The sequence below is a fragment of the Acipenser ruthenus genome, chromosome 7 (assembly GCF_902713425.1).
Source record: "Acipenser ruthenus chromosome 7, fAciRut3.2 maternal haplotype, whole genome shotgun sequence".
In the NCBI taxonomy this organism is placed as follows: domain Eukaryota; kingdom Metazoa; phylum Chordata; class Actinopteri; order Acipenseriformes; family Acipenseridae; genus Acipenser; species Acipenser ruthenus.
In genome coordinates this window covers 55,945,878-56,209,836 of record NC_081195.1, presented here as the reverse complement: position 1 = coordinate 56,209,836, position 263,959 = coordinate 55,945,878, and the positions used below count along the sequence as shown (strand labels likewise).

Sequence of the window (263,959 nt, the reverse complement as noted above, 5' to 3'; positions counted from 1 at the left end):
TAATTAAGATCAAATAACAATACACCAGTATATCAAAAAGAAATAGACCATCACTCAGTGTAAGGTTCATCCTTTTTTTTTAACAACAATTAAAATGAATCATAGTCTAAATTGTATGACCAATATTATGAGATTGCAACAACTTATAAACATATTAGTTTATAAGTTGATATCCTAATACAGAATAAAAGTAATGTTTACCATGGCTTGAAATCCCTCCTGTCAAATTAGAATGATGCTTTTGGTTGTAAGGAAACACAATTAACTAATCTCTACTTCTGAGTTATATGGGCTCTGTCTCAGCTTGCTGTGATGCTACTGGGTATGGATGCTGTTTTGGTGTAGTTGCCTTCAGAGACTGACATGCCTGCTCTTTTCTTCAGCCTTTCTGGTTTTCTGCAAGTTACACATACCTAGGACTCTTTGTTTTTGGTTTTTATTTTTGATGCGATGTCCCTTTTTTTGATCTGACTCAGTTTAAACTCTTGAAAAAGCTTTGATTCTGAAACAAGTCCACTTTAATTTTTCATTAAGATTTTAATTCCAGGAAAAGCAAATTAACTGAACTTGTTTGTGTTCGGTTTGAATTAAAAATAAGGAGCTGCATTTTTTTTTTTTTTACATTATCAATAAAACAGAATCATAGCCTCATTTAAGTTATTGGAGAAAAAACAAAAGGGATCTTGTTTCACAATCAACGCTTTTCCAAGAGTTTACTTAAGAAACGGAGTCGGCTCAATATAACTTTAAAGGGACATCATGTGACCAAAATTAAAAAACAAAAATGAAGAGCCCTACACATAACTTACTTCCTTCCCCAAAACGTAACCACATTCTCAGGACACAGGACCCCACCCAAACTAGCTATACAGAGCATAGGTTTTACAAATGAATCATTTTAACAACATACACACATGTTATACAAAGTAAATGTCATATAGAAAATAAAGCTTGTTGCAACACACGATTTACCCATTTTGAATACTATTTGCATGTATTTTTAGAATTCAGTTTGTGTTGTTTTTGTACCAATTACCAATACAAAATGAATTACAGCACCTCACATTGTGAAAGTCAATCCTAGCTAGAACCATCCAGCTCCTATGTTGTGTATCTCATTTTCTCCTATTCTATATATGCCTTGTGTGAGTTTGATTAATAACATAGTGTTCGAGCAGAACTGGATCTGCATTGCCATCGATGTTACTGTGTTTGTGGTGCTGTTTTGCTTTTGCCCATAGCTCCTGGCCAGGTGCTTTCAAACCCCCAGCTTAGTTACGATGATGATGCACTCTGGGAGAATCTGGTGCGGAGAAGGTTGTTACGTTGCTAAGGGCCCTCTTGACAACTTCATCTGCAGGTGACTGACTGCTTGTGACAGTTGCTGAGAGATTTAATTAGAAAAGCCTCTTACCGGTGGCCCTGCCTCTTTCAGGAAAACAAGGTTAAGCAGGGGTTACGTGGAAGTGAACACCGGAGAGCTAAAGTGCAAAATAAATTTATTCAAATGACCTACATTTTTCATTCTCTTTCTTAGTGACAGAGACATCTGTTTTTATTGGTGTTTTATTGGTCTACAGACCTGGCTATTATTAGAAATTCAGCCCAATGAATTGTTCTTGTCATTAATATTAAAAAAGGCTTAAAAATTTCAAACAAAAAAAAATGGAAACATTTTAAAATGAAAAACCAAACACCCCTCGATTCTGTCATAAGAGATATTGAATGAATGGCAGATTTGTGAAAGGACAGTTAATATGACCTGAGTAAACAAGATATGTCAGGTTCAGTGACCAAGAGTTGCATCACACAGTGCAGAACTTTTCTGAAGCAGCAGAAAGGAGCAGCAACTGGCTGTGGTTGAGACAGGCTGGGGATCTCAGGCACAATAGAAAGAAAGCAACGCTGATGAGTAAGCTGGGTTGAGGTGAGTGGGGGACGGAGGGGGGTGATGCTGGGATGCCAGAATCACTGTTGAGCCCTCTTGAGGTGTTGTGGACTAGTCAACGAAACACAGAGGATAGAAGGTGCCCACTTGAAGACACCAGAGATGTACCCTACTTAGCTCAATCTAGACGGCTGTCATGCTGATGCGCTAAGGAGACTGCACTGTAGTTGATCCCCTGAGCCAGCATCACAGCAGTTGTGTGTGCTGATGCGCTGGGGAGGCAAAATAAACTGATCCCTGGAGCCAGCATAACACTTCAGCCATCAACACCTGACAGAAGGATATCTACATCATCAGATGGAAAGAAACGCAAATGGATGGCGATGCAGATGGATCACATTAGTTTACTGTAAAGGCCACGATGCACTATGCGATTTCGATGCAATCCGATCGCTTGCAATCCGATTGTGTGATGATCGCTGATCACTCCAGGTGCAATAGAGTGCGATGGGATGCGATGCACTGTATATAGAGGGTGTTTGGAAGCGGGAATGAGAGTATTTGTATACGCCTATTTCGTATTTTGTAAACATGTCTGAATGTATTTATTTTACAGAAGGATTTATTTTTTGTTTTTAATAAATACATTTAAAAAAATCATTAATTGTTATTTTTGCATAAATTTTATCATCCAGAGCACTTATACTTTCAGTTTAGGACTGTTTTGGTATATCCCTTACAAAAAAGTAATATAGGCTACTGCAAGTAGTTATGGTCCTATTGGTGCTATCTAATTTTGGCACACTTGCAGTAGTACTTTTGGATATTTTTTTGTAACGGTGTATGTATGTGTATATGTGTGTATAATAGGTAGATTGCTGTATGTGCAATTATTATGACAGCCCCACAATAATAGAGCAGTATAACTATATATATATTTTATTTTATCTTATTGTGGGGGACTTCACGTACGTTACCATTACTGCCGTTAATGAGAAATTATGGTAACTGAATTATTTTTCTATACTAGGTATATTTATCAAAATGTTAAAAAAAAGCGGATAATGTTTAATAAAAAATATATATATAGTTGAAACTTGATGTATACTTTGTTTTTATTTATATACATCTATTTGAGTTATTTTATGAATGTATATCTGTAATAAAACGAAATAAAACAACATTTTTAGCGGATAAAATGAAATTTGTGAAAAATAAAATGAAAATTAAACAAAAAATAATAATTCACAGGGCTCCAATTATAATGTTGTAGTCCTACTACGACGACTACTACTACTACTACTACTACTACTAATTATTATTATTATTATTATTATTATTATTATAATACACATTTAAAACGAATTGTTTGATATTTTAACAATTCAAATGTGTGCTTGTGGCAAAGTGGTAAGTGCTACATACAGGTGTAGTGTGGTAATCCAATAATGAAGAGACAGACAAGAAAGTATGGGTGAAAATTAGTTTATTTTAATCCAGGGGTCTGATGACCAAACAGAAAACAAATAGAAGGACAGGCAATACGCAGCTGGCAATACGCAGCTGGCAATACGCAGCTGGCAATACACAGCGATGTGTATTGCACAGGGAATTATGAAGGTTTGCAGTCCCGTAAACAATAACAAAGTCTAAACATTAAACACATCACGGTCACCTCTCCCAGTGAGTGCTGCAGTGCGGGTGGTGAAAATACATTTCTTTTTGCTCTGTTGTCCGAGTTTTTGTGCTGGCCGTGGGCGACAGCTCCAGATCGTGTTAGCCATCTAATCTAACAAACAATTCAAACAGTAGACTTTAGACAGATAGACAGATCGCATCACAACGTCCCCTTTTTATACTGTCAACCGTGACCCCTTGGTTAACTAGCACATCCACTCCTCCAATCCGTGGATGCCATGCCGTTAACCTTCTGTGTTAATGGTTTAGCTCCGTCCCCTTTCTAGATGGCCGACTTCTGCCGAACCCTGGGAATGAATTGTCGGGCCAACTAGTCCAAGTTACTCTGTTCCCTGTACACAGCGCCCTCACAGGTCAGGGGGAGATCTAACACCAAGAATCATGTGATCTCTGTCACAGTGCTTGTAAGTCATTTTTCTATTATTAAAGTAACAGTAATGGTTTCTAAAATACTGACATAAAACCAACAAGTGTTGCGTGATGCACTCTTGTTTAGGATTCTGTCCCCTGAGGAAGAGGAACTTTAAAAAATGTTTTTTTTTTTTTTAGAAAATAAGCATTTGTAATGGCAACTTCGTAGGCCAAATTCAACGACACCCTTCACTTTGACCTGTGACCTAAGATGGCAGCCATACTGGGGTCAAGTTGCACTGCAAAACAGCATGGTGGATAGATTTACCAGCATAGCCACATTTACCACGCATGATCAAGAAGGGCCGATTTGCCAGCTGTACCACAAACTGTTCATTTGGCCCTAAAAAGGTACAAAAGATAAACGGTTTAGTTAGGTGATGGCATACTAATTTAGGTTTCATTGCTCAGTCCAAATTCTACAGTTAAACGTACAGTACATAAAAAGTACAATGCCAGTATGAAAATCTTACCGACTTCAGGAGAACTGGCTGTGATAAGTCCAATTGGTTTAACTGTAAGGTACATTCCATTGGATGCTTGGAAACACACTTTACCGTATCGCCACTCCACTTCAAACAAGGAATTGCTCTCATCACTGTCTGACATCTGACACCTGTTGATCAGTTTGGGATTCCAACAACCCTGAAAGCAATTTACCACCTACAACTGGTCCCTAACTCATGTTTGTCAATTGTATGCTGTGATCCACTTAAAGAGGTTTTACTTCTAGTAAATAACCTACACATTACCAGGGGTTTGAAACTATGTAAAAGGATCATGAAACCAATCCATTAAGAATTACTGGGTGGTGCTTGCTATATTTAACACCGATCAACTAAAGCGTCTTTAGAAGTAAGAGCCAGAAGCACCATCTAGTGATTAGCTCCAAGTTTCGTTTTGTTTTGCTGTCAATACACTGCTGTTCACTAGATGATGCTGGAGCTTACAAACATATAGACACAGTGGCTGTTCTCGCCAACATTACATAAATCAATGACAGTAAACTAGAACTGAAGTGCAGCTGCTGTGCTCATAGCCATAGTACCTTAACATAGCATAGGTGACAGTACAAAATGTTATTTGACACTACTTCCTCTTTAAATACCAGCAGTGTAGAGTAGTGGTTAGGGCTTTGGACTCTTGACCGGAGGGTTGTGGGTTCAATCCCCAGTGGGAGACACTGCTGTTGTACCCTTGAGCAAGGTACTTTATCTAGATTGTTCCAGTAAAAACCCAACTGTATAAATGGGTAATTGTATGTAAAATAATGCAATAGCTGTATAATGTAAAATGTGATATCTTGTAACAATTGTAAGTCGCCCTGGATAAGGGCGTCTGCTAAGAAATAAATAATAATAATAATAATTTTCAGATCTTAGTCATTAGGGCTATTCAAAAGTACCTAATATGGAGCTTCATTGGGTTTTCTTTTTTTTAATTTAGTCGTTGCCAATTATTTTTTATTATTTTCTCCCAATTTAGAATGTCCAATTATTTTTTAGGCTCAGCTCACCGCTACCACCCCTGCGCTGACTCGGGAGGGGTGAAGACGAACACATGCTGTTTCTACAAGCATGGTCATTATTCTGATTGAGCACTTCTTGAATGGGTGAGGTGGCTTATTGTACCACATAATCCGTTAAAACGTAAATTACATACATATTGGGACTGTCGAGGGGGGGGTGCACTTATATGTCAGACTGTATAGTGCTCCTCCCTGTAGTGTATTTGAACCTTCACGGTCAAAACACAAGAAAGTATTATCAATGTAGTTTTTCCACATTAAAAAAAATTAAATAAATAAATAAATAAATGTTATAGAGAGAGAGAGAGCGAGAGCGAGAGCGAGAGCGAGAGCGAGAGAGAGAGCGAGAGAGAGAGAGAGACTCACACAGACACACAGTGATTTGCATAAGTAATCACCCCCTAGCCATTCTCCCCTCTGTCCTGACAAGCTTCCTAGTCTGTGCTGAAAAGAAGCATCCTCATAACATGATGCTGCCACCACCATGTTTGACAGTTGGGATGGTGTTGACTGGGTGATGTGCAGTGTTGGGCTTGCGCCAGACGTAACGCTTGGAATTTAGAACGAAAAGTTCCATTTTTGTTTCGCCTGAACCAAAATCTTTTTCCACATGTCTGCAGCATCATCTACATGCTTTTTCGCAAACTTCATACGTGCTTTAAGATTAGGCTTTTTGAGTAATGGCTTCTTTCTTGCCACCCGTCCATACAGGCCAGCTTTGTGTAGGGACCGGCTTATTGTTGATGTGTGAACACTGACTCCTATCTCAGACACAGAACTTTGCACATCTCTCAAGGTCATTTTTGGCTTCAGAGTTACATCCTGAACCAGTTTCCTGCTTGTCCAGCTGTTCAGTTTGGGAGGACGACCTGATCTGGGTAGTGTCTGGGTGGTATGATGCATCTTCCACTTCTTAATGATGTACTTCACTGTGCTGAGAGGGATAATCAACGCCTTTGAAATTTTCTTGTACCCTTCTCCTGCTCTGTGCCCATCTACCACTTTATCCCTGACTTGTTTCGAAAGCTCCTTGGTCTTCATGGTTGCTTTGTTGGATCACTATGTGATTTGCAGCTTGAAAGTCTTTATATACCGGAGGGAAATTATCTACAAGTTGAATCACTTTGAGTACACACAGGCTGAAACCATTTCACTAATTTTGTGACCTTTCAAACAAATAATTTGTACCTGAGCTGACTTAGGGCTGTAGTAGCAAAGGGGTTGAATACTTATGCAACTGAGATTAATCTGTTTTTCTCTGTAAATCGTACTTAGTTATATTCTATATGATTTTTTTTTTCTTTATCAATGTGGAGTAGTATATATATATATACTCTTATATTCATATACTAGTACCTATGTGAATGAAACCCAGTGTCTCGCTATCGTACACCAAGCCTTTATTGATTGGACAACAAATAGCCCAATTTTGTGTCGGGGAGGGGTGGAATAGTCCAGCATTAATTTAGGGAGGGGGTTCCCTAAATTAAAAAGTTCTGGTTTATTTGCAACCTTAGTCACTGCTTTAATATACATTTTCAGTAACATGTTTTAAATGTTGAACACTTATGATTACTATTTAACTTACGCCCTCTAGTCCTGCGGGCGGAACACGGAACTGCACGTAAATATTATATTCCATAACTCATTTTTAATATTATTACAAAAGCAAAAGAGAAAAAAAGCTGACTCGATATCAAAATCGTTGTTTTCCTACCGTCAAACAGCGAAGGAATTTTTCGAATCCGTCATTTCACCGCTGAGATATCCCATTCACAATGTGTCTAGTACCCCCATGCATTCAAAACAAAAGCAATCGACTAGCTTGCGTTTTGCTGCTCTGGTCTTACAACCTTGATGACTTTGATGGTTGTTGAGTTGAGAATTGGAACACACAATTATTGTTACTCGGATGGCATTTAAAACCCTGGATAAATGCTTACAAGAAGTACATACACATAGAAAATGATATCAGTTTACAACAAAGGAATTTCAATAGCTATTGAACCAGCTATTTCCAGCTCATGGCCAGCATTACAGCCTCTTCCATCGGCATGACCACTTGTTCTGATCAGTGTATATTGCTGACATTTTCAACAAGGTATAGATAAGAATGTGGGTTTAATTGTAATACCTTTTGGATATGTAAAAAATATATAGTTAAGTTTTTATTCCAAAGTAGTTCCATTGATAAAATGTCCTTGGTGACTCACAGAACACTGTGATTCATCGTGGCCTGTAATTACATTATGTTCTGTGCTGGGGATCTCTCTGCAGAACAAAGTGTGACAGGCTGACCGGGGTAAGAAGACTCAGAGTCAGGATGTGCAGGGAAAAGCGCTATGGCACATATTTATTAAATAAAACAAACAAAATAAACAGTTTAAACAAACCCAGATCTCGCGCACGCGCACACGCACACACAGGATCAGAGAATCCTAACACCAACTAAACCTGTGCTCTCAGTGCTCCCTTATATACACACACCTGTGCAGCAATTTACACCCACTTAATCAATTAAACCCTCCACCACATTCTCACATGTTTTTAAAGTGCTGGTGAATTAACCCTTTAATTACCCACCACCACTACAAAACACACATATACACAGACCAGTACCCTCATTCTGCCACACAAATATAAAATGAAGGACAAAAGTTTGAGATGATCACATATATGATAACAGTTAGGATACACTGTTAAGCACAAATGTCTACTGGTAACATACTGCTGGTAACTTTTATTTTAGTGTAGATAATTGTATAACTGGAAATGCAATTTTGTATTTATTTTTAATAAAGACATGCAAGTCCCAGTAAATAAACCTTTAGTACAGAAATATGGCTTTTACACTTTCTTTTGTCTGATTTAAGCAGAATTTACCACATGCTTTTGTGATATTGTGTCCAAGATGTTGCCTGGCATTTACATTGACAGTTTTGCCAAAGAAGAGAAAAGTCAACAGTTGGAAGTGTGTTTTCAATTAGTCTGGCTATTCAGTTACAGCTGTTTGTAACACAAAAGCGCCGGGCCAATGTAACAACAGAGGGAGTTCAGTGGGTTCCAGCAGTAATATAAGATCAAATATAGCCACATCTATTCTAAATGTTCAGCTGCATTAATGTTTTAAATGACAGGCGCTTTAAAACCTTGGTCAGTTTTTTTGATTCTATGATGAACTTTAAGAACTAATCAAGGCTTACTGTACATTTAAGAATTTCAGTTTTTTATTTTGTGAATAAAGCTTGATTTTGTCCTTCTACTGTTTTAGTAACACATATAGTAAATAAGGGAGAATCTGATTAGTATATAAAAAATATATATATCAGATGGTCTGTAGTTATGCTTAAAAATATGTGCCATTGAGCTTATACAACTTTGATAATCTTATAGAATCATTGTGACAGGAATGGACGAGTGGTGACGTCACGGCAGAAGAAGGGACAACAAAAACAAAAGGTACGGTGCAGTGGCGCGTGCGCCGTTTTATTTAAAGAATCCAAAAATAAAATATTTAAACAAAAATAAACACTCGCTCACAGAGCAAAATAAAAGGTTAAACAAAAACAAATCACGAACACAAAATAAACAATAAATAATACGATCCCGGTCAGGCTGGGCAGTTGCTGTCACTGTTCCTGGAATCTTTACATTTCGTTTTGCTCCTCTCCTCTCCTCTCCTCTCCTCTCCTCTCCTCTCCTCTCCTCTCCTCTCCTCTCCTCTCCTCTCCTCTCCTCTCCTCTCCTCTCCTCTTCCAACACCCCACCTCGAGCTAGAGAGCTGCAGGCTTTTTATAACAGGTGACCATCTCCCGATTAGCAACAAATTAAATCACCTAATTAATTCGGGAGATGGCCACCTTCTGCACGAGTTTTAATTATGTTGTGGATGGGGCTTCCCAGAGTAAAACATACGGCGCTCGCCGTCATAAATATAATACAATAAAAATAAATAAACAATACAAAACAATCTGCACAGGGGCGGAGGGGGAGACCCCGATCTAAAAATAAATAAACAATATACAGGGCTGCTCGCCCTGTTACAATCATATTTTAGGAAAATGTTTATTTAGACATATTAGTTGAATGTATGTACACTGTATGCTAGCAACATCCACTCCTGATCCTATGTAAGGACCATAAGAACTAAATTGAGAAATTAAAAAGAAATGACAGTTGATTTCATTTTAAACCAATGATTCATTGGTTGTACTTGAATGCAGAATTGTGTATGTTCTGTACACTGTAGAAACTAGGTAGGAGGTCAGACAGTACTCAAGGCAATTGAGTTCAGTGGGTGTGATGTGGTAAAGAGATTGCAACACCTGCTCAGACAGAGCACCAACAACTAATGATTCCAGGAACCATCAAGCTTTGAATGGAACATATGCAAATTAGCACAGTCATCAAACTGTAGTTTGCACAGAGTTATCATTCCTATAATATATTACTAGAGTGGTCCACTGTTTTAAGTGGAGTTATCTTTCCTATAATATATTACTAGAGTGGTCTACTGTTTTAAGTGGAGTTCTGTTTCCTAGACCTGTATCTAGGTCTGCAATGTTTAAATACAGCTAATCAAAAAACTTGTCTAAATAATTATTGCATTTCTCTTTACATAAAACAGTTTTTTTTGCAACAACAAAAGAAGCTATGGTAATCAATGTAAACCCCCCCCCCCCCCCCAAATATATTGTCACATGGCTGTGGCTAATAACAAACTATTATTATTTATTTATTAGCAGACGCCCTTATCCAGGGCAACTTACAATTGTTACAAGATATCACTTTATTTTTTACACATTATTTTTACATACAATTACCAATTTATACAGTTGTTTGTTTTTTTTTACTGGAGCAATCTAGGTAAAGTATCTTGCTCAAGGGTACAGCAGCTTCCCCCACCTGGGATTGAACCCACGACCCTCCAGTCAAGAGTCTAGAGCCCTAACCACTACTCCACACTGCTGCGATGTGTCCATCCTTTCTGTCTACCCTAAAAACCGGGAATGGGTGAAACTGCTATGCAACAGGAGTCTTGCCATCACTGTGAGTTAAGAGCTGGGGGTATTTAGAGGTTAATTAAAAACAGACCCCAGTCGTGCAGCTCACCAAGGGCAATAAAATCTATCCCACAAACTGGAGGTCTGGTTTGAACTGCTGTGTGAATGTTTTTTGTAATGATTACACAGTACTATTCAAGCAGGCACCTGTGCAGTATCTGTTCTTTGTTCAAAACGTGTAAGAACATGTTTGCTTTACTCCCTGCTATTATTGCCCTGAAGGGAGTTATGAAGAGGAGCGAATCTCACAACACACTGGAAACCCTTGTATTCAATCTGCTTGTTTTAAGCACTACATGTTTGGAGTTAAGCTTGTCCCCTTGAAATTATAGAAGTGAACAGTAAATTCATTCTACTGGGGGGGGGGGGGGGGGGGGGGGAATAGGATTATTGCAAGAATAACCACCAAATCTATCTAAATAAATGCTTTGTTAATTTCCCCGTCCAGGCTTGGGTTTCCCTAGAGGCACATTTAATTCTGGGAAGAACCAGTTACTCCAAGCTAGTTGTTACCAAAGACTTCTGATCAGTCAGTCAGGACTGAAGGTCAAGTTTAAAATTAGAACATGAAGTGCATTACTACTGAAAGTACAGGCTCAGGACATGTGTGGTTGTCTACACTAGAGTATGCTGCCCTTTGACCCAAGTTACTCATTTGAAATATTTTAATTTTCAGAACAGCAGAAAGATGTGCAAGGCTAATTAGTAAGCAGCTTTGGAGCAGTGAAAGGCTGTACTGGGAATTTACAGGTTTGTAAATTGTGGTGTCAAAAGTTGTTCAATAGAAGAATAGGTTACTTTGTTTTAACATCAATAGGATATAAATGGCTTCTGCCAGTATTAAAATACAACTCTTGTCCATGATTGAGTGTGATTATTTCCCATAAACTTGTTATCTTTACTCTGCAAAATGTTGGAAGCAGGCTAAAAGTGTGAACTAAATACTGGAAGCATGTGTTGCTGGTGAAGAGATTATTTCCCAAAAGAACAATTATCATCTCTTTTTGTGCATCTGAGACCACTGCCTGTAAAAGCTCAGTGCAAACTGCAAAGCCCACCAAGCCCCCACAGGCTTTCTACATTTGTGTGCCACCAACTCCAATTGGGAGCAGGATTCTTGAGCACTGAATAAGTCATTTGTTGGTGTTGGTGCTGAAGGCCCAGTAGTTATTACATGTGTCTTTATGCTGGAAACTATTGCTTAGGTATGACTTAAATCCCATTTATCAACTTCTACGATAAATGTGCAAACCATACTCTTTAATGTGCAATGCAAAACTAGTACTTTCTGCTTTATGAATTAAGGTCACTGGACACTTGGAGTATTGACCCTAATGTCATAGTCAGATCTTTACTTTCCCACTTTATCTTGGCGAGAGCCGAGTTCAAATCAGCATGAAGTTTTAACATCTACTCTCGTGTAATGGAAATCGTCAGATCTTTACTTTCTCACTTTAATGAAATAGAACAGAGATTAGGTTCTGACAATGAATTATTAGTAGATATGCAGACATTGAATCAATATTACTAAGACAAACAATTTTAATTATAGTAAACAATTTATTACTAGCAATATCAAATCAACACAGCTAATCTGTAGTATTCCCTTGTAAAGGGCAATGGCAAGATGTGTGGATTTCAATTCCTAGTATGTCCACTGAAGAAAAATATGCCATTTTAACATTGTGTAGAGACATATGTATGTGTAGAGACATTTTTCATTTGTGAGGATACTTAGTACTGTTAATGATAAATAGGAGCCATGGGTATTACCTGGCATAGGTGTCTTTTCCTAACATCTCAGCCTTGCTAAAAGCTGCCATCAGAGAGTAGGAGGCTGAACTGATCTCCTCAAACCTCCAAACCACCAGTCTAAAAAGTAATTAAATTCCATTGAGCAAAATTCCAGTTGTACAGCTAATGTGTCCCGTGTGAGTTCTAGGTGAAAGTTAAAAAACACAAATGAGTTCATCCCTTAGCATGTGGCATCTGCACTTGTTTATGTTGGCAAAACACCAACGGGACTGACAGGAAATAGATAACTTTCTTTTCAAAGACAGTTCTCTTGAAAAAAAAACAACTTTACTTCGAACAGACCTTTTTCTTTAAATAATTCTGCATGGTAAATCCTAAAAGAAGATCTGCATGTTGATTTAAAGTCTGTCCTACTAAGAGTGTTTTGGACCACTAACATGTTTTGTTATGTATGAGGAATATTTGATTGTTCAAACTGAATTACAATTCCAAGAGGATCAGAAGTTAAAATTCTGAAGATAATGAATCCCTATCATCCCATTATTGGAGCGTACTGCACACCCGTTGATTAAATAAGTATATGTCGTTGGGATAAAATTTCTATTCATCCATGCAAAATAAAAGGGATAGTATATAATAATGAAGACAAAACAGTATAAAAGACGCATGTTTTTAAATCTGTAACTTTATAGGCACCGGTTAAAACACAATTACGAATTTCTTGAACTTTATGGCATATTGGGCAAGGTTAATGTTCCAGTAAAATGAATGACTGGGAACTTCCCAAAATGTTATGGTGGGCGTAATGAACCAAGGACAGGAGGAGGAGCTAAGAAACTACGTCACAGAGGATGGATATAAGCTTCTTTGAAGCGTAAAGTAAGTACTCTAGCAGGAAGAACGAAATTCAGCAGAGTTAATATATTACACTATTTACATTTTAAACCGTCAAAGCAAAGCGATTCTTCAGTTCAGCAAAGGAACAAGTTGTGCTTATCTACTTCTTACCGGGTAAGTTTCTGTTATTTAAACACAAACCGTAAACACAAATCGTAACGACGTAACGAGTATATTTTTTAAATCCCAGGTATATTCTAAATTTATTCATCATTTGTAATAACAGAGATTCCGTTTTATTATATTAATGAAAAATGTTTTTCTACTTGTATATTTTAGTTTAGTAGTGTAAACTGTTTTAGTTTGTTTCTTATATATGTTGTACACATTTTGTACCTTAGTTTTGTTTGTTATGGAGCAGTATTTTATTAAGATTCTATATATTCTTAAATTACCAGCAACTGCATTTTTCTTTCTCTTGTTTTTACAGGTTACATTTGTCCCGGATTGAATAATTATTACAAAAACACTACGTGATAGAAACACTCTCCCTTGGACTAACAGTTAAACATTGTCTCCAAAAATGAACGGAGTCCTGAAAATCTATGTGTTTGGAACCATAGTGTCACTGGCAGCTGTATTCATCGGACTGGTGGATTCCTTAGGCAGTTTGATGCATCTTCAGAAACTTGAACTCCAGGAGCCTGAATATGCATGGACTGGATACCAGCATTACCCCTGCACAGCAAATCTGCTGCAACAGGGGTCCCTCCGAACCAATAAAGCTGTGGGGTCATAAACAAGTACATTGACATTTGTAACCTTAACCGCGTGCTGTTTACATTTTTTTATTATTATTTCTTTGTTGAAGTACATTTTAATAGAAAAGAAAACAAATCATTATTGGTACACATATCTGCACTATTTTATATGAACAACAAAGAAACAACACCCGTGTATAAGCTGAAAAAAATGTTACTTGAATAACTCTTGTTATAAAAGGTGTTTTAGATGTAAAATGTACCGTTATTGTTACAGTGAACCCTAAAGAGAAAAATGCACTAGTACTAATGAAAATAATATGATGCTGTGTTCATAATCCCCCACCAACCAGAGGGATGCATATCTCCTGGCAACCTAGGGATAGTACCGTGGAGGTGCCTGTACATCTTAATTAAATATTTAGTTGATTAAACCTTGTACTAGACATTCCTTAGTTCTTAGTGTCAACTGTATGAAACTAACATCTGCTTGTCTGAGCTGATTGAAAGGGTATATCTTGGGATCCGATTGGTGCTAGCTCAAATACTTCAAAATGAAACTTTGCATGTACATTTATTATGACTGTATTGAGTACCTTGCTTGCCTGTTTCATGTTTATAGATTTAGGGCACGGTGACCACTTTTTCAATGTTTTTTACATTGTATCCTTACATACCTTTCCTCGTACATGTATCACAATACCAAGACAATATTATGCTTTCTGTCAGTAGTTGGAATGTATGGAGGCTGTATGTGGAAATAGGATTGTGTTGGTTGTAATATGCACTATATTAAAAAGACAAGTTATTTAAGCCACTGTTAATATGTATTTATTTAATGTGCTGTTACTTTTCAAAAATATTACATTTTTGTTTTTTTCCCTTTTATTGTGTGGCATCGAAGAAACCTCTTATAAATTTTATTATTGCAACATTAAAATCGATTTTTAACTTTCTACCCACGTAACCAATAATGGAGTAAAAAAATTAAAAGAAACAAACATCCCATATGTCAAAAGCATATCAGTAGTAACAGATTCTAATAATAAAACAAAAGTTATTGTAGCTACAATCTTAAGTTTAAAGACATCCTTCTACGGACATCTTGTGGTAAGATGTTGCAATGCATTATAAAGTGGGAAATTAAATACCCTGCACATTAGTATATTACCTTGAAGAAAAGCTGTTTCCTAAGTTTAAAAAACTTAGTCAATAGTGCTACTAGGTCACAATGCATTTAGCATGGTGTATCTATTACAGTGTATTTAATGTTGCCGAACTGTTAACTGTAAAATAAATGTGTTTAACATTTTCAAGCATATGCTTAGGTAAACCTTGTAGGGAAATGATGTAATCTGTTTTTATGACACAGCTCCTTTGTAGTTTTAAATTACATTTTGACCTCATTGAAGGTCCATTACCAGGAATATATTAATTGCTTTGTTTTAGCTGAACTGTGGGCTAAATACATCTTGCAACAGGATGGCATGAAGCTGTATTCTGTTTTCTATGGCAGGACAAACGTTAAATCTAGAAAACGATGCAGATGTCTCCACTTGGGAACTGGACGAGACAGTCCTGTCAACTGAAAATGGACCGTTGGCTAAACTTCTGAGATCTCCAGAGTACAACCTCTTTCCACTGTCAGCAGTGTTTGAAAGTGATTTCATACAAGTATAGTACATCCAAAGGTTTTTATTTTAGTTAATAGTCACTTTTTTTTCAGAAGCAAGAGATGAATGAACTATGGGAAACTGCAGGAGTGTATTTTATAATGTCCTAAATGGTATATTTTCCATACTTTTATATTTAATTGATTAGAATAAGATTCAGAATATGATTGTATATTCTGTTGGTCCACCTGAATAAATTGTGGGGGGTCAAATTCAGAGTGGGTTTCACATTTCAATTGAAAAGCAATTGTATTCTCAAGTTTACAGGTGACAAAGGAAACAATGTGGATCTGCACAACATTCCCATATCCCTGACACTTGGTGTACCATCTACCATGCCATCACTGCCTCTCCCAAACATACTGTTGATTGCAAGGATGGAGGTCCCAGAACCTGATAATGCAACACCCTACACGGAACTCTCCAGGTATATGAATGAAATATTGAGACAGGATCGTCAGTGAATATCTCAGAAATGTTGATTTGAATTATACTTTGAAAAGACCAGGGTGGTCCATCATGTGAAGTGAGTGACCAGGGTGGTCCTTCACGTGAAGTGAGTGAGATTTAAAATTATATATATATATATATATATATATATATATATATATATATATATATATATATATATATACAGTGGTAGTCAAAAGTTTACATTTGAATTAGCATGTTTGGAGTTTTGCAAAAAAATTGCTGAAATAAATAATTGTAGACATCTATTTCTTGTAACTTTTTTTCCTGATCCACAAAAGCAAACCTTTTGCTACAAAAGAGGAGAATTGGTTCTAAATGTGATATTCAGGATTATTCTCCATTCACAAAGCAGCATGAGAAACATTCTATATTCAATATACAGTAGAGGTGTGGTACAGAACTTGAGTACATGAAATAAAGTTTCATTTATTCTCTTTGGGAAATTAGGAGATTCTGTAGAGGAATAACTTTCCTACTTGAGAATCACAAATAAATTTAAAAAACACACCTGTTCTCCTCTTGAATGTTTGGGTGAAGAGCCCATAATATTTTGCTGTTTTCACTGTGGATGTGGCTATATTCAAAATTCCTTGAAATTGTTTGATTCAATTTGTTTCAGAAAGGGGCGATGCTCTCAATTATGTTACAAAAGCAGAAATACACACCAAACCATAAACATAATACATTTGATTTAGGGGCTTATAGGTACCCTCCAATGGTCCAGGTACTTGAGGACCAATTCTGAAAACCTTTAGTTTGGGATCTGTTTAATATCCATTTAAGTGATTTTTTGGATCATTTCTATTTCTGCATCTGTTTAAATCATTATTCACCAAGCTTGTTAAGTAACTTTTATTCTAGTTCTATATTCTATACACAATCAATACGTTACAGGAGACAGAAATCACAGCTGGTGGTCATATTTCAAACCACCTCACTCTTTTCAGAAGCAGACCCAGTGGTTGAAAAAATACATTTTTGCTTGAATAGTTGTAGGAATAGTTAATAATGAAAGTAGAAACAAAAGATAATGAGAGGGAACACACATTTTGTTTTCATTCTGAATGTCCAGGAAATATATATATATATAAACACATTATATTTTTGTCCACCCTAGAAAATTACATTTTAGTTTAAACAGTACTTGGAAAAAATAGAACAAACTAATTACCCCTCATATATATATATATATATAAAACAATTCTTTAAAACAATCCTTAAAGTTGTGTGAATAGGGCTGTACATTAACATAAAACAGAAATTTCACAGAATAAGCTGATTACTGCTAATGAATACCCCACAAATCACTTTGCAAATAACCTGCCAATTTAAATGTAGATTTAAATGTTACTGATAAAAGGATGGAGTCCTTAATTCAAAAGTTTCTGGACCATGTTTCTCAAACCACAAATGTGACTCCATCCTGTGTTCATGTGGAGTTGTGTGCATGTCAGTGATTTAAAAAACAACACATAGTGCTTCATTTTTGTAATTTTAGTTTGTTTTTATTTTTATTACATTTTGTTTACATGCTGTGTTTTTGTGTTTGTTTATGGTAATTGTTGAAAATGTGAAAATAAATATTTTGAATGAAAAACACTTAGTTTTCAGTGTTTAAATCTTCATTCACTGCTAGAAAGCAGCTCAACTGCATACATTCAAGCTGGAAAATGACTGCTACATACAATAGCGAATGTGGCCTGTGTTTACATTAGAGTTTGTGAAACCTAGTCTGGAAAGTCTCTATTATTTCATTTTGTTAAGGAAACTACTTAACTGTGTGTTTTGACTGTGTTCCAGAAAAAGAGCAAACATTGAGCTTTACTGCAACAAGTGTGATTACTGTCTTCAGAAGCATGTGACAAATAGATGGAGTGACTTTGAAGACACAAAAGAACAATCAGAAGATATTCCGTGTGAGGAGATGGATTATGGACTCTGGGAACGAGATGCACCAGCGCTAATGCCACTTTCCCTGTGCTCAATGTAATAAATATATGTAGCCCCCAAAGTGAAACACATTGTGTGCAATTTATGATATTATTATGACACTAATAACATTAGGTCATCTATCAGCTTTACCTTCTCAGAGGCTTGTGTGTTGAGAACCGATGAAATGGTGTAAAAAAAAATGTAAACAATGTAGGTTTCTTAAAAGCAATTATGTTATATTCATTGTATCTCTACACTGTACAAGTACTTACCATAATACACTAACTGCCTGCTTCTTAAATGGACCGTTTCTATTTGCACTGCTTATATAAAATATTTTGTTTCTATTTAGAAAAACAAACAAACAATGTTATGAATAGCATTATATTCATAGTGTTGGTTTGGAGTTTCCATTGCTTTGTAGTTTGATCTACTTCAGATACTTCTGCAGTTATGAAGCCAGTTGTCAGTTTATTGGAAGCAATAAAATTGCAAGCACACTGGAATAACTCACCACTCCCTGTCCATCGTGGAGACGTGGCGCTTCTCAGCCAATCTGATTATTCATGTAGTTGTGCTGTGGACCAATCGGGAGCCGCCGAAGTGGCTATATGTAAGAGGCGTGGTCAGCGAGATCTTAGACGTGATTGGCTCGCCGAAGTTTTTTCTTTTTTTTTTTTTTTTTGTACAGGAAATGCGACTGCCGGAGGGCGTATATCCGGCAGTGTGAGCGGATTGGGTGGTAGTTGGAGAGATTATCAAGAAACTGAGGGGTGAGTGGCATATTAAGATTAAATAAATGTGTATGTGTTTAAATAAGAAATACATTTTACTTTGTTTATTTTGTGGGTTTAGAAAATTGTATTTTATGAGGAAAACAGTGCGTTGTAAAGAAAATGTGTTATTGTAATATACAATTTTAGATGAATTTTATTGCTTTTTATATGCTGATTATTCATTCTTTTTAAATTATATTTGGGTGTAGCAGAAAGCACTATATTGTTCCTGCAGACGTTATTTACCACATCTCGTCCGCATCATCAGTCGTAGTAAAGTGTATACATAACGGACTATCGCCACCATCCTATTTGCTATTTGTAACGTCACGTGTATTAAAACAAATCTTTCTTTAATGATCACTTTCTAATATACCGGTACTACTCGTCGTGTACCACTTCAAGCTAATTTCCATTGTCTGGCTATTTGAATAACTTGTAGTTTAAGTGAATGTTATTTAGAGAATTGCCCCAAGGCATTTTATTTTGGTTTAATGTGTTATTCAGTATTCATTTTCATAACAAAAAGGGCAAACAACTAACACATAATAGTGCGTTGCAAGACACCCGCGTCTGACTAGAACAGACCATCTCGAGTCTTGCACAGCAGGCCTATAACTAAAGTTTAATGTCTCATGGTATCAACCCGCTAGTATTTTGGTACACATTATGCACAAGAACCTTCAAATGGGGTTTTCTTGGTTGTGAAAAGTGGTACTTCTCAAGTATTTGGACTGATGCTTAAGGATTCAGTATTGAAAGTTTGTACAGTGGTTCACAATGGCTAGTTCAACCATGATTTTAAACAACCTATCCTAAAGTCTGAGGTAAACTATTGGAATACGTCATTCAGACAAATTTTTTTTTCAGCCAATATTGGCAGTTTACCTTCTGTGTATCAAACGTAAACCTAATTTACCATTTCAACAAATGTTTATTATTTATTTCTTAAAAGACTTACAATTGTTACAATATATCACATTATTTCACGTTATACATTATTTCACATTATACAGATATCACTTTTTTTTTTACATACAATTACCCATTTATACAGTTGTGTTTTTACTGGAGCAATCTTCACTGTAGATCCAAATAATGGCTAATACATTACTGTTTTTTATATTTTTTTATTTAGGGAATAGTGTCCTAATCTTGCTGATGTATTGCATGTCCCAGTAGCTAAAGCAGGTAAGCCTCCTTGGATAAAGGCGGCTGCTAAATAAACAAATAATAAGCAAGGAGAATGTACATGGTTGGCTTTGATTACATTTCATTACATCAAGATTACAATCTAGGCCTACATTCTTTCAACTAGTATTACAAGACATTTAAGAAGGCGAAAAAAAAAGGGAATACCCAGTAGTCAAAAGTAAGAGTTTGGTGTGCTTATATGCAAAGTCAAAGTACATTTATGTATCTCCTAATGCCAAATGTTTGTCTAAGTTTGCTGTAAATTAAGATTTATTTTATGGACTACTTGTTATGGTATTAATAAAAATCCTATGTGCTTTGTTTCTAATAAGCACAATGGGGAGAAAGAAAATCAAGAACCTACACTAAGCCATTAGCGCATTTATTGAGCAGATTTATTGAGCTAGAACATTAAAACCAACATTGTATACTAGCAACACCTTCTTCCTTTTGTATAGGGGAGAAAAAAGGGCTTTGTTAACACTGTTTTACAATAGAACTGCATATTTAGTATTGGCCTATTACTTGCAGGATATAGAGCACACTTATTTTCTCACATCAGTGAGATGCAAAAACAGTGTTTGATCATTTGTGGGCATAGTTGAGCTCAGGGTACACTGTGCCATTTTGGCAAATGTTGTGTTAGCTTACATAATTACAGGGCTATTTGCCCTAGGTCAAACCCCAACAAGATCATGTGTAACTGACAAGCTACAGGAAACTGTTCTGGGTATTTCTGATGGTTTTGTCTGCTGATGTGGACAGAGAACTGCATACACTTGGTGTTTTTCTTGTAAGAAACTGTTGTTGATGGTGGAGAATGGAAAGATGAAACTTGTAATTGTATTGTGCTTAAGTTGTTAATTGTTAGGACTTTTCTCCACGGTACCCAGTAACTAACGTTCTGATTCTTCAGAAAAGTGCTTTGCCCAGACCAGTGCACGATCCTCATAATACAGTACACTATACATGACTACCCAATGCTCTTATTTTCTTTGTTTAAAGTTTTGTCTTTTTTAGGGAGGGGGGACCAAACAAACCAAAAACAATTTATACACTGAATCTATATTATTTGTGGTATTCATATTGGTGCAAAAAAGGAAATTTGTCGAATAGGAAATTGCACTTAGCATCAGGTGTAGCTCAGTAGAGTACCAATTTTCTGTTGTCCAAAAAAGCACACTTCTACTTTTTAAACAATTTGTTGAATTAAGTCACTCTTTCCTCCATCAGAAGACTGGGATATCAAAATGGAGTGTCGACAGATTCTACTTTGCTTGGCACTCTATGTGGTGTGTACTCTGAGCAAACCCACTGAGAAGAAGGACCGCGTTCACCACGACCCCCAGCTCAGTGACAAAGTGCACAATGATGGCGAGAACTTTGACTATGATCACGATGCCTTCCTGGGAGCAGAGGATGCCAAAACCTTTGACCAGCTCACCCCAGAGGAGAGCAAGGAAAGGCTTGGGTAAGAAACTGTCTGGCTTCTCTTTACTCTACGGGGTAAGATTACACGTGGTAGAAATTTCATTTATAGAAATAGGGGAGGGGGTAGCTGATGTAACAGACTTAATAATTGGGACATGCAGCCTGTTCCATTTGCTACTGTATTCAAGTCAAGGGCAGATTTATTCGTTTTGGGTAAGTGTGCAGTAAACATGGTTTTGAAAACCATGAAATGGTTTTGGTACAATGGGGAAATACAACCTGGTTCTGTCAATCACAAAGGAAAGCCCATCTGTTCCATCCGTCTGAAGTTTGAATACACAATTCAGGGTTTATTACTGTAGCACTTGGTTCTGAGTGTATTTTTATTTGTTTTTAGATGGGATGTCAGCATATGTAATCCATGTTACAAATCCTATTGCTTTTTCAATTCTCACTTTATGCATGAATTAACTGTTTGCGGGTGCTGATCGAGCTACAACATTACTGTGATATTTAGTAATAAAGTCACCCTAGATAAGGGCGTCTTCTAAGAAATAAATAAATAAAAATAATTACAACTGCTCTGAAACTGATCGCTAGAGACCTCATTCATTGCTACATGCTTTTCTTTTCTTCGCATTACTGTCAAACAAAACAAAAGACTGGTTTACTCTTAATTGCAACTTTATAACCTTTGGTTTTGTATACATTACTAATTGCCAATTTAACACAGAAATGAGACATGCAGAACTGTGTCTTCACAATTTACTGGTTGTTTTTAAACAATTTAAAGACTGTTGCTAAATGTTAGGATCTTGTATATGTTGCCAAGTGCAACGTCTTCTAATACATATCATTGGTTACTTTCACTGAGACTTCCCTCTTGATGGTATCTATTTTAAAGAACATCTTTGTTCTATTTTCTAATTGTACATTGCCAATGTTTCCTTTAATCTCTTGATCAGAAATTGAGCCGTTGCCATTGCTCTCTGAATGTGTCAACTTCAGTGTATTTACTCAAATTATGACCCTGATCAATTATCACCTTGTGTTTTTAAAAAACAAAAACAAAACTGTTTGATTGGCTGTACAAATTTAGATTTAAAGGAGTACAAACGTTGCAAACATTGCCCACCTGTGGCCATTTTGATTGATGTGTGGTTCATTGTTTAAGTACTGGGTATCTTGGTAATCCTGTCCTGTGTGTTAGGATTCTAACTTTACAGGATTGGTAGTCTTTTGGTAGTTTTGGCGATAGTGCTCTCTGGTCCCTAACATTTTGTATACAGCTGTAAGTCGCCCTGGGTAAGGGCGCTTGCTAAGAAATAAAAAATAGTAATAACTAGAAGAGTTCTGTGCATGTAAATCTGGAAAATTTAAGGCTGGATAATCTTTAGTCCACTAGTATTTGAAGTACAGTGCCACAAAACTAACACTGCACTTAAATACAGGTTACTTAATTTTCTTTAGTTAGGCCTAGTTCAAGATGAAATATCCATTGACTGTAGAGCAATACAAGCTTCTTACAGCTAGAACAAGGTAATTTGTCTCTCCATTAAATATTTTTTAGAATTAATTGATCTTAAACAAAAGTAAAATATCCAGCCCTAGTTTTTTTTTTTTCAGATTTGTTTTGTTTATGCCTGGATTTCTTCTCTGCCTTGCAGCAAGATAGTAAATAAAATAGATGAAGACAAAGACGGGTTTGTAACCGCAGAGGAGCTGAAAAATTGGATAAAACTTTCGCAAAAGCGCTGGATTTACGAAGACGTAGACCGCCAGTGGAAGGGGCACGACCTTAACGAGGACGGCCTCATATCCTGGGAGGAATACAAAAATGCCACTTACGGCTACATTCTAGGTAGGCTTCTCTTTTTAGGAAATGTCAAGCAACAACTTTCCGGCTCTCTTTCTTTTGTAGAATGATTGTAGATAAGATTGACGAGGATAAGGATGGGTATGTGACTGAGGATGAGCTGAAGGCCTGGATTAAAAAGGCCCAGAAGATGTACATCTATGATAATGTGGATCGGCAGTGGAATGATTTCGATGTGAACAATGATGGGTCCATCTCCTGGGACGAATACAGAAATGTCACGTATGGCACATATCTGGGTAAGAAGGTTGTGGTGAGAAACCCCAGAGTGAGCCACTGGTCAACGGCTTGAAGTCTGATGATACTCAAGTAGTTTGTACCCATTCTTCAACAAATGTTAAGCATAAACATAAGAAGGCTCAGAAGTTGGGTTTGAAACTTTTTTTCCTCTGTCCTCTTTCTGAATTCTTGGAGACAAGGCACTGTTCGAGAGCATCCTTAAAGTTGCCCTTATTTTTAAAATGGCCTTTTTGTGGAACAGAGAAACCTTGGCTTGCTTGCATGTTGGGCTTTGGTGCTCTTAATTTAGACTTAACAGTAACTTGACTTTGTGTTGTTATTAAAATCTGAAACAATAACAGCAATTACCACGTGTTGAACATGCCATTTTAAAAATAGGGTTGCATACAAGGAAATGTCATTTTTGTAAAAGTATCTAGATTACATAGTTCATTTCCCTCTCAGATGACCCAGACCCTGAAGATGGTTTCAACTACAAACAGATGATGACGAGGGATGAGAGGCGTTTCAAATTGGCAGACAAGGATGGCAACCTGATTGCCACCAAAGAAGAATTCACAGCTTTCCTGCACCCAGAAGAGTATGACTACATGAAGGATATTGTAGTTCTGGTAATTTTGGTCAAATTCTTATAGTAACTACAATAGTCAAGTAGCAAACCAAGCAATAATGTACTGTACGGATACAGACCAGTTGAAACAAATCAGGAAGTCTGGGCTTAAGTGTGTCTTAAACACTTGACTCTCTTAATTCCTCTGCTAAGTGTGTTTTAGAGCCTACCATTAAAGGAAAACCCTGTCCACAGTTCCTATGTCCTCCCAGCATTGTATCCCATGAAATCCCTTGCCTAATATATAGATTCAAGATGAAGTTGAACATTTTCAGTAAGTGCTTTTAGGTTGAAGAACTTAACACTGGTTATAGCTAGTTTCTCTGCAGTTTCATATTTTGATGTTGGTAGTTGAGAATAAAAATTCACTGGGGGCACTTGTGACTGACTTCCTCTCATGGTAGGAGCTGCAAGGATGAGATTTGTGTAATACCAGAGTAACAAGTTTTATCCCCCTATTCAATTTTCAGGAAACCATGGAAGATATCGATAAGAATGGAGATGGTTTTATTGATCTAGAAGAGTATATTGGTAAGATGTGTGTTGTGTTTTTTTTTTTTTGCATGCCTAAATGTAATGGCTACAAAGTAGGGGTGGGTGTATATGTTGACCTGCATCTGTGCTACAAAAGCGCAATTTTATTATTATTATTATTATTATTATTATTTTTATTTATTATATTTTTTATTTTTGGTGCCTTTCAAACTTTTTAGGGGACATGTATAGTCATGAAGGAGACCCTCAGGAGCCTGAGTGGGTAAAAAGTGAGAGGGAACAGTTTGTGGAGTTCAGAGACAAAAATAAAGATGGTAAGATGGACAAAGAGGAGACCAAGGACTGGATTCTGCCTTCAGACTACGACCATGCAGAAGCTGAGGCAAAGCACCTTGTTTACGAATCTGACCAGGACAAGGTGAGAGGCAGTTCTCTTGTACTTTGTGGATGCCTGTTTTCTTGCACTCACTAGCTTTGTATAACTAGTATGGCACTGAACAATTTAAATGTTAAACTTAAGTTTTCTAACCATCTTAAAAACTACATGTTCATATTACTTAATATTTAAGTGTCTTCTTGAACTATAAATGTTTAACTGTTTTGTTTTTCTTTTAGGATGGCAAACTCACCAAAGAAGAAGTAGTAAATAAATATGACTTGTTTGTTGGAAGTCAAGCAACTGATTTTGGAGAGGCCTTAGTACGGCATGATGAGTTTTAAAGCTTTTGTTAGTTATTACTTGAACCAGTTTCTTAGATAATTTATTTTATATGGCTTCCATTTAACACATTCTCTTTCCCAAGACTGTTGGTTTATTTTTGTAGAGATTAGGGACAGATGGGGTCCTGCCCCACAAACATCACTGCAGGGCATAATTATGACACTGTTACCTTTTTCACTCTCCTCCATATTTTAGCCCTTTTTTATTTTTGTATTTTGATTTGCGATTTGAAGAATGCTTATTTCTTTACACTGAGTATTTAGTTAAGTGTAATTCAAGGAATATTTAATGGTCAGTGTTTTGGCATACAACAACTGTTTGGAGGAGAGAATAATTTACCATTTGTCTTTGCACACACACTGGTAATGTACTCTTCAACAGAGCATACGCTTTCAGCCATTGCAATTATTTCCTTAGATAGTCTGAACCTGTAATGAAATTCATAACCAAGCCTATGTGAGATAACCAGCACAGATTTATTGAATTTTTGAAAACAAAAGGCCAAATTAACATTTGGCAGGTCCTGTGTTTTTAGCTTGTTAAACAGCTGTTAATTTTCACTACACTACATTTGTCCAGAAACGTTTATATATTTTGTTATGGATATAGGAATATTGGAAAGAAAATTGAATAAAAAGTATGCCTCGGTTATCTTTAACTGTAATGCTGCTGCTTCAGGTTGTACATGTGCAAGGGTGTATCTGGTGAATGGCAGTTTGCTTTGTACTTCTAAGCAACTTTGGATTTACCTTTTTTGAGTGTTGCCTTAAAAGCAGTTTAAAATGTGTATAAACCCTATAATATGTGCATTGTAAAGTAATTGCTAATGTTTCTCAAGAACATTCTATTGGGAGATCTACTACGGATCAGGTGAAGGCAATACTAGTCCAATTTAGAATTTAAGGCCCTGGTTGGAAGAATGGCAGAAATGGAACCCATTACCCAGTTCCATTATTTTAAGGGTCATGTAAAAATTATAATAATAAATAACTACCACTGTATTCTTGGAACATTTTGTAGGTCATAATTTGTATTCCACTCTACCATATAAAAATTATAATTAATCAAAATTATGAGTTTTATGAAAGGTGGGTACAGTACAGATCCATATTGAATTGTAACCGGAACTGTTGCTGTTGATCAAAGTTTGAAACCATATGTAAGTATTTGATGCAGATTTTTTAAATGACTTGCTACTGCTATTTCTTAGTAACTTGTGGTACAAAGGACATCTAAGAAATTGTACCACACACTTTGAAAAATATTGCATGAACACTTTTTTTATTCTTTAAGCTGTTTGAATTGTATGTAATGCTAAATGGACAGTTCTGTTTCTCAATAATAAACATTTTTAATAAAACCATGGTCCATTTTATTTGATAACTATTTTATTAACTCCATGGGAGTTTGTTTAACGCATGAACTGAAATTGTTCATTGTAAAGTCCTTACTACTGGAGAGACACACAGCTGCGACTTTCTTCCTTATGTATGTTCACATTCTACCTGGATAGAGACCTTTTTTGTGTTTAAGCTGAAAATACCTACTTGGTACTGCCTCCTTAGCTTTTAAATCTACATGTATTCCAAAAAATAATTAAAAAAAAACAAACAAAAAAAAAAAAAAAACTGATTTCTGATGAATGTCAAAATAAACCAAAGTAATATCAACCTACCGACACCTTTTGTTTAGAATGTTTCTGGTCCCTGCTTATTCAGATCAGTTATTCAGGAGACAGTGTATAGCATTCAAAATACCAGTTGAATGATTGTATCATATAATTCAGGTAAATATTTATTCATGCATAGTACAAGCTACAGTAAGTATAGCATTGAAAGCAATTGGGAGTAAAGATTATTACAATAATGGGCAGAAAATATACAGGCTTATCACACCAGGTAATTAAAATGCTCTTTTAAATAGGGAAAATCTTTAAACTAATTTGCAATTCATCATCATGGCAGAGGAACAATATCTAGTTATCCCTTCCTAGAAATTGTACTGTATCTCACTACTGCAAGTGTGTTAGATTATTACAGGAATCACTGATTTGCTGAGTTATTACAATGGCAAAACCAATTCAAATAAGTCATGAATTAACATTTAAAATAAAACTTTTTTGTAAGGGATGTAGTTCGTTTTATTAACAACTCTATCGGTAACATAAACTTACCAGGTTTTTATATATATATATATATATATATATATATATATATATATATATATATATATACAGCTCTGGAAAAAATTAAGAGACCACTGCAAAATTCTCAGTTTTCCAGATTCTCGCCTTTCCAAATTCATATGTCTGCTTTTCAGCAAGTAGCTTTTTGCAGTGTGATGACAATGTGTTCACAAGAACCGAATATGAGCCATTACCATAGTCTTGTAACAGAATGACAAGTCTGTCCTTAAGGTGCCAAGTGGGCCACAAATACTTAATTGTCTTCAGTATGAGTTTTGCTTTTCCCAACTATTTGTGCTGAAGCTGCATCACACTGTATTTCAAGACAAACACCTTTCTTACAATACTTGTCTTTGTGTGGCTTGAAAGGTGGGTGTGAGGGATGCAGTATGATATTGTATGATATAATCAATTTAAATTTTAATCTCTGATTAAAGTAATAGCTCACAATGTTTAGGCAATGAACCAAAACAACTAGTTACTGCTGACTAATTGTTGGAAAATTCTATTGACTGAAGTCTGTTGAAACCTGTTCACTAACCCACCTTAATAAGCTATCAGCAACACAGCTAACCTGCTGAATTTAACATACCAAGCACTGATAATAAGCAAAAAATGTAAAGAGTGAGTGCATATCATATTGAGTGATATAAACAGTACATCATACAAACTAGTATTGTCTATGTTTTTGTGAACAAAAACAAAGCATCCCCATCTTTGTAGGACAGACACTTGCATGTGACGTTGTCCTTAGTTAAAATCACCTGCAATGTGTGTACAGTAAGGCAATCTAATGGTTGTTTTGCAATTACAATCAAGTAACAATCTGCCCTTACTAAAGTATGTGCTTTTGGCTACATACAAAAATTCAAGAAAATAGGCAGAAATGCCAATATCCACATAAATTCATTAATAAAAAAATCCCACTGGAGAAACGTTGTTTTGCCAAAAGTCATCTTGTTATGTTAAAATACTAAAATTCATTTTGGGGAAATAAAATCTTAGGAGAGATGGCTTGTCTTTGACAAGCATAGTGTTTAATTTGATTCACAGCTCATGTAGCTCAAAGGGAACAGTAAAGGCTGCTACACACCCGACGATTTTTCATCGGTTGACCAGATATTTTCGAAGCGACATGACCATACACACCTGAAGCAACACGACAGATTTGAAAACTGACAGTTGGCAAAACTATTAGCAAGATGTTGACAAATGTCAAAATGGACTCCCATATATTATAATACATAAAAAATAAAACATGGATGCAAAAGTACAATATACACAATACAATATAATTTTCTTAAAACAGTAACAGGTTATCAGAAATTTAACAGTCATTTGTGAAATCCCTTATGCAGAAAAAAAAAACTCAGGAAAATGTCACATAATAAAATGTCACCAAAATGTCACATAATAAAACAGGTTTATAATATAACACCGTGTAACAAATTTTTTTATTTATTTTTTTTTGGTTCCTGGGTAGTAAGTGTTATTTCCTAATTGCTTATGCCTCAAAAGTATAGAAAATGGCTATTATTCCCCACAAACTTTGCTTTTGTGACCAGGACAGTGATATTTTGAAATTGACCTATTTTCCAGAACATTCCAGATAGATTCAGTGCTGAGTAAACTTGGAGTAACTTCTAGAACTTTCTAGAACTTTCCAGTAATATAAATAGTAGTATAAATACAGGGGCCTTAAGCCCACCAGTTCAGTTTAGTTCCAGCTGCCTAAGTGGATACATATCTGGATGCCTTGAAGTATGATGAGTACGGCTGGGAGGTCATAGGAGACTTCAAAATGGTGGCATTCCTGATGGGTCTCCAAGGCGGTTTTACCAAGTTTCCCTGCTATCTTTGCCTTTGGGACAGCAGGGACACCAAGGCACACTACCACAGGCGGGACTGGCCACAGCGGACCGAGTTCTCTGTGGGAAGGAACAACGTCAAGTGGGAGCCACTGGTGGACCCCCGGAAGGTGCTGATGCCACCACTGCACATCAAATTGGGCCTTATGAAACAATTTGTCAGAGCTCTAGATAAGGAGTCGGCAGCTTTCAAGTACCTTCAAGACTTCTTCCCTAAGCTGTCTGAGGCAAAGGTCAAAGCCGATGTCTTCGTCGGACCACAGATAAAGAAGATCCTAGAGTGCAATGAATTCCCCAAGAAGCTCACTAGTAAGGAGAAAGCGGCTTGGAACAGCTTTGTTGCAGTGGTTCGGGGCTTCCTGGGCAATCACAAGGCCGAAAACTATGTGGAGCTGGTTGAGACTCTGGTGAAGAACTATGGCACAATGGGCTGTAGGATGTCCCTCAAAGTCCATACCCTTGATGCTCATCTTGATAAATTCAAGGAGAACATGGGAGCGTACTCGGAGGAGCAAGGTGAGCGCTTCCACCAGGATATACTGGACTTTGAACGCCGCTACCAAGGACAGTATAACGAGAACATGATAGGAGACTACATTTGGGGGCTGATTCGTGAAAGTGATTTACAGTATAATCGTAAATCTCGAAAAACTACTCACTTCTAAATCTTTTGTAGTCATTTTTGTATTACTTTAATATAAATACATGTTAATTTGGATTCATATGTTGTTTTTTTCTGACTTTATGTGAACAAAAAAACACAAATTTGCCCGTTTTCTCATTGGAAATAGGTAAATTTCAAAATATCACTGTCCTGGTAACAAAAGCAAAGTTTGTGGGGAATAATAGCCATTTTCTATACTTTTGAGGCATAAGCAATTAGGAAATAACACTTACTATCCAGGAACAAAAATTGTGTTACATAGTGTAATGCAAAGAAAATAAGTTCATATTCATTTTTAAACAACACAATACTAATGTTTTAGTTAGGAAGAGTTCAGAAATCAATATTTGGTGGAATAACCCTGATTTTCAAGCACAGCTTTCATGCGTCTTGGCATGCTCTCCACCAGTCTTTCACATTGATGTTGGGTGACTTTATGTCACTCCTGGCGCAAAAATTCAAGTAACTCGGCTTTGTTTGATGGCTTGTGACCATCCATCTTCCTCTTGATCACATTCCAGAGGTTTTCAATGGGGTTCAGGTCTGGAGATTGGGCTGGCCATGACAGGGTCTTGATCTGGTGGTCCTCCATCCACACCTTGATTGACCTGGCTGTGTGGCATGGAGCATTGTCCTGCTGGAAAAACCAATCCTCTGAGTTGGGGAACATTGTCAGAGCAGAAGGAAGCAAGTTTTCTTCCAGGACAACCTTGTACTTGGCTTGATTCATGCGTCCTTCACAAAGACAAATCTGCCCGATTCCAGCCTTCCAGAAGGCCAGGTGTTGGGCAAAGCTGAAAATTGGACTCATCTGGGGGTGCTTCAACAAGTGAGAATACTATGTGTCCTACCTGCTTGTTCATAAACGCATAGATGAGAGGGTTGTAGACGCAGGCGCTCTTTGATAATAGAGCCGGTATGGTGACCAAACGCAGATCCAGATCATTCCCTCTGTTATTTACCATATACATGGCAAGGGCTGCGTAGGGGGTCTAACAGAAAACAAATGAGCCCACCATGAAAATGACCATCCTGGAGACTTCATGCTCAGCCTTCTGCGTCGTTGTTGACTCAGTCTGTTGGGCAGCTACCTAGAATCATGGTGAAAAAAAAACTCAATTACAACAACTAAAATCTGTGGGAGAAGACTGCAGTCCTTTGATATCAGCCACACTTAAGTCTCATTCATAAAGGGGTCAAGCTTTTTACTATATATAGTTGAATAACTACAGATAAAGGAATGCATAATACAAATTGTACTTCCCATCTACTATATATTCCTCAGCACCCATCATCATCTTTTACTCTAAAAGGAATCAGTCATTATTTTTTTAATTTGCCAACAAATATTGTAATTATCAGGGAGTGCTGAAAAAAATGAACAAGCAGTTGTCTCAGCTGCCTTAAAGGATGATTGTTGGAAGTGCTTGAAGCAGTGATTTGCTCCCCAGTTAAAGAAAATAAACTGAAATTAACACTTACTGCTCTGAGAGCTCCAAGAAGGTGTGAGTATGAGAATCAGGTGAGACTGAGTGTGCAGATGAAGCAGAAAATGAAAAGGAACCAGGGTGGAGATCGCAGGTTCGAATCCAGGCTATGTCACAGCCGACCGTGACCGGGAGTTCCTAGGGGGCGGCGCACAATTGGCTGAGCGCTGCCCGGGTATGGAGGGCTTAGGTCGGCAGGGGAATCCCCGGCTCACCGCGCATCAGCGTCCCCTGTGGCCGATAGGGCGCCTGTGGTTCTGCAGTGGAGCCGCCAGATCTGTGTTGTCCTCCGGCACTATAGGTCTGGTGGCATTGCTGTGGATCTGCAGTGCGAAAAATGACGGCTTGGCAGGAGCACGTTTAGGAGGACGCGTGTTCCACCCGCCGTTTCCCGAGTCGGCGGGGGGGTTGCGAGCGGTGAGCCGATGATACAGATAATAATTGGGCATGCTAAATTGGGGAGAAAACCGGGGTAAAAAAAAAATTGGCGATGACTAAATTTAAAAAAAAAAAAGAAAAAAAAGAAAGAAAAAAAAAGAAAAGGAACCAGGTGAGTATTCACTCTTGTACTTGGTGCCCGTTGTGTACCATTCAGGCCCACATGAACATTGAAGGCCTTCAGGGATGTATCTGAAACACAATTTGAAAGACTTGCATTTGCAAGAGTCAAAAATGTATTAAACTGGATTATTAAATACAAAACCTCACAGATAATCTCAGATCACCGATTATCATTATCCTAGGTTAGAAGTCATTTATATAAGCAAACACGGTAAAGTCCTTTTTTGTTGTACAGCCTTTTTTTTTAGCGATTTTTAAGAAACTCAAAAATATATTTAATACATGTTAGTGATAAATACGACAAAATGTAAAAACTATTGTATTGAAGACGACAGTATGCAATTAACAGCAATTTATTTTTGAATAACATGCCTAAAAAACAGTGTTTAACCACACCCCCATAACCATTTAAATATGTGTCTATACATTGTGAGTATTACACTGATCTGTTGCCTGCTTAGTAGGACTGCCCCTGTATCAGATACTAAATTTGTATTTTCTTTAAATGAGCAATTTATTGTATTAGGTTCATAATTTGGCAAATGTGTGTTATTGTAGATTTTGAGCCTTTTTTAAATTAAATGACGAGTTATGATTCTAAAATTGATAAGGAACATAAAACGTACCTGCTCCAGCCAATAAATGGTGGCAGTGGAACACTTAACCCAATTACCCAGGTAGTTGCTACAATCATCAGGGCATGCTGGGAGCCAAAACGAAAATTTCCGAAGGGTTTGCAGATGACAATGTATCATTCAAAGGCTAGGAAGGCAAGAGACCACCCTGTCACCAACCCTGTAAAACACAAAATATTGACTCTGATAACCTTGGGGACTGATGAGTTCTACAATGCAAGTGTGAAATGGCTTCAATATTCCTTCAGCACTATGCTTGGCAAAGCTTCATTTTAGGCTTCGTTTAGGTATGAGTCTAGGAGTCGGTCTTAATTTAAGGCTTGATGTTTGGGCAGCAGTGTGGAGTAGTGGTTAGGGCTCTGGATTCTTGACCAGAGGGTTGTGGGTTCAATCCCCAGTGGGGGACACTGCTGTTGTACCCTTGAGCAAGGTACTTTACCTAGATTGCTCCAGTAAAAACCCAACTGTATAAATGGGTAATTGTATGTAAAAATAATGTGATATCTGTATAATGTGAAATAATGTATAATGTGATATCTTGTAACAATTGTAAGTTGCCCTGGATAAGGGCGTCTGCTAAGAAATAAATAATAATAATAATAATAATAACAGAAACCACAACCACCACTTATCTGGAAAAGAAAAAGTAAGGAAGAAAAGGTAAAAGGAGAAATGTAGAATGTAAAGAAGAATGAACTTGTGTATTTTACCTGCCACTGATCCCAGGAATGCCTCTATCGCACACATTGTCTTCCCAAAAACTAAGTAGCCTTGAGAACTTGAGATGAATACTGTGAATACTGAAAAGGTAACCAATATAAAACCTATAAGGGATATATTGACCAGTATATAATTGAGTGGCTGTCATAGCTTTTTGTACTTCACTGTCACTATGAGCACAATGGCATTTAAAGGGGTCCCTGCCAAAAACACAAAACCCATAAATAATGTCTGTAAGCAGAATGCCGATTTTGAGGCGATGTGGTACTGGGGTCCATCCTACTGTGGATATGTTTTCGAAGAGGTAAAATTCTTCAGTGCCTGCCATCCTCAGCCCACCCTTTCTTGTCTTGTGCATGAGCGAGAATTTCGGAGAGACCCTGTTATAAAGTCCTAAACCACTTTGAAGTTATTTGAAGATCAGCTTCAAATTCTGATCTTATGAACAGAGTTTGGGATTAAGGGTTGATAAGAACCTTGCCTTCTGTCATTTAAACTCTTTTAGGATGCTCGTCTTGTTTAGGAATCCAGTTTGAGCCGTTTGTGTAAAGGGTTGAGATGAGGTTTTTGGTGAAGGGCTTATTTGATGTCATTGACAGAGCAAATTACTTTCAGAGCTTGTGCTCTTCTTAACTTCTGTTTCCAGAACTTGCATCACACTGACCTGGTTACCTACATTCACACATCAGTAAATCACCACCATGCTTTAAAATTGAATGGAGATGGATAATCATTTTCTGAATTGCAGTAAAGACATTGCAAATTTGGTGTGTGTGCTGTGTTATTATTTAATAAATAGAAAAGCAGCTGTTATATGAATAAGCATGTCAGTAACATATATGTAAATCCGTTGCATGCTCATATCAAATCTGTGTTCACATTGGGCTTGTTACAAACAATCTCAGTTCAGTTCCTTAAGACAATGAACCTGTTCACACTTACCTGGAAGCAAAAGTACTGAGTTAGTTAGGGTGTGAAATGTTGCAATTTACAAATAAACTTGGCTCGTTTTTATAAGATTAGAGGACTGGATGTTTGCACTGCAATGCGGTGTACATTGTCGACTTTTGTTACCTTTGGGAAATGCATTGTTGACAAGAAACCCTTTAATTACTTCTCGGTCTTAAGTACACACAGCTGCACGGAAAGTGAAAATAATTGAAAATAAATGATGAACGTGTGTTTATAACTACTGTAGGCTGCATAAATACACATAAAAAAATGTAACATCAGATGAGAAACGGGACATTTATTTATTTGCTCTGCTTACTGTTGGGGTGCGAACATTTTAAGAACACATTTTTTTCTACTAATAGGCAACGTTTTAGCAGAATCGATTGTTGTTCAACTTCTGTTTAAATTCTTGCAGATGCGCCACATCCCTATTTTCTCCCGTGCATGATCCAGCATTTAGGTTAGCTTTTTGATATACTGTACGCTTTGGCATATTTGAGTTGTCACCGCAATCGTACAGTACAGTCTAACAAGGACTTTATCTCAGTATGCGCTTTTGCTATTCACGAGCTTCAGCGTGTGACACCTGCTGGTGAAACCCTGTATTTCAGTATTTCATGTTTTACCTTGTACACAATTCCAAACCAAACTTACAGGAAACATTGCTGGATGTTTTCCTAGAGCAGACCTGGTTTATACTTTGAGAAACATTTTTCCTTTAGCTTGACTCATTTTGCCTTTGGAAACATATTTCCCCGTGTATGCTGGGTTAAAGACACAGTGCCAGTAGATACCTAAGCCGATACTATTAAAGCAAAACAGCCCTGAATGACCCTACAGTTCATATTACAGTTGTGTAGAATGTATTTAAGGTGAGAATGTAAATACACAACATGTCACCTATTATGAAGCAGGAAAGGAAATTAATATGGATGTGTACTCCAGAACTTCTGTTCACAGCCCTGTGACTGGCACGTCCTCAGAATTCAAATCTGCAAGCTAATGTTCACAAGTTGTGGCTTCCTGTGTCTGTTTAGCAGCTGTAGAGGAAAGAAATCACCTCAATCACTTCTCTTACACTTGGTCGTTAACTGTAGATGGGATCTGTAGATGACTTGATTGATTCAAGTCTTGCATACACAGTATAGACAATGTCGATCCAGGGGACTTTTTGACCTGAAAAAAGAAACAAGGACCAGGGGTCACAAATGGAGATTAGATAAAGGGGCATTCAGAACAGAAAATAGGAGGCACTTTTTTACACAGAGAATTGTGAGGGTCTGGAACCAACTCCCCTGTAATGTCATTGAAGCTGACACCCTGGGATCCTTCAAGAAGCTGCTTGATGAGATTCTGGGATCAATAACCTACTAACAACCAAACAAGCAATATGGGCTGAATGGCCTCCTCTCGTTTGTAAACTTTCTTATGTTCTTATGTTCTTATTAATAGTGACTATAATGTGAGTATAAGATAAACCACACAGACCCATTCAGCAGGCTCATAGGAATTTCTGTTTTTTCAGTCATTCTGAGGAGAATTAATAAATCCTCACCATACAGAAGACATCTATTCTTAGACCTGCCACACCAGTAAATTCTAAATTATAGCAGCAATAATTCATAGATTCTGATATTCTCTCAGACCAAGTTGCATCACAAGTGAATAAGCAGTTTTTTCTAAAAACTTAGTGTGACATATGGATGAAGAGAGACAGACAGGGTGCCTCCGTATACTCTAAGATTCTAAATCTCTTAATAGCTTGTGCTAAGGAATGTCATTTTCATCAGAACTGGATAGGCACTTCACTATGTAAAAATGTAAATGTGACAGACAGACAGACAGACAGCCTCTACATACCTCATGAATACGCCACACTCAAATTAAGAAATGCAGTATGGCAGTCAGACAGACATACAACCTCCATATTGCTAGAGATTAAGATGCATTCAATAACTTGTACTAAAGGTCCTTGGCAAGTTTTGTCACAATTTAACAAGAAGTTCAGTAGGTCTATGTTGATAGATGAAATGATAGCCGTATCAGTTCGAATCCGGATAGATATATGTGAAACTCATCTATGACTTACTGAAAGACAGTCAGAAAGACAGACAGACAGACTCCATATAACCTCAGATTAAAATAACAATAATTACTTGTGCTAATGATCTTATTTACCAAGTTTCCTCACAATTGGAGAGGCACTCCTCTAGATATATGCAATAAAGTATGCCATAGAAACATGCGCCTGACTCCACAGTACCGGGCCAGCAGGGAAGTGCATCCCCAGTAGGGGATGATAATACAGAATTGCAGTTAATCTGGTTTGTTAATAAATAAGGTGTGTGATTGGATTAACTCCCAAGTGCCCTCCTATCGAGAGCATTAGCAGAGCTGAGAAATTTCTTGCGGTGGCCAAACTGGGGCTGTGGAGATAGGATCACTGTAATCCTAAAATGAGATTACCAAGCAGAGTGCTTTAACTCCCCAAACCTGGGGATATAACTAAGGGATTAAGGACAAACTGCCTGCTCTATCTAATTAGTTCATTTCTGGATGGCGAGTTAGTCCAGCTAATCTCAGGCCAGATAAACAAGGGTTAGACACTAACTCCAACTCCCCCCCCCCGCCCCCCCCCATTTCTTTAGCCTTTTATTTCACTGCCTCTGCTTCTTCTGCCTGCTTTCTCCCTCAGTCATCTCCTCTCTTTCTTTTTCTCCCCCTCTCTTTCTCAGTTCAGATGTAGTATTCCCCCCTGTTTCATTCTGGTCTATCACTTTGTCAATTTGGATTCATTTCTTTTTCTGTTGTACTCTGGTTTGAGATTTCATTTTTTCACTCTCTCTTAACTTTCTTTTGTCTCTTTTTTGTACTGCAATTGTACACCACACATAATTTTGTGATGAATGCAGGTAATTTTCTGACTACTAACTAAATAGCTAAGTGGGAATTTGTGTTGCTTTGTAGATTTTGTGGCCTGTATTTAGAAGAGTTATCATGATAGTTTATTTAATACCAAATATTGGCTATTTGACTGTGATTTTAGTCCTTTGAAAGGCATTCATATGAATGCATATTGACTCTCTTTTTGTTTTGCAAAACGTTACTCAGCTTCACCTCTTTAATGTGACTGGATTGTCTTCCTCAATAACTGGTTCGGAGAAGGTAAGATGTTGTATTATTACAGCTCTGACCTGTCAGCTTTGCCTTGTAAGATATGCCTGTAACCCTAAAGTTTCAAGGGGCTCAAAACGCCTGGATGTGTTTTAATTGCAGTCATTTCACCTTTATTACCAGGAATCTAATATGTACAGTGCATGAAATTGATCTTGTTTGCAACTATATTTTACCTGGATTTGTGTAATATTGTTTTTAAAACTGTTAATCTTTTTTCCTACTGTACTGTAGAAATTGTGAGTTCAGGTTTAAATGCTGGTAAATTCTTAATTGAAAACTACAGTGAATAACACATTCTAAATGTTTTAGTCTTTTCTAAACTTAAGATTTTATGTGAGCTGCAAGATATTCTTTGAGGATGTGTTTTACAAGTAAAATATGTTTGATTGGAATAGAAATTTCAGGTAAAATATATTAATCATTTTGTAAATATGAGTATAGTTTGCCATGCTGCATTCTATTATCAGGCTATGAATATTACAGTTCACGTAAACTTATAATGTGCAATTTAGGAGGTGTCAACATTTGTGAACATTTTTCAATCCAATAAATAATACATAATACAAATTATTATATTTTAATTTTGCTAATAAATATCCAGACCGTCTGATTGGTTTAGTGTGACTGAAAATACAAGAAATGTTGCAGTAGATATGCAAATAAAAATAATTTTAAACACATCTTTTAAATTATTTTCAGATCTGTTTTTTTTCATGCAGGATCTCCAGGAGTAATGTCTTTTACTGACTCAGGATTGTAATATAACCAAGCTGTGATTTTCCAGTGCATGGGTATAATACAACCTGGGTCAGAGAAAGACAATCAGGTCTAAATAAAGCCGCTGAGGTGCAAAAATGAAAAACTCAAACACATTATTTGTTTATTTATTATTAGGCAGATGCCTTTATCCAAGGCGACTTACAGAGACTCGGGTGTGTGAACTATGCATCAGCTGCAGAGTCACTTACAATTATGTCTCACCTGAAAGACAGAGCACAAGGACTTGCTCAGGGTCACTCACAGAGTCAGTGGCTGAGCTGGGATTTGAACCATGGACCTTCTGGTTAAAAGCCCTTTTCTTAAACCACTGGACCACACAGCCTCCTATGGGAGGATTTCTGCTTTCTATTTACAGCATGTATTTTTTTCCCCTTGTAAATACTATATGAAATCTTGTTTTCTTAATTACTTTGCAACTAGGTGTTTTTTGATAACACTAGCTTAATTTATTAGGCAGCAAAATAGTATAATGTACTGTATGCACATCATATCCTATACAAAGCTAAATATATGATTTCATGAACTAAAGACCTTAACTGTCTTTATTGGCAATGAAACTAAAGTACATTACTAGCTTAAGGAAACAGTATTAGTATATATGAGTATAAAAATATCAGTCTGAAAACTATATTGTTTTAAAACAATATGATTCATAAAGATTTACCTAGCTTTCTTAAAAATACTTTGTACACTTTCTGTAAATGTAAGTATTAACTCCTAACCCTCTCTAAAAACAGGCTGTGACAGGGCAGAGGCCTGAGAGGCATATGTTTTGTAGCTGGTGGCCATCTTGGCTCAGATGCAGAGGAACAGCCTGGGGCCAAGATGGCCTCCTTTGCACAGCCACCAGTTAATTTGTTTAATTGTTTAAGAATGTGTGGAATGCTTGAATTGATTAATTAGAAAAGTGGCCAGGTGGTAATTGAATTATTGATCATCAATTAAACCCTGGCCACATCCTATATAAAAGAATAAAGAAATGTTTGTATAGGAGAGAGTCAGTGAAGACGCATGCCTAGCCTGAACAGTGGGAGAAGGAAAAGAGAAAGAAAGACTACACTGGGATATCTTATAAAGATAGACTGGGATAGCATCGCTTGGGTGTGTTTTGAAGAGTTTTTTTTTTAAATAAAGTATTTGTTCCTGTGTTTGTTTTGGGTAATTAATAAAATTGCGCAAGAGCGCTAAACTGCAGTAGTTAAGTCTGAGATTACTAAGGGCGCAGACCAGCCTTAATCGGGGACGCCTTACCACACAGGCATAAACAAAAAAGTTTGCAAAAATGTCAATAAAGTTCTATATATTTCTTTCATTAAAGATTAGTTTTAATCCTGCTTCAACACTTGGACACCAAACCTCATTCTGCATTAAGAAGACATTCTGATGAGTCCATATGAATTCTTCATGAACCATTTTTAAATAATATACGCTGAGTATTACAGTTTAATTGCATCATCTATTTTTATTATGAGTCTAGTCTTATCATGAGTCTACAGCACTAGCCTGTAGCCCCCATTTAGGATTCAGATTGACCTAAGCATGCCTACTTTAAGACATATATAAAATGTTGAAATTGTAGAACATGTATTGTACATGCTGTTTACACTGAGAAAAAATTAAGTGATGTAGGCTACAGTGTTTTTTTTTTTTTTTTTAACTGTTCTAAGGCTTTTCATTTTTTTGTATTCACTCTACATAGCATGAAGCTTAAAAATAAAACAATTACCTGTAAAGATTGAATAATTTTACTGGCAAATGTTAAGGTGAAAGCACTAGATATCACTGTAAAAATTATTGTTTGTATGAAAATGTGCACAAATCCAGTAATAAAGGTCAACATTTTAACAATGGCAGGAATTGCATCTTGTGCACGCTCTATGTCAAACCACTGACTAGAACTGCTGCATTTGCTTTTAAACACAGCAATTGCAATGAAATCACATGTATCAAACCATACTTCTCCAGTGTTTAACCGTACTTTGGTACCTGAGGCACACAATGTGTATATTGTTTATTTTTCCCAGCATCGAACCCTAACACAATTAAGACTTTTTTTTTTTACTTTTTTTTTTCAAAGGTGTCAAATGTACTTGCCTTGACTCTCAGTGTTTGGCAGCAACAAGCACCCTTGTTTTTGGCCTATATTACATATCAATAATTAATATCCTTGCTGAGCATAGTATAATTGTTGTTGTTTTACAATCAGTACAAATCCAAAACTGTATTCAAAACATACACCTTTGCTGTGGTACTGAGAAGTGCGTCATTCATTGCCTGTTTCACCCATCTCGAATAGCTTGGTCACTAAATATCTTGCTATCCCTAATATAAAATGGTATGAGCACCTCTTTACATACAGTAAATAAGCAAATGATTAATATGCAAAATGCCACATTATTTTTCATTTTGAGGTAGAATACCTAAACACAGTAGCGATTTTCAAAACACAAAGCTACACCACTCATTTTTAATTTCATTCACCAGACAAATACTTGGGTGGATTTTATAATAGTGCTGGTTTTGCTTATTTTGGTATTGTAGGAAGAACTGAGGTTACAATGTATGAATTAAGAATGCAATTGATTAATATGTGTAATGGTTTTAATTTAATTAGCACTCTGTAAATACACATTTCATCTTTATGAGTTCAAGAATGTCAAGATTAACAACTGAGCAGCAAATCACATAACACCATTATATCTTTCATGAATTTTCCTAAGAAAGTTAGAAATTAGATACAGTACAAAAGTAGAAAAGAAGATTAATATCCAAATAGAATAAATCAGTACATTAAGCTCAGCAATCAATAATATTGAGAATGCATTCATCAGTTGTCTATAATGGTCTTTTCTATAGAAAATAATACTCTTAAATCAGTAAACAACTAACATGAATATGCAAGCTAACCGTTTTGAGTAAAATATGAGTTAATATTCGAATACACACATTTGTGAATTCTAATGAAAAAGATGTTATGAAATCATAATGAATTATTTATCTATCTGATGTTAAATTATATTTATTTTAATTAGAATTCATGACACACAAACTTAAGCCCATTTCATGGATTCTTATTTATTCCAGCACTTTTACTCAATTTCTTAGATCGCTATGTAATTCTCACACTATGTACTCTAATAAATAATGACTTATCCTTTGGTTAATGAAACCCCATATAGTACACCCTTTTACATTGCACATATGTCTTTCTACAAATGTACATTTAATATATTCCCTGAGTATATTTTCTGTAACTCTTTTTTAATTTAATGGAGAATACTCAGTTCATTTCAGAGTGCATGTCCAGTAGGGCATTGTTCTTCTTTCAGGCCTTTGGTCAATGGGCAATCCTGTTTCATATTGAGATGTCAAAACATGCCGATGCTCAGTCCATAATTAGTTAATCAGTTGTTAACTTTTATTTTCTTCAGTGGAGACCCAGGTTAACATAGCTCCTTTGTAATTCCTTTAAAGAATTGTCTTCCAAGTTGGTTGAATTATTTGGGGTGTTTTAGCTGGCTTTTATTCAAGTTGGTGTTTCCAAGTTCTTCTGTGCTCCTCTTTCTCGTTCTCTGAATCAATCTCACTCAAACAAGACTGCTCCTTTTTGTGACCTTGGCGTTGTTTTTCAAACATACACACATATCTTGTTGCTTCAGTAACAAAATGGGGGCACCCAAACAGCTGGGAATTTGAGGGAGTCGTCCAGTTCAGCAGAGGGGCCCATGTCTAATCTATATCACCATGGAGACCAGGGCAGCCTGTTCTCTAAATCAAGTTATTAGAATTTAAAGGTGCTTGTGCAATTTAAAAGATGTTTGACCCGTTAACTACTGTTATGGTCCTAGAGTATACACTATAGGGTTACAATAACGCTGTGTTTTATTTGACTTGAACACCCTCAACTGCATGTATAATAACATAATCTATCTTGTACCTACATGATAATTTATCGAACCTATGTGATACTTTCTCGTACATACTATCACGTGCATACCAGATAGATTCTGTAAAGGGCATTGTTTCAAATGTAAACTAGTCCCTATTCACTCAACTGTTTGTCACCATGATGCTTGTGAGTAAAGGCTCCACCCTTGTGAATACCACGAAGGCAAAGTATGATATTGGTACATAATTCACAGATGGAAACAATTAACAGCTTTACAATCAAACTTGAAAAGATGCAGGAACAGCGCCTTTAGAAATATTAAATTGGACCAACAACCCCGGACCAGGTGTAATAAGACCAGTGCACACTGGATCCGGCCATGCATCCGATTGATTTTAACGTGAAGAAAAAAACGATCATGTGCATTTCCTAGTACACCTTGCACGTATGACGGTGATGCGTGAATTTTGGAATCGAAACAAGTTCAATTTGATCTGATTTTACGTGCGTTAAAAATGACATTGACCAATGAAAAACGACTGGGAAGACACGTGTATAAAACATGAAATTATGAACTGATAACATACATAAACACGTGGATATTGTGCAGTATAGGCTATTACAAGCTTATACTTTTTATTTCAATTGTAGTCGACAAAGTAAAGAAACAATGGCCTGTATGTATGTGTGTGTGTGTATATATATATATATATACACACACACAACCCAGCAATATTCACTCAGTGTTACAATGAGAAAAGGCATTAAATTAATCTAAGACATTTTACTATTCAAAATATTGAACGAGGCACGCTTCAAACTTCATTTTAATGCGTGTGTCACCTCAAAGAAAGCTCCCCTTGTTCACTGTGTAATGTAGTTCCTATAGTTGATTCCAGGCGGGCCGTATTCCAGGTACACGCTGGGTTCCTGTATGTTTGAGATGGCGGTCGAAGCAGTGAATAAACGATCACAATAAATATCATAACAACAATCCTTCAGCATTCCTGCACAGAACACGTATATTGTTAATAACTAGTCTTAATTTCTTATAACGTGGGGGCGGCATGGAGGGTGGCAAACCGTCCCTTGAGCTGGTTTATCAGGCCGTGCAGGCTCTTTACCACGACCCGGACCCCGCCGGCAAAGAGCGAGCCTCTGTGTGGCTTGGAGAACTGCAGAGATCGGTAAGGAGGGGCTGGGAAACTCCGGGGATTTAATACGGCCTTTACCAAATATATGTATGGCTGCAAGGAAGCAGTGAAATAAATTGACTTTTATTTTTAATTGTTTGATATATTTTAAAACACTTGACTACATCTGTAAGGACTAAAAGGGGCAGATCATCACTGATGTATTAACCTTTGTGAACACAAAAAGGTTATTTCTATTTTTTGTAAATATGTACACGGAATTAAGTCTTTAGGGAGCTCTATATTACAGGGGGACCTAGCCAAGCAAAAGCTACGGTGCCTGTATCAACGTGAGGATTTTTTGGTTTAATTTTAAATAAATACAAGTGCGATCACAAAACCTGTGGCTTAGTTAATTTTCTATATTTAAAAAAATGTTTCGACGTCTTTACAATCCTAACACATATGATCCGTGCTGACCATGCTCGGTTGTTTTAAGATAAGCATGTGATTTGTGTTGGAAATTAGTCGACTGTGCTATCTAGATTTCTCGGGTGGGGTGGTTTTGAACAAAATAAATGCACATAAAATATTATTTTGGTTGAAGTATCACTGTTTTTGGCACTATACTGTTTGCATGACAGTATCTGCATTTATATTTCCGCATTTGATGGGCAGGCACCGACAGGAAGTGCTGTAAAACATTATTATGAAATGTAAAGGAGCAAGTTAAAGTCGCAAGCGAAACCCAGTCTTGCGCGCCAGATATATTTTTTATTAAAGTAAATGCATTTTTTATTCATGTGTACATGTTTTAAATTCGCAAATCTTAAAAACGAAATGTATCTTTGTAGCTTTTTTTTATTTCGGTGACGGTGTATTTCAGTGCACTCCCATGTCCCCAGAATCAAGGATGGAGGGGCGGCCCTGCCAGTATAAAATCAAAATAGAATGCTGGAGTTCCATACTAATTTTAACACAGTCACCAGTAGGTGAAATCGGTGGCCATATGCATTTGTAATTCCATTCAGTTTGCAATTTTTTACAATAACGTCCGAGGGACATTTCGCTGGAGACGTTATTATTTTATTCAGTTGTCATAAACCATGGGTGCGTTAAGTGAGCAGCTTTGTGAAAAAAAACCACTTGACGGCATGCTCAGTCTAGCTCCTCCTCATCAGCTACGGAGCTGATTTCATCAGTAATCTGAGTGAGCTAAGAAATGCTCCCTCTGAGACGATCAATTACATGCGTCTTAAATGGTCTTTACTACGTCATATTGACTCTCGAAGTTACTAATATGATATGTGAAAATGAATTACAGGTATTAAATATCTTGAATGAAAGCATATTATCCTTACACCAGGTACACTTGTAAACCGTTGAATATTGTGTAATATCTATATTGATAGAATATCTAACAGTTATACAGGCGTTTTGTCTACATTTGAAAACATTGAGATGCATCTAGTCAAAACGTTAGTCACGCAATTTGAGTTTCTTTTAGAATTACTACATAATTAATAATCTAACAGTGCATAGGAATGGGAGAAATTCTGAAGCTAATGCTAACTAGCAAACCACAAGTTTAAGGTTGTCTTGCATGACAATATAAGTAAGGTTAATCCATGTGGGGTCAAGATTGCACCACTGGCACAAGGAGGATATGTGACTCCTGGGGTCATGCAGTATATCAGTGGCAGGACATAACTTAGAAAGGGATCCATAACCTTAAGTGCAAACAACATCATGTCATTGTTTTTTAAGGTGGAGAGGATATACAGTAGTTATTCAGTGTTACCTTGTGATTTTAGAGTAATGGTAATAAGAGGCTGATCTAGAGCTATGGTAACTTTAGAGCAAATTGAACTATTTTTACAGTTATATTGATTTATTATGGATATTCTGGATATTTTTTTCAAGAAGAGCTGTGTGACTTAACCAGCGATTGAACTTGGATATAGCAGATCTCAAAATGATACTGAGTAAAAGACTTATATATATATATATATATATATATATATATATATATATATATATATATATATATATATATATATATATATATATGTATATATATATGTGTATATATATGTATATAATATATATATATATGTGTGTGTATATGTGTGTATATATATATATATATATATATATATAATATATATATAAATAATCTATCTATCTATCTATATATATATCTCAAATATCTTGTATCTCTAAATTTCCTCTCCTAGATGTATGCATGGGAGATAGCGGATCAGCTGCTGCAACTAAAACAAGACGTGGAGTCCTGTTATTTCGCAGCACAGACAATGAAGATGAAAATCCAGACCTCATTTTATGAGCTTCCAGCAGAAACGCACATCTCCCTGAGGGATTCACTGCTGTCACACATACAGAACCTAAAGGACCTCTCTCCTGTCATTGTCACTCAGGTAAGGCATGATAACACAATATTGCTGCTTGTAGTCAAGCAAGTTAAAACCCTGGTGGTAGATCTGTCAGTGTCCTGTCTTAATGGAAGACAAATGAGACCAGTTACTTGATGCCTTATGTTTTTATTAGCATCCATATTCAGAACCTTTAATTTCACTGTAACAATGATTACATTTTGTAAATGACTGACAATAGAGATTTAGTGAGATAAAAATCAATCCTTTGATTCTAATTAGGGATGCACCGAATCCAAGTTTTTAAGATTCGACCGAATATCGAATCCATCTCAAAAGTTTGAGCCTTTTAGTTAATAGTAGTTTTATTACAGAATGGAATTATATCCCTGAATAAGATTTTAGTTTGAAACTTACACAATTTACCGCTAGCCTCCTCCCCCCACAACAGAAACATAAAAATACAGAACCGTTTACTTTTCCTTTACAAGAAAGGAGAGCTGCATCTTTGCCATAACCCACTATTTTCTTTAATGACATTTCAACCCGTGTCAACTGAGCTGAGGAAAAAATTACTGTGAGTGACCTGAATCCCCCTGCGAAAAAAAACCCACGTTGATTTAAATGTACCGTGTTTGTAACACCTATTAAACAGGCTACAAAATAGTTTTAAAATTATTTTAATAAAACACAGCAGTTCCCAAATGGTTCAACTTGTATTGGCACATTACAATAACGTAAAATGTAATTTACTAAAGCATATTGTTCCACAACGTCTTGCACATCTGACAATTGTAAAGTTACAAAAAATATATATTTCTGTGCACCGATTTTTAATTTTTTTTTCTCAGTATGAACTCTAGAACACATTTCACAGACAAAGCAACAAAGCACAAGAGTCAACAACAGTTTGCCATTACTATATATTACAGGTTTACTGCATAACTCTACTCCATGAAAAGGGTGATGTGACTGTGCTATTGCATACAGGGGGTATGTTTATATTCAGCAGCTGCATGATGTGTTTAGTGCGTGCACCACCAGTAATTTAGAGAGTTGAGAGCTGCGACAGAGTACATCAAACATGTTCTTGTTCTTGAATACCTGTTATTAAATACAAAAGTTGCATTCAATACCAGATTTGTGTCTTTTATTTAAAGAACTGCACACATTGGCGGGATATATTAAAATAGATGTGTGTAATGGGTGGATATAGGATTCGGATTCGGTGAACCCTTAAGTAAGTATTCGGCCAAATCTGAACCCTGCTCAAAATGTAGGTATTCGGATCGAAACCGAATTCAGGGTTCTGTGCATCCCTAATTCTAATAGGCATTCTTTTTAGAAGTATACAGGGTTCTCCCCAGGAATTCTGTACAGCTGGGCGGAGAACATTATAGCCGGGAGCACTTTTAACGAAAAAATAAACTTGCCTTGCCTTAAATATATAATACGGCAAAGAATTTGAATAATGTGTTGTCTTTCGTTAACTATATCTGGTTGCTCTTTATGTTCTACATTTTCTTTTTCATGGCTGTTTTTTATTATGGTAAATTACAGTGCTTATTTAGGCACTCTACGATTTGACTGGGGAAAGATAATGTAGGTTTACTGGAGTACACACAAAAAAAACAGTAACCCTTTCACTTGTTAATGCATGTTTATTTTTGTTTTTTGCTGTTCTACGTTTCTACGCACATATTTGGTCACCATAATAACTGTTGCATGAAACCAGACTAATAATCTAGCACATCTGCACTGAAGCATTTGTAATTGTGTATCAGCTGACAAGTGTTCCACTGATATCCTATCACGCCTTTCTTCTTAAAGGCATACAGCCTCTATACATAAACCCCCAATATTTCTCACAAGCACCTGGGTACATATTTTTACAGTATCACAACAAAAGGGATACTTTTTTTTTTTTGGTGCATATGTATAGCTATTATGTACTATATATCACTGTACAGTACAATAATATGACAAAAAATGAATAAGGATAATACTCGAAAATCTTAATATTTTTATTAAAGTAGCCAGTGCAAATATGTGGTGGATTGCGCCAATTGCCGGCTTATTTTGAAAACCCTGCGTTCATTGTCACTATTTTTGCTTTGAAAATAATCGGTTATTTTTTTTTAGCAGTCAAACGTTTTAGCCTATCGAAGTGTTTAACACAGAAAACCCGCCCCTTCAATTCTCTGATTGGTTAAGTGTTGTGTCAAGCCGTAACACAGCTGTCATGTGGTTCCAAGAATTTTTTTTTTTTCACCCAGCAACGTGCAAGTGATCTAGTCTGCTAGAAGCACAGTCAATCCTTATTGTTAAAGGCACAGTAGCATCTGCAAGACGGGCGGACCAGGTTTTTTCAGCCGGGCTGGGTGGCCTGCACGGCTGAAAAGGCCCTGGTATGTAAACTGCTTTTAACCTGTAACTACTATCCACGGTTCCTGTGAACTCAGCACTTTTAAAATGCCCACTGCTCTTCTGCTAAGTGCAGCCACTCACTGTACCATCTAATAGTTTCATTTCAAGTCAGAGCCAGTTGTGTGCTGGGCTGGCTATTCTGAGTTTCTGCACAGGTGGGTATGAGAGTCCAACATGCCCTGAATTCCTCAAGGCGCTTGTGAAAACCCTAGCTTGTCCCTTTATGGAGTGCAGAATGACCAACCAAAAAGTATCTCACAAACTCTGCTCCCTTACTGCGGATTTTCTCAGAACTCCACTGCCTGCTGAACCAATACCTGCAGATGATATTCCCAAATCCGAAAGAAATAGGTGCTCAATTTGTCCATCAAAGGACCCAAAGACAACCGTCTCCTGTGCCTCGTGAAAAAATCTCATCTGTCTTCAATGTGCCCGTCATACGTGTCTAAATTGCATCTGAGCAATGAAACTGCTCTGAAATATTTGAATACTGGACCCGTGGATAGTACTTACTAAACTTTTTTTGGTGGATAATACTTAGTTTAAATAATCCAGAATCAACAAAGTAAGATATTATAAATGTCTTTTCCAAGACAAATAGTAAGTAGCAAGGGTTTGAATATGTAAACAGCCCTGTGAGGGGAGCTTACAGTGCCGTGAAAGTATTTGCCCCGTCTGATTTTCTGCATTTTTGCATATTTTTGACACTGAATGTTATCAGATCTTCAACCAAAACCTAATATTAGATAAAGGGGACCCTGAGTGAACAAATAACACAAATGTGATACATATTTAATTTATTTATTAAAGAAAGTTATGCAACACCCAATGCCCCTGTGTGAAAAAGTAAATCGCTCCCTTAGACTCAGTAACTGGTTACGCCACCTTTAGCAGCAATAACTGCAACCAAACGCTTCCTGTAGTTATTGATTAGTCTCTCACAGCGCCGTGGAGGAATTTTGGCCCACTCCTCCATGCAGAATTGCTTCAACTCCGTGACATTTGTGGGTTTTCGAGCATGAGCTGCTCGTTTCAGGTCCTGCCACAACATCTCAATGGGGTTTAGGTCTGGACTTTGACTAGGTCATTCCAAAACTTTGAATTTCTTGTTGTTCAACCATTCTGATGTAGACTTGCTTGTCTTGCTGTATGACCCAGCTGTGCTTCAGCTTCAGCTCACGGACGGATGGCCTGACATTCTCCTGTAGAATTCTCTGATACAGAGCAGAATTCATGGTTCCTTCAATGATGGCACGGCATCCAGGTCCTGATGCAGCAAAGCATCCCCAAACCATGACACTACCACCACCATGCTTGACCGTACTGTGGAATGCAGTGTTTGGTTTTCGCCAGACATAACGGGGCCCATGTCGGCCAAAAAGTTCCACTTTTGACTCATCTGTCCATAGAACATTGTTCCAGAACTCTTGAGGATCATCCAGGTGCTTTGTGGCAAACCTGAGACGAGCATTCATGTTCTTTGTGAGCAATGGTTTCCGCCTTGCTACTCTGCCATGAATCCCATTTTTGCTCAGTGTCTTTCTGATGGTGGAGTCATGAACACTGACCTTAGCCAAGGCGAGAGAGGCCTGCAGATCCCTGGATGTTGTTCTAGGGTTCTTTGTGACTTCCTGGACGATTTTGGCAGGACGGTGACTCCTGGGAAGATTCACTACTGTCCCAAACTTTCTCCATTTAGACAATATGGCTCTGACTGTGATTCGGTGGAGCCCCAGAGCCTTAGAAATGGCTTTGTAACCCTTTCCAAACTGATAGGCATCAACAACTTTTTTCTGGAGGTCTTCAGGAATGTCTTTTGTTCATGGTATGATGTGCTTCTAGAACCTGTGTACTGACCACTCTGATGGTAAGGGCCAAAGTTAGTCAGATTTATTGGGCAGGGCTGGCCCAAATCATGCCTGGTTTTTAACCAAAGTACTCAAAAGTCTGACCCTAATTATCCCTTTAATTGGGTTGAGTTAAATAGGGGGGGCAATAACTTTTTCACACCTGAAGATTGCATGTTTGATTACCTTGCACACCAAACAAATGAAAGAAGCACCAAACTTTGGTGTCATTTTTTCTCTTAGACTCCCTCTATATACTACTACAACCCACAAAAAAATCTGACCAAATACAATGTGAAAAATGTGCAAAAATGCAGAAAATCAGACGGGCAAATACTTTTTCACGGCACTGTATGTGGTTTTGCAAATCTGTTACATCAACTGCAAATATCTAATTTCAGTGCACCTGCGTTTTAATGACAGTATATAAAACAGGGATTATTTTAAAAATTATAGTTAGAAAATCTGAAAATTCAGAATGATAGCAAAAGTATACATTTGGAATATGTTTTTTTTTAGTATTATGCTGTATGTATATAAAAAATAATATAGAAGTAATTATTGACCAGGAACTGAAGAAAAACTTCTTATTGCCCATCTACCCGAATATTTATGGGCCATGTAACCGGAAACATAAACCAGTGGCTGTCAATAAATTTCACACAAGAACCTTATTCCAGCCACTATTGAATTGAGCAGTCAAAGGTCTTGTTCCAACCACGTGTTTAATTGAACCAGTGTGTTGAATGAACATGTGCTGTTAGCCACCCGCTTCTTTACACACTGCAGGCTCACCATGCAGCCACCTCAGGGGTCGCTGGTGCGTGGTGAGCCGAGGACACCCTGGCCGACCTAACCCACTCCTGCGATGAAAGCAGAATGCATAGAAATACTTGACTGTAATTAGGAGGTTTTTTTTTGGTTTTTTTTAGGGAATTAAAAATGTAATGTACTGCAAGTTACTTGATTACAGTAGAAAAAATGCCATTCACTAAATTTAGCTCAGATTGTGGTGATGAAAAAAAAAAAGGTTTGGAAATATCTAAAATGTTTATTTCTTAGTAGACATGTATGACAATGTGCTTAGTTTGATGTGTTTAATGTCGTAAATAAACGGTAACATGTAAACATAAGAGCTGGCGATCAATTTTTTTGATGACTTTGACCACTGACCTAATATGGCAGCCACAGCTAATACAACTGTTACTTTCTTTAAAATTATCTAAAAGAAAAAAAAAATATCGGTTCTAGATCCAGGTTGTTATTTATCGGTATATCGTAATGTTCTGTTCAGCTTGTATCATGATGTAAAAAATATTGTGTATCTACAACCCTAGTCTAAATACATTTGTTACACAGTTGTATGGTATTCTCTCAAATTTCTATTACTGCCGTTGTCCTGTAGAAATTAACCATTTACTGCCATATCGGTACAGATCAAATTAAAAAAATAACTGCATATGCGACCAACTGTGTAAATCTCTTTCAGCCTATGGTCTTGACAGGTCCAGATAGATGAGATTCAACTCCAATTATATACATACACTGTACATTTTCCTTTAACTTGACAGCCAGTTTATTGCAAGACATTGTGGATTAAATGTGCCTTCAGTATCTTGAGCTCACATTTTTACGATGTGTTCAGTTATTTTAAAGATTAGAGTAATAATATATATTAATGATCTGTTGTCAAAAGACCAAACTGAAAGTAACGCTAAACTTGTGATTCAGTATAATCATTCTTTACTAGATAATATATTCCAGGTGCTCAAATATGTATTATGCCTAATTTGTGAAAAGTATGCTTTTGAGAATGTTTTCCATGTAAATTTATAAAGAAACGATTACCTGAAGTCTGTTATGCCCTGTGATAAATCTAATATATTGGTTATTTTTGCAAAAGTAGTGTTAAAATTGAATTGTAATCTAATTGGAGGTGAATCAAGAAACAAAACCAAAAATCTCTAATCTGTGGCTTCTCTAGTCCATTACAGACAGACCAGGACATTGTTTCAGCCAGGTCCTTAATAATTAATATAGTTTTTGTGTACTCCTGCTTTTCTTTTTATGTGTGTGTGTGTGTGTGGTAAGCTGAGCACATATTTCATAATTAATTTGTCCATATGTCTTGTTTTCCAGCTTGCTCTAGCAATAGCCGACCTTGCCCTGCAGATGGCATCTTGGAAGGGATGTGTTCACACACTTATTGAAAAGTAAGTCTTGCTGTACATGCATAAACACGCAACACTTTTCATATTTAAACAACTTGAACCCTTTACGGTCCTATGTCGGACCAGGTCCAACATTACAATTTTTCCTTTCCCTTCTAATGTCATCAAAAAGGCGTCAATCACAGGTCCCTAGTCGGTTTTTCTCCGAAAAGAGCAGAGAAAAGCTTTCCATGTCCAAGAGAAGCCGAAAACATCTGAGAGAACCCTTCACCACAGACATAACACGGACATAAACAAACAAGATAGCTGCTTCTGCATCCAGCGCTCAAAGAATATCACAGACATTTGCCAAGCTTTTTGAGATGTTATAGTAATAAAATAATGATTCGGATAGCATTATTGAGGAGTTTGGTGATAAATCGAGTGATCAGGATTTGACTATGAAGAGATATGTGATAAATACAGCAAACAAGGAGTGGGGCAGGGCTGGAGATGCAGTACTGAGTGTCCTGTTGATATGCAGTGCCTTTTAAACCTGTTTTACTGTGAATAAAATTACTTTTAAACCGCGCGTGTAAAATAAACAGCTTGTGTGAAAATAAATTAGACCTGACGTGCCTGACATGCGCTGAATAAATGGACCGCAAAGGGTTTTTAACACTGGAGGATTGAGGCCCATATATGCTGACTGAAGTGATCATGTTGTTATGTTTGCTTTTTCAGGTACAGCAATGATGTGTCCTCACTTTTATTCCTGATTGAAATCCTCACTGTTCTGCCTGAGGAAGTGCACAGTCGGTCCCTGCGAATTGGTGCCAACCGCCGCACTGAGATTATTGAGGACCTGGCCTACTACTCAAGCACAGTTGTAACTCTACTGGTAAGTACAGACATGGGCACTAACACTGACGTCAGTCCAGTCTACTATGATTTACATTCAGCACCTCAGTAGAAAATTTGATGGTAAGATAATTTTGCTAGCTAATTTCGATGTGTTACTAATTTTATTAACCGTTCCTGACTATCTGAATATTTAAACGACTAAATAAACTAAATAGTCTGTTTTTAAGCGGGACAGTGTTTGTTGGTAGAAAGGTGGAAGCTTTTTCAAATGTGCTCTTATAGTTTTATATTAAACATATTTCAGAAGTCATCTGATGTGTGCAGTCTTTCAAGAGTTCTTACATGATTAGCTTCAGTCAAAAGATACCTACTTTGAATATTTTGTTGGCAGTGGAACCCTTCTCTGTAAGTTTTTTTTTTTTTCCTCGCAGATGTCCTGTGTGGAGAAAACTGGGAGCAATGAAAAAATGCTGATAAAGGCATTCCGTTGCCTTGGGAGCTGGTTCAACCTTGGTGTTCTGGACAGCAACTTTATGGCAAATAACCAGCTGCTTATTGTACTTTTCCAGGTGCTGGTAAGTAAAACATCACATAGAGGAATAACCTCGGCTCTTTTTCATAAAGGGTTCTGAATCTCCGCTTTGACCACCTGTAAAAATATTTGTTTTTTCCTTTTATTATATTATGTAAAAAGACCTGTACAAGGCCTGTGCTGATATTTGTAAAATCATTTTATTAAAATAGTATTAGCTCTCAGCACAAAGTAATAACATTTTAATAAAAACTTCTTAATTAATAGCTTGAGGCTTGAACTAAAAATAATACAATTTGGGGGTAGATGATGTATACCTTCATATAACAAATTTGTTACTGCTCTGTTATCTTTCCTAGACCTGTATATACGCTGTATGATGTACATTCACCTGAGCACAGGCCTATAAATCCAATAGGGTCGTTGCTGCATCAGTCTGAGACTATCTGCAACTTGTGAGTTATAGAACAATTTGTGAATGTTGAATTAGGGGATTTTTTTAGTTCTTTAATTCGCTGAGGTTTCAGTTGATAAAATAGCTAACCTCTAGCACTACAGGTTTTAGGTCAGTATCATTATATTTGTGTTTGAATTCTAGCAAAGGGATGATACCTCCACCAACCTGCATGAGGCGGCCTCAGACTGTGTGTGTTCATCTCTCTACGCTATTGAGAATGTAGACAACAACCTGCCCCTAGCAATGCAACTATTCCAAGGGGTCCTAACGCTGGAGACAGCATACCACATGGCTGTGGCACGGGAGGACTTGGACAAGTAATGCTTTCATTATTTATTTATTTATATATATATATATATATATATATATATATATATATATATATACACACATATATATATATACAGTGACTTGCAAAAGTATTCAGACCCATGACCAATTCTCTCATATTACTGAATTACAAATGGTACATTGAAATTTCGTTCTGTTTGATATTTTATTTTAAAACACTGAAACTCAAAATCAATTATTGTAAGGTGACATTGGTTTTATGTTGGGAAATATTTTTAAGAAAAATAAAAAACTGAAATATCTTGTTTGCATAAGTATTCAACCCCTGTGCTGTGGAAGCTCCCAGTTTACACCGATGAAAGAAATTGCCCTAACGAGGACACAATTACCTTACCATTGGCCTCCACCTGTGAACCATTAAAGTTGCTGTCACATTTTCTGGATAAAAACCCCACTGTTGAAGGATCATTGGTCAGGCTGTGAATCTGAAGGAAAATGAAGACCAATAATCAGGAAGTGGAAGCTGCATCTCACCACCCAGGCACTGCCAAGAAAAGGCCGTCCCTCAAAACTCAGCACTCAAACAAGGAGACTTGTGAGAGAAGCCACAGAGAGGCCAACATTCACTTTGAAGGAGCTACAGAGTTCAGTGGCTGGGAGTGGAGTAATGGTGCACCAGTCAACCATATCAAGAGCTCTGCATAACACTGGCCTGTATGGGAGGGTGGCAAGAAAGAAGCCGTTGCTCAAAAAGTACCATCTGAAAGCTCGTCTGGAGTTTGCCAGAAAGCATGAGAGTGACCCAGCTGCGATGTGGGAAAAGGTTTTGTGGTCAGATGAGACCAAGATAGAGCTTTTTGGCCAAAACTCAAAGTGCTATGTGTGGCGCAAACCTAACACTGCCCATGCCTCAAGACACACCATCCCTACAGTGAAGTATAGTGGTGGCAGCATCATGCTGTGGGGATGCTTCTCATCAGCAGGGACTGGGCATCTTGTTAAAATTGAAGGAAGAATGGATGGAGCAAAATACAGGGAAATACTGCAAGAGAACCTGCTTCAGTCCGCTAAAAAACTGAAGCTTGGGAGGAAATTCACCTTTCAGCAGGACAATGATCCCAAGCACAAGGCCAAAGCAACATTGGAGTGGCTCAAGAACAAAAAGGTGAATGTCCTACAGTGGCACAGTCAAAGTCCTGATCTCAATCCCATTGATAATCTGGCACTATTTGAAAATTGCAGTCCACAAGCGTCGTCCAACCAACCTGAACAACCTGGAGCAAATCTGCCAAGAAGAATGGGCCAAAATCACTCCCGACACTGTGCAAAGCTGGTATGTACTTCCCCCAAAAGACTTAAAGCTGTTATTGCAGCGAAAGGTGGCTCTATCAAATATTAATGTGTGGGGGTTGAATACTTATGCAAGGAATATATTTCAGTTTTTTATTTTTCTTAAAAATATTTCCCAACATAAAACCAATGTCACCTTACAATAATTGATTTTGAGTTTCAGTGTTTTAAAATAAAATATCAAACAGAACGAAATTTCAATGTACCATTTGTAATTCAGTAATATGAGAGAATTGGTCAGGGGTCTGAATACTTTTGCAAGACACTGTGTGTGTATATTTGTGTTATGTGACCAGGGCATTACACTTCTTTTAACAAGTGCCACTATTTTAAATGCACACATGACCTAATGTTTACAACCTTTGAATGTTAATTTGCTAGCCAAGAATTTGAAGGTCAAAGCTCCCACTCATCCCGAGTGTCTTCAATTCAACATCCCCAGAGTTTTCTTGAATCCGATGTGATAAATATTTATTTTTATTTATGAAATTGCATTTTTGCTATAAATATATGCTTTTGTCAAAACTACACATATGATCTCTACATTTGAATGGAAGTACATGACAGGTATGATTTATGGAATTATTTCATTAGCTGTAACCCTTTTAAGGTTCATGCATTTGAAATTGTTTACAGATACTGCTAGCTAGTTCAAGTTCATGTAAACACTTTTGGGTAACGGGTAAATCTTCAGCAACTCAGATATTACAGTACAGCCGTTCAGTACTCCTGGTTTGATTTAGACACATTTAAGAATACACTGGCGTAACAAGTAGTGATGAATATTGCACATGTAGGCAAAGGCAAGGCAATGTGCTATGTATGTATGTATGTATGTGTGTATATATATATATATATATATATATATATATATATATATATATATATATATATATATAAAATATATATATACATTTTTTTTTTTTTTTTTTGCAGAGTTTTGAATTATTGTCGCATTTTCACGGAATTGTGTGAGACCTTTCTGGAGACGATAGTAAGGAGTCCCGGTCAGGGAATGGGAGATCTACGAACACTAGAGTTGCTGCTTATCTGTGCAGGACACCCACAGTATGAAGTAAGATATAAAATATATATAATAAATCGCATGTGTTGTACAACAAAAAAAACATTTTTCATTTTAAAGCTATTCCTGAGTACAGTCTTCATTTCTGTGATGTATAACAAGTTAATACGTGAAGTGTAGGGAATTGTTTTTTCTCATAAATTTTTCCTTCTTGTCCCTGTAAAGCTACGTGAGTTGTCAGATTCTGTGCGTGACAAGAGATTCCGCGAACTCGGAATCGCAGAATTACCCAGGGAGTGAAATTGTTGTGTTAAATGTATGCGTAATATGAGATGGGTACCAAAATGCTAACTGTTTCTATACAATTGATTGCTGTTTTTTTCCCCACTGTCGCCAGCGCTTTATTATTGATTGCTTTGACGGATACAAACTGCCTTTGTCTTAGTTTGCATTCATTTTTAGAATTTACTAATACTAAGTTGAAAATCTGGAAACTTCACACCCATTTGTAATTTGATGATAAAAACATGATCTGTGTGCTGGTGTCAGTAAGAAATGTTGGCTATTTATAAAGATCATTGCTCTGACAGGACCTCAGGCCTTTAAAAACATTTGAGCTTCATTTGCCCATGTAGCACAGACCTGGATTTAATTGGATACTGAGATAATGTTTGAGCTTCATTTGCCCATGTAGCACAGACCTGGATTTAATTGGATACTGAGATAATGTTATGGCATTAACTGGTCGGTAGCCAAAACGTGCATTTAATGCCTATCACGTCTCTCCCTTTGCAGGTAGTAGAGATCTCCTTTAACTTCTGGTATAGGCTAGGGGAGCACCTATATAAAACCAGTGACCCAGTGCTTCATGGAATTTTTCGACCATTCATCCAGAGATTGTTGCATGCACTGGCAAGGCACTGTCAGCTAGACCCTGATCATGTGAGTAGCTGGTAATTTGAAGCTTGCAGAATGACCAGTGGGGGTGAGGGTGGGGGCTGGATCTGTGTTTTTTATGCAAATTTTAATTACAGCTGAACATTTGAGGAAAGATGTTGCATAACAAGCGTGCACAGATACGCAATACTAATGTTGACAATGACGCTGCCTCTTGGTCAGGAGTTTGTAGACAATTTTGAAATACAAATGAAATCTCCATAAGAATTTGTTATATTTCTGCTACGTGATACACATTTTATAATATTTTTGTGAGTAGTGCCTATGGAGTCCTATTTTCTGTATTACTGGTGTTATTATTTATTGACCAGCAAAAGATATTTGAGTAAAGAAATATTATTTTATTCATTTAATTTGTATTTTATAAGCTTCACATACAGTATCTTCTAAAATCACCTTTTTGCATGGAATACATTATTTTCTTCAGTAGGTTATGCATGGCTAAATAGTGTCAGTCTAAGTTTAATTTAGCAATGGGTAAATAATTTGTTAACGTGTAGTCTAGTATAGGTGGTAAGAGCAATCACCAAAGCAGTTCTATAGTCACTATCCCTGGGATGGTGCAAGCACACATCATAGATCTGTAACTGTAAAGTGATATGTTTAAGTCCTTTTCTGCATTGTGGTGGCAATGCCTAAGCCCTTGCCACATTGCAACACGATCATACCTGCTTGTGAAAGGCAGGTATATCTGCTGCCCTGTTCAGTGAATGACGGGGGTATATTGCAAAAGAGAATTCACCCAGCAGAAGAACATTCCACGAATGCTTTTCCAAATAATGCAAAATCACTGTTTATGCTTTTGAACACTGTAATATTTATGGATATATTTGGTCAGTTGGCTTTTCTGGCAAGATTATATACATTCTTTTTTTTTCAAAATGTATAGGAAGGAATACCTGAAGACACAGATGATTTTGGAGAGTTCCGGATGAGGGTCTCGGATCTTGTGAAGGATTTGATTTTCTTGGTTGGATCCATGGAATGTTTCACGCAGGTAAAGTCATAGTTGACTTCACATATATTAATACGATAAAATATTTAACATTTTAAACTAGCAAGCAATTATTTCTTACATTAGAACCTGACACGTTGTATTTAATTGGTTCCAGGGGTCCATCGGATATGTAAAAATATGATATTTCAAAGGGAATTGTTGTACTACATTGTAGTTTCTTCATTAACGGGGGTGGGGTCATTATAAATTAACAATGTCAGGTACAGCAGTGTGTCTAAAACACCAAAGCATGGTACTGCATCTATATACTATACAAAGAAAATGAGTGAAAGTTATTACAAAACAAAGCACTTTAATACAGTATTTGACAATTTACAAAATAACATTCAAAAAGCAGTTCTTACCATGCTTTCTCAGTCTATGTCCAAGTAATCTGACAGTCTTTTTGCACTATGCGTCTTAACCCGAGACACACACAAACAAAAACTGGCCTTGGGGGTTACAGTAATTATAAGAATGCCTTTCTTTCTTCTTTTCTTTTATTTAAGATTGTTAAACTGGGCAGTTATGTTAAGTGACAGCATAGCTGCAAATGAATCCATTCTGTTAAAAGTTGCATTTACTGTTTTCGACACATGATAAAATGTCCATGGATCAGTTTCCAACAGTACCGTTCAGTTGGTAGCAGCGTGTGTAAATGACGTATGCCAGAGGTCCATCGGGTAATAGAGTGATCAGATATGACCGGTTCCAATTTGCCTTTTTGTATTTAGGGTGCGAGTGATATATGAATATAATAAACAGTTCATTAAATTAATGTATGAATATTATGTTTTTCAGCTCTATTCCTCTTTAAAAGATGGTAATCCGCCATGGGAGGTGACTGAGGCAGTGCTCTTTATAATGGCTGCTATAGCAAAGAGTATTGATCCGTGAGTATAGTTTTTGGTGTTTTTTTTTTTTTTAATACAGTTTGACCACAGACCCAGAACTTGTAAGATAATTTTATGCGCTTGTTTTCCTATCCCTGCAGTGAGAATAATCCAACTCTTACAGAAGTGCTTGAAGCAGTTGTTCACCTCAATCAGAATGTGCACATCGCTGTCAGATACACCAGTATTGAACTGGTTGGAGAGATGAGTGAAGTTGTTGACCGGAATCCTCAATTTTTAGGTGCGTATTTAATGTCTTGAACAAGCATGAATGCTAAACATTTTTGACACCTCCAATTTTTGTATATTGCTTTTTTTTTCATGTACTTTGTCTCCTACCACCTTAGTGTAAATCCAGGATCATATGCTTGTAAATGAATAAACAACAATACATCCTGAATCAGTGAAGTTAATCCACAGCGAAACTGGGTTATTTGAACACTGATTTAAAACTTTGAGTTCAGCTGATGAATTCAATATGCTAGATAGTAAAAGGAGAAAAGGAGCAATAGGCCGCTATGGATTTGTTGACAGGCTTTTTTTTTTTTTGACAGAATCAGTTTTTAGTTAAAATGGAAAATTAATCCAAATAAAAGTTTGTGTTTATTTTGTGATTCCTTGTAAAACATAAGTTTTTAAGCTAGCAGAGCATGTGTGCATCTATTCCTGATTGAATGTATATAATGGTAAGCACAGTCAAGATTGGGGGGCGGTATTTAACTACCAGCACTGTAGTTTGATAACCATTTAGGTACAGCAAACAAGATACAGGGCTAATCTTCCATCAAATTGTGTTACAGACCCAGTGCTTAATTATCTAATGAAGGGGCTGAGGGAGAAGCCCCTGGCATCTGTAGCTGCTAAAGCAATTCACAACATCTGCTCAGTGTGCCGTGATCACATGGCTCAGCACTTCCAGGGGCTCTTGGACATCGCCCGGTCCCTTGACACTTTTGCACTGTCGGCAGATGCAGCTGTTGGACTCCTGAAAGGTAATTTTTTTATTTATGTTTCACTTCACATTTGTCATTGTTGTCCACATTTGAGTGGATGATCAAGTCTTAATTCACTAAGTTGACAACTTCTGTTTCTGTGCTTAGTTGTTTGTGTGGTTTAGACTAAGCTTCTGATCTAGTGAAAAGTTTGCATCTTTTTGATGCACATAGGAGCTCTGAAAAATGTACATTCTTTTTCAAGTTCCTTTTTTAAGTTGCTATGTCATGAAGTTGGCATGAGGGACCCAACAGCTATCAGCCAGCAATGTTAACTAGTCTGAGGCTGAGTGATAGTATTAAAAATGTAGTACAACCAGCTTTAAATATATGTTTAGCTAATTTGAATAAAGACTAGACACAAGTGCAGTTCTATGCATAGCTTAATACTTTGTTGTATATGAATATGTTGTTAATCAGTGCACAAGATTTAATTGTAGTCAAAACAAATTAATACAATTTAGGATAACACAAATTTCATCATAGCATGTCTGCAGTACCATACTGCACAGTATGTTTTTTGTTCTGTAATGGTTCCATAAGTAGGTGTACGTAAGCTATATTTCCATTTGTTATTTGTCACAGTGTGTAAAATACTGCAAAAGAGGAAGAAAGATTGCAAGGAATTAAACAATTATGACAATCTACCAGAGCTCCCTTTTAAAAAAGCTGGCCAATACAGCCTGGCCTAAATCCTAAACCTTAAAAATTATTAACAACATCTGAGTTATCAATTTCGTCCATCAGAAGTAGCAGTAGAGTTTCCTTTCTGCATATTCCCACTCTCGAATGCGTTCTGCCTAAACTTACAGCAGTGACGCAGGTGGTGATGTATCTGCTTCACCTCCCACTTTCTGCCAGAATCAGTGTGCAGGTAGCTGAAGTGCATTTTTACCATTTCAAATGCATGCTCTTGAGAGTGATCTACAAAAAAAGAATTACACATGGATGGATAATACAAGGTTCATGTTGTTTGAGTAAAACGTGTTCTGAAAGGTGATCTTTAATTCACTAAATGCTTTTCTGTATGTACAGCTGCAATATATCTAATATATATATTTTAAATCCAGGAACAGCATTAGTTCTAGCCAGGCTCCCTCTAGAGAAGATAGCAGAATGTTTAAGTGATCTGTGCGCAGTTCAAGTTATAGCCCTTAAAAAGGTAAGTCTCAATCTTTATCTTTTTGATAGCCAAATACTTATCTTGTTCAACAAATAAGAAACCAAATAAAATTACTAGAAGAAAAGGAAATGCAAAGCTGTACTTCATTTTTTTTTTTTTACATGTACACATTTGTTTTGTCAGTAGTGCTAGTGGCTACGTAGGAGGCTTTCATGTTACACATAGAAACAATAATCCAGCTAACCCAGTTATTCAACTAAAACGGTAAATAAAATGTAAAAAACAATTCATATTTCTTTTATGAGCAACAGCTTACATAAAGCATAAAGAAGGAATATTGCATGTCGAACAAGGTTTTAAAACAAAGATTTAACATTCCCAGTAATTTAAAATCGACTTTTATAACTAAATGTCTGCCTTTTTGTTTTTCTTTAAAGCTCCTGTCACAGGAGGCAAGTAATGGTAAATCTTCAGATCCCACTGTGTGGCTAGATAGATTAGCAGTAATATTCAGGTAAGTGGTTATTAGTGGTCGTAATATTGAACTACCATCATTTACACTTTCTTTATTTCAATTAACATCCTTTTGACAATTCACTTTTGGATGTAGTAGTATTCAAGAAATGTACCTAAGTCTTGAGATAAGTAAGGACATCCATCGTATGGCAAAACATAACTTGCCATTTTAAAAAGTTACATTTTTATATATATATATATATATATATATATATATATATATATATAAACCAGTAGAATGCTGCTTTAGAAAGTGGCAAGATGTAAGAAATGTTTATCAATATAATAATTTGTGCAAACTATCTTTTTTAAAAACAAGCTGCTGAGCCACTTGCAAAAGCCAGGAGGCAGGAATAAACATATATTTTTTCTTCTATTCAGGCATACAAACCCTATTGTAGAAAACGGACAAACCCATCCATGTCAAAAAGTTATTCAAGAAGTAAGTTGTTTCAACAGTTAACAGTGTTATTAAACATTCCCAAGGCCATCGTGAGTTTATTTTGCTGGTAAGGACTGTTGAATTCCTCCTCTTTAGAGTATTGAATCACCACAGTTCGTAGTTCAGCTCATTGTGATCCAACCGCAGCAGGGTTATTTTTTGTGATCCTTCCCCTGTATGTTGGCCAGTCATTGCAGGTTTGTATTTGTGGAAAATGAAACAAACTTGTATCCATTTATAAGAGGAACATTCAAGGATATGTTTAGTAAAGTCTTTCAGTAGAACATGCTGTTAAAATAAACAGTATGCAGTTTTAGGCTTTAAGTATCTTGTTTACGTTTGCTATTCCTTTTATTTCCTTTAGATCTGGCCTGTCTTGTCGGAAACCTTGAACAAGCACCAAGCAGATAACCGAATCGTGGAACGGTGCTGTCGGTGTCTGCGCTTTGCAGTGCGCTGTGTTGGGAAGGGCTCAGCTGCTCTCCTGCAGCCTCTTGTTACTCAGGTAGGGATTGCACAGCAACAGATGCTTACTGATATGAAATCCTCACTGGCACTAAATCCTTACAAATTCAAGTAACTGCAGCATTTTATGAGCTAACATTTTGTGATAAGAGCATGAGTCCTATTTAAACAGCTGACTGAAGTATCATTGCTGCCTGCAATTTAAAACGTAATTATCTGCTTTTTGTGTGCATAGCCTACATATCGTGGTTAATAAGGAGAGTTTATAGCATACTAATTTACCATATCTCTTTATGCATGTAGGTCCCTAACCCTAACTTTAACCTGCCACCTCCACTAAGTTTACATAAATCTTGGGTGTACCTTGCTGTTGTCCCTTACAGATGGTGAGTGTATATCAGGTGTACCCACACTCATGTTTCCTGTACTTGGGGAGTATTCTGGTGGATGAATATGGAATGGAGGAGGGCTGTCAACAAGGACTGCTTGACATGCTACAGGTACTGCACACATAGTTTGTATTTGCATGGAGAGTAGAGGATAACAATTTCCTTTTTCCAGAATATCTTCTCTTCTGACAATGGAAGAGATAGAACTTAAACTGTAATATTAGATCTGTATCCAATATACATGTATACGAAATGGCTGATGCCTCTCCACTCTTGTTGGCAATTGTTTTATTAAATACAACATAAGACTATTTCTTTAACACCTTTTTATAATTGTTGCTTTTGCCTTTTTCTCTAGGCTCTGTGTATGCCCACTTTCCAGTTGCTGGAACAGCCTAATGGTCTTAGGAATCACCCAGACACTGTGGATGATCTTTTTCGATTGGCAACGAGGTAAAGGGTGGGCTTGGTGATGCAGTGACAAGATTTTGTATATGCTTGTCAAAAGGGTTGCTGGCTCTCGGCCTCGGCTCAGGATTTGTCAAGATGTCTAGTGCAATATATTGAGTCGTGAATTATACATTGTTCTTTCTCACATTCTCTTGCAGGTTTATCCAGCGAAGTCCTGTCACACTGCTGCGTAGCCAAATTATAGTTCATATTATCCAGTGTGCCATTGCTGCCACCAGCCTTGATCATAGGGATGCCAACTGCAGTGTTATGAAGTTTATGCGAGATATGATCCACACAGGCATCGCCAATGACGTGAGTGTTGTTCCCACACTAGAGACACTGCTGACTGGTGGTCACTTTTTTAAAATGTATTTATTTATTTAATACCAGACAATGTTTTAAAACTGTATTGCTGCAATTGCTACTATGCTTTTGAGCTGGTATATGGATCATTATGTGGTCTAAAACAAGTTTTTATAGCTTGTGCATTGTTCAGCAGCGTTCCTTCTAAGGCTAAAATGCGCGCATTTTTCGCAGTAACTGGCATCAACCTTCGCACTCGGTTAACTAGCTTTCGCAAGTTATTATCATAAATATCAACCTCAGTCGAGACCATTCTTACAAAGCATTAACAGGCATGTTTGTGTCTGTCTTGCAGCTGATTCTCTGATTTCCCTCTGTTAAAATGCACGTCAAAATGCTCGCTCGGGCACCACCAAATCTACAGGGTGGGCGAAGCAGGCGTCAGGCGATTCAGCCTCTATAGAGAGTGCTGCTCATGAACTTTTGCAGTTTTTAACTCGTCGTATAATTGAACACTAAAATCAGTGAAGCACAATCTTCCTGCATTATTTAGAAGTATAAATACTTTGGTAAACATAAGTGTGAGTACTCACAATTTGACGTTTTTTGTTTTATTTCCCTTTTAAAAAAGACAATTTCAGAACTCATCTCAAGAATTTTGAAACTGGTAAAAATGTAATCAGCACATTAGTCGAAAATACACACTTAAGTGTATAGTAATTGAAGAATACCATGTCCTTTATTTTTGTTTTGCGAGTTTATTCATCATGTGACTTCACTCCATGTCTCTGCTGAAACTCAACATGGCGGCTGCACCAACAAAGAAAAAAAAGCAATGTTTCAGTAAGACAGAGCTAAAAGAAACCTGATTATCTATATGAGGATGGTGCGATAGTATTCTTAGTTTTGCTGTAAGAGAATAAGAAAGCAAATAAGACGGCAACAATGGCAAAGCACTGCATTCTTCTATGCTGAAAAACTAAGAGCTAAGGTACTGCGCTCAAGACGGAGCTTTCCCGAAGTAAGTAAGCTAAATGAATTGCGTATTTCATTGTTTAGTTTATTTCTTTCCACGCTGCCTGCCTTTATATAATTAGCAATTTTAAACCATGGCTGTTTCTTAATTGAATTATATTTTCTGACGACAAAGAAATTAGCTCTGAACTATTTTTCCTGCTATACGATCCTTAAAGGAAATTGATCACTGTACTGTGTAAAGGATGTAGTCGCTACACTACACACTGTTAGTTTCATAGACATTCTGTCTGGAGACACGCCTCTTTTTAAATCTTGCAAATAACACTGCAGAATTAGGAAAGAAACAATTGAGAGGATTATGCGTTTATATTAAAAGGGGGCATTATTTAAATTACAATCGGGTAATACACAGCAGTGAACCTGTTTCAGAGCAACGACTCAGTCAACACGCCTGTATCAGTGTTTCATATTTTATCCAGGTTATTATTATAATGCCAGTAAAACGCTAAACTTAATTTGTGGAGCACTGTACATAGGATTACTCTCACATGACATTGCTGGACTGTTACTAAACTGTCTCATATTTTGTATTGTTATTGTAAATGCTAAACATATCTTTTCAAAACACCTTTATTTGTAGACTGAACTACTGTGTTAGTGGAAGACTGTAAATATGATTCTCGCAACTGCTGGACATTTAGTTTTCTGAACTGTTTTAATATCATTTTTGGATTTTCCTGCTTATTTTAATGCCACCAATGAGCCAAGTGATTTCTATAGACATTGACAGGTTTGAAGTATCTTCAGGTGCTTTACTTACTATTATAGCAAGAGTGATTGAAAAAAAAAAAAAAGTGGTAATATTTATTAAATGTACTTATTTTAACTAGCAACATTATATTTATTATATTAAATGCCATATTTAATTATAAATACGTTGATAAAAAGTGGGAACAAATGGAATTGGCCATTTTTGAAAAATGGAATGGAACAATTCGTAACCCTAAAGCTGGTTACAATTGAAGGCAGTGCAGATGCCAGTGTTTTATGCAGTAGCATCAAGCAATTTTATGCAGGCCACCAGTTAAGCATGCAGTCTATATCTATGATAACTGACAGGGCTGCATAGGATCAGAGGATGATTCAAAATCAGAGGCAGAGCCGCAATAAATGTCTTGTTTAAATGTAAAGTAAATTGTAAAATTGTTGAGTTACTTGTGTTGGAATCTTGTTTCAAAATTGTATAATGCAACAAAAATATATTAAAAGGGTTAATGCGTGGCCAAATGTTTCTCACTGATAATTTACCCTTTCTCAGTCAAAACGGAAAGTTTCTTAGTATCTAATAAACTTAGAGGGAACGCTGTTGTTCAGTAATAGCAGACACTGCAATCCAAACTGAGCAGAGCTGTAACTGACTGGCAATATAGATTAGATCTTAAATGTGGTCTATTCATTATCTTTTTTTCTTCTGTAGCATGAAGATGACTTTGAACTGCGCAAGCAGTTGATTCAGCAGGCTATGTCCCAGAATGGGCAGCAGTTGGTGAACCAGCTGATTCACACATGCTGTTTTTGCTTGCCCCCCTACACTCTGCCTGATGTGGCTGAGGTAATCTATGAGATCATGCTGTTTGACCGGCCGGTAAGCAGAAAACCATATTGTCCGTCCATCTGTGTCACACATTTATATATATATGTACTGAGCATCAAAAGAAACTTATCACTTATATTTGGATAACATTCACTAGATGTGATCGAAAAATGACAAACTCTGTTTTAGAGCAGGTGCAGTGACTTTTTATTGTGCTGATTAACAATTGACATCACGAAGATCCTGCAAAATGATCTGTCGATCTTGGACAGGTGTTGTGACTCTTGGTCTCCCAGTTCGTGGCCTGTCATTGACAGAGTGTGTCTGGTTATACCATCTCGCCAGGTTTGAAATTGCTGGCTGTGAGCACCCAAGATGGCGAGCCACAGTACTCTGCCCTAGTCCAGCCTCCAACATGCCTATTGCATGAAGGAGCTGCTCTCTTGACAGACGTGGCATATTGGGGTTTTTTTGCTTCATATATGCTTCAGTCATAGTCACCCAAGCGTGTCATGGTCAAGGATGAATAATCGAGTGATCAAAAAGAAACCAAAAACATTTAGTCAATGTCCATTTTATTTACCTTATTTTTTTCGAAAATAATTCTGTTATAATAGTGATAAGTTTCTTTTGATACTAAATATTATATATATGAAGAGCTTTTTCAATTGTGATAAAACTTGGTTAGTACATTTTTTAGCACAAATTATTGAGTATCAGTCTGGGTGTAGTTCACAATCTACTTTTTCATTTTTCTGATGGTTTTGATTTTGTATTTACAGTTGCCGACACGTATTTTATAAAGTTGTATTCATGTTTTATTATGGGCAGTATTGTATTAGTGAGGCTTCTTAACAAGCAAATAGCCTGGTTCATTTTGTAAGGTTGTCAACTTTAAAGACCAGATATGCTGTTCTTTGCTGTTACCACTTTTTTTTTTTTTTTTGGTGGTTTGTACCAAAACAACCTTCATTTTAAATCGGCGATTGTAAGGTCCTGTGTTTTTTTTTTATGTATTTCATGAACCCATTTAAACCTGTAAATCACATCTGATTCATCAGTAAAGTAGTCTTATAACCACTTTCCTGTGATCTTTTGATGACTTCATAATTAAGATTAATGTTTATTGTAAACATTTGTTTTCTATATTAGACCTGTCTAAGTATTTTCCCTCCACAAGAGGGCACCAGATGGTCCTAAAACAATGTTTCCCACTGTTGTGGCAATATACTGCAGCGTATGCCTTTTTAGACACTGCCTAATCTGATGACCTTTTTTTTCTCTTCAGAATTTAGTGTTTGAATTGCCTGCTTACCTTTTGCAGCAATTCAGACTACAGTCACACCCTTTTAATATAACTTCAAAGGGACTGAGCAGAAATTATAACAATAAGGACAGGAGTGATATAAAGCAACATGGATACAGTCAAAGTTTCTTGACTCCGTGCTTTACTAGTAATTTCCTTCCTAAAATAAATATTCCCGTCTTAAGTGCACATACTTTGGATTTTGTACACTGCTAAACATTACATTAAAGGTACATGAAATAACTTAGGTTTAGAATAATATATAATATATATATATATATAAATTTACTTACCGTGAACAGTGTTACCGTACTAGGTTCAACCTAAAATTATAAATAAATGTACAGAGAACTCTTTTTCAGCAATTTGTTTTCAGGTTAAATGTCAGTAAATAAAAATGAGTTTTTCTTAAAATAGACATTTTGCCGCTGGCTAGAAAATGCATTGAAGGGACTCCCTAAAGAGACATCGGGTGGAGCAGTGACAGTGACACACAAGCAACTCACAGACTTCCACAAACAAGTAACCAGGTAAGGAGAAAATACTTGTTGATTTATTGACTTTCGTAATCCTAAACGGCAGATTCAGCCAAATACATGACTGAAATATTTACAGAAAAAGAAATAAATAAAAATGAGAATAAAATGTTTAACACATTAGAAAAAGAATGAAAAAAAATGTATTCAAAGTGGCTTCTTAAACATTCATGCCGATTTCTTAATCATATCCTGCGAGTCTAGAAGTAAAGCCAATACACCAGGGTCTTTGCCCTTGTTTCGGGACTGCCGTGCTGTGCTATCTTTCACATTGCAAAAAAGACAGAAGTTGGCCATATGCAGGAAACAAGTTCTACCTACACACCATACTGAGGTGTAGTCCCATTAGCAAGTGGTGCGTAAGAAATACTTGCAGAAGTACCTTATTTGAGTTGCTGTTCCCTGATGACTCATGATATGTAGATTCATGTACAGACCTGCAAAGAATTGTCTACTTGTTACAAAATCTGTAAGTGTGGAAGAGAGACCAGGATGCCTGGGCAAGTTTGAACGGGCATTTAGGAGTGTTCAAGTGTTGTGTTAAAGTGTTGTGTTCTATTACTAACCATCTCGTTTTAAACATATTCAAACCCAGTTCTAAAAATACCCCCCCACGTGGAATCTCAATTCAAACAGAAACTACACTTCCTGTACACAATGTGCTGTTTGTGATTTTTAGGTTCCTACAATGTTTGAAACGGTTCCTCTCCTGTTGTACACCGCTTATTCCTTAATGACTTTAGTTTAGAATTATTGGGAGGCTTTGTTATCTTTTGAGATATATTTTTCATTTGGTATACAGGTAAACGTTGGTAGAATCACTGTGTGTTATTTAGCTAAACAAATTGTTGCTAATTCTTTGTTCAATTGCCTGTTGCACAACAGTTGATTTCAGTTTAAATTCATGTTTTTCTACCTTTGTGGCATTTTTATATAAATAAAACAAATCAATGGGTGTAGGTTTCCCAGTTAAAATATTCAAAAAGGCATTTCTCCCCTAATTTTCTGGTCATAGAACAGCTTACATAGGTCCAAAAAGGAAGAGGGTCAATTGACATTTATAGGTTATGTGTTATGTCCCACCCACAGGACAGTACCCCTTACAGCACAGTGCCCCACCCTCAGCAGGTAATAGTTGTAATTGGATTGATCAATATGCATACATGATAAGTCCTATTTTATTTTGTTTGTTACCTTTTGTGCTTGCTTTTCTTCAGTGCTGAAGACTGCAAACATGTGTGCTGGGCTTTAAGAGACTTCACCAGACTGTTTCGATAGCTATGCTTGCAAAGTCACCTAAAGATCAGGTAAGGACAATGTACTGCTGTGGCCAAAAGTTTTACATCGCCCTACAGCATTAACAAGTGTTGCACCATAAAGTCAAATGAAACCTGCTGAATAAAGTTATGTTAACATATTGAATTACATGCTGCTTTGTAGTTTTCCATATACTTAATGAAACACTGACAAATGTGATATTTTGAAATCAAAGATGAAATACTGTACTATTATTATGGCTTCCGGTGAACTTTTGCGATATCATTTTATCATGTTTCATCTTTATCACCTTTGATTACATGATGTTAAATAAAAGATCTAAATGATCTTTTTTTTTTTTTTCAGGTCTGAATTTTGTTTGCAAGATTGGGAGTTAACAACATTAGGTACAGTGTGTCTGCAAATAAAAAGGGAACTCCCTCATGAAGGACAAATGGGATTTAGTCTACTATGTAATGCCCGAAGGACCCATTTCAGCATTACCGTGACTTACATGGCTTGCAAGAATGAAGTGGGGGGGAGTCCGTCAGGCCTGGCGTAAAGATGGCTGTAGCTGGACAGACAGCATGAGGGAAGACTTATTTCCTGGGGGACTTGTGCTATAAAAGAATAAATAAATACATTTGCTCAGCGTTGGTTGGATTTCTGCAAATCAAGAATCCGTCAAAAAAAAAAGAAATGGATGTGCCTGGTATTTAAAAATATAAAGACTTCTGTGAGTTTTTAAAATTAAAAAAAAATCAATCATTTATTTTCATGGACTGTCTTGAGTGACCAAACATGGTTTGCTGTCTGTGCCATAAAAATAAAAAGGAAATCTGAGATTTCAATCACGAAAAGACCTTGGGAGTACGGGCTTGGAATTCCAGTTGCCCATTACCTTTTTAAACATTGGCTGGAGTTTTTCTGATCTGAATCCAGGCTAGGCTGTGACAGACTGGACTCTGGCTTTTTTTTTTTTTTTTTTTTTCCCCTTCCTCCTCCAGCAGCAGATCTGGAATAAAAACATGAAAAGACGGCTGCTGAGATGTAGGACTTGTGCCGACATGCTGTTCCATCTGGTGTTGTAGCCATCTTGTGAACAATAAATAAAAGTGAGGACACAACTTGTTTCAGCATTTTGATTTTATTGTAAGGCAGGGCTTTCTATTGTCCTGTTTGCATTGAACTAGTCAGACAGGTTTAAGAATACCATTGGTCACATTACTTTTTGTTTCACTAGAACTACAATTGACTGGTTTGCCTCACTTAACCCCCGTCTAGATTGCACAATGTATCGGGGGAGTAAGGATAGTTCCCACTACAGAATATTGAATGCCGTTAATCAGGGTGTTCTGTTAACTCAGTATAATATTTCGAATGTAAGAAAACTCCCAACTGACATTTGTTGTAGGGGAAAACAATCTCACTTGTCCTCATATAGCAATGTTTATTTAGCTTTTGCATCATTAAAGTGGAGCTACCAAAAATACATACTAGAAAGTTATTTGTTAGCCGTAAATATTTCCTTTTGTCTAACACTCAAGTTATTACAGGTTAGAGATGCTTATCCATGGTGATGGGGTATAGTAGACACTTGAATTTTGAAATGATATATAGAGAGCTCCTTATCCAATTGTGAGGAAGCTTGGCAAGGAAATTTGTTTGTACAACTTCACTTTGACCTGTGACCTAAGATGGCTGCCGTTGTGGTTATGGGACTTGGGTTTCCAATGATAGACCCAACGATTTGAGATACTGCCTTCACACTGGATACACAACTGTATACTTTCATTCTCTTAGTCAAGTTCGATGGTGGGTTTCATACAGGAAAACCTCACCCTTTTGTGGCCGTCATTAAGCATCCACATGAGGAGAGCTGCTGGCACCTCTTCTACAACTGCTCTCAAACTATTTCGGCTTGCAACTTGATTTTTTCAGTTGGGCAAAATCTAATGGCACCCTTCACTTTGACCTGTTAACTGTTTGCTCAAATATTGCCTGTGGCATGGTGAAGTGAACCACTAGCCTATTTTCCCCTTTACTTCATGTGAGAGCAAAAGGCCAATGCTGTGCCTACCATGGGTCCCCATCCTAGAGAGACAACTAGTCACAGCCAGGATTTGAACCAGCCAGTTTTTGATCTCATAGAGTTGTAAACAAATAAAGGGCTAAAGCTGGGATAAAAACAAATTAAACAAGATGTATTTGGGTCTAATTTATTATAAACAATAGTAATAGTTATTCAGGGTCTTGTTTAACTTGGTCAGGGATGAACATTTTAATTGGCATGACATGGCGTTTTGTTAGTCATGCGACGTTTCTAGTTATGCATTAGTTATGTTTCTTTCACTTTTGTTTCCAGTGTGATGCAAAACAGACTTCAAACTAGAAACAAAAAGTAGTTTATGTAATGGACCGCAAATAATTATGTAATAACTAAAGGGTGCATTAGAATTGGAGATTTTATGAGAGCAAATAGCACTTGTAATGGTGTGACAAATGCATTGAGCCCCTTTTTAAAAAGCTCTAGGCAGGAGCCATCAGTATACATTCATGTTGCGAATAGAAGTGTAATGGCAGGCAATAACTTGCACACAGTTTTAGAATTTTTTTTTTTTAATGCAAAATTGATATTTTATAAATCTAATATTGTATTAATGAAGGTTACTATTTTTTTACATTTCTATTTAAATTCAGCTTAAAACATTCTCTGATTACCCCATTACCAGCTTATTTAGAGTCGCCTGTTATGTCTATACCAAGTCACCTGTTCATTGGTCAGAGCAATAAAAAAAACTGACCAAAATGGCCAGTCATCCTGGCTAATCCACTGTTCCTGGCTGATCCTCCATTCAGCCAGATCGGTGCATGTATGTCAATTTAATTGATACTTGCTACACTGCTGTCTCAATTACAGGTATCTGAATGATCTTCAGTAAAATTTGGGAAGCTAGTAGATACAAAATGGACAATCAAAACAAAAACTGATTAACACCACAGCTGTTGACATTCCCCAGGTGTTGCAAAAGCAGGTCACCTCATCTCATGTTCAGTACCTGCAATGGCAGTGCATCACTCACCACTGTATCCTATTGATTTGATTTTTTTTAACACTATAAACTTTACAGCCACACCCGTTTTCTAAATATGTTTACACTATTCTCAGGTCTGTATGTGTGACATGCATAACTAAGCCCAGTATGATATGCATCTTAATATAACACTGACCATGCTTGGCTTTGAAGAAAAAGCTTAAGCAATTAAGAAATTCGGACCAGAATCTTCAACTTCTTAAAGCTGGATCTTGATAATGGAACCGTCAACTTTAGCAGCTTGTGCAACTGCACCTGGTAGTAGTCCTAGAACCACATTGCACATTGTTTGGTGCCTCTGCAAATTCGTATTTTTTCCACCGTGGCATTAAATAGTGCCACACTGAATTCATAACCCCCTTCATAATGATTTGAATCCTCTGAAAAATGCACATTCACACACAGATGAGAGGAATGTAACCAATTACACTGCATGTCAGGCTTTACCACAAGTGGCCCCAGTACTGTAATTTTTGTATTCTCCCAAGAGGTATTTGGACAAGTGTGACAATTCAAAGGACTAAGAGTTTTAATTAAAAAAAAATATATTCTGTGGTAATTGGCTTATTCAGGTGTCCAGGCAATGATACGTGGCATAATTTGGTAAATAAATATGCTTTATTTTGGCATACAATACCTATATAATAATGAATTAATGTTGTGCTCTTTTGGGTAATTTAGACACCTACCAATTTTAGAGGTGGTAGCCCCAGAGGAAAAGGGGAGGGTTGAAAAGGATCACAAATGAGTTGTCAATATTACATCAGCGGTTCCTGCAAACACCACTGCATTGCTCGGATTTCAGCAGACACTTCCAGTAATTCCAGATAAGAGATCAACATTTGTTTTTTTTATTGTTTTAGGGCCTGGGTTGCTATTACCAGTATAATTAAAAACTCAAGACTTATCTTATTAGTTAATGAGAAGTATTTAATTTCTATGATTCAGTGAATTCCAAATGTAAATCTGTTGGCAAAAAAAGACTGATCACATTCTTGAAATGTAGGCAGTGTCTTATTTTACTTTTGTCACATAATTTGTTTTAATGTTTCTGAATTTAAATAGTTACAGACACCCTCCACCCTACTGAACTATATCTTAATATTGTGCCATTAAAGAAATAATTTAACAATGAGTAAAATAAACTTATTCATTGCAGCAGCTGACAAAAAAATTCAGACCTGAGACAGAGGCTTTGAACATTATATCGGGCACTAAAAATACTAGCAGATGGTTCATTATCATCACTCCTTTACACTTCACTTGCTGGAGGCAAGTAACATTATTAAAAAATAAAGTTCATAACTTCATACATTTGCTGTCCTCAAGGTTACTCGTACCTTTTTTTTTTTTTAAATCAAGAGATCAGCTTTGGGCTGTGTGCGGACTGTCCACAATTTTCAAGTTCTTTGATTTGAACACTCACACCATCTAAAAGAGAAAATGAAGTGGCAAAACAACTGGTGCCAAAAGAGGGTCGTACTTTAAAATTATTACAAATGGCAAACCATGCTGATCTGCCAACATGTTCAGTACATACTGTTTTTTTTTCTTCTTTCTGTTAAGTCTTTTGGATCAGTATGGTTTATGTTCAATTGTTTTTATCCTTCTCTACTACATATCGATCATCAGCATATATCCGTTTGCAAGAGCTATTTGTTGTCAAGTGTATTCTGTTCTTTAGTGGAGGTCAGGTTGCTGCACGCCCCACTGCCCTTGAGTCTGTTGGTTCTGCCAGATCCGGTGAAGCTCTTTGAACTGCTCCACCGTCTGGTCTTTCAGGTCTGGATTGGAGATCTGCAGGCGGATGCTGTCGGTCGACCATGACAGTTCACCAGAAAACATCTCGGTCAGAATGCGAGCAACCACAGGGACAACCTGAGTCAGAATAGGGCAAAAAAAAATGGTTAACCGAAACAAAACTAAAACGTTTTTGCAATAGAATAGTGTTTTATTTTGGTTGAAAAACTGTTTTCAATATTTTTTGCCACTTGTGAAAATACACATTCATGTGACTATAGGCCCTATAATTAAAAAATTAAAAAGTGTAAGAGACAGATATGTTTCACAATAGCAAAGATTTACAATTTCAGTTGGTTCCTGTGCAGAGCCCTCTCAATTTCATATTGTTGGTTTAAACATTATTATGGGTTTGGAAAGGCTGTTGTCAGTGTGTTTACCTGGACAATAATAAGCTTTTTCTCTTTTGGTTTCCTGTCCGGCCAATCCTCCCCAAAACAGAAGTATATTTCAAAGGGAGGTGGGGCGTTAGTTTCTCCTTTCTGATACAGGATCAGTCCTGTCACACAAAAAAAAAATCAAAAAAAAAAATCAATCAATCAATCAGTGACCATACTACCATAAGCCATTATCTTTTTGTAAGGAAAAATAAACCCATTAGACAAATTTACTTGGCAGATTTACCTGGCTGGAGCATACAGTACAAGTTAAGTAATTATTACTGCAATTCTATGTCAGGGAAGAGACTCAATGTATATTTGATTTCCTTCGTTATCCTGTTCCTGCAGTTTTAGGGGGGTATTATTTATTTTATTTTTTTCTATGTGACATAATAGAGCATACCAGGAATTATAGAATGTGAAACTTATTGCATTCTTGGTAGCACAGTTGGTTTACATTGTAGCCGAGTAAAGGGAAACGGGCGACTCTTGCTAAAATTCAGGACATGTTAGATAAACCTTAGAACCAGGTACTACATAGTTATTGATCTATTTGGTCACCCATGTGTTCCAAAGTTATTGTATGTAAACTGACAGGAAGGGCCCTATTTTAATAATTTTAACAGCGGACGTATTTAAATGTGCTACAGTTTAGGTCAACTGAACAAACACATCCTCACTTTTCACAATAAAGGTGAGCACTACTCACCATGAAGGAAGTCATTCAAGCTGAATATTTTGATTTTCTTTTCCCTTTCGATAGGATTGGGCCCAGCTTCCTCCAAGACTCCTGGTCCAGACCAGTATACCTTACACTGGCAAAGGCGTATGGCATAGATATCCTGTCCGTGGATCTCCAGAATGAGGCCTCTGTCCATGACGTCCAGTAGTTGGTTGGTGTAGTAACGTTGCTTCTCGTTGGGAATCTCCATTGTGTTAGGGAACAGCACCTGCTGCAACGTCACAGGCCCAAACAATTCCACCTGGTCTGGCATGGGCTCCAAGTTACCGTAGTACAGACGACAGCCCTGGGGGTTACTGACAGTCAAGGTCCCAGCTTGCTTCCCACGATACTGGAATTTTAGTTCTAAATCTGTCACTAAAATCCAAAGATGATAAAACATACATTTATTTATTTATTTTATATATATATATATATATATATATATATATATATATATATATATATTTATATATATATATATATATATATATTTATTAGTACTGGCAGGCAGTCAACCAGCCAGCCAACACTTAAACAATCAATGGAATCACAAACTCCACAATTACATACTTCCAGATCGAACATTTGTAAGAAATCCTAAAAGATCTCCCAAGAGCAATATTCTGACAATGATCAGCATTTAGACCGGGGTGTATTATATTATACAAGCATGAGAGTAAGGAATAAAAATAATTTAGAAAAATGGGACTCACAGTGTCTCCAAAAATAGATCTTAATGCAAAATATATACAGTAGGTGTAGGAAGCCCAAACACTCATGTGTTGGCTAACCTGACAATTAATTAATACATAGACATTTGTCAATGCCCAATGTTGGTTCAGAAGCATGGGTTCACATATCCAGAGTTGTATTGATTTTTAGTCTGCCATGCCATGCCATTAAGAATATGACACCTAATCCCACATTTATTGAGCTGAAGTAACCTGACAGATCTCATATTTACTGAAGGTTTATCATTCAATATGCAGCGCTTGTGAGGCCTCCTGCCAATGGTTAGATTATCTACTGTCTAGGAAATAGAAAACATGTCTTACATGGTAGCATATGTGGACTGATGAGCAGATCGTTAATACACAGCTGTGGAGGTACTTCTACTTGAGGAAGTGTTTCTGCAGGAATGGTTCCATGTGCCATATCTACATGACCTGCCGGGGTATTGGCATGTGCAAAGCCTCCATGTCCAAGGTTTCCCACTGTATGTTCTGGCAAAGGGAAGTTACTAGCAGTCACAGGCACACTTTGGTAAGAACCATCTCTTATACCGAGATTGCCATTGGGGTTGGTGGTGATGTTGCAAGGCATTGGCTCCATTGAGGGAAGACTGCGAGGAACAAAAGTTCCATTCATACAGGGGTTGAACTGCAGTTCCTGCTTGAATGGTGGATAAGATGGGAAACTGGTGGGGGCTGGAAAGAAGAACAATTAATTTCACATTCAAATTGGGTACTTTGAACCATGTCTTGAAATCTGTTTGACATGAAAACCCCCCCAATTTAACACAGTTTGTTGTGTAGAATTAAATGTTTAAGAGAACCAGGCATAGACAAACAACATGACATTGATGCTACATTATTGTAAAACTTTAAATTTACATAAAAGTCCTTACCAATAGAGAGGCCACCTAGGTTTGGGAGCTGTAAATAAAAAAAAAAATATTGATATTACAAGGAAAGTAGCGCAGTAACAAGAAGCAAATCATTGCAGTGTATCCAGGCTGAGCTTCCCCTTGCACCAATGTTGCACTCTGATTGAAATTAAGTACTGTGGAAACAAAAAACCAGCACTGTTGCAGGAGGAAGCGTGATCTGGATACACTGTGATCCTCAGAAAACATTTATTTTTTCTCCTGGTAAACACTCACAAGTAAATGTTGAGAAATGTGCTGTCCAGTTGACTTATGAACCATAAAATGAAGTTTTCAAAAGTCAGCAATACATTTAAAAACATAACGCTGCGATACGGACAACATGGGACACACACGTAGGTAACGTAATGTTTTTTCCCGTAAACCTTGCAGGGTTCTGTAACTCTTTAACTGCAGATAGTACAAGTTATCTGATGATGGATTAAAACTGATGCAACTAAACACATGCAATGGCAACAGACAAAGGGATATTGTAAACTATGCAGGGTGTTCTGAACACTGTAATAGTCACTCATTTTACAACTCTGTATTCCAGCATCCAAGATATTGTTCGGAAAGACAAAAGAAACATTTGGAATGGTGTTTACCTATATCATTTACCTATATAATTCATGGTATGCAACAATGTATTTCTAAGATTTTTAAATCAATACCACAATTTTTTACCCAGTATGTTTGGGTGTTCCAGAGCAACTTTATTTTCCATAAATAAGATGTTCAGCTCTTGCCATAAACCTAACCAGGCAATCAAAGTTCACCTGTTATAATTGGATAAACTAACAAAAGCTGGCACACTAATTTTTTTAATCAGACTAATTTTTTTTTCAATCTCACCTCTTCTTCCTCATCTTCAGCTGCATCTGGGGAGAGAAAAAAAAAGGAGATAGATAATCAGAAGACACAAAGTTCATTATTAGCATAACATCTTGCTTATTATTATTATTATTATTATTATTATTATTATTATTATTATTATTATTAATACTACTACTACTAATAATAATAATAATAATAATAATTTAAGAATTGGCTTGTCAAACTTTTTCTAACTTGCACATGACCCCCTAATTGTCTGCTTGTTTTGTTAAATTAAAATGGTACTGAAATGCTGAGGTGAAACGTGTTGTTTTAACAGCACAGAACAACCTGCCCAAACAGAATATTCCCTTATAATAGTAATACAAAACAAATTGTAGGGAGAAAGGGGTATTGAAGTTTATGTGGCAAAACAGAGCAGCACTTCATATGTACTAGTTGTGTTTTGCTGTCCACATTAGACTGAAAAGAAAAATGTATTTTGTTTAAACAGTTTTTTTCTCTTTATTTTTACCTCCATTGCATTGCTGGTCGCACACCTCGTATATTTTAAATGGCTCAACAGGGGTTTCCTTTGTCCCATCGTACTTCAGTTTAAACTCGCGACTCTTGTTGAGGGCACAGCGCAGGTTCGCTTTCCACTTGGCTGGATCGGGCTCATCCACGCCTTCCTGGTATTTCCCAGTCTCCAAAGCCCAGGCCTGTCAAAAAGGAAAATACAACTGAAACTAAGAGTCATGAAGTGGGTGGGAGGACACCATCATGTAAATACGGGCACTTTCTTCTGACATTTTCACAGCTCAACTGTCATGTTGTTCATTCCTACAGGGAACCTGGTACAGTTTCAAGCATGGAGCATCTGTCTGACTACTGGAATGCTACATGCAAGTTTTTAATTAAGGGAACATTGTTTTGTTATGTACCACACAGCTGTTATAAATAATGTTGACTCCTGTGTGCCAGAAAAAAAGTAATGGGACACAAAACCACTTTTCCAAACAGGTTTGATCTTTTTGTACAGAGGTTAAGACTTTCAGATGAACGCAATGACAAAAAGCAACACCCTTTTTACAGGGCCATGTTGAAATGTTGCCTTAATGCACCACATATTGTAATCAAGAATCCAAATCATTCTAAGAATCCAAATCATTCTAATGAAAACAGATCAACACATGATCAACAAACAATCTTTGTTGTAGTCCTGGAGTTGCCAGTTTATTACAAACTTTATATGAAGCTATGGCAAACAGCATGAAACCGAAATGATATTCGAAAATTCATTGATAAAAAGGAAACTGTAAATGCTGAACTGAAACTGTTGTCTTTGAAAAGAAGCCTGATGCTTACAGAATAATGTAGCAGACGTTCATATTTGTCTAGTTAGTATTTCTACTGATTTTCAACCACAATTAAGTCGTGGGTTGCACTTTGTAAGAAAAACTGGATGATAGAATAACATTTATGTGAACAAAAAAATACATTATTCCTTAACTCCTATTTCTCCAGGAATCAGAGCTCAAACAAGAAAACGTAAACTTCCTTTTTTGGGGCCTTACTTAATTGGCTTGCTGTCTGACAAAAAAAAAAAAACACTAGACAAAGTTTACGAGAGGAAAAATGTAGCCTACTGCCCCTGCACTGTATATACAGGTAGTGGACAAAAAAATGGAAACACCAGGGTAAATGAGGGACACCAAGTATATTGAAAGCAAGGGCTTCCACACAGGTGTGGCTCATGCGTTAATTAAGCAAATAACATCCCAGCATGCTTAGGGTCATGTATAAAAATGCTGGACAGGCCTGGTTGCCTATAATTATGGCTAGCATGGCTGCAAGAGGAGACCTCAGTGACTTTGAAAGAGGGGTGATTGTTGGGGTGTGTTTGGCAGGAGCTTCAGTGATCAAGATAGCTCAACTTGCTGATGTTTCACGAGCAACGGTGTCTAAGGTGATGTCGGCATGGAACTCCGAGGGAAAGACATCATCAGCAAAGGACAACAGTGGTCGGAAGTGCATAGTCCAGGATCGTTATATCCGTGCATTAATTCGAAGTGCAAGGCAAAACAGGCGAGCAGCTGCAGATCAATTGACTGCAAATTTCAACCTGGGGCGTGAGCAGCCAGTTTCATCAAAAACGGTCCCCCGAGAACTCCACAGAGCGGGATACCATAGTGGCCCAACGCCCTATTAAGTGACTTTACATTGGCGTTTCCATTTTTTTGTCCACTGCCTGTATAAGCAGTGATGCAGGGAGCAGTAGAAAGAGTATCATGGCTATGAAATAAAATGTAAAATTATCTTATGGACAAAATCAACTGCATTTTGGTTGTATCCATGCAGTCCTTTTTACTTCTTCCTCTGTTCATCAATGGTGCAAGTGACAGTTACCCTACTAATAGAGTCTAAAAACAGCTGCATACACAGGGCTTCCGCTTTTATTTACAAAGCTCCTGGTATCGTGATTGGTGTGACTCATGAGTGTCACTCTATCGGAGCACTGAACTGAGCTGTCCAAATCCACTGCAGACGGTGTCAATAGAGGTTCATGTTGAACATCGGTTCAGTGCAGAATTAATATCCCTTTAGTGTTGACCGCATCAGAAATAATTAAATGACTTACCCTGAAGACTGTGTTCTCGTCCTCTTGCATGGGGGTGTAGCGGGTAGCATGTCGCCAGGGTATCTGGAAGTGTTTTTGCTCATGGTCTAACCATTGCAGCCCAGGGTACTTCCCGCTGTTCACCTGGGAAATCAGCCAGGGTTTCAGGCGGATCCGTCGTGGCTGGAGACTCATGTTATGAAAGTGCCCCCACCACTAACCTAAAAAGGCTTAAAGAAAGAGAACCCATCCTTTTATATAGTTTATAGGGCTTCCGTGCTTCAAAGCCAAAACATTCAACTAGCCTAAAATGTATCTCTTGCAAATACTGTACAATAAATTAACATTCTTATTAAAGGCCCATGTTTATTGAGATGCCTTGTAGACCAGTGTGAGAAAAAAAGGAAGTGGCCATTTGCTTAATTTTTTAGCAAACTTATTTATTTCCTCAGGCCTCAACCACAAAATGTAGCAATTTCCCAAACATCTGTACATAAACCCTGTTTCTTATCAGTATTTCTTAATGGCTCACCAAAATTAAGTGAAGAAAGAATTGGTTTAAAGAACAAAATACTGTAAACAAAATTACATACTTCAACTTATTCTCAATATCAAGTCATATAGTTTGTATGCGGTTCAGCAGCAGCGCAGCATTGTTGTTATTGGAGGATATTGTTCAAATATTTATGAAGATGCCTAAGAAAGAACACGAGTAGTAAGCAGGTTTATTCAAACTGTCTAACCATAGGTATTCCAAGAAAGCCTTTGGTCATTTGACTCTTAAAATAGTCCAGTAGCATACAGTAGTTTTAACAAGAAATATATGATCTAATTTATGAGTTGTTTTAAAGACTGTTTTGATCAAATAATTAACGTTTTGTAGTAATTAACAGTTTTAATAAAAATAAAAAATAAACTTTGAAAATGTGCTTGAAATTGTGATAAGAACCAGTATAATGAAACCTTCAGGTTAAAGAACCTTGCTTATCAAATGGATTCCATAAAGGGATTTGTTGCCTATATTTGATCTTGGTCTTGGTTATTTAATTTTTTTAACGACTGTGATTTGAAGCTATTTGTATGGTACTGACACCCGATTGTCTAAGCAACTACAGTAAATCCTTGGGCAAGAATTGCTTTTCTGGTTTTGACTAAGCTATGTCGACATAGCTCGTGGTGACTTGATGTATTTTTTCATACCCATATTCAGAGTACTAGGTTGTGTTTTTCCCTGGTACAGTGCATGTCAGAACACACAGAAAAGCTGTCTGGCTAGTCTGCTCAGTATTTCCTGCCAACAGCAGCTCCTGGAGGCTGATATCTTTTTTTTGTATTTGGGTTTCCCACCTGGTAGAACGCCTTTCCAAATTCATATGTCTGCTTTTCAGCAAGTAGCTTTTTGCAGTGTGATGACAATGTGTTCACAAGAACCGAATATGAGCCATTACCATAGTCTTGTAACAGAATGACAAGTCTGTCCTTAAGGTGCCAAGTGGGCCACAAATACTTAATAGTCTTCAGTATGAGTTTTGCTTTTCCCAACTATTTGTGCTGAAGCTGCATCACACTGTATTTCAAGACAAACACCTTTCTCTTACAATACTTGTCTTTGTGTGGCTTGAAAGGTGGGTGTGAGGGATGCAGTATGATATTGTATGATATAATCAATTTAAATTTTAATCTCTGATTAAAGTAATAGCTCACAATGTTTAGGCAATGAACCAAAACAACTAGTTACTGCTGACTAATTGTTGGAAAATTCTATTGACTGAAGTCTGTTGAAACCTGTTCACTAACCCACCTTAATAAGCTATCAGCAACACAGCTAACCTGCTGAAATTAACATACCAAGCACTGATAATAAGCAAAAAATGTAAAGAGTGAGTGCATATCATATTGAGTGATATAAACAGTACATCATAAAAACTAGTATTGTCTATGTTTTTGTGAACAAAAACAAAGCATCCCCATCTTTGTAGGACAGACACTTCCATGTGACGTTGTCCTTAGTTAAAATCACCTGCAATGTGTGTACAGTAAGGCAATCTAATGGTTGTTTTGCAATTACAATCAAGTAACAATCTGCCCTTACTGTAAAGTATGTGCTTTTGGCTACATACAAAAATTCAAGAAAATAGGCAGAAATGCCAATATCCACATAAATTCATTAATAAAAAAATCTCACAGATGGAAAAATTGTGTTACATAGTGATCTTTCATCTCTGTATATGAAGAAACCATAAATAATAGGATTCAATCCTATTTATTTTGCGTCGCTCCAATGTCACCCTGGTGTCTCCCCTGCGTCGCCTGTCATATGAAAGATATTTATCAAAAGTATAGTTTCTATTTATTTTGTCACAACACATCTAGTGTGTAGGGTCCTTAATATTGTTTATTTATACCAATCTTAAACCTATAAAATATATATATATATATATTTTTAACTCATTTTGTTTTTACAAAAAAATCTGTTTGTGATCTGCAAGTTCATCTTTGTGTAATTATTACTTGTGAAAAAGCTGATGTACAAGTTTTAAATTCCTTCATTCCCATAGATTAGAACATTCTCCTGAGTGTGACAATATCATTTCAGAGATTTTGACATTATGTAAAGGACATGAAGAGTAGGCTTGAAATTCATAATTGCTTTACAGGTAAAATTGAATATTTAACCCGTTTATATTATTTATGCCACAATCCCAAGTTCCAGACATAGCAGAACCACCTCTGAACACACCAAAGCATTAGAAATCAAGCCTTTAATTTAAAACAGATACAACCCAAGCCTCTAGAAAGATTGGTAGAATTCCACTACATACATAACGGGGAAAAATGGTTTCTGTATTTTTACCATAATTAAATTGACAACCGTCAAAACAGCGATGCTGTTTACATTATACATTTTTGTGAATTCGTATTCAATTCTATCAAAACCTAACCTGAAAACTAAATTGAGTGTCTTGCATATAAAAAGTGATTTCAACACTTCCCCTTTTTAAGAAGATGGCTAAGTGCAGTAGGATGGTCTGATGATTTTAAACAGTTTGACAAAAAGCTTTAAGTGGGGGAGGGACTTGGCAAAAATGGAACTGAAACACTATAGCCTGAGGAGCATTTAAAGAAAAGCTTTAGCTTCTATCTGACATCATATCAACTTAAGAACTTTGTAGCAAAATCATTATCTGCGAGTTTTCATTGCATTAGTAAAAGTCTTTTTTTCTAATCCCCTTCAAACAAGACTAAAACAAGTCAACGGTGGTGATATACTCTGACTGAACGCACCTTGGACACAGGTTAAAAAAAAAAAAAAATAGTGTCTTCCACACAATAGATTATTTTTCAAAATATATATTTTTTTATTTCCCTCCATTCACATCATCTAATTCTAATATAAACCCACAAACACTTCTGCTTATAAGAAAATCAAATAGGTTTTAGTGGACAAACATCTGCCCTCATATGCAAAACTACAGCAGAGTATTGAGACAAAAGAATCTTCAAACAAGCAACAATATTTAACAGGGCTTGAATCATTACAATTTCTTCGAGCACCAAGACCAATACAAATGCAAGATTAAGACAGACATACAAGAACACAACTTCAAGCTTAAATCAAGAATTAAGGAAGGATAAGGGATGATTTCACATACATTTGATGTGCTTGTATTATATCTGGCTTGATCCTTGCTTTGTTATTAGTCTGGCTGAAACTACATGAAACATCCCTTTTTATCTTTTACTATGGCCTATGGTGAGTATGAACTTATGGGCTTATTACCTATACACTATGGTTAATCAAGCTCATATTGAAACTGGGATGAGTGAAACTGCTATTTCCCTCCCTGATAGTGTTTGAACAATGAAAACTTTAAACATGATAGTATTGTATCAGTTAAAATGAGTGGGATATTCCATCCTCTTTGCAAAACGGCACCTTACGGGTGAGTTTGTTATGCTTCTGAAACACAGAGAGAAGATAATATGGTAAGCATATTTCTGTTTCGGACAAGGCTGAATAAATGTATTCCTCAAAACATACTTTCCAATCCTCCTACATACATGGGGATCATCACAGATCCTCCAGCTGCCTCCTATATATGTAAAGTAGTATTCTCCCTCATTGCCAGCTCTCTACAATAGAAAACTGCTTCGCAACTGAATGATGTTTTCTATGGTGAGAAAAAAAAGGCTTACTGATAATGGACAGTCGAGAGGTGTACAGGTATATTCCCAACACAACAGGGTTCTAACCATAAAGAATAAAAGGGCTCAGGGGCCCAAGCTGTCTAAACATTACAATAAATAAGAGTGATCTAGTGCCTTTAGCTTAGTATCCCCACAAATTCTATCACACATTCAGCTTTCAAAATCTTGGGAGGTCAATAATGAAAAAAATGAAACCAATATTAGGTAATAATTGTCCAGTTATAAGTGTTTTAACGTATCCACGTCCTTGAATGTTAAGAAATGTGTAATGGCTGCCCATGTACATCACAGTATCCTCTTATGTACAGTATGTCAGTGTTAGATTATATTGATTTAATTCATTGTAAAACCACAAGCTATAATTACACATTTTAACATTTTTGAAAGCTATTCTTGATGACAGTCAAGGCACTACAATGCATTTTTGGTGAGCATTTATTGAGCAATGGTGATGATGATGAAGATAATCACAAGGCACATGCACTGTACACATTGTAAAGGTAAAGCACAGTGCCAGAAACTGATGACATACAGATTATCAAATAAAGTGAATAGGAAACGGTTTACTGTTTTATCATTTTACTGTTTTACCACTTGACTCTCCTCAGTTTCCTACATAGATTTTAGAATATACTGTATGTCTTACCATAAATAATACAACGTAAGACTTAAAATAGCCATCACACACATTTTTAAATGATACTTTTCAGTGTTCTAGGTGTAACTGAGTTAGCATGATGTTTGAGGATCCCATTACTTGAATGGGGCCCTATATGTTAGCTGTTGACATTTCTTTGTGTGTCTAGTGCAATTGATTATGTAGCCTACATATTTAAAAAGTACCAACAGCTACTGCAGGTTTAAAGGTTACCATGGAAAAAGTACATTGACTTTATTTAGATAATTGTATTTAACATACTAACCTACATAAATATGCCCTTGTCATTACTATAAAAAAGAGAACTTACTATTTTTTTGTTTTGTGAAAGACATGTGATTTTATTTTTTGCTGAGGAGCTGTTTACTTGGGTCACACTTTCCACCAAAAAGAGAATAGTACACAGACCTAAAGTCATCTTTCACTGATTTATAATAGAAACAAAAAAAATAAATAATAAAAAAAAAAATAAAACAGAGTAACATAAAGTCATGGCTATGAACACTACATTAAAGCAACTATAATTAACTAATGAGTGTATTTTATTGATTGATTCAATAATGCACTACCTGAACTCTGGGACAGTAACAGGGGATGCACTGTGTGGCAGGAGTACAGCACCCTATACCCTGTTCACTAAATACTACTGTGTTAACATGAAAGCTGTTTAGAAATTAAAAAAAAAAAATAAAAGAATTTAGAATATGAATGAAATACATTATTCAACACTAAAAAGGCATACAATTTAACAAAAATATCATCAGCCCATTAAATGTCAGTGTTTAAATACTAAAAATAAAGTCACGAAGGAATCTTAAAAAAGGGGGAAAAAGCAAGTAAACTAAACAATGAGGAATTATTTGTGTACTTATCTACAGTACAATTGCTGGGTGAAACCGCTTCAAAATACATCAGCTACCCAAATTAAACCTTATCTGGTTTAACTGTCTGTTAAACACGTCACGATTCAATATAACTTACCTAGACTCCCGTATAAACAGCTATACTTACTTGTCCTTCAGTTTCCTCAGTGTTCCAACCCCAACTACTCTCAGAATTTAAATAAATATCGCACCGACAACACCTCAGTTCAGGTTCAAATAGGCTACTCCTTACACAGTCTCGGGTACATTTAAACGCCTTGTCCTACACCTCATTTATAATGATCCGATTAGAACATGAAACCTAAGAATTGTATTTTATTATTTTCCAAGTCCTTCTGCTTCCTGGTTTTCTTGCAGTGCAAAAAAATGATTCGAAAGTGACGCAAAGTTTGCAGAACTTCTATTCACGTCCCACCCTTCCGGTTCGCAGTAATAGAAACAACGTATATTTGTGTAATATATAAACTCACCGGCGACCACCTAACTGTGAAAATAACTTATAGACCATCCCATTTAATATGTCTGCTTGAGCTTACATCAGGAAGCAGAATGGGCTTTTTTTTCTGTACACAAAAATAATAATAATAATCGCGTAAACCTATGATTCACTGTCTGGGAAAAATAACTGAAACAATTAGCAGATGAGATATGCAGAAGAAAACAAAACGTTGCCGTCACACAACATCAAAATACAATACAATTGCCGACAAATAGGCCTATTGTTGATCCCCTTAGGTGGCATGATTATTGAAACATTTTATCACTTTCACGCACTGCTATGGATACAGTTTACACAGACTCAATTGAGCTATATTTTCACATTATTACATAAAGTAAAAATAAAAGTAAAAAAAAAAAAAACTTGTAAAGCTTGATTGACCATAAAGTTGAGATCTTCCACAACTTTCCTTTTATTGTTAAATTGAACCTATTAAACCATTCCTGTCCTAGGATAGGTAAGTATATGATTTTAACTAGAGTGTTATTAAGCAGTAAAACAGAATGTCCAAACTAGGCTTCAAACGAAATATGTAACATTTACAATTCCCGGTTTCCCACAACAACTCCACGTCATTTCACGTCTTGACACATACCGTTTCCATGGCAACAGCTGTTTGAAAACGAACTGCCGAGGAAGATGAATATTTTATCATTTTGTTCTGTTCTGTTTGGAAATAATTGTTTTGCGGTTTATACATTAATAATAACAAGTCAGTATTTTTGAAAAAAAAAACCGACTTGAACACGTTGCCAATTGAACAGTCCATAACAGAACATGTTTTTGTACAATGAACATTGATATTTTCACTGAAATAAGTGTCAAAATAAAAAATAAGTACTTTCTACCCAGTACATTTATTTGTGTATTCTTCTATTAGGTTACAATTTCGAAAGGCTTTCAAATGCAATATCTGTATGTGCTTGTAAATCTGGACAATGATTTAAAACGTTTCTGGGGTTAGCTGCAACAGAAACCGTATTAAATAGTGTATAGCTTCTCCTAAGACATTGAATCTAACAACACAAAGTTTTAGAGACTACATGAGGTTCCATTTTAATTCTATTAATGGCAGTGATACTCAGAATAGTGATGATGAAACTAGCCCTTGAGACATTACTGCAAGCCTGAAGAATCCTTTACAGAGGGAAGTACAATTCTCAAAAAACAAAGTAAGGTTTAGCTTATTGTGATTACACATTTCATTGCCATTTCTTATTCTATACTATTCTTTACATACTAACTGTTGATGTCATGGTTATCATTTTTTTTCATCATACTAATAGTCCTAGCTGATTTTGAATTTACAGCTGTGGCAGCAAATACAAGTAACTTACATATATGTTTTACTGGTAGTATAAACTTGGCATCTGTTAAAAAAGGCCCAATTTTAATCAAAGTGATGCAATTCTGTTAAATTTATTGGAAAGTGTGTAAAAGGACCAGATATGAGTTCTGGAGAATCCTTTTTAGTTGATGTTTCCTTATCCATCTTTTTTCAAATTCCTTTTCATTTTGATGCTTTACTGCCCTGCACCTTTTTTTCCTATCTGCATTTCTATATTTTTTTGTTGATTACTGTTTTATTCAAACTGTATGTTTTTTTTTTGTTTGTTTTTTTTAAAGGACAGTGATACAGAACTAAGCTGGTCCAGCAATGAAGGAAAGATTGAAGAAAATAATAAAAGATATCAGAAAAGTTCTGAAAAATAATCATATTTAAAACATAACAGGTAAGCATTGCAGGCCATATTTTACAAAGAGAGGAAAGACTTAAGTCCCAAGTAGTTTGTATAATCAAAGTTTTACTGTCTGCCTGTTCCCCTCATTGGGGTTTGCAACTGTCCTCTAAGTTTTCTGTTGCCATTATAAATAAAATCAAAGGTGGAAATAAAACATGCAAAGACCGCCTGTTTATAAACTCCAGTTTTAAAATATTTATATATGTATATATTTTTGGTTTTTCAGATTATAATTTTGGGATCAATGACATCAATAGGAGATCATATGGTAAAGCCATTCTTGGTTGCATTATTTAATCATGTATTTCATCCTCTGGTGATTCTTCTGATTAATGTGTCTACAAGCCTTAGGGATGTTTTCAATATCTGTATTGACATCCTGAAAGGAGCTGCACTTCAAGTAGCTGTAATCCTGAAAGCCTTCAGATTTGTAGAACTTAATACAACATCCCCATCGCAGATATGTCCATTGTTAGTCTGTGGTTTCCGTCACTATATGGGACAGTCAGAGAAAATTACAAGCAGATTTGTATGACTAATTGATATGACAGACACAACCAAGGGTATAGACACTACAAAGGATCTACTATGGTCATTTTTGTCAATGTCAATACAGAATATATGCTCTGACATAAAACACATTAAGGCTGTTATTGTCTATTTAAAAATAATTTAGTGAAGACACAATTTAATACTGTGGTTGACAATTTATATGAAACGGCTAATGTACATGAACATGTTAATTATACAAGGGTTTACTGTGTGGTTAATTGCACATTCCAGTAACACCAAAATGTTTATATATGTTGTGTAGTTTTATAAAACTTCCATATGCAATCAGTACTGCTTGAGTAGCTTTAAAAACATATGATTTTATCTTGCCTGTTTTTATTCCACAGATAATTCCATAGAATCCTGACCGTAAAATACAAGTCCACTCTGTGTTCGGGATTCACAATCCTGCTTCTGTGGCTCAAACTCTATCAAAGGAAACTCATTTACAGCTGTAGGTGATATACTTTCAATTTCATTCATTTGTAGCAAAGGGGTTTCAACTACAGAAAAACCTTCAGTTGGCTCTTCATTATTACTCATCTGTGGTTCATCAAAATGTTGGGTCTCATTGGTAGCTATTTCATAGTTGTGCTCTTCAGTAGTGTCTTCATTTCCTTTTTCACAAATGGCTGCATACATATTTTTATATGGGTTTTCTAATGGTTCATCAACACTATCTTGATTTTCTGCCAAACCTTTTAAAGGACTGCTTAGCTGTTGTACCACATTTGCTTCTTCTAAATGAATGTCTGGTGTTTCATTCTTTGTTTCACAAATCATATCAGCAGCTGGATCTTCTAATTGATCTGTGACATAATCCTGTTTGTCCAAAGGATGAGCATCCATTTTTTCATTTGTTTGCTCAGGTTCCAAATGAACTTCAAGTGTCTGGACAACAGAATATTGCCCTGTTTTGAAATTACTTTCTTTAGGTAGTACTTCATCTTTGAACCACACAGATTTATAGCCAGATCTGTCAACCATTTTTCCATTGCACATGATAGATGGTGATTTATGTTCTCCTGCTAGCTGAGGTGCCAAGTTTGCTTGCACTAAATCATTTGGAATTTGTGTAAGGTTGTGTTCTTTATTTTTCATTTTCTCTATATTATGTGGTATAACATCTGCCTTCTCGACATTCTTTGTGTGACCTCCATTTTTGTCACTGATGTTTGAGGCAACCTCATCTTCGCCTACGTTGTATCCTTCATTTTGATAGGAGATTTCCTCAACAAGGGGCATGGATTTTCCAGGGTTAACCTGTTTATGCAAAGAAACACATTTTACTATTGAATTAATTTATGGTATACCAGTTCTGAGTTTTATGTAAACCCAAGATTAGGTGGCATCTGCTGCATTCCCATCTATAAACCAGGGACACAATATGGAAACCTTTAAATGCAAAAAAAATATATTATTTGGGTGAAAGGAGGGGTGTCTTTTAGGACCAACACACGTTTGCTACAGATATATTCTTTTAATCTACTTTTCACATCACTGTGTAAATCCACCAATACCCATAAACATCTAGACTCACCAACTGGAACCACTTTAAGCTCTTGTTTAGCAGCATTTTTAAAGAAAAAAGCAGTAATGAAAAAAAAAAGGTTGATAGATTATTACAGATACGGAACAAACACCAGAAACACACACACACACACACGCACACACACACAAAACTATGGTTACCTTTATCATGCTAAAACCCTACAATGCATTAGCCACCAGACTGAAGTTTCTTTTTAACAAAAATAGAAAGTTGCTAGAAATGTAGCACATTGTTGAAACTGTTTCCAGACCCATGTCTTATTTTATACTATGTATAACATACTGTATTCAGCCCTGTAAGATTATCCATGCTCATCGTTTGAACGTGTAACTTTAAAGTCAATGAAAATGCATGTGCAATTTAAAGAGTATAAAGTTTCAAATGTTAAATAGAGATTTACATCTTAAGAACGTGTATCATCCAATCTGGAAGCTCCAGAGTTGTTTTCTTTTATGTTGGTAGGCTCTCTTATATACAGTGAAAGCTTATTAATCTGTCATAAGATCTTAAGAACAGTAAAAAAAAAAAGATTAACAATTCTCATCCAGTTCCTAGTACTGTAGTTGGTTGATCTCAAAACTTTGTGAAGCTGGGTCTCAAAAGAACCCAATGATGCAGCACTAATATGGCTACTCATTCCATACCTTCACCACTCTTGTGTAAAGAAGTACCTTCTACCTATTTTGTTAAATCTGTTCACATTCAATTTTCAACTGTGTCCTCTGGTCCTGGCTTCACTGCTGGGGCTGTAAGTATTAGCTAGGGTTAACTTAGTCAACTCCTTTTAAAATGTAAGATTTTCATTATTATTATTATTATTATTATTATTATTATTATTATTATTATTATTATTATTATTATTATTATTATTATTATTAATAATGTTTAGCAGCAAGATTTAAGTCACAATTACGTAAAATGTTGTAAGCATCATATCTACATTTGTTACATTATTACACCCAAGGCATATACAAAGTACTGTATTTATACATCAATTACAAAATCACTGAAATTTAAGGAGAACTGGAGGAAACGAACAGTTATAACTAAGGGGTCAATTTGATCAACTTATACCTGCGCACAGCTGGATTTTATTGAAATATTTTACAGCATTGGTGAATGAGCCTTGATTACTCCCCTTATCTGTGGTTAGCCCTAAAATATGCTGTTGATTAAATCTAGGCAGATTTCACAGTGCTGTAGAATGTTTTTAAATCGGCCTCAAAGCAAAATTACATTTTGCCACAAGATGGCTTCTCATGAGCTTTCTCTATAAGTAGAGGCTTAAACTACACAAAGGGATAATAAACTCACTCAGTTTAGAGTATTCGACCAGAACAAAAACAAATATTGGAGTAAACAGAAGTAATGAAAACCCTTGTGCAAATGTACTGCAGAAAGCTACATGAAATAATAATAAGATGTTTCTTTGTACAAAAAACGTAACATTTATTTCTTCACATTCTGTTAATAAATTTGGATTTCATTTTCTATTAGTCAACGTGTTTATGTGGTTGATACAGCATGCACAGGCTACAGACCCCAAGAGAATACAACATAAGCATAATGGAAGCAATAAGAGTTATTGCAGATAGGCCAATATACATTAAATGGATGAGAAAGGTAATACGAAGCAAATAATGTCTAAAACATATTCCTGTGACTAGACAGGTTTTGTCTATTGAATGCAACATATTTATCCAACAATAGAAGATGCATAAGTCTTAATATTGTTTTATAAAATACTTTCAAACTTGACATTTAAATAGAAACGTACACTGCCCCCCCCTTCAGAATTTAGCTGACCCCTGCTAAAGATTATCAAAATGGATGTGACCCTCTGCCCCTAATTTCTGATCACACCCCCTAATGCTTAGCAATTTTTAAAAAATATTTTATTTTGTAAAAAAATATGTATTGTATTTTTATTGAAATCTAAAAGTTATCACATCTATTTGAATATTAGAATACAAATAGATAGCTGTTACAGAGACATACAGTGCAGTACACACACACACACAGAAGTAGAAGCACAAGTTAGTTAATGAGAAATTACATCTCATTTCTTACCACATTTGGATGTTTATCCATAGCCACAGAAGCCCTGTCAGTCGTGTCCTGATGCTTTCGACGTTTCTTCAGAGAGCAGAAAACCACAAACAGAGCTAAAATGAGGAGAAGCAGGGCTGTTCCCATGCTGCCCCCCAGAACACCCATGTCCATCAGACTGTAAAGTTTGTCTCCTCCAAATGGACTTGCTGGAGCTGCAAATAAGATGTGAGTGTTTTTTTTTTTTTTTTTGTTTTTTTTTTAAATAAAACATTACTAAAGATAATCTATATTTATTATACTATACAGCCCAAGAGTCTTTTCTATGTTATTGTAATAACTGTTGATATTATTCTTTACTGTGATGCCCAATTTTCAATTGACATATTCAATTGGTAATGCGGACTAATTGAAACATAGCAGCTGACATGACCCTCTATGGGGGATTCAATTTGTACATTAATTGAAACATGGCAGCTAACATGACCCTCGATTGGGGATTTGATTTGTACATTAATTGAAACATTGCAGCTAACATGACCCTCTATGGGGGATTCAATTTGTATATTAATTGTTAATCAGTTTCTTATTGGTTTTTCTTTTCTGTTTTGGTTTTCAAAAAATATTTCTTCTGGATACTAATATCTACAGCTATGGCCAAAGGTTTTGCATCACCCTATAGAATTAACTAACTATGCTTCATGAAGTCGAATGAAACCTGATGAATAATGTTATACTAACATATTGAATTACATACTGCTTTGTCGTTTTCCGTAAACTCAATGAAAAACTGACAAAAACTGAAAAATGTGACATTTCTAATGTGACATGCTGTACTACTATTATGGCTTCCAGTACACTTTTGCAATATTATTTTGTAGTTTCTTTGATTACATGATGTTAAATAAAAGATCTAATTATGTTCATAGATATATATATGCAAACATTTTGGCCATAGCTGTAGAATGGATGCCCTTTGCTTTTGCGAAAATGTCCATGTTAGCTGAAAAAGCAGGCTCCTCCAACACAGTGAACCACAAGAGGGTGCATTAAAGCATACAGACTACCTTGTAGAATTAATTTTTGTTTTTCTACAGTACTAGTAATCTTAATATTTCACCCCCCGCTACAAGTAAAAGTGGTTATTTTGTACTAATTATTAAACATGCCCTGCCTGCCAATATTACCAACCATTTAAAAGATTTTGCCCAAACAATCAGAAACTTTGTTTTAAATTTAGACAAACTTTTCTTTGTGTCTTTTCTTCACCGGCAAATAAAGTTTGAGGCACTAGTTTATCTTGTCATAAGCACTTTTCCAGTTTTGAATCCTGAACCAATAACAGAATCAACAGATAAGTTAATAAGTGCTTGTGACAGAGAAAGAATGAATCTTATAAATCTGGTTATAAATCTCCCTCCCAACCCATGAGGGCGCTATTATTTATGGTCGCCAAACAACCTGGATTATAAAAATAAGGGACTGTGAACTTTGTTGTCTGTCATCTGTTTAAGCACTGCATCACATCTACATCTGCACACTGCAAACCATTTTGCCACAGTGCTCAAACCACTGTACTAGTTATGGACGCTGAGACTTTATGGTTTATAACAGGAACGCAAGTCAAAAAAAGGTACAAATGCTTTTGACCGACAAACAAATAAACAAATAACCAACGTGGTATACTTTTGTCTAAATATCTCACCATCCCCCATCATGTGCACATGACTGGTGTTAAAGAAGATCATTAAGATAATCCAGCCTCAGGCAGATTGCCCTTCCTGACAGTGAGTTAAGACTTAACTATAATTACTTACATAAAAACTAATTACACTATGTAACACAATTTTTGTTCCTGTTATTTCCTAATTGCTTATGCCTCAAAAGTATAGAAAATGGCTATTATTCCCCACAAACTTTGCTTTTGTGACCAGGACAGTGATATTTTGAAATTTACCTATTTCCAATGAGAAAACGGGCGAATTTGTGTCTTTTCGTTCACATAAAGTCAGAATAAAACAACATATAAATCCAAATTAACATGTATTTATACTAAAGTAATACAAAAATGACTACAAAAGATTTAGAAGTGAGTAGTTTTTCGAGATTTACGATTATACTGTAAATCACTTTCACGAATCAGCCCCCAAATGTAGTCTCCCATCATGTTCTCGTTATACTGTCCTTCATTGACAGCTCATCCAGGAGCCTCAAAGCCGTGCTGCTCCATAATGGTAACAAGTACCCGTCTCTTCCCCTGGCTCACTCGGTGCACCTCAAAGAGGATTACAACAGCATCAAGACCTTGCTGGACGCCTTGAAGTATGATGAGTACGGCTGGGACCCCAGGAAGGTGCTGATGCCACCACTGCACATCAAATTGGGCCTTATGAAACAATTTGTCAGAGCTCTAGATAAGGAGTCGGCAGCCTTCAAGTACCTTCAAGACTTCTTCCCTAAGCTGTCTGAGGCAAAGGTCAAAGCCGGTGTCTTCGTCGGACCACAGATCCTGGAGTGCAATGAATTCCCCAAGAAGCTCACTAGTAAGGAGAAAGCGGCTTGGAACAGCTTTGTCGCAGTGGTTCGGGGCTTCCTGGGCAATCACAAGGCCGAAAACTATGTGGAGCTGGTTGAGACTCTGGTGAAGAACTATGGTACAATGGGCTGTAGGATGTCCCTCAAAGTCCATATCCTTGATGCTCATCTTGATAAATTCAAAGAGAACATGGGAGCGTACTCAGGGAGAAGCAAGGTGAGCACTTCCACCAGGATATACTGGACTTTGAACGCCGCTACCAAGGACAGTATAACGAGAACATGATGGGAGACTACATTTGGGGGCTGATTCGTGAAAGTGATTTACAGTATAATCGTAAATCTCGAAAAAATACTCACTTCTAAATCTTTTGTAGTCATTTTTGTATTACTTTAGTATAAATACATGTTAATTTGGATTCATATGTTGTTTTATTCTGACTTTATGTGAACGAAAAGACACAAATTCGCCCGTTTTCTCATTGGAAATAGGTAAATTTCAAATTATCACTGTCCGGTCACAAAAGCAAAGTTTGTGGGGAATAATAGTCATTTTCTATACTTTTGAGGCATAAGCAATTAGGAAATAACACTTACTACCCAGGAACCAAAAAAAAAAAAAAATTTGTTACACGGTGTTATTAGTGACACTCAAGTTCAGTGCACACACATCAGTCTCACTAAGCCATGCACAAGAGATAAAATACATAGTCTGCTGTGAAGTCACAATACAAAAGTAAACAGTGTATCACACATTCTCCTCCAGACTTTCCTAGTACTGATACATTATGTGCCAACACAAAGGACTTCAACTTACCAAGAATAACAGAACAAATAAACTAGAAGACTGAATTCCTATATATAATAAAATATTAGGTTTATGATTTATTATGTTGTACCTTCTTGACCATTAGGTAGAACTTCAATATCAACTGAGGCCTTTGCAGTTTCCCCTGATTCCTGATCCACTGCGATTACCTGCAAAGGAAAACCATGCTAACTGTGCATTTATTTAATATTTAGTTATTAATACTGTCCTAAAGAATAGTTAGATAAATAGCTGGATACTGCAACATAACTGACACTTTTTGTGTTCACACCAAAAACATTTTGCAAAGATAAGGAGCCAACAAAAATGCATGGTTACTGTGAATTGTCAGTAATACAATTTCCAAAGAAACTAATTTACTGTAACAAACAGCGACAGCCTCTGTTCCAGAAATCCTTTCGTTGGTCTTTTGTTATATGTCCAACTATAATGACACAAAACTAAACCTGACCTCCAAGAAATGTTTCTCGTGCGGCCGGAGCTGATTTGCTTTGGCGATTAGCAGTCCTTCCTGTGTGATCTGGTAGACCCTAGTGTTGTTGGACTTTGGTGTCAGAGAATACTGGATTTTAGGATTCAGCCCCTAAAATAAAAAATAAAAAAAATTAGATTTTTAACCCATCCTATCCTATTTTAAAAGAAAAAAAGAATATTGATATTTATTGAGATAGTAATATTTTAAGATGATAACAAATCTCTTTATTTATTTACTATTATAGTAAGTGCTTCCGTACAGCATATTTAACATATGACTAACGAGGCGCTTAGTAAATTGTGATGAAACTCGCTCAAGACATTCTTTAGGATTAAGCTCTTGAGAGGACAACAATCTAGTCCAGTATGCATGAACTTTAATGTAATTCTCAAAAGATTTTTGGGCATCGCTTTCAGCTCCTGACCAAATTGCTGCCATGGTCAACTATCAAATAGGAACAAGAAGATAATAATAGGTTTACAATACTGCATATAATACTGTACTTACTGTTGGTTTCTATACAGTAATTATATTACCTTATAATACACCATCAGAAAGTTAATTCACTGACCTCTCTGAAATCCTGATCAAGGGCCTGTACCAGTAGAACTGCATTTCTATATGTAGTTACAAGGGCTGCAGGGCCTGGGTTTTCCATGATAAACCCTTTGTATGTAGTTTGGTTAAACTGTGGTGGAAAGCGATTCACAGCTAACACTCTTATCAGAGCTGTAGCCACTGTGTATTTTTTCGGATCGTCTACCTGGAATGCCTGTGGTGAAGGAAAACTATAGTTAATCACAATCATTACCCTAAAACTTAAAAGTATGTTACTCCATTTACATCACTAAACCCCAAGTCAAAGATGCGACATATAGCAAGTTTCTCTGTATTATTAACTGTGTAAATTTGAGCCTTATTCGAGGGATTTTTTTTTTTTTTTCAAGCGCCCTCATAAGTAAGGAAATGTGTTTCTTACCATAATTCGAAGCTTAAGGGTTGGTGTCAGTAGTCTATTTTCCACAGGCCTTGTCATAATAACTTCCCCGGTAACATTGTTTATTCTGAATCTGCCATTATCTGCGCCTAAATAGAAAAGGAAATCATACATGTATTTTTGATCAGTTGCTAAGATACCTTGTTTCCATGCACATACCGTCTGTCATCATCTTCATTTTGAAGTCCTATTTAGTAAGTCTGCTTTACTTCACCAAACCATGTTTTTATTTCTATGATAGTACTTTTTGCACCTCTTAGCAAGGGTATATATTCAAGCTCATTCTTAGCTTTCTTGACAATATGCTGTTAAGCCTTAAAAAAATCTGCTTGTATATTACATTTATAAGGAAAACCACCCTATTTAAATACATATTTATATACTTCATTATTTGAGCCCAACCTGAGAGAATAGTGTATTTTACTGGGGTCCTTAAACCTTTATCACCATCCTCTGCATAAACTGGACCAGGGGAAAAATGTAAAGAGTCACCCTGTAAAGAAATATGCATTATTAAGATACAGCCTTCATATGTCTTTCAATGTTAGTGGTAGAAAAACAAGGTAAAAGCTCTTGCTTTAAATCACATCTTAAAAGATTTAATAATACTAGATTATTTTGTAGATACCTAAATAAGATTTACAAGATTTAAACAAAAAATGCCAGCACCAGGTTAATCATCTATAACGAATGAAAAAAAAAAATAAACATGAATATTTAATTTATTCATCACGTACTGAAATATCTAGGGAAAACATTTAAGGACTTTTCTTGCAATTTGAACTGCATGTTTAAAGGTGTTTCTGGAGTATTATACAAGCTTTACAACTAATCAGATTCCTCTGTTGCTGTAGACTGTCATGATACACTACAGCTTTTGATTTCTGTAGTGTTTGAATTGGAACAAGTTTAAGTTGAAAAACAAAATGTCTTCAAGAGAGTACAGAGGAAAATATCTCGATGTATTTATTAGGTAGCCAAGAAAAAAAAGCAAAATAATGTAAATATGTTTTATTAGAATTCAGACTGTTTACATCTTCATACACTACACAAACAAATGATCACTTAAACCTACCAGGGTCTGCTGTCAGTTAGACAAAGCATATGAGATCACAGAGATAAAGAAACACATGGTGGTTACCTGTTGTTTTTCTGTAACATTCACTGTGTAGACTGGGTTTGTGCAGACTGATCTGGTCTGGTCTTGTGACCAGAGGGTGCATGGAAGAAACTGTGGATACTGATCATCTCCATCCAGAACAGTGATTTTTATTGTCACTGAAGTATTATACTTTTGGTCTGTATTCATTTCCTGTGTCAAACCGTCGAAGGTGAATTACATATCAGACAAAGTATAAAGTTTTTTTTTTTCATCCTAAATACAAGTAGATCACAATTTATATAGGATGATATGAGGAACCAAGCAGGCAGACATTTATACTTATAAATTCAAAACATACTGTACATATAGAATAATGTTTGACAGTTCATGTATTATAATACTGTAAGCCTATCCAGGGTATCTGGTGAAGTTATACAAAAACAATATCAATATCCACGCGATCCCTGAGATGGACTTACGTTGCCTGTGATAGTATTATCATTGGAAATTCTTTTGTACAGAGCATCATTTCAGCATATATTTTCTAAAAGTTTATGATATTATCACATCATACCATAGCAAAAATGATTAATTCCAGTTGTGATTTTGTTTCATAATCCAGTGGTTTGGCCAAGACAATTCTCCCGCTGTTTGGCAAGTCTATCCTGAAGTAGCTGGCATCAGGCTGTAAAGAGGGACAAGAAAATAAACACAGTGTGATGTGTAATTTAAATCTGAGAATATACCACCAAATAACTTTAAAAAATTTGAAATATTTCATGAACTGCAAAATAGACTTTATATATATATATAGGTAGTGGACAAAAAAAAATGGAAACACCAGGGTAAATGAGAGACACCAAGTATATTGAAAGCAAGGGCCTCCACACAGGTGTGGCTCATGCGTTAATTAAGCAAATAACATCCCAGCATGCTTATGGTCATGTATAAAAATGCTGGACAGGCCTGGTTGCCTATAATTATGGCTAGCATGGCTGCAAGAGGAGACCTCAGTGACTTTGAAAGAGGGGTGATTGTTGGGGCGCGTTTGGCAGGAGCTTCAGTGACCAAGACAGCTCAACTTGCTGATGTTTCACGAGCAACGGTGTCTAAGGTGATGTCGGCATGGAACTCCGAGGGAAAGACATCATCAGCAAAGGGCAACAGTGGGCGTAAGCGCATACTCCAGGATTGTGATATCCGTGCATTAATTCGAAGTGCAAGACAAAACAGACGAGCAACTGCAGATCAATTGACTACAAATTTCAATCTGGGGCAAGAGCAGCCAGTTTCATCAAAAACTGTCCGCCGAGAACTCCACAGAGCGGGATACCATAGTGGCCCAAAACCCTATTAAGTGACTTTACATTGGCGTTTCCATTTTTTTGTCCGCTACCTGTATATATATATATATATATATATATATATATATATATATATATATATATATATAATCCTTAAAACAGTTTAGAAATATGGCCCATAAATGCTCAGACAGACAATACATTTTCACTGCCTTGTCCTTGCTTTGTTCTTTTCATTGTTGGGAAGTTTGTTGTTTGTTTGTTTTTTCACACATCTTTTTTATAAAATGTGTACAATAACTATATAGTTAAGGGTAATACGATGATATATTACGTAGATACACAATTAAGAGTTTTACTTACCAAAGTGGTATCAATAATATATACAATAGTATCATCATCTGCATCTCGAGCTCGCACTGTAAATATAACAGTGTTCACTGAAGTCAGCTGTGGGAACAAACGTTTTTTTTTTTTTAAACTGGTCACTCTGTGAACTGGACAGACAAAAAACAAATTATACTATTCTATTTCATTTAGCCTGAGATTCAATTCAAAACGTAAAAAAAAAAAATTGAATACCGCAATCAACCAATCCATTTGAATCTCAGTTATTGCAAGTAAACATGTAAAAACAACATTTTATTTCAGAAGCTGAATTATGCTGCCCGTAGAAATGGCACTTGAATCTTGTCTTGGCCCACGGACAGCTTAGCAAAAGGTAAAGAGTAAGTAGCGGGGCTCCGAAAAAATATAGTGTTACACGTCCTCACATGTTGCTACAACTGTTTCAACAACGTACCTGTATTTGTTTCTTTTCATTGTTAACATCTTGACAACATTTACACTTATAACTTTAAAGTCTGTTTCAAAGCTCTTTTCAAAACGGCCGCTCTAGTGCATTGATAGTGTAAGGATTATTGCCCACATTGTCAAACAGGTAACACAGCTATAACGATCCATGATGTGGTACGGAACAGAAAAGCCAGAGCATTTGTTATCTTTTGGGGATTTTTAATCGTTCTTCTTGCAGTGACTTAGACGGAGGGCATATCTCAACCCCCACTGCACTATAGCGGCCATTTTGAAAAGTCTTTAAATTACAAGTGTAAAAAGGTGTCTGGATGTTAACAATGAAAAGAAAAATTGCAGGTTCATTATTTAGACAGTTGTAGCAACACGTGGGGACGTGTAACGCTATATTTTTTGGAACCCCACTACTGACTCTTTAAGCATGGGCATCTTCCCATAAGATATTCAGTTTCTTGCAAATGTAGAAAATATGATCTTGAGTTGGAATGGTGGCTTAAAGAGTCAGCATAGAACTAAAGATTTAAACCCCTGCAAAATATGTATGGTACCTCTTATTACAATAATAGCATGTCAAAGAAAAATCTAAAAAGTGAGATTTAACATTGTCCACATAATAAAAGGATACAATGTTTTAAATGATTAACTACCATAAAACCAAAAGCAGACAGTATTGTCTCCCAAGGAGTAAGAAAAGTGAAGCAAGAAAAAAGACAACAAAAACAGACAAAAGGATAAAAAGATATCTTACCTCACTTATGTTCAGAGGCTGAATGGAGTGTGGAAGGAATTCGGGTCTATTGTCATTTTCATTAAGAATCTCAACCATGATTCGATATGTAGTCTAAAACAAAACAAAACAAAGTTGTGATTAATTTAGCTAACGGACATTTTACATATAATTCATAAAGTTCAATCTGCTTCACAGTTGTTTATTTCTGTCAAATACAATTTTGTAAATGAAAACTTGAATACCTGAATTGAATCATTTTCATAACAGGTCAAGGATGCCACCAAAATGGAACCCTGCTCCTTTAATGAGAAACAAACAAACAAACAAAGAATGTCACATGGTTTGACTGCAGATAGACCACTGAAGTGAGTTTGAACTACAACACATGAAGTCATTACAAATTAGCCTTTATTCCTAATAAGAACTGAAAGTGAACTTATCCATTTATCTTTCTATTATTATTTTAAAAAAGGAAAATATTTACAGTTATAACTACAGGGCACACAGTGAGTAATATAAATATACATCTTTATTTTTTTTTTTACAGGCCATATGCTGTATACATTACCATGATGAAGCAGTGTAAGTTTGTTTACCTCCCGATCCAGTACTCTTGTGGAAGAAGAGTTTAACCTGATGGTTTTACCTTCTAGGAAAAACCAGTCAGCGTTATCTCCAGTTAGGCACAGGCGAATGCTGTTCACCCCAGGGTTCCCTATTATGCTGAGATTTGCAATGAATTCTCTATTTGGGCTGTTCTCTCGGACAGCAGCTGTGATGTCACTGCCTCCATGACATAGATTAGCTGACGAAAAAAATAGATAATTATTCTTTTTGTCTATTGATTTTCGTATCTCATCAATTGTAGTCAATCTTACTGTGGTGTAATTAAACAGGTGCTACTATGAACCCAATGTATATTAATCCTGTATGAGTTAGAGTAGAATTCATGTTCGTCTTCTACCTCCTCTGTTGCCAATGAGAATGGTACTACTGAAGAATTTGATTTAGCCTACAAGATTGATTTGTCTAGCAGTAAATGTTTTGCAACATGCCATACCTAGTAGGGGTTATCAATATGTGTCTCACAAGTAATTTCCAACCTTGTCTAGCCTTTACAAACTGAAAATGCCTGCATCAAAGATGGGCTCAGCTGTCAAAAATATTTTGATTTTGGTGTAGATTGTTTTTAAGAATGTGGTCTGTACAGTAGAAATGCTAAAGAAACCAGGAACATGATTTAACAAATGTTTTGATTAGAGGTCTCTATTAATGTCTGTACAGTATGTACCAGGCATTACATGCAACATGGAAGGGTAACCTCCAAGGAACTACCAAGTGCTACCATGGTTTGCAACTCAGTAGGGTCACTTACTGAATCAGTCTGTTTGTGTATGAACATGGGTAAACAATATACATCACGGCACCTTAGAAATACACCTGTTACAAACTGTTACAGATTTATTGATAATGAGGCCAAGCACATCCTCAGCTACATGCTTGAATTAGTAGATTTTTACATATATTTAGGCTAGGAAAAAAATCTACCTTTTACAATATGGTAGGACAGGCTTACTGCCAGCTGACAGATAAGTGTCCTCCAAAGTTTCAGCATGCTGCATGTATTTAACCCTGGCATTCTTCTTTAACCTTGTACTAAGGCAAGTCTCAGAACTCACTGTCCTGAAATAAAAATGAAATAAATTATCTTAAGGTTTTATTAAACATATATTCACCTTTAAAGCATTAAGCATTTGTATCCAACATTAGGCATTTCTCTGCCAACACTTGCTCCAACTTAAGTTACAGATTATCTTTTTTTGGACATTCATCCCCTATAATTCTCTTGAATCCTATTTAGGAAGGTTTCTTTACACTGGAGCTACCAGCCTTGGTAACACATGTGCTTTGTTATTTTGGGTTATCAGGGAGCATTTTCATTTTCAAGCTGAAGCCCCTTTCACACTGGCATGATCTACCCAGGCCAGAACCTACCCAGGCAGGACCCAGTGTCATGCAGGTCAGATACACGATTTCACACTGCTTTTGATAAAGCAGGGTTGACCTGGGTGACAGACGCAAGTAAACAATGTGAGTATCAATGCCTGCTGCAATCTGGCTCATGGTGTGTCTCAAGCAACAAAAATATGGCTGAACAGAATAAACAGAAAAGTTCCTTACAGAAATGAAACCTTCGCGCAGGTGTGGTTGTTTGTTATTGTGTCGGCTCACGAACAGCCATCAAGCATTTTGTTTCGCTCAACCCGGGTCAAAGCATATAGGCCCTCATCCTGAGGTGGGTCACTGGGACTCGGGTTAACCAGGGTACGACCCAGGTACGTGGTTTCACACTACGCTGGATTGTGATCTGTAGCAGGAGTGCCAGTGTGAAAGGGGTTTTAGTTACATATGAATAATCATGTTTGGAAAAAAGGGGAACTCCTGGTAAAAGTACATTAGTAGTTTACTTTTTTTATTTACATTTTTTAAATGTATTTTCCGAATAATGGGTTGGTAAATAGCGCCAAAGTCTTCTGAAGATCACAATGTATACAGATCCAGCGCCACCCCATCACCCTATCACCCTGTAGCAATGCTGGTTTACTCTTCCAACAATATCCCTGAAACTTTGGACAATACTCATTTCAACCACTGCCCCAGCATTTGTTGGAGAAGGGAGCATGAACAGGATACACTGCAGTGTTTAGTAGAAAAAATCTCTTTCTCCTGGCAAAACTTAATCTCAATTTTTCCTTTGATATTATTATTTATTTCTTAGCAGACACCCTTATCCAGGACGACTTACAATTGTTACAAGATATCACATTATACAGATATCACATTATTTTATTTTTATTTTTTTTACATACCATTACCCATTTATACAGTTGGGTTTTTACTGGAGCAATCTAGGTAAAGTACCTTGCTTAAGGGTACAGCAGCGTCTCCCATCGGGGATTGAACCCAAGACCCTCCGATCAAGATTCTAGAGCCCTAACCACTACTCCACACTGCTGCCCAGGCATGTGCATAAAAAATGTGAAATGTGAATAAAAAATCTCAAAACAATCAGGTATATGGAAAAAAATTGCTGCAATATGGACAACATGGGCTACAACAAGGTAAGCTGTTTCTTATAAACACTTCTGTAACACTTTAAGGAAGCCATGTACTTGCTCCAGACATCAGTGTAAATAGTAAACACTCTGGAAAAAATATTTTATACAGGCTTTAAGATCAAAGGGTGCTGAACACAATACTTGGGTTTTATAAACATGATGAACCCCTTGAGATAAGTATTCTGTTTTCATTTTCTTCTGAGCATGCTCTCTCTTTTCAATGTCATACATGGTGTTAGGTCACTGCATATGTAAATAAGTTTATGACGTCCTGTCCACTAGAGCGGTCTTCCCACTCCTCTCACACTGCTTTCAGCCACTATAGGCCGAGGACTATAATCACCTTGTTTAAATTATTATACAGTAGGTCCAGGATATATATTGAAATGGCATTTTGTTAAATCCTTGATGGTTTTTAAATATATTTTTTCTTTCAGCTGGAAACTGTCCTTGAGAGAATTTGAAGATCACCAAAAGGGTTTTTGGTAGAATCTAAACTAAGTCAGTTTTTGGTAGGTTTCATTATGACAGTTGGGTTTGGCGTTGTGCACATCGCCTGCATTATTTCAAGTAATTTAAGGCATAACATTGTTTGAATGTTATCTTTAGTCATTATTATTACCAGTTAGTAAAAATAAGTATTTACTGCATGCAGCTTTCACACAAGGAATGTTTAATTGAAGGAATTGTTAAAATCTTAGATACTGCCTATGGATACTGCAAATACCTTCCCTGTCTGTGTTCATGTACTATACTGTCAGGATTAGGAACAAGGGGATTACTACATGAATGTGGCTCATGTCTGAATGCTAGATAAAAGTAAATTAAAGAACAGGGGTATAAAACTGGATAGCTATGGAAAGCTGTTTGTCAGAGAAAATGAATCCCATTACCTGTGCAATTGTGATGGAAACAGATCTTGACACACACTAACCAAGTGTGTGTGTTTTTCCAGTACAGAAAATGCTATTCAGATTATTGCCAAAATACTGAATGTATTGTTCATGACTGGAATATACATTCACAAATGTAAAATCCTCCTTGGTCTAATAAGGTAACCATTTCCACTTAGTTATTTTAGCTCTGAGGATTAGTGACATAATTAGAGTTTAATAAGAAGTGGGATCTAGGGCCCCCATTGTGTTATTCAGGAGGATTAGGGGATTATGACAGACTGTGGTTCCAGTCTCTCTTGGTGTTGTTACTGGGTTGTATTGTGCACGCTGACATACATTAATAACAAGTTCAACAAATTGTTACTGACCCAATTAAAGGGAAGCAAAAAGGCTTTTATTTTATGTGTGTGCTGGGTGGCGTGAATGCCATCTAATAACTGATTGTGTTTCAGATGAAAGGACTTGACATTTTTTGTCCTACATAATTACTCTGCAGATAGTTATAGCTTTAAAGTCACAAGACTCTCAGACATGCTTCTTAATAGTAGTGCACCCTATACCAGCATGTATAAGCCACTGGGTACATCTGTATCATGATGTATTGTGTAGAAAGTGTCCAGGTATTGAACACTACTGTCCAGACCCAGGGGCCTGCTACACCTAAACAGCCATGCTGCATTTGTAGCAGACAGAGTGACACAGCTTTGTGTTAATAAACTCAGTCAGATACAAAAGAATCGTTCACAGTATACTCCCCCGTTGAGAGCAAACATACATGTTCCACATTTCATCGTCATATGCAGAAACATGAAATTGTAATTACAACTAGCGAGCAGCAGGGATTGGGGTCTTTTGCTTTTGGTAACACATTTATTGTACAGTAAGTTGTGCCTTCAAACAAAGAGATTAATGTACACTGTATACTGTATACTGTATAATTTTCCTAAGAAGATTCAATCAATCAAACCATACTTTTAAATCCTTGTAATATGCAGTACAACTGCCAACCAATATGCTTTTATTGTAGTGAATATTTTAAAGAATTATAAGTATAATAATAATGCATATGTACAGTATATCATTTAGTTAACAAGATCACCATACTCAACAAGATACTGTACTGGTAAGGTCTTCTTTGTATGAAATGTTTACAAGCACATAGCTCAGGCTAGACACAATTACTTTTTGTGTCTGACCTAGTTTCAAATAAGCAGACAGAAAGAAAAAGAAAGAAAGAAAGAAAGAAAGAAAGAAAAAAAGAAAGAACATGCTATCAGAGGTTTGAATTTACAATAGAACTTATAGAAGTCTGCTACTTATATAAAACATCTTCAATTCTTACTTCTTTGGAGTCCTCAATTGATGCTCAGTCTGTTGTTTAGTTTCTAGTACATATTCCCAATGTGTCCCTTATATTCCTTCTCTGTATTGTGCTGGTCATGCCTACCTTTGTACATTTGAATGTATTACACTGTTGAACACGATCCACTGACAGTTGTCTGTTTGCATGGAATTAAGATTCTCCCAAGCAGAAAGGGCTTAGAACGCATTTCCAGGACAGGATGACTGCCAGCTGACAGAGAGGTTAAACTGAGAGGCTCAGCTAAGCATTAACTCACTGGAGAATGATGAAGCCATTATGAGAACCGGTTTGTCATTGCTGTTATTAAGTAAAAAAATAAAATGCAGGAGAAAAATGCAAACCATTTTTCACAACAATAGTCACCAAGGGTATCAATTTCTCAGCACTAAAAACATTATTGATTGTCCCACTGCTTTTGTTAGGAACATTACCAGGTATTTTAATAATTGGTATAAACCAATGCATGCTGATAATCCTTTGCAGTACAATGATATTCCTCATTTTTACAAAGACATTAACTAGTGGTTGATACTCAGGACAAAACTAAGGCAAAGGCACATCTATAAAACAGGGTACAAAGACTAGTGGTCCTTCTGTAAATAATCTGTGAAATGCCAGGCAAGTGATATTTTCAGTAAATGACCACTAGAGGTAAAATAGTAAGCGTGACTAACTGGACATTTTTTCTCTCTAAGTAATTGTAGCCATGCACACCCATTCATTATACAGGTCCCAATATATGCAGCTTTAAAAGAAAGTAATTTCTAGGTTAAATAAATCTCTTTTTACAAGCTATGCTTTTAGTCACCCTTTTTTTTCCCTTGTCAATAACCAGCCCGCTGCTTCCCCTATTGACTTCCATGATTTCAGCCGGTAACCTGCTTTGACCCAGAAGACACTGCTGAGGTGAAATGACCCAGGAAGTGCAAACAGATAAGCCAAGAATAAAGCATAGAAACAGAAAGCTTCCTTTAACCTAAAGCAGGACCTGATATCATGATTTAAAAATGAAAATACATGGCCAACACGTGTTTCTTTTGAAGCTGCACTATGTAGTTTATCACAATGAATTATTTCAATTAACTGTAACCGACCTGCACTTTGGGATTTGGGATTTAATCACATTTAAAAAACAATATCTGAAGGTTTCCCAAATTATTATCAGTGTACAGTACCATCGTCACAATTTGAAGCAGTAAGTGTGGTCTGACAAGGAAATCCAGGTGGCGTATTGAATGTAGCGCATTGTCATATCAATTGGTATGCATACTAGCATTGGTAATGTCTAGCACCTACTGAATAGCATTAATGGGCCAGAAAGGCTCAACTTGTTTATACAGTATATAGTATAACTTGCCTATAATGTATTGTAATGTATTTCTGTTCATGCTATTCATGTTGTACTATATAATACAGTGTGATTTTAGATGTGATGATTATAACAAATTGGGCCTCAAAAGATAGTAACATATAATGCTTGGCACGCCCTTGTATTGAAGGCTGGAACTAAGTTGCGGGCTCGTATATACTGTTTACACATACTTTGCGTTCTTTTTATCAGTACCAAGTCACGGAACGCTTTAGTGGCTTTTTATTGCTCTGTCAATAAAAGTAAGTAAGATACAGTAATTACAATCTAAGTCATGACAGTACAGTAATTCGATTCGCATTAAAAAATGTATTGTATTGTATGAATTTCTGTAAAAAAAATAAAAATAAAAAAAAAATAAAAAAAAAAACGGCTGCTCTGCTTCAGCTTGAGCCCAACAACCAGTCTCTTCCACGTCTTAAAAAAATGATGACCTTCTACCACTAGAGGTCCCCAGAGAGCCTCTGAAAAAAGTCAGGAATGGAAACTTCATGTTTAGATCTGAAACCTTTTAGATATATGAATACATTTTTTATTTATTAAAAAAAAATAATCTGAAGAAAAAAAAATATGTTAAAGCTTTGGCACCAGAACAAATGCACAATTGATGTAAAAATGTGAAACTGTAATGTGTTACAGTTAGTAATGGGCACAACCCACCTGGCTGAGTCGTCAGTTAACCACTCCTCCACCTGTCTGTCTAATTATCTTTAAATCTTGTCATCATTGTTAGTTAAGATGGGTTAATTCTTAATCAGGTTCAACTTCCTTGCAGACCTCTGTGCAGACCTCTGCACACTCCAACCAGCAGCTTAACATTCTTAAATGTCATTCTGGTCACAGTTTTAACAATGTATTAAATGTATTAAAACAAGAATATATATGTATCTGTTTATGTTCTCTGTATTAACCTCTTATTAAAACCAGACATTCTAAATATATTGGAATGCACTTTAAAAATAATGAGCTAGCTGTCTTCTAAAATTCTGAAAATCACTTATGGTAATAAAGAAGTGTGATGGCAGTCAGCAAGCAGTGTTGACATTTTTTTCTGAACTGATTGGAAACCAGTTCTAGAGAAATTCTGCAGTAGAGCATTGCCTCTCATCAGTACTGATTGATTATGGGACAGTTGTTGCTGTATGTAGCATTTTACAATATAAAGCAATTCATTTTAAATAACAGAAACAATACTGTACAGAAATAATACATACGTATGTAAATTGAAACTAAAAGCAGGAAAGTACGCCGCCAATCAGATCCTTTCCAAATGTTTCCAATAACTGAACTCTATGGAGTCCAAAGGAAGTGTAAGACTTAATACAAGACTTAAAGACAGGATGAAACAAATTTGACATTGATTTTCCTATCCCAGCTATGAGCCACCAAATGCTCTTCAATATAAATTATGTTTGATGTTAAATCGTGGTTTAGTGGGAGTTTTTAACCAGGAAATACAGGAACACAAGATGTGTAGGTCTTGTGATTCTTAAGAAGGGCAAACACCTACAGAATGATTACATTATCAACTTAATAAAGCTAAAACGCTTAAATTGAGTGACAGGATTATAATTGGGTCAATACAGTGCTTACATCCAATGCAGATATATTTGTTTTAACCATGTAACTAACATGTTTCTTTAAAAAAAATGTGTTATCATGTTTGTTTGAACAATGTGTTTTTCTTGACTGCACTTCCTCCAGACAAAATAATAAAAAATAAATAAATAAAAAAATAAGCACATTACAATAATAAAAACTAAATAAAATACATAATTTTTTTTAATTACATTTTTAACATCCGATTAGTATTGCAATTTTGATTGGACTGCATTTCAAAATACATTTTAGGCCTATTGTTTAACTAAGCATGATACATTACTGTACATCTTGTAAATGGCTATATGTCATTCAATGCCATAATCTGTTCCATCCAATCCTAATGGTTTTGTATCGCGTGCAATTCTAAATTAAATTAATGTCCTGTAGTAAATCCAAAAACATCATCTCATCCTTCTAAACAATTTTCTTTAACATCACGATAAATGGAAAACAAGTTTTGACAAGCACTGCCCAAAATTGTGGTACTGCTCTAAATTGTTAGATGTCTTTTGATTAAAGACAAGGCAAGAACATACTGTCAGTTTGTCTCGATTCATTTAAATAGGCAGATTTACGCACATTGTGTGAAAAGCTGATTTGAATAAACTTTCATATTTGCAATGCTTTCCAACAGGAGTTTGTGTAATCCATGTTTATTAAAGAGACATGTGGCTCAGCCAAGTTACTTTTTGTAAATTCAGCTGAATTAGGATTCATTATTTCTCTAAATATTTTAAAGCATTGCTCTCAAAAAAGCCTGCACTCTGTAGGCTTAACATGAAGTCTTCTTGGCACTGCTTTCAGGGTTTTTCTTATCCAGTTTTGCAGCTGGGTTGGAACTAAATGTAAGAAGGACATTTTATTCTCTCCCAGAGTAAGTATCTCTGAATGTTCCATATTTTAGCTTAACCACAACAAAAACCTCACTTTTTTTTATTGTGGACCAGGGACTACATAAGGGCCCTAAATATCAGCAGCATTTAAGATTTGTAGCTATTTTGAGTTGGTTTTTGCTATTCCCTTCAGAACAGACTCTCTCTGTACACATTGCCTTTGGTAGCTCCTGCTGTGAATGGCAGAGTCTACTCTTGCAGTGTCCTCCTCTGGTCTCAGTAACCCCTATGCAGTGTTCCCCCTCTCCCTGCATGATTGAGAGCAAGGAATTCTTTGAATACCGCAGCAGCAATGCTGGGATGTAAACTCACAGACGTCCAAGAAACCTAGTTGGGGTCCAATTTGGGATATGTTCTATTTTTTTCTACTTCTTAATTAGTAAGTAACCAGTTACAATAATAATAATAATAATAATACTAAGACAATGTTATTTTTATTTTTATTTTTTTTGAAGTTGTCTGCAACTGTTGATGTACTGGTACCAGACTCCCCTTCTATACTGACTGTGTAAAATCGTATAAAGGAATCAAACAGCTACTAGTGACTCACTAAATCTTTGTGTAATAGTGGACTGATCATTTTGACACTATGGTTCAGAGCAGTAGGAGTAAACATTAAACAGCCTTGTGTGAAGGAGTAAGCCTCTGGAATGTTCTGTGACTGTTAATAATTAATGTACTCAGTTTACAACAGTGGTTATCATACTTATTTCTGTATACTGTAATGTGGCTGTCTATATGCAGAGAGTGTATATATCTTTCTCACAGATAATCACTCATGTGTTTCTCACCAAAGAAGGAAGCCTATTTCCCTCTAGTGGGACCCTTAGTGAGTGTCATGGTGTAGGAAAAACACCAAGTAAACCTAAAATACCTAGAATATTACTAGTTATAAAAAATATGTATTATTCAGTCAAACCCTTTGTAGAATAGAATGCTAAAATGTTAGTCTGTGTGTGCGTGTGCGTGTGTGTGTGTAAAGAAAACATTGTTACTTGGGTGGCAGCACTGAAAATAACATCTTACTTGAACAAATGCAAAGCTGAAATTCCCCCTAACAGACAAACCACATTGACGGAGTTCCCATAGGATATTAACCATTAACAAAACATGCTGACGTCCAATATCCAGCAGCACAGAGAGCTGGACACACTTGGCTATGGGATTTTGTTCAGGAGGTGTTTTGGATAACTTACTTAGACGATGAAAGAAAAGTAAAACTACAGTATGAGAGGATGTTCAATTCAAATGAAGCAGAAAGAATGTAATATACAGCAAACTAGGTTAAGCATATAGCAACTAATATAACATACAGCAATATATATATATATATATATATATATATATATATATATATATATATATATATATATATTAATACATAGTAAAACAGATAAAGCATATACTGAAATGGATAGTACATACAATAGAATGGCTATACCATCTAATGAAATGGATAGAACATATAACATAATAGATATTATATATGGCAGAATATACAGTATATAACACATAGTGAAATGTATTAAACACACAACAGAATTGATCTAGCACATACAAATTAGACATAGCAAAGTGGATACGATATGTAGCAAAATATTTATAGTACATAGTATAATAGAAATACTGTATATAATAAAACATATTAATCATACAGTGAAACTGATATAACGTGGAGCAAAATGAACATAACATGAGGCAGTCAGTGAATATAACCTATAGCAACATAGATAAAGCATATAATGAAATAGATAGAACATAAAACAAAGTGGATACAATATGTAGCAGAATAGGTATATCCAGAATGGATATAACATGTAGCAAAATGGATGATTTTCCAAAGATCTTTTCCTGCACTGGCAGAAAAGCAAGTGCTGTAGAAAAGAACTTGATGTAGTTAAAAAAGGATCTTATTTAATGTTCTACTCTCATGGTCCTCATGGCCTGTTACTGGGTGTTACGATTTGGTTTTCATTGCCTGAAGCTGCTCTTCTTTTTGCAGGATCTATGCGTCCACCACTGTCAAATTAACAAGGGAAGACAAAAGGTTTCCGTCTCCTGCTGATTTATCAACAGGGTCATGTGACTTTCTGAGCAACCAGCTAAGTTCTTCTACTCTGACGCACATGTGCAAGTGACACATCAGGTGCTTGGTCATGTAACAGAAGTGATACCTCCAAGAGTGTGGTACATCTTGCAAAGCTGATATATATCCACAAGGTGGTACATGTTATATCTGTTTCAATATGTTATATTAATTTTGCTACTCGTTGTATCCATTCTTTTTTTTTTTGGTGATCACATTTTTATTGTGCTTTTATACCACACAAAACCAACAATACTACATACAGTAATGCACACATTTTTCCCTTCCCTACATCCCTCCCTGGACCCCACAAGAGTAATTTGACTCTGCAACGTGATTTATGTTTTATGTTTTATCATTTCAAGTATTCATTTAGAATTGCACGGTCTCATAGTATTATACAGTTTTCAGATACCATATAATATGTTGTAATTCTGATAGAGTACGCATTTAAAAAACATTATTATTATGGCTAAGACATTATTACATTGTACTTTGCTGTTGCTTACATTTTACTTATTATCCTGATGATGATGAATATTCCAGCAGCTACCACTTTGTATCCTGATATTATAAGATATCGTTATCAAGTAACTTTGTTATGCAGTACAATGCAGTAATTCCAACGTGAACATAATGTTTTATATTACTGAGACTGGTACCACAGCACAATTTTGGCGCTCATTGGGAGACCAATGCTATTTCAATTCAATGTGCTATTTTTACTTTATAGAAAGATTACATGGCATTAGTTCACTATTTTGCCCAAACCCCATGGGCTAGCTCCAGGGAAGGCACCCAACCAGGACTGCAATTACTTAATTGATCTTCAACAAGGTCATTTAAATAAGTAAGAAACGAGCTGTGAGTTTGACAATCTTGTACTGAAACAATTGTGAGAGCCAATGTGGTCTACTCTCGGTCTAGTTCAATATAAAAAAAAAATACTTTAAAGTAGATATTGATTTTAAGACATATTATGTAAATATATCCTTGATTAGGGTGACGAGGATGATGATATAATTATCACATTATGTCACATTTTGATGTAATATAATGAGAAGTGTATTAGCATCGTAGCAGATGGGATTTTGTGATGAATTTTTATTTAAAGGACTGCAGGTAACGCAGTGGGTAGCTGTATGTTATGAGGGGGTTTGACTGTCTGTCTAACAGTGCCATTGTAATGGATCTATTGTAAAGGCCTCCACTCAGTCATTTGTTATTAAGAGTGAAAGGACTGCACACTGGGTGGCTTGATGTCAGAAAGATGGATTTGGGGATTTAGAGGTATAGTTGGCAGTTCTCTGCTGTCATTTCACTTTGAAATTGAAATTTCCTAATTATACCTCAAAATGGTATAATAGTTCATTTTAACCCTTAAGAAAAAAAACGATTTTCTCTACATTTAAAATGTACAGTTATCAGTTCATATGGAGAACAGGCACCTATATGTAAATATATGAAACATAAAAGCAAACATTATATGATATGCTATTGTATGGTACATTTCCTTTATGCCCATATCATCCAATATTTCATCCCATTATAAGACTCTCTTTCAGGTAACCTGGATATACAGTTACTGTTACATCCATATTAAATCTTATTATTAATCAACAACAAGGAAATCCAACGTGCCACACATCTCCTTTCACCAGAGTAATCTCTAACAAGTGTTATGAAGGGTCATGCATACTTATCACTCAGATCTACCTGAAACCCATGTCCCCTCTTTGTTCCCACAGAGCAAAGTATGAGCCTCTTGTGAAGTGGATCTTTCTCAATGGGACTTGCAGCTGCTGCAGCTGTTTACACTCTTGGGTATTTCCTGTTGTCACCATTGACCTCTCCCATATCTCATTGTCTATAGAGACATAAGAAGATTCAGGCTGAGAGTAAATAGAGAAAGACTGGGAAGTACAAGTGACATATTGGGGAAGAATGTTATCTACTGTAGATGCCATGCTTGTTAATGGTAATAAATAACCCTGTGTGTCAGATCTTTACTCATTAGTAAGGTTGTCTACCCTAGCTTGAGATGAACATAGGAATAAGTTAAATCATCTATTCTTTGTGATAACTTGCCTGCAACACACAATTTACATTGAGAAATATTGTAGGACAGGGAGGGAGGCCCAGGACTGGCTGGCCATACTGACTAAACTGCTCCCAAACCCCCTATGATCTGGACAAGTCAGCCTAAAGGCACATTGATCATAATGCTAATGCTATTGGCATTCACTCTCTGTGGGTTAATAGACTCAACAAATCTGCCAAAAATATATTTTATTGTTATTTTGGCTGTTTGTCCCAATTTTTAATATAGATATTGGCGGTAGATATGTTTGTGAAGATTTAACATACACTTACATTTTACCATTCAGAAAGTACAATTTAAAAATAAATTAACAACCTAACCTCAGTGCTAAGTAACTGAAAAGAAAGAAAAACATTTTAACTGAAAATCTTTTTATATTGTTACTGTTTTGTTTGATTTGGCTGGCTGCCTGCCCTTAAAGTCACACTGCCTCTCTTGTTAGGCCTTGGTCGACAACTGAAAGATAGCTTCAGGGGTTCCAAAACAGATCTTTAAGAAAACTGAGACAAGAAAAAAAAAAAGCATTTTTCATAAGTTGATGTTATCAGCCAACATGAAATGACACGCAGAAGAGAAATATAGATGAGACAATTTCTATCAGTGTTAGATGCTTTAACCTTTTCCAGCATTCATTATATTTTGCAATGCACAATTACACATTTTGACAATATGTAATGAATCCATAACTCCAAAAAACACTCAATCAAAAATGGTAAGGTAGATGTAGAAGAAACTATTTTCCTGTATGAATGATATAAAACCATAGACATGGAAAAACAATTAAAAAATACCAAAGCATGCATATAAAGTGCCTAAGAATCCTTCACAACCACCAAACATACAAAACAAGATGAGGGAACTTAAGTTGTTTCTCTTTATGTAGGTTACGTTAAATTAAAGTGGAAAATGTTCAAGGGATGATATTTTTTGTATCTGATTTCAAACTTAAACAAAGAAAAAAAACTGCATACACTTGGGTTTTCGTTCTAACCTTCCCTTCCCTTCCATACTCCAGTTAAAACATCTTAAGTATACATTTTGGACTTTAGCTCTCTCAATAGTGACTGGCTAATTCTTTATGAATAGTGATTAAGTTGTTGTTCTTTGCTCTGCTCCTATCCTGAAATCCACACCATGTTTTAGCTTAGACGGCTCAGAGGTGGATCCCAAGGAATGGGCTCTCCCCCTAAGGGGGTAAATTACTCCTTTAAAAAAAAAAAAAAAAAAAAAAACTTCCAGAAGTTTTTCAAGTGGTTTACTTACTTGTGCAGAAGCAAAATAAAAATAAGTTGCAGGACTAATGCTGCAAAAAGAGAATAAAAAAAAAATCAAATCTGTTATGTAATAGGCTGTTTTCTAAAAGGCTCAATTTCTGTTGCTCAGGGTCTTGGTTTATTGTTTTCCTGGAACATGATTGAATTATGCCTCAGCAACCTACTACAAAGGACACTTTAGGCAGTACAATAGCCTGCAACAAAAACTGCAGATGTACTGTGTTGCACTGATATATCTGTTGTTTCTTCAAAATTTCTAACTCATGTTTTGGGATTTGGAAGTTTTGAATACATTTTGCATTCACATACCAGTGCCGTACTTAGTTTTTAAATGAGAACGTGTTTACTATTTTGTACACATTTCGGAAAACAATTAGGTTTTAAAACTACAGCCACATGAAAGCGAATCCTAAACTTGGATTAAAAGCCCAAGTGTTTCCCCAGTCCTGTTAGGTCTTGGACCTGTATGAAAGCTGGAGAATTAAGAATGGAGATGTCTCGGCTCAGAGTTACTTTCTTTCGTCAGGTGTTAGTTATTATATTTTGGAACTTTTTCCTGACACCTGGAGCTCAGCTTGACACACATCTCCACGACTACTACGACGAGAACGGTACGTGGTTATGTCTTTTATATGTTTGTTATTGTAAAATTTAGGAAATAACACCCGATTAGATTTTGATCACAGTCCTGAAAATGTGTCTATGCAGATTACAGCGCTTTAAACATACATCACATTGCTACGTGGGGAATTCAGTTACAACTAATATTTACACGGGAATAATGTTAATGTTATTTGATACAATTATATTTTTTATTTCATGCATTTTAGTATTTCAATATTTACGAGTAAAAGTAACTAATACAACTTTAGTACAGCTCCAAATCGAAGTTTAATAGTGGTCGGGAGTCTGTAGACAATTATTCAGACTGAAATCGTGGCAAAAAGCCTTTTAAATTATCTGAATTAATCGTCCTTTGATAAATATCAACTCACAGGCTCTTTACAATTTCCTTTGTGGTTTCCTCTCGGAGACCGGAGGGTTGGTATGGTACTGTCTAGGGTTGTTCCGTTTGCTGGGGCATGGGGTACACACAGCTTCAAAGTTTCTCCATCACAAGAAGACAGCAGTGTAACTCCGGTGTTGTTAGTAATTGCTCACATCAAATAGCCTTAACATCATTTCAAAGTTGGCACTGATTTTTGGAATAATAAAAAAAAAACACTGTAAATGTTTGCAGTACAGTACAAATGTTAAGGAAGAGCTCCTACCGATAACATTTGCTTCTTGAACACACATGTTAAATGAAAAAAGGAACAGAAGTGTCCCAAATGTGGATGTTGCTCATAGTGAATATGTGATAATAATTATGCAACCATGGTTACTTAATAAATATTGAACATTATTGACTTTTAAGTGCCAACTAGGTAAACATAATATAGTCAGGTCAACTGATTTTGTTCCTATATCCAATTGATATGTATAGAAAAAACATCAGTATTCTGTATATGACAAACAGTATACTCTTACGCTGAGCTCAGTCCTTTCACTTATGAACACTGTCAATGTCTAAATAAGTTTGTCTCAAGATCTCTCTATATCATTTCTCTACTCGTTTATAATATAATGTCACCAGCATTTTGTTCTGTTTTTTGTTGTTGTATAGAATCCACAGTGTGATTAGCAAGGATAGAATTAACTTTCTTATTTGGTGGCATATTTGCAAATGATAAAAATGGCTTTAACACAAAACTATATGTGACGGTAGTATTTGATATTCATTTCACTTGTGGTGGGGGGGGGGAAAATGTACCAATAAGCACAAATATGCACGGCATATACTCTGAATATGTACTGTGAGATGTAGAAGGCATCAGAAAACTGTATTTCAAGATGTCTATTGAGTAAGAATGACCAGTAAAGTGTTCATTTGGGAAATGCATACAAGCAGTCCCAGAGCTACTGTATTTCCTTAATATCTACACCAGGCCTGTTGCTGTGGTCTTACAGCATGTTTCCTGTCCTGTGCATCTTGTTTTTCGTGTTGCTGAGGCTACCTGGTCTCTGGGGTTCCCCCGATGAGATAAACTGGTGTGTAGGAGAAGGGAAGCCTTTCTGCCCCTGTGCCATTTGTGGGCCCAATTCCAAGCTACTCTGTCATACCACTATTTTGGAATTCAGGCATGCCAATTATTTTTTGGCATGGCGGAGCTATAGCTACAGCCAAAAATTTTGCATCACCTTGAATTTGACTGTATAAACACAATTTTAGATCTTTTATTTAACATCCTGTAATTAAATAAACTACAAAATGATAACGAAGGTGTCTACCGGAAGTCATACTAGTAGTAGAGTAACTGTTTGGAATATCTTTAAATAATTTTGTAGCCATTGTCCTACAGCAAGCATGTGTTTATATCACCTGGTCCTTATTTTTTTAGGTTTGAAAATGAAGCTTTTTACACCCATTTTTTAAGCCCACAATTGGCATTTTGGATTTGCCAAAAGTCAGGGCCTGTGTGAGCCCAGGTAAGGCAGGATACAGGGCAGCGAGCACAGAGAACAAGAGCTTATTGGTTTCCTCAGACATCACTGACAGTTGTCTGACAAAAGCAGACATCATTGTGGGAACTTGTGCTGTAGTAAAAATGGCACTGCAATGTAGAAAGTCTGCATGCTTCTCCTTTTACTTTTGTGGCTCTATTGTGGAATGCACTGAATGCCAATCTTTCCCAGTCACATACCATCTTGGCCCATTAAGTTATTGTAGCACTGCGCCATGACATCAATACTAGTGGTGTATGGGCTGCTGATGTTGTCGGTGTTTATACCCATTAATGGTGCTATGGGGCTTGCACCAAATTAAATAAAATACTTGAAACTGAAGGTGTTGTTAATGCGTGAAATGCTCTCAACAGAGGCCCATGCAGGTTACAATGGGGCACTAAGAAGAAACCTTTGAAGGCACTGGTTCCAAAATTATTTATTTATTTATTTATTTTTAAATGGGGACAAACTTTGTACCAGGAATAAAACATAAAGGACAGCCATCGGAGGCACCACAGAGGCACCAAAGACAATCCGCACCACGAATCAAAATGATCTGAGTTTGTTTCTCTTTGCTTAAAGACTTTTCACATTTGAAAGAACTAGAGACAACTAATATTAACAGTTATGCTTATGATGACTTTTGGGACACCTTGTACAGCTGTGGTGAAAAGTTTTGCATCACCTAGAATTTTAGGATTGAGACATAATTCAGTGAGTGCAATACCTGAGTAAGATTAGAAAACTCCACAAGAGCTATGATCACTGTCTTTGAAGAACCCCTATAATCACTGGCTAACTACAGATCAGATACAAATCAAAGGTTTTCACATTATAAAGGATAACATACATTCATTTTTGGATGAGCAAGGCTAGCAGAAGTTATAATCTTCCTGGGTAAAGGCTGTTACTCCCCTGATGTGATGAACCTTGTACCTTGGTGGTTATGTAACTTTGTCATGCTGAGACAAGAGTATGTATTTCCAGGACAGGTAGCAACTTCTCCAGTCTTTTCTTCTAGACAGCAGCATGCAAGTAACATTGCTCTGGAGTTTCTTTTTTCACTGGCTGATCAAGATGGCGAGGTTGTTTCCTGAAACATGTTTATAGGCTTCAGTGGAAGTTTCAGTGTTCCACCAAGAGGCCGGATTCCAGTGTTTAAAGTAAACACCTGACCAGTTATGTGTTTACACTCCCTTACACAGCCCCCCACCTTCCAGCAACTTTTTTTCTCCTTTTCAAAGAGGATCACCTTGCTTGTTATAGTAGATGCTAGCTGCTTGACAAGTCTGTACATATTTCTCTGCTATTTTTAAATGTTGGCTGTGATACCTCCCATTTACAACATGTAAATCAAATACTGTATAGAAGTGTATCGCAACATAGTGAAACCTGGCTTACTTTGCACCTGTGTTGCTGTTACTGTCAAATTGTGACTCCAGGGCTGTGCTTCCTATATACAAAAACATCCTTAACAAAGATACTCCAGAGAAGGTCACAACCCCTGACACCCTGCACTCTTCATGTAGCTTATCAAAAAAGGTTACTAGGAAGGATGAGGACTCAAAATTACAACATTCTTGCCTTTCTCGTTCTCCTCTACTGAGGATACATTTTCACTGACTTGGGGATAGAGTAGAATTTATACACACAAAAAAAATCATAATTAATGTACACTCCTCTGCACATATTTTTCTAGGTATGAATGTAGGTCATTGTGCCCTGCTTTTGCAAAAGTTCTCTCTGCTGATTGGTTATTAGGCTGATGAAACATTGCATGGTATGTTGTGCTGACCTTCTTTGTTGAAGTACTGTGTTGCTTGATTGGCTGAGCTATTGAAGGACCTGAAATTGATGAAAGTTTGCATGGGCATTTGTTACACGTTATTAAACAAATTAACACAATACCCCCAAACAAAGAATACACATGAGATATATATTTTCACAACTGATTATTTTACTAAAAGTAGTTAATGCTGTAATGATACAAAATATCACATGCAGATGTACACTAAGCCCAAAGTTAACAAAGATATAGCCAGGTCATGTACTTATCTAAATCATGTAGGTATATTCGTAGGTTATATATTTAAAGGTTCCAACAGCTGTTGTATAGTATAGCAAATGTATGAACATCTTAAACACATTTTAGCACAGAGGCACAAAAATATTAGACCAACTACATTTTCACTGAAAATGATCCAGCAAATTCAACTAGCTGATGATAGGATTAACTGGTTAGCATGAACAGAAAATAAAAGAAACAAACTCTGTAAAGACTATGAAACATATCTCTGTATAAAACGCAAAATGTTTGACTCTGATAGGCATCATTATGATGAGGATGGAGTCTATTATTAAAAAAAAAAAAACTTACAAGAAAGTAGCCAAGTGCGAAAACTTAACATTTTCACAGTCCTCTGGAAACCATCCACTGTTGGCAATAAAACACTCTGGAATAAGCCGTCTTGACAAGGGTCACTTGAAGTTGTTGCTTCTCTGATGTCTTGGTATAGAGTAGACACTTATCACTAGATTTCACATTATCTTGAGACTTACCCCCATGTATAAAGTGAAAGTTCAATAACACATTTCCTGTAACACTGATGTAGGCAAATAAAATGTAAAAAAAAATTGTAATTAAAACTCACGCGATAAAAAACAAAAACACATGCTGCACAGCATATCCCAGATGATAAACAAAACACAAAAACACAGCAGCTATACAGCTTTGCCCTGCCCTTTTCTCTGGTTATCACCCCCAATATTGATAAAACAGGAGCAAACCAAACCGACTATCAATCTGCAAAAAAGATATTGCATGACAGTGAGTCGTCAGAAGTTATCACCAATAAACAAAAAAGACGAATATGAATATTGACAAAAACAGAATGTCTTCCCAGAGGATTGAACTAAATAGTAATAGTAAAATAAAAAAAAAAACAGTTTGCTAGTTTTCACTACACTGTTGTTTGATGAGTTTAGTTCAGTGCTATTAAAAGCTGCCTTTCTTCAATTTATTTTAAGGGACTTGTCTTGAGAGAGTGACATAATTTATTGTCATTCGTGAGTTCCTGCAGAAATCAGAGAATTAGAAAACTTTCATAGTTTCTCAATGTTTCTGACTGAAGAACTTGTATTTCTGAATTGTGTTTTGGGAAAGAGGAGCCTGTGATTAATTGATTCAGCCTGGCATGTTTCGAAAGCAGTTCAAGAAGCCTAGCTTTCTGAAGATGTAAAATGCATTTAGTAGAGTTGGAATAGGAAGTTGAGCTTGTTGGAAATGACAGGTAGAAATCACAGGAAGCTAACCACTTGCTGTGTGGAAATATTTATAACTTTAAACGGTTCATCATAAATTCTGAAGTAAAACTATGAGTCATAAGAGCCAACACATGATTACAGTCCTGCACCAGCAAAAAATAAATGAATCCAATAGTGGGAACTAATAAGTAAGTGTAGCTCTTTTAAAATATTTAAGCAAAAACTACAGAGTGTAGGAGTGGATAAAATTTGAAATGGCCATTTCAGACTCTTCAGTGACAGGTTCAAATCTCATATATACAGTCTAACTAGTGGGGAAGGCATCAGCAAGTGGCTTGCAGTTATACCAGTTAATAGGAGCTACTTGGGACATCAGATGGTAAAATCACTTTGCCATAATGTTGTTGTGTTGTTTTTTTTTCTTTCAAACTCAAGAATGTGAGGCAGATTTATTGAATTATTTTATTCTATTGATTTTGTGAACTTTAACATGACTCATGATTTGTTTTTGACCTGTGACCCCTTAACTGGCATAAATTGACATGTTTCAAGAGCTACTAAACTGAAGTTTGAATAGGTTTCAGTTTGTCTCTATTGGGGGGGGGGGGGTAAAATCGACATTATCGGAAGTCTGGTGTTCCACAGGGCTCCATAATAGGTCCCTTGCTGTTTTCTTTATATATGCTACCGTTAGGTGACATTATCCACAGACACGGAGTGAACTTCCATTGCTAAGCTGATGATACCCAGCTATATTTGTCCTTAAAGCCAGGAATTTCTTCTGCCTGGGTGTTATTAGCTGCTTGCCTCACAGGCATTGGATGTAACAGAATGTTCTAATGTTGAATTCAGGTAAAACAGAGGTTATGCTAGTGGGCTCACAGAACCAACTAAAAGGAAATATGGGATTACATGAGCTTGACCCTTGCAGTCTCTCATCAAAACTTAAACTAGAAATTAAGAGTTTGGGGTCATCTTTTATACTGATCTATCATTTGAGACTCGTATTAGGGAAGTCTTTTTACCATTTGAGAAATATATCCAAACTTAGATCAATTATTTCCGTATCTGATGCTGAGAGACTAAGAATTGATTATTGTAATGCACTTTTTTCTGGTGTCCCAAAACGTGTGGTATCCTGCTTGCAGCTTTTTCAGAATACAGCCGCTAGAATTCTGAACCAGAAAAAGTGAACATATTACCCCTGTTTTGGCCTCTTTACACTGGCTCCCTGTGCAGTATAGAATTGATTTTAAGATGTTGCTGTTATTACAAGGCCCTGAATGGATTAGCACCTGGGTATGTGCAGGAGTTACTGACCCCGTATCTTCCAAACCGCACTCTGAGATCACAGGATGCGGGGCTGCTGGTTATTCCGAGGGTCAACAAAAGCAACACAGGAGGCAGGGCTTTTTCTTGTAGAGCTCCTTTGTTTGTCAGGGAAGCTGGGACCATTACAGTTTTCAAGTCAAGACTAAAAATGCACTTTTATAAAATGGCATTCTTATCTTAGTGGGTTTTAATGTAACTTTATAATTGCTGCTTTTGTGTATACTGTTATTTAAATGGTCTGATTATGGCAGTTGTATGTGTGACACGCTATACAAATGTATTGTGGTTTGTTCTTTTTTCTGCTATGTACTCTACAGTGCTTTGCAATACTTTTGTGTAAAAAGCGCTATATAAATGCAATTAATAATAATAATAATAATAATAATAATAATATTAATATTAATATTGTCGGGAACGGTATTTACAAGAGAAGATCAAATTAAGAGCTCTAGGAAAACTGCCTGTTCCCAGCTGTGATCTGTTTAGATATCCCACCCCCAGTCTCTGCCAGAACTTTAAACTTAAATTTCCTCAGACTGTTTGTTTAGAATCTCAGTTGTGGAACGTGATTCGAAGAAATGATTAGGAGCCTGCTTTCATCATACAGGTCGTTAAAAGGTTAATGGAGCTTCACCTAGTCAAATATGTGATAGCTGAGAAGAGGAGAGAATCTAAAGTAAATGTCAAATGTGAGCTGTTTAGATGAAGAACACAGTTTTATGGAATAGGCTGTAGGTTCAAGGACCATAAACATGGTCAACAAACGTGGGTGGTCCTCCTTTCCTTGGTCTGCTTTCTTGCTCACATACTACCTGTATTACTATACAGAGTTGTCTTAAACCAAAATGAATTTTAAAACTATGCATTTCTCGATCTGTGAGCACAGAAGAATGAAAGTGTCACTCATGCAGTCCATTGGTATTATTTTGAACATTATTTTTATTGATGTTGCTAACAAATCTTATTTATATCCTAAAGAAAGCAACTTAAATGTAAATGAAGAGGTTTTATTCATGTCTGTTTCTTTATCATGGCTCCAGAATCCCCCATTTGTCACCCAATGTTACACATGTACTGTACAGTGCATAAACAATTTAGAAGCCTTGAAGACAATACATTTTGTACATTGTTACCTTACAATATCCCATTAGTATTACCCCAACTGTATATTGACAAAAGCTGTTTGCAGGCAACACAGTAATGTGCCCTCAAACCTTGTTTTTTGACCCTCCTCATCTACACCTTAACAGAAGAGTCAGGAACCAAATAAACAATATAGAGATGATTATAAGAATTAAAATACTGTCTAATTAGTCTTAAAAAAACAAACCAAAAAAAAACAGGTTTTGTTATAACTTATGTTTCTGGGGGTTAACTGTGATGTGTGAATAGTTTGTATTTTCTTGGGGTTCATGTGATCATGGTGGTATTTGTGACAGGCAGTCTCAATGAGGAAGGGGTCTATTCCATACTTGTTTACTGGTAGAAACAGTTTTGTTTCCATACAGTGTGGGGGAAATTTGTCTCTTTCATACTAACAGAAACAAAACCCTAATCAGGAGTGTGTTTCTTTCAAATATCCTGGACACCCGGCTCTCAGTATGGGCCTCTTTTTAAGCCAAATGGAAGGCTGTATTGTGAGACTGTGCTCTTGAAAGAGATTATAAACTGCTGAGGATTATCAACTCAGAGAGGGGATAAGTATCTCAGGAATGAAAGATCCAAGGCCATCCAAGAGCTCTTGTGGTAGTGAACATCTGAGGAAGGACACAGAATCACAAATGATGAAGGGTCTTGGAGGTAAGAGGCTGGCACAGTGAAATAGTAGCATTGGTTTGTAGAATACTGATAGGGTAAAAACAACATCAGCGTTGCAAGTTCATACACCAGAATGTACAGTGTACTACAAGATATCCACTTATGGCTGGTAGTCACACACATATCAGTTTGGAGAGATACACTTTCTAGAAAGGGACAGGATTATCCCACTATAGCACCTGATACAGCTACTGTACATGCCTGAACAGTCCTGAAAATGATTGCCCTTGAAAATGGAGTGTTGGAAAAGAAAAGTACTGGACTCTAGACTATATCCAATAAAGGGGATAATTGCTTTAAAGGACACATGTATCATTGATTTTTATTTGACTTTGTTTATGCTACGTAAATGCATTCCAGTGATTTGAGTAAATACAATTTAAAACAAAAACAGCTTTGGAGACCAGTTTAACCCTGGTCTGGGTTTTTTAAGGGCCTAGCTTCACTTTCATACTACTACAGTATATGAAACTTCAGAAAGGCTATGTGGCTTTGTTTTGTTATGTTTCCTTTTTTGGTTTGACGTTTGAAGCAAGTTGTTTATGTGTGTATTTAAATAATATTAGTTACAGATTGGTGAGTTATAGAGATTTTTTCAGATAGCTTAAAACATGTATTTCTGTAAATATATTTAAACTGGTGTCATCATTCAGGAATGTATACAATAAACAGGGCTAAAATAACCTCCTAGCAAACGCTGTAAATACAATCATTACATTTTTTTTTTTTTTTTAGTCATTGATCTACTGGAAGCCCTGAACATCACTAGGTCTATTAAGGGTGTTAGCAAAGCTAAAGGCTTGGAACCTGGAATTCCAGCCTGGAAGTTCCGCCAGAGAGTGCCCCACTTGACTCTTCCACGGGATTACTCCATTTACTTCCTCAGCACAATGCAGGGATCCATCGGCTTCCACTTCGTGGCACAGCAGGCCAAGAACTCAGACAGCACTCTCATCTCCTTCATCTCCCCCACTGCCATGAAAAAAGATGGACACCCTCTCCTCCAGCTGGTCTCTAGCACCAGGTCCAACCAGCTGCGGCTGGAGTACAGGGCAGTCCACAGCATGGAGCCCGCCACCATCCTCTTCCCAGGGGGCACGCCTTTCTCCAATAGCAAGTGGGCCCGCATTGCCCTTAACCTGGAAGCCCACAAGATCACCCTCTTTATCGACTGTGAGGAGTCTATCATATTTGAGAAAAACCAGGGAGAAGATGTCCTCAGTCTCATCCTTCCAATAGATCTTGAAATCACCTTTGCAAGTATGCCAGGAAACAAGGCCAGCAAGTTCTTGGTAAGATGTTTGTTTTCTTTCTTAAATAAAATATATGTTGATTGTAGTAGATACTGTGAAAAGCTGCTATATTTTTGTTATCAGCACTGGATGTGTATGCCCTACAATGTGCTTTCGTCTAGAGCTAGATTGTGTGCATGAGTTTCAGGAAGCCATGAAGACAAGTTTAATGTACCAATAAAGCTATAATGACTGAATAGAAAATATGTTAATGGATATGAGTGGAAAGATTAAAATTATAGTGGCATCTACATTAAAAAAATGTCAGGAAAGTCCAGTGCACAAAGAAAGGTCGCTGTTTAAATGAAACGAACGGTCGTGAAACTGATTGGGTTAGTGGTGCTAGCAGCCTTTCCCCCCACTTTCATGGGCTTAGGTACCCTTTTTGACCCTATGCTGTCTGGGTTTTGTGTTGCTCTAATCTTCTCTGGAACTGGGACAGCATTAGAAGGTGGGGGTGGTTGAATAAAACAGAGATTACTTTTAGAAGAATTCACCAAGAAAGGCCCTGTCAGTGAAGAGAGCACATAGAGTGTAGAGTTCGATATATATTCAGATGAAGATGTGAAAAAGGCTTAGAGAGTAAGAAAGTCAGACAAAAGGAAAAGAGCTAAGGATTAAAAAAAGAAGTGAAAAATAACCGGAAAGTTGTGTGTATTGAGGGAGAGGGTATACATTAAAAATAAATATTCCGTTTTCATTAAAAGGGAATCCTTATTTCCAGTCTTTTTTATTTACTGTCCCTCCAGAGTCATTGTTAGGGTTTTTACATCCAAGAAAAACCCTTAGGCTGTCTCCAAGGATGCACTCAGTCCAGATTGCAAACTCTGTACCGATGTTCATTTGTTGCTCTCTGAACTTCGGAACTACAAATTCAGTTGTGTTAACATAACAGCCATATTTTACGAGGACATTACTAAGCCCTCGTGGTGGGTAGGAATGGCTACATTCAACACATGTTTTTAACCCCATCCCTGATTTCAAATATTCAAATTACAACAAACTTTATTTACAAAACACATCCTGTACAAGGGTATAATGCCTTTAGAAACAATCTGTTCTGTTTTCAGGGATACTGGCAAACAGCAGAGATCTCTCCAAGTGGATTCCTCAGACGCCCATGGCACTGTGAAAACCTGTCAGGTACGTGGGGTGTAGCTGAGCAGAATACAACAGTACCCAATGCTTCTGCTTCCTATATCCCTAGCCCTACTGTGGTTTTCATTGTATTAAACACTTGCTGTAGGGAAGGATTCAAAACACAGAGCTGCCCAGCAATGGACACAAGTGTGACATCTACATGCTAAGAGTGTTTGGAATTCTACTGTCTTATCATAAATAATATGAAAATGTTTAGCACTGACTTATAAAGGAATGTTCCATTTACATTATGAGAAGTGTAAGTAAGTTTCAGCTTCTCTTATGGAATGAATACCTACAACAAATCCATTGTGCAATCTGTAAATTCATAAAAATACTATCTCATTTGGTCAGTTTTACATGCAATAAAACTGTTCCAGTAAAACCACTAAACAGCACAAGAAATGTGTGGATTTGAAAACTCTTCTGTCCTAAATTATTAATAGTTTAAATGGGCAGTGGGAGTAATCGGTCAGTTTTATTTCTAGACTGACCCTGCAGGAGTCTCTGTTGCTTTAATTTCTTGGATATCTAAAATGATTATAAAAAAAACAATACCCCTTCTTAATGTTTTAATTAGAGTCAACCCCTCACCCTTCCCAACAGCAAAGCCATTTGGTACGGACGATAAAGTACTGCTCTCATTTCTCTAGTAAGAGCATGTTTTGTCCCTTTTACACTATATAGTTCCCACATGTTTAAGATGTGGGGATTTGTTGTGGTTATGTCCAAAACATTTTTTTTTTCTCTCGAAGATTGTTATATCTTCAGCTGGTTAAAGTGTTTGGGTTTGCTGTGTTTATAAATGTGAATTAAGGTTTGCAAGCAACTGAAGAAATGTTGTAGTGTGAGGAACTCTTGTCAATGGAAACAGTGATTTGGTGTATTCCAAGGGGTGACATTACAGTGCTGTATAGTCAATCAGGCTTTTTCAAGGTGACCAGACCTGTACAGTACTTCAGGTAATGCAAGGTCCTAATTTACTGCTAGAAACAGTTTAAATTGTTTGGCAGATTGTATGTGTTTCTTCCTGGAGATTTCAAGGCCAACTGGGGACATTTCCAAAACTTGTAAATCATGTGGACAGCTTGTTGTACAAGTGCCTGAAATTGTACAAAATGTTATCTCCATGCATGGCTTACAGAGTGCTTTAGGATACTTAACATTAGTGATTTATTAACTAGTACTAATATATATGTTAATGTTGGTCCAGGTTTTAATGGTTAATCTTTTGCATATCTAAAATGTGTCACACTATCAAAAAATGAAAGAAGCAACAATTAAATTTTTTTAAACACTAAAATGAAGAGATAATTAAATGTTATTATTAGCTTAATGTCGGTGATATGCATCTGAACACAAGACCGATGGAAATCAAAATGCCTATAGGGTTGGGGTCAAGATCAATTTTTCATATAGTTTGAAAATATAAATATATCAGCATGTAGTATGGGCTCCTCTGGCTTTGATGCAGTCTCTACATCCATGGGGCATGCTTCTGTGTACTAAAGTCTACTCTTTTATCCTCTGAAAATGTACATGGGATTAGTTTGCAGTCTGTAAAATGCCTGCCCTCACTCATTTAGAATGATCTGATCCATTGCTGGTGATGCATATTGCTGGTGACACAGATATAGGTCCGTACATCTGTAAATGTTAAGATGTTATAAAAAGATGCATCTTTACCCTTGAACGTTGGCTTATATTTTACTTAAAATTATACCAATATTTTCTGTGAAACCTAGCATTTGGGTTCTTAAAACCATACATTTCTTCATTGCATATTGTACTCTGATCAAAACATAAATCACATTTATTCAATTTAGACCTTGTAACACTTCTATCTCCAATTAAACTAGCTTGCTGTTATCACTTAACACCACCAAGCCAAGATGCAGCTCAAAGAGTGCTGTAAGTGTATGGCCAAGCGCTGTCCGGGCGGGGTAGGGGTTAGGTTGGCTGGGGTTAGCGACCCCTGTGGCTGGCCGGGGGGCCTTCAGGCCGGCTGTACGCAATTCAGAAGTGCATGGTCCTCCAACGCTGTACGTTCTGAGATAAGATGAAAAAAAGCGGATTGCTGACAGCGCATGTTTTGGAGGACGTGTGTGCTTGTCCTCATCTCTCCCGAGTTAGTCCGGGGGTTGCAGCGGTGAGCCAGATTGAATAATAATTGGATATTCCAAAAATTTGGAGAAAGTTGGGGTAAATTAATAAAAATAATTTAACACATTAAGGTAGCTGGGCTATGAACTAAACTGAACATAATAGCTAAGGCGCTGTTTTATCTGAGTTATATATTTTATTTTAACAAGCAGTATAAAGAGAACACTAACTTTCCTACTGTTTCCTCCCAAGATTCCCAGCAGGACTGTCTTCAACTATCTGGGTCATGACCTTTTTGACCCATTCTGTTTACTTACATGTTCTTACTTCCCAGCCTGCTGTGTTGAGGGCTTTGTGGATCTCTTTCTGTTGCTAAGGGGCTCCCTGCTCATCTCTGTCGCAAACAAAGTAATCAGCAATATTTGGAGAACTTCATGCTTAGTGGGGGGTCTGAGATGTGCTGTAATTCCAGGGTGCAGAATCTGAACTTTTAACCAACCTGCTTTCTCAACCCTAAACGGCATTGTTGTGGCTCAGTAGTCATCACTGTTGCCACATTACCAGATGACAAAGGTTTAGATCCTGCCTGAGAATACCCTGAATATAGAATGCCCCAAATGTGGGACAGTAGTATATTTAAGTTTAAATGTAAAACCTAATTTATTTTAATTTGTTTCTAAAACAAATTCATTATTTTTTTCAGTTGGCATAGACTGACAAATAAATCCAATAGTTTCAATCAAGAACAGACCGAGTATTTAAATACAGTACCAGTGCATGCTTTTTCTAGTTCGGTCCTTAACATTGATTTAAACACAGCTTTGCGATTTACTGTAGACAATGACTCAGGCAATGATTGAAAATGCAACTGCTTCTGCCTTATCTTTAGTACAGGCTAAAGATGTCTGAGCAGCTGTTTCTTCTGAATTTAGAATTGTACATTATATAGTTACTGTGCACTTGGGAGAAGCTGTGTTCTTCAATTTCTTTTTTTTTTTGCAACGGTAAATTGATTGGTATTTGTTTTAAGTGACCCAAACATCATTACATACATGGAAGGCCTAGCTGGTTAATTAGTATTAACATGTGTAGTACAATAGAAGGCAATGCGGTAGACTGCAGCCAAGCAGCTGATGTTGCCCAGTTTTGAATGCATGTTGTTGGAGGTGCTTAAGCATCTTAAATTCTAGGAAACCAGTGCAGATACAGTTTCAGTTACAATTTAGTTAACTGACCAAGATCATGGGAATTCAGGTTTCCCCAAAGATTGATATTTTTCAGATTGGTTCCAGCTGGCCTCAATTGGTATATAAACAATATGAAACAATACATACCCAGATACAAGAGAAGGAAGTGGTCTGTACACAAAGAACAATGGGACCCATCTATCTAGGACATGGTGCTGTTTACTAAGGAGTTGGCAAATATCATTAACAAACAATGGCAAGTAATTTGAAGATAGATGGGAATGCTGTAAGACAAACACAGAGCATGGTAGAGTTTGTGAGCCTATTAAAAGGTGTTGATCTACCATTCAATTCCACCTGAAATGTGCCTTATTAGATGGTTGGTGAAATGTAGTGTAGTGTAGGGTACAACAAAATGAATTAAATGGGAGGTTCCATCTGGAATGCTGTGAAACTAGTTTGATTAGTTGTAGACTAGTTTACAAATACAGTGACCAACTGAACTAATGGATATTTAGCTTTATACTTTTATTTATTTGACTTACTGGTGGAGGAATTTAACAGCAATAAATATTGATGGGCATTTATAGGCTTTTTACTTTGTCCTTTGTATTGTTTTCTGTCATTACTATAACATATCCCATTGCCCCTGCATGTTTCATTTTAAATTTTAAATACAATGAATGGCACAATGATTACATAATCCTGAGCAACATTCTTTTAAAGTGATGTCATATGGATGCCCATTATCGTTTTTGACAGAACTGCATTTTAGTTTATCTCTTTTGTTTTGCAGTTTTATATATAGTGCACAGTTATTTGATAAAACCAGGCATTGAACCAAATGATGAAAAAATGTTAGATATTCTGCCAACTAACTTTTTGTGCCAAATTGAAAATATTCTAAAGTTGTTTCAGGATAATGAATCTGTTACTGGAACTTTTGAAAGCTTCAGAACTTTTTAAAGCTGTTCCATACAATGGAATAATTCCTTTGTTTTAGCTTAGTACATTCTCCCATAGCTTTGGCACAGTTTACCAGAAACTAGACTTTGTTGATATAAACATCCAAAATGTGTAAAAACAATTTTTATGATCATACTGATCAAAGTATCTACTTTAACACTGTGCTAATGCTGCAAGGCAAGATTATTTTGGGTATTATTTTAATATGGAAGGCTTTTTTATATATTTAAGCCTACAGTATGGTGATAGTGGCTTTAAAATTGGACTTAAGACTTGACTTAGTCTAAGTGTTTAATTCAATCAATCAATCTTTATTTTTATATAGCGCCTTTCACAATAGATTGCTGCAAAGCGCTTCATAAGGATATATAAACTAGATTATAAAAATGTGTATTTAATATAATTTAGGGGATTTATAGCTGAATGCTCTACCCCTGTGTTTTTTTTTCTGAATTTTGGGAATAGTGAGTAACCCGACATCCTGTGATCAGAGTAATTAAACAGCCCGTTTGATGATGGTCTTAAAAAGTAAACTACATTTTAATTCAGGCACCATATCGTTAAAGCAGCTTTTTAAAAGTACTTACTGGTTGTGGGAGGGTAGTGGCAAACTTAGGGAAGCACCGGAAATGACAGCACACAGGAGCAGGAAGTGACGTTTAGTCCTGGATTTTATTTAAACACAGAAATAAATAATCAAAAATAAATAATCCTGTATTGCAGAAAACAAACAAAAAAACTACCTGGAATACCAGCAATGGTAAACTCTGGTTTAAAATAAAAAGGGTAAACAAAAATGTCGCGGTTCCACAAAAACAACAACAAAGAAAGCACAGGGTTTCTCCGTGCTGCTGTAGTGGGTTTCCTCTCACTGTCCCTCTGCTCCCGCCCAAGGAATAAAGGATAGTCCTGGGTTCCTTCACCGCGGTAATCCACCAGGTTTTTTACAAAGCTTCAGGATTCTGTGGATTACAGCAGGTTATAACAACAAAGCACAGCGTGTCTCTTCCGTGTTTCAGTCCAGGAAAGGGAGCCTGAATGGCAAAACCGTGCTGCCTAAATACTGCCGAGTCCCGCCCCTGTAACCAGCACGCTGCCCCACGCCAGCCAATCAATGAGCACAGCATAGCTGATTGCAATGATGGGACTCGGCGGCCGTGTGGTTCCGCATCGGGCCAAGATGGTCGCCCGACCCGGAACTACTGGTCTGGTCAGAGTTCAGCCTCCTGACCCAATCCTGGTCAGCCCTATACAGCGCTGCCGGTGGTCGGGAGGGTGAATTACAACAGGGACTCCTTCTACTCCTGTCACACCGGTAATAACAAAATAAACAACGACTTTGAGAAAGATAACGCATGGTATTTGTCACTGTATATATCCAATGTCATCATGAAATATTTCCAAACAGTTATCCTTGTTGTTATTTGGTACTTTTAAAAAAAGCTACAGTACATATTGGTGGCATAACTTTGCAAAACGATACAGTATTTTACATAGCACAGGTGGTTAAAACGATACAGTATTTTACATAGCACAGGAGGTTAAAACACAGCTATACATTCTGGAAACCCTTCAGTAAAACTAATCATGCTATGCAAGTCATGCTAACTAAGTAATGGAAGGGAGACATTGGAAGTGTATTTAATTGACACATTTTTGGGTCATGAAGTTTCACTGGCCATAAGTGGTGATTTTTTAAATTATTTTATTGTTGCTTCATGTTTTATTGGCACTTGCAATTCAAGTTGAAAACATTGTTGAGAGTATGAGTGGGGGTGCTGCCTGTGTCTTCTATTATGCAAATAGATAACTAGGCTCAGCTGGTTCATAAAATGTTGAGGAGTTTTGCCACAGTTTTTCTTTCTTTGTGTGTTAGCATATGGCTTTTTTTCTTTCATGTCATCTTTGGTGGTAGGTAGTTTATTATGAGCATCCCCTGAAGAGCAAATTATTTAGAAAATAGATTTGTGTTAATGACCAGTAGAAATCTCCCATAAGGTTTCTAGTTCATGTTCAGGATTTAGCATTTTGATTATATAAGTTGTAAATAAGTAATGACATTAAATGTTTCTAACGTAGTTAATATAATTATGTATTTTAATTAAAAAAAAATGGGACCACCAGGAAAGTCGGACAGAAAATTGGCAAGACTATGAAGACTGAAATGGTCCTAAAAGGAATATACACATCAGCCTACTGTCTAAAGGTGATTCAGTATCCCTTGGAATAAAGGTCTGGTCTGTATTTTATTGGAGTCATAAAGCTCTATTTTGATTAATTTGTCATGAGGATAAAGTAAAGCCTTTCTAAAAGGAATCTTATTCAAACTGTGGAGACCTTAATTGTTATTTTACAATCCTTATGGATTTCTAATCATTCCTTATATATTTTTCACACAAATGGTCTTAAGACTGGTGTTCCATTTGCAAACAGAAGTAAAACCAATTACAAAGGATAGGTTACACAGATTACAATGCGATTCATTTATTAAACAGACTAAACATGTGTAGGATTTTTGGTAAACCCACTCGTGAGAGACGCCTGACCCAAAATACATATTAGTGATGATGAATTTGCCCAGTCTGTGCCTGACTTAAGCTAAGTTGTATGAAACAATGATAAAACATTTGTCAGATGTGTTCTTTAATTCACTGGTCAATGTGTTTAGGCTATGGTCCTGAATCCGTTTCTTACTACAAAACAAGGGGATTAAGCAAATTCAAAAAGGGTATTAAAGTGATATAGGACATGTTAGAAAAAGTCCATTTAGAAAGAAAACACAATTTAGGATTCATTGATTATTAGACATACAAAATCTAACAGTGAAAATACAATGTCAATCTTGGAATCCGGTTATAGTGAGCTCCTTTTTGATGTCTGTTTTCCATTCAGGTATTTAAGTGCAAAAATCTGAACATAAAAAGAACATAGAAAATGTTCATAAAAAGTACAAGAAAATGCTGAACAAAACACGCTTTTTTAATACCCCCTTACAGTAGCTGTAAAGCTTGGTGTTTTATAGTTTAAAAAAAAAAAAAGAAGTTTCTTTTTATAGAAATCTTTCTTTTTTTACACCAGCACTAGTCTATATCTAGAGAACTTCTTATCCAATTGTCAATTGTGATGACATTTTGTAAAGATCATCTTTAGCAGATGTTAATGAGAGTACAAAAATCTTGGTATGTATTGAGGGGTCTCTCCAGGATGTGATTTGTCAAATTTCAGCATGCAAGCCTATAGTAAAGATACATCACGTTCCAACATTAATCTCAATAACTAAAAGGCAATAACTATGTACACTTATAATCAACCAAAGCACTCAGGACAAGTAATTTCACATAACCTCATTGGCAATTTACTTTACTCCTGTAGGAAGTGTATTTTTACCTCAAGAATAACTGAGCATGGAATGTACATATTTTAAACTGCCCTGACTTGCAGTACAGGAGTTCAAAGCACTCTGATATTTTATGTTCTGCTACCAAACAACCACTGCGAAACTTACCCAATCCCAACAGAAACAACGGGTAGCTGTTCTTTTGAGACGGCTTCTGATAACTACTTCCTTTGGCTTTGAGAAGATTTTGTAAGGCTTGTGTATCAATTGTCGATACACAGTAAGTAGGTTCAAAAAGCTTTATTGGGATAGTACACAGTACAAGTCTCACTCACGTTTCTGTCTCATTTTCACTTCCTGTATCCCCTACATAAAGGTCAACCCCCAATCAATATACGGGAACACTACGTGACAAAATCCAAACGTGCATTAATTCAAACCTGTAATTTTAAAAGTGAAAACACACATTTCAGACATAGTCTAACCAATCCAAATGACTTATTTACTATCAATTTCTGATTGCTTCTGTTCATTTAACTTTTACTATGTTTAAAAGATTCAATGCTGGTCCATTTTTTTTAGCAGGAATGATTGTGTTTCTCCAAGCACTTTCAATAGCTCGAGAAAAGAGCAGTTTGAGCATAACAACGACAACAATGTCAGCATGACTTTTTAAAACCATGTGTTTCTGTTGAGCCTTATTGGCTGACTCCCCTTAAAAACCTGTAATGGACTGTTAAGGACATTTAGAAGGCACTATAACTTGCAGAAGTTCAGTGTACTAGATATTTACAGGCTTGTAGTCAAAGAGTGCCAAACATGATACTGAGCTTGGAAGGTCACCAAATATTGACCTGGGTACAGCAGATTTTTCCAGGTACCTTTACTGCACTATTAATTAAAAAAGTTATAACTGCTGGCTACCTTGTTTCTGGAAAGTACAAATGTTTTTTTTTTTTTTTTTTCTAAGAGGCCTAAGGATTTCCTCGTATACAGTACATTAACGGGGAATAATACTGAGCTTAAGCCATATGATCATTCATCTCAGCTTTGTGCGACCTCCATGTGACACTGCAAGGGTTTTTTGTCTGTGACTCAGTACAAAGAACCTCAATGACATGGCTAAGGAGGATTTTATCTGATTGGGAAAGTTAGGTCTCATTTGGGGATGGGGGACATGAAAATAGTCTTCTGAGGAACTAGAAACCATAAAATATACCATCTTATAAAACCTTACTGTAAAGTCAGCATTAACTGGTGCTCTTTGTGTTCAACGGGTCCAACATCTTTAGAGACTAAAGCTGCTTTGTAATGACTACAGCATAATAATGTTGCATTCACTAAAGTAACCAAACATAGCTCATGTTAACTAATCCTTTGTAATTATCTTACTCTTCTTTTGCCTTACTATGTAATGGGCTGGAATCAGAAAAAATAAATAAATAAAAAATAGGCCTGTCTGATCGATCTATCTATCTATCTATCTATCTATCTTCAGTGTGCAGACTTTTTTTTGTTCCACTTCATGCTATAATTGCAAGAAATGGGCATTCTGAGGGATGGGAACTGAAATATAAACGGGAAACTGAAGAGCCATAACTTTCAGTTCTGTATAATAGGAACCAGACTGCGTAGGCCTTGGCTACAAGTTCACACACGGTTCTAAGAATTGTTTCTTTAGGTTTATGTTTCAAGTCACAATGCATACCTTACCTAGGGCCCACTGGACCGATACATTATCTTGTGCAGATAAAACATATGGGTCTTCTGACAAAGACTTCAATTGATTTCTTTGTGCCGTGGTCAGGAACACATGGCTCCCTTTCAATTCGAAGATGACCACCAAAACATTACGTATGGGATATGCCTGCCTATCAATAGGTATTTTTCTGAGCTCTCTATACCAGAGCTGCCGATAGGCCCCTTCCTGGGATAACGCCCTCGGTCCCGCCTACCGAGGGATTCAAACCGTCATTCCACGGAAGCCATTTCTCTTTTTGCCTCTCAAGACAGTAAGGTAAGACTCTCTGTGTTGGAATCGGAGCATTTGGAGTGCATTTGGGAATGGTTTGGGAAGGCGCAGGTCGATCTCTTGACCTCGGCGGAGACGATGCATTGCCCCCTGTGGGGCAATGCAAACAAGGACCAGGGGTCACAAATGGAGATTAGATAAAGGGGCATTCAGAACAGAAAATAGGAGGCACTATTTTACAGAGAATTGTGAGGGTCTGGAACCAACTCCCCAGTAATGTTGTTGAAGCTGACACACTGGGATCCTTCAAGAAGCTGCTTGATGAGATTCTGGGATCAATAAGCTACTAACAACCAAACGAGCAAGATGGGCCGAATGGCCTCCTCTCATTTGTAAACTTTCTTATGGTCTTATGTTCTGATGTTCTTATGTGTCTGGCCCCTGAACGGGACCGCTGGACAGCCCTAGGGCTATCAGATGCAGTTGTGGGTACTCTGCAGAGCGCTAGGGCAGACTCCACCGGGCCGCTGTATGGCTATAAGTGGAAGTATACACTCCATAGAGTTGAAGCCTCGGTCTATGAAGACAGCCTTCCTCTTGGCTATCACCTCCGCAAAGTGGATCAGTGAGCTGCAGGCGCTGTCGGTGCACAGCTCCTGTATGCGTATGTGGGACGATGGCAGCTGGGTGTCGCTGCGTACAAATCCTGCTTTTCTCCCCAAGGTGATCACAGCCTTCCATATGAATCAATCTGTGGAACTGGAGTCTTTCCATCCACCTCCGTTTGTCGAAGGAGGATAGGAGATTGAATTTCCTCTGCCCGGTGAGGGCATTGAGATGCTACGTGGATAGGACAAGAGCTCTGTGTCATACTGACCAGCTCTTTGTCTGTTACGGTATACAGGCCCTAGGACAGCCCCTCTCGAAGCAGCGACTGTCGCATTGGAGTGCGGACATTTTGGGAATATACAGACGTGCTCAAATTTGTTGTTACCCTTACAGCTCATTGAAATAATGCTTCATTCCTCCTGAAAAGTGATGAAATTAAAAGCTATTTTATCATGTATACTTGCATGCCTTTGGTATGTCATAGAATAAAGCAAAGAAGCTGTGAAAAGAGATGAATTATTGCTTATTCTACAAAGATATTCTAAAATGGCCTGGACACATTTGTTGGTACCCCTTAGAAAAGATAATAAATAATTGGATTATAGTGATATTTCAAACTAATTAGTTTCTTTAATTAGTATCACACATGTCTCCAATCTTGTAATCAGTCATTCAGCCTATTTAAATGGAGAAAAGTAGTCGCTGTGCTGTTTGGTATCATTGTGTGCACCACACTGAACATGGACCAGAGAAAGCAAAGGAGAGAGTTGTCTGAGGAGATCAGAAAGAAAATAATAGACAAGCATGGTAAAGGTAAAGGCTACAAGACCATCTCCAAGCAGCTTGATGTTCCTGTGACAACGGTTGCAAATATTATTAAGAAGTTTAAGGTCCATGGAACTGTAGCCAACCTCCCTGGGCGCGGCCACAAGAGGAAAATCGACCCCAGATTGAACAGAAGGATAGTGCGAATGGTAGAAAAAGAACCAAGGATAACTGCCAAAGAGATACAAGCTGAACTCCAAGGTGAAGGTACGTCAGTTTCTGATCGCACCATCCGTCGCTTTTTGAGCGAAAGTGGGCTCCATGGAAGAAGACCCAGGAGGACTCCACTTTTGAAAGAAAAACATAAAAAAGCCAGACTGGAATTTGCTAAAATGCATATTGACAAGCCACAATCCTTCTGGGAGAATGTCCTTTGGACAGATGAGTCAAAACTGGAGCTTTTTGGCAAGTCACATCAGCTCTATGTTCACAGACAAAAAAATGAAGCTTTCAAAGAAAAAAACACCATACCTACAGTGAAACATGGAGGAGGCTCGGTTATGTTTTGGGGCTGCTTTGCTGCGCCTGGCACAGGGTGTCTTGAATCTGTGCAGGGCACAATGAAATCTCAAGACTATCAAGGCATTCTGGAGCGAAACGTACTGCCCAGTGTCAGAAAGCTCTGTCTCAGTCACAGGTCATGGGTCCTCCAACAGGATAATGACCCAAAACACACAGCTAAAAGCACCCAAGAATGGATAAGAACAAAACATTGGACTATTCTGAAGTGGCCTTCTATGAGTCCTGATCTGAATCCTATCGAACATCTATGGAAAGAGCTGAAACTTGCAGTCTGGAGAAGGCACCCATCAAACCTGAGACAGCTGGAGCAGTTTGCTCAGGAAGAGTGGGCCAAACTACCTGTTAACAGGTGCAGAAGTCTCATTGAGAGCTACAGAAAACGTTTGATTGCAGTGATTGCCTCTAAAGGTTGTGCAACAAAATATTAGGTTAGCGGTCCCATCATTTTTGTCCATGCCATTTTCATTTGTTTTATTATTTACAATATTATGTTGAATCAAAAATCAAAAGCAAAGTCTGATTTCTATTAAATATGGAATAAACAATGGTGGATGCCAATTACTTTTGTCAGTTTCAAGTTATTTCAGAGAAAATTGTGCATTCTTCGTTTTTTGTGGAGGGGTACCAACAAATTTGAGCACGTCTGTATATGAGGTGATAGTGTATTAGTATTAGCAATTCTTGCGCTACTGTGGGTAGGGAAGAGAAGATAGATGTTCTAAATAGTAGTGGCTGCTGCTGTGTTAGACTGTGAAGCATTCGTACAAAGAGGCATTGTGCAACATGAAACAAACAGCTACAGGAAAGAATATTGTAAACCAGAGGGCCTCACCTCCTGCTAATCCAGAGGTTCCTAAAACGTATTTGTCTGTTTTATTGTTTGCGTAACACATGTATTGTACCCTTTGAATTCAATGGTATTATTATTACAGTATTACTTTGGGAATCCTTTCAGATGATTTCCTCTATTAACCTCCATTCCAAAGAGATTAAAAAAAGCCTACACTTCAAAATACATTTTATTACATTATTTACTACATATACTTAGCAAACAATTGTGTTAAGTCGAATTTGTGCAAGTACTAATTAAATACTGCAAACAAATGTAAGTACAGTGTAGCTAATGAATTAAAAAATTTAGAATAATAACATTTGGAACCACTCTTCTACTTATTTTTGACAACACAGCTGACATATCTTTCTTTTGTATCTGATTCAGATTCATTGCCATATTCCCTGGCTGAGGAGAGATCTGTTGACTCCCAGCTGGAAGCGCCTCTGATAACAGATCCCTCCCAACATGTTGAGCACCAGTCTGATTTTGCAAACTACCAACAGCAGCAAAGTGAGCCTGAGAATTTCCCAAGGGGACCCAGGCCTCGCCCCCAAGCCCAGGATGAGCTTCTTAGGAGACTGGAGGAGGCAGTGGATAACCTCAGCATGATGCTGGATATGGTCAAGGCCCAGGTGGGTGCTGACTTTAATACTGATTTAAGACATCACTGAATCCACAGAGCAGGGAATGTCGTTAACAGTGGTAATGGTAGTGTCTCAAGATGCCCTGGAGAGACTAATAGAAAAAATGTATCTACCTTCAGGAAAATGCTGGTGTCTTTTTGAGGAGGGGGGGAGGGGGAGGAGGAGGGGGGGTATTTTGGGTTACTCTTTTGTATGAGTTAGTATTACATGGCAAGCACATATATAGTTAATTAAAAATTATATATGAACTACATAGGTACTTACACTGTAATTACATAAAGCGTTACCAATGTGCAGTTTAATAGTAAGTACATTGTAATTAATGTCATTTAAAAAACAAAAGTGTTCATTGTTTTTTGTTTGTTTTTTATTTTTGTTCCTGTAACAGAACACAGACCTGGTGGCTCGTGTGAAGTACCTTGAGACGTGCGAGTGTAGGAGGCTCACGTGCTCCTGGGAGGGGCGAGAGTACGTGGAGGGAAGTAGGTGGGACAAGGACCGGTGCACAGTCTGCTTGTGTGTGAAGGGCGAAGTGCGATGCTCTGTAGGGGGCGAGTGTGCCGGTAAGTTATAATAAAATACACCTCAGACGTGGGATTTGTTGAGATTATACATTTCAAAGCTATTGTGCCATGCCAGTTTGGGGGTTAATTGTTTCTACTGAAAAAAATGCAATTACAAGAAGACAAGCTACTGTGTTACTGAGCATTTTACCTGTTGACTGGCATTTTTTACCCGTTAAACCCAGTTTTTTTTTTCCTGTTATAATATATAGATTCACAAATTGTTTGTGAATACCGGAAGTCTGAATTGCTACTAGGTGATGTAAAAGTTAGGGAATTTAATTGATTTTCTTCACTATCGGTGTTCAATTGCAGTTCAAAACAACTTCTAAAGCCAGTCATTTGATTGAAAATACTAAAATCGGCAAATATGTCTCAACTGGGATTTGTACAAACTGTACTTGAGAAGAATGTTAAGCAATATTCTTAAGTTAAATGTAAACCGAATTGTGTGAGTTTGAAAAATCTGCATCATTTAGGGGAGCTAAGTGCCAAAACTGTATTACACTTTGTACAATATTGTCAGATTGATTTCATAGCAGCTGTCAAACATTTTTTATTTACTGTAAAAATTCACTATGATGATGAACATGCAGTCTTTTAGACATTTGATGAAGTACTGTACATGTTCAAACATGGGCAGAAGCAAGTGGCTCTATCTAGTGAAACTGGATACTTTGCTATTCATGTATGTTTCAATGAATATTGATTAGGTATTTAACAAAATATTTCAATTGTCAAGTTTAAACCCTTACTTTAGTCATGGGACAGTGTTGAAAAGTAAGTAAGGCATTTACTTTTATTTAATGTGACACAAAAACTTACTGCATGATACAAAATATTGTCTATGTAGGAGAATGCATAGTTTGTATATCTTTGTTCATATGTTTCTATAACACTGTTTTGTTGGGTAAATTCATTTTTCCTACTCAATTATTTTGTTTTAACTCATATAATTCTATCAAATTGTACTCCTGTTATTGCACCTTGTCAATAAATCACAACACTCTGTAAGGCTGCCACGTTTGCATTTTATAGTACTATAGTGGAAAAAAAAACAAGGCACTCTCTATGTAGGTCAGGAAGTCACATTTCACTCAGTCGAGCAGAAGCATGTTTGAAGCACAGTGCATTGTTGGGGCAATGAAAACTATGTAAAGTAAAACTAATAAATGCATACAAACATCTTGGCGAAACAATTCAGAACTGGAAACTGGGATAAATTATATTAGTGCTAAACTAAACCGAGATATTAACAGGTTTAAAGGTGGAAGTCTTATTCTTAATTCACACCTTTGAATGGCAGGTTCTAAAAACTGTTGGATTTTAAAATACATGTTCTCTTCATTTATTGCATCGATAAATATCTCTATTTCATAAATATTGCTTCCCTAGTTTTCCTATTTGACGGAATAGAATGGCAGTTTGTCCCCTGTTTATGAGAAAGCAGTCTTTACTTTCAAGGTTTTCTCTGAGCAGTCTGGTTTCTTTCTAGATCCTTGTGTTTCCAACCCTTGCCTAAATGGAGGTGTTTGCCAACCTTTGACCTTTGACTCTGAGCAACACCCCTCAGGATTTAGATGCAAATGCCCACCTACTTCTACAGGGCGATTGTGTGAAAAGCCAATGATTCAGGTATTGAAGCTGTGCATTGAGCAATGCTTGTAGTAGAGCACACTGCAGGTCACTGTTGTAGTCTACGTGTGTTGATGAAATTATGGACCTTACTCAGATCCTGCTAGAGACATACAATACTACATTAATCTTATTACAAATTTCTCCCAGTCCCATCAGCCTCAGATACAGATTTACTTACAGTGGTGTTTATAAAGTAGGTATAAATAGTTCAGTACAGTTTGTGCTGCCTCAGAAAACTGTTTTAGACTTTATTGTCAATGCTATATTGTCACAGAAATAGTATACATAGTATTGTCTTTTTTGTTTTGTTCTTTTTACTGGATTAAATTTGTGCTCAATTTATTCTGTATTCAGTGATATTGCTGGCTTTCAAACACCTGATAACCTCATGATGAGAGAAACAAAGTAATGTGTGGTTGTCCTGAGCTATCTCAGTTTAGATACAGTCTGATTACAATACATTAAAATAATTAGATACAATTAATTAAAATCTCCATTAAAATTTTTTGAGACAGATGCCTTCAGTTGTTATTGTTATTTTCTAAATTGTCAGTCGATTTCTTCTGGTGACATTTATTAATTCATGCTGAGTAAGGTCTATACTCTCTGTGTTTTATTTATATCTGTGTAGTGTTTAGGTGTTGTGCTTCACATTCCACATCATATAACCTATTTAGTCTAGATTTTGGGTCATATTCAAAAGGAGTCTAAATGTCAGCACCGAATTCTGATAAACAACAAGTTAATATATATATATATATATATATATATATATATATATATATATATATATATATTTGTGTTTTTGTTTTTCATAAGTGAAAGGTTAAACAATAATATATACCCAGTTATCGCTGATATTATTAGCAATTATTTTCAACTTCTCAAATTTAGTATTCCGTTTTATTTTAAATATGGCCCTCTTGTTCGTGTGTAGTAATTGTCACTTTTTCTTTTTCTCAATGTCAGAGCTTGCCTTTTGTTTTATGTTCACTTCAGTGTCTTGCAGTGTGTTTTTTTTCATAGTAGTAAAACCATTTTAAGTAATCCCCATCATCATCATCCTCACCATCACCATGTACCAAAACCAAACTTGACATATTTCTTTATTTGTTACTATTCTTGAAAATGATTAGGGTGGTACAACTAATAACATAGCAAATAACATAGACTTTAAACTACAGATGTAGCGCATGGTACATAAGTTACATAACAGTATACAGTCTGTTCAGTCTTTAAACAGATTTGTGTTTACTTTTAATATAATTCAGTGATTTAGTTTTATTGACTCAATAAGACATCCTTCCTTCAATCTTGTGTGCCAACCCCATAGGCTTGCTCATTGCCAAAGATGGTGGGCCATTGTACAAGTGCCAGGGACCCAAGAAGGCGTTGGTTTTACAATGCCCTTTCAGGAGCGTGCGAGGAGTTCACCTACAGTGGCTGCCGGGGCAACAGCAACAATTTTGAGAGCTTAGATGCCTGCCAACGACGTTGCTTGCTCGGGGCTTGCTGTTTCCGGGAGCCTAGAGTTCCAGATGCCCAGATGGGTTTCGACCGGGAAGGCTACGACCGATATGGTTACAATATGTCTGACCTCGATCGCACTGGGAGAAAAAGACTGGCTGTTAACCGGGACCGGTCTGGACCTGCCTTGTTTGGTCCCAATGGCCAGGTCTTCAGCGGACTTAGTGATGGGAAGCGGTTTGATAAGTATGGGTTTGACCAGCAGGGATATGGCCGAGACGGATTCCATAGGGATTCTGGTTTTAACTTGACAGGATACAACCGGAATGGGGAATTCGACCATCGTTATGAATTTAGCTTGGAAGGTTACAACCGGCAGGGTCTCAATCGAGCCGGCTTTGACTGCAGTGGACTGGACACTGAGGGGTTTAGCTATTTGGGACCATGTGCTGGATTCATCTACCGATGCGAGCAACTGCTTCTCTCTGACTGTCAGCAACTGAACAAGGACAACCACAGGAGAGACGCGGTGAGTTTCTCTCCCGGGAAGCAATGCAGTGATATAGTTTGCGGGGAAGGGTGTGGCTGCTCGTTTAATGGACAAACCTACCGGTTTGGGGAATCCTTTGAATACGGCTGCGAAGTCTGCCTCTGTACCTACACTGGTGCAGTGGAGTGCAGCTGCCGGCACCTGAACCAGCGCAAGGAGGTGCGAGACATGACACTGAAAGAGAGGCGGCTTTACCAGCAGGCACTGCAGAGTCTTTATTCCAAACAAGGTATTTCTATGTCTGTCTTTGTGAATAAACCCCATTGCAAGATATTGCAGAGCTAGAATCTGTTGGTATTAAGCGTCTAATTAGCCTGCATACTTCACTTTATTTTGAATGGTAAAGGATATTTATGGGGCAAATATTAGAGGGTTTAAAAGTAGGGTGCAAGAAAGTTTTGCAAGCTGTAGTTTTAAAAAATGATTTAGCAGCAGAATTAAGTGTTCTATAATGTGAAACAAATACCAGGAGTTACCAGCATTACCATGGTCATTAATCAACCTGTGAAAGGAACCTATATGTACTTGTCAGTCTCCTGCAACTACAAAAACTTGTAATATTCCAAAAGAACATTTGAGATGCTGAATTCCTATTTTCAGTGTATGGAAACTCCTTGGGAAAAATTTTATCAGTTTTTGGTTTCAGAATAATAAAGAAAAAATGTATTCAATTATAATAAGCCACTGTCTTATAAATGTAGTTTACATCCTTTTATTTATATGTTGGAGAAAATATAGGCATTACTAACAGTATAAAAACATAAGGACTGAGTGAAGTTAATATATGTTCTAAAATTATTATAACAGGGAAACCTTACAATATCTTGGTTAAAGGTGTTTAGATTTTTGGGGGCTCCCGTGGCGCACCCAGTATTGCCTTTACTGGGTGCGCCACTCTGGAGACCCCAAAAATGCAGCCCCCCAAAATTGCAGCCCCCAAAAGTGCAGCCACTCCGACGCTGTAGCTCTAGGTGGCTGCACGGTGAGTCTGCAGTGTGTAAAGAAGCGGGTGTTCGTCTTCGTCCCTCCCGAGTCAGTGCAGGGGTGGTTGTGGTGGGCTGAGCCTAAAAATAATTGGACAAACTGGGGAGAAAACAATAAAAATAATAATCGGCGACCACTAAAAGAAAAAAAAAAAGGTATTTAGATTTTTCAATTATTGTTTTTTAATTTTGTTTCTGTGCTTTTCTACCTCTCTTCCTGTGGTCTAATCAGGTACTTGGGAAGACTTTGCTAAGATAAGGGCGGAATATGCTCCTCAGGCCAATGGACAGTACTCTTTCCTCCCTTGGCATCGCTACTTCTTGAAAATGGTAGAGAGGGAGCTGCAGAAGGGTTCATCCTGTGAAATCTATATTCCATACTTTGAATGGACCATAGATGCCGGGTCTATGGAGACTTCTGCAATATGGCAGGCTAACTTCTTTGGTGGCAATGGGGACCAACAGACAAACTGTGTTGCGTATCATCCTTTTCAACATGAGAATGTTTGGTCGCCTTGCCTTCGCAGGAGGTTCAACACATCGGTTATATTACCAGATGTCATAAACATCCAACTTATTCTGGCTGAGGAGGATTTTAAACAGTTCTCTTTACAGATCGAGACAGTGTCAGGGCTCTTCCACCTCTGGGTAGGAGGACATATGGCATCCCCATTCTGCCCTTACGATCCCATATTCCTGTCTCACTACGCCTTCATGGATAAGCTGTGGATGCATTGGCAGGAGCGTAGTCTTGATGGGCTCCCCCGATACCCTTTGCAACTGAGATATGTAAAAATGAAACCCTTTGAAGTGGCTCCAGATGATGTTTTGCACTCCAAGCATCAGCTCTGCACCATTTATGTGCCAGTAACTCTTGGTGCCCCATGTAACCTTACCACCTCACCAACAATCTCTGGATTTGACAGTGAAGGGTACAGTAGGCATGGCTTTGATTCTGAGGGCTACAACCGAGATGGCTACAACAGACATGGTATAAACCGGAGAGGAGAGAATGACCACCTTGGAATATATGATAAGAATGGGTACAACAAACAAGGCTATGACCGAAGTGGCTTTGACCAGATGGGCTGGGATCAGTATGGCTATGGAAGAGACAACTTTGATCGTGACAACTTTGATGCTGAAGGGTATGACAGTTCTGGGTACAATCGATATGGATACAATAGATCCGAAGTGACTCCATTTGGGATGAGAAGGGATGGCACTATCCTTCCTCATATAAGAGGAGAGGTCATAGATCAGATGTTTGAGAATGGATATGACATATTTGGCTTTGACAAATTTGGCTTGGACAGCAGTGGATTTGATGTGTTTGGATTCCACATCAATGGATATGATAAGGATAGTTGTAACTATTTTTATCACGGACCTCATTACACAAGGTTCTACTTCTTTATTCAGCTTCAAATTACTATGATTGGAACAGACATTTTGTCAAATATTAAGCGGATTTGTCCCCGGATAACTCCTTTGCCAGAATGGTGGCTCATTCAGAACTGGATGAATGTTGATGTTCAGGAAACACTCACAATGATCCGCCACATTGAACAGAAATGGGCCTCGCAGCACCCATTTGATAGTGGGTATATTCCCAACATCTCCTCGGTGCAAGAAAATGGTCTGTGGCTTCCAATCACCCCTGACCTCAGGTAACCTAGCTAGTTTGTATTATGTACTAATATGTAAAAAAGGTATTGGGCTTACCTCATGGCTCCTTTTCTATGATAAAAAAACATAAATGCTATACATAAAGTAATTATATACATAAACATATGGCTTGCTAAAATAGAATATAAAATAATAGGCATTGTAGCATTGCTTTCTTTTGAAAGGGCTTACTTAAAAAAAGTATATTTTATCTATTTGTTTTTATAGAGTAATTAAAAAAAAAAGGTTAAGTTTCAGGGCATGTCTTTGAATACTAACTATAACAGCAACTGCAAAAGACTGAAGACCAGGGCTAGAAGAAACATGCAATTGTTTCCCTCCGCTAAACCTAATTAACCTATATTTTGTGCAGTAAAGGCATTGATTACAGCACATAGCATCATAAAACATGTAAAAAGTTAGCTTAGCAATTAAATTAAAAGGCAATAAAGTCAGAAACTGCACCACATCAATCTATACCGAGCAGACTGTGTCCCAACAGTCTGCAGAGTCCTTTCACTCATTAGTTGTTCACACTGTTGAAATTATTTTTCTCCTTTCCTTAAGTGTTCTGATTATCTGTTTCTTCTGCTCCTCTGTTTTTTTCTTTAGATTTTGCTTTGAGTTGCACTGGTTTTCAGGGTGCCCAATAGGTACAGCCCCTGTGACTTGCCCAGACCTTTGCAGTAATGCCCAGTGCGCGGGCTACCAGGAAGCAGAGTGCCGAGTCCATAACTGTGGATCCTGCTTTACCGAGTGGTATGACAGAGCAACGGGCAGCCATGTCATGTGTCAGGGTTGGTGACCAGGGAACATTGATGAGTTTGTCTGAGAATTATTTCAAACTGCTGTATGGACCATTCAGCAATACAGTGACACCAGTTGGTGGCGATGTTTTTGGTGCTCAGGTTATACAAAGCAATCCCCATACCTGATTAGACTACTCTTTATAGTCCTATTAAACTCTAGGTTCAAGAAAAACCTCAAATTGCTGAGAAGTCCAGGTGTTACAGGGAAACTAAAAATGTGCATCAGTATGCTGTTGAATGGCCCATATGTTTAAGAAATTTTAGAAATAACTGATAGGCGTGAGTTTTGTAGGTTGTACAGTATAAACTGATTACTCTATAGAAAATGCATACAGGGTTGTGAATGCAAAGCGTCAGACTTTGCACTTGAAATTAGCTGATTATTTTTACAGTGGATTATTTGGACAGCAGATTTCAGATGACCTTGGCACTTCCAGTACCTTCAGGAAGGGTTAATATTCATCTGACCTCTTAAGAATGCTGTCATCACCGTGCCTTCAATATAACACTGTATATATTGAACAGAGTATTTTGTAACTCATTTAGATTTAGATTTACGGATTACCAATTTACACTGCTTTAGGCTTTCTACGGGTATATCAACAAAAAGCACTTTGTGTTTATCTGGGTATTTGCAGGTTTCCTCTTTTAATAGAAGTTTACTGTGGTATATCGTGGTGAAAGCATTGCAAAGCCATCCCTAACACAGGATCTTGAAGTCCAAGACTATAGACCCTGTCAGCAATTCGTGTATCTTGAATGCAGAGTGGGGGGCTTTGTGCTTTTGCAGCAGTTGTGTTTAATATTATTGTCGTAGGGGCTGCACAATGATTACTGTAAAGCCATAAATATTTGAGCCCAAAGTATTTGGAGAATCACACCCATAAAACCTATTTTGCTCCAGAAATGGCTACCTATTGCACAATATACAAAATATGTGTTGTTAGTGGAATTTGATATTTGTGCCAGAAATGTTTGCAGGTTTTTTTTTTCTCATACACAAAAAATGCATAATATTTGTGGATTTAAAGTATTGTCTAACACATGCGTCTGGAAACACATTTCTCCTTGGCCTATGCTGCGCTAACCTTCAAAATCCAATATATACAGCAGAGGTTATTTTGGCTTACCAGAGTAAGAAAAAGCATGCCAAGAATTGTGACTTGCAATGTTATCATCTGTATTTACCATGGTAAACTTCTGGATGATGCAGAAAATTGCCGAATGTTACCACTAGATATATAACACAAATTTTAGGGAAGCTCTTTGTTGTTTCTAACCACTTTCACTGTTGTATACACAGCTTCAGGAAATTCCTATTTCTCACAAATTGTTCTCTTATATTCAATAAAGCAGAAAGATTATAGAACCGTTTCACAGCCGTTTTTCTCTTTCTCAATTGTTTTTACATTATCTGTCTGCATGTCTGTCTGTCTACCTGTCTGCCTGGATCGCACTGTTAACACAGACATAGCAATTAAAGTGCATGTGGTGGTAATGGGGTTCTTATTAAGCACCACTATGGGAAGAGGGGTTTCTGTTCTTATGCTTTCTGTCCTAAATAACAATATGTTAACTCTGCTGCATTGCACAGTGTTGATTAACAAATAATAATATAAACCATGCAAAAAAAGGACAACTGCAATGTTGTGCACACATTAGCTCCCCCTGTTGGGGAGGAAAAGTCACATTTTAATTACATTTCATTTATAAAGTAAACATATTGGGTGCAATTTACAAAAGACACTTCAACATAATCTAAGAAATGTAGAAATAATGGAATTCACACACTGGGACACAAAAATAATGTATTTTCTTGTGAATTGTATCCACCTCACAAACCTGTGACTGATGTATATAAAACAAGTTAAGTGGCCTCTCACTAATTTCAGATTGTATGGGGTCTTGTTGGTATTATTTAAACAAAACAGTGTTTCTATATTAATGTATTATAGTAGGCAGGTACTTCCATTTATCGACAGAAGGAGACATGCCACGAGAACTACTATAAAGGTTTGTGTTAAAAACCTGAATATCTTTATAAACCAGAACTGCTGTGCTTTACTGAAGTACCATTTAAAATTCTAAATGGCTTCTGACCTGCTGCCATTCCCAAGTTTACAAATGAAAAGCATGTGTTCTAATTGGAGTTGGCAACAGATTGACGGGACCAAGGCCAGATCTCTCCCTGCTGAGAAGGTGAAATGCACATATATTCCTCAGGGTTAACTGACAGAGCTGCTGGCCACTTTGTAAAAAAATAAAAATAAATATAATATAAGAAAAATCGAGTAGGTGGCTGTATGTCCTATAAACCTAAATAAAATAAATTCTTTATTTATGTAATAGCTTTGAAAAGCACTTACTTTGCTGCATCACTGCAGAAAGTATATGCAATATATTCTTGGTTGGCCTGAACCGTTGGAGGCTATTGAGTTTACTTTTTTAAATATAAACACCTATATTTATAGTGTACAGTTATCTTACAAACACACCAGCCAGACCTCATTAGGTTGACTCAACCAGCTTGAGGAACCAGAGGGAATGTATTGTTGATCAAGAGTTCCCATCCTATATAAGCAAATACATAAAATACTTTAAATAAAGTTTTCAGATGTCAAACTTCTACTGCTGTAAAAAAAATGTTTTATAGATTGCGCTGGCTTTGAAACTTCAAGTTTAGGAAAACACCTAAAAATAGCTTCTTTTTTTTTTACAATCGATTTGTTCCCTACATGCTCAACACCATATATAAAGAAAGATACACAGGTTTAGTTTCAAAATAACCTTTGTTTGCACTATTTTATTCCATTTAATAATTTTACAGTGTTGTTTTTCATTTTTAGTTAAACTGCTAGAAACTATTGTTTTTCAAAATGTCTAAAAAATTGGTTCAAATATATAAAATGCATCAAATATAGATATAATACTACTACAATACTGTAAATTCCAGTAGTAACAGTGTAAACCACTGACAAATGGTACTTGAATGGATTTAAGAAGTAATAGTTAACAGAGCGTAAAATTAAGTTATACATCCCACATCTGATCTATATTATCCTATTATATTTTAGCTTATCAGGTACCCAAACAAGTTCAAGAACATATCTTCATTGCTTTACTGAACATTTCTTTCCACAATTTTCGACAATAGTTCCAGCTGCACTGGCTTTTGCAAATTAGTTGTATTAATTCAAAATTAAAAAAAGAGTATTAAACAGTGCTGCTTGCATCAATTAAAAAAGCAAAAAAACAATAAACTAAACAGTGAACCATCTAATAACCAGTAAACAAAACACCTTAGTGTTGCATATGGTGCAGTACAATTGCCTTACATTTCCAGCTGTACAAATACATTCATTTATTTACAAGTGTACCACTGCGTTGCACTGACATGTAGAACAAGTTACAGTATGTATTGAAGTCATTCAAAGTACTACATTCACACAAAATGTTTTCTACATCGGGCCATAAACACGTTCCTCCTCCATCAGCTTGTTTTTCTTTTGGCATTTTAAGATTGTATTGTTTCGTCTTCAGTCACATACTGTTTTTTCAGCATTGTGATTATCATGTATTTCGGCAATTTCAAACCTGTTGTGTAGCATTTTCGTTTTTTTGTCTTACAACAAACTCAAACTTGATACATTTACTCGGCTTTCTAACCAATAGCTGTTTGCTACGGATCCCAGGGGCGAGTTTAGTCTGAATGTTGACAAATCAATGGCTTGGGAGGGTAGGAATATGGAAATTCATAGAGATTGACAGCTAACAGTGAAGTTGTATAGCTGTGATGTTTTCAGTCTGAAAGAGTCTGAAATGTTTAACACTCAAAGTGATTTAGGGTATTGAGAGTAACAAATGAAAACTTTTAATTAGAACAGTGGTTTTGTGTTAGATCCAGAAAAAATAATCAGGTTGTTGACAGTTATGCTTGTGTGAGCCATAATAACTGTGGCTGTAGTAATCCCATTGTGGCGCTGGTACAGTAGTTTAATATTAGACACACCGGCACATACGCCGCACCAGTGTATTAGTCGCTCCCCCTTTTAAGGGCCCCACAAAAATGCCTAGAAAATCGACTTATACAGTGGTTTTTACAGTATATCTTCAGAATCTCATCAAAATTTGATTAAACTTTGCATGGGCTTGCATGACTTACTAGCAATACTACCAACTCCTGGTGAGTTAATACATTGAAGGATTCATTTTGAGAACTTTTGGGCTATCATTTTGTTAATATTTCATAGAACATTGTTTCAATACATTTTTCTACACCTTATGAATGGAGATCATAGTGACCTACTCTACAATACAGACACTTGATTCACTGAGATCTTTCTTTCAAGGGTATCTAGTGAGGAAACAGAAAACTGAAAGTTTATGCATCATTAACTTTTGCCATGTTTAGTTTTTAGCAAATTGATAAAGTGGATTTTTGTGGAAAAAGCAAGACTTACAAATTCCTTTTCTCTACACTATCAACTTAAATAAAAATGACATCTGCAAGACATTGGATCAATATTAATGCTATTTAATAATACTATATTTGGCTTAAAATATCTAAATATGACTGTATAAAGACTTACACTTCATTGGGTTCACTACGAAATAATTTTCTTTTTTTATTTTAATTTGTTTTAAGTAACACACACACTCTTCCATTACAAAAATAAAGAGACCTGCTACTGAACCCCACAATGTGTAGCTCCTGGTGCAATGTTTGAATTGAAATATATACGTCTTGTCAAGTGCTGTTTCTGTTTTTATTTAGGCCATTGAAAATATATATATATATATATATATATATATATATATATATATATATATATATATATATATATATATATATATATATAATCTAGTGGATCACATGGCGCGTGCATACATTGCAGACTTGGAGATTGTTTCAATATCACTTGCATTCTCAATTTATGGACCAATCATGTATATATCTTGTACCATAGACATTATTTTTTAACTGAAAGTGATTGAGAAGGATTTGCCAACAACTGATGTTGGAAGACAATATCGTACAGAAAAGTTTGAAACTACTAATGGGATATAATTTCATCACCTGGAAGAAACATTAACAGAAGCAATAATAGGTCATAGAATTGCCAGCGATAGCAACCGAGTATATTTGAAAAAAATATATTGCATAGCGGTCCTGATATGGTAGCCTGCTGTAATGGTACCATAGCCATAGTGCTGCAATGGATTAATCCCTTGTGTATTGGTTATACCATCGTAACAGTCTTGTTCTACCATTGCTGTTTAGTACATAGCCTAATGGTAGAAGAGATGTTCATTGCAAATGGGGCTGCTGGGTTTTTTTTGCAATTAAATGTTGCGCTGCCTGAAGCTGACTTTTGTAAAAAAAAATAATAATAATAATAATTCTGTCAACCATGTATTTGACATATAACATCTACTTAACATGTCATCCAATGTGCCATGCTATAAATACTGTCTAACCCTTATCATCTGGACTTGGTTAAAATCAGTCTGGTTTTAAAAGTGACGTGAATTATGTACCCTTTCAACTCAAGGGGATGAATAGAATACCACACTTTGACAGGTTTTAAGAGGATTTGACACAGGTGAATACATACATTGTGGAAGTTCAAATGCAGACCCTGGATCAGTTGTCCCGTACTCCTTAAAAAGGCTCCACGTACATTCTAACTGGGTTCACAGTAGATGTAAATGGGAACAACAGGTCAGCTATGAAGGCAACCGATAAGCTGAATGAAAAGCAGAGCACAGGTCTTGATCAAATATCAAGCAAGAGGAGCCATCTGTGTGTAATTTTACTTAATTTATTTTTTTGCACATGGATAGACGTGCAGGCAATACTGAAATGAAAAAGTCTTACACCACAATACTGTCAGTTATTACTAGGTAAAGTAGCTAAAGTTTTAGACCAGAATACTTACCAGTAAATACATTTCAAAAATCAAACATGGTTTCAGTTAAATATTTGTATGACTTCTCGGTTCTTTACTAGTCCTTTTAATACCCCAAAATGATTGTAATGTACAGATTACAAATAATCACTATGACTATACAATAGGGCTGCTTTACCCATTTGTTCTACTTTTATATTTACCCCATTTTCTTACAGAAATTATGCACTTTAAAAAAAGAAAAAGAAAGAAACTTGCTGTGGCATTTTGAGGGGGGATAAATAAATGAACCTTGTGTGTCTACTTTTCCAGGCTGTGTAGATGAAATGAGCATGGAGCATATGGAGGGCTCTGCCTGTGACTGGTGCATGTGTCAGGGTGGTGCCCTGCCCAGTGCCTATCAACTGCCAAATCCTGTCCAACTGCCCAATGAATGCTGTCTTACGTGCAATAACATTATCGTCTATTTCTCCGGTAGCTATTTTTATTATTGCCATTACAGGGCAAGCACCAAAGAACTGTTTCCACCTGTAGTTAATATGTTTGTGAGTCAGAAGAAGTAAAACTATTAGCTTTTTTTTCTAAAATATGTCAGTGAGGGTATGGGTTGGAATTCTCGTGGATTGTTGAGAAGATTTTAAATGGGATTTGTGGACTTCAGTTTATATGCATGTGGCCCTCTATTTTGGTATGTTCTTAACCAGTGTAAATACATCCAGTGCTGGGTAACTTTCAAGAGCGTTCATATATTGTGACGAAGTGAAAACAAAAGACAAACACACTCCATCACTACGGTCGTACATCATTGGTTGTTTGTGATTAACATTGTAAATGTAAAATAATAACAAATTGCTATGAAAAAATATGGGAAGTTAGTTCTGAGACCGCCGCTTTAACTGTTTTTGTGTTTGGTAACCCAATCTGTTACTAGCGTGACTCTAAAAATTAGAAAGCTCAGACTTTCTCTTAGTTAAAGAAGAGAAGTGAAAGTGCTTGTGAATATTTATTTTTAAAATGCATTTCATGTTTTGAATAAATGCGAACATACCGGCAAGCTGGTGTAGCTTTGGGCGCCATCTTGGGGAGGGGGGAAATATATCCTTTAGTTTGGTTTTAACTATAGTATGTTTAACTGTGAGAGTAAGTATATAATATTTAAAACAAAGGAAATGACCCTAACATTTTAGTAAGTGTGAATCAGTTAAATGCAGATACTGTAACATTTATAAAACTATACTGTAATGAAAGTGTAGTGGATTAGTCCTGAGGAGGAGCTAGTGATAAGGGAGGGTATAAGTACCTGTGTAGAGCTCATTTTAGGGGCACTAGATTTGAGACTTCAGTGAGGCTGGAGTGACTGAGTAGCTGTGTACTCGGTGTATAATATCTGTGTTAAATACAGGCTTGTGGATTTGTTTTTCTTAATTATTAGTGTTTTGTACTGCCAATTTTCACCTGAGACTTGAATAAAAGCTTACTTTTGGCATTTTAATCTCGACCTCTGACTGTTTCCTGCCACCTGCAATAGCCACTTGACCACGATACTTTACATATGTACAGGACAAATAAACAATAAAAATGGAGAATACCTTTTCCAAATGTAAAAAATACATTGGGTTATTTTCCATTGGGGGGAAAAAAGACTTTGTGCTCAAGACCTTGTCCAGTATATGAACTGTATTGACCTTGAGAATTCCAGCAGTCACTGTATTCCTAACCCCCTGGAGATTATGTGTGTGAAACATTTCATGTCAACCATTTGGATATTAAAAGCCTGGTTGACCTTGTAACTTTATACAACGGTACAATGGAGAAAGCTATAACAGATGGGGATTCAACAGACTATTTATGATAGCTAGTTTTTAGTAAATATATACAGAAAATGTGGTAAACTAGGTATACATTATGTCTAAACCTGATTTTGCAACAGTGTGTTCTGTGTTAATACTGAGGGAAGCTAACCATCAATCAGTAATTCATTTCAGACTATTAAATACAAACATGTGAAGAAAGAAAAGGGAATTAGTCATGCAGCATGGAAAATGTAGAGGGTTTTTTTTTTTAAGAAAATTGACCAAAAAGAGAGAGATGTTTTTCTGGCTGTTGTTGAATATTTCTTGCTTTTAATGCTCAATTAAATAAAACATATAAACAGATAATTTGAAATATTATGCATTAAATGATTGGGAAAATACACCATGAAAAATGAATATGCCTCCCAGTGTAAGGAATGTTCTTGTATTTTAGTTTTAGTATTAATATTGTACTTTTCCAGTAGGAGCTGAAATTGAACATAATTATGCAGTAGACCAAAACAGTAAATCATGCTGTACTCTCTTATGTAAAATGTGAAAAATGACTGATTTCTTTCAAAGTGGATAAATTAGATATGGTCATTTTACTTAAAACTTTTTGCACAGTTTTTAAAGGAACTGAAAGCTAAAACAAGAACTGTGGGTTACTTGTTGCTAAGCCTTAATCACAGGAGGCAGAAGGATGTGGACCATTAGTCATGAATCGTGACATATCCTAGAAGAGACGAGTTAGCCTTTGTCATACGTTTTGGTCTGTTGGATTCTGAAAATTATATTTAGTGGCAGTCAGTACTCTTGAATGACAAGTTTAGCTTTTTATATACAAGGTAGGAAAGACAGTGTAATACAATATTGTAAATGCAAAACTATCATTAGCCATATGGAAAGAACAAATATTTAATATATTTTTTTATAAATGGGAAACATGTTAAATATATGAATATATTTATAACCTTACCATATATTTTCAACATATAAAAGACATATATGGCTCACAGATTAAATTATATTTAAAATATATTCCAAATGCACCAGATATGTTTAATGTATTTTTTATACATTACTAATTCATTTTATTTAACTGACTAAAAATATATTTTCCAATATATTGTTATCAATATATATTTGCAACAAACTTACCATACATTTAACATATATTATGTTTTTGCCTTACATTTGAAAAACATTATTTATGGGTGCAGTTTAAATATATCCAAAAAGATATATATTTAACTACAAATGGGTTTAAATATTTTGAAACTGAATAAAAAAATACATTAACACTAGACCCGTCGGAGTTAGGCATACCTAGAACCGCCATGAGCCATACGGCCGTATTAAAAACAATATAATTATAATAATGACAGGGCAAACAATCCGATTTAAGTCGTAGTTTTATCCAGCACAATCGTCACGTAAGTAAGTGGGCATTTGAACAGAAATTAGTAAATATACACACATATTAAGTAAAGCGCAACTGCAAAAAATGATGAAAAACAACAGAAATTAGTGTTTATATTAGGTAGGTATATTATTTATACACGATATTATATAACTGAAACTCTGTAAATAAGCAAGACAAAATTGAAAATAATTGGGTTTATATACTAAAACACGCATATACTAGTGCGTAAAAAAAAAAGAAAATATACAGAAACATAAAGATTATATACATTATATTTATACATTTAATTAAGATGGAGATTTTTTTTTTTAACACGTCGGGTCTCATTTGGTGTTCCTGTTAAAAATCCTTGAAAGTTTTCTTGTTTTCTTTACTGTAGCTCTATTTGTTTCCATTATCTTCAAGGAAACTTTTCATTTCGGCAATATCTACTGTTTTAAGTCACGCATTTTCATTAGGCCGATCTGTCTCTGTTAATGAAATACAGTAGGGGCTACCTGTTGATGTTTATTGTCATGCCGACGAGGGGGCAAGAGCTGGGGTGTGATTGGTTAGAGAGACAAATTTACGCCCGACGCACACAGAAAAATAGGCCAAGTCTATTTTTGACGCCGTCGGTTTTACGCGACGTGTCCAGTGTTAGTGCCGCCATAGGATACATATTATTCTAATAAATTACATTTACACTGGACTTTGACGCTTTGACGCGTCGCGCTCAATGTGAAAAAAACTTAATGTTATTCTGGTAAGAAAGATAAGTACATGCAGATATTTAATGAGGGGCTGTACTACTGTACAGTTTGTAACAGCAAAGATATTTCAGAAATGTATTTCTTGTTACTCTTCAGGATTATGGTGCTTGATTTAAAAATAATCATCAAATTACCTATTAAACTGCTAAGTTATGTACAAAGTATTGTTTAGGTCACTGCTATGATCTTCAACAAAAATCCTTAATTGTTGTAATCCAAAGGAATTCTTGAAAGGTACATAGTTCATTCTTGGATACTACATTGGATTGAGAAGTTTATGTCTCATGTGGATGTTAATGTGTTACTTTTTAAGGTTGCAGCTACGAAGGCAACATCTATAACAATGAAGAATCTTTCAACTACGACGAATGCACAACATGTGTATGTCTGGTGAGTATGCTTTTTACCCCTGTTTAGTTCTGTTGAAGCACACAGGCAATTTCAATTTCTAAGAGTTAATACAATGCGGGTACTTCAGAAATAACTGTAACATTAAACTCTCTCCTGGTATTTTATGGGACAGCAAAGATTTATTGAGAACATTCTGCAAAAAATGAATCCCCCCCATCACACTAAAAAAAAAAATAACACAATCATTAAAACATACACACACAAATCACAGTACTGCATACATGCAAAAGTCCCAACTGTCAAGCTTTGTACAATTTAAAAAAAGAAAACACATGTTTTCATTTTGACTGGTTATTAGCCTGAGGCTTGTAAAGGGGCTTGCTAACAGAACAGTTGTTTTGTTTCTTGGCAGAGTGGAGATGTGACATGTACAGCAGTACAGTGCAATAAAGTGACTTGCAGCAACCCAGTGAAGAGATCCGGGGAGTGCTGTCCTGTGTGTTTGGAAGGTGAAATACAGTACTTTGGAGTGTGGTTAATTGTGACTTCATAGGCAAATAAAAAGGAACAAGGCCCATAATATCAAGCACAGGATGAACATTGTGACACCCTGTCCATCACACTTGCTGTTTTTTTTTTATATATATATATTTACTCTGGTGTGGAGACAAGAAATCAGAAAGTCATGAGAAATCACTTCACAATTCATCACTTCCGGCTTAGTGTTTAAAATGGTGACCTAGAGGTGAAAAGTTTCAAACCTTGAGGGTAATTTACTGTACAACCCTTCATTGTGGTGGTTTTAGTTCTGATTACTTCTGTCTGTGATGTTTATGCAGACTGTGTAGACGGAAGGAGAAACGGAGAAAGCTGGAAGCCTGATCCCTGTAGTAACTGCACCTGTGAAGTAAGATCCGAGTTTATTGACCAATACTACCTATACCTGAAACACAGGTCCCTTCGGAACAAAATCCAAATTTTATTATTATTATTATTATTATTATTATTATTATTATTATTATTATTATTATTATTATTAGTGTTATTGTTATTATTATTACTACTACTACAAAGTGTTGTAGAAGTCACCTCTGGATTAATTTAGAAATATAGCACATCAGGGTGTGCATTGTGGGATATCGCCACGCCTCAGGTGTCATTGCCTTCCACCGGCCGAGAAGTACACTACCCTGGAGTGCCATATTGCAATAATACAATGGCTATAAGGCTATTTGAAATTTAAAAAAATAACTAGATAGGTTTAGAGAGAACCGTGGGGATATCCTGAGATGTTGCCACAGCTATTACATCACATAGCCCATTGAAATGAATTGGGAGACGATCCTTGCCATTGTATAATTTATATTTTAATCCGCTTTGACTATTTTAGTTCTTCTATAAAAATTCAATGAACGGTAGAGTTCAGTGCATCGATCAGGAATGCCCCCCCACAAACTGCCAACACCCCATCATTCCAAGGGACACGTGCTGCCCTGAATGTGTTGGCTGTGTCTACAATGGGAAGAGGCTGAGGAATGGCCAGAGCTTCCAGTCAGACCGCGGCACCATGTGTACTTGCAGGGTATGTGGCTGGTAGGAAGAAAGAATTAGAATATTTTAGAGAGACAGGGTTTTTATTCATGTGAGCTGAAAGCACATGGCTGTGAAGTATCGAGGTTGCCTAAACTAATGTATTCTTGCTGTTGTTTAGATTCCCTTTGTATCGTTTGCTGTTTCAGTAATCACAGTCTGGCAGAGTTCTAATGAGTCGCCAAAACTGGGACTCGAGTCGAGTCAAGTCATTGTCTGAAGTAACAGTAACAGCAAAAATGTGATGTCCTGTAATTTCTGTGTCATTTTCCTTCTATTAGAATGGCAACGTGCAGTGCCTGGGTGTCCAATGCCTGGACTTGCCGTGCTTGGATCAGTATGTGCCTCCTGGGGAGTGCTGTCCTGTCTGTCGTCCTGGTAAACAGCTTCTACAGGATCTCTATTTACACTGGTGGCATGACATGCTACAGTGTGTTTGTTTGTGGTGTTTCATGAGAAGAATGTCTTTACAGGTTGAGAGTCTGATGACTCAGTTCCAGCTATGGCAGAGACTCCACCTGCCATAATAGTATTTTAAAACTGGCAGTATGAATGAACAACCTTAAATTTAACAGATGTCCATGCATTTTTTTTCTCATAGTGGCCATATATTCTAATGCCTTTCATAAGAACATAAGAAAGTTTACAAACGAGAGGAGGTCATTCAGCCCATCTTGCTCGTTTGGTTGTTAGTAGTTTATTGATCCCAGAATCTCATCGAGCAGCTTCTTGACAGATCCCAGGGTGTCAGCTTCAACAACATTACTGGGGAGTTGGTTCCAGACTCCCACAATTCTCTGTGTAAAAAAAGTGCCTCCTATTTTCTGTTCTGAATGCCCTTTTATCTAATCGTCATTTGTGACCCCTGATCCTTATTCTTTCAAACAGAAGTTAAACACATTCCAGATACTAGGAGCCAAGCCAGAGTAGACTGGTTTTACACAAAAAGGTGTCAACTTGATATGATGTGGTGTAGCAACATAAAGACAGTACCTTTAATTGATGTTCTAAAGTTCAGAAAAAAGTTAAACTAAATCATATCGGAATTGCGTGATCATCAATAAAAAATGAAAATAAATATTAGAACATTGCTTAGTAATGGTTTATAGTATTATGTTAAGTTTTGTAATACTCCCAATTTCATTTATTTATTGCTCTGTAAAAATAAAGCACAGCCCAGGAAGCCTGATGTGTTATGCTCTAGCATAGCACTGGCTATAGACTGCCATACACTTTACATCACACCAGTTTGAAGCTTAGAAAAATCAAAGAGAGAATCATAAAGATAAATCCATTAGCTTGGGAATATTTTATTTCATAGGAACGGTAATATAATGACTGCTGTGAGACCCTCACCATTAACTGTATTTTAAATTTCAACCATTTGATGCATATAATCTCTAAATAATTTTTTTTTTTTTTTGAAGCTGGAAGAAATATAATGTGTATTTTCTTACTGATAAATTACCTCTGCATTGAATTTTTGGCAATAATGCCTTTACAATCATTTACAGTAACAGTTAAAATCATAAAACATTTCTAATGAAGGAGCCTATTGAAGCAGGTTAGTGGAATACAGTGTATTCAGTGGAAATTTGTATTCCCTTGCAACAAATTTATAAATATTGTAATGTACAGTATTTGGACATTGAATGCCAGTGCAGAAAAGTAATATTTCTTAATCATGTGTCACAAGAACCGTCTGTTTGTTTAAATCAAGTATGCTTTCATCAAGGTAATTGTTTATAAAGAAAAACACTGGGACAATGTTATAAATACTATAACCTCTGTGGTTTTGTTGAGCAGGCTGTGAATATGAAGGAGAAATGTATGACAATGGAGTCATCTTCTTATCCCGAACCAACCCCTGTATGAACTGCTCATGTCTGGTAAGTTTAATGGGTGCTCCCCACTCATAGTTTGAGGCAACAGTCATAAGGAACTAATCGTTTGGCTCTCATGCAAAAGTCATTTGATCTGCAACAGACTCACTTCCATATTGAAAAGATCTGAGGTATGCCATAGGCAAAATTGTGTTGTTTCATTATTAGTGTACACCTCTGATTCCCACATTAGTTTCTTATCCAAGTCGTATCCATTGTGATTTAATAGCCATGCGGCACAACATTAGGGCTTTGTAAACATCCTTGGACAGGAGATTTTCTTTCAGTATTCTTGTTGAGTAATGTCCCCAGGAATCTTTTTTTTTAATGTATACTGATACACTGGAAATTGAAAAAAGCTTTTTATCTGAAAGTTTGAAAGTTCAGTACTTTTTTCTTAAGTCAAGTACGAAAAGAGAAAAAAATCGGAGTGATCTATTATTTAATTCTGTGAATAATATTGAATATTTAGGCACATAATGTAGGTGTACAGCCAATTGCTGGATCCCTCTACACGACATCAACCTGGAGGTTAATCCCAGCTCTCAAATCCTAAGTATATATCATCACACCTCTTTCAATCATAATGCTTAATGGAATGGAAAGTTATTACAGTGCTGCATGGCAAAATTACAGCTTATTATAAATACTTGAAAATCTTACATATTATTTTCATTCAGAATGGTTTGGAATAGCTGAGCAACCCCATTAGAAGGACTAATCCATTAAGTACAAAATGAGCTTAATAAGATGCACAGTGGTAATAGAATATGGTTACAGAGACAAAACAGATGAAGATCAGGTACTGTATCTCTGCCAAGGGGTACTTTACAGCACTTCTTCCTGTGCCGATCACATGGGTTGCAGAAGCAAATCAGAAATAAGATGTTCTGCGGAGATCAAGTTTGGAACACAGACGCCGAACCTGGCTGGAACACTGATCACTGGCAGGAAGAACCTTAACCTGCCCAGCAACCATGTTCCAACCTGGAACTGCATATTGATGTTCTTTTAATACATTACACACCCTGATGACAATTTACTGCACTGTGGTCACTGTGCATGAAATGTGGATGACATATTTAAATCTACTCTTGGGCTGTTACAGGACAGCTTGGTCAGGTGTTCCCCGGTGCAGTGTCAGCCGATCTCGTGTGGGAATCCTTTCCAGAAGCCTGGTCAGTGTTGTCCCTCCTGCCCAGGTAATGAAGATTTTACAAGATTTTACATTTTTTTATACTTCAGCCAGCTTTCTGTGCAATTCCCTTTACTGCCTTGCATTTCAATTTTTGTTCAATTTTTATGTCTCTAAATGCCCACAACACTTTTTTTTTTTATTGGCAGTATATATTATGCTTTTTTTTTCCAGTTGCCAAAAGCATTGATCTGAACGAGTTGATCTCAATAAACTGTGGTCAGTTTTCAGTCTGCAACCGTTTCAAGCAGCAAAGAACAACTCACTGTGCTCATGGATGTTTATGAAAGGGTTGTTTACAGCAATCCTCATGATGAAATAAAAACGTAAAAAACCGTATATTTAACAGCTAAATTCAAAGGATTATTTTCCTGAGATCAAGCTCCAAATCTGCTTAGCAGCACAATGAAGTAATTTTGGAACAGTGCAGTACACTGCGATACGAACAAGAAGTACTAGATTCTGGTGGCGTGTGGAAACCAGTTATTAGAATACTATTGTGGGAACAGTGCACAATACTCTAGATTATTATTTTTTTTAATAAAGTCTTTGATTGTGTGTTTGCTTGGCTGTTATAATTTGTAGGCCAAAATTATAAAATGGCATAAATAAAGGTAATAAATAAATAAATACAGAAATTGCATTTCTCCTCAAAGCAAAGGCACACTCCACCCATGGTGTTTCCCTAGCAACAGTAACATATGGTCAAATAGTCATTGTCATCATCAGATGGTACAATCAGGCTCAAAAACAAAGCTGTATTTGTTGCGTGTTGGTGATTTAAATGATGTAATTGGAAGGATTTAAAAACAAAAACAAGGTTTTGGAAAAGGTCTTTTGTTGGTGTTCAGGAAGCTGAAATGAATGTGCTATACAAGATTCCTTTATTAGTGATTAGTGGAAAATCCAGGTACAGTATAAACTGTGACATATGTTTGTTTCTTCTGGTACAGCTTGTGAACTAGACGGGAGACCTTATGACCATGAACAGCCTTTCACCACTCTGGATGGCTGTCAAAAATGTACATGCGTGGTAAGTTGACATTTGAACATAAGCACATTTGTTTTTTTTATTTGATAAATGATTTACCTGAGTGGTATAATGTCAGTAAATGTTTATCATTAACAGATATTTCTGCAAACTCCAGAGGAAACGGTGCTCAGCCGCACATTTAAGACATGCAGTGTTTGTTTCCATGAGCTGTCTGTGTTTGACTTTGCATGGTGCCCTGAGCACTAAAGGTTAAGGGCCCCCAACTGTGCTGGTTTGCTAGGGATAATTGTGTTAAACCATGTTACCAGTATGTACCATATATTACACAACATAAAACAACAGAGTGCTTACCATAGAATTAGCAGTTTTGTTAAACTTTACTTTGAGCAGCACAGTGCACACTGATGTCTTATGCATTCAGTCTGCAAAGGGGAACTATAGACCATAAAATGGTTTGAGGTGCATTGCTAATGGAGGTTGTTTTCTTGGAGAATCCCCTGATGCAGATGCTGTTGTAGGAACACTACTTTTTCTTGCAATTGTCCCAACACAAGAGTAATGTTTGAGGTATTTTGGGGAGGTGTGGCTAGGTGGAAGCACTGCCGGTGTAAATAGTAAAAAGTTTGGCAGGGATGGGATTAAATCTGCCCCTGCCAACAATCACGTGTGGCCATTCCCCCAATTAGATTTGTGATTAGTAATTGGAGAATGTCCGTCTGTATACAGGGGGAGATATCTTTTGTTGTGGAGAGGGAGTTTTGGTGAGTTTTTGACTTGTGTTTTGATGTGGTTTAGTGAACTTTATAGTGAAGGCGAATCCCCAGCCTATATTGTATTGTTTTGTGTAAACCTTCTGTTCTGTGTGAATAAACAAGGGCACAAGGACCAAAACAAAAGGTTTACACAAAACAATAAAATATAGGCTGGACATGCGCCTTCGCTATAAAGTTCACCTACCCACATCAAAACACAGGTCAAAAATTCACCAAAACTCTGTCTCCACATACAAAGGCTTTCTCCCCTTTCATCCAGCTGGCCATTCCTCAATTAGCACATCTGTGACTGTTGGCAGGGACAGATTTAACCCCATCCCTGCCAAACGTAGCCCTATTAACACCTGTAGGTCTTCCGCCCTGACTCAGAGGGGATAAGAAACAGCAACAGGTTGGTTTGATCCTTGGTGACTAGTAAAACATTTCTTGCTGAGCAACAATTCAACATTCTGTAACTTTGATTATTATTTTTCTTAAATCCAGAATGGTAAACCATCATGCATAGATATCCAGCAGTGTCCTCACACCTGTACCCACGGAGTTAAGCCCCCATTCGGCCCCTGTTGCAGAGACTGCTCCAGCTGTGATTTCCATGGGCAGCTGATACCTAACGGGATGTCTTTTGTGGCCAATGGAGATGTGTGTGAGCACTGCTTGTGTACAGTAAGTAAAGCTACTATAATGCTATAAGTCTGCATGGTTTTGTTTTTATCTATTTTTCAAGGTCCGTTTCAATTGACATGATATTTGTGTGTCATGCACTGGACTGCTCTGCATGGACTGCGCTAAGGAGGCTGTGTGGTCCAGTGGTTAAAGAAAAGGGCTTGTAAGCTGGAGGTCCCCGGTTCAAATCCCACCTCAGCCACTGACTCATTGTGTGACCCTGAGCAAGTCACTTAACCTCCTTGTGCTCTGTCTTTCGGGTGAGATGTAATTGTAAGTGACTCTTCAGCTGATGCATAGTTCACACACCCTAGTCTCTGTAAGTCGCCTTGGATAAAGGCGTCTGCTAAATAAACAAATAATAAATAATAATAATACCCTATGGAAAGATAATGAAATTGGTGTTGATATACCAGTACACAACACAAGCAAACAAGGTCAGGAAAGCATACAAAGATGCTTTACTAAGCTAGTATGTCCATAGAGTCTATAGTTCTACAACCAGAGTAGCACTGCCCTGACTATCAGAGTGACAGTAATTTACAGCACCGTGTAACTAGTGCCAATTAAACAGACGCCTAACTAAAAAGTAAATCTAGACAGTTGGGATTTAATAAACAGAACTTCATTGTTGGCTGAGGACATGACACACATGCAGTCTACTTTCAGATACCACAGATGCCTACAAGCAACAGTTTAATGACTCTTTTGAAGCACCTATTTTACAGACAGATAGAAAGGTGGCACTAATCATGTCAGAAATCTCTTTGTGTTTGAGTAGAACGCGTAAAAAGGTAGGCTGGCCAGGGGACATTAACTCAAGTTGGGAGGGATCTAGCCTGGGTACAGTGCTTCAGAGGGGACGGAGGTAAGACCAGGTCGCCATTGTTTTTCTTTTTTTCACTGCAGAATGGGAATGTTGTGTGCTCAAGGATCACCTGCCCTTCTCTTGACTGCACTGCCTTTGAAAAAGTACCAGGGAAATGCTGCCCCAAATGCAGAGGTAAGGCATCAAGTAGCTCTAAATAACCTGGCTAACTATAGAGCCATTTTATACATGTACCAAAGAGCTACAATTATCTTCAGATAGGGTAAAAGAAAACAAGGCTTTCCTATTTTTGAGAAGTTTAGTAAGGAAATTCGATACATCTGGTTCCAGAATTCCTTCACTCCTCTTCAGCTTGACATTCATGCCATTGGCTGAACAGAGAGAACATGGAATTGTTTGATATTGCCTTTTTAATGGGTGTTGTGACAGGAATGGCTGAGGGTCTGACGTCACGGCAGAAGAAGGGACAACAAAAACAAAAAGGTATTGTGCAGTGGCGCGGGCGCCGTTTTATTTAATGAATCCAAAAATAAATAAAATATTTAAACAGAAAACAGTCGCTCACAGAGCAAAATAAATAGTTAAACAAAAAGAAATCACTAACACAAAATCCAAAATAAATAAACCATACAGGTCAGGCTGGGCAGTCGCTGTCACTGTTCCTGTAGGCTATGCTTTAGTTTCGTTTTTAAATAAACCTCTCGCTCTCCGTCTCTATCACCCACCCCGAACTAGAGAGCTGCAGGCTTTTATTAAGGTGAACCATCTCCCAATTAGCAACAAAATTAATCCCGTAATTAATTCGGGAGATGGTTCACCTTCTGCACGAGTTTATTAATTATTACTCCTGGCAGAGGACGAGCACCGATCTCGCCTCTGCCAGGACACGTTTTAAAAATAAACGAAATAATAACAAACATACGGCGCTCGCCGACATAAATACAATAAATCATAATAAACAAAAACAATACTTTGCACAGGGGCGGAGGATGAACCCTCGTTCTAAAAATAACACAAAACAATGTACAGGGCTGCTCGCCCTGTTACATATCCCCCCCCTTGTGCAACGCACACATGGCCCCAACGGCCACCTCCCCCCTCAGTCTCAAAGTCCCGGACGAGGGGGAAGAGAGTTGCTTCTGGGGGGTGGCCATGGTGGAATCTCCGGCACCCCCCAATTCTTCGTGGCCGGCAGCTCCCTCTTCTGGGGCTCCCTCCACACTCTCTCCTGCCGCGAAATTGCGGCTGGGGGAGCTGGTCTCCTGACCTTCCCCCTCCTCTTCATGGCCAGCAGTTCCCCTCCGTGGGGCTCTGACCACACAAACTCCTGCCGCGAAAGTGCGGCTGGGGGAGCTGGTCTCCTGACCTCCCCCCCCTTCTTCATAGCCGGCAGTTCCCCTCCGTGGGGCTCCGACCACACAATATCCTGCCGCGAAAGTGCGGCTGGGGGAGCTGGTCTCCTGACCTCCCCCCCTTTCTTGATGGCCGGCAGCTCCCCTCCGTGGGGCTCCGACCACATGACCTCTGGCCGCGAAAGTGCGGCTGGGGGAGCTGGTCTCCTGATCTCCCCCCCTTTCTTGATGGCCGGCAGCTCCCCTCCATGGGGCTCCGACCACAGTGTAGGGACCCCAGGTGAAGCAGGATCCCTGGCGACCCCAGGCGACGGCAGCGGACCCTCGGGAGGCGACGGCAGCGGCAGCGGACCCTCGGGAGGCGACGGCAGCGGCAGCGGACCCTCGGGAGGCGACGGCAGCGGACCCTCGGGAGGCGACGGCAGCGGCAGCGGACCCTCGGGAGGCGACGGCGACGGACCCTCGGGAGGCGACGGCAGCGGACCCTCGGGAGGCAATGGCAGCGGACCCTCGGGAGGCAATGGCAGCGGACCCTCGGGAGGCAACGCAGGACCGGCAGCAACCCTAGGAGACGCAAGGGAGACACAGGCGACCCAAGGTGATGCTGACGGCGGGAGGGGAGCCCCTGGCCATGAAGGCGGCAGCAGGAGCTCCACTTCTCCCAATGGTGGTGGTGGTGGTGGTGGAGGTAGAGGTAGCTCCTGCTCCTCTCCTCTTGACAGTAAAGGTGGCAGGGGCTCCTCCTCCTCTGGCGGCCAAGGCTTCTCCCCTTCTGGCGGCCAAGGCGGCAGGGCTTCCTCCCCTTCTGGCGGCCCAGGCGGCAGGGCTTCCTCCCCTTCAGGCGGCCAAGGCGGCAGGGCTTCCTCCCCTTCAGGCGGCCAAGGCGGCAGGGCTTCCTCCCCTTCAGGCTGCGAAGGCGGCAGGGCTTCCTCCCCTTCAGGCTGCGAAGGCGGCAGGGCTTCCTCCCCTTCAGGCTGCGAAGGCGGCAGGGCTTCCTCCCCTTCAGGCTGCGAAGGCGGCAGGGCTTCCTCCCCTTCAGGCTGCGAAGGCGGCAGGGGCTCCTCCCCTTCTGGCAGCCAAGGCGGCTCCTCCCCTTCTGGCAGCCAAGGCGGCTCCTCCCCTTCTGGCAGCCAAGGCGGCTCCTCCCCTTCTGGCAGCCAAGGCGGCTCCTCCCCTTCTGGCAGCCAAGGCGGCTCCTCCCCTTCTGGCAGCCAAGGCGGCTCCTCCCCTTCTGGCAGCGACAGGGAAACCAGCAGGCATGTTCCCTCTGCTGGTTGTGGTGGAAGCGGAACCAGCAGGCATGCTCCCTCTGCTGGTGGCGGCGGTGGGAGCAACATGTCGTCCTCCCACGGAGACGGAGGTGGCACCAGCAGGTATGCTCCCTCTGCTGGTGGTGGGAGCGACACGTCGTCCTCCCACGACGGTGGAGGTGGAACCAGCAGGAATGCTCCCTCTGCTGGCGGTGGGAGCGACACGTCGTCCTCCCACGACGGTGGAGGTGGAACCAGCAGGAATGCTCCCTCTGCTGGCGGAGGTGGGAGCGACACACAGTCCTCCCATGGAGACGGAGGTGGAACCAGCAGGCATGCTCCCTCTGCTGGCGGAGGTGGGAGCGACTCACATTCCTCCCAGGGCGGTGGAGATGGCACCAGCAGGTATGCTCCCTCTGCTGGCGGAGGTGGGAGCGACCCACAGTCCTCCCACGGCGGTGGAGGCGGAACCAGCCGGTATGCTCCCTCTGCTGGCGGAGGCGGGAGCGGCTCACAGTCCTCCCACGGCGGTGGAGGAGGAACCAGCAGGTATGCTCCCTCTGCTGGTGGAGGTGGGAGCGGCTCACAGTCCTCCCACGGAGACGGAGGTAGCACCAGCAGGTATTCTCCCTCTGCTGGCGGAGGTGGGAGCGACTCACAGTCCTCCCATGGAGATGGAGGCGGCACCAGCAGGTATTCCCCCTCTGCTGGCAGGTACCTGGGCTGTGGACCTTCGGCCTTCCCCTTCTTGGGCCGTGGACGCACCGACTCCCCCCTCTCGGGACGTGGACGCACCGACTCCCCCCTCTCGGGACGTGGACGCACCGACTCCCCCCTCTCGGGACGTGGACGCACCGACTCCCCCCTCTCGGGACGTGGACGCACCGACTCCCCCCTCTCGGGACGTGGACGCACCGACTCCCCCCTCTTGGGACGTGGACGTTCGGGCTCCTCCCACTCAGGCGCAGGACGTTCGGGCTCCTCCCTTTTAGGCGCAGGACGTTCGGGCTCCTCCCTTTTAGGCGCAGGACGTTCGGGCTCCTCCCTTTTAGGCGCAGGACGTTTGGGCTCCTTCCTTTCCAGGTCCGTGTTCCCTCTCTGCCTCCTTCTCCTCACCTTCCGCTCTCTCCCCTCTCGCTCCTGGTAGACCCAGTCGATCTGGGTCATCCACTCCTCTCCCTGGTATTGGGTGGGGCAGATGGCCACGGTGTGCCCAAACTCCCCACAACCAGGGCACCACTCCTCCACCACAACAACCCCTGGTGGCCGCTGTTGCAGCTCCTTTTGCTGCCTTCTGCAGCTCTTCCTCCTCTCTCCTCTCATCTTTCTTCCTCCCATCCTCCTCTTCACTCTCCTTTTCTCCACACAATCAAAAAAAACGAAAAAAAAACGAAAAAGATGCAGTACCCTCTTCTGCCTGCGTCCTGGAGGCGCTGCGATCCCACGCAGGACACCACGTGTGGCAGGAACGGCTGAGTGGTCTGACGTCACGGCAGAAGAAGGGACAACAAAAACAAAAAGGTATTGTGCAGTGGCGCGGGCGCCGTTTTATTTAATGAATCCAAAAATAAATAAAATATTTAAACAGAAAACAGTCGCTCACAGAGCAAAATAAATAGTTAAACAAAAAGAAATCACTAACACAAAATCCAAAATAAATAAACCATACAGGTCAGGCTGGGCAGTCGCTGTCACTGTTCCTGTAGGCTATGCTTTAGTTTCGTTTTTAAATAAACCTCTCGCTCTCCGTCTCTATCACCCACCCCGAACTAGAGAGCTGCAGGCTTTTATTAAGGTGAACCATCTCCCAATTAGCAACAAAATTAATCCCGTAATTAATTCGGGAGATGGTTCACCTTCTGCACGAGTTTATTAATTATTACTCCTGGCAGAGGACGAGCACCGATCTCGCCTCTGCCAGGACACGTTTTAAAAATAAACGAAACAATAACAAACATACGGCGCTCGCCGACATAAATACAATAAATCATAATAAACAAAAACAATACTTTGCACAGGGGCGGAGGATGAACCCTCGTTCTAAAAATAACACAAAACAATGTACAGGGCTGCTCGCCCTGTTACAGGTGTTTTAACCCAAATATGGGTTAAAACCATTTTCCTTTTTTCCTTTTTTTTTTTTGGTTTGGTAATCCACAAACTCACCTGGGTAAAATCAAGATCTTGGTTCTTCCTGTAATTATTTTATTTAAATTTTTTTATGTTTTCAGGTTGTGTACATGTCGGCATTCGACACGAGCACAAATCAGAGTGGAAGTTACCAGACAGCCCCTGTAATATCTGCAGATGTTTGGTGAGCAAAAATAATTACATTGGATTACTTGCTTATTATATTTGGTTTTCGGTTCATTTCCACTTCCCTGAATTGCACTTTTGAGCACATATCTAGTGGGACAGGAGTAGCGGTTTTCATACAACCAATGGCTTCGATATAGTGGCAGATATCTTTTAAGTGCCAGCTGGGTTTCGAAAACTAATATTTTTCATTGCAATAGGGGAAAAATGCGGAACCTTGTATATCAGCTTCATATTCTGAAACCTCAGGTAGGAAAATTTAAAACGTCTGCTCCATTCCTGAGTTTCCTAACTTTCTTTGGCAGGAGGGACAAGTTCTGTGTGAGAATGAGAGGTGTAACACCCCATGTAGAAATCCTGCCAAGCCCACAGCGGGATCGTGCTGCCCTAGCTGTGATGGTAAGTTTCAAGGCTTCATTAGCACACTGGTGACCTGTCATCATGTAACCATTTCCTAAAATAAGTGATTGTCGATAGAGGCTTCAGGGCCGAAGTTACTGAACTGTGCTGGTGACAAAATGTAAAGTTGGCTCCCAGGATAGGCAAATGTGTGCCATCACTCTGAATGATTTTAATATCAGTTAAAAGTTTGACAAGACAGATATCGGCTTTATAAAACTGCAGAGAACTGGAATAAGTAGAGCAGCTCGGGACCTGTAATACATCAGTAATTAAGCAACCGTACCAGACATGGCAAGCACTAGGGAGTACATTGGCATAAACCATCTCAAGCAAAGCAAATATCTAGGTCAATTATTTTGTCTGTTTTAATTATTTCATTTTTAATTTTTTAAGTGTTATTGTACCGTTACTTTTCCATGTGTGGATTTCATTAGCTTGTATCTTTTTTTTTTTTTTTTTTTTTTTTTTTTTTTTTACAGCTCTACAACAATGACATTAAAAAAAGTATGAACTGTATTAATGGTCAATGCATTTTTTGAATTTGGAAATGTTTAAAATAGTAATTATTTACATAAAAATATATAGTCAAATTCCATTACCTTTTCATTTAAAAAGAACAATAATATCTGAATATTTGTTCAGTTACTTTGTGTTTGTACGCCGGTTTGTGTATGAAATTATCAAGTATGGAGTACTTTTAGGTACTGTAACCAATATTTTAGTCTTTTATGTCAGATTTGTCTAATAGTCCAAAGTTAGGATTAAACTTGGTAAAAGCATTTTGTTGTGTCAGTTACGCGTCTGTCTTTACTTGACAGGTTCTAGCAGGTCCTCCAATCCATAACATCAAACACTCCGCTTATCAGTAAACAAAATATTTGACTTCATCAGTATAATTATATCCCTAAACAAAAAAAAAAGTTAGCTATACAACTGGTTTTGGAAAACAAATGCAAGTGCTTTTCAATGGTACTGAATAATATGTTTTCATATAGTAAGGATTAGGATAGCTCAATCCCCACATCCAAAAAGCAACATATCTTAAGATAAACTAAGCTAATTTTCGTAACATAGTTTTCCTATGCTTTTTTGTGCTTTTGAAGTGACCAAATACAAAAAATAAGAATATTAGAAGACAGATCATTCTTAGAATTCCTAAATTAGAAGGAAGTAATGGACCTGACCCCACCATTAAACCGTTTTTGATTAATCTATTTTACTTAACCGATTTTACTCTACAGATCAAACATGCAATCTGGCCTTGGCATAATCCTGCTCACTTTGTTAGATTGAATGTAGCTGTTGATCTGATGTGTTCATCTTTGATATAATGCTCTAGGTTGCCATTTGAATGGACAGGAGTATGTGAATGGAGAGAGAGTGTCTAATGGAGACCGCTGTGCAGAGTGCACATGTGTGGTAAGTCCAGTACCAAGGCTTCAAAAGTAATCAGCAATGAATACACTTTACTTAAAACCTTTGTTCTCTCATAAAAATAACACAATGTGTACCTGCTAATATAGTAACACTGTTTTTGCAAAAATAAAATTATTACAGTTTTTCTTTTGTGCTTACAAAGATTCGTACATAACAATTCCTTTGGGCTTTCCTATCTTGAGTTCCTACATAATTCAGTATTTAGATAGTGTATCCTTACTCAGAATACAATATAGGATGGCAATGGGGAATCAAGTAGAGGATTTGTAGGACACATTTCGGTGGCTGTCACTTAAATTAAGTTATTTCCATATATCCCTGCGCAGAATGGTGATATCCACTGTAACCCTGTCGCATGCCCACCAGTGCAATGCAGGAATCCTGTTCAGAGGCCTGGAGATTGCTGCCCACGGTAAGAATCCAGTGACAGGAACGCCAGTTCTGTAATGGGCCCAACCACCGTTGTTTGTTGGCTTGGTTCCTCATCTAGACACACACAACGGCTACATTTATTGGCTACTTTGATTTGCGAAAAAAAAAAAAAAAAATGTTACGTTGCCCCCAGTAATGTATCAATAAATAGGCCAAAACCATATATGTATGTATATATGTAGCATTAGATGATCCAAGATAATCAGAGTTTGTGGAACCAGATGTTTATGGTCGGTGGGTCCTAACCAAAATGTAAAGTGGAAAGAAATGTTAGGTTTGCCAGATAGTTTAGAATTTCTGATTGTTGGCTTTTCTTCGGCTAGCTGTGAGGAGTGTGAATATGACTCGAAGACGTTTGTTGATGGCCAGTCCTTCATCTCAGCCGTTAACCCCTGCCTGAGCTGCAGGTGTTCGGTAAGTTCTTATGGTTTCTGCCTGTTATGAATACTGTTTGTTTGATAAGTGAGTACTAGCAGTTAAAGTTATACAGTGTCGGGGAACTGCAGATTCAAAGATATTCTAGTGCTTGACTTCACTTGTAGGATGTATGTCATAATGGAGGGTTTGTTAGCAAAACACTGTTTGGTTTATCTGTGGCTGGCTTGTCATAAACTCAATGGGATATCATACGGCATCTGTGCTCCGTATCTGTTTTTAAATAAAAAAAAAGTGCAAAAGCACATTTAATGAAAATTGGTCAATAAACACTTTTCTGTTGACTCACCTTCTGTAACAGGCAGGTCGGGTGTCCTGTGAGCGCTTGGACCCCAATTGCCCTCCTATTAGATGCAGCCACCCAGCCAAACAGATAGGGCAGTGCTGCCCCAGCTGTGAAGGTAAGTAACACTCTACAGTACATTTACTGTACAACACTTACTGTGTGTTGTTTTAGTTTCTATCTTTATACTTGCAACTGCAATAACATTAAGAAAATGTAAGTCTTCTTTTGTATTCTTTTTTCTTTAGTACTGAGTTCACACGATCATATCCCAGGATCCCTGTTCTGAGCTCTGACCACAAGACTAAATAGGCTGAGAATTTTGGGATTTAAAAAGCCACAGGTTTCCGACACTGACATAAAACACTGGTTTATAAAATCAGCAGCACAGGGAACTAACCCCCATACCATGACCAAAACAAATCATTAAGAAATCATCCAGCCATGCTGAGCAGTTGCAAAACATGCTGCCATCTTAAGTTTCACCTGCATGAAACAAGGACTGCTCCAAGTTACTTTATATTCTCATCCTTGCTTTAAAAGAAAATGTGAAGTACAGTATGGAATTATGCTATTGTACTGTATGTGGGATTTTGTACAGACTGTACCTGTGTGTGTGTGTGTGTGTGTGTGTGTGTGTGTGCATGTGTGTTTGCTCTGTTCAAGGAAGCAAAAGAAAAATAAACCGCTGTGTTAGGCACTCTGCACTCCCAGAGAGGTCCCAGAGGAGGTCACTGGTCACAGTTCTGTCATGAGTGCGTTCAAATTCCTCAGCTTTGTGACAACACTGCTGGTTTAAAGATAGTTTTCCAAAAAAGAGTTAAAGTTCATGAACAAAAGGAGAGAGACGGAACCACTGAGCTCAGTGATTTGTGTAAAGCAGCTTGCAGACTTTGTCTTGAATCCCCTCTGTGACTCATCCTTAATGAATGTTTGTTTCTATGAGATTTGTAGTGGTTGAATTGCATTTTTTTTTAAATGAGAGATGGGGGGTTATATAAACAGGCAGGCAGAATTACATGAGTTTTCAAAGTGTTTATAAACCTGTATGGTAGTCTGTAATCAGTTATCTTTTCAAATGTTTTTATACTGTTTTCAAGTCCAACAAGGGGCTGTTATTATTATTATTATTTATTTCTTAGCAGACGCCCTTATCCAGGGCGACTTACAATTGTTATCACATTATTTTTACATACAATTACATTATTATTATTTTTTTACCCATTATTTTTACATACAATTACCCATTTATACAGTTGGGTTTTTACTGGAGCAATCTAGGTAAAGTACCTTGCTCAAGGGTACAGCAGCAGTGTCACCCATCTGGGATTGAACCCACAACCCTCCGGTCAAGAGTCCAGAGCTCTAACCACTACTCCACACTGCTGCCCGGAGGCCTACTTTTGAACAGAAGTTGAACAGAAGTGTAAAGTCCCTGTGTGGGATGGGAAGGTCTGCAGGGAGGCTTTTTAATGATGGTGTGGGATTCGACCCTCAGGGCTTTTTAATAAAGCAGACGGAGGATTGTAGAAGGGGAAAAAAATGCTATGAAATGACATTCCTTCGGGGTCTAGACTTGTTCTTATTGACCGTGATTTAATGATAGAGCCATTTCACGGTGTCAGAAAAATTCCTAAAAGCCTTAATAGTTTTTTTTTTTTTTTTTTCTAAAAGATAATTATTCTGTTTAAAGTGTATCCTGCTGAAAACATGATTGGATTGCATCTGAGTCTTCATCAAATTGTGCTGTGCTTGTTTTTCAAAACACTTCTGTTTATATTTTTAATATTTCAAACACCAGACATTTGACTACAACTAGTGATTGTCTGTAAATGAAAATAAACATGCAGTTGAGGTGCTGTAGCTACAGTAGACATGCTGTTAGGATTGAAGTCTTTGAGGGAAAGTTTTATCAATGCAGTCATGTCAAATATGTAAACAGCATGCAGAATTATAGACATAACAATAGTTCAGTGGCCCTGCAAATATTGTCTTAACTTGTTTTTATTCAGGGTACCACCTCCATAGTGGAAGATTCTCTATCACAAGCATCTGTGAACAGAATATATCAAACACCATTGTATGATACGGGTTAACCACATCCTCTGCACTAAATACATACATCTACACGACCAGTTTTCAGAAATATTTCTGATATGGTTGGCAGGATAAATGTATTGTCAAAGTGTGTCTCACTCCCTTCTCCTGACTTTTAAAACAATTTTTTTACACAACAAGGGATTGAATGGCAGGTTCTTCCGAAGTTTGCTTTGATGGCTTACAGCTCCTATAGAGCTGCATTGGTTTCACTGGTGTGTGTTTCTGTCCCCTCAGTGTGTGAGTATGAGAGACGGATTTACACCAGTGGACGGGTGTTCACCCCCCCAGGAAGCAGCCCCTGCCTGCAGTGCACTTGCAATGTGAGTTCAGTTCTGTTATTTGCCATGTATGGGACAGCATAGAGTGTATTTCCCCAATAAAGTCAAAAACAAAAACAAAACACCATGATCTCTTATAATGCATGTTTATAAGTGTTTGGTGGCTATTACTAATCAAGTTGAGAGTGTATTGCTCACGCACTCTTTGCTGTGTCAGGCCTGCAAGCGAAGAGAAATGGGTCTGTCATGCAAGGAGTGCAAGAGAAAGACCACTCTCAACTTTGCTAAAATTGCATATTTCAGCCTTAAGAAATTATTGAAAGTAATGGGAATATTAAACAAAACAAAGGTAAGCTCTGTTTTTACTAAACTTCTATACCTATAAACATTCACTTTTAATGTGTTTTATATAGAACCTGCTGTGGTTTAAACATTTAGATTTAAATTCTGCAAAATTATAAGTGTAGTTGCTGCTAACAGGTGACTTATATACAGTATGTTGATAGAAGGGGTGGCTGTCACAATCTCTGTACTTTTTAGAGACTTCAAATTGTCACAGGTCTGTACATGATATGTATGATGTGTCATATACGTGAATCAATAGATGGTCCTGATCTCTAATTATGAGATTCTTTCAACTTCCATGAACACTTTGATTATGATAAAGAAAATTAGCTACCATGATTGCCTCACCCATGATGGAAACATGGTGAAATAATACATGCTTAGATTCAATTAAGCTGGAAATAATATCCGATGATGCAGTAAGCAGAAACAAAAAAGCCCAGACTACTGTGACTGAAAACAGTTATTGAATCCTTTCAACACTGGTTATTGATTCGATTTGGGAAGAACTAAGAAAGCTGTGCTTGTTTCAGGGTGGAAATGTGCGGTGCCAAGAGGAGGTGTGCCCACCTGTTCAGTGCTCTAACCCTGTGATTGACCCTCAACATTGCTGTCCAATCTGCAAAGGTATTACGGGATTCTTTTTTTACATTAGTTTGTACTGAGTTTGATGGGAATGGTAATCCACAAGGTTGAATTTATTGTACAGTGCAAGTACAATGTTGTCTACTTCATACATAATGAGGTCTTTACCATAAATCTAAATAGTGGCGTATTACTTTATCTAACTATCACCACTGAGATAATTAGAACCAACGTTAAAGAAATAAATGAATACCAAACCGTCTCTTTGGTGCATTTCCATCTGTAAAAAAAAAATAATGTAAAACTCCAGGGTGATTGGTTTCAAAGACAGTGGAATTAAGATCCACCATCGTTTAGATCAATTGAATAGACCCCACTGTGTGTTTAATACTGTATATAGTAAATCTGGAAAAATACCATCCTGGGTGTGAGGCAGTTTAAAAGATACTGAAGCTAAATAAGTGTTAAATCATTGCACATTTAAGACCCAAAGATGAGTCGCCCTGTCCAACACTGATGTGTTGTTTTGTCTCTTGCCCTTAAAGTGTGTGTCCTGAATGGAGTGGAGTTTGAGGATGGGACAGACTGGGAGCCTGATGAAGACCCTTGCAGCACTTGTGTCTGCACTAATGGGGAGCCAGTCTGCCGTTTGTCACCCTGCCCGCGCATCACTTGCCTACATCCTACTAAAATGAATAGTGAGTTAGAACAGGCATCTCCACCGCTGACAAAAGCCTGTGCTCAAAACTGGATTTAAAAAAAGTGTGTGAATTATTTTTTCTTTTTCATTTTTGACCAGGTGACTGCTGTGCGGTCTGTGACAGGTGTACCTATAACCAGCGCATATACAACAATGGACAAGACTTCATAGACCCAGATATACCCTGCCAAAACTGCAGGTGTCAGGTGAGCTTTTTGTAATAGTTTTTAGCTCAATTTTTCAATCCCTTTTTTTAAATTGGGGAAACAGTTTCCTGTACTGGAACGAACAAGTAATTGAGAAACTTTTATGTTTTTTTACATCATCTAAATTTAGGATACAGCATAGAAATAAATATGGCAATTTTTTCAATTGCTAGGACATTCTTTGTAAGGATAACATTCATTAATAAATGGTTTGCCACAGTACACTCATGGATAGCTTCTTACACTATTTTATAACAGCAGTAAGACATGTTTTTTATTAACATATATGTAAAGTGAGTAAAGAAATCCCTTTACATGGATTGACTACATCCACCACTGCACTGATATATGTTTCTATTTTGTGCTAGTTGTATGGTTGGGGGGTTGGTCCTCTCCAAGAAACTACACTTTAAACCTCACTGAAAATAGAATTCATTAGATACATAGAGGGTTGATGGACGCAGTAGTTATTGTCCTGGCTGCAGTCAATTCCATGTTCCTTTGTCATGTTTCTCCCCTTCTCATAGGACGGTACTGTGAACTGTATCCCCACAGTGTGCTCTCCAGTGACCTGCTCCAGACCTGAGATGAAGGCCGGACAGTGCTGCCCCAGGTGTCCAGGTACTGCATCACCAAGATCTTTAAGAATAAACTGAATATATATATATTTTTTAATAAGACCATTTTGTAAGTGAAAATGGAATAGAGTGGAACCAGTAACAGCGCAATCAGGCTGTGGCTCACATTTTCCACATCATGTCATTTCACTTGGAAACGTCATTCTATTATAAGCCTGAAAACCTATAACACAGTCTCTTAATAGCTATGGCATTATAACAAAGCTGCACTGTAGTAAACTTCCATTTTGTACTTTTCTTTTGCCACTTTTATTATCGTGTATGGAGGTAAAGGTGTGGAAATGGTCAGCTCCTGGTTATTCACTGGATTCTGCAACTATTCTGTGTTCGCATAGCTAAATTAGTTATGAGAAAACACGCTCAATGAGTGTTGGTAATTTCAACTCACACCAGGTGTGCTTTCAAATAATGATGTGGAAAAGATTTTGTCTGTGTGACATCATTCAATATGGATAGCCGGATTTTTTCTAGATGGACTACATTGTCTGTTTTTTTACTTGGAACTGGAAAAATAATGCACTAGGGCAGGGGTTGGCTTGCAATGTGTGATACAAAGGCCAGTATTAGGATGTAATGTACAGTGTATGAACATATGGCCATGTTATATAACATTTCATTCAAAATTGAGATTTTAATTCTCAAATAAATATCCTGTTTCTCTTCATCAAATATTCTAAACACCTGCCCCACTCAACAACTAGCACGGACTTGCACTTTTCAATTTGCATTTATACTATTATATCCCAAAGTGTAGAGGTGTGCAACTCTGGCCTTCTATGCCCTAATCTATTTGTTTAACATGTTATTATTAATACTTAGAGTCAGTCTTTGCTAACTGGCATACAGTCAAAAGAGGAGAGATGTGTAAAAAATGAATAATAGGGCCAGAGGCCTGACTTCTTTCTGGGTTACACTATCTCTGTAAAACCTGAGTGCTGATTTGGTAATTGACAATTGGAAGTGATGAAGAGGGATAATACTGGAGTATTATTATAGGTTAGTTGCACCTGTTGTTAACTGTACTGAAGGTACCTTTATTATAGTTTTATAAAAGCTGTCTGCTTTACCTTTTATATTTCATATATATATATATATATATATATATATATATATATGAAATTCCATGTATATATATATTACATGTAATAGCTAATACCTGCACATATACATTAGTTCTGTAGTTGCAGTCTTAATTATTTTTTCACCCCTACGAATGAAAACCCTTCTATGTTATTTTGTATTTTTTATGGTTATTTCTTTTTCATTTTGAGTCTCATTGCTCATAGTCTGCCTGGTCCTCCTTGTTATTGTTCTATTATGTCAATGGGCAGAAATTATTTTATGACCTGCATGAGACATCATTACCTGAAGCTGGAAGGAATACAGTATCCCTGCACAAGGAGAACATTATATATATATATATATATATATATATATATATATAAAATGTAAATGAAACAGAAATAAAATGTAATTGGAATAATACCCTCCACATCAGGAATTACCAGAGATCAGCTCAAGGTAATTGCTGCCAAAAAAATGACTGTAATCTCTTATAATTCCCTCTTTGAGTATGATTGTTTAATTATTCTGAGAATGCAGTGACATTAAATTACATTTGCAATGAGTGAGTTACAGCATGTGGCTGCAAACCATCATGAATGTCTTGTTTCCCCCTATTTGACAGGTAGCTTTCAGTTCCTATCTATTCTCATTAAAATAGCCCAGTTTTTACTTTGCTGCAAAGTAAAATAACTCATGCTCTGTACACAAGCACCCCCCTCCAATCACAATAACAATACATAAATATATCTTGCAGATTTGCAATGTGGTCTAAGTGGTCTACATACGTCAACTGTGTACATTAATCACCACCCCATCACAGACATCCCATATGAATTCTCAAAACAATAAGAACCATTGTTAAATAAACATCAGGACACTGTATGGTCACTTTCTGAGGGAAAATCTAGGCCAGAAATTGATTTTTACAATACCTCTGGTGATGTCACCTGTGTGAACATCCTTATCAATCAATCAACCAATTAATCTTTGTTGCTTATATATCACCTTTTGCAATAAGTCGCCTCAAAGCATTTCACATATAAAAATAACAAAAAAGAATAACAAGTAAATGATAAGATGACAAAATACAAACACCCTCTAAATTACATACAGTAAAACAAGTATCGAGTATTGATTTCCCAGTACGAGTACAGTGCACTCCGTTTATAAGAATCACATCCATCCCGGATGATTTGATTCTTATAAGCACTTGATTCTTAAATATGATAATGTGGTGAAGTGCTGCTGAATCAGTATGTTAGTTTGAGAGTGAAAGCTTTGTTCCCTGCAGTGTAATGGGCTGACCACTAGATGTCATGAGGTCTCGCATGTATGCACAGGCACCACACAAAGTATTGTTTAGTTAGTTCTGCAACTGAAAACAAGGCTTATTTTGTTTGTTTGTTTTATTAGTGTTGTTTCCCACCGCACTGTAAGAAAAATAAAACCAACACCGGTTTTAAACTGTAAATGAAGACTCCAGCCTGATAATTTACCCCCCCCCCCCCTTTAACCGCGCCGCGCCGCAATCCCACTCCCTCTACATGCATATCACACTGCTGTACTCAGTATGTATTCAATGAATGTGTATTCATGTTATTGAAACAAATTTTCACTAACAGAGAACACAAAAAAAACATACCTGCACAATGCAGTGGCGCAGTCACGTTTGATTACAAACAATGCAGTGTTTCCTGCATCATTGCACTATCCACGCTACGTACGTGCCTAATCACACGGGATGTGATCAAATTCAAATTCAAAAACAGCTTTATTGGCTGTACACGTCATTGCACTTGATCAAGTACCATATTACATGTAATCAGTTTGACCCAAAATGATTCTTATAGCGGATTGCTTGATTCTTACAAGCAGATTATTTTACATTGGATAGTATAGGAATGATTTTGTCCCAGTGGTTTTGATCACTATAGCCGGCCGATTCTTATATCAGTGATTTTTATAAACAGAGCGTACTGTAATGGGTTCTGAGCACACCCCTAGTTCTTGGTTTAATGCAGTGTTAAAATGGCTTATACCTACTAGTATTTTAACACCTGTTTAATTGACCTACTTAGGTACTGCACTATATTCTGCAAATTTTCACCTTTGCATAGTAATTGTAGAACATTCACATTATTCAAATTGACAGTTACATTTTGTATCATCCTTGGATGTTAACTTGGTTTTTTAAAACTGACTATGTAATAACTTCATAGTGCCACCAAAACAAATCTACGGGTATGCCAATGCTACTACTGTGATATTATATTTAGCATTAATAGAACTGAAGAAACAGAAATATCTATGCCTCTCTCTCACAAAGCCACTCCTTCAAACCAACTATATATTCATTAAGTGAATAGTCTTTTAAAGTGTTCATCATGTCACTGATTTATTGAGAGACTTGCCATGCAGAACAGATTTCTTGGATCCCTGCTGAACACGGCGAGGCGTGAAGCTTTCTCTCTTAAAAAGGTCGATTTCTCCACTTAATTTGATTTCAGTTTACCATTGTTCTCAAGCACAGACTTTTATTCAGGCTTAAGTCAGAGAATTAGGCATGGCTTTCAAAGAATTAGGCATGGCCTTCAGTCTGATAAATGAAATACTTTCTGTAAATAAAATCTGTTTTAACTAAGTGAAAAAGCTTCAGAGGCTATCTTTGATCGATCAATTTTGTTTTTGTTTGTTTCTTTATTTTTGGTCTGTGTTTCTGTCTCCCTGTTCATGATATGTCATCATTAAGCATCGCAGTTGAAGGGGAAATCTAATGGCATCCTTCACATTTACCAGTTACCTAAGATGGCCAACTTATTCTGTTCATGTGACTTTTTGGTTTATGTATGATAAAGACTTAAAGATACAGATACAGGCTTTGTATGTGCTCAACTGTGTTATGTGGTTCTCTCAGTCAAGTTGGACTACTCCATCAGAGATGTCATTCTCCTTACAGTACATTATGCCACTGAGATGCTTTGTTTTTATTCACAAAACATAATATTTCTGTTTAAATCAGGCAGACAGTTTGGACTGATGTTCTACCTGACTTTTTTCACTATGTGAATTTCACTGTCTCTTTGATTTACAGATTGCATGTTTGAAAACCGTGTGTTTGTGAATGGAGAAGAATTCCCTAACCCTTTGAACCCCTGCCAGAGGTGTGTGTGTTATAATGGCCATGTGAACTGTGAGGACCATACCTGTCCCGGCGCCACCTGCACGTACCCACTGCCTGGATCCTGCTGCAAAAACAATTGCAATGGTAATTCACTTCAGTGAGATGATAGACCATAACTGTCAGAACTATCCTGAAGAGGAAACCTTGTACTCTACAACTGTAATGGAGATTCTCCAGTACTGAGACCTGAAATTAACATTTGGAACATAATTAAAGAAACAAAAACTGTCTAAGCTCTGCTAGACATTCGTCTCAAAGTAGCAGTTTGCAGTAAAAATGTTTGACACAAATGTGGTTTGAATAATAAAACATGCTGTAGAATAACTTGAATGCTGTAAAACTGAAGATAATACAGTAGTGTATTATGTATTCACATTTGTAACAGCAGTGTTTTAGATGTCACGTCCAAATCCTCCAAATCACTCTGATTTAAGATTCCAGCATGTAGGTGGTAACAAGGTTCAAATCTGTGATCTTTTGAAGCACTGACTTCCACACTTGTACTATATTATACATGTGCTCACAATAGCCTTCAGGGAACTTTTTAACTCGGAGGCCCTGGTACATACTGGAGGACAGTACAGCTTTAATTGGTAAGTCGGCAAGTCAGCTTTTATCTTTTGAGACATTAATACTCTAACATTAGAATAAAAGACGGGTGATTCAGAGACTATGCAAATGGAGATGCTATTTGTGAAAACTAAGCATGCACCAATTAGTTGTTCAGAATCAATCAGGAAGTGATTTCCTTCAGTGTGTTACAGATACAAAATACATTAACATATTATACAAGATGAATTACACATGCATGAAAGTGCATTCGTTCAAAGGATATCATTTTGGACTAGTTTGTGATACATTTATATGGCAAAAATTCCCTTTAGAAGCTACTGATAAATAATAATATAAAAAGGGAAAAAGGCATTGCCCAAAATATTGTCCCCTAACAAAGACCTGGATATGAACTTCTTACCTTGCAAGTCAGATTATTATTACCTTTGTGCTGAGATTTTGTTTATGTATTCATTTTTACTAAACACTAAAAGGCAGTATGTCTTCAGATTTTAAATGCTCAGGAATGTAATATCCTGGATTTAGTGGGGAATCTTATTTCAAAATTTCCAGAAACAGTTAAAGTTGGTAACTGTATGGTGTATCAGGAACTAATAAGGATAAGGTAACCCAGGTCCTTTTTTTAAAAACAGCTTTGAATTTGCTCATATAGTATATAGCACTCTTCACTTTAAAAAAGCAATAACACAACGTATATTAATCATATATTATTATACGACAATGGAAACACGATCTAGCTTTTATCTACAACAATAATAATAATGGGGCAAGTATACTTCTATTTACTTCTAAATATGTAAATATATTTGGCAAGATGCATCAATTAGTAAATTAGAAGAGTCCAAAAAAAGATGTTTTCTTCCCTTCTGTTGTTGCCATGCTCTTAACGTGGGTGTTTGTGCAGTTCCAGATCTTCTTTTATTTCAAAAGTCGGTTTGATTCCTGGAGATTGTAACTTCCAAAATTGTAGACTGGGTTGCTTTTCTGCAATAGAGAATCCGCCACTAACCAATACGTCATCAGCAAGCGCATAAAAGCTCTGTGTGTTATTCTTTCATGTCACTTCTTTTTGTTTCGGCTGCTCAGTCAAGCGCTGGGAGGCTGAAACGGGAGTTGACCGCTTAGAACCTGGAGGAAGGGCTGCCCTCAGCCACGGATTACCTCAGGTTTCCCCCTAAAAAAAAAAAAAAGATATGTGAGTAGGGGGTTTTTCCTTACCTGAGTGCTGAGCGGTTCGTATTTAGTTCTGCGGGGTGCGTGGTCGGGTTGGAGAGGCTGGGCTCTCCCCCAGCGCAGTCATGCTCTGGGGGACGGGCCGTGTCTCAGCTGCTGATTTTCATTAAATTCAATATTTGGGGGATAGGTGGCAGGGCCCACTATGGAGTGCATTCATTATTTATTATTATTTATTTATAGCTTGGCAGCCTCGTCTTTTCGGGGGGAGGTGGCCACAGCCACTTCCTATCTGCGGCACTGGGATGTATGTAACTGTTCATGTTTTTCAGGTCAGCCTCTTGCAGGTAGCCGTCGGGCACCCATGGACGAGGCCTCCGGCCAAATTTATCTTTCACTCGGGCCTTGAGTGCCCACCACAGTCATCGGGCCCTCAGCGCCCTTCACAGTTCATAAATCATCTGCAGTTGCAATCATCATCATTCATTCATTGCCATTCATTCATAGTGGACTCTCCGTGCTGAAAGATAAAACATCCCTGTGATCTCCCCTTCCATTATGCGGTGCCCTAAATTTCAGGAATTGTTAGATTTGAAGCTGCTTAAGAGAAACCAAAAACTGGAATGCCAGACAATTTTCTCAGTTTCTCAGAAGGCACAAGCCACCTTAGTTTTAGATTTAATCTGCCCCCCAGTAACTTAAAGATGTCACTTAAGCAGCAAGGCCATTCGTGAAGTAGCTGGAGTCTGATTCATCGTATAAAGTTATTTTTTAATTGAAGAGATCTGTACCATTGAGTTTGTTGAGCTCTGAACCCAGCAAAGAGAGATAGCTCTAGTTTGCTTAACTAACAAGATCCTGAGCTGAGGATTTCTACCCATCCAACTTTTAATTGCTTCATGCCCGAATTCTATATTTGTTACAGGTTGACTGCTTGTATCTGCTTCTGACTTGTCTCTCTGCTTTTTGTGCGTGTGTGTGTGTGCTTTTTTAGGTTGTAACTACGCAGGAAAAGAATATCCAAATGGAGCAGAATTTCCACATCCTACAGACAAATGCAAAGACTGTCACTGTATAGTAAGTTTTGGAATTGTTGATGCACAATTATACAAGATTTCTAGTATGCTGAATAATGAGTAAGTCTGCACTGCAATATTTATATTTATTGTTTGTGCTATAACTTATCTTGGGACCTTCAATCTCGGTGTGTAATCAACATGGCTTAGGCTCTGTTGAATCTCCTGTCCATTGTTGAAATTCTTATAGTTTGTGAACAGCAGAACAGTGAAAAATGTTGCTGAACTTGCAACTTGCATTTTTTATGTCTCTCGCAGAATGGCAATGTTCAGTGTCTGTCCAAGAGATGCCCCCCACTGCTGTGTAGCAATCCGTTCCTGACACCCGGCGAGTGCTGCCCCCAGTGTCCTGGTGAGAACGTTGCTTTTTAAATTCAAACAGCTAGATGGAAAAATAGGTCACATGCTTTGGATTTTTGACCAAATCTGTAATACAAAGCAACAGTGACTGTAGTGTAGGAATGCAGTTATCCATGTGCAGTGCACACAGAAAGACGCAAGCAGCATGAGTAGGCATTAGGCTCATTGTATAACCTACATCCCTTCAGGCTAGAGGATTTAAAACACCATGCATTTATTTGCATTGTGAACAGTATTCCATGCAATGATATCTTCCTTTTGGAATTACCAGAGTGATCCCTAACCCCAACCCCAACCCTAACCCTAACCCCCCACCATAATGTACGTTTTCAACTGCAGCACTGAATACAAACAAGCCACTGCATGTCACTGGGTCATCATCACAGTTATTCACTCATTTAAATGTCTGCTACTTGCTAAATGCACTGTATAATATGCAATATTATTTGCAAATGGTGTTCAATTGAGTGTCTGGAATGTGGCTTAAAAAAGAGTCAGTGGATGTGAAGGGGTTTAGTGTATTTTCATATCCAGTGCTGCCCCATTCATTGATCTCAGTGACTTCACTGTCAAAAATGATTGAAAATATACTGTAGTGTGACTGTGACAAAGCACACAATGCTGCTCATCCCTTAGACATCTGAGCTGACAGATTCAGAAATATATGTGAGCATCTTTGCCTGGTTAGATAACTTATTTCATTGAGAGGCATTTCATCTGAATACTGCTGGTGGTGGTAAAGCAATATTTAGCCCAGGGCCTGATAGTGTTGTAAAGATTATTAGAATAACTGGAAGCAAAGCCTTTTCTGTCAAAAAAAAAAGGCCTGGCATGCAGAACTCTGAAGTAGATCCTATTCCCGTTTGTTGGCTTTGTATTGCTGTGGTACAGTATATCACAATACATGAAACATGTACAAAAAAACTGTCAGACTACATATTAATTATTAGCACTACCACCAACACTCATATACAGTGTAAAATGCGTTACTAAATAAGAGAGATGGAAGCTATAACACAGATGATATGTGCTGATATGTACAGCTGACCATGAACACTGGCACCTAGAGTGTTGTAGTACAGTGTGTACTGTATTTATTGCAATGAATGGTGATATCCATACAATGGCCATACAATCAGTCCAAGGAAATGCATGGCAGAATTATGTTTTTCTGTGTAACAAAATCCAAATAATTCATGATGTTCAACATTAACAAATAACAAAAATGTTATTATGAACAACATTTTAATGTAAAATGTGGTAACCTCTGTCAGGTCAATTAGAATTAAACAAAATAGATGCGTTATATATATATTTTTAAATTGCTTACTGAATAATCTTTATATGACCTACTCATTTTTTAGCAAAAACAAACAAAAAAAAAATATGAAAAAAAAATAATTCTTGCAATAAAGGGTGAATATGGAGTAATATGCATTGAGATTATATTAACACATTGACAAATATCCACATTTGTTTATTGCAAGAATTAGCATTTTCCTAAAACCCCCTTTCCAAGTTTAAAGTTGCATAGCTGGACTGGGGACTCCAACAGGACATGTGTATGGTCTCTCTGTATAAAACAATGTTTCTTTATCTGTCCTCCATTTAAAAAGAATAATAATAATAATAATAATAATAATAATAATAATAATAATAATAATAATAATAAATTGCCAAAAGCATTGCAGAACATGGTAACCTCCCAAAAGCATTGCAGAACATGGTAACTTGTTTTTGTCATTGTATTGCAAGGAGGTTTGCAGATGGTGTGGTTTGTTTCAGACAGTAATGTCGGCATATTAAAATGCTTTTATGAGGGAACAGCTAAAATCTTGTCAGGCCAGCAAATCATAAATTATCACAGCCCATCTGCTTGTCACTTCACACGAGGCACAAATTGTGTGTAATTGTTTCTGTCTCTAAGTGTATTGGGGCTATTCATTTCAGCCTTGCTCTGTTTAGATTTATGTCATGCACATCATTCATATTAATGTGTTTAATTCAATTGTCAACCTGCTACAGATTTAGATTTTACTTTCAAAACAAAATCACAAAGTGAACTCTAAACTAGGAATGTCATAGTCATGGTAAGAGTACTATGATACTATGCACCAGATGCTGGAAAAATAGCCATTTGATCTGCTGTTTTTACTTCTTCACAGCCCCTCCAGCTGAGTGTCTGTATGCTGGACTCCCTTACAAACACATGGAGCGTTTCTATGACCCCTCTGAAAAGTGCCGTTCCTGTATCTGCAATAACGGGACCATCACCTGCCAGCGCAGGCCCTGCGCCCCCATCCTGTGTGCCAACCCCATTGTACAGGACTGCTGTCGCACTTGTGATGGTGAAGAAGCGTTTCTGTTTGTTTTCAACTACAGTGTATTATTTTTCAGGGCATTTGATTGTATTAATTGCTATTATTTCATTTAGCTCGGGTTTTATATAAAGGGTGCAAGGTAACAGTCCTAATTGTACAACAGTTGAAATACTTTTGCAGTGTGGCTTTTTGCCATGCAATTGTCACTGTTAACACTTAAATGTATTTAGGCACTTTTTCTTACTCTTTGTAAGATTGAGAACCATTTTCTCTACTTCTAGTTGTGCTGTAGAATGTATAATTTGAAATGCATTCCCCCCCCCCCCCCCCCCCCCCCCCCATAAATCTCTGGTACAAAACCATAAATAGACGTTTTTTATTTGCTGGGTCACACTGTAGTAGAGTATCCCATCTTTTTCTTTGATGGACAGAGAAAGCTGCAACAAAAGAAAGCTGCAACAAAATTGTGTAGCAGGCACACGTTGGCAAATCTTTTGTCTGAAAGGAACACACAGAGCTTTCAGGGACTTTACTGCATGTTGTCCAACAGGATAGATACGGTTTTACCTTCTGACAAATCTTTTTTGAAAAAGTAAACCAAAAAAAGGGTATTTGAGTCAAATAGTAGTAGGAAAATTAATTTTCAACGCTGGGGAGAGCTTTAACGTTTTTCAACAGTATCTGGAGCAAAACAGTATCTGCCTTTTATAATTTACTATTTGTATTGAGACGTAAGCCAGTAATGCTATCTTTTGTTATCCAAACACGACCAATTATAGGAACATTTTTTTCATGCACCAGCTGAGATATTGCATATATATAGCTATAACGCAGATGTCTTTGGAAAAGAGGATTTTTTGCTTAACCCCCTCCTTGGGCTCTGCTTAAGATGAGCACTGAGAATAATTATTTAGTCATTGGCAAAAATGAATATACATAACATAAATGTGCTGGATTTATCTTGCAGTTTTAAAAGCTGACTGAGTCTATAGTCTATCAGTAAATGCTGGTCCTTTACTAATTTGCTCCGTTAGCTGAACAGACCTGTGATGCACTTAAGTTTTTGCAGCTGCAACAGAAACAGTATATCCCTAGAAATAGCAGATAAGGGTGGAAATAAGACTCCTGTTTGATAGAAGTTCGAACCATTCCAGGTTTCAGTATCTTTTCAACATTTTTTAGAAATAAGCTCAGGTGTGTTTAATGTGGAAACCTAGAATGGCCTAAACTGCTGTGAATCTTATTTTCATCATACTGTAGTTTTATAGTAAGCCATCTTTTTGGTTGCATTTTAAAGAAAGAAAGATACTTACGGCATACCGTATAGAATGCTTTACATTTACATTTGTGTTGGACAACTTTTGCAGTTCATAGCATCAAATAGCACTGTACATTATTTAAATCAGGAGGTTGTTAAATGTTTTGCCTGGAGACATCAAAAGACAATCACAAGAGGCCAACCTTTTCAGTGCAAAAATAGTGGGTACATGATCAAACAGCATATTAAATAGCTCTGTCTCAGTTTTATGACATTTGTGTGTGTGTGTGTGTGTGTGTGCATGTGTGTGTGCACTAAATACGTGTTGATTTCTCTTTAGTTCATAAGTCATATGGATTTGTTTGTCATACTATTACAGTTTAATTACCAAAATGATACAGGATATAGTTTCGAGGCTCCAGTAGTACTGTAAATAGTCTCCACTACTCAAAATGAATGTTTTTTAACTGCAGAAAAACGGAAAACTTTAAAGAATGGCATATTGCCTCTATTACAGGCATTTATTCAAGCTAAAGTCAAACAATCAGGCTGTATTAGTGGTTTGAAGAAGATATTTATAAATGGAGTTGGAACACTTGGTAAGGGAATCCTCTCAATTATTAAAAAGACAAGAGACAAAAGGAACCATCTTAATGTAATGTTAAAAAGGAAAGCTCTGGGTACTCAACTTTGATACACTTGGCAAAATAACTTTTTAAAACCGGCTACATAAAATATACACACTTTCAGTAGAGCTGTCCAAAATCCTGTACTGTTTCATTTTTAGGTATAAAAATAGCTATAACGGGATGCTTTGAGTCTACTTGGAGACAACCATTTCTATTACTAGTATAAAAAACCTGCTGGATTTTACTGACCCGTAAGTCTCCTAATTCACTAAAAGCACCCTCTAGTTATCACTTACTTACAGTATACACGCCAAGTTCAACAGTCAGACACAAACTTTTTTATTATTATTATTTTGAACAAAAAAGGGGTACAATTGCTGCAACTGACAGCAATGATAAGCACAATTTTGCTTAATTATTTGAGCACAACAGAAAAAAATACAATTTTTTTCTTCAAACTCCACTGCCGGTTTATACAAAACAAAAACCTAAATAAAATGCATCATTTTTACATCTATAATTGCCCTGATGATTTATCCAGTTACGGTAGCAAGAAAATTAAAACTAGAAATGAGCGTGAGTGTTTTAAGACTATTCAGTAACCAGGTTGTAGTTTATAAACCATGTCTTTGGCTTTCTGCAGGTTGCTGGTATGGTGGTAAAGAGCTGGCTAACGGGGAGCAGTTTGCAGACGTGTCGGATGCCTGCAGGTTGTGTTTGTGTCGGGAAGGCACGGTATCCTGTGAGAGGAGGGCGTGCCCTGCTGTGGACTGCCCATTCCCTGTGCAGGCACAGTGCTGCCAGGCTTGTGAAGGTGAGCATCGCAGTCACAAGCACAACTGGGAACATATGTTTAATGAAGTTTTTGTTAGTAACGTCAATCTTGTTTATTTGTCTAAATGACAAGTTAACCTCATATTAATCGAACGGATTGTTTTCTGTCAACTGCTGCAGAAAAAGTAAATATAAATGTATCAGCTGTACAAAACTAAGTGTTATAGGGAATGACATTTTCAGCGATTGTAGCTGCCAATCTATTGTTGTGTGACTGACAGGGAAGATAAGGTAGAGCTGTGGAATATAAATTGCACTTTCACATGCGACTCAGCCAGTGCAATGAACCAAAGATAAAAGGACTGCTTTCAGTAAATTGTGGGAACAAAATAATGAATTAACCTGTTTGCTGCTCTGGATGCTTGTCACCCTTAATGCTATATTTGACATTTGACTGTTATTGCCAGCTGTTCTTTTGCAATAATTAATACAACTGTACCTCTCTACAGGCATTTTTATATTGTACCAGACCCACAGCTTTCAAATTTCACAAAGATTACATTTTTTATATATACAAAGTTCCACTAAATCCATGGTATTACTGTAGTACTGGTATGACATGAATACATCAAGACATATTTGCTTTTGGACCCTCTGTGCTGTTTGGACTCCCTGTTTGGCTGAATTAATGTTTAATCCCTCTTGTCACAACAATATACTATACTGCAAACCAGAAGGATATTGATCAGTCCCTACAAGTGCAAGCATTCAAGAATGTTTCAAGTTGAAATCAAACAAAGAAGGTAAACTAGGGTTTCGGAGTAGGTGATTTAGAGGAATGACAATTTTTTTTTTTTTTTTTTTTGTAAACCGCCAGTGGTTACATTCTTTACTGAGAGTATCAGAATTGGGGGATACGGTATGTGCGGAAAACTGTCAAGTCTGTATATTTTTCATTATGCTTTAGCTTTGCTGCAGATGTTGTGGAATGAAGCTGCTTTATGTGGTGTAGCTAATGGCCATTCATGTTTAGGAACACTACAATAAAGGGCAGGGTGCAATTAATTTGTTTTTCCTCATGTTTAGGGGGTCTTGCATTCCCATTACGCTACATTTAATGCACATTAAAGATCCACCCACAGGAAAGTAGCACTGATGTGATCTGGACAATCCAAAAGAAACATCTGCATGCATGAGGTGTTTAGAACTGTCCTTTAAATAGAATTGTCTACATGTATACACAGGATGTTCAAAGGACAGTGTCCAACAGCAGTGTCCTCATTGCTGAAATCTCATTGGAATTTCTGAACAGCCACTTTGGCAAGCTAGGGAGGTTCAGGGTTTTGCTTTATTTAGAAGATCAGCAACAAGCTCGACCTTAAATCTATTGGAGTAACCAAACTCAGAACACCTGTGAATTGATTGAAAACCTTGTAAAAGAGTAAAGGAAGGGTAAACGGTTAACTTGGATCCCTGCAGTGTGAATCTGATATACATTGCACTGTATCCAGAACTACCATTTGTGTTGATCAGTTTCTTTTGTGTAATAGCCCTAAATACATGAAAGTTTGAATGCGGTTTGCTGGTATTCTGTGGGCCGATATTTTTATGACTCATACAGTATATGTTATGAATTTTGGCTTTCAGTGGATAGCTGTATGTGTCTGACTTCTCCTCCCTTACCACAGGATGTAATTACCTGGGTCAGGAGTACCTGAATGGCCAGGAGTTCACTGATCCCCAGAACCAGTGTAAGCGCTGCACTTGTATGAGTGGATTTGTGAACTGCAGTCCCAAACCATGTTATAACCCAGGCTGTACCCATCCCATTTCCCTTCCTGGAAAGTGCTGCCCAGTCTGTGAAGGTAAGGGTATAGACACTATGCATAGAATTATTTAAAGCAGATAGATTGCAAATGGTGAATACAATGGAGTCCCCTCGCACTGCAATAGGTTGTATGGAACATCATGCTCAGCCAGAACAGCCATAACACAACTATAATGGGTTTACATTATTCTTGAGGGATATGGGCCCATTCCTAAAACCATATCTAACAGCAAAGTCTATCAGCAGCCTTCTATTAATATCCAGTCTACTGTCTTACCCATTGTGACTTAACTGACTTGCAACAGGGACAAGGAGTAATAGTGAAGCAATCAGTACAAATACAGTACATGTAATCTTGAGTGTTATCTTAAACATTTTTACATGTCAAATGATTACATAGCTCTGAGAAGAATTAATGATAACTAGTCAAAGCTGTTAACTTAAAAAAATGGATAACTATCTTGGTTTCAGAAATGTTAGACTTATGTAGTACCTGTACTGATGGCTTTGTTAAATTACAGAACAGACATCAGGGATGCCAGCTGCTTAACAATTAACCAGTCATGCAAAGGGCAGTCCGTTTAATCAAAGGTCTATTTTCACTATGCAAGGAGTAACGCATGTAGGAATAATAATAATAATAATAATAATAATAATAATAATAATAATAACAACGGTAATAATGATGGTGATGATCTAAACATGCAACCTTAACAAAGTGCATTATGTATGTTCCCTTTACATCTCTATTACTTCTGCAAATCAATAGGTTTGTCCTGATTTCACATTGTACCTGTATTGTGTACATCTATTTCATGACAGGGTGTTTCTATAATGGGGTTGTTATCATCAATGGACAGACATTCCACGATCCGGCTGACTCCTGCTCCCAGTGTACCTGCAGGGTAAGACTTGTGCTTCTTTACTCCATTGTTGAAGATGTTTGTTTTTATGCACAACCTTAAACCATCATTGGTTGTCTTGTTTTTCCCACTATAGGAAGAGCTCATTTGGGTTGTACTCTACGTCAAGTTTCACTTTGTTAGTTCTGCTAGTAGCACACGTCTCTTTTCCTTAATTGAGGCTTCCCATACCTCTCTCCACTAACTCATCATTGTTTGTTTTTTTCAGTCTGGCTCTGTTCAGTGCATAAAGAGACTGTGTTCTCCGGCTCCTTGTCCTCACCCTGTTGTTGGGCCATGTGACTGCCCACTCTGTGATGGTGAGATTATGATTTTTTTTTTTAACTCAGTTTTTTTTTTAACAAGTCCAGATCACTACTGTCATTAAGGCTTGCTGGAAAAATTAATAAATTGGTAAGTACCATATACTTATTGGCCCCTTGCTGTCTTTTACGTTTAGTTAAGTTTGCATTTGATTGTTTAAAAGACAATACAGTGCCATAGCTTGCCTCCATTCCAGGTTGGTTTAGACGCCTAAATAATTCTCTTTTTGATCTGTGAATTTTGTGTCTCATTTTTGTTAGGGTGTTATTTCCAAGGAAGGGACTATATTGATGGACAAACCTTTCAAGGTTCCAAAGGAGGGTGCCAGGAGTGCACATGCTTTGTAAGTTAGCCCTTCATTAATCTTCCAGATTATAATAGCAGATTTCTGTCTTCTGCAATGCCAGTGAAGTATAGGAAACCCCTTTTCAAAGAGTCAGTAAGTTGAAGCTGCAAGCACCACCAGTGTTCTCCATCAGAACACTGAGGTTGTTGTTCACATTGCAATATTCTCGTGAGTGACTTGGAAATGGCAACTCCAGCTGACCTCCCAGTTAAAATATAAGCTGTATTATATGAGAAAGTTGTAAATAGTTTAAATGGAATTTGAATGGCAACTCCTCTTGCAGCTTTTAAATAGCTGAGAGTGTTCCCTTAATTGGTAGCGTAAGTACTGAGATTTATATTGTTGCTGTGTGACTTCCTTTGGTTAGTTTCTTGACCCGGCTCATACTACATTTTTGTTAGTCAGCTGACCTTTAGATAAATCTGCAGCTTAATGTATGACAGGACTAAGAGTCAGGCATTGACAGACATTAGGGTCGGTAAATGTGGTTTGTGTATGAGGCCAATAAAAATACATTTGAGTAAGTTTGCCTAATAAATGCACCTTCTTTCAATTGGTTTCTCTGTTTTTTGTTGGAATATCCCAGAAAGGTGAAGTGACATGTGGAACAAAAAAGTGCAGTAAGGTCTCTTGTCCCCACCCTGCAATCGACACATGCACCTGCCCTGTGTGTGATGGATGTATTTTCAGAGGCAGAGACTGTAAAAATGGCGAAAGATTCTTGGATCCGAATAACAAATGTCAGCGCTGTACTTGTCTGGTAAGGTGTTGAGGCACAAACTTCACTATGCTTTCCAGTGGAGTTCTTTTGTAGAAAAACATCACAAGCTTTCACCCGGGGCATTCAGCTGCTTCTTGAATGACTCAAATTCACAGAACAATGAAACAAATAGATTTTTTTTACGTCTATCGATACTGATTCATTTTACCCTGTTTATGAGAATAAAGAAAAATAAGAACTGTAAAGATTGTACATCACATCAGTCTCCAGTTATTGGAATGCAAATTGGTCATAAAAGGAGGTGGTCTTGCTAGCTGTATGATTTGATAACAGTATCTCCCTTGTTTGTTTAAAGAATGGTGGTGTCACGTGTGTATCAGTAACCTGCCCCCCTGTGTCCTGCCGTAACCCTGCCACCCCTCCTGGAGAGTGCTGTCCTCAGTGTACAGGGATCTGCCACTACTTGGACCGGGTCTATGAGACTGGAGCCACCTTCGACTCCCCTGCAGACAGCTGCTCGAAGTGTACATGCATCGTAAGTCATTCATTAACCAGATAATCTGCATGTGTGGCTAAATCAAAAGGTATAAGCTTCTATGATTTTAAACTGCAACTAAAAAAACACATGCATGAGCATGTAAACATCTGCGTTCACACCAAAAGCGCAAAACAAGAAAATAGGTGAAATGTATTGATCTAAAGTAAATTTTGTGTTCTGCTGTACAGAAGATATTTATTGTATTATTTTTTTTTGTTTTGCACAAGCACACCTATTATTGGCAGTCTCCTATACCGTAAGTTTGTTCAGTTTTAACTGTTCAGTTGGAGGATATGTGGTACAAAAATACTACTGGTAGTCTTTTTAAAGTGATTTGTGTGGCAGACTGCTATGTGCTTCAGTAACTGAGTGCTCTCTTGGATGTGCAGAATGAGGTAGTGACTTGTCACAAGACGTCATGCCCCCAGCAGTGTTCCCACCCAGTGCCCTCACCTGCCTGCTGCCCATCCTGTGACCGCTGCTTCTATGAAGGTTTTGAATTCAGCAACAGGCAGACCTTCCACTCGCCCTCAGACCCCTGCCAGCGTTGCAGCTGTCTCCATGGAAACGTTGTGTGCACCACTGTGGTGTGCCCCCAGACAACTTGTAACAACCCCCTCACTAAACCAGGGCAGTGCTGCCCCGAGTGCCCAGGTAAGGACACCACTTTTTTTTTATATAACCATCTCGTCTTCTGCCCTCATCGTCACATGGCATGCATTTTGTATTGTACAATATGGGGGGGGGGGGGGGGTTCAAAATGCAAGGCCAGGTCAGGGTTTACTGGTCTGAGCAAAATATTACCTATGCTTAGCCCATAATAATTTCTACCCAATGTGATCTGTCACATATCTAATGAATACTGTACCTACATTGGTGTGATCTCCATCAAACACTTACAGTATCTCACAATTATGTTGAGGCAAATGACTTATGTAATCTAATTGTCTTTTTTGAAGTTTGTTTTACATACTAACTTGTTTTTCTCTTTTGCAGTGTGCTCATATTTTGGGAAGGAGTATGCAGTGGGGGTTCATTGGCCTTCATCCACCAATGACTGTCAAGAGTGCGCCTGTGTGGTAAGGCCATCCTACCCTCTCACTCACACCTCATTCTACCGACTCATTATATGGGGGGGGGGGGGAGTTTCCAACGTATGAGTTAAAACCTATTTGAATATACTGGTATAACTGTTTCCATGCAGTAGAAACAAAATATGTTGGTTTCAAAAGCCATTTTACTCAGGCAATTACATATGAGAAGTTCATGAAAGAAAGCTTCAACGTGTAACTAATGTGAGTTTTCGTTTGTCAGCAAGGGGAGGTGAGATGCTCAGAGGTGCGCTGTGATGTCACATGCAGCTACCCCTCCCGCTTGCCCGGTCAGTGCTGTCCCCTATGCCAGGAGTGCTTCTTTGAGGGCGTGCTGTACAGCGACGGAGAAGACTTCACTCCAGACAACTGTAGGCAGTGCTCCTGCAATGTAAGAAAGCCTCTTTACCTCAGGACTGATCACATGATGTCCCTTTCAACTTATTTTGAGCCAATTCTGTTTCCTAATTACAAAACAATGTCACTTGTCTTTACTAAGCCTGATTCTGTTTCACTTAGTTTTTATTTTAAACAGACTTACTGTACGTTAATGGCTCATCCCTGGTACGTTAATGGCTCATCCCTGGTCCTAATTGCATTTCATTTTTGCACTTGCCTTGTCTATCTTTGTGCTTTGTTATTTTCAGTCGTTTAACAGAGTTGTCCTGATAGGTTTTCTTTTCAGCATAAAATACACTGATAGCAAGTCCATAATTTAAAATCACCTTGATTTGTAGCAAAGAAAAAAAATCTTAAACACAGTTTGTAATTAATAGTTTTCTCTTTATTAGGATGCAGAGACAGCTTAACGACAACAAATTAACATTTAAAGGGAGGTAGAGATTTGGAAAATAAAAAGCAAAATGTTCACGTATTTTTTTTTTTACCCATTAAATATTTCACTTATCCATTAAAGATAATCTACTGTAAATGAAATATTAATATGCACACAAAAAAATATATAAACCAGTACTGGTAAATGTGTTTTCAATTACTACATTTGTCGTCGGTTGAATTTTGGATGATGGAAATGTGATGACTACAGAGGGCCTGATTTCTCCATTGTGTACACAATTGCCTACATTATGGCTCATATTTTCCACCATGGGCAAATCGCAGACAAATTATCCTCAACATAGTAAATGTATTACATGGGCAATTTGCCCACAGTGGAAAATAGGGCCCTATATGTCTACAATGGAAAATACAGGCCAGTATGTTTTAAGTGAAAATCTTTTGTTTCAGGGTGGGAATGTTAATTGTGGGAACACCCTGTGCCCGAGACTGAACTGCATGCACCAAGTGACAGACCCTGGCACCTGCTGCCCTCGCTGTAGAGGTAGGAAAATGAGAAACGCAGAAATATATATATATATATATATATATATATAAATATATAAATTCAGTGAATTATGTTGATATGTCTGAGTACTGAGTTACATTTCAATTAGTTGCATTCCTTCTGTTGTGTCCATGTTGTACTGTGTAGGCTGTGTGTACAATGGGAGGGAGTACACGGATGGCAGCAGCTGGTTTGCTACCACAACCCCCTGTATGTCCTGTATGTGTGTGGATGGAGTCACAACCTGTTCAGAGATTCGCTGCGTCTCACCTTGTGTAAATCAGATCCATGTTCCAGGAGAGTGCTGCCCCCTGTGTGCAGGTAGGTACATGTTTATGTGTGGGTCATTTGAGTAATATTACCAGCAACTGACTGGGGATGCAGTAATGTACAGCGAAATCAGCTACATGGACTGGAGATGAGATGTGATAAAAACAAAAAATATCTTAATTGTTGGAGCCTGAGTAATACTTTGGACACTAAAATATTTCATACTAAATACGTCAAATCACTTTTTCTAAAAATAAAAATAAAACATTTAAGAAATGTCTCATAACGTACACTTAAAATGAATTGCTGACAAGTTCTTGCTAATGCCATGACCTGTCAGCAAGTGATAGAGTAAGAAACCTGCCAAGGAATGTGTTGCCTTTGAGAAATTAAAGGTGTTCTTAAACACAATTTGCTGACTAGAAAAAAACACCTGAGACACCTCCTAAGAATTGTTTTTCATAAGTCAAGCTCTGTCACAGGTACTTGTTTTTGAGCCCTCTGTCTTCTCAGTTCCTGGTTGCTCCTAATTTGTGTCCAAATCCTCCTGGACCAAGCATCAAATTTGACCTTTTTTAACAATTGTCTATTTTGCAACCAAAAACCTTTTAAATATTGAACAGTGCAATTAATTTTGAAGCCATCTTTACTTGTTATTAATGTTATCCCTTTTTGAGGTTTAAGAAACCTTTTTTATACAGTAATAATCAAATAGCCAAATAGCAGTGTTTTATTAGTGTGCTTTTCCTTGCAGATTGTGTGTACAATGACAGAATATATGGTCCAGGGGACAGCTTCCAGCCTGCCAGTGATCCATGTGAGATTTGTACTTGTGAGGTGAGAGAATTTTTTATTTTATTTATTATTTACACTTTTCACTCTTTGAAAAAGGTCACAGACTGGATCAACAGAGCACTCCCAACTCACTTAGCTTTTGATTAAACTATTTTTTAATTTTTAAGACTGGTAGGATTTATATAGCACAGTTTATACAGTGTACTGTATGTCATTCATTGTGACTGAAAGCCTAGTGTGATCTTTATAGTCAGTGAACTGAAGAATGGAATGCAGCTTGTCAGGACCTGACAAGAGATGGCCATATGGTTGGAATTAACTGTCATTTGATATTTTAAAATATCTGGAATAAAAGAGTTTCATTCTGTCAATCAGACATGTCACTGAAGCTAAATAGAATGTCACTTGCAATGACCCTTTGTAAAACATTGTGCTCTAGAGTCAATCACTGTGCACCGTGTAATGATAGGGATAATAGTACTCACATGAAGGTGAGGGTCAAGTCTGTGTTAGACTTATGACTTCCTATCCGGAAAAATGTACAGAAAGCCATAAGTCTGCACAGCAACTTGTCTTGTAGTTTTAAAATGAAAATCAATTCAAAATTACTTAAAAATGCATGCGTTTTTAATGTTGACACTTCTCAAAGTTTCCAAAGATTTCTTTTAACTATGTTGTTTGAAAAAAAGTATTATTTTGTCACTGTTCAGTCAGAAATGCAAGTGTGGTAAAACTGACAAGCCTGCCATACAGTGCAGGAACCTATGAGGAAAATAGTCAGCAGTAAGGCATATAATCACAATAATACTCACATGACTTGTTCGGACCGGTTACCGGTTTGTGTGAGGGTGTGCCGAGTGGCTGATGTTAAACAGGGAAGACACACAACCAAAAATTCAGTTAAAAGAAACAAATACTTTATTTGTGAACAAAAGTAAACTTGTTCTTTCAACAAATAACTATTTACGCTGATCCTAGATCAAAACAAAGAAATACTGGCCAGAAAACACATTCCTTATATACCTAGACTACCACAGAGGTCAGGTACTAACATCCAGCCCACACCTAGAGCTCCTCATACCAACGTTTTTTATACCTTAATTGAATCAAGTACTAATGCCATATAATCAGTTAAAAAAAAAACACTCTAGTACTGTATGTTTGTATGAACAGATGTTTTTGTTTTTTTTCTTCTTACGTTTTTGGGGGTGATTTTCTGCAGGTGATGCCAGATGGGGAGCAGCATTTACGCTGTTACCGTAAGCAGTGTCCGAGCTTGGTGGACTGTCCCAAGAATCACATTCACTTCCCTGGATCTGACCAATGCTGTCCTACTTGTGCACGTCAGTATTTCTATTTACAATGACTGACCAAGCAGATGAAAGAAAACAGTTTTACACAGCTGTTTTTTCATGTATATTGGATACCAGGCAACTAGTAGGCAGGGCCCCAAATGAAATACGTTACTGAGCTTTTCTATTTTTAACCCAAACTAAGCAACAGTAGTCATGGAGACACAGAACGGAATGTTACCAAGGGTAAGCACTCCATGTTCAAGGACAGTCTATATTTCTCAATCCTGATTTAAACCTCATCTCATTACACCCACATTATACTACCTTTAGCTTTAGATTTTAAAAACTCTTCATTACCTCGTAAGCGATCCAATATAATGTTGGGCTCACTTGTGTTCTGGCTTGTAATTGGCTTTAACCACTTTCCTGAATCTACTGAAACTTTGCCAGGGCAGATGGCATGGAATAGACATTTCAATGGTGTAGCTGAGCTCATGATGAAGCTATTGAGGGCTTTATTTTGACCAGGTTTGAAAATCGCTGCATGCAGTGTTTAGTTTGCAATATGTTTAACAGTGACTGTGATCTGACGATTGTGGTTTAAATCACATCTGTAAACAGTGAGCAAACAGATGGTAATAGTGAACTTGTGTCCTTTCCAAAAAATCATTCCCATTATACTGTAATCACGAGCATTAAGTGGATGAGCTGTGCTGTCATTTGGGTACAAAAGGTGACATTGCAGAGGGCCAGATCAACAAACTGCCTTCTCTGGCTTTAGTTCTCCTGAACAATAATTAATGGAAATGAACCCAACATCTGGTGATTTCATTAATACAGATCCCTTTGTTATTGTAATCCGTTTGCAATTAGTATCTTAGAGAAGGGTGAAGGCAATCATATAAGTTATATTTATATATTATTTTCTTTTAAATGGACCAACTGCAATCTACAAGTGTAATTGTACAATTTTAAGGTTTAACTGCACACGCACGATAAAACCATTTATTGAATATCGGAATCTGGGGATGTGCTGTAGCCTGTCCATTCATGCAAACATACATATGTCACACTAACATTTAAAAAAAAAAAAAAAAACGTTTAAACAAATTCAATGAAACAATGTTCAGAATTGGAGGATACATTGAGGCAGCATTCGTACCAACTGCTGGAAATTTTTATTTTTTTACTTTTTATTAAACTTTGGTTTACAATTGATATTCTTTTTTGAAGATTTTTGAAATTTTTACTATTGGGGATAAAAAGGTAAAAAATTGTTTAAAACAATTTGTTTGTTTGTTTTCAGAGCCGCTGAGTAACTGCACAGCCACTCTTGTTGGCAGTGAAGTCCATGCTACAGATGATCCATGTTATACCTGTCAGTGTAAGGTATGTCACACACAAAATCACTTTTATTTAGACAGCAACAAGTGGTGTATGTGGGTGAATATAATCCCAAATGGACCCCCAGAATTTACTTTTCATGCATGGCGACCTCATATGGTGACGGATTAAAAAAAAAAACTGTCTTCTAGTCTTTATATGGGGACATATGGAAGATGCAGATGTATGATAGCCTCCCCTTTATAAAGCAATGGGGGAAAAAATGTATCTGTAAAAATATGTTATGCATGAAAGGGTTGGAGCATGAACATACATTTGATGTGTTTTCAAATCTACAGTAAACAGTGATGTTCTTATTGTTTCAGTGTAACTTGCTATACCCAGATGCAGTATAAAAATGATCTCAGTTGTAACCATTAACTCTGGCCGTTAGTCAAGTTATACATACAGTAATCAGTGTGTCCTTAACCCTTGAACTCCTAGTCAGTGTCTGGGGTTTTCAACACAGGTGGGGCTTTCGCTGCTTTCTGTTGGGCAGTTTGTTTGATGGGCAAGCATTCGTTACAATCTGAAATATGCAAAGCGATCCGATCACCAAACGCAGCACATATGTTCTTGTATACATTGTTGTTATAGTAACCCCAGGATTCATATTTCTAAAAAAAATAAGATTTCTTTAATCTTTTAGGATCTGACTTGGATTTGTATTCACCAAGGGTGTCTTCCTTTAAACTGTCCAACTTCAGAGCAGTTCTTGTCTGTAGACTCCTGCTGCCCTATCTGTGATGGTAAGCAAATAGCTGTAGAGCTCAGACATGAGAGATGAATTAACTTCAGTAGTTACCCATGGGAAACCTTTTTTAGTTTATGGTGTGAAATACTTGCTAGTTTTCCAGAAGAGTTCACAATTAAAGAACCAGGACATTGTGTTCAAAGACCTCTGGATATACTGTATGGATATATTTGTACCCTAGGCAGCTGTTTGAGATCAAAGTCTCATTTGTAGAGGTAAATCATAGACTTACTTACATCAAACATTATTTCAAAGGAGTTTATTTTCTACTTCCCCTTTTAATGATAAATAAATAAAGCCCTCAAGCTGAGTTTAACTTGCAGCTCAATTGGCAGTAAAGGAATTATGGATTTAACAAGCTGCAACAGTTCATCGCTGTCACATACAAGGTCAGATTAAATACGCTTAGTGTAATTGCTTACACTGAAGGTGAGGTGAAGTCCTCGTGTACTTATGCAGGCTCTTAGCACTTTTTTTTTTTTTTTTACACAAGGTTCTCTTAGCTAGGCTGATTTCTGGTTTAGGCAAATACCAGACCTTGAACCACCATCCTGTTCATTACATCCTAATCTGCACTGAAAATGTTTTCGTCCTAATGACAGTAGTGAGATTTGATAATGAAATGTCCATATACAGTACAAACTAAACTTGAGGAATGTCTTGTTTGTGTTGGCTCCAGAGTGTGTGATTGAAGCTGAAAATCGTCGTGTTTCTGATGGCGAGAGTTGGACAGACAGTGTGGATGAGTGCATCACCTGTACATGTAATGTAAGTAAAATGAGAATTTTCCCTGAGCTTCAGTCATGCAACTCAGATACACTATGCTTAACTGCTTCTGCAGTTAGTTGATTTGTGGCAAACATTATATGTATTGGTATTCACACAGTTATTATACATATTACATATTACATATATATACAAATGTCCTTAGTTTTGTATTAAAAGGACCACTGTAAACAAGTCTAAAAAACAGTAGGTACTTGTCTTAATATAATGTACTTTTGTTTTTAATTTCTTAATCATGTGGTCCTGTTTGCATTTGGTAGTATTTGCGATAAATTCATATAAAAACGTGGATTTTAAACAATGCATGTGTCAAAGTAAATGAAAGCTCAACTGCACTTTAATCATTTTATATCATCTTCTATACCTAGAGATTAACATCAGTGTGTGTGTTGGTTAGGGCTCTGGACTCTTGACCGGAGGGTTGTGGGTTCAATCCCCAGTGGGAGACACTGCTGTTGTACCCTTGAGCAAGGTACTTTACCTAGATTGCTCCAGTAAAAACCCAACTGTATAAATGGGTAATTGTATGTAAAATAATGTGTTATCTGTATAATGTAAAATAATGTATAATGTGATATCTTGTAACAATTGTAAGTCGTCCTGGATAAGGGCGTCTGCTAAATAAATAATAAATAGAAAACATGTAGCTGTAATCCCTCTTTTTAGCTTGGTCACATCGAGTGCCACATTGAGGAATACACTCCAGTCATTAACATGTAGCTGTAATCCCTCTTTTTAGCTTGGTCACATCGAGTGCCACATTGAGGAATACACTCCAGTCATTAACATGTAGCTGTAATCCCTCTTTTTAGCTTGGTCACATCGAGTGCCACATTGAGGAATGCGCTCCAGTCATTTGCCAGGATGGCCTGGTAAAAGTGAAATCACCAGGGAAATGCTGTTATGAATGCCAAGGTATCAGTCAATTGCATTGCATTATAATATTATAACATAAACATTTTTCAGCACCTCGTACCCTAAGGAATTTTCCAGTGCGCTAACATATGTCACAGTAAATTAATAAAAATATATTGAAAAAAACAGAGCCGACATATTTAAAGGAATGATAACCAATTATAAAAGATATGTCCTTTTTTGCCACTAGTGTCCCTTTTCTTGTGCTGTTAGTTCTTTGCTTGTCTTAGCTCTTGGAGTATCTCATCTGTCTGGTCCAGTCTTTGAATAACCAATGCAGGTGGTCACCCTGTTCCGTTGCATTTCATTTCAGACCCAGACATCTCGTGCATGTACCAGGGCACCCTGTACCAGTCCAATGAGCACTGGGAAGTGGATGAGTGCACAACCTGCACATGTGTTTCAGGGGAGGTCCACTGTCAAACTGAACGCTGCCCACAGGTCTCCTGTGCATCGGTATGTACTCCACTAGGTACAACCATGACTCCCTTTGGAACTGAGGTAGTGTCACAAAATCACTTACTGCAGATTTGTTTTTCATAATAATAAAAATAATAGTATAGTGTAGGGAGCCGGGGGAGCCATTATCCATTTTGAATTGGCAGTCTGCGATGAACAGTATGAGAGCTATTTCAAGACAAAAAAAATGGCTTAAAAAATCACTCACAATTCCAGATGTTATTGTTATAGGTTAGAAGCCTTGCAGTTGCCCCACACTCATTTTTATTGAATTTGATGGCAAAGTTAAAAATGTGTTCCCGAGATGTGTTCTGAGCTGATGTAATCACCCCATTATCAGCCTGAGAAATGCAAAGGATGAATTCTAGTATTTAAGTGGATATTTTAACAGCGGTAACTGTGACTTGAAAGATAGCCTTTGAAATCTTGAAGAGTAAAGATTTATGTATTGAGCACTTAAAAGGACTGGAGCAAATAACACACAGACACAGTGATGTCTAGTATACCGTTATGTAAGTTGCGATACAAATAATTAATCCCATTCCTGTTTTAAGGATGAGACCCCAGCTCTGATTCCTGGCATGTGCTGTCCACACTGCATTCCTCGGCCGGCTACATGCATTGCATTTGGAGACCCTCATTACCGCACTTTCGATGGGAAAATGATCCACTTCCAGGGGGCCTGTACCTATGTGTTGGCCGAGGACTGTGAAGGGGGAGATTTCAGGTGAGAACAGTTTCTTCTGTCAGCTAATTCTTACCCCAACAATGACCTAGGAAAGGCTTCAGTTTTAACTTTACAGCTACAATGTAATAGAATTTGTGTGTGCAATGAATACATATTTGCTATGTTGAACAAATTAAACCATACAAATATTTATTGTTGCTCGAGTCTTGAACCATACATTCTTATATACTAATGATAAACCATTTTTTTATGAACTTTCAGCATTCATGCAACCAATGATGACAGAGGTCGTAAAGGAGTCTCATGGACTAAAGAAGTCACTGTACTGATTGGAGATGTTGTGGTGCAGTTACTACAAAACTGGGTTGTTGTGGTAGGAGGGTTGCATTTTTAATTTGTGTAAAATATTCATATTGCTATTCAATTAAAGTTTTTTATTTTTTTTATTTTGAACAGATATTTAATGCTTGAATTTCGTGTAACAGGTGGACTATCAGACTGTGACTTTGCCTTTCCTCAAAGAGCCATACATATACATAGAACGCAAGACAAACACAATTTTACTGAACACCAATATTGGAGTAAAGGTAAGTTTGCTTCTTGAATGAATAATGATTCAATCCCACGCCTGGATTCACTTTATAGTCTTCTATCTTAACAATATTTTGAAATGGTCCCATAGGTTTTTATTAGCCTTGCAAATCTGGCCATGGCTGCAAATTTGGCCATGGACATGGCTGCAGTCATTCCATCAAAACTGAGGTAAATGTCAATTCAAACATGAAATATGGGTGGGACTCTGAACATGTTTTATAATGGGGAAATGCTGAACCTGTTACAAACCTGCAGGTGCTATGGGATGGGAAGTCCCACTTGGAAGTGAGTGTTCCCGGGACATACAAAGGACACATGTGTGGTCTCTGTGGAAATTTCAACAACTACCCCCAGGATGACATGAGGATCCGCACTGGACAGATTGTCTTATCTGAGGCTGCCTTTGGAAATAGCTGGAAGGTTTGTAGAAATCTTGAGGTTAAGGTAAAAAACCTGACATTATGTAATATATTTTACAGATACAACTGTATAATCCTGTACTGAAAAAATAAGACAACACAAACTGAATCCATGCATACTGTGCTCTGTGTGACCACTGTTGTTAATGACATGCCATTGTTCTAAATTTGTCTTTCAGGTACAAGCTGAGAACCAAACCAATGCACACTGTACCGATGGAGAGGATATTGACCCGTGCAAGGAGGCGGGATACCGTGCACGCAAGGAGGGCAATGCTAAGTGCAAGATTCTGAAGTCCAAGGTGTTTGAGCGCTGCCACAATGTGGTCCCGCCAGAGATGTTCTTCGCCTCCTGTGTTTATGACCTGTGTGCCTGCGGGTCCAATGGGGATGACTGCTTGTGTGATGCTCTGGAGGCCTATGCTTCAGAATGCAGGGAGTCTGGAGTCATTCTGCAGTGGAGGTCACCTGCTCTCTGTGGTACGATGCTGTTTATATCAGTTTAAAGGCAGAAAGAATAACAAAGAAATCTGCTGCGAAAATAAAGACATTTTAGTAGATCTTAATTAAGATGGGTGACCAAGTAGAAGAGCTAAAGGTTGGCACCGTCTGTTGATCCAATTTTTGTTTTAGAATCTCAGCCAGAAGGATCTTCAGAAAGTGGATGTGTAAATGATCAGGCAGAGAGAAAATGCATACTACTTGTTCCTTCAATTATACTGTGTGTGCTTATCTTCCTCCACAGCTGTGGGCTGTCCCCAAGACCGTGGTTATATTTTCGATGAGTGCGGCCCTCCTTGCCCCAAGACCTGTTTCAACAAAGACGTGCCTCTGGGAGTGATAGAGGCCCACTGCTTCAAACCCTGTGTACCGGGCTGCCAGTGCCCAGCGGGCTTGGTAGAGCATGAATCGCACTGCATCCAGCCAGAGGCCTGTCCCAAGATTATCTACGGCAACATCTGAGAAACAAATACAATAAGGAACTTTCAACCATCACAATAATGGTGCTATAACTTACAGACATTGCACAGGAGGAAACCAGTTATGATAACATTAGATTTTGTTTTTATCTTTAAGTCCATGGTACATTAATTAAGTATTATCAGTGCCCCTTTTCATAGTGTTCTCCCTGTATGTTCAAGGGAATTTAAGCCATAAATGTGGAGAGTACATGCAAGTATAGTAACTATTAAGTTTGAGGGCTTTAGTCTTACAGCTACAACCACTGTAAATGGGAGAAAGGTCTACACAATTGGGTTTCCTATCTTTAAATATATTTAAAGCTTTTGATGCATATGAGTTTGAAATAGAGCATTAATTGAGCCAGAGATCTCATATAATGAGCAGAGACAGGTGCTTTATTTCATAACTAATTTATTTCCAGAGCAGTTAGGATTACATTTCACAGAGAATACACTTTCTCAGGATTCTCTGGGTATATTTCTGTGTTAAAGATTCTTGCCCAAAAACAGGGACTGTAACAAGTGACATATGTTTGTTATATATGCAATTATTTGTGAATAGTTGTTTTCATATCTTGGTGGAAATAGTATTGTCAAACCCTAAGAAGTATATTGAATTTTGTGACATTTTCAAGACCACTGTTTTCTAGGTTATATATATATATATATATATATATATATATATATATATATATATATATATATACACACACACACACACAAACAAAAAGCTTTTGTATTCAACTTCAGTTTTTTTACTATGTATTATTTAAACATATTTAATCCTATTGTATCAAGTATTGTTTGCTTATAAAAGTAATATTCCAGTATTTTTTTTAAACAACTGAAAGGAACCTTATGTGGCCTGGAGTGTACACACACCAAGAGAAATTAAAAGTAAGGTTTTAAGATTTATCCTGTTCAGACCCTGGGGCCACACATGTCCATATGACTAATGGGTTTTCTCTGTGTATGAAAAATAAGTCGGGACTGAAGGAGATCAACTAAATTTGCCTGCGAGTTAAATTATGTTGGTGTTGTGAGAACCTGTGCAAGGAATTGGCTTATGTTCAGGACTGATCACAAACTAAGAGACACAATTTAGAACGGCTTATCAGTGACTGTGGCTGCCTTCCGAGGACCAATAAATTAGTTCTAAGAATCAGTTAGGCGGGGTTGTCATCTTTATTATCAGGTCACTGCTGGAAACACTACAGGTTATTCTGATGAAGTAGTTCAAGTTAATTTGCTTTCAGTACTGTTAAAAAAATGGCACGTGCAAAATGTTGTTGTTCATAATATTGCTTTACTTATATTTGTATACCTTCATGACATACAGCTGTCTGATTGAATAAAAAGGAAAATGTAATTATCTGATTACAATATGAAATTCCTTCAAATATCAGTGGTTTTATTTATATGATTTCACTGTACTAAATCAAAGTAGATTTGTATTTTATGTTATAAATATATATATATTCCTTTTTCATATATTTCTTTATTCTTTTAGAAATCACTTGATATTTGTGAAAAGGTGCTGTTCAAACTGTGATTTGAAGTATTTTTAGAAAAGGTGGGTTCAAACTGTGATTTGAAGTATTTTTAGAAATACATAATAACATTATCAGTGATACTGGTTGTATGATTGTATTTATTTTGTTTGGGTTTTTTATTGTGTTTTATTAAAATATGTTTTCTTAACACGTGCGTGCATTCTTTTTATGTAGATAACTGTTTGTGACTAAGATGTCTGAACAGGTCCCATGGTCAAACCTGCATCACATACCTTGTAGGGCAGCAGTGTGGAGTAGTGGTTAGGGCTCTGGACTCTTGACCGGAGGGTTGTGGGTTTAATCCCTGGTGGGGGGACACTGCTGTTGTACCCTTGAGTAAGGTACTTTACCTAGATTGCTCCAGTAAAAACCCAACTGTATAAATGGGTAATTGTATGTGAAATAATGTATAATGTGATATCTTGTAACAATTGTAAGTCGCCCTGGATAAGGGCGTCTGCTAAGAAATAAATAATAGAAGAACACGGTTTTGAAAAGCTTTTGTGATGCTTGTGTAAACAACTCCTGACTTTTGCCTTCACTCTGGCAAGCATTGTTCTGAATGGTTGTAGAAAGCCTGATGTTCATTAATAATGTAGCCCACTGGCTGGAGCATGGAGGGTTGGCTAGTTAGGAAAACTCTAATTGTGTATGTATTTGTTTTTTACACTGGTCATCCCATTGAGACCATGACTTATGGGTGTGGGATTGCACGAGTCGGCACACTAAGGGGTTAATGCCTCGTAGCCAGTGTCATAGATTTTGATCCTAAGATTTCTGTGTAGGCTGTGCTTCAACTGATGAAAGGGTTAGGGTTATATTGGCATGGATTCCAGTGGCCTAACTCTTTTAACACTGCAAACCTGTATACAGGTCTAGGGAGCATCACACCACTCAAAACTGCAGACCTCTCTGGTACAGTAGTATAGGAAAGACAACTCCTTAACAGCATACCAGTAATATAAGGTACTAGAATTAGCTAGAATTGAGACAAAACTAGTCCAAAATCCATTGGACTACACGGTTAGAAATAATTCAGATCAATTCTGTCTTTCAAAAAAAAAAATTGCGTTACGGTCTATATGAGGCGGTCAGTATTCAAGGTGACCTGGGGTACAGCATAATATACTGCACCCAGTGGCAGTGGTCCTTGATCTTGTGCCCATGCTGCCAAAAGACAATTGACTATTAAGTGCTATGTTATAGTTGAGGAACAGTACATGAAATTATTTGAAACAACATTTTTACACAATGAGAAATATGTACACAGTAAGAAACCACACTAATGGATTCAATTACGGTATTCCATCGCATATCCGACTGCGGTGGGACCAGAGTAAGGGCGAATATGTAGAAATTCAGAAGAATGGCTCCTGTTTTAAATACCATTATACACAGCTGTAACAATTACTTTATTCACACAATTATTGTTTTGAGATTCAGCTTTTATTAGTGAGCTCCCCTAAATCCCTTGTTTAGAAAGATACAGGGTATCAATGCTTCTGACAGAGTAGCCGTCTGCCTTGTGGGTGCATGCATTCGCTGCTGAGTGACAGGCAGGAGATCGAGACGGAGGTTGAAGTTGATATGCCCCGCAGGCGAACAGGATTTATTTACATATCAACACACTGAACAGCGCATGTGACACTACCAGCAATGGTAGCACACGGAGCACATACAACACAGGGTATGAAAACTTTGGTAGGATCTACAATATCTGAAACGGTTAGGACAGATATGTGACAGGCGGATACGCGACGGATTACTGTATATACCATTGTATTAATAATAGCAGCTGTGACAATGAGTTCATTTTCTGCACAGTTTTAAAATATAAAAAAAATAAATGTTACAGATGAAAAAAAAAACATGACACAGTAATGAAATAAAAACGAGGTTCCAGTCTGCTGCAGTGTAATTCCTTTGACTTTATCGCCTATTCAGAAAGACAAGTTTCAATTTAATTGAATACTGATCAGTGAAGCACAATCTTTCTGCATTTTTTTTTTTTAAGTATAAATGCTCCGGTAAACATAAATAATAATAATTACAATGCGTACTTTGACGGGCTTATTTTATTTATGAGGCGCAACTGCATTTTATAAGGGCTGGTTGAATTTGTTTTCGGTGTTTGAGAGAGTACTGTACATCCAGATTATCCTGTGTAACGTTTCTCGAGTCAAAAATACATTTCTTACTTAAAAAAGGAAAATGAAGGAAGAAAACACAAGTCTACAAAAAGTGTAAAGCGACAAAGTTACTTTGGATAATTTATGTTGGTTATAATAAAAAGTGTTAGTTATTATAGTTTTTATCTTGAGGTTCATGTTTTTGATGTGTGCTAAACATATTAAATGGCACACACAATTATACTGAGATTGAAAGTAATTGATAACACAATAAACATTTGCAGAGCAGACTATTTTGTATTATTTATAGTAACTTTGCCAAACAGAAAGCCAATAGGTATATTTCCAAAGAGATTCCCAAATACTATATTTTTGTTCTGTGCATCCAAAGACTTGTAATTAAGTTTAACCTTTTGGTATACTGTCCTAACCAGCAGTTTGTCAGTCCCAAACTGTTACAAACAGAAAAAGAAATGTAATTAGTTAATCTGATTATTTTGCCTTTAATTGCAACTGTGGTACCATTCAGTGGAGTGAAAATTGTAAAGCGGTACTTAAGGTGAAACCCCCAGACAGAAGGGGTACAGTTTTAAAAAAAGGTTGAAAACCACTGTACTGTATTATAATTATTAGGGGTGTTCCCCCGAGTAAGTTACCTTTAAGAAATGTAAAGTTGTTAGGTATTAATTAAATGGAATAAAACATGTTTATTACTCAACACTTTCCTTAGAAATGTGTCATCTCTGCTTTGAATTGTGGAATTGTAGTCCTGAGAAAGGTGTTATCGCTGATTAAACTTGACAAAAAAAATACCTATCCCAGTTTCCACAGCGGTAACTCAAGTTAGGTTTAATGAAAGGTCACATTTACATAGAATCAGGAAAATATATCTTCACATAGACACTCAATGCAGACGTTAACTGATTGGTACTCAATTGTAAAGGTGAGGGAAGGGGTCTTGTTTGGAAATCTACACATCAATAAATACATGTGTTTTGATTTATGTATTCCTGACAACAAATACATCTTAAAGTGAAGTACTCGGAAAATACGAGTTTCGGCACACCCCTAATAATTATTATACAGTCAACTCTCATTAATACGAATTTCAAGGGACCGACAAAACAATTTGTCTTATCATTGATTCTTATTATCAGGAGTCTAAGCCAAATGCATACTATCAGTTTTTATTGAAGTTACAGTAAAACTGAAATCAAATTTCAATTACAGTACAATGAAACAAATTATACATTTAAAAGTGCTGTGCATTTTATTGAAAATATGGTTGTAAGTGAACTAAAAACTATACATTGCAACTTGAAATATGCATGTCCCATTCTGATCACCAGCATTTTTAAACCATATCGGAAGCGTCATAGGATCAGCAGTCCCAAAACATCACTAAAATAATGTACAGAGGAGTTCATCTGGATGGAAGTTAATACATTTCCCAATATCTTTTACACTCAGCTTGTTGAACTAGGGCAATTTGTTTTATTCAAATGTTTCTTCCCTGGGGGTGCTCCAAAATAATTTGCACAAACAGGACATTCATGTGACGTGAATTCGTATTATAAGTAATTTACAAAAAGCGACTGCTAAATTAGGCTGGGTCCAAGTAGAAAATTCGTAGTATCAGGACATTAGTTCAACCCAAGTTAGTCTTAATGAGAATGTACTGTATAATTGCAAATTATATATTGGATGATTTCTAAAATGTGTTTCATACTGTACATTTATAAGGGATATACTTATTGGCATCAGTGTTTTCTGATGTATATTGCTGAGAAAAAACTAGCAATGTGTTCCCTCTGCATCTGTATTTTAAGCACAACTCTGTTTAATATTTCATTTAACTATTTCAGCAAAAAAAAAAAACAACTGCTAGATTTGATTGACTAGTACTAATAAGAAGCTATAAAATTAGGCACGTGTCTGGGAAATATCAGGTAGAACCGTTTGTCTAACTAACTATTCTTTAAGTTTATTTGCAGTGGTACTGCACATCCCAAATAACCATGAAGTGTACCATGTCGGTCGATTCAGCAGTCAACTAGCTGGCCCAATGACACTAACCTAACTATGTTTGCCCACAGTTGCCTCAAGATCACCATTTAACTCACTGGGATTATGCCAGCACAAAACATTTTTTCAACACTATGATCACAATTATAGTTGGATTAACAAAGGCCAGACTATTAGAAACTGGCAGAAATATCAAAGCACAGTGATCAAAAGTCACAGTTTTGACTCTGTCACATGAGACACCATCTACTGTGACTCCCTACTATATGCAGAATTTGTCTTGCAAATCTAGGGTACTGCCACAATTATTACAAATAGAACGCCATCATTCTAATGTTTCTGGAAAGTTCTAGACACTCCAACATAACCATCCTTTAATGGTCATAGAGGCAATTAAACATTAAGAAACATGGCGAAACAATATATTACAGTATACGTGTTGCATTTCCTAGTACCCCATATGTTTTGCCTCTTTGACAAAGAGAAAACAAAGAACAAAAAGAACAAAACAGAACTGTGTTACATTGATGGCATATTTTTGTAAATGTTGGTCCAACTGAACTGGTGATGTTGAACCATGGTTGATTGACCACGTTGGATCAATGTGCTCTTTACATGTGATGATCTGCCGTCCAGCTTGGTTACTGAAACATTAAAGAATGAAGCATGTTTTTGTAATACTTTATATATATATATATATATATATATAAATGTATTGAACAGCTTTAATAAGGATGAAACAGCTCATATAAATTCATTAATTTCTATCCATCTTTTAAGTCATTGTTGTATTAGGTGCCTGTGGGTTCAAATCATTTCACTCCATTGCGTCTTAATTAGCCCTGTTGAAATGTACTGTATAAATATTAAATAAAATCTAAGAACTCAAACACACTTAGGATTCTAGATAAAACTGACACAGAATTATAACTTGCCTCAAGTACTGAATGTGCACATTTTCACATTTTATGCCTCTGGTTTTAGAGTTCGGCATGATTTTAAGTCAGGACAGTAAAAAATAAAATGAATCTCAAACTATTTCAGACAAGTACAGAAAAAACAAAGTTCTTTCTCATGACAGCTTCATGTCTGACAGCATAACAGTTTCTGAAAGACATTCCTGAATTCCGTGTTGAAGGCTGTGTAGATAATAGGATTCACTGCACTGTTCACATAACCCAGCCACGTTACCACGCTTATCAACGTGGGTCCAATATCACAGGACTGACAAAGAACCTTGGTCACATGGACCACAAAGAATGGTGTCCAGCACGCCAGAAACACACCTGTTGGAAAAGACATGTTTTAATTAGTTTCTACCTGGAAAGGTTTTTATGGCATGTATTGTGCATACTGCAAGCACAAATAAAAGACATATCCTTTACACTGGCCAAACAAAGCTAAATAAATACAGTGCAAATCACTTCCCAAACTGAAATTATTTAAAACTATGTATCACAAAAATGTATTGATACTAAGCATGAAAGTCTAGGTAATTTAATTGAATTGATGCACAATCTGAAAGATTCTACTTTAAAAATGAAATGAACAATTCCCTCCCTCAGGTTTCCATATTCCATTTTCAATTTTCAATCAATATCTTCTAATCTGACGCATGAGATGAGACATTTTTTAAATGTTTAAATCAATTTCTTTGAAAAAAAACTTCTTTAAGCACAAGCTACTTGTAAATGTTCATTTAACATGTTTTACTAAGAACAAAATAAATAATTGTATGCTTAATTTGTAACATATTTAAAGCTAAAATGTGTACAGTACATACACAATACTGACAGAATCAAATAGGTACTGTCATCATCACCAAAGAAAGAAAAAAGCTGTCACAAGTCTTGACACCATTTCCAGTAAATATTTAGCAGCTGCCAAACCATATTACTTCCACAGTGACTCAAACCCCTTATACATCTGAATGCACACTGAGCTCAGCTGCTTTGTAATATCTTCTTTTTTTATACAATGTTTGCTATAAATTAAAATAAAATGATTTAAATTACTGTACCAACTGACAGCCCAAAAAAAAGTTTAGAATTAAGTATATAATTAGTATAGTGATATCAAAGTGCAACCTTAAACTTTTCTCCTAAAAAAACCACCAAGCCACTTAGCCAGCACCTGTATTTAAAAACATACCTACAACGATGGGCAGGACCTTCATGGCCTTGCGCTCCCTGCCACTCACTCTGCGGCTCTTACTTTGAGACCCCTTGCTGGAACAGTGGTTTTGTTTGAGTCCATTCTCTTTGGGGCTACCTTCTTTCAGCCGTTCCTGAGCCTCTGCCTCAGATATGCTGTCCAGTTGGGTTGTGATCAAGTCATTCTCAGGCAAGTTTGTCCGATTGGCCGTGGTGGGGCTGAGGTTGGGCATCAGGTATTTCACCTTCTTCCTCCTCTCCCTGCTCAGGCCCTTCAGACTAAGGGAGAACCTCTGCTCCCCACGCATCAAGTTTGACTTGCGACTGGCACTCCACCTCTTCAGTCCACGGAACATCCAATAATAGAGCAGCAGCATGATTGGACAAGGCACAAAGAAGGAACACACAGAGGAGTAGACCACAAAGTTGTCATCTTCCAGCTTGCAAATGTGGGGATTCCTTTGGGGGACACGGTTCAAGCCGAAGATAACTGGGCTGGCTACCCCAAAAGACAGGACCCAGGTTGCTGTGATTAGGACCAGCTGCCGCATACTGAACTGATTCCGGTTGTACTTCAGAGGAACTACCACTGCAATGTACCTGAGACACAAAAGATTAGATGTTAATTAATATCTATTTCAACTCAATTTGCTTATCACAGACAGATTCTAAGATAAATACAAACTGTAAACTGTATGGACCAACTCAGATGTACAGTTAGTGTAATCCTTATAAAAACATCCTCAACTGTTTATTTCTAGGTTTGAAACAAAGACTTTTTTATTCCACTTGAAAAAGACTTTGCGTTGGAGCAAAAGCTTAGTAAATCTAATCATATAACCTAAATGGACATTGAGACCTGTAGTGGACAGGAGATCTGTATTTTACATTCAGAAAACGAGAACACTTATCCATCACCTTGGGTAGCAGTGTGGAGTAGTGGTTAGGGCTCTGGACTATTAACTGCTGGGTCGTGGGTTCAATCCCAGGTGGGAGACACTGCTGCTGTACCCTTGAGCAAGGTACTTTACCTAGATTGCTCCAGTAAAAACCCAACTGTATAAATGGATAATTTTATATAAAAATAATGTGATATCTTGTAACAGTTGTAAGTTGCCCTGGATAAGGGCATCTGCTAATAAATAAATAATAATAATAATTTAGGTTTATTCTGTAGACTTAGGTAAAATGAGTTGTCTTATCCTACAGGTAAGAGTAGCAGATAGATTAAAAAATGAAGCCCTTCCCAAGACAACAAAAAACATCAATAAATATGACAGAATCAGTTTTTAAAGTCAGGATTTCCAATGGACGACTCACTGGGGTACAACATTGCAACTGTCTCTTTGAGTATTTGAACTATTCCGTATTTTTGCCAGAAATACATTGTGTCTGGAGCTTGTCACTCATTGCTTTCCTTTGGCCTGCACACATGATTGATGAGGTGCACCCCAGGCCTGCACACCCACACCCCTTTTAGTTAGCTGCTGATGCTGTCACACAGAATTGGCAAGCTCATAGTGTAAAATAATAGAACATTCAGACAATATGTAAAAGAACTGTGGAGAGACAAGCAACTCGCAGGAAATTCTTAACCCCAAATCCCATTATCCCAATTACTATTAGAAAGAAATGTGTGCATTGATAAACACAATAGCACAAGGAGGTTACAAGGACCAGGACAGTTTTATGAATATATAAAACATTATTTAATCAAAACAATTAACTTAAAAAGCCTGTTTTGAGTTAAGGGTCTGTGAATAGGGTTCCAGTGGCATGGATTTTCCAAATTCCCTGAAGATGTTTTGAAAATGTCCCTTTATTTAAACTGACTGTAGCTAACAAAATAATTCCATGCATCTTACCTCTAAAGCACTTACATTTCACTATAAAAAGCATGTATTGTCATTTACAAAATGTCCCTGCCTCTTTACCTCCTTTCTTCAAGTGTATTAATTAATCAGCTGTTTCTCCTATTGACTGACCTGCTTGGCAGCTAATAACATGCTTGAAAATGAAACAGTAACAGAATACCCAAGCACAAAAACTGAGAAAATTCAATTATGGCAACAGATATTATGTTTTCACATGTATAACATTTGTTTCTTCAAAAGTGTGCAAGACCTATTGCATATAGTATGGACATGCAGGACAGGTAATTCTTATGGAATTATTTAATTAGCAAGTGTGTTAAGAATAATTATTAAAATGTGAAAATTCAGCTCAGCTAAGTTGAGGTTAGGCTGCTCTTCTAAATGTTGGTTCAAAGGTAGTGCTTCACAGCCCAGAATACCCTGCATCAACCAGCAGTGTCCAAATCTTGATGTATGCTAATAATTGCCATTATGAGTGCCCCCAGCATGTTATATTGGCAGCTCAAAGAATCCCAACCACTTATAGCAAGCAGACTGAACAAATCAATTTGTAGAACATTTTTCTTATGCAGTGATGGGAGAAATAGGTATTGACAAAACCATAAATATTACTTAAATTGAAAAATCTATAGTATACAATTTGAAAAGGGCAATTCAGAGATGTTTTACGATTGTTTTGTGGAAATTTATGGGTTTTAAACAAATTAAGAATATACTCAGTTCAATGAACTCCTTAGCATCTAACAGTAGTTCTTAATGGCACTGGACCTTATTCACAAAGCTTAAACTCAGCTTTAACTGAGTTGTTTATTTTATGAATAAATTGGGATATTTATTAATAAAGTTGGATATTACCCGCTCCTTACTACTGATCACTGTTGTGCTTGAAACCACCAAAATTCCAGAATAGTTTCAGGAATATCTTGATATTTTATTTTATTTTATTTTATTTATTTATTTTACTTTAGTCGTTGCCAATTATTTTTTATTATTTTGCCCCCCAATTTGGAAATTATTTTTAGGCTCAGCTCACTGCTACCACCCCTGCGCTGACTCGGGAGGGCGAAGACAAACACACGCTGTCCTCCGAAGCATGTGCCGTCAGCCGACTGCTTTTTTTCACACTGTGGACTCACCATGCAGCCACCCAAGAGCTACAGTGTCAGAGGACAACGCAGCTCTCGGGCAGCTTACAGGCAAGCCCGCAGGCGCCCGGCCAGACTACAGGGGTCGCTGGTGCGCGGTGAGCCGAGGACACCCTGGCCGACATAACCCTCCCTCCCCCCGGGTGGCGCTCGGCCAATTGTGCGCCGCCCCCTGGAAGCTCCCGTCCTCAGTCGGCAAAAGAATAGCCTGGATACCAACTTGCGACATCCAGACTATAGAGCGCATACTGCACTCCACGTGGAGCGCCTTTACTGGATGCGCCACTCTGGAGCCCGGAATATCTTGATTTTAATCATTTATTAAATAAATCATGAGTTAAAGCTTTGTGAATAGAGCTCAGTGCCTCAATAAATACACCAGTAAGGAATACCACAGTAGTTCCTGCATTCAGTATGGGGTAGTGTTGCAAGGTGGGGGAGGGGGGCAGGTTTATGGTTACACTCTGGTGTACCTCAAGTACCTAGAGGTTAGAAATGATTATCATATATTGAGGCCACAAGTAAGCTTAAAACGTTTGAGTTTTAAAAAGTCACTAGGATATGATGACTGAAACAGAAAATGATACAAAGTTTATCTAAACAACTAGAAGAGTTCAGGTAACTGATATTTCTCATATATACCAAGTTGCTCTTTAAAGATATATAAATACAGTAATACCATAAACACATAGTAAATACAATCTCCACATACAGTGTTCAAGGTGACAAAGAATGAGCAATGATATTCAAATCTCTTTGCATATAAAATAATTGGAAATTCATTGCAATCTTTTAGTTGCCAAGCTACGGGTTTGTTCTACGCTTTGATCTTTTTCAGTGTTGGAAATCAAAGCAGAAAACTCCTAAAACCATTTATTGCACCCAAATTCTTAATATCTTAATATTATTCTTTAGAACTGTCCTGTTGCAAAGAAATGTTTTGTGAAGTTGGAATTTCCTGTTGCTACTCATTTGTTATTCAAGCTTGTTCAAATGACTGTAAATTCTTGAAGACTAGAAAAAAGGAACAGATAAAAGAAAATAACACTCAAACAAGAATACCCTTGGTTGTTTTAACAAGAATTAAACAACCAGTCTATTAATCTTCCACATGGTATTAAGAAAAGAAAATGAAATGAAATTGCTTAAAAATAAATTGATCAATAAGCATGCAACAATATAGCAAAATAATTTTGCAAGCAATACATTAGTAATTTGCAAGTTCAATGAGCAATACTTACCTATCAACGCTGATTGCGCCGAGGTTGAGAATGGAGGCTGTGCAGAGCATTACATCCATGGTCATCAGTGCATCACAGATATAGGTGTTTAGGGTCCATATACCACCCAGAAACTAAACAAAGGTGATATTTCAAGTACAGTTGAGAACATCATTAGTAGTCAAGGAAATATATTTCACATCACAGAAAGTAGATCAGATTTGAGTAAAAATATAATAAAATTTAACCAAAAATATTTTCTTACCATTACTATATTACTTTCTCAAAATATTACACTTACACCTCCCAGTCTCTGGGTTCTGTGAAGCATTGCACATTTAGAGGGGAGTCTTAGGAACATGACGAGTACCCCCTGTCAGGAAAGCAATCATGCGCTACAGCAAGAACTGGATCTACAGTACTGTGTCTTTTTAATCATGTATGGTTGCCAGGTAACCCAGTCCAAACTGAAGAGGCATGTCAGATTTGGGTACTTGAAGCCAGGGCTCCTTTATAATGAAAAGTACTCTTACCTCTGAGTAGACATACAATGGAAGGACCAATATGGCAAGAAGGAGGTCTGCAACAGCCAGGCTGACAATGAAGTAATTTGTAGCAGTTTTCAGAGATCGTTCCGTCAGCACACTCAGGCAGACCAGGATGTTCCCCAGGATAATGATAAGGATGAGTGGAATTCCAAACAGAAGAGCCAGATAGTTGTACTCTACATGATCCTCCTCCCAAGTTCCATTGAGTGTCACATTGACCATGATGGTGTCACCAAGCTACCGATACTTCCTGGATCAGGCATCAACATCTGGAATTCAACATGGACTGCATGAGTACAATACTGAATGTACAGGTGATAACAAGAATCATGTTGGTGGTATGTGACAGAAAGCGAATGAATCCGAATCAACAATGAGGGCACTGTACAACAGGAACTGTGTGCCTTGTACTGAGGACAATCAGGAAGGGGGTGGCGTCACGATACCAGGAGTCCTCGCCTTAGTATGGTTAGCAAAGTTTCAGTCATGAATTGGAGGAGACGTGAATGAACTAGCTATCGGAGGGGGCGGGGCTTAGGGTACTTTAGGGGGACGTGACGTCGTAATCGGCTCCTTTTGTTGTGGTTAATGGGAGGAAACAAGGACTGTGGAAACGTGAGTGGAGTGTTTTGTTTATTTGTAACCTGTTTGTATTTGTCTTTGTCAGACGGCTAATACGAAGCCAGCACTAAGCCTGGACCGCACTTGTAAATAGACCACCACTGCTGAAAGCACTGCACCTGCACAAAGAGCACACACCATCTGGAGATGTGTTTTGTATCTGTGTTGAGTGTCTGTGTTTGTTTTATTATTGTAAACCTCTTTTGTTATATGCTGGCAATACCCATTGTTGGTTAGCCAGCCTTATTATTTAACGGTCTCAAATGAAGGAGGAGACTGAATTAAAGGACTGTTGAACTGTAACTTTGTGTTTGTCATTGTTGGAGCACCCACATCACCTGTACCCCTGAGCACTGCAAACCACACGTTCACACGGTATTATTATTATTTATTGTTAAAGAGAAATAGAGACCTGCAAGTATTAGTACATTTTCTATAAAACAAGGTGAATACCTGACACCAGTATGTAACACGTATCAAAGATTTAGAACAGAAATTAATACAACTCAGAAGAGGTATAAAAAGGAAAGACATGCCCCTATGGATTTTGTTGTTTTTTTTTTTAATTCTACAGTATAACAACTGTTACTTCTAAGGTGCTTTTGTTAAAATAATTTCTTAGAGGCAAAAGGTAAAATCTAAAGAAAAAACTTTGATGAGTCTCATATCTGAAACAGAATGCATGAATACATCCATCATGCAACCCAAATAGAAACGAGTTGTAACTTCAGGGAAGTTTAAGCATAATCAATCAACTGAAAAATGCTGTCTAACGGTGTTAAGAACATAAGAAAGTTTACAAACGAGAGGAGGCCATTCGGCCGATTTTGCTCATTTGGTTGTTAGTAGCTTATTGATCCCAGAATCTCATCAAGCAGCTTCTTGAAGGATCCCAGGGTGTCAGCTTCAACAACATTATTGGGGAGTTGGTTCCAGACCCTCACAATTCTCTGAGTAAAAAAGTGCCTCCTATTTTCTGTTCTGAATGCCCCTTTATCTAATCTGTATTTATGACCCCTGGTCCTTGTTTCTTTTTTCAGGTTGAAAAAGTCCCCTGGGTCGACATTGTCTATACCTTTTAGGATTTTGAATGCTTGAATCAGATCACCGCGTAGTCTTCTTTGTTCAGGACTGAATAGATTAAATTATTTTAGCGTGTCTACATACGACATGCCTTTTAAACCCGGGATAATTCTGGTTGCTCTTCTTTGCAATCTTTCTAGAGCAGCAATATCCTTTTTTAATGAGGTGACCAGAACTGAACACAATATTCTAGGTGAGGTCTTACTAATGCATTATAAAGTTTTAACATTACTTCCCTTGATTTAAATGCAACACTTCTCACAATATATCCAAGCACCTTATTGGCCTTTTTTATAGCTTCCCCACATTGTCTAGATGAACATAAACTCCTAGGTCTTTTTCGTAGATTCCTTCTTCAATTTCAGTATCTCCCATATGATATTTATAATGCACATTTTTATTGCCTGCATGCAGTACTTTACACTTTTCTCTATTAAATGTAATTTATCATGTGTCTGCCTAGTTCTGAATGCTGTCTAGATAATTTTGAATGACCTTTGCTGCTGCAACAGTGTTTGCCACTCCTCCTATTTTTGTGTCATCTGCAAATTTAACAAGTTTGCTTACTATACCAGAATCTAAATCATTAATGTAGATAAGGAATAGCAGAGGATCTAATACTGATCCCTGTGGTAAACCACTGGTTACCTCACTCCATTTTGAGGTTTCTCCTCTAATCAATACTTTCTGTTTTCTACATGTTAACCACTCCCTAATCCATGTGCATGCATTTCCTTGAATCCCTACTGTGTTCAGTTTGAGAATTAATCTTTTATGCAGGACTTTGTCAAAAGCTTTCTGAAAATCTAAATAAACCATGTCGTATGCTTTGCAATTATCCATTGTCGATGTTGCATCCTCAAAAAAATCAAGCTGGTTAGTTAGACACGATCTCCCTTTCCTAAAACCATGCTGACTGTCTCCCAGGATATTGTTACGATATAGGTAATTTTCCATTTTGGATCTTATTATAGTTTCCATAAGTTTACATATAATAGAAGTCAAGCTTATTGGTCTGTAGTTACCTGGTTTGGTTTTGTCTCCTTTTTTGTGGATCGGTATTACGTTTGCAATTTTCCAGTCTGTCGGTACAACCCCTGTGTCTAGAGACTGTTGCATGATCTTGGTTAGCAGTTTGTAAATAACTTCTTTCATTTCTTTGAGTACTATTGGGAGGTTCTCATCTGGCCCAGGGGATTTGTTTATTTTAAGAGCTCCTAGTCCCTTTAACACCTCTGCCTCTGTTATGTTAAAGTTATTTAAAACTGGATAGGAACAGGTCAACGTGTGGGGCATGTTGTCCATGTCCTCCTTTGTAAAAACCTGTGAAAAGTAATAATTTAATATATTTGCTATTTCTTTTCTTCGTCTATGATTTTGCCATTTGTTTCTCTTAGACATTTAACCTCCTCTTTGAATGTTCTCTTGCTGTTATAATATTGGAAAAACATTTTGGAATTGGTTTTAGCCCCCTTAGCAATGTTGATTTCGATCTCTCTCTTGGCCTTTCTAACTTCCTTTTTGACTTGTGTTTGCAGTTCCAAGTACTCTTTCTGTGTACTTTGTTTTTGGTCCCTTTTAAACACTCTGTAAAGTGCCTTTTTTCGCTGAATATTTTTTTTTAATTGATCTATTAAACCATTTTGGCCATTTTGTTTTACATTTATATTTGTCTATTTTTGGGATGTAATTGTTTTGTGCCTTTAGTACTACATTTTTAAAAAACAGCCATCCTTTTTTCTGTGGATGTTTTCTCTATTTTACTCCAATCTACTTCTGTTAGTCTCTGTTTCATACCTTCATAGTTTGCTTTTCTAAAATTGTAAACCTTAGCTTTAGTCATTACATTTTGGGTTTTAAAAATCACTTCAAATGAGACCATGTTGTGGTCTGAGTTTTCCAATGGCTCTCTGACCTCTGTTTTAGTTATTCTGTCTTCGTTATTTGAAAAGACTAAATCAAGGCATGCCTCCCCTCTAGTCGGTGCTTTGACAAATTGTGTTAGGAAGCAGTGATTTGTCATTTCCACCATTTCAATTTCGTCCGTCGTGCTCCCCACCGGGTTTTCCCATTTTATATGGGGGAAGTTGAAGTCCCCCATTAGTATGGCTTCTACTTTTCTACACGCATTTCTAATGTCATTGTATAACAGATTATTTTGCTCGGCGTCCAAATTTGTCTATAGCATGCTCCTATATTATGCCCTTTGAATTTCTGTCCATTAAATCAAAGTGGCAGAATTTTGGAAGCGGCACTTGTTATTTAAATCTTTGAAGACCAACTCGTGAACAAGAACATGGTATAAAACATTTTTGCATCAATTCACTGTTTGAAAGCTACATATGATCGATATGCAAATCATGAAAAAAGTACTGTATACAGTGTATGATGATTTGTGAATTTCGCCTTGAATTGTTGTAGTATATGGTGTAATAATAATAAAAAGAGCATTTCATAATGAATGCATAATTCACAGGATTACCCATCATGACCTCCCCAATATTAAATTGATCATGTTCCCAGCAACTGTTCACCAAGACTTTGTTTGATTTGAACCACACTTGATATCACTTGAACTGTAATTCTCTAAAAAGTAGTTAGGTTTTGAAGAAATGTGGTTAAACCCCAAAGCAGAGCTCCTTTGAGTCCTTTGTGTTTGTTATTCTGAACCCTGCTGCACTGGGTTCCAGTAAACCAACAGATGCATTATGGGAGGAGGAGTACACAAACCAGTCATGTGCCCCTAGCATTCCCTTTAAGAGGAGTGCTGCCTCTGTCATTGGTTTGCTTGGTAACTTCATTTAGAAATTGGTTTTAAAAAAGCTCATACATCATTTATCAGTGCTATTTTATATTACTGTTAAAATACAAATATGGAATTAATACATTCTCTTTTATTTAAGTAGTATACAAATGTATTCAAATGTTTTTACAAAGTCTGTTTGCTCCTGGTGCAAACATGGAAAAACATGAGTCAGGTAGTGCATGCTGTTATCTATGGATGATTTTTGAAGTTTAAAGAACATACATAATTAGAGGCAGTGTGGTCCAGTGGTTAAAGTCCAGCGCTTATAACCAGAAGGTAACTGGTTCAAATCCCACCTCTGCTACTCACTGTGTGACCTGAGCAAGTCACTTAGCCTCCTTGTGCTCCATCCTGTGGATGAGAGATTAAATCAATGTCCTATTGTAAGTGACTGCATATAATGCACAGTTCACAGCCTTCCGTAAAGCGCTTTGTGATGGTGGTCCACTATGAAAGATGCTATATATATATATACAGTATATATATATACAAAAAATGAATAGAGCCTAAAAACTTAATCTGATCCTCTCTTCAACAAAGAAGTACATACATCTTATGCAGTTAGCAAGGCTGTCAGAACCCACACATTATTTTCTAGACTTGACATTTAAGACCTACAAATTAAGAAAGCAAAAAGTAAAATGGCTCATTCCATTTACATAATATGCCCCAAATGCATTTATGCCATTACGTACACACAATAATAAAAAATTAAAATAAAATTGCAGTGTATTTCTGGTCAGGTTACCACCATTCTTATATTGTTATAACCTGAGACCTGAGAGATATCTTCATTTTAAACCACATACAAAGAAATGCTGCTGCTCATTTAATCATACAAAACAACTTGTCATCCAGTTATAAATTGGTCATTTGTGGCTGCCTAGCAAGCAGTATAGCTTAGAAAATGTAAGGCCCTGTTCTTCCATGGACAGAATATTCTAGACAAACCCAGATCACTGGCTGTGCAAATAATGAATATAGTTAAAAGCTATGAGAATCTAGTCTTCTATGTTATCAAACCCGAGGATAACGTTCTATAAAGTGCTCACTGCATTCCTATTTGTATGCATGCCTATTTGCATAAGTGCTGTAATTGTAATTGTTATATTATCTGCTTATGTTTAGTTTTTACCACAGGGATCATATTACCCAATTAAAGCTGCAATATGAAACCTGAAACTCTGACACTAACAAGCACTACCTAATTAAAATGTTGTCTAGATAAGGGATGACGTCGTTATTAATAATCAAAGCAAACTTATTATGAAGACATCCATCAAAGGGAAAATGAGACTGGTTTCATACAGGCAATATTGGTGTAGCACTGAACTAGTGGAGCATACATTTCTATGATCAATGTTAACTTTGAGCTGCTTTACTGAATTTTAATCCTGGCTATTGAATATATTTGCAAAACAAAATAGTAACTTCTTTTTTAAAGATGGGATGCCTGTTTTTAAAGGGCTATTTGCTGCCACCTATATTTTCAGACTATTGAGTCTATGACCTGTTTAATATTCTATTGTGTGTGTTTTCAATAATTCTCCATTGTTGTTTTAGTTTAGAGCATTATATATCCAGTTTACTAATGTTCTTTTTTAATCAAGGGGGCTGCTTCAGAAAAGACTTCCAAGCTGAATTTCTCAAGTGCAGTGGTTTTATAAAGGGTCTCTAGGGGTGTGCAACTGTCATTTCTGCCCCCTCATCAACTGTGGAAGCTGTTAATTAGTAAATAGAAGATCTCCATACAAAATAGCAGTAACTACAGCTGCACGTGGAGCAGATACTGCACATAACTGACAGCTAACATTAGCTGGTAAGTTAAGTAACTATGACTGAGTGATTATTTTGATGAGTTTCTTTAAAATTGTAAAGTGGTTTATAATGTATTTAGTATGCACTCTGTAATAATAATAATAATAATAATAATAATAATACAATGCATTTTTGTGGGGAATGCATTCACTGGCTCTGTACATCTTCTACAGCAACTTACTTGCATTCATTATTTTTTCAACAACAAATCAAAACTGTACAATGGAAACCACAAAGATGACAGGAAGATATATGATTTGCGCTCCCACTTGTCTGGAAAGCATTACCCTTCTGTAGTCACAATTGCAAGCAGGGGTGTGGTCATGTTTCAAAGCACACCTGTGTTGTTTCAATAGGTCGTTGAAATTCTATTACCTTTGAAAATAATATACAGTATGTTGTTGCAAACTACAACCAATTAGCAGCCAATGTGTTGCATCTGAGTCTTAGAGCAAATGTGTTATCTTTTTCACTACAAGCTTGGAAAAGTTAAAATGAACTGAAGAAATCAAGAATTTAAAATCAGTAGATGTTTGAAAAAAGACTTCTATTAATTATACCAATCAGACTGAATGCATACAGTAATTGGCAGTGAGTGAAGTATGGTTTGCAGCAGGGTATAATTTAAGACCTGAACTAGAGACACCTATTGGCATATCAAAGATAATTGCTGTACCCTGGGAGCATTATGTTTCTATATTGATTTGCCGCTTTGAAACCTCTGAAGAAAAGGGGATGCTATTCAAACCTCCACACACAGATGTAAAGTATGAGTCATTGATGTTTGAAAAAAGAAGAAAGAATACATCTTTTCTTTCAATTAGCTGTAGCAATCTTTTCTCCTACAGCATTAGAACAATTTTACTTATTGTGTGTTTAATTTGTGTTCAATTTAGACAGCTTGCATAAGAACACCAGAAAAGTTTTTCTTGCATGATGGGAAAACGTTCCCTGCATTTATATACTCAGACATTCAGTACATATTGTACATTGATGGTCTGCAGTGTCAACATTGATAACTTTGCATCTTTCAATTGATGCTTACTGTATAAGACCAGCACAAAGGTCAATGCAGCTCCCCGTGGGCTGCCAAAATAGTTGTCTGTTTAGTAATATTCTAAACAAAATTATGAACCCATCTGCCTAATAAAAATCCACTGATGTCCACAGTCAGTCACTTCTGATCATAAGACAAAATCTAATCAACACAACATTTGTAGTGCTGTTTTGGAGTGGTACAGAGAAAAACCTCATATTAATTGTATAGTCCTCAGTGTATTGTCCTTGAGTAAACGTTGTGGTTAAACACATAACTTGTTGTTCATGATGTACCTATTCAACAACTTTCATTCTGTTATTAGTCTTCCAAGTACCTAAGGTGCCTGTGAATGTTGTGTCAATTGTGTTATCTTTGACCACCACATTCTTAAATCCCAGCTGTGGGTTTCTCCTTGAGGTAATGGATGGCCCTTCTTGTAGCTGACTTTCTCTAGAGAGAGTTCATGCACTAAGCCTGGGTCATACATTGTTTTAAATACGGTATATTCAATGTGCTATTGTTTCTTTTTTTCTGTCTTTAATTGGCTAACAAATAGTACCAACATAAAAATGATTAATTGTTTTACAGCTCAGCTTTGACAATTTAAATTTACATCAAATCTATTGTGGATCAGTTTGACTTTATATTTAATCATGCAGTAGGTCAATGCAAAAGTCCATGTATCGAAATAAAACAGACTTTATGAACATTGATTACTGTACTATAGATACATTAATGAGCACTGTACTGTATATGGCACAATCCATGTATGGTCTATCATATACATTATTGATGTTCAAACTTATTTTCTGAACTGGGTTGTATAAGGTATTATTTTTTAAGCCGACAGGAAGTCTTATATACATTGCTTTTTCTTCTAATTGCTAGGAGCATTTAAAAAAAAGGTTTATTTCATGTCCTGCAGATTACTGCAAGGTATTTTTTACTATTTTGGTGTGAGGTTACCATAAAGTAATGTACATTATGAGATCTGTTAGCCATGTCAGAGCGCCGCAATTCCCATGCTTCCTGATTTTAAACTCGAAATTCTAATTCACTGAGTTCACTCAGTTACCAGCTGAATCCATGGTGACACAACTCAATAAGATCACAAATAACTGCAGTCCAAGAGGTGAAACTAAATATTTATGTCCAGTATGTATTATAAGTTTTAAGATATCCTGATATGTCCAGATTAATATTATTATCATGCAAAAAAAAACACTGAGCTCCTTTTCTGTAAGTAGTTGATCCCTGTGAGACCACAGTCACTTTTCATCAAAAGGTGTTACTGTTTTTACCAATACTGAACACCAGTGTCCCAGGTAAATCACTTCCTAAATGTGTACCACAATACACAAGGAGTAGAACAAACATTGTTACCACTGTTTGTTTTAAGTTATGTTGTCAAATATGACACAAATATGAAGATTGCAACTTTGCTCAAATGCCAACATGTCCTTCTTAGATATTATTCCACCAATAATATCACGCTCCTTTATACAGTATGTGTCAATCAACTAATGTCAGTCAAACAAAATCTATTTCAAGCTAAAGACCAAAGCATATACATGCACTGCAGTGGTGGAGTTCGTAAAACTTGATCATTTTGCTTAATTCCTTTCTGCATAATTGGTTGTCTGTTAAAAATACATAACTGGTTAAGAAAGAGATCCAGGATGTGTTTCAGTATTTTTACAAGTGGTACAAGTCATATTAAATACTAAAATTATTACTGCAAAGAAAAACAAGAACAGTTTTAATGCTGTAGATACAACTGTTACAGTGCAGTCAGTGTATGTAACCTGTTCTGAGAAAACCAGCCCGATAGAATAGGAGAAGGGATTCTACCTGTCCTGCATCTAGTCCTTATCTTGTTGAGAAGTGTTATTAAAAAATACTATAATAGCTTATTATGTCTTGAATTGATTACCTAATTGAGGTAAAAAAGAGTTTAAGGAAGGCATCACATATACAGTATATGGATGAGGTTTAGCATGGACCTGATTATGCAATCTGACTGTTTCAGTTAGTTTCACAAAGGAAGTTCTAAAAAGCAGGACTGCAGTAGAATCCCTGAATCCCCTCTGCTTCAGCTGTTTTTATCTCTGAACAAGTCACATACAGTACAGTACATGCAGCAAAGCAGGTAACTCGTCTATCATCTTTTCTTTTTTCTGGCATGTGCATTGCTCCTCTGCTAAACTCAAAAGATTAAAGCTTCTTATTTTAAATTATTATTATTATTATTATTATTATTATTATTATTATTATTATTATTATTATTATTATTATTATTATTATTGTTTTTAATATCCACAGCAACACATCAAATAATATGAAGAAACCTAAAATTGTAGCTGCTTTTAAAGGGCTTTTTTTTTTTTTTAATGGGACCTGGCAACACCGACATGAAAAAATACCTAGATTATAATATACTCAACAATACAGTATATATGCTGAAAATGTCCCAAGCAAGTTTCATCATCTCAGGAGTTAAAGCTTTGAGAATAGGATCCATTATCATTAACTTCCCTTAACTTTTGTGTACAATTATTTACTGAATTTGTCTATGACTGGCTATTTGTGAATGTCTTCAACAAGAAAATCTTAACATTTTTCCTGTGTCAAGATGCATTTAATTTTAGCAAGAGTTAATGGGGTCTGAAGTTGTGCTTAGACTGAAACAGATTGTTTGAATAGATTATGTCTTGCTAGTTTTACGACTGAGCTTATCTGAGTCTGCACTTGCTGGATGATTACGGAGCTGCTGACAAATTTTTAAAATGAAATTAACTCTTGCAGCTGGGGCCAGTGAAACTAGTATAGCTGAGCTTGGTTCAAGAAAGCATGTAGAACCATCTGGAATTTTAGTTTTTTATTTTACGTTTTTAGAGATTTTTTTTATCGATATGCATTTCAATCTTGTATATTCATTTTTTTGTTCCAACCTAACTTCCTCATGTAAGAGTTTAAGGAAGGCAGCCTTTTTGAATGCTGCACCCTATTCATTAGTCACTAATTACAAATTTAAAAAAGAGTTTTGCATGAACCAAACCTCTAGGATCGTCTCGGACAATCAGATTCCAATTAGAGCGTCCATTATCCACAGGAAGCGATTCAGTCTAAAAAATAACCGAAGAACATTAAAATGCCCTGATAGACAAAAATGTAATTCTTTAAGTGCACTTGCTGTGGTCAAATATCTAGCAGGTGCTTAAATATACTGGACTTTTTAATGAGCTGATTCAATTTGTATGTAATAATTCCTTTTAATTACCTTACTTGGAACAAATCATTTAACCTAATTCTGCTCCACTGAAGGTAGAAGATTTATCATGGTCCAAATCCAGTAAAATTACAAAGCAGAAAAGAGTGTAATTCTAATACTAGAAAGCTATGAATTAGAAATACTAATCCTTTCCATTAGCAATTCTAAATTAGTCAGAAGGAACACTGAAAGGAAACGAGTGTGATTGCGATACAAGAACAGCAGAGCTAAAGTGCACGCTATGAGCTGTCAAAACTCTGAATAATCCTGTAAATAACACAGATGTGGACCACAGAAAGGAGGAAACTAACACTACACAAATGTAAATGTCAACTTTTAAATCATAAGTCTAGTTTTTGTCTTCTTACAAGTTTGATGCAACCACTCAAAGATTCATTCAAATTATAATTTTTACTCATGATCTTACTCTATGCTCACCTTTTTAAAAAAAAAGACATTCTACCTTTGCCAGGTTTGAAAGTTGTTTTATAAATCTTGAGAATTATACTATCAGTATGTCGAGAAAGAGCTATTGAATGGCCAGATTAAATGGCGTAACACATTGCCAAATGATGCAACAAGCATATACAACAAGGTGATACAGCGTATAATTCATGGAGCAAGTTCTTCTTATAAATAGGGAGATGTAACACTGCAGGCAAAGGAGCAACATTGACACAACAAAACTAAAATCAGCTTTTTGTGATTTTTCTATACAGAAGCTTGGGTATGGAGCTTCTCTGTACAAGCTTTTGTTATTTTTGACTGGAAAATCTCCTCCTCCCTGTAACTGGCATGGGAATATAATACTGCAGTGCTGACAGGCGTACCTTTTAAATGTTCTGTGGGGATGCACCTGCCGGTAAGGGGACTATAGTGTTGCTTGAATGCGCCATGGAGGGGAAAGCAGGTGGTGCACTGGCTGACATGTTACCATGCTGCTTGTTCCCCCTGGTCCCCATTAGTCAGCTAAGTCCTCCCACTGTACATGTTTTGTATGGAGTGGTTTGTTTTGGATGGCAGTGCTAGGGAGTGCATACAGGGGGGACTCTGTCGTCAGTTAATAGACAGAAGCAGTATGGCAGGGTGACGAGATGGTCCTGGCTGTAGAAAGAGTACACTGTGAGAATAAGAGATAACAACTGTATCACAGCCAGAGGAAGAGAATAGGGGCCAACCAAGTCCCTGTCTGTACCAAGGGAAACATCAATAAAGAAACCCACTGTTCATCTCCAGTGTGTTATTCGGAACCAGAATTTATTCAGCAGTACACTTAGGCTTTTACTTTTATATACTTTTATATACTACACTGACATACAGAAGCTATAGGGGAGGTACATTTCTACCAGGCATATATCTTTTAATTATGAGATTCTTTCATGAAAGTCTCCAGGTTCTCCCTTCTGGTAGTGTTTTTTTCCATCTCACCAGTCAATGTGTGCTTTGCTCAGATTTTACCTTGACCAAGTGTAGTGACCCAGAGGTTTTTTGTGCTTCTGTGCTGTAAATGGCTAAGGGCTTTTACAGTGTAGTCATGTCTGCTTACAGCACAATCACACTATTTATGGAGTGTGGAAATTCCAGGCCAGCACTTTTCCTTTTTTGAGTAGTAGGTCTTCTTTTAACTTTATTATATTAATATTTTCTAGCAGTGTTTTTTAAACTTTTCATATAGGGCACTTTATAAAAAAAAAAAAATAATAAAACTAACTAGAAAGAGCTCTTAACTGCTTGGTAGTAAAAAGCCAATTTAAAAAGATACATTGTTTTTGTACAATTACAATAAATAATGTACTATTTATTTTACATAATGTACCCATAATCTAGATTATTCTCCTTTTACAGCAAAGCTTTTATATATAAATCGAAATAAATCTATTCTATGTGTTTAGTACTTGTACTGTGCATTACATTTTACCATACAATGTTTTTTAATTAAGGAATATCGCACCTCAGTTGTAACCAATGGCAACATGTTATCACATATGTACAGGTAACACTTTTTTTAAATCACCTTCAAGTGATAACAAAATCACATAAATTATATCACCATATGTTGTATACATAATTGTTTTTCATGTTTTAAATATGTTACAAATATGGTTTTGTTTTGTTTTGCATATTGCATGTGAAAAAGCCAAAACTTTAGTTCTTTGACAAGTGAACAGGTAGAGGCTAAAAACAAACATACTTACCAGTTCCCTTTAGTTGTGCTTGCTGAAAATGACAATAAAAACAGTTTAAGTTCAAATCCCTTTTTGTCTTGACTTGTCATTCTTTTAATTCTCAGATGTCTGCCTTTTCACCTGTGACCCATCTTCAAAACACTTGTGGTCCAGTTTTATTAAATGCTCCTAATTATCAGTCACAAAAGCTAATTTGTTCTCAGTCTCCAGTTTTCCAGTCAATCGCTTATCCAGTCCTAAACTTTAATTTTTGTCAGGAAAGACTGTGTTTTCAGTGTAAATTCCTCTGAAAATAACTTCAGATAAGCATGCTGTGTTTATATGTATTACTTTCCATTGTTTTTTTTTTGGTTTTTGTTATTCCATCTGTCCTCTGTTGCTAATGAAGCTGGTGATATTTTCCCTCCATGTGCTCATTGCCTCCCTCTCCCTTCCTCTCTGGATGTTAAGTACCAGCACATATGCAAAATTTCCCCTGATGCTTCCAGCTGCAGGGATTGGTTGTGAAAGCAGGCCGAGCTACATTCTCAACTGGGTCTTAAAGTGACTGCACTTTTATATCACTTATAGTATTTCGATAATCTTTGCTAAAATTGATGGAATAAAAAAAAGCTCAGCTGCTTTACATATCATAATTGCAGATGGTTTGTAGGTTGTGTAAACTAAATTGTCATAATAAAATTGATATTGAATGTTTAAAAGTACTGTATTTTTGGTTCATAAATTATTCTAAAAGCTAAGACTTTTACACTTTTTTTTTTTTTTTTTGTATTATAGATATTTCAACCACCTGAGGTTACATTTGTTATTATAGTAATGAATTGATAGGCTGAGCATAGACAATATTATTAACACATCATTGACTTATTGCAGTGAAAGAATATTGCATGAGTGAATTTTACTTTCATTTGCAATCCCAACCATATTTCTATGACATTAGAGAACTTATCAAATAACAGGCAATGAAGCATAACATCTTCATTCTTTCTAGCTTTAATGTGATCATTGGTATTAGGTTTGGCTCAGAGAGATAGACTGCCAAGGGACAAAACTAATAGAACTAAATGTATTTTTGGGTGAAAAATGACAAAATATACTTTACTGATTAGCCTGAATTTGTATGATATAGGAACTTCAGGGAAATGGTTACTTCCTGTGTATGCCGGGAGAAAAGTGAGCCATTTTCTGTGGTTTGGCTGAATTACAAATTCATATATTTTTCAAAAGATTTAGTATGGTATTGTCAAGGAGCATCAGCAAAACATAATCAATGGCACCAATAACTATTTAAAAGGGTTACACACAGAAGAGTTTTTTTTTTTTTTTTCTGTGTATGTGATGATAATTTTGGATGATCACTGACAAACTACCACATAATCTGCATCCTCAATACAGAGCTTTCTACATTTCTGAAACGCAAATACCATCACATTCGGTGTGGTTCAGAATTCAGGCTTGTGCACACCAGTAATTCTAACCGCTTGTAACATTGTTAGTTAAAACAGAAAGCCTTATACTGCATTTCTCTTAGGATTAAGTTGTTCTTGTATCATCTTTGCTACAGTATATCCTCCAAACTGACAAACATTTCCTTTTTTCTGGGTCACCAAGACAACAACTGAGAAACAGTGACTACAGTAACCCCCCTGGAATATTGATATGTTTCACAGTGAAATGATAACTCTATTCCCTATTGCAGAAGAGCAAGGACCCAGTATTGGTTGTAATCCTTCCGGTAAAGTGTTCTTCAAATAATTGCATTTGTATGAGGACTGCAGTAGCACAGTAATGTATTTACAGCAGATGTGAGGCAATGCATGGGAATGCTGGCCTGATAAGAAACATCCTCACAGTGATTGGAAATATTCAGTGTGACTATGTGTGTTGTACCATAATTGACTCATCTAGAGCATGTGGATCAAAAGAGCCTTGCAGCATAGAAGACTATGTGGTTATCTGATTCAAGCATTTAAAATTCTAAAAGGTATTGGCAATGTCGACCCAGGGGACTTTATTGACCTGAAAAAAGAAATTAAGGACCAGGGGTCACAAATGGAGATTAGATAAAGGGGCATTCATAACAGAAAATAGGAGAATTGTGAGGGTCTGGAACCAACTCCCCAGTAATGTTGTTGAAGCTGACACCCTGGGATCCTTCAAGAAGCTGCTTGATGAGATTCTGAGATCAATAAGCTACTAACAACCAAACGAGCAAGATGGGCCAAATGGTCTCCTCTCGTTTGTAAACTTTCTTATGTTCTTATGTTCTTAAGCACTATGATTGAAAGCTGTTCTCTGGCCAGGTGAAACAAGCAAGCCATTAACCTTATGGGCTAAAGCAAGTTCTATCCATGGAATAGTGTTTATCGTTACCTAGTATTCAGTTTTAATTATGGTGCTTATCTTAATTACCTACTCAGTGAAGCAGAGTAATAATCATTTTAACCTTTAACCTATGATGTGAGACCCTTATAATTATCTTAGAGGCAATGGTTTAAATCAAGGAGACACATTTGAATAATGGAGAGATATCCAACAGGGCCAGACATTGGCAGTGAACTACAAATTATTAAAAAGAAAAAAGGCATTTAACAGATTAGATGTGGGTGTACATATTTAATAAATGTTACTTTTTGACCACTGCCAATCACCTGTTATCTCGATGTAAACCAGTCTATGAATACCAATGCCATCCACTTAATAAGAATGTAGAATTGTTTTTTTCTATTACTGACTTTATGGAACACTTAATGTAGCCTTGCAAACATATTTAAATACATTTGTATCACCTTTGAATAAATACCTTCATTTATTTAAAAGAAAATGCAAATAAATCACAATGTTTTATGTGATATCTTGTAACAATTGTAAGTCGCCCTGGATAAGGGCGTCGGCTAATAATAATAATAATAATAATAATAATAATAATAATAATAATAATAATAATAATAATATATCAGGTACATCTTCTTAGAAGTTGGCAAAGTGCATGGCACAGCACTGCACTAACAATAGCAGTGGAGCATTCCTCTTGTGCACTGACCAATAAAAAAAGAAAACTGGAACTGAACCACCCACCTCGGTGTGTTGGGTTTAAAAAAAAAAGTCTCTCTCTTTCTTTTTTCTTACTGTCTGTAGGCTGTAATCTACATGTTACCCCGGTTCTGTGACTGCACGCGGTCCAGGCTAGGCACCCAGCCCAGTACGCTCGGTGCTCTCTGTGCTTAAACACTTTGTGCTTCACCGCCCTCAGTGCCTCGGTTGCTCAGAGCCTCTGTGCTTAGGCGCCCTTGGTGCCTCGGTGCTTCAGAGCCTCAGTGCCTCGATGCTTGGACGCTCCCTGCATCGCTGCCCTTGGTGCCTCGGTGCTTCAGAGCCTCAGTGCCTCGATGCTTGGACGCTCCCTGCATCACTGCCCTTGGTGCCTCGGTGCTTCAGAGCCTCAGTGCCTCGATGCTTGGATGCTCCCTGCATCGCTGCCCTTGGTGCCTCGGTGCTTCAGAGCCTCAGTGCCTCGATGCTTGGACGCTCCCTGCATCACTGCCCTTGGTGCCTCGGTGCTTCAGAGCCTCAGTGCCTCGATGCTTGGACGCTCCCTGCATCACTGCCCTTGGTGCCTCGGTGCTTCAGAGCCTCAGTGCCTCGATGCTTGGACGCTCCCTGCATCACTGCCCTTGGTGCCTCGGTGCTTCAGAGCCTCAGTGCCTCGATGCTTGGACGCTCCCTGCATCGCTGCCCTTGGTGCCTCGGTGCTTCAGAGCCTCAGTGCCTCGATGCTTGGACGCTCCCTGCATCACTGCCCTTGGTGCCTCGGTGCTTCAGAGCCTCAGTGCCTCGATGCTTGGACGCTCCCTGCATCGCTGCCCTTGGTGCCTCGGTGCTTCAGAGCCTCAGTGCCTCGATGCTTGGACGCTCCCTGCATCGCTGCCCTTGGTGCCTCGGTGCTTCAGAGCCTCAGTGCCTCGATGCTTGGACGCTCCCTGCATCACTGCCCTTGGTGCCTCGGTGCCCCAGAGCCTCAGTGCCTCGCCGCCCTTGGTGCTAAAATGGTCCCTGCATCAGTGCCCTCGATACCTCGGTGCTTAGCCGTCTTTATTATTATTATTATTATTATTATTATTATTATTATTAGTATTATTATTATTATTATTATTATTATTAATTTCTTAGCAGACACCCTTATCCAGGGCGACTTACAATTGTTACAAGTTATCACATTATTTTTTACATACAATTACCCATTTATACAGTTGGGCTTTTACTGGAGCAATCTAGGTAAAGTACCTTGCTCAAGGGTACATCAGCAGTGTCCCCCACCTGGGATTGAACCCACGACTCTCCGGTCAAGAGTCCAGAGCCCTAACCACTACTCCACACTGCTGCCCATTAATAACAATGTCCAAATTTCACCCTTGCACGTCCTCTGTGTCCGGTGCCTGGGCATGCAGCATGCCTCTTCCGCCTTAGGGGATGAGATGTTCTCCACAATCTGCGCAGCGTCCCAGCCATGTGACACAGATTGTGACTTGGATGGTTCCGATCCCCACTGCAGCAGCTAATAACAGGGGCCGCCCGCAACGACAGGGAAATGCTGGACGTGGGGCCCCAGCGCAACAGCGCTCTAGGATGCAGTTCCAACACCGCCCTAGGCGACCTCCAAAGCAGGTTCCACCCCAGCCTCATCAGCAGCACCAGCAGGGCCCCTGAAGGCTTCTGGCCTCAGACCCACCCTTTCTCACAACACCAGTTACAATACTGGCATAATTGCACCTCTGACTTTTGGGTGCTCGCCATCGGTTACGCGCTGCAGTTCCACGCGGGCCCTCCTCCCTGTCAAGGGACCAGGGTTACATCCGTGAGTGACCCTTTCCAGGTCGGCCCTCAGGCAAAAAGCAAATACATTACTTTTCAAACAAGCTATTTGCCTCGTAGAACCCACCTCTCAAGAGGAGAGGTTCTCCTCAAGGTACTTTCTAGTGCCAAAAAAGGACGATGGCCTTCGCCCCATTCTAGACCTGAGACACCTCAACGGGTTCTTAAGGGAGAGGAGGTTCCAGATGGTCACACACCGTCATATCCTCCAGTCTGTCCGGCCGGGAGACTGGTTTACCACTGTGGACTTAAAGGACGCATATTTTCACATCTCTATATCTCTGCTTCGCCTTTCAGGAAAGTGTCTTTGAGTTTTCCGTGCTGCCAATCGGCCTCTCCTTGGCCCCCTGCACATACTCAAAGTGCGTGGATGCCATCCTAGCCCTCTTGCGGCTGCAGGGAATCAGGGTGTTGAACTACCTGGACGACTGGTTGATCTGCTCCAAGTCGCAGGAAGGAGCAGTGGCCAACACAGAGATTGTGACGGAGTATCTGTCGAGGCTGGGTCTCACCCTCAACGATGCCAAAAGCCAATTAATACCAGTGCAAAGTACGGTTTACTTGAGTCTCCAGCTGGACTCCCTTAAAATGTGAGCCTACCTGTCAAACAACAGAGTGGCCGCCATTCACAACTGTCTAGCCCTGTTTCAACAGGGATTGACAGTACAACTGGTGTTGTGTCAGAAGTTACTGGGTCTGATGGCCGCAGCTTCATCAGCCATCCAGCTGGGGTTACTCCATATGCGCCCGATTCAGGCATGGCTCAATGCCTTCTGGCTACATCCCAAACAAGACAGACACTGTCTGTTGACTGTGTCTCGCGTATGCTGGGAAGCCCTATGCTGGTGGAGGCAAGCCTCTCACCTGCGCGATGGTGTAAGGATAGGAGTGATCCACAGCCGTCAGGTGGTGACGACAGACACATCCAACTCAGGTTGGGGTGCGGTCTGGGCAGGCAGAGGAGTCTGCGGATCCTGGTCAGGTTGCTGGACATCCCTGCACATAAATGCGCTGGAACTGCGAGTGGTTCACCTCGCTCTCTAGCATTTCCTTCCAGTGCTCCAGAGGAGACATGTCCTTGTCTGCATGGACAACATGACGGTAGTAGCATATGTAAACCACCAGGGAGGACTTCGGTCCCCGGGGTTACACCGCATAGCCTTTTGGCTACTGATCTGGGCACAAAGGAACCTGTTATCCCTCCAGGCTGTTCATCTCCATGGAGTGGTGAATTGGGCGGCAGACATCCTCTTGAGGGAGGGACCTCACCCGTCAGAATGGCGACTCCACCCTCAGGTGGTAGAGCGCATTTGGAAATGTTTCGGGAAGGTCCGAGTCTATTTCTTTGCCACAGCGGAGATGACTCACTGCCCCTATGGTTTTCCCTCCACTGCTGCGGCAGTCCACTAGGCATCGATGCCCTAGCCCATGAGTGGCCCAGGACGCTTTTGTATGAATTCCCGCCAATACCGTTGCTCCTGGTCTTCCTAGAGAAGGTCCGGAGAGAGAAGGTGACAGTTCTCCTTGTGGAGATGGCCCAGGAGAATCTGTTTTTCAAACCTTTGTCAGCTGCTGCAAGGCCAGTCCTGGGACATCTCGCTGCACATGGATCTCCTAAGTCAGACGAGAGGCACTCTCTGGCACTCAGAACCGGGCAGACTCCAACTGTGGGTCTGGCCCCTGAACGGGACCATCTGTCCGCCTTAGGGCTCTCACACGCAGTCGTCAGTACACTGCAGAATGCTAGGGCCTCCTCCACAAGGTCGTTGTACTCCTATAAGTGGAGGTATTTTCAAAATTGGTGTATGACCAGAAGTCATGATCCCATCTATTGCCCTATAGTAATTATTTTACAGTTTCTGCAAGACCTGCTAGAAGCGGTATATCCCCATCTACGTTGAAAGTGTACCTAGCAGCCATATCTGCATGCTCATTTCCTGGCGAACCATTTTTTGAAGGGTGCTCGGTGGTTACATCCTCCTAGAAAGGACGTCCTCCCCGAGTGGAGTCTAGACGTAGTATTGGAGGCTCTCACTAGGCCCAGTTTGAGCATCACTGATGTCAACTGAGGCAATTTATGCTAATTGAGCTTTGTTGGTGAATGAAAGTTCTTAGGTTTATAATACATTTACACAGCTGTCAAATACTTTTTCATTCAATTTTCTTTCTTATGATTAATGATTATCATAAGAAGCACATTGCAGATCAACATTAACTGCTTCTATGACATATTTCAGGAAATTATTCTTTGTAATTCTGTTTATTACAACACAGGCAGCCTTTAGAAGATCAACATTTAAGCTGTTACATTTGTGTGCCTTTTATTTTTACCCTGGATAAACAAGTATGGATTTGAGTTGACATTCACTAGTGATTATGTCTAACCCTTGCAAAGTGATTGTCTACAAGATTAATAGGCTCCCTGTCATGCAATATTAAAATGTTGGGTGGTGTTGTAATGGTCGAGGAAGTGATTAAATGGCTGTCATTTTTGTTACAATAAAACAAGTGGCATATTTTGTTTGTATTCTAGTCATAATGTTGGGTTTCATAATGTTGGTCCGACTATATATATGATAATGCAATCAAGTTAAAGAAAGATAACTCTTGTTTACCCTGAGAATATGAAAAGCATTTGAAATGTTTAACTGGCACATGTTACATTCATTCTCATCATTTAAAAATAGTAGCAGTATTAGTAAAGTTTTTCTGTGTGATTTCTGTGTGAATGTGTAGTTTCTAATTTTCCATTTGTACTGAGCAAATCTGCACAAACAGGCCCTAGAAATCCTGATTCTGTTTGCGAACAAGCTTGATTCAGTTTCAATCACTATCTATGAGGATTTTGCTGAAGGAGTTGAAAGTAAAGACAAAGTCACTCCAATGTATTGGTTAACCCAATACAACTATTCTTAGTAAGCTCATAAATATTTAGAAGTAATTCTTTAGACTTTGACTAAATGAAAGTGTTTAACTGTTTAATACACCTTCTTTCTCATAAAAGCACATGTCCAATGCCTTTATCACAGGGGTGAAATTCTACTGGTACTCAGTACTGGGACATATTTTAAGGCCAGTACTGGGTACCAGGACTTATTGTATATGTTTTTCATCCAGCGTGCATTCATTCCACATTATTAAACCAATCAGTCAGTCTCACCCGCTTATGGATTTATATGATTGGTGAATAACGTTAGTTAGTTTAAATGGAAACTTCCAAACATGAACTAATGGCTATGTTAGTGGTATACTATACTTGCTCCAGAAAGTCAGACATTCAGATTTCAACAAGATGAAAACACCAGATAATCTCTATCTACATGTGACACTGGATCTGGTGGTTCAGATTTAGACATACAGAAAAACACATCAGGTCTTTCTGGTTAACGAGCAACAGCCAGGGGTGATTTCACCTATCAGATATCTTCCCCACTCAGACATTCTTCGGTTAGTGCTCTTGACACTCATATAAAGTTTAAATGTGCTCCAGCAATAGCCGATTCACACTACATAAGAAATGTACAATCAACACCTTGAAAGCACATGACTGTGGTTCACTTAGTCACAAATGTGTGATGATCGCACATTATTTAGGCAGTGTGACTAGGATATTAATATTAATATTAATATTACCCATAACTGTGATGTGTGATAATGTTTACATTTATTAAATGTCAATGTGTCTATATATACTAACACATTTTAAACCAATTTGTCTGTCCATTTGTGCACTCAGAATACTTCAAAGCCATGTATTGTATACTGTGAATATTATATTCACTAAAACTACCCCTTGCCAAAGCACCCCCTTTTAATCTCAGCTATTAATCAACAACGGTCCATTCACATACTATGCTCCCATGGACATCCCACAGCCTTTTCATTTTTAGGTTTTGTCATGATAATTACCATGCACATTGCAGAGTTCCTGTGTTTTTTTTTTGTTTTTGCTGCATAAATCATTTTATATAATTGTGTGTGACCTATTTTTTGTCTTTTAACAGTAGTACTTGGGAATAAGAAGTGCAAAATGATATTCACTGTATATAAGAGATATGGGGGGGGGGGGGGGGGGTATGGGGGAGTCAGCTTGGGTAAAGTTGCAATAATAAAGTATTGAAGGAAGCCATTAACAAACCTATACCGAAACCCTATAGTTACAGTTCGTTCAAGACACTTTTTTTATAACTAAAAAAAAGTGGAAATCAAATAACAATGTACTCAAATAACAATGGTCTAAATGCTAATGCATTCATGAAGTAATACCAGTTCCATGCCACTCTCCAACAACAGAACCAGTGATGCATGAAATATGTATATTCTGTTTCCTGCCTGGGTACTTTGTGAGGTGTTATAGTTTTACACATTTCACAAAGAACAAAGCCATTAAAGGTACTATATATAACCTCGTGTAAGGTTAGAACAAAAAAAAAACACACAAAAAGATCAAACCATTCAATATGTCCCTGTGAGTCTTTCATGCTTGACCTTTGATGATTTACAATAGTGATTAGGAAACAACTGTCACTTTCCCTAAGAACACTGTGAACTCACTCCTTAAAGGGATACCATAAATATTAAAAGACATATTTATTGTCAAGTTAGATTGTCCAGTCTGTTGCAAAAATCTGGAAGTTAAAAGGCTGGTTAAATTTATAGTCGGTATGGACAAACACATCTAATGTAAGACCATCTTCTTTACTGCTGCCACTTACTCAGAGTACTTTTGTTAATTAGAGTTTTGGTTTCCATTTTGTATCTACTTTGAAGGTGAGGAAAACCCTTGTTCTGGAGATCTTAAGTCAGCCCTTACACTGCTCTTCAAAGGTAATTATGGAGTCCTCCTCCTTATCTCCCTACCATCATGCCAGATAACAGACAGCCACCAGATCTCATCTTTGGAGGCTGTTTAGTGGAATTCTCCAGATGTTGTGGCTTCATAGATTCCCTAATTGAAAACTGCTGCCTCTCACCATCTGATACCAATAATAAGGCCCTTATTGAGACAAATCATAGTTAAAAGAATATGTATATTGATCATATTGTTTACTACCACTTCGACTTACCTACAGAGTTCTTAAAAAAAACATTTTGTTTCTAATAAAGAAAGAGCTAATATTTTGTGTTTCTTCCTAAAACACTTCCAGGTAATTCTGTATGAATCTGGGATGGTCAGGTGATGGGAAGATCAAAAATGTGGAATGACCCCTGTTAGTGAAATACTGTATATCAGTTTATGCATCCCACAAGATAAAGTAGTTCAAGACACTGCAAGAGTCCAAAATACTAAACCTTGGTCTTGAATGATAAGTGGCTCCAGTGATAAGAATCGTAATCCGTGCAGTGACAGGCTTATGATTATGGATTTAAGACTGTGATGGTTAATGAAACGCATAAGTGGAAGAAATTGAAAGTAAATGAAAGAGATCTGATGAATGCAAAGCAACCCTGCAGTTTAGCGTAAATTAAAAATAATATGATGGGATATAGCTGAATATGGTGATAACATTACAGATGAGAAATAGAGCTATTGTGTTTTCATTATCCTCTCATAGTCAGGATGCTAAATTTAATCAGATCAAATGTATTATTGGCCAAGTAGTATAAAATAATTGCATGGATATATTCTTTGGCACATTTAGTTGCAAGTTAAGTTTAAAGCTAAGTAACATATGCCAATAATTGTATTTTGAATGTATACTTTAATACCTATTTAAGGTTACATATTATTTTTACCTGCCTGTTACAGTAATATTTAACATAAACTTGGATGAGTTGATTTTATCCTTGAAGTACAGATGACGTCAGGAATATAGACTGAGCTACCCCACAGAGTCTGTAGACAATGACAAATAGTCCTACCCACTTATCTGTGGAACCATGGTTATAATATATAAAGATAGAAACCAGGGGCAGCATGTACACACACACACACAGTATGGAACCCAGCATGGAGCTTGTACAGCATAGTATGCTGGTAGGAGGATAGTACAGAACCTCCTCAAGGTTACACATCATGTACTATATGCTGTGTAAAATAACCTTAAACCAGACTAGGACATTAGGCTAAGCACTAGAGTCTCTAGTGTGTCTGTGTCAGAATACCGAAGAGCTAGTTTAGAGAGAACAGGGGAATTGAGTGTTTGTGACTGGGAGAGTTAAAAGGCCACCTCTAGCTCGCTGAGGTGAGGACGGTGCTGCTGGGCCTCCATATGTGGGAAGTGAGCTTCACTTTCCTCCAGAGGGACAGACAGTTGCAAAGGTGACAAGAAAAAGGGTGTGTACTGGGATTAAATAGGGAACTCTTGCCCCCTGAACCACACACCAAGATTACAAAAATGTAGTTTCCACACTCCTTGCTCTTTAATCAAAGTCAATAACTACCTTGTCACTAGATGAGGAATTGATTTGTTGTGCGACATAACTGGAAGAACCCTTCTTCTCTCGTATACTTCATATTTCGTCTCCCTCTCTACACATCACCGAGGCGACGAAGCCACTCAACAGCTTCTTCATTGACACTGGCCAAGTCCTCATCTTGGATTTGTGGGTGTGCTACACATTCTAGGAGATGGTCAGCTGTCTGCAGTGCATCACCACAGTTACACATTGGGCTGTCCTTCAAACCCATCTTATAGAGTGTGACATTGAAGCGTCCAGTTACAGAGCAAATCCTATTTAGTTTAGTCCATAGGTTTCGGGGAAGCTTGTACCCAGGTGGATAAGATGTTGGGCTACCTAGAAAACACTTGAGACGAGAATTAGCATCATCCCAATTTTTGGTATGTTTTTCACGTGCCCATAGGGTTCTGCTCCCACTTCCACACTGTTGCAACAGTCCTTTTGCCTCCTGTCTGAAGGTGTTTCTTGACTTTAGCCTCTTATATATGGGTTGCTCCACAACTTCATGAAGCAGGCGCTCTTGGTTTTGCTGAACACGCTTAGCAAGATCAAGAGTTGTCTTCTGCCTTCTTAGTTGTGGAGGTAGTGTGCCTGATAGTATTGACAGCATGTCGACAGGAGTGTATGTTACACACCCAATAACTATTCTCATTGCTGAATTTAGGGCAACGTCAACTTTGCTAATGTGGCTACTGCTAATGTGGCTACTGTTTAGTGTGCAAAAACAAGATGTTTATTATTGTTTTACAGCATGGATGGGATTAAAATTCCCCATCCAGCTAAACCTGTGCAGAATGTGACCGTCTCCAGATTGATTAATTTATTACTAATCTGGACACGGTCAAATGTATAAAAACCCACAGCTTTGGCTGAACAAGGTTGGGTTGTCCAGAGGAGGAAAGAGACAAGTAAGAACAGAGATTAAAAATATAAGCAATTGTTACTAGTGCTGGTTGTACACCAACAAGATACTTGTTTGTTTAGTGTTCGCTTTGTTTTGTGTTTTATCTGTTTGTTTTGACTATCGTGCCTTTTGTTTTGAAAAGTGTTTTGTTTTGTTTGTTCTACCTTTTTATTTATTATTAAATCGTGCAAAAGCGCATTCAACCCCAGTATTGCTTTTCCAGGTCTGACATCACCCATCAGCCACCCTTTCCACAGCATCAAAAAGCCCTGCCGCTGTGAGAAGTGAATTTGCCCCTGTTATATTGCGTTTGTTTTCTCTGTCCTTTTGGTCCCTCATCAAGAACAAAATAAATCAAAAACTACTGTTTCCATACCTAATCCTTTTTTTCCACACCTCAGTCTATGGTACTTACAAAACATTGTTTACTTCCTGCTACGCTCAGCGATTAAATATCCTTTTCATTTAATGGAGCTGAGATGGAAATTCATATCCATTCAAAACCATGACATCAACAATCCCATGCTGTCATTACTTTTTAATCTGTTATTTACCCTGGCTGCTTTGATGTAAAAAGAAATTTCATGGGGAAAGTTTTTTTTTTCTTCTTACCTGAAAGCTCCACCTGTCCTTTCAGACACCTGTTGTGATTTATGTAAAGATTATTAATAGTTACTAATGGATATGTACCTGCTGTGTTAAGTGCCTTTTTGTGTGCAAGGGTGTAAAGCTAAAGTTACATTTTGTCACCATATTGCAATTCAAAGCCTGGAAGACATTGCAGCAGCAATAATGTCACTGTAGGTTTTACTGATACAGTGTTGACTATTACTGACCCCATCATCATAATGACTGAAGAAGTGTAACTTATGCAGGGGTGTTTTTAGTGTGATGTTTTGACATCACAGTTACTAAACTTTTAGCAATGCTTCTGCTTAAAGCACCACACAGAACAACTTGTAGGCAAAATTACTTTTGTCAATATATTTCAACATCTCTTTTTTTATATAAAAAATGTCAGCCTGCATTCCAAACGGTGGTGCTTTTACCAGTAGAGCTAGTGGAGAACCCCTGGCAATGTCTTTTTGATATTTTTATTTCTGTACCCTAGGTCAAATACCACACAAATGTTTTAATAAATTTACTGGTTTGGTCAGTGAGGATAATCTTTAGAACCGTAACATGTATCCTGTTCAAATTAAAGCTCCCTCCTACAACAACGCAGATTCTGGATTTCCGTTCCCACAGTATCTGTTCAAGCAGAGGATTAGGTGTTGGTGTAAGAGGGAGCCCTTATGGATACTCAGACATGAAGACCACAGTTCATGCAGCATTGGCTTCCACAGGATTAGGGAGATAGTTCTATTCATCATTCTTCAATGACCCTGCTGGCCTACAAGCATCACCTCCAGTGTTCAGTAGCTTGGTTACATCCGTTTCTTAGGTTTGCCAGGTGAAAAAAAGGCAATTGACTTGACAGCGAGAACAGAGGTGGCCTTCTGATCCCTCCCCTGATCACTAAGTCGGTTAGGAAAATGTGTCTAAAATATAAGTACATGGCAGTAGATAGCAAAGTTAAATGCTTGTTGTAAATACTGCAGCATGTTCTGTATCTCTTTAAGTATTACTTTATTAACAATACTATTCATATTAAACATAGATGCAGATATTTAAATGTCACCTTACATTTTCAATGACCTATTTGAATTGATTGAATTAGGTTTTACTCCAGCGGTGTTATCCAAATTTTCCATTTAAAGTCTTTAATTGTAAGTAAAACCTTGCACCTTCCTACAAGTTTTTTAACACAATGGTACGCTAGTACACTCATCCTTTGATAAACATTTTGATGCTAGTGTTTTGTTTAATTCAGGAATTGTAATGATGCCTCCACTATCCGGTTCCCTTAGCAATTAAACGGTCTAAGCATTATCAGAATTGGCTAAGGAGGTTATGCTGTATAATGTGATCAATAGCTGCTGTGATCCCTAATCAAAAAAGGAAAGGTTCCTCCCATATTATTTCTCAAAGGAACTGTTCATTTAACCCAGTTCTGAAAATCTTTTTAGAGGTTCACAGTTACCCCTTGTTTATTTAAGTGCTACAGAGTGCATAAAGTGGAAGAACAAATACAAGAATAACATGTTTTGACTGCCTATTTCTGTTAACCCACCGCTCCGTTGAACATTCCACCTGTTTGAGGTCTGACATAACTTGACTTTTGGCTTGTGTATCAGGACAAATATCATATCAAAATTAGCTTGTAACACTGGCTTGGTTTACATTCAGTTTCGAAACTCCAAATTCTCTCTCCATTGTCTTGAGAATGTGACATAGCACCATACATCATGCACATTACTTAAGCAGGGCCCTGCGTTCTTCACGGCTTCTTTTTCTAACTTGCAGTTCAGTCCTAAACCTCCAGATGTCCAGGTAGCCACTCCAGCTAAACTGATCAAAAGAATAATTAAGTAATCAACCCAAAAACCTCTGGCTAATTGGAAAACACCCCTAATTACGAGGGACTGTTTTGCCATTAAAGACATTGATGCGTTTAAAGAAAAAGCTTACCTCGAGACTTGCTGTTTTATCCCTTTGAAATAAATAAATTATCCTTTACACTTTTGATTGCTTTAAGCTTAGACTTTTCTGTCCCTTAGCAGTTAGATAAGATGCAATTCATGGTACACTAGTCTTAAGTATCATCTATCATGCGTACCTACCAAGAACAGAAAGTCAAACTGGGAATTCGTGCCAGTAGTATCCTTATTATTTCTGCAGGCTTGAGTGACTGTGTATAGAGCTGAAGTAAAATCTCTTAAACCTAATTTCAGGGCAAGATTTGTTTCACAAGAACAAAAACATGAAAAAGAAAAAAAGATTTAAAAAACTGTGGCACTTGCTGTGCTTCAACACAATCTAAAAACTTCCTGTAAACCCAGGTTAACAAAGCTGCATGGTATCAGTAGTGGCACAAGGCCAATTTGGAACACTGACAGAAACATTGAAATATATCCTCCTATATTTTTATATTAATTAGGTCATTTTAATTTTGAAGGAAAACTTAATGTAAACCCAAATTGCCCAAAAGGTACTACCAAAACAGCATGACAAAAAGGTGCAACTTATTGTTGCATGTAAACCAAGCCAATGTCCTCTACAAATAATAATGTGAATGATCTAGTAACAGACAAAGTGACAAAGTTGCCAATTGATGAAATACTTATCGATTGAGAACATTGTCCGCTCCCTCGCTGTCACTGATGACACTAGAAAACGAACAATGACAACACTAGCATGTTTCATCAGACTCAATCCATGGGACATTAAAAAGAAGGGACAGTCACAGGACATAATAAAGTACATTTTATGACAGTCCCAAAGAGTCTAAGAACAATGATGGACATTTCAATTAAATATAATGTCCTGTTTAATGATATTGTGTCATTTTTAGATGCCTTTCAATGCTTTTCATCTATAAAAAGTAAGACAATTCCATATGACATAGGCATCAAGCAGAATGCATGTTACCATATAGTCTGAGCTGCTTTGGCTGGGATGGCCTTTGAGTGAATACCATTCGTTATGGGTACAGCAGATTCCCATAGAGGACTGTTTCTAATCTACAGAATAGTACTCTTTTTTCATACAGTATCCCTAGAAAAAAAGCTCCATTCATAGGGTGCCACGTGTATCAATCACTCTGCACCACACATCTCCTTTAACATACACTAGCAAGCTAGATAAACTGGCATTGTAAACCGCTAATAAAAGTATATTAGTTTTAGACCAATATTATAATATATAATACAATGTTTGTATTAACACAGTATAATAATTCAGATTTAGGCTACTGCTTCATCACTCCATTTCAGTTTGCAGTTCAAGGTGGTAAAAGGTTGTTTTGTCTTTCACTGTCCCTGCCTCTGATGGCACAGTAATAAAATATTTTAGCAGGAAGCAGCGTGTGAGAGGCAATATTTCAATTACAAAGGTGTCTTTGTAAGCGGCAAGGTGAAGTCACAAACAGTTATCAATTACAGAGGCATTAGTCACTAGTCTTCACCCAGTAACACTGTATCTGTACATTTGTAATGTGAACTGTAAATTAAGTTGTGCGTGTTTTAGGCATACTAATCTGTTTATAAAAACAGAAAAAAAAATAAAAATAAAAACAAATGCAAATGCAAAAATAAGAAAAAACAATGTACTCTTAAAACCGGGGGCTGCTTTGTGTCTATTTTATTGTACTGATTCTGAGAGGGCTGCACCCCGGCTTGTACATAAAAAACAAGAGAAGACAGATGGAAAGGCCAAGTTATAATTTACCAACAGGCCACATGGTGGATGAGCCTGACTTGAGCTAATAAAGTCCTGTCAACATGTCTTGATGTTTGCCTGCTTCAGCTTGCTACACTTATGCTTTGCTCCAGTATAAATCGATCCATGACTTGTATCACAGGTAATGTCCAATCCTAACCCAACCCACTTGCCCTCTTGATGGACACTCAAACAACCCAGTAACAAAGTAACCCCCAAGGATTCAATTTACAGTAGAGGGGGCGCTCCAGGATAACATGAAACACTCCCAGTGAGTTATTTTTCTGTTCAAAATATTCATAAAATAAAATAAAACAGTAGGCCTAACGAAATAATGACAAACGAGTTAAAGACCTAGCCAGTACCTTTCCACTAGCCAGCACACACCGCCAAGCCCTACCCTACTGCTAGTAACTTTGGTTTTAACCCTATAGCGCCGTATTAAAATGACCATATATGGGCGTGGATGTGACCACTTTGTGTTACAGCCCTTGTAGTTTCTCAACCGTAAATCAGAAATTAAATAAAAAATATATCCACAATAAGGCATTAAGTAGCTGTTTCCAATGATATAATGTTTTTTGATGTGGAATGAATTAAACAACTCTTTAGCTAAGTTAGCTACAAAATATGCGGAATTTTATGAGGATTTCAAACACAAAACTAACAGATTTTCAGCTTGTCACCCTCTCTACCTGGCCAACTTATTTCATTTTGATCAAACCCGTACTCACTAAGACATCAACAATACTGGAAATAGCTTAACTTTTAATAGTTGAAAAGTACTTTCTCTCTTGAAGTTTCCCCGATATCTGCACTACATGCATGCTGTTTCTTACCATACCTGTTTACCGTGGCATCTTGTGAGCGCTCCTTCTCAAACCTGAAGCTCATTAAGAACTATCTGAGAAGCACTATGTCCCAAGAAAGACCGAGTGGTCTGGCCGTGTTATCAATCGAGAATGAACGTGCAAAGAAGCTGAATGTGTTGACAATCATTGATGTTTTCGCCTAGCTGAAAGCGAGGAAGAAGCCACTAAAATTGAGTGAGTACATTTCTTTATTTACAGAGTAATAACATCTTGCTTTGGAATAAGAAAACAACTTTCAGGTGAATGTGGGAGGGGAGGGGGACCCATTTAAAAATTCTGCACAGGGCCCATTCCAACCTAGCTATGCCCCTGATTTCATATAGCACGCATCATAAGAACGTACCAATAATTAAACGTGTATGCTTTAAAAAGCGTGTTTATAACGACTTTGTAAGATTTTAGAATGATACTACAGAAACCTTCCAATTTTACTTACCTACTCATGACCATCCTACGGTAACTGCAGTGTTCTACTTGACATCTCTGCTTTTTTAGATCTCCAAGCATGGTTAAATGTAACTATTTGTTAAATGTTTCTATTAGGATTCCCTCCTAACTCAAAAGGGATTCCTGAATGTGCTATGCTAAAGTTGTGCCAACATGCAACTGCTACCACTAATTCAACTAAGTTTTTTTTTTTTTAAACTACATAAGTTATGTGTGCTTTGTTTTTTGGTTACTCAGCGTTGCAACTTCATAAGTATGTCTGGTAAAATATGTACGATTCTTAAGTTCAAATCAATTCATTTTTCAAAGAAAGTCTATAACTACTATAATTCTTTATACTAAAGTATTTGTCAGCAACAAGCTTAGGATCTATTGATTGACACAAAAGAGAGCTGACATCGCCAACTGTCCAGATCTAAACAGCTAAGTATTAACATTATCTATTAATCTGTATTAAAGCCAGTTCATATACTCTAGTAGTCGTGAATTTCTCTGTATAATTTGAATTGTATGTTAATAATAAAACCTGATTACTGTGATTTGAAATGTTTTTGTCCTGCCTGGTGCTTCTACTCTCAGTGTCTCATTAAATATTAAGGGAACAATAGGGATTGTTTTCTTACTGCTGCATCACATTACCTCAGGTTAGCCGGCTGGTGTATTGTCAGGACATACTGTCCATAACAAAAGGTCATATTTTCTTTTCTTTTTTTTTCTTAGAGTAGCTTTATTCTTTTTTAATGGCCTTTTTGCATTTCCTGTAGCATTGTATTCTGTTTACAATTAGTTTGAGTGGTGCTGGGTTCTAGCAAGAGAAGATCCTGCAATGGTGAAAATCGGAATGTTTCTGTAATATCATTCTAAAGTCGTTTTAAACACTTAAAACAATACAAGTTTCATTAATACTAATTAAATTGATTGTTTTCAGGAATACATTTTTAGAATTTATGTGACCTTTCGACCTTCAACTCTTCCAGCCCCAACTTCTCTTTCTCTGTCTTTTATGTGTGATGTTTCACACAACATCACATTTATGGTCAAAGGACTCATATGACTTCATAAACAGAAAAACAAGCACAGATTTTAATATCCCCAACTCCCACTGGGGAACAGATTAATTATATTGCCACTAGCACTTTCCATAATGTCCTCTGGTAGAACAACTAGTCACATGTACACTTTGTTCTTTTAGTCAGTATGCGTAGAAGAAAGCACTTATAGGCTAGCTTTTTTAAACCTGGCTAATTGCCTGCAGGCAAACCAATTAAGTGGGATCAGAATTTCAACTGATATCTAATCCACTAGTTGTGTGTAAAACTGAGGCGTGTAGCTTCAGTAAACCCTGACCGCCTCTGCTCAGAACATTACATCGATCCTTTAAACAGTTTGGCCCTTGGCCGTTTTAAAGCATGTTAGGTGGTTAGGTGGGGCAAAATGTTCTCTCTCTCTCTCTGCTATTGAGGATATAGGGGATTATCTTTGAGTATATAGTAATTTGTAATAATCATGTACAAATGAGAAAAGAGAGAAAACCTTTCTCCTTTATTTACCACATCTCTTCTAAAATTTCTTAGAAAACAAGGTCCTGTGCCAACAGTTATGATCTCCACATTACTTTGTTCTTTGACTGTGACACATTATTGTAAGAGTGTCCAGAATGGACTCATATTTTACTGCACAAAGGTGTGTGGATATGCAGAAGTGTATTTGGCCACAGTCATTCATTTTCATTACAATAGGTAAAATAGGTAGAATTTAGCCAAATGCACAGGATTGTAGCCAAGGTAAGAAAATACATTTTTTACTTGCATCAGGGCAGAGTCTCAGTTAGTTGACTCTCAGCTGATCCATCTGTGGAGTTCTCGGCGGACCGTTTTTTATGAAACTGGCTGCTCACGCCCCAGGTTGAAATTTGCAGTCAATTGATCTGCAATTGCTCGCCTGTTTTGCCTTGCACTTCGAATTAATGCACGGATATCACGATCCTGGAGTATGCGCTTCCGCCCACTGTTGCCCTTTGCTGATGATGTCTTTCCCTCGGAGTTCCATGCCGACATCACCGTAGACACCATTGCTCATGAAACATCAGCAAGTTGAGTTGTCTTGGTCACTGAAGCTCCTGCCAAACACGCCCCAACAATCACCCCTCTTTCAAAGTCACTGAGGTCTCCTCTTGCAGCCATGCTAGCCATAATTATAGGCAACCAGGCCTGTCCAGCATTTTTATACATGACCCTAAGCATGCTGGGATGTTATTTGCTTAATTAACGCATGAGCCACACCTGTGTGGAAGCCCTTGTTTTCAATATACTTGACGTCCCCATTTTTTGTCCACTACCTGTATATTGGGAGGGGTGGTTGTGGCAGGGCGCCCCTGCCCCTGTGCGTATTTTGTTTGTTATGTTGAGTGTGGTGTGTTAATGTTGGTGTATATGTATTGGTGCACGGGATATAAACTGAGCTATGTAACACGAGTGTTGTAATTTGTATTTAGACACAAGGATGGCACAATCATTTCACTTGCAGATTAAAATGGGTATTAGTACGGAAGCACAGAGAGCACAATTAGTTCACGTGCAGATGTACAGAGATTCCGATTGAATGATTGATTAGCAATTGAGTCTCAGTACAGCTGCATAAAACGGTGAGTGCTTCACGCACACAGGGTTGTGTGTTCAGGGCGAAAGAATGGGAGAGAGTGAGGAGATAAGAATAATAATATAACAATTGCTACTTCGTGCTGGAGGACCAGCAAGGTACTTGTTTGTGGAGTGTTCTTCCCTGTTTATTTAGGGTTAGGCCGTTTATTTTGTCAAAGTGTTTTGTCTGTTCAAGTGTTTTATTTGTTCATTTGTTGAACAGCACTGCAGCACATTCACCAGTCATCCGTAGTATTCCTGTTTGTCTTCCAGGTTTGACATCACCACTACAGCCAGCTTGTTCACAGAGCTGTACACCTCTTAAAATAAATGCATATGATAGTCAACCCACTGTAATTATGGCATAAAATGAAGGTTTATTTTGGACAAAAAATAAATACTTCTGAATCTCTCCAGGGTTCCTCTCACAGTTTAGGCTCACACAAATAAGAGTCAGTATCTAAGCAACAGACTTGCTTTGATGTCAGCAGGTCAGATCTGTGCTCATTTATTTTCAAGTTCTATCCAAATATGCTTCTCGTCTCAATTTTTCATTTACCAGAATGAAAGGCTGCTGTATTTTCTGATGTCAGTAATTTTCCTTAGCTGTTATGTTTTTCATGTATGCAGTACTGGTGTGTTGATCTATACTGTGTTGTCTTGAAAGCTATTTAAATAATTGCATCCACTCAGTTTGTAAAGTGATTGACTGTAAGAACAGGGCACATTTGCCTATTTTACCAATCAATAGACTGGACAGGAAAAGGTAATGAGGTTAGACTGTCATTTTATTTGCAGATCACACAAATCTGTGCTATAGTTAACCTAACATGAAATAACTGTTTTCAGTTTCCATTGTGGTTGTTCCCACATGTTAAAAAAAATTAAAAACACTTTAAAAAAATATGGTTTGCCTACTTGGACAGCAAAACGGATAATCTTTCTTTTTAAATGAGGACAGTTCCAAGTCTAGTAATTTCGATGTAAACAGCTTTATTTCAATTTTGACTGAATTTAAAAACAATGTACAAGAAAAAGATCAATTGTCATTTTACAGTTCAGTTTACTGTTGCTTTGCTTTTCAACAAAATGTATTGTAAATCTTTGTCTGTAACATGTTATTATTATTTTATTATTATATTATTAAGTTAGGCTTAAGCTGTGTTATAAACACACAAAATGACTGCTGTATACTCCCAGCAGAGACAAAGAAAGACAAAAGAGTTATTTTTACATAGATTTTGTTTTTCTTCAAATACAAGTACTATGGTTTTTATTTGTATATTAATCATACTTGGAGAAATTGCTATACTTAGTATTCTTTTGTGTACATTACGAGTATTCACTTGTACTCGTTATTCGGCACGGCCCAATTAGTGGTATTATTAATATATGATTTTCAGAGTAGTCTCTGATCTCCACAAAAGACCATTTTATTCTTGTTTTTTTTTTGTTTTTTTTCTTGCAAAATCATCAAAGCTTTCTCACAGACCACAAAAGTCAGTTGTTCTAATATTTAAAAACACAGTAAAACTAATCATCTATGACTGAAGATTAAGATATCAACTAAAACTGGTTGGATATTTAATTAATTTACATACCAAAGAACACCTGCTTTTTTTAGGATGTTCCTGCCTTGCACTATTTCCCAGCTTTGAAAACCAAATGATTAAGGAGGCTGTGTGGTCCAGTGGTTAAAGAAAAAGGTTTGTAACCAAGAAGTCCCTGGTTCAAATCCCCCCGCAGCCACTGACTCATTGTGTGACCCTGAGCAAGTCACTTAACCGATGTAGTTGAAAGTGACTCTGCAGCTGATGCCTAGTTCACACACCCTAGTCTCTAAGTCACCTTGGGTAAAGGCATCTATTAAATTATTATAACAGTTTGTGTAGCTTTTTGTTACTATCAAAGGGCAGAGACAGTAATTAACTTACTAAAAATAAAAATAAAAACTGATGCTTATTATCTATGGGTAAAATATAACATAACAGGCAGGTTATCACTGTATACATATAGTATACTAATAGAGTATACATATTATCTGTAATATTCTGTACCATAACCTCATAATTACTTTGAACATAAATGCTGTGTGGTGACCCACTTTAAGAAGTGATGTTGTATGCATATGAACGAAGGAGTATACCTTATAATTGGACAACCAGTGAAATAAAGAAAAGTTATCTCCAGAACATACTCAACAAAAGACAAGCATCACTTATTATGCCTACCATTGCTTTCCAAGAAGAGCTTTCAGGCTACATCTTCCATGTGGGGCCCAGTAAGAGGTTCCAGGGATACATTTGTTTTTTAAATCTATTTATTTATTTAGAAGGTGAACAGGGAATAATTACTCACTGTGACAGATGTCTCATTTCCAGTGAGTTCCTGGTGCATTCAAACATGCAGTACAAACAAATAGACACTTTGGCAATAGATTAGCAGTTATCTAAAATAGTTCACTGCTGCATCCTTATGCCAGTTCTGCATCTCACAGGGAACTACTCAACTAGCAAATAGTCCTGGGAGATGTCTTTATAAAGGGTGCTCCTGAAGCTTGCATTGGAAGATAGACGCATGTCAGGGCATATTGTACTGTGCCTTTTTGTGTTGCTAGTAGATATGATTCAAAATGTGTATATTCCCCCCTCCCCCCTCCATGTGGTTACATTTGTAACAGAAAAGATGGTTTGCCAAAAGTGACATATTTTCTAGCAGATGTGGCACTTCATTTACCCAGGATGCAATTGAACAAGTGGCTTACTTAATTCTCTAAGTCCTACGAACAAAGCAAAACAGTTTAACAGTAATATCTATAGACAGTCAAGTCTGGAATTTGAATAAATATGTCCAGAGTAATAATCATTTAAATCAAATCCACACTATACATTTACTTGAGAAAATTGAATTCCATAGCAGTAATATTAACAAGTTGAATATTGTTGGGTAAAGAGCATATGGGCTGTTGACTGGATTAGATTCTTATGTTAAAATGTTAGTATTAACATGAGTGATATGTAAATCAAGCCTTTTTAATGTGGTTCTTGGGGATTTAATTATGGCTGATGCAGTCTGTATTTATTTGGAATTGTAATCAGAATAGTCTACTTTACATTGTTGCAAACGAGTATAAATTAGTCTTTTCAGTCTTCAAATGATACTTTCTCTGACAGTGTTTACTTCTCTTTCTTGAGTCAGGCCCTTCCCTCTCCATCCAATTCAAGGGGCTGAGATGCCATTGCATTACAGTGGCACCCTATGGGAAAGAATCCTGGCCCCTGTGGTTGAAACACGTAACTTAATGTTTGTGATCTTTCCAGTATAAGCATGTATGCTGGTTTGTGAGACACGTGATTCTCTCAAAAGTCACTTCAATTCGACAGAGAAACTACCTTGGTCAATTGCAACAAACTAATAGTAGTGTACTAACTGTGGATCATACTGTGGTTAGTGCTACTGCTAGTCTGCAGGACAGTTTCAGTGCAATGAACCAAGTGTCTTCAGGTATATTTTAAGATGTTCTCAATTGGAACGGACATGATTTATCAATTGTCTGCCCCCTAGAGGATTGTAAAACAAGGAATTAAGGTAATCCAGCGACTCTTCACGTTCTCGCACTCATGGTCACTGGAGAAATGCTGGAATTAAAAGCTTTCGGCTAAATGCCTAGAAATTCAAATTAACTGAGACTGTGTAAAAGCATGAATATTTGAATGACCTTTCAAATTAATTCAAGCAACCTTGGGCATAATTTTAATAATGTGTTACATTTAGTTATCTAACATGTTTGTAGTATCTGTGCTGAGTGAGGTGGTTTGTAAAGGAAGCCGTCGACCTGCAGTAATTACTGAGATCTCTGTAGTAAGAGCTCTAAGGCTGTAAGAATATGTCATGGGTAATGGAAAAAATATCAAGTAACAAGGAATAAAAAGCAGACCATTCGGCCCCATAATCACGGTGATTTTGCCAACAAGGTTGAAGCTGTACGCTTAACCCACGGAACACCCACTGTTGCCTAGTGATGGCTATCCAAATATATATTTATTTTTTCTTCATATTTTGAAATCAAAGTTAATCTCTCCCGGTCTTTCTGTCCTAACAAAGACGCATACATAACAAATTACACAAATCAAGGGCACTTATACACAGCTGCATTTGTGTCACACTTGTTTATGGAAATCATTACACAGAATTCCAATTATCCAATCCAATCTAAGTTTACCTTGATTTGATTACATTCAATTTAACTACCCTTTGAAATAAACACATCATGGTTTTAATGTTAACTTCTGAAAATTCGGGGGGCGTGAACCAGGGCTTCGCTATTTCCTAATTTCACCTGCCTATCATCATTGACTAATTTCATTACTGACTCCCTATTTAATTACAGTCACAGCTCAGCTCTTTCTCTTGCGTTTTGCTTTTCCCCCCTCCCTCCTCCGCTTTACTTTTTCATATGCCGCGTGCCTCTGTGTCGGTCCCCTCTGGGGGGATAGTGAGTCTCTCTTCCCTGACCTGGAGTTCCAATAACTCTGCAGGTTCTTCGTGTGGTCAGAGGGGATCACCGGCCACACTATTCTTTCGCAGCTCATGCACTCTATATCTTGCCTCACGAAAGAAGGCTCTGTCCTACTTCCTCCTTTACCCTCCTAGGACGTGGCCCTCTTAATCTTAGTGCTCGAGTCCCATGACTAACAATTATTTGTGGTCTTTCATATTCTTTCTTCCTTACATCAAGGCTTCGTATGAGCCGTTCCGTCCACTGAGGGTCGACCCTGGTTGCTAACTAGGACCCAGTCGCGAGGCCAAGCCTATAACGACTCTCCGAGAAGTCAGAGCACTCTGTCTTTTCAGGGGCCTGGAGTCCATTAGAGCTAGCCTCGACTCCATAGGGAAGGCTCTCTCGGTTGGAGTCCGGCCCGTCCTTTTCTCTCTTTCTCCCCTGCTCTAGAGGCCAAGCCTCAAATCCCAATTTGCAAAACACTCCCTTCCTCTCGCAGCCCTGGTTCCCGCCCCGTGAATTCCCAGTAAAAAAAGGCATAACACCATTGCTCTTAGTTTTGTATACTCGAATGATTTCTACAATATGTTGATTTGAAAAAAAAGCAGAGAACTTAGAATTACAGTTGGCAAAAAACTGCTATTCCTAGCACTATTCATTCCATTAATTTAATAACATTTTTGCCAGCTGATGTGTAAGATGCCATACCCAAACAGGTCATTCAACTGTTCATAAATAAAGTAGGACTGGAACATAACACGTGATTCTGGGACATTATAGTGTGCAATTCACACAATCACAATGATTGGGTTCAGAAATCCTATATTGCTGAGCAATGTGGTGTTATGATTTTAACCCTTTAAGATGCAAGGGACATATGTGTCACACAAATAAAAGTATGCAACTTTCTTATTTTAGCAATGAGATGCACGAATCAGGGTTTAAAATGTACTGACAGGTTGGATTTGCGCATACAAATTGTCAGTTTCCTCGTGATACTTGAGTACCTCTTAAATGTATTTTAAGAAGAAACTGTTTGAACAACCACTCAATTCCCTGTGTGCCTTAAGGGGTTAGACATCATGAGATTTTGTAGCGTAGTTAATAATAATGAACGTTATATGAAAGTGGTGATATAACCATTACTCCTGACAGAATAACAGTAAGACAGCATTTATGAAGTCCTGTATTCCAGCACTATATAAAATGGTCTACGCAGAAACAAAGAAATTCTAGCACCAGCCTACCTCATGTATCTTGGGTTTAGTGAGTCACAGGCAGCAGCATTTCAAACGCTGATTTTCACAATTCAAACCAGTGCCCGACACCTAAATCACGTATCAGCCACAGTTTTCATGTTGAAGACACATTTTTCATCAGGATACATTTGAGGCTCATTTGATTGCCACCAAGCTGTATTCATTATCTATCATTCACCGTTTCAAGAGGACACGATTATATCTGTGTCTCCTAGCAACATGATGAGGCTCTGATTTGAATGGTGTAGGTGTGCTGGAGTGTCTCTGACAGAATTCAGATGTTATACCCATCCTGTTTGTCATCTAATAAAGAAAAATGCACATAATAAATACGGTTTACATAATGAGTGCTCTCAATGCACTTAGCAATCTATTGTTTGTGTTAAATATACGAAAAGACGTCTGGCATGTTCTGGTACACTGAGTTTCCATTCAAACTAGGGTAATTGAAGTTTTCCAGAAATGTAAACCAGAACTTGAGAATGCATGTAATAAATAGGTGTTTACAGTCCATTAAAAAAAGGAAGGGAAGTATGCCACAGTTTTCCCTTTGACTTCAAGTCTGAACCTTGTATGAATCCTGTTTGTCTTTGTCAGAAGCAAAATGCACTTTGATAATTTCTGCATGTCCATTAATATTATATTAAAACATATATATTTAAGTCTTTTTTGAAAAATATTCCCATATCAACAATCGCTTCTCTTAGAACGTATATATGATAGGACCATTAGCACCCACTGTATAAGAAGCCACTGCTTCCTCCAATATCACTCTCCAGTCTCTCAATTAAATTATATCAGATATGGTATCACAATATAAAATGCTTGTTTTTTGTTTAAAATGAGGTTGGTATTGGAACTTTTGAGCATCCTCTGGGTAACTGACTAGTTTTCAAAAATGTTCTGCAAAGCATATGGCAAACTAGGCTGCTAACCCCAACTATTATTAGCATATGCAAAATGATTTTCTTACATTTGGCAAAAAGATTATATTTAACCAAACAGATGCAGTATAATACAGGTGTATGTAGTGCAAGAGCACTTTGGAACACTGGAACACTTTGTTTTCAAACCGGCATAAATCAATTTATTTAATAATTTCAATGACTTTACTGCATACAAAAACAAACACACAGCCACTAAAATGTATGGTCTTGTCTCCAGTAGAGAAGCTAACACAATTAACTGTGAGTTTAAGAAGCCAGCAGTAAAGCTGGAAGCCTCCTGGGCTCTCCCATCATTCTTCACAGTCAGTGCATGTTACCAGCAGGGAAATGGGAATGGGATTTCAATGCTGTCAGTTCTATGATTCCCCTTCACCCACCCAAATCCAGTAACAACATTCTCCAGATACAGGACTCAAAAAAAAAAAAAAAGTGCACTCTTAGTTGTAGCAGTGGCAATATTTAGATCCACTGCTCTTTACACTGCGTACAGTGTAATCCCTCACATGCCTTGTTAGTGGGAGTCATTTAGGAAGTATCAGCATGCCTCAGTAACAGGATTGCAACATGTCTTTTTGATTTGTGGTGTGTAAATTAGGCAAGGCAGGTGTATAATATGATTGACATCCAACTCGCTGGCTTTCGTTGTCCACATCCCACTCAGTCAGCCACAGCATTTAAAGCAGCTGGTCAAAACCAAAAAATAAATTGGGTGTTATTGGGCATAAAACAAATGTGATGGTAATAAATGGAATGGTTTGGGCATTGTCATGGTATTAAATACCAATTGCACTGCAACCTGAGCACAATGGACAGATTTCAAAATGTTTCAATGAAGTGTCCAAGTAGTTACCAAACAAATACATTTGAGCATTGACAAAATCAGAACCCCTATCTAAAATCTAGGTCAACTGTCTTTCTTTGCATATTGTTTTATTTACTTTGAAGGATACCGTGTTAAATACAATTAGGTTCACTGGGCACTTCTTACATAAAGGATATGTTATCACCAATGAATGATTCATGCACATGTATGTAAAACATTTTGTATACTGCATTTTATTCACTGCATTATTTTTGAGGAAAGGAAATGTATTGTGGAACCATAAAAAGCTATTGAATCTTGCTGAACAAACAAGTTTTTGTAAGTGGAATGCTATGATTCTAGTTGTCTTTAATATGTCACAAATCAAGGGTTTTGTTCAATTACTGGGAAAGTGATGCTGAGTGACTGACTCCAACTCTTATTTTATTAGAACAGTTGTTTTACCAGAACAAACCCAAATAATAGAAACATAGGAATGTTTTAAAATGGTTACTTATTACCTTTTTCTTATTCAAGAGGGGTACAAATCAAACTACAGCAAGCAGAGCTGCCTTTATATGCTGCTGGTGCATGTTGGGAAGGCCTTTTGTACTGTTTGGCCTAAAAACAAATGTTTATATAATGTCTGTTTAAAATAATTTGTCTTTATTCTTAACAAATCCATGTTTAATATCTTCTCTTTAGAACACATATTATAGTATTTTTGTACAGATTAAACAGCCATATAAGTTGTGGCTCTTTAGAAAAGCGAGAATGATTGTGCAGCAAACTGTTCAAATGCTAGGAATTATGTTTTTGAGGGCAGGTAAGAATGATTTTATTAATTTAGAAATGATTGGATCTCAAGGACAAGTTGTAACCTTCACAGAATCAGCTTGGTATTAATTATGCTGCTGACTCGCTTAACATTAGAGGCAAACCTCAATTCAGTAATATGATGAAACACAGACCTGTCATTTAGGTGTAGAAATGTTGCAAGCAACATGTTAAATATATCCAAGACACAGTGTCTGAATCCATCATGGTTCAAATGTAATGAATTTCAATGTCAATTTGCAATTCAGACATTGTGGAGAATGAAGTGTGTATCCTAATGGATCTTCTGTTGTTCGTTAGGAAAAAATCTAAAGCAGAAAGCATAGTTCTTATAAATGTAAAACAAATATTAGAAATCATCTTTGTCATACAGTTTACATATATGTATATAACTTAAAAAACATGCAAACAGAAACTCCTCCGTTGCTACAGATTTTGTATTTCATTTTCAAAACCATACTGGATGCTATCAATGCACCAAAATGTTGTTTTTTTTTTTGCATGATTATAGTAACAATTTGACATTGTGTGTTTGTAAAAACACTTTAACTTTAAGATTTGAATAGAACTATTACATTTTTACTGTGGCACAGCAGGAACACAAATGTCCTTTGTGAGGCAATTAATTGGTTAATAAAAAGCTAAATGCACAACCTCATCATAATGTCACTCCATAGGAGACTTTAAATTGAAAAATAATCCTCAGACAATGCAGTTATCTTACACATCTGTATTTAAACCTGCCTCCAACTCAGAAGATTTAAACTTCCCAAACAGATAAAAAGCAAAGTCCCCTTGGTGCACAGAAAAGAAAAGAAAGGTTTTCTGAGGAGGAGCTGAGAGTCCTTACGGCTGAGGTCACTCAGCATGAAATTGGGTTATTTGGAAAAGTCTCAGCCAACATCAGTTATGCTACCAAAGAGGCCATATGGTCAATGCTGTCAGTGTTACCAGGAGGACAATCAACCAGGTGATGAAAAGGTGAAATTCAGCTATTAGGTCTAGGATGACCTGTGGAGTGAGACGATAACGTCTTACAACTGCATACCTCCAACATCTCAAACAAAGTGACCCTGGGTTGCCCTTCTCCTCTGAAGGTTTTCCTGCCTGTCCTCAACAAGACCCCAGCAGCCATCCTGAAGCCAATGACAGGTCTCTGAAGGTGTGTGGTTTTATACAGCTCTTAATTACTCGCTTTTACAATGGTTTGC

The 263,959-nt window shown here is 37.4% G+C and overlaps 6 protein-coding genes, 2 long non-coding RNA genes and 1 pseudogene across 18 annotated transcripts; 4 read left to right on the top strand and 5 right to left on the bottom strand.

The window, feature by feature from the left end:
- Positions 1-3,357: 3,357 nt before the first annotated feature.
- On the bottom strand, positions 3,358-7,349 carry LOC131737545 (uncharacterized). Its single transcript, XR_009329190.1, has 2 exons — positions 7,243-7,349; positions 3,358-4,340 (listed from the first exon to the last, which is right to left on the bottom strand). It is a non-coding gene; the product is annotated as an uncharacterized LOC131737545 (long non-coding RNA).
- A 5,776-nt stretch (positions 7,350-13,125) lies between these two features.
- LOC117416268 (uncharacterized) lies at positions 13,126-14,754 on the top strand. Its single transcript, XR_004546519.3, has 2 exons — positions 13,126-13,354; positions 13,671-14,754. It is a non-coding gene; the product is annotated as an uncharacterized LOC117416268 (long non-coding RNA).
- Positions 14,755-18,686: 3,932 nt separating this feature from the next.
- On the top strand, positions 18,687-26,723 carry LOC117414481 (calumenin). 3 transcript variants are annotated; one of them, XM_059027332.1, is made up of 7 exons: positions 18,687-18,793; positions 21,227-21,461; positions 23,343-23,536; positions 23,982-24,148; positions 24,618-24,678; positions 24,861-25,060; positions 25,258-26,723. In XM_059027332.1, the coding sequence occupies exons 2-7, from the start codon at positions 21,241-21,243 to the stop codon at positions 25,360-25,362; spliced, it is 948 nt and encodes a 315-aa protein (XP_058883315.1). In that variant the 5' UTR covers positions 18,687-18,793; positions 21,227-21,240; the 3' UTR covers positions 25,363-26,723. The 3 variants fall into 3 exon arrangements, with proteins under 3 accessions (XP_058883315.1, XP_033880134.1, XP_033880135.1); XM_034024243.3 differs by lacking the exon at positions 23,343-23,536 and adding an exon at positions 23,089-23,282 and having other exon boundaries at positions 21,224-21,461; XM_034024244.3 differs by having other exon boundaries at positions 18,690-18,793; positions 21,224-21,461.
- A 1,929-nt stretch (positions 26,724-28,652) lies between these two features.
- LOC117414612 (ultraviolet-sensitive opsin-like) lies at positions 28,653-33,811 on the bottom strand (annotated as a pseudogene).
- Positions 33,812-43,130: 9,319 nt separating this feature from the next.
- On the top strand, positions 43,131-71,079 carry LOC117415962 (transportin-3-like). Of its 2 annotated transcripts, XM_034026935.3 has the most exons (24): positions 43,131-43,470; positions 45,654-45,854; positions 52,223-52,296; positions 52,978-53,134; positions 53,529-53,672; positions 54,228-54,403; positions 56,664-56,802; positions 57,547-57,693; positions 58,598-58,705; positions 59,507-59,598; positions 59,700-59,839; positions 60,399-60,590; positions 61,661-61,752; positions 62,151-62,227; positions 62,611-62,671; positions 63,036-63,176; positions 63,520-63,636; positions 63,884-63,978; positions 64,134-64,290; positions 66,737-66,904; positions 68,577-68,689; positions 69,785-69,823; positions 69,913-70,002; positions 70,319-71,079. In XM_034026935.3, the coding sequence occupies exons 1-23, from the start codon at positions 43,351-43,353 to the stop codon at positions 69,971-69,973; spliced, it is 2,811 nt and encodes a 936-aa protein (XP_033882826.1). In that variant the 5' UTR covers positions 43,131-43,350; the 3' UTR covers positions 69,974-70,002; positions 70,319-71,079. The 2 variants fall into 2 exon arrangements, with proteins under 2 accessions (XP_033882826.1, XP_033882827.1); XM_034026936.3 differs by lacking the exon at positions 69,785-69,823.
- Positions 71,080-74,183: 3,104 nt separating this feature from the next.
- LOC117415964 (interferon regulatory factor 5-like) lies at positions 74,184-87,239 on the bottom strand. Of its 5 annotated transcripts, none has more exons than XM_034026940.3 (9): positions 81,626-87,239; positions 81,054-81,262; positions 78,948-79,134; positions 78,452-78,477; positions 77,579-77,606; positions 77,007-77,378; positions 75,937-76,326; positions 75,228-75,346; positions 74,184-74,925 (listed from the first exon to the last, which is right to left on the bottom strand). In XM_034026940.3, exons 2-9 carry the CDS (start codon positions 81,225-81,227, stop codon positions 74,728-74,730), a joined length of 1,494 nt encoding a protein of 497 aa, XP_033882831.1. In that variant the 5' UTR covers positions 81,228-81,262; positions 81,626-87,239; the 3' UTR covers positions 74,184-74,727. The 5 variants fall into 5 exon arrangements, with proteins under 5 accessions (XP_033882831.1, XP_033882830.1, XP_033882832.1 ...); XM_034026939.3 differs by having other exon boundaries at positions 86,881-87,239; XM_034026941.3 differs by having other exon boundaries at positions 81,054-81,253; positions 86,881-87,239.
- Positions 87,240-89,290: 2,051 nt separating this feature from the next.
- cdhr5-rs (cadherin-related family member 5, related sequence) lies at positions 89,291-107,550 on the bottom strand. 3 transcript variants are annotated; one of them, XM_059027329.1, is made up of 16 exons: positions 107,425-107,550; positions 103,511-103,645; positions 102,559-102,767; positions 102,205-102,261; positions 101,981-102,073; positions 100,783-100,869; positions 99,690-99,800; positions 99,155-99,325; positions 98,416-98,506; positions 97,996-98,102; positions 97,588-97,788; positions 96,993-97,124; positions 96,612-96,690; positions 93,199-93,392; positions 91,117-91,137; positions 89,291-90,839 (listed from the first exon to the last, which is right to left on the bottom strand). In XM_059027329.1, the coding sequence occupies exons 2-16, from the start codon at positions 103,599-103,601 to the stop codon at positions 89,913-89,915; spliced, it is 2,571 nt and encodes an 856-aa protein (XP_058883312.1). In that variant the 5' UTR covers positions 103,602-103,645; positions 107,425-107,550; the 3' UTR covers positions 89,291-89,912. The 3 variants fall into 3 exon arrangements, with proteins under 3 accessions (XP_058883312.1, XP_058883311.1, XP_058883313.1); XM_059027328.1 differs by having other exon boundaries at positions 107,320-107,498; XM_059027330.1 differs by lacking the exon at positions 91,117-91,137 and having other exon boundaries at positions 107,320-107,497.
- A 9,072-nt stretch (positions 107,551-116,622) lies between these two features.
- On the top strand, positions 116,623-210,176 carry LOC117415787 (kielin/chordin-like protein). Of its 2 annotated transcripts, XM_059027327.1 has the most exons (58): positions 116,623-117,276; positions 126,362-126,918; positions 127,989-128,061; positions 140,799-141,046; positions 141,447-141,621; positions 143,117-143,256; positions 144,593-145,505; positions 146,492-147,929; positions 148,540-148,724; positions 158,930-159,006; positions 159,380-159,476; positions 159,807-159,874; positions 160,839-160,935; positions 162,364-162,446; positions 163,549-163,642; positions 164,589-164,668; positions 165,886-166,065; positions 166,975-167,068; positions 171,728-171,810; positions 172,118-172,211; positions 173,554-173,633; positions 173,978-174,063; positions 174,407-174,497; positions 174,820-174,919; positions 177,136-177,221; positions 178,058-178,151; positions 178,655-178,807; positions 178,909-179,015; positions 179,543-179,636; positions 183,810-183,983; positions 186,640-186,722; positions 186,980-187,073; positions 189,247-189,429; positions 191,933-192,103; positions 193,752-193,928; positions 194,714-194,796; positions 195,023-195,113; positions 195,378-195,460; positions 196,050-196,223; positions 196,540-196,719; positions 197,112-197,376; positions 197,719-197,801; positions 198,037-198,204; positions 199,059-199,152; positions 199,303-199,476; positions 200,180-200,262; positions 201,443-201,563; positions 202,822-202,904; positions 203,548-203,647; positions 204,332-204,420; positions 205,251-205,353; positions 205,667-205,809; positions 206,367-206,539; positions 206,762-206,873; positions 206,986-207,087; positions 207,350-207,514; positions 207,693-207,993; positions 208,259-210,176. In XM_059027327.1, exons 1-58 carry the CDS (start codon positions 117,132-117,134, stop codon positions 208,474-208,476), a joined length of 9,882 nt encoding a protein of 3,293 aa, XP_058883310.1. In that variant the 5' UTR covers positions 116,623-117,131; the 3' UTR covers positions 208,477-210,176. The 2 variants fall into 2 exon arrangements, with proteins under 2 accessions (XP_058883310.1, XP_033882480.2); XM_034026589.3 differs by lacking the exons at positions 143,117-143,256; positions 144,593-145,505; positions 146,492-147,929; positions 148,540-148,724.
- Positions 210,177-212,888: 2,712 nt separating this feature from the next.
- On the bottom strand, positions 212,889-234,357 carry LOC117415356 (D(4) dopamine receptor-like). The gene is made up of 5 exons (XM_034025593.3): positions 233,956-234,357; positions 221,108-221,391; positions 220,596-220,708; positions 216,334-216,935; positions 212,889-215,468 (listed from the first exon to the last, which is right to left on the bottom strand). The coding sequence occupies exons 2-5, from the start codon at positions 221,342-221,344 to the stop codon at positions 215,266-215,268; spliced, it is 1,155 nt and encodes a 384-aa protein (XP_033881484.1). The 5' UTR covers positions 221,345-221,391; positions 233,956-234,357; the 3' UTR covers positions 212,889-215,265.
- Positions 234,358-263,959: the final 29,602 nt, after the last annotated feature.

What these genes read in the sequence shown, in the direction of transcription:
- LOC117414481 (XM_059027332.1), top strand. Translation starts at nt 21,241, where the DNA reads ATGGAGTGTCGACAGATTCTACTTTGCTTGGCACTCTATGTGGTGTGT. An exon ending in TGAAGGATATTGTAGTTCTG is followed by an intron (nt 24,149 to 24,617) that starts GTAATTTTGGTC and finishes TTCAATTTTCAG; the next exon opens with GAAACCATGGAAGATATCGA. An exon ending in TGATCTAGAAGAGTATATTG is followed by an intron (nt 24,679 to 24,860) that starts GTAAGATGTGTG and finishes CAAACTTTTTAG; the next exon opens with GGGACATGTATAGTCATGAA.
- LOC117415356 (XM_034025593.3), bottom strand. Translation starts at nt 221,344, where the DNA reads ATGGTCAATGTGACACTCAATGGAACTTGGGAGGAGGATCATGTAGAG. An exon ending in GGCGCAATCAGCGTTGATAG is followed by an intron (nt 216,936 to 220,595) that starts GTAAGTATTGCT and finishes TTTGTGTCTCAG; the next exon opens with GTACATTGCAGTGGTAGTTC. An exon ending in GGTCCTGCCCATCGTTGTAG is followed by an intron (nt 215,469 to 216,333) that starts GTATGTTTTTAA and finishes CTTTTCCAACAG; the next exon opens with GTGTGTTTCTGGCGTGCTGG.
- LOC117415787 (XM_059027327.1), top strand. Translation starts at nt 117,132, where the DNA reads ATGAAAGCTGGAGAATTAAGAATGGAGATGTCTCGGCTCAGAGTTACT. An exon ending in GTAATATCTGCAGATGTTTG is followed by an intron (nt 171,811 to 172,117) that starts GTGAGCAAAAAT and finishes TTTCTTTGGCAG; the next exon opens with GAGGGACAAGTTCTGTGTGA. An exon ending in ACATCCTACTAAAATGAATA is followed by an intron (nt 178,808 to 178,908) that starts GTGAGTTAGAAC and finishes ATTTTTGACCAG; the next exon opens with GTGACTGCTGTGCGGTCTGT.
- cdhr5-rs (XM_059027329.1), bottom strand. Translation starts at nt 103,601, where the DNA reads ATGCCAGGGTTAAATACATGCAGCATGCTGAAACTTTGGAGGACACTT. An exon ending in CCCTTAAGCTTCGAATTATG is followed by an intron (nt 97,789 to 97,995) that starts GTAAGAAACACA and finishes CCTTCACCACAG; the next exon opens with GCATTCCAGGTAGACGATCC. An exon ending in ACGAGAAACATTTCTTGGAG is followed by an intron (nt 96,691 to 96,992) that starts GTCAGGTTTAGT and finishes TTTCCTTTGCAG; the next exon opens with GTAATCGCAGTGGATCAGGA.
- LOC117415964 (XM_034026937.3), bottom strand. Translation starts at nt 81,227, where the DNA reads ATGAGTCTCCAGCCACGACGGATCCGCCTGAAACCCTGGCTGATTTCC. An exon ending in CTGAAGATGAGGAAGAAGAG is followed by an intron (nt 77,607 to 78,451) that starts GTGAGATTGAAA and finishes TTTTATTTACAG; the next exon opens with CTCCCAAACCTAGGTGGCCT. An exon ending in CCTAGGTGGCCTCTCTATTG is followed by an intron (nt 77,379 to 77,578) that starts GTAAGGACTTTT and finishes TCTTCTTTCCAG; the next exon opens with CCCCCACCAGTTTCCCATCT.
- LOC117415962 (XM_034026935.3), top strand. Translation starts at nt 43,351, where the DNA reads ATGGAGGGTGGCAAACCGTCCCTTGAGCTGGTTTATCAGGCCGTGCAG. An exon ending in AGATTAGCAGTAATATTCAG is followed by an intron (nt 62,228 to 62,610) that starts GTAAGTGGTTAT and finishes TCTTCTATTCAG; the next exon opens with GCATACAAACCCTATTGTAG. An exon ending in CAGTGCCCCACCCTCAGCAG is followed by an intron (nt 69,824 to 69,912) that starts GTAATAGTTGTA and finishes GCTTTTCTTCAG; the next exon opens with TGCTGAAGACTGCAAACATG.